This window comes from Sciurus vulgaris (genome assembly GCF_902686455.1).
Source record: "Sciurus vulgaris genome assembly, chromosome: 1".
Classification (NCBI taxonomy): Eukaryota; Metazoa; Chordata; class Mammalia; order Rodentia; family Sciuridae; genus Sciurus; species Sciurus vulgaris.
Genome location: NC_136461.1, coordinates 81,660,589 through 81,908,412, shown reverse-complemented (window position 1 = coordinate 81,908,412; position 247,824 = coordinate 81,660,589). Strand labels below are relative to the sequence as shown.

At 41.6% G+C, this 247,824-nt stretch overlaps 2 protein-coding genes across 3 annotated transcripts; both read left to right on the top strand.

The window, feature by feature from the left end:
* The first annotated feature begins 51,247 nt into the window (after positions 1 to 51,247).
* Positions 51,248 to 190,527, top strand: ABCA4 (ATP binding cassette subfamily A member 4). The gene is given in 56 exon segments (XM_079152574.1): positions 51,248 to 51,349; positions 59,863 to 59,956; positions 61,009 to 61,150; positions 64,554 to 64,693; positions 69,831 to 69,958; positions 73,935 to 74,132; positions 91,747 to 91,836; positions 94,146 to 94,386; positions 95,473 to 95,612; positions 96,279 to 96,395; positions 97,491 to 97,688; positions 111,408 to 111,613; positions 111,954 to 112,130; positions 114,037 to 114,259; positions 117,977 to 118,198; positions 120,045 to 120,249; positions 123,597 to 123,662; positions 126,207 to 126,296; positions 127,968 to 128,142; positions 130,024 to 130,155; positions 131,097 to 131,236; positions 131,731 to 131,868; positions 133,243 to 133,436; positions 134,845 to 134,929; positions 137,705 to 137,910; positions 138,194 to 138,242; positions 140,887 to 141,143; positions 141,718 to 141,842; positions 142,285 to 142,383; positions 143,152 to 143,338; positions 146,007 to 146,101; positions 147,573 to 147,605; positions 148,999 to 149,104; positions 149,237 to 149,311; positions 149,574 to 149,743; positions 151,201 to 151,378; positions 155,378 to 155,493; positions 157,724 to 157,871; positions 163,200 to 163,323; positions 163,683 to 163,812; positions 175,103 to 175,223; positions 175,677 to 175,739; positions 176,219 to 176,276; positions 176,279 to 176,302; positions 176,305 to 176,323; positions 177,360 to 177,432; positions 177,434 to 177,492; positions 177,494 to 177,543; positions 180,964 to 181,064; positions 181,066 to 181,089; positions 181,091 to 181,099; positions 181,927 to 182,030; positions 182,111 to 182,203; positions 183,825 to 184,074; positions 185,504 to 185,590; positions 189,654 to 190,527. Coding segments are annotated over 56 exon segments (6,846 nt in total). The 5' UTR covers positions 51,248 to 51,283; the 3' UTR covers positions 189,660 to 190,527.
* Positions 190,528 to 226,252: 35,725 nt separating this feature from the next.
* GCLM (glutamate-cysteine ligase modifier subunit) lies at positions 226,253 to 244,580 on the top strand. 2 transcript variants are annotated; one of them, XM_079151573.1, is made up of 7 exons: positions 226,253 to 226,807; positions 231,113 to 231,178; positions 234,547 to 234,631; positions 237,297 to 237,338; positions 238,369 to 238,571; positions 239,711 to 239,825; positions 243,359 to 244,580. In XM_079151573.1, exons 1-7 carry the CDS (start codon positions 226,682 to 226,684, stop codon positions 243,526 to 243,528), a joined length of 807 nt encoding a protein of 268 aa, XP_079007699.1. In that variant the 5' UTR covers positions 226,253 to 226,681; the 3' UTR covers positions 243,529 to 244,580. The 2 variants fall into 2 exon arrangements, with proteins under 2 accessions (XP_079007699.1, XP_079007698.1); XM_079151572.1 differs by having other exon boundaries at positions 226,255 to 226,807; positions 237,279 to 237,338.
* Positions 244,581 to 247,824: the final 3,244 nt, after the last annotated feature.

Below are 247,824 nucleotides of genomic sequence, written 5' to 3'. Positions count from 1 at the left end.
CCGAGTCCACCATTTGAATCCTATGTCCCTATCATTTGCCCGAAAGAGGCAAGAAACAAATTGGCCATAATTTGAAAATGAGCAATTATTGAATTTTGAGTTTACTGGGTAAAGTTTAAAAATGAATGGTTATACATATTTACCAGAAATGTTTAAACATGGACATATTTATAACATTTATAGAAATTTACAAAAAATAATTATTATTTTAGTCTCAACTACAACAAATTTTAAATAATATTGATACATTAATAAGTAAACCATATATGTTATACTGTTTTAAAATGTCTTTATAATCAACCAGTTTAATTACCCTACATACATTTCAGGTGATAGATTTGAATTTGTCTGACATTTTATGTAAGCAATTTAACAAATAGTGGTACATCACACAAGGTTTTTGGATATGTATTGCCCACATGTTATAGGATATTTTAAGTCTCCCTTATAGCATTAAAAAATTAGAAAAAGATGATGAAACAGTGTGAAACTTTATAATGTGAGCTTTTCACTGTCTAAGCATTGCTTATTGATATGTGAATGCAGCTCCAAAATTTAAAAACCAGGACATAGACTATCAGTATGGGAAGATCTGATTTACAGTTGGAGGCATAGAGCCTGACACATCACAGTTGCTGTCTACAAAATTCTGTTTTTCCTTTAGTTTTACATCAAAAATTTTGTCTTTTGAGATCTACTTCTGGCAAAATCAGAACTTTTCTGTCTTCATCTATTTTCCTCAAGGTTGTGAGAGTTTATCTAGTGAGTTGCCAAACATAGTCAATAGACTGTGTTATTCAACATAACCAACAAGATAATGAATCAAGGGCTACACATTCTCCATCTGCAAGTGCAGACATAAATAATTAAGATTAATAAAGGTTAAATTATTTTTGTTTAAAAATTGAATTACAAATGCTGAAGTGTGTAAATATATGTGTATCATTTAAACAATAATTATGAAATGAACTCCTAGCCAGGCATGTTGGCACATACTATAATCCCAGCTACTTCAAAGGCTGAGGCAGGAGTAATGCAAGTTCAAGGCTGTGCCTGGACAACTTAGTGAATCCCTCTCAAAAGTTTTTAAAAAGCTAGAGATAGCATGAGTCCTAGGTTCAATCCCTAGCACCTAAAACAATAAAATAAAAATAAAAAATAAAATAAACTCCTATGTACCCATATTTCTCTAGTAGATTGTTAATGAGCCACTAACATCCCTCCCTGATCACAGACCTGTTTCCCCCCCGACCAGGGTAAACACTATTGAATGACTGGGAGTAGAGGAGTGGTAGAATTGAACCCAGTATCTTGCATGTATCAGGCAAGCATTCCACCACTGAGCTACATGCCCAGCCCCTTTTCTATTTGATGTTAATGCAGGTTCTAAGTCCCCCATACTGGCCTAGACCTTGAGATTCTCCTGCCTCATCCTCCCAAGTAACTAGGACTGCAGGCGTGCACCACATCATCCAGACACTATCTTGAATATTGATTTTTTTGTCTTAATTTGCCATCAACATTGTTTAATTTTGCCTGTTTTTTTGAACCTTTTACAAGTGGAGTCACTGAATCTTTTGTTACTTTTGTTATTTCTTACATTTAACATGTTTTGAGATTGATCATGTAAATCATGATTTTATTTTTCCTTTTTTAAAAAAAAATTTTTTTTTAAATTGTGAACCATTATGTTGGATAAATATACAACAATGTGTTGTTCTTCCCACTGTTGATGGGCATTTAGGTACAAGGATGGAAAAAGAATTTGGAACTAATGAAAAAGATGATGTAACTACACTAACATCTGATAAAACAGATTTTAAGCGAAGCAGCACTACCAAAGAGAAAGAGGGATATTTCATAATGATAAAGAAGCCAATTCTCTAGGAAGAATTTCACAATTTTAAACACTGTTTCAAAATAGGTAAGGCAAGAAGAGACAACTAAAAAGAAAAAAAGAGCGGCAAATCCACAGATAGATTTAAACAGACAAAGTTTGTAAAAACAGTATGAAGAGTACAGTTAACAAACGACCTAATTGAGATACAGAAAACACTGTAAGCAATGATAATTCTTATTTCATTTAAACCCATATTGAAAATTTCCCAAAACAGACAATAAAGAGGACATAAAGAAAGCCTTAAAATATTTCAGAGGATTTAAATAATTCAAATACACCCTCTAACCTCAGGAAAAATATGCCAGAAGTTAATAACAAAAGATAACTAGAAAATCCTCAAATTTGTCTCAGTTGCTTAGAAATTAAACAGAACACACAAGGATCAAAGAAGAAATAAACATTAGAAAATACTTTAAACTGACAATGAAGATGTGCCAAATCAAAAAGCATGGGCCGCAGTTAAACCAACAGTTGAGAAATTTATAGATTTACCTACACATACTAGAAAAGTTAAAAGTAACATGGGGGCTACATTATAGCTCAGTGGTAGAGTGCTTGCCTAGCACGTATGAGGCACTGGGTTTGATCCTCAGCACCACATAAATAAAGGTAGTGTGTCCATCTACAACTAAAAAAGTTTTTTAAAAAATCAAATTGTAGCTCAAGAAGCAAAATGCAGCAAATCAAATTTTGAAAATGTAGGTGGAAGTCAAGAGCAGTGATAACTGCAAGACAAAGTTACAAACAAAACTAAAAGCTGAGACTTTGAAAAGATTCATAAAATTGATAAGCAGCTAGTAAAACTAATCAATAAAAAAGGGGAAATAATGTCAGGAATGAAAACATTGCTAGAGAACCCACAAACATTAAAAATATATCAACTAAATATCAACTTGAATAAATGAAGTTAATGATAAAAATTTGAACTGACTAAAGAAAACCCAGAGTTCCCACTGATTAGTAGAATTCAGTTATTTAAAAGCTTTCCTTGGAGAAAATGTAAAGACTTATAACTGAATTCTTTCAAACATTTAAGAAATTACCCCAAGTTATATGAATTTTTGTAAAACAGAATAAAGGAATACTACCCAACTCTTAAGTCTGTCCTCACTTTAATACTAAGACTTCACAAAAACACCAAATATATAGAAAATAAACTAGCAATATATAAAAGGGATAGTATGTGACTACGTAAATTCTCAATTGCATGCAAAAGTGCCTTAACATTTGGAATATCAATTGTATTTGTCACAATTTTTTAAGGGAGAAAAATATAGATATATCAATAGATTCAAGTTTAAAAAGAGAATTGAACAGCCAAACCTTAAAAAAAAAAAAAAAAAATTGGACTTCCCTAATAGAGATACAGTCTATTAGTCTTCAGCAGGCTACTTAGTAGTAAAATATTAAAAGTTTTGGCCCTGACACAAGGATACCTCTAATCTGTACAGAACTAGAAATTCTAGCCAAATGATAAGGCAAAGAAATGAAAAATGCAAAGATTTTTACTGTTTGCAAATTTTATCATTATGAAAAATGCAAAGGAATTTATGAACTATAAGAATTAGTAGATAATTTTGCAAAAAAATATTTTTTTGAATTCAGCATTCAAAAGTCACTAATATTATATCAACACCAAGTAGAAAATGAAATTTATGAAATGATAATATTTAAAATAATATCAAAACATCAAATAGCTAGGAAATCTAAGGAGAGATTCTACACTGAAATATGAAAAATATTCTTGGTATAAATTAAAGATCTAAATAAATGACAGTATATACATACCATTTTGAGGATTAGGAGATTCAATATTATGAAGATAGCATTTCTCTCCCAAACTGTTGTATACATTCAACCCAGTCCTATTTATTCTTGCCAATATTTTACAAATGAGGAAAATCGCAGACTCTGAGACAGGAGTCCCCCGTGTTTCTCCTTAACTTCTTTTCCTTTTTTTCAGAAAAAAAAAAATTATATATTTTACAAATGTGTTCTAAGATGCTTTGATATAGCCTGTCCCATGATCCTCAGAAGAACTGATATTTTGAACTTTCTCTTAGTGGCTTAAGTTAATTTGCCAGAGGTTGTACAACTAGTGGGAGAAGATAGCCCCTGAAGCACTTCTGTGTTATACATTATTTCTTACTTTATTCTTTCTTCCCTCCTATACCAGCCCTATTCTTCCTGGGTACATTTCTTCCTCTTAGCATCTTTGCATTTGGGAAACGTGTTATAGACCCTAACTCACCTGAAACCCAAACTCCAAGTCCCTTTTTCTTTTTTTCTTTTTAACATGCTCTCTATTACAGAATGTTTATTCACTTAAATAAATTCCTTGAATTTAAAGTTAGAAAAATATTTCATTACAACACTGAAGTTTGTAGACTGATTGTCAACGGCCACTTTGTCCCTTGTCTTCTCTTTTAAAACTAGTACTATTCAAGGTTCACCCTACAAATGTGAGCCTAAGTATGAAAGTGACTCTGAAGTGGTTCTAGCTGGTCCCAGGAATTAAGACCCCATCTAGAGAAAGCCCTAAATTATTTGGGATCCTGTGAGACTTCATGTGACAAAGACAAACATTTTCTGTCATGAAGGAGCTGGATAGTTTGTCTCAGCTACAAATTCTTTTGGTTATCCATTGAATGGTTCTTTTCCATCCTCATCTCTCTTTTAAGCTAAGTTTGATGTTAAAGGGGGATTTTTAATTTTAATTTCATTGTTATTATTGTTATAGTCCTGGGGATTGAATCCAGGGCCTTGGACATACTAGGCAAACACTGAGCTGTATCTCAAAGGCAGATTTTTTTTTTAAAAACTTATTTGATTTAAAAAAATTTGATTATAGGATTTTAAAAAATCTTATTTGGGCTAAGCTATTATCAGATAAGATTTCTCATAAAATATGTTCAGTGCTATGGAAGCTTTCCCCAATTTTATCAGTATCCCTTGGAATCACACCAAAGATCAAGATTACATTTGAAATATAATGTATAATAATAATTGAACATGTAATTTGAGAAGAATGTAGACAGTAATACCTGTTGGCGTTGTGGGTGGAACACTAAGGATTTGTTCAAGAAATGTTGAAGAACTATAGGGTTTTAGTGAACTATTATGAATATAGAATCGAGGACAGCAAAGATTGAGCTGAATGAGATAAAAAAGGGCCATAATCTGAAAACCAGATCACATGATAAACAGAGATGCCTCACCTAAGAGAAAACTTGAGGACATGACAGTGGTCTCAAACTTTGGAAGTGGAAAAGGATTTGAGTTAAGAAACTGCACTTTGGGGGGAAAATATGACCAAAGACTGGGATTCATAGGGAGGCAGATTTTTACTCTAAGAAGTCATATTACAATTAAAATAGTTCTAAAATGGAACATGTGATGATGTGATTTCTCAGTCATTAGAGAAGCATTCAAAGCAAAGACTAGATGACCACCGCCTTAGTTCATTCCTGCTACCATAACAAAATACCACAAACTGGGTAATTTATAAACAACAGAAATTTATTTCTCATGGTTCTGGAAGCTGGGAAGTTCTAGATCAAGCAGACAGCAGATTCCATGTACAGTGAATACTAGTTCTTTGTTTCCAAGATGGTACATGTTGCTGTGTTTTCAGATGACAGAAAGCAGAAGGGCAAAAGGGGATGTGAATGATATGTGAAGCCTCTTATATAATTAATTCTGTTCCTAAATGCCCCCCTTTACTGCTATCACACTGGTGATTGTTACAACATATACATTTGGGGAGAACACATTCAGACCATAGCAACTGCCTTTAAGTACATTATAAATAGAAATCATTCTGGGAAAGAATGTTGGTTTAAATCACTTGTAAAGTCCTTTCTGGCTCTGAACCTAAGACTGCAAGATAAATAAACCTGTATTCCAGCTGTGCTGCAATCTAGTATCAGTAATCATAAGGTCTTAAAAAAAAACACTACACTGAAGATTAGTAATTCCTATTTATTTCATGCTGGGCATTATGAAAAGTGCTGATTTTTTTAATGTAATAACTATGTGATTTGAAATAGGTAGTACTAATCCCATTCAACCTATAGTCTAACAGGCTAATTTTAATTTAATACTGTGCTCCAAACTATGCTCCCAATGAGTTGTTCAGTTGAAATTTGAACCCAGATAGATTCCATTTATTTTACAATCCCAAGATCCAGGGCTCCTAATTAGGAATAGTAATAAAAGATAATTTTGAATTTTATTTTTGAGTGCTTATTACATATCAGTTATTTCTAAGCCTTTTCCTTATTAGATCATTAAGACCATGTGATAGCACAGCTCCATATAGGAGTCTTTCTTGACAGAGGAAGGCAGGCAGGGATGGTGCAGTGGACTTGCCCAGGGCAGAAGTGGAGCAGGAACTGAGCCAGCATCCAGGCAGCTGGCTGCAGAGTCTGTACTCTCCTCCATCATGCTAGAAGTTCTGCAAAACTAAGAACGCTCTGGAGTTTACCATCCAACCACAATGGCTCTGCTCCCTTAGGGTGTTCTGTAAATGTGGACAAGGGCCCAGGACAGAAAATCACAGGTGCACTGCATGGGGACCAGGATAGAAAGGTCAGCAGCCTCAGGTGAAGAAGGAGGTCAGGTGACATGATGACCTGCAAGTGATGCTGGTTGTGCACCTGTGTGCAAACCACTGCCCAAGGATGTGGGAGAAGGACCAGGTGACAGGGAAGAGGACTGTGGGCTATGAGCAGGACCAGCAGCAAAGCCATCGGACCAGTGTCAAGGCCCACAGTTGTCTAATGTTTCTCAGCAGGGAGAGGAGGATCATGGCCAGAAGGCTGCAGCTCTCCAGCAATGGGAGCTTCTGGGGTAGATGCAGCAAAGACAGAGTGTGAGGAGCTGAGTTCTAGGTGAGAAAACATGGACCTGGGACTAGACTAGAGGAGAAAGAGAAGGAAGTAAATCTGGAGTCACCAGTACCATAGCAGAATGGTGATTTTGACAACTCTTCACCCTTAATTTGACCAGTGGTGTTGCCATGTCTTAGTTGATCACTGGGAGAGCATCCAAGGCTTCTCCACTGTGTGCCCTCAGTGTGGATGGAATGTAGCTGGAAAGCAGATTAAGTGAGGAGGCAAAGTCCTTGGGATTCAGGACATGTCTTTGGTTGGTGTATAAAATAGTGTTATTTTTCTGAGGTTACCAGTGTCTGTCTGTTGAAATCATGACTGTCTTGACCCATTAATTTCATATCTATGAATTTACCTTATGGAAATGCTTGTTCAAGTTTTTGTAAAAGGATTTCACAGAAGTGACTTTTGTTTAACAGTGTGTTTTGTAATTGTTTGTTATATTAATTTAACACACGTACAGTTATGCCCTGCATTAAGACTGTTTTGGGGGGCTGGGGAGATAGCTCAGTTGGTAGAGTGCTTGCCTTGTAAGCACAAGGCCCTGGGTTTGATCCCCAGCACCCCCCCCCCCAAAAAAAAAAAAAAAAAAGAATGTTTTGGTCAACGAAAGAGTCATTCTATAAGATGACATTGCCTAATGATATTGCAACTATCTTCAGTTGTACAAGTATACTCTATGATATTTGCACAATGACCAATTCATTAAGCACCCATTTCTCAGAACGTATCCCTGTCATTAAGTGATGTCTGACTGTGTATATATTTCTACCATTTCAATCAAAGTATATTCACTACGTTGCCCAGGTTGGTCTCAATTCCCTGGCCTCAAGTTATCCTCCTACATCAGCCTCCCTTAGCCTAGGACCACAGGTACACATCATTGCATTCAGCTCAAAAGTGTACTTTTTTTTTATTGTAAACAAATGGGATACATGTTGTTTCTCTGTTTCTACATGGCGTATAGGCATATCATTTGTGTAATCATAAATTTACATAGGGTAATGTTGTTTGATTCATTCTGTTATTTTTTCCTTCCCCCCACCCCTCCCACCCCTCTTTTCCCTCTCTACAGTCCTTCCTTCCTCCATTCTTGCCCCCCTCCCTAACCCTAACTCTAACCCTAACATAACCCTTCCCACCCCCCATTAGTGTCATCATCCACTTATTAGCGATATCATTCGTCCTTTGGCTTTTTGAGATTGGCTTATCTCACTTAGCATAATATTCTCCAATTTCATCCATTTCCCTGCAAATTAACAAACATATGGAAAAATGTCCACCATCTCTAGTAATAAGAGAAATGCAAATCAAAACCACCCTGAGATTCCATCTCACCCCATTTAGAATGGCGATTATCAAGAATACAAGCAACAATAGGTGTTGGTGAGGATGTGGGGAGAAAGGTTCACTCATACATTGCTGGTGGGGCTGCAAATTAGTGCAGCCACTCTGGAAAGCAGTGTGGAGATTCCTTAGAAAACTTGGAATGAAACCACCATTTGACCCAGCTATCCCACTCCTTGGCCTATACCCAAAGGACTTAAAATCAGCATACTACAGAGATACAGCCACATCAATGTTCATAGCTGCTCAATTCACAATAGCCAGATTGTGGAAGCAACCTAGATGTCCTTCAATTGATGAATGGATAAAGAAACTGTGGTATATATATATACAATGGAATATTACTCAGCCATAAAGAATGATAAAATTATGGCATTTGCAGGCAAATGGATGAAATTGGAGAATATCATGCTAAGTGAGATAAGCCAATCTCAAAAAATGTTGAACATTTTTTCATATATCTGTTGATTGCTTGTAGATCTTCTTCTGTGAAGTGTCTATTCATTTCCTTAGCCCATTTGTCAATTGAATTATTTGCATTCTTGGTGTAGAGTTTTTTTAGTTCTTTATAGATTCTGGAGATTAGTGCTCTATCTGAAGTATGATTGGCAAAGATTTTCTCCCACTCTGTAGGCTCTTTCTTCGCATTGCTGATAGTTTCCTTTGCTGAGAGAAAGTTTTTTAATTTGAATCTATCCCAGTTATTGATTCTTGCTTTTATTTCCTGTGCTATGGGAGTCCTGTTGAGGAAGTCTGGTCCTCAGCCAACATGTTGAAGATGTGGACCTACTTTTTCTTCTATAAGATGCGGGGTCTCTGGTCTGATTCTGAGGTCCTTAATCCATTTTGAGTTTAGTTTAGTGCATGGTGAGAGATATAGGTTTAATTTCATTCTGTTGCATATGGATTTCCAATTCTCCCAGCACCATTTGTTGAAGAGGCTATCTTTTCTCCATTGCATATTTTTGGCCCCTTTGTCTAGTATGAGAAAATTGTATTTATTTGGGTTTGTGTCCGTGTCCTCTATTCTGTACCATTGATCTACCTTTCTATTTTGGTACCAATACCATGCCGTTTTTGTTACTATTGCTTTGTAGTAGAGTTGAAGATCTGGTATTGCGATACCCCCTGCTTCACTCTTTCTGCTAAGGATTGCTTTAGCTATTCTGGGTTTCTTATTCTTCCAGATGAATTACATGATTGCTTGCTCTATTTCTGTAAGATATGTCATTGGGATTTCAATTGGAATTGCATTGAATCTGTATAGCACTTTTGGTAGTATGGCCATTTTGACAATATTAATTCTGCCTATCCAAGAACATGGGAGATCTTTATATCTTCTAAGGTTTTCATTAATTTCTTTCTTTAGTGTTCTGTAGTTCTCATTGTAGAGGTCTTTCACCTCTTTTGTGAGATTGATTCCCAAGTATTTTATTTTTTTTGATGCTATTGTGAATGGGGTAGTTTTCCTAATTTCTCTTTCTGAAGATTCATCACTTATGTATAAAAATGCATTGGATTTATGAGCATTGATCTTGTAACCTGCTACTTTACTGAATTCACTTATGAGTTCTAAGAGTTTTCTGGTGGAATTTCCTGGTTCCTCTAAGTATATAATCATATCATCAGCAAATAGGGATAGTCTGAGTTCTTCTTTTCCTATTCGTATCGCTTTAATTTCTTTGGTTTGTCTAATTGCTCTGGCTAGAGTTTCAAGGACGATATTGAATAGAAGTGGTGAAAGAGGGCATCCCTGTCTTGTTCCAGTTTTTAGGGGGAATGCTTTCAGTTTTTCACCATTTAGAATGATATTGGCCATGGGCTTAGCATAGATGGCCTTTACAATGTTAAGGATTGTTCCCACTATCCCTATTTTTTCTAGTGTTTTGAGCATGAAGGGGTGCTGTATTTTATCAAATGCTTTCTCTGCATCTACTGAAATAATCATGTGATTCTTGACTTTAAGTCTATTGATATGGTGAATGACATTTATTGATTTCCTGATGTTGAACCAACCTTGCATCCCTGGGATGAAACCCACCTGATTGTGGTGCACTATCTTTTTAATATATTTTTGTATGCAATTTGCTAAAATTTTGTTGAGAATTTTTGCGTCGTTGTTCATTAAGGATATTGGTCTGAAATTTTCTTTCCTCGATGTGTCTCTGTCTGGTTTAGATATCAGGGTAATATTGGCTTCATAGAATGAGTTTGAGAGGGTTCCCTCCTCTTCTATTTTATGGAATAGTTTGAGGAGTATTGGAATGAGCTCTTCTTTAAAGGTTTTGTAGAACTCGGCTGAGAACCCATCTGGTCCCGGACTTTTCTTTGTTGGTAGGCTTTGATGACCTCTTCTATTTCATTGCTTGAAACTGATTTATTTAAGTTGTGTATGTCCTCGTCGTTCAGTTTAGGTAATTCATATGTCTCTAGAAACTTGTTGATGTCTTCGAGGTTTTCTGTTTTGTTGGAGTATAGATTTTCAAAATAGCTTCTAATTATGTTTTGTATTTCACTCGTGTCTGTTGTGATATTTCCTTGTTCATTCCGAATTTTAGTGATTTGGGTTTTCTCTCGTCTTCTCTTTGTTAGTGTGGCTAAAGGTTTATCAATTTTGTTTATTTTTTCAAAGAACCAACTATTTATTTTGTTAATTTTTCCGATTGTTTCTGTTGTTTTAATTTCGTTGATTTTGCCTCTGATTTTAACTATTTCCTGCCTTTTACTACTTTTGGTGTTGGTCTGCTCTTCTTTTTCTAGGGCTTTGAGCTGTAGTGTTAGGTCATTTATTTGTTGAGTTTTACTTCTTTTATTGAATGTGCTCCATGAAATAAATTTTCCTCTAAGTACTGCTTTCATAGTGTCCCAGAGATTTTGATATGATGTTTCTTTGTTCTCATTTACCTCTAAGAATTTTTAAATTTCCTTCCTAATATCTTCTGTTATCCATTCATCATATAATAACGTATTGGTTAATCTCCAGGTGTTGGAGTAGTTTCTGTTTTTTACGCTTTCATTTATTTCTAACATCAATCCATTATGATCTGATAGAGTACAAGGTAGTGTCTCTACTTGTATTTGCTAACATTAGCTTTGTGGCATAATATATGGTCTATTTTAGAGAAGGATCCATGTGCTGCTGGGAAGAAAGTGTATTCTCAGAAGTGTACTTTTTAAAAAATTATTTTTTAAAATTCTTTACAGACTGCATTTTGATTCATTGTACACAAATGGGGTACATCATTTCATTTCTATGGTTGTACACCAAAGGCTGAATGTTTTCTCTGATAAGTGGAGAATGATATATAATGGGGGTGGGATGTGGGAAGTGAGAAAGAATGGAGGAACTTTAGATTATGTAGAAGGAAATGAGAGGGAGGGGAATATGGAAAATGGTGGAATGAGACAGACATCATCACCCAGTGTACATGTATGATTACACAAATGGTATGAATCTACATCACGTACAACCGTAGAAAAGTGTACTTTTGATATATTAGAGATACGTACTTCTGTTTTGCAGGGAACAGCTTTTATGTGCCAAGCAGAAAGAAGTACTTACTAATTCCTATTATCTTTTAGATCACAAATAACTCATTTAAAATTATATAATTTTCCTAATGTTGAAAGTGTGTCTGTCTGTTAAATTGGTGAGGCTTTCTTAAGTGTCACACTAGTTTGGTTTTGGCACATAAAGTAAGAACCCAAGAGCTCACAATCCTCCCCTAAAATGAAGAATGGGAAAACCCCAGCCCACTTTCTCTGAACCCCTACTGGGAAGTTAGCCCACAAAAGTTGTACATTCCAATGATAAAGGTAAAGACTGGGCCCATAAATTTACTTGTGTATAGGCTACTTCTTGCAAGACCCCCAACGAAGAGTAATGGCAGAAATAGGGAAGGATGTAAATTAAGTGAGTTTTGCCAGTGTTCTTCCATGAAATCTGGAATGTTAGCATTTTGCCCTTGGTGAAATTATCCAGGGAGGTTAAATAAGTTGGTTTGGTCAGGATGTTAACCAAGGCTAGTTTGACTTCTAAGCCAGTGGTTCTACTATCCAATAACATACAGTACACAATGAGAAACATCGATCTTAACAAGATAGTGAAGTGAATTGAGAATTTATTAGGTCAGGTACTGTTCTAAGCACTTTTTACTTCTCCCTTAACAAACTCAAGTGAACTCTTCGTTGATCTACAAGGTTCTGCATCTATGAACTCAAACTTGGCTATTAATTATATACCCTTCGAGTTTGGTTTGTAATAAAAATTGACACACACTTGTAATCCCAGTGAGGTAGGGGAATCTCAAGTTCAAGAACAGCCTGGGCAATTTAGGGAGGTCAGGGGATGTAGCTCAGTGGTAAAGCACCTCTGGGTTCAGTCCCTAGTATACAAAAAAAAAAAAAAAAAAAAAAGAAGCACTTGTTCCTTTTGTCAGGAAATATAAAAGTTTTTGCTCTTGAACCAAGATGCTCTTGAAAAAAGAATTCAGTAAATATCTAGCTCTTGCTCAGCTTCAAGTTCTTGAACTGCTTTCAGAGTGCAGAAAACATTGCAGGCCAAATATGCAATGATGTTCTCTAAGCCTCCTGAGCTCATTACACACATCACTACATTTTGTGTTTTGAAACTTTCAAAGACAATGTGCTCATTTAAAATTTTTAAAGTTCCATTGATTTTTCTTTCCCATAAAGCAACCTCTTTTTAGTTCACCTTCAACAAAGTACAGTTGTCAAACTGATAGAAATAGCCAGAAGCAACTTCACTTTCTAGATTGGAGCTAAGTGCTTAAGTATAGAAGTAGTATTTCTAACTACAATGGTTAAAATAAAAAATGTCTATAATATAAATTATATGGTTGTAAAAAAGAACTTGACAGTTGTTTTAAAAAAACAAAACAGTTGTCCTCTGTTAAGCAAGTTTTATTTTCCAATTGACGGCTTCATTTTCTTCCATATCAGCTATGGAAGTTGTATGTTCCCAACTACATCTACATATTTTCATACTAAGATTTTTGGTGTTGCCAGTTTTTGCCAGTGACCATAATCTGGATGTACTTAAAGCTCTTTCTAAATAATATGGTTTAGTTACATCTCATTATTTAGCTTTTTTAATATGTCCATACTTTTATTATGGGCTGAAGGAAATTTACATTTTTTATAAAATTCAGTGCTGACAATTTGAACAATTTATGTAATGGTGAGAGAAGTTCAGAACTGTATGAAGATTAAAAAAGTTAAAGTATACCCAACAGAGCAGAAATATTTGGAGAGTGATGATTATTATTGGTTTAAAACAAATAACAATACTTCTTTAAACCTCACAATTCAAAGATCAGCTTAACTGTATTTCTTTATTGTAAAAAGGACAATTTATAAAACTGTTAACTTCTAAAAGTAGGTATAAAAATGAATACAATAGCCAGGTGCGGTGGTGGTGCACACCTGTAATCCCAGTGACTTGGGAGGCTGAGGATGTCGAGTTCAAAACCAGCTTTAGGAAAAGTGAGGTGCTAAGTAACTCAGTGAGACCCTATCTCTAAATAAAATGCAAGATAGGGCTGGGAAGGTGGCTCAGTGGTCAAGTGCCCTGGAGATCTATACCTTGACCAAAAAAAGAGAAAGAAAAAAGAGCAGTTGCCCCCGCCAGCCACTTCCCAGACTCTGCACCCGCACCTCTTGCAAACTCGACACCCACAATGTGGCTTCCCAGGGTGTTTGGAGGCTGGTGTAGACAACTTGAATTATCCCTGAGGGAGTGGCCTCCATCTTTGGGTGGGGCTGCTCCTTTCCTGAGACACTTGCGGGAGAATGGAGGCTCCTTAACAGGTACCTCACTTTCATCAGGATACTGAGGACTGGGAGGTCTGAATGGTGGATGACTATTGTATTGTAATTTTCTTTTAATTTTTAAGTTTTTTTATTTATTTTTCTCGCTCTATTTTCCTTTTGTTTACCTTTTTCATCAGTCTCTTTCTCCCTTTTCTCATGGTAAGGACAAACTTCTTTTGATCTCGCTCTCACTCTTCCCTTGATCTAGTACCTTTATATACTCAAACTTCTTATCCCATTAACAGTCACACCCCTCCCCATCCTCTTTGTCCACCATTAGAAACTGTAGAGCTCATTGCAAGCCTAACGACTCTACTGTAGATAATAATCAAACTCATCCTGTTTATTACAATACTGTTAACGTCTTCATAGGGGCTATCTGGTTTAGGGTGCATATTGTTTGTATTGGGCACTGCTAATATTGATCTCCCCCTTAAAAGAGAGGTATTGGGGACCTGCAGGGTCACAATAAGCCTACAAGGGGGAAGCTGCAAACACCTCAGATCTTCACTGCTAGAGGGGAAGATACAGGAACAACATGAAAAAGCAGGCAAAGAAAGTGTCCTTCAAAAAAACAAGATGCTATTTTGATAGAATCCAATGACAGTATGGCAGTAGAAATGACAGAAAAGGAGTTTAGAATGTACATAATTAAAATAATTCTTGAAGCGAAGGATGAGATAAGAAAAAAAACACAGTCAGTGTATGAGCACTCCAATAAACAGCTAAAAGAGCAAATACAGTAAGCAAAAGACCATTTCAATAAAGAGAAATTCTTAAAAAAAAAAAACAAATACTTGAAAAGAAAGAAACAATAAATTAAATTAAAAACTCAATAGAAAGTATCACCAATAGACTAGATCTTGTGGAAGACGGAATCTTGGACACTGTAGATGAAATATTTAATCTTGAAAATAAAGTTGACCAAACTGAGAAGATGGTAAGAAATCATGAATGGAACCTCCAAAAATTATGGGATATCATAAAAAAACCAAATTTACAAATTATTGGGATTGAGGTAGGCACAGAGATACAAACCAAAAGATTGAACAACTTGTTCAATGAAGTAATACCAGAAAATTCCCCAAACCTGAAGAATGAAATGGAAAATCAACTACAAGAGGTTTACATAACACCAAATGCACAAAATTACAACAGATTCACACCAAGGCACATTATAATGAAAATGCCTAACATACAAAATAAAGATAGAATTTTAAAGGCTGTAAGAGAAAAGCGTCAGATTACATATAAAGGGAAACCAATACAGATATCAGCAGATTTCTCAGCCTTCACCCTAAAAGTTAGAAGGGCCTAGAATAATATATTTCAAGCTCTGGAAGAACATGGATGCCAACCAAGAATCTTATACCCAGCAAAATTAAACTTCAGATTTGATGACGAAATAAAATCTTTCCATGATGAACAAAAGTTAAAAGAAAATAGAAAATGTACAAATAGAAAGCCTGCACCACAAAACAATGTCAGTGAAATATTTCATGAGGAGGAAATGAAAAACAACAATGCAAAACAGCAAAGGGAGGAACTACCCTCAAGGAAAAACCAATCAAAGGAGAAACCAAATCAAGTTAAAAATCAAAAATAAGTCAAAATGATCAGGAATACAAATCATATCTCAATAATAACCCTGGATGTTAATGGCCTAAACTCATCAATCAAAAGACATAGACTGGCAAATTAGATTAAAAAGAAAGACCCAACAATATGCTGCCTTCAAGAGATTCATCTCATAGAAAAAGACATACGCAGACTAAAGGTGAAAAGATCGGGAAAAATATATCATGCACATGGACTCAGAAAAAAAGCCAGGGTCTCCATCCTCATATCAGATAAAGTGAATTTCAAACCTAAGTTAGTCAGAAGGGATAAAGAAAGACATTTCATACTGCTTCAGGGAACCACAAACCAGCAAGACATAATGATTTTAAATTTTTATGCCCAAACAATGGAGAACTTATGTATATCAAACAACCCATTCTCAACTTCAAGAATCAAATAGAAAAAAAACACAATAATCCTGGATGACTGTAACACACCACTCTTACCACTGGATAGATCCTCCAAACAAAAACTGAAAAAGAAATGATAGAATTAAATAATACAATCAATGATATAGACTTAATGGACATATGTAAAGTATTTCATCCATCAGGAAGCAAATACACATTCTTCTCAGCAGCTCATGGATCCTTCTCCAAAATAGACCATATGCTATACCACAAAACAGTCATTAGTAACTAAAAAAAAAAAAAGAAAAAGAAAAAAAAAGAGAGAGAGAGAGAGATACTACCTTGTATTCTGTCAGACCATAACAGAATGCAATCAGAAATCAATGATAAAATAAAAAACAAAAACTACTCCAACACCTGGAGACTAAATAATATGCTATTGAATGATGCAATGATAAAAGAAGACCTCAGGGAGGAAAAAAAAAATTCTTAGAGGTAAACGAGAACAATGATACAACATATCAAAATCTCTGGGACACTCTAAAAGCAATATTAAGAGGAAAGTTCAGACACAGAACCAGCTCCAAGTCCCTGAGCCAATGCACGGTGAGCTCCGGCCCGCCTGCAGTTTGCTTCAGGGACCAGGACAGGGCAGCCAGGGACTTCCCCAAGCAGCCCGGCTCCCTCCGGTGGGAAGCGCCTTTCTAGGCTAGCTTCTTGGAGCAGACCGCCCAGTGAGAGCCCTTCTACACAGAACCAGCCACAAGTCCCCAAGCCAGTGGAGACCTCCGACCCACAAGCAGCCTCTGGGACCAGGGCAGGGCAGCCAGAGACCTCTCCAGGCAGACCTGCCCCCTCCAGCGGCAGGCTTTTTCCACGGGGTGATCCAAGATGGCGGACTAGAGGGTGACTGCATCTCCAGTCACTCCAGAACCCAGGATTCAAGAAGGGGATGCATTGAGAGACTCAGACTAAGAGCCACGGGGTGAGTCTCCCCCACCTGGTGAATCTCGGCCTGGACGGCAGGCCCAGATTCGGGTGGCTTATTAGAGTAGGGCAGGGCAGCTAGAGTCTTCTCCAGGCAGCCCTGGACACTCCGGCGGTGGGCTCCTCCCACATGGCCAGCTTCTCTGAGCAGGCCCCCCAGTGAGAGCCTTTCCACACAGAGCCAGCTCCAAGCCCTGGAACCAGTAGCAGGCTAGGGGCAGCTTTCTTCAGAAGCACTGCATTATCAAGTTACTCCAATACTTCAGGCTACTGAAGGCTGGGAAGTGATACACTGGAAATCTACAGGGACACTATAAGCCAATAGAGGAAATCTGCAATATCTCAGAGTCCCACTGACATCTGACCGATATGAGAAAACAAGGGAAGAAAATGTCCCAAACAAACCTAGATACTATATCAATAAAACCCAATGACAGCACAGCAGAAGAAATGTCAGAAAGGGAGTTCAGAATGTACATAATTAAAACAATCAGGGAAGCAAACGAGGAGATGAAAGAGCAAATGCAGGCAATAAATGATTGCACCAATCAGTGTTAAAAGAGCAAATACAGGAAGCAAGAGATCATTTCAATAAAGAGTTAGAGATACTGAAAAAAAAACAAACAGAAATCCTTGAAATGAAAGAAACAATAAACCAAGTTAAAAATTCCATAGAAAGCATAACCAATAGGATAGAACACCTGGAAGACAGAACCTCAGATATTGAAGACAAAATATTTAATCTTGAAAACAAAGTTGACCAAACAGAGAAGATGATAAGAAATCATGAACAGAATCTACAAGAATTATGGGATATCATGAAAAGGCCAAATTTAAGAATTATTGGGATTGAGGAAGGCCTAGAGAAACAAACCAAAGGAATGAACAACCTATTCAATGAAATAATATCAGAAAATTTCCCAAATCTGAAGAATGAAATGGAAAACCAAGTACAAGAGGCTTATAGGACTCCAAATACACAAAATTACAACAGACCCACACCAAGGCACATTATTATGAAAATACCTACCATACAAAATAAAGACAGAATTTTAAAGGCTGTGAGAGAAAAGAATCAAATTACATTCAGGGGGAACCAATAAGAATATCATAAGATTTTTCAATCCGGACCCTAAAAGCTAAAAGGGCCTGGAACAACATTTACCAAGCCCTGAAAGAAAACGGATGCCAACCAAGAATCTTATACCCAGCAAAACTTACTTTCAGATTTGACGATGAAACAAGATCCTTCCATGATCAACAAAAGCTAAAGGAATTTACGAAAAGAAAGCCGGCATTACAGAACATTCTCAACAAAATATTCCATGAGGAAGAGATGAAAAACAACGATGCAAATCAGCAACGGGAGGAACTAGCCTAAAGGAATAGCCAAATAAAGGAGAAACCAAATCATGCCAAAAAACAAAAATGAGTCAAATGACTGGGAATACAAATCATATCACAATAATAACCCTGGATGTTAATGGCCTGAACTCATCAATCAAAAGACATAGACTGGCAGATTGGATTAAAAAGAAAAATCCAACAATATGCTGCCTGCAAGAGACTCATCTCATAGAAAGAGATACCCATAGACTAAAGGTGAAAGGATGGGAAAAAACATACCATGCACACGGACACAGCAAAAAAACTGGAGTATCCATTCTCATTTCAGATAATGTGGACTTCAAGCCAAAACTAGTCAGAAGGGATAAAGAAGGACATTACATACTGCTTAAGGGAAGCATAAATCAGCAAGACATAACAATCATAAATATCTATGCCCGAACATTGGCTCATCCATGTACGTCAAACAAATCCTTCTCAATTCCAGAAATCAAATAGACCACAACACAATAATACTAGGTGATTTTAACACACCTCTCTCACCGCTGGATAGATCGTCCAAACAAAAATTGAATAAAGAAACCATAGATCTCAATAACACAATCAACAATTTAGACTTAACCGACTTATATAGAATATACCATCCAACAAAGAATGAATACACTTTCTTCTCAGCAGCACATGGATCCTTCTCTAAAACAGACCATGTTTTATGCCACAAAGCTACTGTTAGCAAATACAAGAAGATAGAGATACTGCCTTGTACTCTATCAGATCATAATGGATTGAAATTAGAAATAAATGACTGAATAAAAAACAGAAACTTCTCCAACCTGGAGATTAAATAATACACTATTATATGATGAATGGATAAAAGAAAACATGAGGAGGGAAATAAAAAAATTTTTAGAAGTAAACGAGAACAAAGAAACATCATATCAAAATCTCTGGGACACTATGAAAGCAGTACTTAGAGAAAGATTTATTTCATGGGGCACATTCAACAAAAGAAGGAGAAGTCAACAAATAAATGACTTAACACTACAGCTCAAAGCCCTAGAAAAAGAAGAGCAGACCAACACCAAAAGTAGTAAAAGGCAGGAAATAGTTAAAATCAGAGGCAAAATCAACGAAACTGAAACAAAAGAAACAATCAGAAAAATTAACAAAATAAATAGTTTGATTCTTTGAAAAAATAAACAAAATTGATAAACCCTTAGCCACACTAACAAAGAGAAGACAAGAGAAAACCCAAATCACTAAAATTCGGAATGAACAAGGAAATATCACAACAGACATGAGTGAAATACAAAACATAATTAGAAGCTATTTTGAAAATCTATACTCCAACAAAACAGAAAACCTCAAAGACATCAACAAGTTTCTAGAGACATATGAATTACCTAAACTGAACGAGGAGGACATACACAACTTAAATAAATCAGTTTCAAGCAATGAAATAGAAGAGGTCATCAAAATCTACCAACAAAGAAAAGTCCAGGACCAGATGGGTTCTCAGCTGAGTTCTACAAAACCTTTAAAGAAGAGCTCATTCCAATACTCCTCAAAGTATTCCATGAAACAGAAGAGGAGAGAACCCTCCCAAACTCATTCTATGAAGCCAATATCACCCTGATACCTAAACCAGACAGAGACACATCGAGGAAAGAAAATTTCAGACCAATATCCTTAATGAACAACGACGCAAAAATTCTCAACAAAATTTTAGCAAATTGCATACAAAAATATATTAAAAAGATAGTGCACCACGATCAAATGGGTTTCATCCCAGGGATGCAAGGTTGGTTCAACATCCTTAAATCAATAAATGTCATTCACCATATCAACAGACTAAAAGTTAAGAATCACATGATTATTTCAATAGATGCAGAAAAAGCATTCGATAAAATACAGCATCCCTTCATGCTCAAAACACTAGAAAAAACTGGGGTAGTGGGAACATTCCTTAACATTGTGAAGGCCATCTATGCTAAGCCCATGGCCAATATCATTCTAAATGGTGAAAAACTGAAAGCATTCCCCCTAAAAACTGGAACAAGACAGGGATGCCCTCTTTCACCACTTCTATTCAATATCGTCCTTGAGACTCTAGCCAGAGCAATTAGACAAACCAAAGAAATTAAAGGAATGCAAATTGGAAAAGAAGAACTCAAACTATCCCTGTTTGCTGATGACATGATTATATATTTAGAGGAACCTGGAAATTCCACCAGAAAACTCTTAGAACTCATAAGTGAATTCAGTAAAGTAGCAGGTTAGAAGATCAATGCTCATAAATCCAATGCATTTTTATACATAAGTGATGAATCTTCAGAAAGAGAAATTAGGAAAACTACCCCATTCAAAATAGCCTTGAAAAAAATAAAATACTTGGGAATCAATCTCACAAAAGAAGTGGAAGACCTCTACAATGAGAACTACAGAACACTAAAGAAAGAATTTAAAGAAAACCTTAGAAGATGGAAAATCTCCCATGTTCTTGGATAGGCAGAATTAATATTGTCAAAATGGCCATACTACCAAAAGTGCTATACAGATTCAAGCAATTCCAATTAAAATCCCAATGACATATCTTACAGAAATAGAGCAAGCAATCATGTAATTCATCTGGAAGAATAAGAAACCCAGAATAGCTAAAGCAATCCTTAGTAGAAAGAGCGAAGCAGGGGGTATCGCAATACCAGATCTTCAACTCTATTACACAGCAATAGTAACAAAAACGGCATGGTATTGGTACCAAAATAAAATGGTAGATCAATGGCACAGAATAGAGGACATGGACACAAACCAAATACAATATTGTCGTACTAGACAAAGGTGCCAAAAATATGCAATGGAGAAAAGATAGCCTCTTCAACAAATGGTGCTGGGAAAACTGGAAAACCATATGCAACAGAATGAAATTAAACCCCTATCTCTCACCCTGCACAAAACTCAACTCAAAATGGATCTGGACCTCGGAATCAGACCAGAGACCCTGCATCTTACAGAATAAAAAATAGGTCCAACCTTCAACTTGTTGGTTTAGGATCGGACTTCCTTAACAGGACTCCCATAGCACAAGAAATAAAAGAAAGAATCAAAAACTGGGATAGATTCAAACTAAAAAGCTTTCTCTCAGCAGAGGCAACTATCAGTAATGTGAAGAGAGAGCCTACAGAGTGGGAGAATATCTTTCCCACTCATACTTCAGATAGAGCGCTAATTTCCAGAATCTATAAAGAATTCGAAAACTCTACACCAAGAATACAAATAATCCAATCAACAAGTGGGCTAAGGAAATGAACAGACACTTCACAGAAGAAGATGTACAAGCAATCAACAAATATATGAAAAAATGTTCAACATCTCTAGTAATAAGAGAAGTGCATATCAAAACTACCCTAAGATTCCATCTCACCCCAATTAGAATGATGATTATCAAGAATACAAGCAACAATAGGTGTTGGAGAGGATATGGGGAAAAAGGTACACTCATACATTGTTGGGGGTTGCAAATTAGTGCAGCCACTCTGGAAAGCAGTATGGAGATTCCTCAGAAAGCTTGGAATGGAACCACCATTTGACCCAGCTATCCCACTCCATGGCCTATACCCAAAGGACTTAAAATCAGCATACTACAGAGATACAGCCACATCAATGTTCATAGCTGCTCAATTCACCACAGCCAGATTGTGGAACCAACCTAGATGTCCTTCAATTGGTGAATGGATAAAAAAACTGTGGCATATATATACAATGGAATATTACTCTGCCATGAAGAATGATAAAATTATGGCATTTGCAGGCAAATGGATGAAATTGGAGAATATCATGCTAAGTGAGATAAGCCAATCTCAAAAAACTAAAGGACGAATGATCTCGCTGTTAAGCAGATGAGGACATATAATGGGGGGTAGGAGTGGTTAGCCTAGGGTTAGGGTTAGGTTTAGGGTTAGGGATAAGGAGGGTGGTAAGAATGGAGGAAGGAAGGACTGTATAGAGGGAAGAGAGGGATGGGAGGGGTGGGGGGGAAGGGGAAAAATAACAGAATGAATGAAACAACATTGCCCTATATAAATTTATGATTTTTAATTAAAAAAAAAGAGGAAAGTTCATTGCATTGAGCTCATACATTAAAAGAATAAAAAGTCAACAACTAAATGGCCTAACATTACATCTCAAAGCCCTAAAGAAAGAGGAACAAATCAACACCAAATGTAATGAAAACAGGAAACAATTAAAATATGAGCTGAAATCAATGAAATTGAAACGAGAAATAATTCAAAAAATTGACAAAACCAAAGGTTAGTTCTTTGAAAAAGTAATCAAAATAGATAAACCCTTATCCACACTAACAGAGAAGGAGAGAGAGAAAACTCAAATTACTAAAATTTGTGATGAAAAAGGAAATATCATGACAGACACCACTGAGATACATAACATAAGTAGAAGCTACTTTGAAAATCTATTCTCCAACAAAATAGAAAATATCAAAGACATTGACAAATTTCTAGAGACATATGATCCACCCAAACTGAATCAGGAGGACATACACAATCTAAACAGATCAATTTCAAGCACTGAAATAGAAGAGCCATCAAAAGTCTACCAATCAAGAAAAGCCCAGGACCAGATGGATTCTCAACCAAATTCTACAAGACCTTCAAAGTATTCCAGGAAACAAAGAGGAAACCCTTCCAAACTCATTCTATGAAGCTAGTATCTCTCTGCTACCAAAACCAGACAAAAACATATCAAGGAAAGAAAATGTTAGACCAATATCCCTGATGAACATAGATGCAAAAAATCCTTGACAAAATTCTGGCAAATTGCATAGAAAAACATATTAAAAAGATAGTGCACCATGATCAAGTGGGATTTATCCCAGGAATGCAAGGTTGGTTAAACATCCAGAAATCAATAAACTTGATCCATCACATCAACAGACTTAAAGTTAAGAATCATATGATTTTTTCAATAGATGCTGAGAAAGCATTTGATAAAATACAGCATCCCTTCATGCTCAAAACACTATACAAATAGGGATAGAAGGAACATACCTCAACATTGTAAAGGCTATCTATGCTAAGCCCATGACCAACATCATTCTAAATGGAGAAAAACTGAAAGCATTCCCTCTAAAAACTGGAACAAGGCAGGGATGCCCTCTTTCATCACTTCTATTCAACATCGTCCTTGAAACACTTGCCAGAGCAATTAGACAGACCAAAGAAATTAAAGGAATAGGAATAGGAAAAGAAGAACTCGAGCTGTCACTATTTGCTGATGACATGATTCTATATGTAGAGGATCCAGAGAACTCCACCAGAAAACTTCTAGAACTAATAAATGAATCCAGTAAAGTAGCAGGATATAAAATCAATATGCATAAATCTAATGCATTTCTATTCATAAGCGATGAATCCTTCGAAAGAGAAATTAGGAAAACTACCGCATTCACAATAGCCTCAAAAAAAAAAAAAAAAAACTTGAGAATTAATCTCACAAAAGAGGTGAAAGTCCTCTACAAGAAGACTACAGAACACTAAAGAAAGAGATTAACAAAAACCTTCAAAGAAGTCCATACACACACATCAGTGAGCAGATGTAGTTTGCTTATTTATAGCATGTTTCTTTTGGAAAAACTAGTGGTGGACACATTTGGATCACATTTATACAGTTATAAAAATAAAAATTTGATTTTGGTCATTCTTCAGATTTTGGGCTCTGAATGACTTAGCTAAAGTAATTGGCTCCTATAAAAAAGTTGTGCCATCATTTAACCTGAAATGGTCTTTTGAGCCTGGTAGATTTTGTTAGGTTTTTCAGTAGAAGGTAAACTTGTTTGTAATGACCTTATTCAGCTGTTAAATCTAGTACTTTGGAATTTTTAGTCCTTCAAATTGGCATCCAGTAATTTTTTTTGTGCTGAGGTAGACTGATAGTCAGATGACATCTTGCTAAAGAAATAAAAATGACCTGAGTGTCCTATGAATAATTTTTAAGAACTAGTTTTGAAGCTTGAAGTTGTGGTTTTTCAGTTCATGTACACTAGCCCTACATTGTAGTCATTGGTGTCATGTGCATTGCACGTTGGATGAGCCAGGAAAAAATTATTACATTAACCAAATAAGTATTTTAATGTGTATGTAGTGGTTGCTTTGTACCAAGAGAAAACTCAAACTTTGAGGTGTGATAAAATAATAAACTGATTTTATTTAGGGGGGAAAAAAAAAACCTTAGAAGATAGAAAGATCTCCCATGTTCTTGGATAGGCAGAATTAATATTGTCAAAATGGACCAAGAATACAAATAACCCAATCAACAAATGGGCTAAGGATATGAACAGACACTTCACAGAAGAAGATCTACAAGCAATCAACAAACATATGGAAAAATGTTCAACATCTCTAGTAATAAGAGAAATGCAAATCAAAACTACACTAAGATTCCATCTCACCCCAATTAGAATGGCGATTATCAAGAATACAAGCAACAATAGGTGTTGAGAGGATGTGGGGAAAAAGGTACACTCATACATTGTTGGTGGGGCTGCAAATTAGTGCAGCCACTCTGGAAAGCAGTGTGGAGATTCCTTAGAAAACTTGGAATGAAACCACCATTTGACCCAGCTATCCCACTCCTTGGCCTATACCCAAAGGACTTAAAATCAGCATACTACAGTGATGCAGCCACATCAATGTTCATAGCTGCTCAATTCACCATAGCCAGATTGTGGAACCAACCTAGATGCCCTTCAATTGATGAATGGATAAAGAAACTGTGGCATATATATACAATGGAATATTACTCAGCTATAAAGAATAATAAAATCATGGCATTTGCAGGCAAATGGATGAAATTGGAGAATATCATGTTAAGTGAGATAAGCCAATCTCAAAAATCCAAAAGATGAATAATCTCACTGATAAGCAGATGATGACACATAATGGGGGGTGGGAAGGGGGCAAGAATGGAGGAAGGAGGGACTGTATAGAAGGAAAAGAGACCTGGGAGGGGTGGGGGGGGAAGGAAATAAAATAACGGAATGAATCACATCATTACTCTATGTACATGTATGAATATGCAAATGGTATGCTGTTACTCCATGTACAAACAGAAACAACATGTATCCCATTTGTTTACAATAAAAATAAATTTTAAAAAAAATTGTCAAAATGGTTATCCTACCAAAGGTGCTATACAGATTCAATGCAATTCCAATTAAAATCCCAGTGGCATTCCTCATAGAAAGAGAGAATGAAATTCATCTGGAAGAATAAGAGACCTCAAATAGCCAAAACAATCTTGAGTAGAAAGAATGAAGCCGTAGGTATTACAATACCAGAACTTAAACTATACTACAGAGCAATAATAACAAAAATGGCATGGATAGACACCAAAATAGACAGGTAGACCAATGGGTACAGAATAGAAGACACAGAGACAAACCCACATAAATACAGTTACCTTATACTAGACAAAGGAGCTAAAAACATACAATGAAGAAAAGATAGCCTGTTCAACAAGTGGTGCTGGGAAAACTGGAAATTCTTAAGTAGTAAAATGAAATTAAAACTCTATCTCTCAACCTGCACAAAGCTCTACTCAAAATGGATCAAGGACTTAGGAATTAGACCAGAGACCCTGCACCAAACAGAAGAAAAAGTAGGCCCAAACCTTCATCATGTTGGCTTAGGATCAGACTTCCTTAACAAGACTCACAAAGCACAAGAAATCAAAGCAAGAATCAATAAATGGGATGGATTCAAACTAAAAAACTTTTTCTCAGCAAAGGATACAATCAATAATATGAAAAGAGAACCTACAGAGTAGGAGAAAATCTCTTCCACATGCACTTCAGATAGAGCACTAATCTCCAAAATTTATAAAGAACTTACAAAACTTTACACCAAGAATACAAAGAACCCAATCCATAAATGGGTCAAGGAACTGGACAGACACTTTACAGAAGAAGACATACAGGCAATTAATAAATATATGAAAAAGTGTTCAATGTCTCTAGTAATTAGAGAAATGCAAATTAAAACAACTCTAAGATTTCATCTTACTCCAGTTAGAAAGGCTATTATCAAGAACACAAGCAATAATAAGTGTTGGCATGGATGTGGGGGAAAAGGCACACTTTTACATTGCTGATGGAGTTGTAAATTGGTACAGCCACTCTGGAAAGCAGTATGGAGATTCCTCAGAAAACTTGGAGTGGACCCACCTTTGGACCCAGTTTTCCCACTTCTCAGTTTATACCCAAAGGACTTAAAATTAGCATACTACAGTAACACAGCCACATCAATGTTTTTAGCAGCTCAATTCACAATAGCTAGATTGTGGAACCAACCTAGATGCCCTTCAATAGATGAATGGATAAAGAAACTGTGGTATATATACACAATGGAATATTATTCAGCCATAAAGAAGAATAATATTATGGCATTTGCAGATAAATGCATGAAATTGGAGAACATTATGCTAAGTGAAATAAGCCAAGCCCCAAAATCCAAAGATCAAATGTTTTCCCTGGTAAGTGGATGATGATACATGATGGCTGTAGGGGCATGGAGGTAAAAGAAGAATGGAGTAACTTTAGATTATGTAGAGGGCAATGAGAGGGAGGAGGGGGTACAAGTATGAAGATGATGAAATGAGACAGACATCATTATCCTATGTACAAAATGATTACATGAATGGTGTGAATCTTATAGTGCACAACCATAGAAACGAAAAGTCGTACCCCATTTGTGTACAATAAATCAAAATGCAGTCTGTAAAAATAAAAGCAAATAAATTTAAAAAAAGAAAAAAGAGAATACAATATAGTTTTAAGCTTTTTCATAATTATATAAAAGATGTAAACATTAAATACTTATAACATTAATAACATGTTTCATATATATACACAGATATTAATAACATGTTATATATATACACACACTTTTAAGCAATTGTCTCTATTTGTTAATAGTGCACAAATTGTTAAAATACAGAGATCACATTTACTTAGGCTTGTTTCTGAATAGTTCAGTGAAAGTTTCATCTCTCATTTTTGTCCATAACATCCTGAATGCAACACACGAATATACATATATATATATATATATATATATATATTTAAATTACTGTAGTAAGTAACTACAAAACACATAGGCCAAATCTGACCTGCCACCTGTTTTGTAAATAAAATCGTAGTGGAACACAGTCATGCTCATTTATTTTACAAGTTGTCTGTAATTGCTTTCCTGCTACAACAGCAGAGTTGAGTAGTTGGGACAGAGACCTACCAGCCTGCAAAGCCTAAAGGATTTATTATCTGTTCTGGTACAAAAAACAAAGCATGCTGACCTATGGGCTTGATGAATGTGTCATACTGTGAATTAAATATTTCACTTGCTATTCCAATAAGTGTCTGTTTTACGTACAGGAATTCCCTCTTCTGGGTTTTGACTAATGTGTTTAAAATAGAATATAATATGAACCAAAATAGCCTACATGTCTATACTAGTATATGCATATTATATTCACTAGTACTTAATATTGCTTTGCATGACCATTTTATAGCTGAAGTATATGTATATATACATATTAGATGTATGTATTTTTTAACATGTAATTTTTGCAAACAATCCTTTTAAGAACTCATGTCTCCTCTGAATTCATGGTCTCTTAGACTTTATTCAAGTCCAAGAGCCATAAGTTTTTCAACATTCTGAATCATACTTCCCTTGGCTTCGAGATGAAATATATTTTATAGGAAGTTGTATTATAGTACTTAACGTCATTAAAAACTACAGGGATATGAATAGCTCTTCTCTTTGCCCCAAGGCCTTGTTTTTTTTTTTTCTTCCTCATTGTGTGAAATATAAAAGAATCATATTACTTACAGAAACCTAAAGAGAAAATAATGGTAGCTGACATTTATTGAGCTTCCATGGTGCCATATATACTACATACATTCTCTCATTTCATCCACACAAGAACCTTGAGAGTGTGATATGTTATCCCTGCTTTACAAATGTGGAAATGAAAGCTTAATAACCACACAGGCCCAAGATCACACAACCTGTAACCGACAGAGTTGGAGTTCACACGTCAAGTTGTCAGAGTATCAAGGCAAGGCTCTTAACCACTATCTCACTATTAAATAATAGTCGTGAGTATTTATACACTTTAAAGTACCTTCACATGAGATGACAGGTTCATTATCTTGATTTCATTATTTGTAAATCATAACATTATACCCCATCAATACATATAATTATAAATTATCATTTATGTATAATTTACTATATACCATAGTATATTATACTATACGTATGCTACAGTATATATATAATATAGGGTGTATATATAGGTGTGTACATATATATATACATACATATACATATAGAGTCAGTTTCTAAATAAAAAATACTTCCACTTGCCTTTAAACATGTTAAGATAACCAAGCTAAAGAATATTATGGAGTTACCTGGTAAACTGATATCTTCATTTCCTTCACTGGCAGACCTCAGTGGGAATGTCATCTCTTGCTGTCATTCCTCTCTCCTTACCTGGTCTCCCTTCTCTATTCCCCACACACCTGTATACTCTGGAGTGAATCAGGAAATCATGCCTTGGTGGGCGGGGGGGAAAGGGGGCGTTCTCTGGCATTTCACCCTATTTACAATCCTCAACCTATAGGTACGTCTCAGTTTCTGAAGTCCAGTAAACAAGAAAAGAAACTGTTCTCTTTCCTGTGCAAATCACTGACCTGGCAAGTGACCTACTGCAAATGGGCAGAGAGAGCTGCCCAACAGGAAGTGGCAACAGGGTTAAGTTCCTCTGGGCCCCTGATCCTCAGAAGTCTTCATGACTGGTATACAGTGTGTAGCAGTAGTGAGAGACTCTGAGGGTTGAGATCTTCCCTAGTCATCTGGCTTTATCACAGTTACAAACATAAAAGGACATTTGAAAATGTTTCTTACAGGGCACATATCTCAAAATCTACAAATACAGAGAGAGATGGATGAGGTGTGTTTCCTGTCATGATCTTCCAGTCTAGAAATGAATTTATTAGTTTATTTACTTGAGAAAAAGTACTGCAGCTTTTTAAGGCCCAGCCAGACTTGTGCTGCTTTTATTTGTCAACTCCAAAGTTTATTCCAGGAATGTCTGGGTGGTCCTGTAACATAAAACCTGTTAGTGTCACTTCAACTGGGGACAGAGAGGGATGGCAACTCACATCATTCTCAATGGGTAAACAACATGGTGGCGTCCTGATGTAGAGAAACACGACAAGAATGCCCGCTGCTTCTGCTGTTTACTATTTAGCACTCTAGTAGAAATATTGCCCAATACAATGAAACAAGAGAAAGATGTGCCAGGTCATGGGTTTGATCCTCTGCACCAAAAAAAATTTAAAAATTTAAACCAGAAAGGATGTAGAGGTAAAGATCTTGGAAAGGAAGAGATAAAATGATCACTATGAAATACAATTGTAAACATAAAAACCCAAACTATAAACAACAAAAGAATGTGGTAAGCTGCTGGCAAATACAAAAATGATCCTAAGTTAACAGGCAGCACCTAAGAGCTACCTTGAACTATTGTCACTGGGCCACCTGTTGAGAATTGTCTCCAGTGAAGGGTAACCACATTATCGTTTAGACCGTGTGATCTTAAAATACGTTTATCCTCCCAGCTCTGAAAATTCTCTTCCAGACCGTGTCCTCAGATTACCCAGAGGAATCTTCCTGAACTGATTCAAAGAAGAATATAGTAAACTAATTAAGCACGGTTCCTAAGCAGCCTACTAAAACAAAAAAATACCAAAACCTCTCAATAGAGTTTTGGCTTATTTATTACCTGAGGACCACCAGCTACACTTAGTTTGTCCCCTCCCCTGAAAGAGAGGTGGTCCTGAGACTTTTCAACTCAGGTGAATCCAGGCTTCTGAGCATGACCAAAGGAAAGCAGCTTTCAGCAAAAAGTTTGCCACAGCCATTTCAATAATTGTCGTCCCCACATCTCCTATAATAATGCTTGAAAGCAGACGGCACTGACCCAGTTAGAGGCCAGGATTAAAGAAATCTGCTTAGAATTGAATTGAGTCCACCAGAGCTACTGCCAAGAGAAGTGCATTCCACAGAGTGCCTTTCAGAGGAGCTCTCATTAGCCAGACTGCAAACCTTTGACTTCTTTTCACTTGATATGTGACCACCTGGAATTGATTTAAACATGGCTGTAAATATATGTTCATACATACTCAGAGCATATTACTTATGCTTCCATTTTTCCTGGACAACAGATGCAGTCTTATGTAGGCCTTTGTTATTTGTCACTCGGGATAAAAATGAAATGTTTTATAGTTTTAATATAAATTGCATGCATTCTAGATAACTGAAGAGTTAAAACCTTACCTTTCAAATTAGAACTAGTTTTTCTGAGTTTAAGCTTTTATTTAAAATTTTAAAAAATACATAGTGGAGTCTCTTCTCCCATCAACCAGATGCAATAGAATCTGTCCATGCTTTTTCTCACCTCTGCCAATATATGTTTATTTTTTCATCTATGCACTTGCTCATGCCATACTCCATGCTATTATCTATGGTTACTGCGTTTGGTTTAGAATGTTCTCTTACTGCATGTCCTTATCCAGATGTGTTTGCATTAATGTTATCTATCCACATCTAAGGTGGAAGACTCTTTACAGGATTGAACACAGTGGTTTTTCATCTTGACTCTCATTCTGATCACCTGAGAGATTTTACAAATGCAGCCTGGGTGCTGGCCCTGAGGCTCCAGTTCAGTAGATAGGCGTGGGGTAGGGCCCATACTCAATATTCCTTAAAAACCTAACAAGTAATTCTAACACATAGCTAAGAAATGAGAAACACTTTTAATACAGTGCCTAATTCTATCCACATAAACAGCAAGATTGCCTGGCAAATAGATAATCCTCAAAAACTATTTACATAATTGGTGAACTGGTTTGAGATGGAGGTTTATGAAACAAATTCATTCGCTGGAGTGGCCATTGGCAGTCATTGCATTGAGCCAATCCAGGGTTTCTGAGTAAATAAAATGTTAGTAAATCCACACTGAACTTACTTAAGTTCTGTCATTTGAGTTCACCACTTATTGATTTAACCCGGACAGGACCAACCTCTTTTGTAAAATATGTATGTATACACACACACACACACACACACACACACACACACATGCATGTGTGTGCATATTCAACATTACCTTTTGAAAAGATACACATGTGTGTACACATATATACACACAAATATATGTAGATATAACATATATGTGTGTTTGGGTTTTTTTGGTAAGGAGATCCTTGTTGCTAAGATTGCAGGAAAAAATGTGTCTTTGTTATCACAAGACATTCTTTATGTTTGTGGAGTCTTTCCCTGATTAAAAATGGATAAATAACTGTCCAGCTAAACAAGAGCTTTAAATAAGACCCCACTTATTTCATTAAGTGAAAATACCCCAAGATTTGCATGTTTGGTTTTGGTGTGTTGTGTGTGGTGATAGAGAAGTCAGTGTTATGCTTTCTTAGTCAACACCAGTTCCACTCTTCCTACAGCAGCGATGATGCTGTAAGAATTAACTGGACACAATGAGAGAGACTGGAGGCAAATGACGGTGCTCCCCTGGAAGACTGACATGTCCTCCTGATCTTGTGGGCTGCTTCACACCAGGTACCTCAGAGTTCCATGCAAAGCTTGCTAACCATCCAGATTCCTGGGCCTCACTCCCAGAGGTTCTCATTGAGTAGCTGGACCACGAAGCTGGAAATCTGTATGTTAAACAGCTATTCCAGGTTAGTACCCACAGTAAGACTGTTCTGGGATTTTTCACTTTTAGAAGCTGAAGAAAATCTACTCAAGGACTTCACGACCTTGCCAATAGGGGAGTTTTATTACACTCGGCATGTCTTAAACTGTTTTATTTAAACTAATGTTTGTTTGTTTGTTTGTTTGTTGTGGTGCCAGGGATTGGACCCAGGAATGCTCTATCACTGAGCTATATCCCCAGCTCTTTTTTTAATTATTATTATTTTGGTTGTACATGGACACAATACTTTTATTTATTTTTTTATGTGGCACTGAGGATGGAACCCAGTGCCTCACACATGGTAGGCAAGCGCTTTACCACTGAACCCACTAGCTCTTTTTATTTTATTCTGAAACAGGGTCTTACTAAGTTGCTCAGGCTGGCCTCAAACTTGTGACCTTCCTACCTTAGCCTTGCAAGTGGCTGCGATTATAGACGCACACTACCATACCCAGCTTGTTTTTGTTTTTTAACAAATGTATTTATACACTAAAGAACCTTATATGCCTCTTGAACATTTATTCCTGGCTGAAATTCAGTCTTGGAGCCAATGTTTTCAAACCCAGCGCATTCAACTGTTCTTCCAAAGCTCTTAGGACAAATCCTACCCTTTGATTTGAATGAAAATAGGATACAGACTTCACTAAAACAATACCCAGCATAATTTGTAATCCAATCAAGAGAGATTAGTACTAAGTAATCCAATGTGGTAGCAGTTCTCCACAGTGGGAGAACAGCAGCTGGGACGCAAGCTGTACAAGTGCTCAAGTAAAATGGCGGCTGCTGGGAAGGCCTTGTGGGAAGGAGAGGCAGAGACCTGCTGCACACGCAGTAGGGACCTCTTTGCTTGAGGGAAGGTACTCTTGGGAGGTCAGGCTTCTAACCTTCACTTCTGTCTGCCTTTATCTTTTCTAACATTTTCCCTCTTTTCTCCCTTTCTTCTCCACTTTTTCTTCCCCTTTTTCTCAAAAGCGTGAATACAATCTGAGACATTTCAAAGGTGGTATTTGACCTTTAACAAAGACTGGTCAGATACATTGGCCACAGACTTCAGTTTAAAAGTTCCATCTTCAGGATTGAAAGACCCACCCAACCTTTTCCTCTGTTTGGATGCTCACAGTGGTCACTAAAGTCTATTGTGATAATTTCTAAAACAGGGAGGAAATAGGAAAGTAGGACTCCTGGAACTGAATTGGAGCTGTGGACAAGCTGCCAATATGCAGGTGAGTCACCAAAGGCCTGGGAGCTGTTTGCCATCCGTCAGCATAGAGGGAGGTTAGAATGGAAATCCGAGAAAAACAAGTGACTCAGTTTTCCCTTATAGAAAATGCTTCATTCCAGCTGCCTGATTTCCCTGCTTCCCTAAAGGGACCATAACCATGACTGAGCAGCAGGGAGAGTTCACCATGCTTCCTGCACTGGTGGCAATGGAAATTGGGATGCTTCCCCACTCACTGAAGCTTTGGAGAGCTCTCTGCAGAAGCTTATGACATTGTATACCAGGAAGGGGAAAATAAAAGTCAAAGGGAGATTCAACCATGTATTTCCTGCTTTGTCAGAGACTCATGTGGTGGGAAAGAATGAGAAGGATTGTTTCCGTTCCAACTTTTCTATTAACACACTGTGCCACCTTGGCAGGTCATTGAACCTTTTTGAGAGTGTTTCCTCATCTGTGAAATGAGAATACTATCTGCAACACAGGGCAGGTATAAAGGGCAGGTGTACCTGAGTTAGTGCACATTTTAAGCCTATAAAAACATGGAGCCAGGTGCAGTGGTGCACATGTGTAATCCTAGTGGCACAGGAAGCTGAGGCAGGAGGATCCAATGTTTGAGGCCGGCCTCAGTAACTGAGGCCCCAAGTAACTCAGTGAGACCCTGCCTCACAATTAAAAAAAAAAAAAAAAAAAAAAAAAAGGGCTAGGGATATGTCTTAGTGGTTAAGTACCCCTGGGGTTCAATCCCCAGTGTGAAAAAAAATTATTTTTGTTTCTGTGAAGGTATTAGGAGATTATTAGGTGTAGAAATGAGGCAAGAGAGAGAATGTACTTTCTCACACCTGGATGGAAATAGTAAAATGTTTGAATATAACTGATCTCACAGGTGTATTTTTGTATGTATGAAGATGGACCTTCATTTTAAAAGCTCAATTGTATCATCGTTGATTTTAAGATATAAGGAGAAAGACATCAACAGTAGACATCTCTCATCAAAGTCCTAATAATATTGAAGCTATCCTTCGACGCTTCCTTTAAACTTAACACAGTGATAAGCTCTTCTTTTCAAATCATCTCATTTAATCACAGTCCCCATGATGTAAGAGTTCCCAGCAGCCATTATCTACAACTCTGGGCAAACAGAGTTATTCCCATGTCACAGAGGATGAAATGGATCAAATGGAATTTTTAAAATCTTTCCTAGGATCTGCACCTAATAAGCAGCAGAATAGAGTTTCAACCCCGGGGTGTGTGACTCTAAATGTTTTATTTTCAACATTTTATATTTTTTATATTTTTACATCTTAAAGAGAATGGAAGCCATGCTCTCCCTGATTGGAGGAGGAGTCCTGACTCTGTGATAAGGTGACCTTGATTTAAATTTGTATCCATCCCTAAAGCTAAGGAAGACAACAAAGCACATGTCCCCGAACGCCCCCTTTCTGTTCTCAAGAACTTAGCCAGGGTAAAGGAACAAGCAAGCCTGGCTGGGAAGTCCAGATCCATATGATCTTGAAGGACACTAGCTTTCTCTAGGCACACCGGGAACTAGGGCGAGTCAGTGTTATCTACAGAAAGTTACTTTATTCAATGTACACCAGAACAATTGCTCCCTGGGATGCTGGTCAGACAAGGTAACTGACCAAGCTAATGCTGGCATTGTCACTGCTTCTGCAACCCAAGCTATAAAACCTCTTTCAGAGTGGGGACAGGCATGGAACTGAGGGCACTATAAAAAGCATGCATGTCACTTGTCCAGCCAGCAACTACTGGACCGAACACTGTGAGGAGGGACTGCTTAGCAAAGCACCATGAGGGATGGAGGTGCTATCTTTCTGCCTGTCACCCGTGAACTCTTCTTGGAGTAGTCTCTGATCTCTTGTAAGCGTTCCTAAATAAACCACATCTCCCATGCTGCCTCTGGCCACTTTCTTTGGTCTGTCTGCAACCCACCCCACTACCCTTGCACTACTAGGCTGTGGATGAAACACAGTTTCTTACCTTGAAATGGGTGTCTGGTGATAAGACTAGTCTAAACCTACGTACATATATGTGGATGTGCCTCTCACATCTGGTCCCTGTCCACCAGGAATCTGCTAGGTGGTAAATGACGCACTGACAAGAGGAGCCACGGAACTTCAGCTCATATTCCTGCCCCTGATCGGCTAGCTGTGTGTGTCTGGGGAAGAAATTTAAACCCTGATCCTTATCCCCTCTGAGTGGGGATTCATAGTGTTTGTCCAGCCACGGCACAGGTAGTTGTGAGGACCAAGTGACATAGTACCCCTGAAAGTATTTTTCAATACTAAAGAAAAGGAAGGCTTTCTGGCTGGGTTTATTTCCAACCAGAAAGGGAGAAGTGTTGGTCAGTAATGTAGGAAAAGAAAATGAATCATGAAGCCCCTGCTTGTCGCTCCTTTCATGATAATGGTTGATCATCTAAAGAAGTGTCTTCCAAAGTATGGTAGGACATAAGAGGATCTCAAGAGGCACAGGAAAAATATATTTTACTAGTTGTTTTCTTTTTAAATTTTTTTAGTTGTAGATGGACACAATACATTCATTTTATTTATTTATTTATATGTGGTGCTAAGGATCAAACCCAGTGCCTCACACGTGCTAGGCAAGCGCTCCACCACCAAGCCACAAACCCAGCCCCACTTTACTAGTTCTGTGCGCCAAGGGAAGCTGGAAAAATAGAAACCTGTGATTTCCCAGGTTATTGTTTAGAATTCAGCTATATAAAAAATGAGGCGATTTTAAATCAAGTAAATACAGTAAGGCACAGGTGTTCCACGGATATGGCTAATATGGTAAAGTCGAAGGCAATCGCTTTGGGGAAGCCCTGGTAGATGCTTTCCCTGTTTGAAAACAGACTCGTCTTGCAGTCGTCAAGGCGACCTCTGATTGATCTCAGATGGCTCTTCTTGTCTTCAACAACAGTCATAATGATCAAGAGGTCTGTCAACATTCTCCCCGAAGCTCCCCACTCGCTCCCGCCCCAGCTCTGGTTGAAAGCACCAACCCCATCAGGAAGGCAACTTGAGTCAAAGGTTGTTGTATTCCTTCCCTGAGAAATCCGCTTCTCCACCCCGCGTTACACAGAGGGTCCAAACCACAGCTGCAGCCACACAGGGCTTGAGTCTCCACTTTTAGAAGTGAGAAGTTACTATCAATATCTCAAAAGTCCTGGCCCAGCATCTTTCAGAGGAAAAGCCCAAGCTCTGGGAAAGGTTTGTAACAGCCCTGCTGGGATGAATTCCCCAGCCCAGGCCCTACTGGCCACTCCCCAGCTACAACTGCACTGCCAAAGGTTGAGAGCTGGTGGTAATGATATTAGAGCAAGGTTTGTTTTGTCTCTTGTGGCCCAGGTTTTGCTTCAGAGGGCTCTCCCAGCATTGTTGAGAAACCAAAGCTGACCCGATGTGACCTCTAAAAAGAGTAGGGTAGCCTTTTATGTTGAGGGACTTCTGTAGACCATGTCCTGTCTCTTTCCAAATATAAGCTAGCAACTTTAATAGCAATTGAGAGAAAAATAAAGAAGCATTGCTTATTAAGAAAAAGTCCCTTTGTGTATTTTCTTGAGGAACTTCTGGTTTAGTGCAGACATTTCTTTCCTCATTTGAATATAAACATCCAGAGTTTTAAAACTTAGAAAGGTTTATAGACTCACCAGCAGTCAGAGTAAAGTGGCAAATCTGAGATGTGAACCCACATTTGTCTAGTTCCAAAGACCATGACGTTTCCCAGCACCATAATATCACACTCAAATCTTTATTAATTAAGTGGTATCAAGAAGTGGCATATTTTAAACGGAATTTCATAAAGGAGTAAAGAGACTCAGAATTTGCTTAGCCTATAGGAACAGAAGCCTCTTGTACACCATTCTTGGGGGCTCCTGAGGTGACTGCGTGGACCCCAGTGCTGCCAAGCCTATTTTTGTGTTTGCCGAAATGCCCATGGAGCATGGTCCACCCCCACCAAGTAGAGTCTGAAGTGAGGAATGCAGGAATGGAGGCTGACATGCTCTCTATTCCCCTTTCCTGGCCGCAGAGTGAGGAGCGGAGGAGCCCCAGAATCAGGGCCCTGTGAGTCACTGAGGATGGAGTGATTTGGAGCTGCATGAAGAGAGTCCTCTCACTCAGGAGAAGGTTTTCTCTCTGTGAAACATTTAGTGGAGAAATCCAGCAACAAACTACAAACTCTCTTTGTCCAGTTGAATAGACAAGAACCATGAGGATTATTTTCCCACGCCACTTCCACCTTCTTACAAAATGCTGCCTAAGCAGTTTCCATTTTCCTGCTGCTTTCCCCACTTGTTTGTTGCAGGACTATATCGGGAGGCAAGTTAGGCTCTTGTTGTTGAAGGTCATTCATGCACCTACAAGTCCCAAGTCTGTGGAGATGTCCCTTTCCAACCTCCTGAACACAAATTCTCCAGGACAAGGGCTAAGTCTTCCTCTGCATAAGGAAGTACAAAGTGCAAAGTGTACAGCTACTTAAATTACTACCTTCTTTATGATATTAGATGGATCACTTCCCAGAACTTGTTCTCAATTAGTCCAGGAGCTCAGTTCTTCAAAATTATTTTTGGTACTAGAATGTCTCTTTCCCTCTGTCCTTTAAGTTCACCTAATAGAGTGACTTACCTCTGACCAGAGCCTTTTGGAATACCTGATCCAACCTCACTAGAGCTCTGGATCTGAGATTCAGAGTGGCTGATCCGGCCCCAGGAGCGAGCTTCCTCAATCAGCTGCACAAAACCCCCACGGAGACTTGGGTGATAACAGCCCAGACTAATGGTCTGCTGTGAAACACTCCTCAACATGCCCCTAAAACTCTTATCTGGCAAGTTCTGTAGTTTGCACTTAATACCCAGAAAATGTAAAATCTTTGGGCTCTTGCTCAAGTCAGGCAAACTCTAAACAGTTTTGGAAATTCATGCAGAAAATGAGTTCTGAATCGCAATCTGCCCCTCATTTTCTATAACAACTTTATTTTGCCAAAGCATAGTTCTTTCCAAAGCACAAAGACTTTCCAAAGGTGCCAAGCCAAGATAATATGCATGAATACATTTCCAGATCTTTCACTGTCATACGTATCATTTCCTCAAGTTGATCTGCTGGAATGGAGGTGGGGGTGCCAGGACGATCCCTGAACTGGCCTGATTTGAAGGAGACAAAAGTTGGACCAACGCCAGAGAAATGGTTGAGGTTGGATGTCTAGGAGAGAAAGGTACAGGAAACCCCATAGGGGCAGGTGAAGGATAGCAGAGGGGAGAATACAACCCAGAGGTAGACCTCACCTTGACAAGGACCGGGAGACCTCTGAAAGGGGACAGCTCTTCTGTATCAGAAATAACTGCAACTGGGAAATGACTCCCAGAAAACACTCCTGCTGTCATTGATTATTGGGTTAAACAATCAATGTGAATAGCAAGACTCTTATCCTTTAATTTGCCAACCAGGCACACGAATATCACAGTGTGTCTCTAAGATCTCTACACACTACATAAGCGAGTCTCTCATTAGAGAGGCCTAAGCAAGTATTAACTTCATATTAACAAAAAATGGTCAAAGGAGGACCAAGGAAAGATGAGATAGTAAATCTCCACATTTGTTAACAACTTATAATTCACAGTATTTTCACCTTATCTCACTGAATGCCCTTATCAACCTCCTATGTCAGACAGGAGCCACCAGGATGAGCTTCCTCAACTCCTGCCTCTGGCTCCTGAGTGAATCAGTAGCCACACCTTTCTAGCCTTCTTTCAGTGTCCCTGGAATGTGAGGTATTCCTTCCTGCCCAAGGCTAATTCCACCTCCTCTTCTTCCTAGGGACCCCATCAATCATCCCCCAGTAACTTTAGCATCTTCCTTTCATAAATTAATATGGTCAGTCTCTCCTGTCGTAAGGGAAACCAAGACCTTCTTGACCTGGTGTGCCCTCTAGCTACTGTCTCCATCATTCTTTTTTCCTTCACATCAAGCTACTTGAAAGAGTAGCCAGAATCTCTGCATCTCATTCTTCTACCCTCTGATGTCTGGCTTCTGCCTTTCATTAAAACTATTCTCTCAGAGACCAACCATCAAATCTAAAAGCTTTCAGTCTTTATCCTAATTGACTTTTCTTGAACCATTGGATATTGCTGATTAATTTCTCTCCCTTGAAACATTCCTTTTCTGTGGCTCCCAGAGCACCCTTCTTTCTAATATTCTCCCCCCATCTCCAAGTCAACCTGCTCAACTTCTTTATTGGGTTCTCTTCTTTCATCTGCAGTTTTTAAAAAACACAAAAACAATTATTTTTATTGAGGTATAATATACACACAGAAAAGTGCACAAATCTTAAGTTCACCAGTTGACAATTTCCACAAACTGAACACACCCGGGTAATAGGCACCAAGAACAAAGGCTGAGTATTTACAGCACCCCCAGAAATGTCCCTGTGCCCCTTCCAGTCACCATTCTCTCCCTCCAAGAGTAACCACTATGCTGATTTTGAATATCACAGGTGAGTTTTGCCTGTGCTTGAACTTTGTGTGAATGTAGGCTATGAAAGCTTTTGGGTAAGGGCTTCTTTTGCTTAGTATTGTGTATGAAAAAAATTATCCACATTTTGTAGGTATAGTTTGTTCATTTTCATTGCTATAAGAGAGCTGACTGAAAGAATATACCACAGTTCATTTATCCGTTCTTTTGTGATGGATATTTGGTAAATCTTCAGATTTTGCTATTAAAAAGGGGACATTGTAGTGAACTCATGCATACCTGATTTTTAAACTTTGAGTTCCTTAGATTCCCACTGAGACCTCTTCCCTTGCACAGTTCCTCAGAGTGATTCTGGAATACTTAGGGGGTAGATAAGCAAAGATTATTTAGATATAAAAGCAGTAAGTTTCTTTTCTCACTAAACAATACAAAGACTTGTGGAAATGTTCAGGTGAATATTTTTCAAATAATATAATTTTCACAAACTAAAATTCAACATATGCATGTTAACCAAATAATAATAACAACCTGGAGTCCAAAATTCTTATAGACAAGATTAAATTAGTAGCAGCTAATGTACAAGATTTTTTATTTTTTACAGACTTCATTTTGATTCATTGTACACAAATGGGGTATAACTTTTCATTTCTATGGTTGTACACACAATGTAGATTCACACCATTCGTGTAATCATACATGTACATAGGGTAATGATGTCTGTCTCATTCCACCATCTTTCATACCCCTGTCCCCTTCCCCTTTCATTTTCCTCTATGTAATCCAAAGTTCCTGCATTCTTCTCTTATCCCCACTCCCCAAGCAAGATTCTTTTTTTTATTAAAATATTTTTATTTTTACAGACTGCATTTTGATTCATTGTACACAAACGGGGTACAACTTTTCATTTCTATGGTTGTGCACAATGTAGATTCACACCATTCTTGTAATCATACATATACATAGGGTAATACTGTCTGTCTCATTCTACTATCTTTCTGTCCCCCACCCTCTCCCACCCCATTTTCCTCTACACCAAAAGATTTTTATAGGAGAGATTCCCTTGTTAAAAAATGATTTATTTCTCAGTTGATAGGGTCCATGTTTCCATACTACTACTGAATCCCTGAGTACTATCAGTTTGGTCAGTGAGTTTTACATCACAACAGTTTGTGGAGAGTGGTGACAGAGAATGGAAGAGCAGCGACTGAGATTGGGGGTCTTTGATGACCTCATGGCTGTGGCACACCTGGTGCCTGGGAAAGTTTCTATGCAAGGGCACAGGATGCCTAGCAACGCCCTGCCTGAGGAGGCTCTGTGCAAGAGTCTTATCAGCTTTGACCTTGATCTCAGGCACATAGCTCCCAGGAATAGAGGAATTCTCATGCTTGACAACCACAATGTTTCACCAGCTCTGCTACTTCTGAGTCTGCCCACTTAACATTAATTTTAAACAATGAACCTCCTTGAGCGCTACACAAAGCTCCTTATATTGCACATTGCAACCATGGAAAAGCTGCATACGTTTCTAGTTCTGTAACTTTCCGGAGTAAGTACAAAGAGTCATTCGAGGTGCCAAGAGATGTGCAGAAAACCTAAAGAAGTATGCCCCCAAGAAAATAAGAAGCAGAAGTTGTTGGACAGTGAAGATATTTAGCAAAGAAATTTAAGAAGGAAAAATATAATAAAGTTAGTTTAGTGATAAATTTTTTTGAACAATTTTGATACCAGTATAAAAGTGAATTCTGTAAATAACAATATGTGTATGTTTATGGGAAGAAAGCTCAGAATTTTCAGGCTCTGGTTTGTCTTTAGAACCTTGCATGGGGTCCACAAGGGGCATGGCTGGGCAATACCTGAGTCATAACAATTTATGTCTGGAGAAGGTGGGCAAAGCATTTATCCTCTGTGTTGCAGAATAAAGCCCTGCTTCCTGATGTTAAAAAAAAAAAAAAAAAGAATAATGCTTGCATAGTCTTTAACCTGATAATGAGACGTATATAAATAAAGATTGCTGGCACAACTCTTTAGATCTGTGTATATGTTCTTAGTAAGGCAAGAAAAAAAGTAGAAAACAGACATGTTAATTGTGTCTTGCTGATCAAATAAAAGCAGCATGAAATAGCTCTAAGCACAAATAAGAATGTCAAGTAAAAGAGCAGACAAGATTGAGTAAAAGATGGAATTGAGTTATACGTATTAGGTATATGCAAAGTTCTAGCATTACATTTGCATCATGACTACAAGGAATTTCTACATATTTTGCTATCACTTTACTTAATAATTTAATGATTATTTTTGTTTTAGTACAATCATTCTCAGAAAAAAATACAAATTTAAATCTAATAGTATAGTTGAAGTCTACAGCAATAGGTATTAATTTATAGTGTCCTGAGGAGGTAGGGAAAGATGTTTTACCCAAAATTTTATGATATGTAATTTTCCCTTCTCCAAAGATACTTTTTTTCCTGTGTGATGTTACTGGGGACTGAACCTAGGGCTGTGCACCTTCTAGGCAAGTGCTCTACCACTGAGTTACATCCAGGGCCCTTTTTATTTTGAGACAGGGTCTCCCTAAGTTATCCTCAAATTTGTGATACTCCTGCCTCAGTCTCCAGAGTACCTGGGATTACAGGTGTGTGCCAGGGCACCCAGCTCCAATGATACTTTTTACTAAGGGGCTTTTAGAGATTCTTTGTCTAGAAAAATCCTCTACTCTGTGCCAAATGGTTTTGCAATATTCATTCTTTCTCTCTGGTGATAAACTATGAGGTGTTGCTTCTACTTTTAAAATCAAAGGAAAAATGTGTTTACAGTTTCACTTTGAGTCTGTTAACAAGGAAATCTGTAACACTGTGAGACAGATACATTTTCAGCAAAACATTAGTTCAAAACTGGGAACAAAGATCTCACTTGATTCACTGGCCACCAAAGCATTTAAAGAAACAACTGACATAATTTTAATAAACTACCAAATTGCTTCATTCCTAGCTCATAATGCACCAAGGCTAATATGTTTTGAACCTTCACACGACTCAGCAAGCTTTGAAATATTATCCACCCTTTTTTGATAGATGCAGGGATTGACAATATTGAGAACTTGGCAGTTGTTTTATTTTCTTCTTGTAAAATTTAAAATAGATTTATTTTTTAAATGATACATAAAAATTGTACATAGTTATGCAGTGCCATGTAAGTTTCAATACATGTATGCACTGTGTAACGTTTAAATCAGATTAAACATATTGGTCTCCTTGAACTTCTTTCATATTTTGATGGTAAAACCATTTAAAGTCCTTTCTAGGTATTTGAAATGTACATCATTGTTATCTATCGTCACCTTACAGTGCAAGAGCATACCAGAACTTCTCTTTCCTATCTAATAGTAATTCAGTACCCATCAATTCTTTTACTTTCTTAAAAGATACTTATGACAAGTTTGGCATGATGGTGCATGCCTATAATCCCAGTTACTTGGAGGCTGAGGCAGGATGATTGCAAGTTGGAGGCCAGTCTCAGCAACTTAGTGATATTTTGCTATCACTTTTCTTAATAATTCACTGTCTCAAAATAAAAATTCAGGCTGGGCATGTAGCTCAGTGATAGAGTGCTTGCCTCACATGCAGGAAGCCCTCGGTTTGATCCCCAACACCACCAAAAAAAAAAAAAAAAAAAAAAACAAAAAATAGGAGCACAACTCTGTCAAAGTTTTCTACTCACACTAGTATTGTGATCATGGACCTACCCAGGAATTTTAATTTTATTCAGACACATTCCAATAGGCTACAGATAATTCTATTTTACCTTATGGCAATTGGTACAGGCCGTATCCACTCCTTGATTAAAATAATTCACATTGGTCAGGTTTTTAGGTTATAAGTCAGAGAATCAAACTTGAACAAGTTGTTATAGTGTGGATGCCAGGTGTCTCCCAAAGCTCACATGTGAAACAATGCAAAAAGGTTTAGGGAAGAAATGTTTCAGTTATGAGAGCCTTAATTTAATTAGTGAATCAATCCCCTGATGGGATTAACTGAGTGGTAACTGAAGGTGGGTAGGATGTGGCTGAAGGAGATGGGCACTGGGGGTAGGCCTTTGGGGTGTATATTTTGTCCTTGTTGAGGGAGTTTCTCTCCCTCTCTGCTATCTGATCATCATGTGAGCTGCTTCCCTCTACCATACTCTTCTGCCATGATGTTCTGCCTCACCTCAAGCCTTGAGGAATGGAGCCAGCTGTCTATGGACTGAGATCTCTGAAACAATGAGTTCCCAAATAAACTTTTCCTCCTCTAAAAGTGTTCTTTTCAAGTCTTTTAGTCACACAGTAGTGAAATAGCTGACTGAAACAATAGTTTAGGCAAAAGAGCTATCATTGAAAGGACTGAGTGTCTTATGGTTAAACTGCCTGAAAAACAGCACATCAGTGTCCCAGGACAGCTGGACAGGGATTCAGCTGCAGCTGGAGCAGGTGCTCTCCATCTTGGCCCCACTATGTTCCCTTCATTCTCTTTTGCTGAACATCACATGCCTCTGGTATGGGGAGCAGTCTCTGGGCCTGTGCTAGTCTGGGCTACTTTTCTGCATGAATTGGAAAAGATGCTTCTCTGAGTGCAGATAGCTTTAGGGTGTGCATAGTTTGGTAAACAGAAGACACCTTTGGGGAGGGATTGTGCTCCTTTCCAGATGCAGTCCTGCACCAGGGTCTAATGCTTGGTCAGCAAAAGCAAGTGAGATTCCAAACGGCTACCAGTCTTCAAAGTCCTGGGCACCTTTGCACAGTACATGGACTGAACCTACCGACCCAGGATGACCTCTAATTTCTCATAGCTTCTATACTTCTTTCAGGTCTACAATAAAAAATTCTGTGAGTAGACTCTGATTAGCCAGCTAGAGTCATGATACCACATGTTATGGTTTGAATGTGAGGTGTCTCCCAAAAGTTCATATATGAGACAATGCAAGAAGGTTCAGATTAAAAATGATTGGGTTGTGAGAATCTTAACCCAATCAGTGAATTAATCCCCTGACAGGGATTAACTGAGTGGTAACTGAAGTGGTAGAATGTGGCTGGAGGAGGTGGGAATTAGGGCGTGGCTTCACATATCTTTGGTCTGGAAAGTGAAATCTCTCTCTCTGCTTCCTGAAGATATGAACTGCTTCCTTCCCTCTGCCATACTCTTCCATCATAATGTTCTGCCTCACCTCAAGCCCCAAGGATTAGAGCTGGCCTTCTGTGGACTAAGACCTCTGAAACTGTGAGCCCTCAAATAAATTTTCCTCCTCTATAATTGTGCTGGTCAGGTCATTTAGTCACAGCAGTGAAAAAGCTGACTGAAACACCATACATGGACCACTCAACCATGTCAAGGTACAGGTATCTATGGCATTAACAAATTTATTGTAGATCTTTCCCTTGACATTAGAATGACACCCAGAAGAGAATAAATCTTTGTAAGCTGGGCAGCCCACCTGCTGGCATCTTCCACCCAGTCTTGAACTTTTTCTCAATGCATAACTTTAGTCAACTAGTGCTTATCTTTTTATTGAACTATCCATTTTCTCATTAAATATTGAATAAGTTGAGGAAGCATTTAAGTTATTAATGCTGATTGAAAGAACTGCCTGTTTTAATTACTCAATGATTTCAATGATTTAGTGTGGGTAGAAATAAACTCTAATTTAAAAATCAAGATATCTTTGCCTCTATCTTACATTATGATGTCCCCAAACTGCTTTTTGTGCTCATGACATAGATTCATAATGCCCTCCCACCCTACCTATATCTCTCACCATGCACGAAACTAAACTCAAAATGGATCAAGGACCTCGGAATCAGACCAGACACCCTGCAGATTATAGAAGAAAAAGTAGGTCCAGATCTTCAACATGTCGGTTTAGGACCAGACTTCCTCAACAGGACTCCCATAGCACAAGAAATAAAAGCAAGAATCAATAACTGGGATAGATTCAAACTAAATAGCTTTCTCTCAGCAAAGGAAACTATCAGCAATGCGAAGAAAGAGCCTGCAGAGTGGGAGAAAATCTTTGCCAATCATACTTCAGATAGAGCACTAATCTCCAGAATCTATAAAGAACTAAAAAAACTCTACACTAAAGAATGCAAATACTTCAATTGACAAATGGGCTAAGGAAATGAATAGACACTTCACAGAAGAAGATCTACAAGCAATCAACAAACATATGGAAAAATGTTCAACATCTCTAGTAATAAGAGAAATGCAAATCAAAACCACCCTAAGATTCCATCTCACTCCAATTAGAATGGCGATTATCAAGAATATAAGCAACAACAGGTGTTGGTGAGGATGTGGGGAGAAAGGTACACTCATACATTTCTGGTGGGACTTCAAATTAGTGCAGCCACTCTGGAAAGCAGTGTGGAGATTCCTTAGAAAACTTGGAATGGACCCACCATTTGACCCAGCTATCCCACTCCTTGGCCTATACCCAAAGGACTTAAAATCAGCATACTACAGAGATACAGCCACATCAATGTTCATAACTGCTCAATTCACCATAGCCAGATTGTGGAAGCAACCTAGATGTCCTTCAATTGATGAATGGATAAAGAAACTGTGGTATATATATATACAATGGAATATTACTCAGCCATAAAGAATGATAAAATTATGGCATTTGCAGGCAAATGGATGAAACTGGAGAATATCATGCTAAGTGAGATAAGCCAATCTCAAAAAACCAAAGGACGAATGATATCGCTAATAAGTGGATGATGAGGACACATAATGGGGGGTTGGAGGGGTTAGTGTTAGGGTTAGAGTTAGGGTTAGGGAGGGGGGCAAGAATGAAGGAAGGAAGGACTGTATAGAGGGAAAAGAGGGGTGGAGGGAAGGGGAAAAAACAGAACGAATCAAACAACATTACCCTATGTAAATTTATGATTACACAAATGGTATGCCTTTACGCCATGTACAAACAGAGAAACAACATGTATCCCATTTGTTTACAATAAAAAAAATATGATCAATAATATATTCTGAAGACATTCTGTTTTCCTCGGCTTGTTTCAAATGGACTGATGGTGATCTATTCATATTACAACTCATCCGTGCTATATAGCATGTTGTCTTAATTCATTCAGGCTGCTACAATAAAATGCTATAAACCAAGTAGTTTATAAACAACAGAAATTTACTTCTCACTTCTGGAGGCTGGGAAGCCCAAGTTCAAAGTGCTTGGAGATTTGGTATGTGGTAAGGGTTAATTTCATTACCAAATTTATCCCCACTCCAAAATTATTCAATTTCCAGAGCTTTTTTTTTTTTTTTTCCCAAATAGAAACTTTTTGTGGGAAGGTAGTAGGGATTGAATCCAGGGACACTTCACCACTGAGCTATATCTCCAACCATTTTTGTTTTATTTTGGGACAGGGACAGGGTCTCTCTGAGTTGTCATGACTAGCCTTGAATTTACAGTCCTCCTCCCTCCATCACCTGAGTTTCTAGGATTACAGGCATGTACCACTGTGTCCAGCTTCCAAATAGAAGCTTTTTGAAATTATAAATTACATCTCTCCATTATGGAATTTTTGGTGGCAAAGTAACTGATATAAATAACAATGCTTCTTCCTTTAGAACACTACATTTCAACCCTCAGAAGTAGGAACAAGATCTTTAAAACTTCACAATTTGCCTTTATTTATTTATACTTCCAAAGACAAATATGGGGTGATATGGTCCGTGGTTTCACTTCATATCATTCAATTCATGTGCAGAGACCAACTTGAAACTTCCACATTTATGCCGATTTCAGGTCAACTAGTGTTAATAGTAATGATTATGAAAATGAATTGTACAGGCATCATCAGTAGCATCCAGGACTAACTAGACAAATTCTAAGAAATATTGAGAAAACTGAGAATGCAGATTTTATTTTGACATTTTTTTTAAGTGGTTACCTGGGGGAGGGGGATCATCACATCTAAATAAAACTGTAATATTGGAAGAGTGTCTTCAACATACAGAGATGCACATCAAAAGCACACTGAGACGCCATTTCACTCTCATGAGGATAGCTATTATAAAACAAAACAAAAACAAAGCAGAACAAGTGTTGGCCCAGACAGGGAGAAACTACAATACCTGTGCACTGTGCATAGACATGTCAATGGTGTAGGTGCTCTGGAAAACGGTATGGTAATTCCTCAAAATATTAAATACCTTTTGATTCAATAATTCCACTCCCAGCTATATGCCCCCAAAAAATGAAAGCAGAGACTCAAACAGATATGTGCACACCCATGTGCATAGCAACATTTTTCACACCAGTTAAAAGGTGGAAACAACCCAAATGACCATGGATGGATAAGTGAATAAACAAAATGATATATACATACAAGGGAACATTATCTGACCTTAAAAAGGAAAGAAATTTGAAAGGGTGCTTGAATATAGTGTCTTTTAAAATTCTTTGGTTGAAATCCTAATCACCAATGTGATGGTATTGTGAAGTGTAACTTTCAGGAGGTGATCAGATCATTGGGGCAGAGCCCTCATTAATGGGATTAGTGCCTTTATAAAAGAGTTCCGAGAGAGACCCCTTACTCCTTCCATCGGAGTGAGTGCACAACTAGAAGACACAGTTTATGAATCAGAAAGTGGGCCTTCTCCAGATGTTAAATCTGCCAGTATCTTGATCCTGGACTTCCCAGCTTCTAGAACTGTGAGAAATAAATTTCTATTGTTTGTAAGATATCCAGTTTGTGGTATTTTTTTATAGTAGCCTGAATGAACTAAGATAGCATGCTACAATATGAATGATTATGATTACTGAAATAAGTCAGACATAAAAGGACAAATATTTTTTTGCTCCTACTTAAATGAGGTACCTAAAATAGTCAAATTCACAGGGACAGGGAGTAGAATGATGATTTCCAGAGGCTGAAGGGAGGCGGGAATGGGGAGTTGGTATTTAATGGGCATGGAGTTTTAGTATTTAGGAAGTTGTGGGAATGCACAGTGGTGCTGATTATATGAATTCTCTTAACACTATCGAACTGTATACCTACAATAGTTGAAATGATAAATTTTATGTTATGCATGTTTTACAATGAAGAAAGAGGAAGGAAGCATCAGCAAAACTTTGTTCAGGTGAGAACACCAATTAGATGCAATAATGCTATTAGAGAATCACCGATTGAATTAGAACAAACTGCTCATTGAATGTTTTCTTTACTAACTCAGTTAAAAGTGGGCCACTTATAAATTACTCTATAACACCATTTACATAGGAGATACCTGGTGGCTACAATTTTTTTTCTTCCCTTTGGGAATTTGGAGGAAGGGTATTTCTTCACCACCTGCAGCTGCCTGCCACCTGACCTCACACACTCTCAGAGCATCCTTCCTAGATGACCTGCTCAATCAGTCCCAGGGCTTAATCCTCCCAAATCTGAAGATTCCCAAATCGGCCTCCATCCTAGACACTTGTTCTAACTCCAAAACTCAGCTGCTTGCTGAGTCTCTCCTCTAAGATGTCATTATAGGGACTTCAACATGTCAAATGCTAACCTCTCTTCTTCCTCACTTCCTCCCCCACCAGCCCCTGCTGGCCCTCCTCTGGCACTCTTCTCTCAAGAGGACCACTATCTCCTTTCATTGTCCAAACAGCCAGGGCTCAAGCCCCAGGTCTTCTAGTTGACTTCTCCTTCTTCACCGTCCACTTCCAATACATCAGCCATCACGGCTTTGTCTCTTTCCTGACTGTCACTTCAATCCCTCCCCTTCTCTCCATCATGGCTGTCATTGCCATTGCTCAGATTCTCTGCTTTTCCCCAGCGTACCCCCACACAAATGCCAGAGCAAACTGACTACTCTCACATCAAAATCTTTTATCTCTTCCTGCAAAAAAAACCAAATACTTTTAAACATGCAACAAGGTCTTGATTCTGCACTGAGCTTGCTTCTTTTGGGGACACCCTCCACTTGTGGGTCACTCAGAAATCACTTTGGACATGCTCAGTGAATCTTGATTGAATCAATCAATCAACAGCAGCAGCAGCAGCATGTTTTTCAGCCTTTCCCCCATTTCTAGCCTCTTCCTCCAGCATCTTCCCTCCATACCCTTCACTCTTGCCATGCTTCATTCTTTTGGTTTTCCTGGCAGAATAAGCTAGTTCTGTCTCTTTGGTTTTACAGAGATTTTAAATGATTGATTTGTTCAAGAACTCAAGGTTGTCATATGTGACCCCACACAAAATACTTCATCTCACTAGGCTTCGGATTTCTCATCAGTGAAATAGAGCAGGCATGTACTTCACAAAATTGTAGTGAGGATAAAAGAAAAGACAGGAAAGCAGTTTGGAAATCCTATATTTCTATTTAATGTTATTTTGTAATTAATGAAAACCTATTTTAAATGCCACCACCTCTAAGGAGCCTTTTAAATAACCCAAGCAGAAACCCTCTCTCTCTCCTTGGAAGCCCTACCCAACAGCCCATAGGCCTTTATGACTTCTGTCATATGCTCCTTAATTTATCCAAGTTCATGCCTCATGTTTACAACCAGACCACAAATTTCATGAAGTCAGCATCCATTCCTATTCTATGGTTCTCCTTCTATCCACTTGAGGTCTCAAAGGCCTAGAGAAAAAAGTCCTGAGTTTGAGGAGGTAAACACAAAATTTACCTGGGAGGCTTCTGTTTGGGGTGTCTCTTGGAATCACATATCCATCACCTGAGGAACCTATCCACCAACATTCCTGTGCCACACTAGAATGACAAGACCTAGTCCCCTTCCTCATTCCCACACCTGTGGCAGACATTGCTAATCAATCGTGGACTCTGTCCACCTGAGCTTGGAGGGTACCAGGGCTTTTTTCAACACAGCTCTGGGCAACCATGACTAATTAATCAGTTGGCCTAAAGTCACTATGAAAAAGATAAAGGGTTAAAAAGAAAGAAGTCACTTCAGTTCTGGCAAGTGAATTGACGACGGGACTTAAAAAACACAGTCAAACCCTGGGTATAATCTCATGTTTGACTGCTGAGAGACAAATGCCCAGCCTATAGTTATGCAAGGAGATCTTGTCCCAAACTTAAAGGCCAGAGGTATCCAGAGGCAGTCCCCTCCAGAATCCCAGAAGCCCCTGGTAGAGGACAGCCGAGGCTCTTGGTTCCCATCAACTGCCCCCACTCAGCACCCAATCACGTGTGTCTTTAATGTTCCCTTTCTCTTCCTACAAAGGAACCAAACACAGTATCTGCCTCTTCTCCCCAACAAAGGGCTTATGTGTAATTAAAAGGGATTAAGTTTGAAGGGGAAAAGTAGCCTTTAATCACCAACAGAAGGACACAGCAGCCTGAGCTGGAGGTGCTCTGAGCAGCGTGTATGTCCATCGCTAACCCTGACCCTAACCCTGACCCGTTAGCCTCTGCTCCAGGCGATCCCCTTGTTCTTGGGTGGTCACCAGCATGGGCTTCGCCAGACAGATACAACTTTTACTCTGGAAGAACTGGACTCTGCGGAAAAGGCAAAAGGTAACGAGTTACCATCTATGTTCTAGAAGTAAGATGTGGAGCAAGTCAATAGATTGAAAGCATGAGTGCGTGTGGTGGGGGGAGGAGAGCATGAGGAGTTCTGTGTTGCCATTTAATCCTGAAGTAGTGTTTATCTGTCTGACTCCGTGGGGAGCCTGTGACAAGTACCCTTCACAGGATGACATGCTGCTCTCCCTGACCACCTTAAAATACCCGCCCCCCGCCACACACACAGATGAATCTACTGAATGCCCATCCCTGTCTTCGTTCCCCTGGTTTTTACACCTGCCAGCCCAGTCTACCCTGTTCTTGAGTATCTGCCCCATGCAGTGGGGGAGAATCCTAAGCCCTGCAGAGCAAGCTCAAGGAAAACAAGATTACCCTCATCTAGCTCCCTAGCACAGCAGTATCTATTTCATCAGTTCCAGGAGGCACACTGGGTTTTCACATTTTAATACTTCCAAAACTGGGGTGCAGTTCACAATCAAGTTACTTTATTTTTATTTCTTCATGATACAGAGAAATAACAGTTCATCTCACAACAGGTAGCATCTTAGATTCAAAGAGTGTGTGTCCTGAGCCTCTTCAATCAGCAGACATGGAGCTGGGCTGGACTAGGGACCTAAAAGCGTGAGACATGAACCCCCCTGGACTGGCTTCTATGATAGCTGGAGAAATCTGAAGTATATTTTGAGATCCAGAGCAATAATAAAGTAGCATAGGCCCAATATCCCAGGAGCCACAGAAGACCAGAGAACCCCAAGAGCTTACATATAAATGCCAAAGGCCTCAGTGCAATTTTTCTGGGAAGCAGCAAGGAGTGGAGATGTAACTATAAAGAAACAATGCTCTTTACCACAGTCTTGCAGAGTTCTGCAAGTGACTTAAGGAGCTGATAAGTGGGACGAGGGACGGGGAGCAGGGAGGGCTGGAGGGAGCTGAGATTAGAAAGACTGAGTCTGTCGGTGGAGGGAGGAAAACTAGCCATAGGGAGGAAGAGAACAGTGTCTGCCCCAAACCTCAGTTCAGGATGGGAATATGGGTGGGGCAGGATTTTTCCTGGGTTTCCAGAGGAATGTGAGGGAAGAAATGGGGCCAACTGGTGGAACATCTGAAGACATGAGTGAATGCCTCTCAGGGTCTGGTCAGAGACCTGAATATGGAAAGGTGTTAGCTTAACTCAAAGCTGGTAGTCAAGCGTGAAAGGAAACTGAGATATCCTGGAGGCAGAACTGCAGAACTCAGCTACCCCCTAGGACTAAGGACTGAGGGAAGAAAGTGGGATCATTAAGATGGAAACAAAAGACCAGAGTTGTGTGGAACTGAAATTAGGATTTGTGCAGAGGCTGCTGCAGGGTCTCTGAGGACACCCATGTGGTGGGATTCCCTGCCTGGTGAGTGTGGAGCTAGGGGACAATAGCTTACTAAGGAGCACGAAGGGAAGCAGCGAGAGACACACTCCAACCTTGCACAAGATGCTTCAAAGGCCTGGGTGTGTCTCACACAGGACACACACAGGCAGGGGCAGGGGGGTGGGGGTTAGGCACACCATTGTCCTTAGGCTGTTTTCCTTTGTCAGAGCAGGTGTCACTTCAAATTAGCCTTGAAGCTATTTGTGGCCCCCAGGAACCCAGAGTCTTGATCAAACACTTGATTCCTTCCAGAAGCTTCCCTTCTTGAGTGAAAATATTAATGAAAAGTGAACAAGACTCATTGTTAAATTTATTCATCAATTTTCACTCATTATTTCCATCCACAAATAGTCATCAACAGGCATGGTGCCCTGAGCTGAGTATACAATGGCAAATAAACCATCTAGTCCCTGCCCACATGATGCATATGTCTACAGATTGCCAAGGAAAATCCACTATCCCACTTTGTTTTTCTCTCTTAGTCATAGTGAATTAAGATTCTCAGTTCATTTTACTCTCAATATGCCCTTTGTGGCTCTCAAAGAAAATGAACCAGAGGACTGTAGCCACTGGCCTGCAATGATTCCACTGCTGTGGCAAGCACATTGCTGTTACAAAGAACCCTACTTCAGACACTGGTTTTGGCTCAGGTGCCCTCACAATCTCTGTTCTCCTTTCCTGGTGTTGGTAGGTGTCTTCCTATTCAACGACTCTGTCATCTTCACAGTGAGATCCAGGGGGATGGAAACATCCACACTAGGAAACTTGGCTCAGATCCATCTCTCAGGTTGGGCATAGTCTGGGTTGACATTCATCTGATGCCATCTTGATGCCTTGGAAACAGACATCTCTAGTGTACCTCTAGTTGGCTACCTTATTCCAGAAGTTTCCAGGATTTCTGGGTGAGAGGGAAACATTCATTCAGTACCTCTGAGAGGGGTCGTGTCTCCTGCCAAAGTTTTTAACTCTTCTGGAAACTTCTGCCCTCCTCTCAGAAGAGTACAATACACTCAGCCTGTAATTCAACTCCTAGTTTTTTAATTCCTTAAACTTCCATGGTTTACTTTTGTGAGCAGAACAAGAGTGAGAAGTGAGAACAGATAAGGAGTTTCCCCATTTCTCCACTCCCAATCCCTAAGGGTATAAGAACACCATTTTCAGGTCCTCCTCTCCATCCTTTTTTTTTTTTCTCATTCTGTTAGCATCTGTCCAAAGTGTTACTAAGCTCCTGGCACAGTGCTAAGTGTATTGCTTCACTGAATCCTCACATTTCCAGGCGAGAGCTCGATTTTCCCTGTGGGTACTAATGAGGCAATTGAGGCTTCAGGGAAGGGTTTGTGACTGGTGGACTGGATCTGGGATTCAAGCTATGACTCCAGGACAGAAGGCACAGCCATCACACCACACTGCCCCAGTGTATCAAGCAGTGGGTCATGGAGATCACAGAGGTGAGTGGCCAGATCACTTGTGATCCGCCAGGATAATGAATACAAATTAATACTGGCCCTGGAAGACTAGGTTGTATGTTAGGCCTGAACCAAGGTAAACTGGACACAGTCACTGCCTTCATGGAATTCAGAGTCAGACAGGAGGATGTTCCCATGTTTAATTACTGAGCAGAATTATGAGTGGAGTAGAAGGAAACCCCAGTCAGCTTAGGGGTGAGCTCTGGGAGCTCAGAGGAGACCTGGAGTGAAGGGTGAGAGAAGATTTTTCCCAGGAGCTCATGCTTCAGCATGCATGGCCAATGACAAGAGCTATCTCACTGCAGGAGACACACACACACATCTGCCCACACTGGCTGCGGACCAAGCATAGCATCGGGGAAAGTCTACAAAGATGACTAGGTTATGTCCCTTGCCCCTGCGAGTTCATAGCCTAGGGTCCCTTGGTGTCAGTCCCTGGTCCCACCTTCTAGATCAGGACAGGATATTTGGCTGAAGGCTGAGGACTCATGAGAGTATGGTGCTCATCATTTCAGGATCTCCAGACCTGGGCATCTGGTGTGGCCTTCAGGCCTGGGTTCAGTGTCTGGGGAAGAGAATGTGGCCGATGCAGAAAGTTGGGCAGTGAGCTCCAAGTGCAGCCAGGTTCTCAGTGCAGAAGGGAGAGTCCTGCAGCTATTTCAAGCCCTGGCTACCCCCTTTAAATTGAAAACAGAGAGGGAGGGAAGAAAATCTAACTGGCTAAGTTAAAATAACAAGCCCAACTCTGCCCTTGCCAGAAACCTGTCCTCCTCCATGTAGACTGAATGGTACTGAGAGGAGGAGGGGAGGCGGAGAGAAATATATGCTCGCATGTGCACGCGAGCGCGCGCACACACACACACACACACACACACACACACACACACGACAAGGAAATACCAATTCAGTGAAAAAAACAAAAAAGAAAGAACAAAAAAATTCCACGGACCCCTTCTGAGCTTCGACTGGGCTTAATTAAAGTTACAGACATGTTTAAAGGGAAGGGGTGGGGGAATCCAAGCAGCTCTGAAAACATGTTTTTAATTACACTGTGGAATTTCTCCCTAGGGTATGCCTGTGCACAGTAGAGCATCAAGGACAAGGATGCGGCTCTGGGGTGGGGGCGCTGAGCACAATTCTGGAGGAGGGAGAAGAGGCTGCTGTAAGAACAGACCTGTGACTGGGCAAAGAATGGCTTTGTGCAGGGAGCCAAGTGAGGGGCAGCCCCTCCGAAATACACCAACTTCTCCGCCAATGCTTTTCAAAGATGACCCACCACTACCTATACCAGTGGTTCTCAGCCTTAGCTGGATATTGAAATGACCTGAGAGGTGTTAAAAAAAATTATCCTGATGTCCCATGTGGCATGACCCGAGGCCCCCATGTGATTCAAGCCTGCAAGCACCTGAGAACTGCTGATCTAGGTTAATGAAGGTGATTATTTGAAGGGCAGGATTACAGACAGAAAACAGAAAGCCTAATTCAGAGACGTGAACAGGGACACAGGCAAAGCCGTACTAATCTTTAGACCAAGGAAGGAAGGTGGATTCTGATCTGCCTCCCACTATGAAGGACTTTGAATCACAAAGCCTGCACAGAAAAGATACTTCAAAAACACAAGAGTGCATGAGGGAGGATGTGACTAGCATGTCACAGAGGGATGAGATATACAGTGTGGGTTCAGAATCTCATCCATGGGACAGGGAGGCACACTGACTTGTCCCGCCCGCTATGCAAGACCTGCTTTGTTTTTGGATCACGAGAGAGTGTGTGGTCTGTTTCTCAGGAAGCCCTGTGTTTTCAAACTGGCAAGTGTGCAGTTCCAAATCCAGAAAGGGAGGAGACGTGAATGGACTTGGAGGGCAGGCTAAGAGGTTACAGACCATTTTAATTGTGTTTTCTTGCTCATCTGTCTTTACAACGTGCTGTCACCTACAGTGCCCCTGTGACCCTTGTGACAATCCTATGAGGCAGTGATCAGTGGTTTATGTTTATTGAAGGTTACCTTTTGCCGGCCTCTGTGTGTTTGGCACAGTTAACTCATTTTATTATTACAATTGCTCTAGGAGGTAGGTCCTCATATCACCCTCGTTTTTTAAATGAGACCCATGGCTTGAAGAAGGTGAGCAGATTACCCAAGATCATGTAGCTGAGAGAAGAGGCTGGAGAAAAACTCCAGTACTCGGCCCCAGAGTGATCTGCTCTTAATCCTCAGTGTACACTGTAGGACAAAATAGTCCCAATTCAGAGATGACAAAACTGAGGCCCAGAGGTTAAGCATGCCTGAAAGTGGCTATAATCTATATTTTCACACTCCCAAATCATCGCCAATGTTTAACCTTCCAGAATATTCCCAGGAAGATGTCCCTCCATGGAAGGCACCCATTCACTTGCAAAGCCAACATTGCAAACAATGGTCTTAGGAGGAGTCATAGGTGAAGAATCTGGACTGGTTGTCTTATTTCCTTGGTGAAGACACCGGGAACAACTTCCAGTTTCATCCTTCACACGTGTCACTCACCTCACAATCTTGCCAAACCTGCTCCCCACCTTACCTACTGGAGGATCCAGAACGGAAGGCCAGAGCCAGGGTACGCACCTTTGGGGGGTGCAGTTTGTTAAATCTGCAGACTGCTGATGACCTGAACCCCTGTGTCTCTTCCAGCTTCCTGGAGAAGCCTCCTAGACCAGTCTTGACAAAGGTTCACTCATTCCACAAATATTTCTTGAGAACCAATTATGAGTTCTACCTCGTGTAGGGTTTTGAAAACACAGTGAAGGAAAGATATGGCCCCTGCCCTCAGGAAGCTTCCAGCACATGGAGGATCCATTTACTAGGAGAAATGACCCTGAAGTAGGAGGGATAAGACAGGGGAAACCAGCTGTCGGAGGACAGTTGCTGTGTGGTCTAGAAACCAGGATGGTAAGGAGAGATGGGACAGGCTGGGAAGGGGCCCAGCCACAGCGCCCTTGATTTGCATGTCCTGGGGGCAGGGGTAACTGTCAACATTCCAGTGGCCATCAAGTATGCTTGGGGTCAGAGCCTTTAACACAGGGAGAGAATTGCCCAATATTAGTGTTTTGCTACCTTCTAAAAAAATGTGTAGGGGGAGTCCTGAAAAATGAGTATCTTAAGAAAAATTGTGGTCTTTTTTCCTTACCATACGTGTGTGTATGCTTCTTCTAACAAATTTTCCCTAGACAGATTCTGAGTAAAAACAGTTTGTGAAAAGTTACAGCTGCATAATTACCACCTTCCCCTAAGCATTCTTTGCTTTTTCAATGCATGATCCATTTTCCCCTTCCAATTTATTTTCTGATTGGTTATAATTTGATTGCCAGCAGACCATTTTTAAAACACCAGAATGTCAGGGCTGGGGTCGTAGATCAGTGGTAAAGCATTTGCCTAGCATGCACAAGGCCCTAGGTTTGATCCCTAATACTATAAGAAAATAAAAAATTAAAAATGGAACATGGTTTTCCCTTACTAGCAGGAAAGAAGTACCTGCTATGATGCCTAACATGTTGGTGAGAGCTAATTCACATTTCTTTGAAAGGAAAACGACTATTAGAGACCTTCCTGGGCAGCTGCTTAGGTTCTCCTTTGGATCTTAGGAGTTTGCTTTCTAAGGTCCCTAGAGTAGGACTTGGGTAAAACAGCTATTATATTCCCCAATTCACATTCCTCTTTCCCTATTTCCCTCTGCAATTCCACACCTCCAACCCTTACCCTAATTTAGTGCAGTGCCAGAGTACAAGGTACAATAATCAACTGGTTCTTCTTTTGGCCAGAAATCTTTATGCTCTAAATTAAACCTAAATTTAAATACTAAGTTTCCATCATATTGTTGATATCAATGGCCCCTTCCGGGAAGAAGTGTGCCTATTCCCATCGAAGTATTCCCTGTTTTCTTTAAGCAATAGAAAATGTTGAAGGAAAATATTGGTAAGCCAGGTTTCTGTTGACACAGAAATGGGTCACAGTATTTCACAGTCATTTGCTCACCTGGTTGGTTCATTCATTCACTCAGTAACCACATGCCAGGTCTATTATGCACCAAAAGGCAAGGTCATGGGGAAGTACAGAAAAAGCACTGGCCCTAGTAGCAGGAGACTGGATTTTGGCTCCTGTACTTTCACTGCTGATGTGACACTGTACAGGTCACCTGCCCTCTCTGAGTCTCTTTCCTCATCTGCAGAAAGACATCTTACAACAAGAACTTTATTATCTGTGGCACCAACTTTACCTGAAAACTTGCAAGATATATGTGATCTGCTGGGGCCTACTGAATCAAAATCTGCATCCATGTGTACAGTAACATCTGCAAAGACTGAAGCCCATGATCTCCATGACCCTTTATAATCAGTTTTATATTAATGCTGTTTTCTAATTAGAGACAAGTAAAACCCAGCTGGACACAAAAACCGGTTGGTGGCCAGGCATGGTGGTGCATGTCTGTAATCCTAGGAGCTTGGGAGGCTGAGGTGTAGTACCAAGAGTTCAAAGCCAGCCTCAGCAGCTTAGCAAGGCTCTGAGCAACTCAGCGAGACCCTGTCTGTAAACAAAATATAAAAAGGACTGGGGATATGGTTCAGTGGTCAAACTCATCCTGGGTTCAATCCTTAGTACCAAAAAAATAAAGCAAAAGCTGGTGTATAATAAATCAAAGTAGAGGTGGTGTAGGAGCAAGAGACAAAAGAGGGAAGTTCTTCAGGTCAATGTAGTTACACATTACTTAACAATGGGACACGTACTGGGAACTGCCTTGTTAGGAGATTTCATCATTGTGTGAACATCAGAGTGTCATTACACAAAGCTCCATGGTATAATCTACTACATACCTATGCTGTATGGCTATATAGTGTGGGGTGTGTGTGTGTGTGTGTGTGTGTGTGTGTGTGTGTTTGAATTATAGTCTGTTGCTCCCAGGGCCATCTCAAACAAGACACAAAATTAAATATAAGATTAAATCAAGCACAATGGAAAAAGATGCAATCAGGAGACCAGTGAGCATGAGATATAGGAGGCAGATGCTGCTGCCACACCACACACTGTCTTACAAAGAACATTTAGTATGAGTAGAATGAGTATGTGCAAGGGCTGGGGCTGTAGCTCAGGGTAGAGCCCTTGCCTAGTACACGTGAGGCACTGGGTTCCATCCTCAGTACCACAAAAAAATGAATTAAACCAATGAAGATATTGTGTCCATGCACAACATATATATATATACACACATATATATATACATGAGTACACTCTAAAATAATAAAAAAGGATAGTAATAAATACCTAATCAGTTGCGTAGTCGTTTGTCACCATTATGTAGTTTTACTTCCCATGCATAGTTGTATGTGCTATACTTTTCTGCAGCTGGCAGCACTGTAGGTTGGTTTACACCAGCTACACCACAAACTTGTGAGTGATATAACACCTCACTGTTACAAAGGTGGTGACAGGAATTTTCCAGCTCCATTATAATCTTATGGGGCCACTGTGGACTATGCAGTCTGTTACTTGGCAAAAACATGCAGTGTATAACCCTACCACAACCCAAGTCCTCCTGCCCAGACCATGCCGAGAGGAAGTGTACCTATTAGTGCCACTGGTCTTTCTCTTTGTGTTTTGTTTCTCTAGATTCGCTTTGTGGTGGAACTCGTGTGGCCTTTATCTTTGTTTCTGGTCTTGATCTGGCTGAGGAATGCCAACCCGCTCTACAGCCAGCATGAATGTGAGCCTGGGGCAGCCTGGAAGATGCAGGGCCTGTCATTCAGGAAGATATTGGGGGTGGGGGAACAGGGATACCTCTGCTTATCAATGTACCAGCAATCAGATCCGTCAGCTTTACACAAATTCTAACATTTTAATTCTACACATTCTAAGCAAATACGTGTACATAATACTGAAAGAATGTGCAAATACATATATATTTTTTTGCGTGTACCTAAACTCTTACCCATTTAAAAGAGAAGAGGTTATAGAAGAGTTCTCTAAATCAGACCAATTTAAGTCTATTTTTCAATAAAAGAAAACCGATTGAGGGATATATTATACACGATGCTAGAGAAAAATGAGAAGGTACGCTATACAATCATACTTAATAATTCCTGGAGCCCTGAGTTGTCTGGGAACCTTTAACAAACCTGTGGAAGGCCACCTTTTGTACTACCACCCTCTTGGAAAGCCTGCACTAGGTTTCTGGCCAGGAGGCTTCTCCCTCTAGGTAGCTGATGTGGATGCCTCAAGAGTTTTGAAAATTGCTCGGTCCCCTGTTCTTGGTCTTTGACCTGTGGTTCATGAGTTTCCAGCCTCCATTTCTTAGTAAGCCTCCTGTCCAGCAAACTCTTAATTCCTCACCTGACCCGGCCAGGAGCCTCATTCTGCAACACTGCTGCATAGGGGGTGGCATAGGCGCTCCATACCAGTTGCAGAAGGAAGACAGGGACCTCTTCTCTGCAGGCATTAGCAACCTGGAGAGCCTCCTGGAGCTAACACCACTGCATGCCTCTTACCACAGAATGATCTGTCCCCCACACTGCTGTCCATGCCTCTATGAGAACATCTGTCTATCTCCTCACTCCACCAGAGCTTCAGAGAATAGACTTTGGCTGCAGCACCCCACACAGCCCTGGCCTAGTTTAGATGCTCCTGCGTCCTAAGCCATGAATAAAGGAGAGCACCAGAGGGGTCACGCTCTTTCCCCAAGAGCCCTTTCTCCTAGGGCCTGCGTCCTGCATGGTCTCCAAAACTAAGTCCTTCTTGTCTTCATTCCCTGTTTAAAAGGTCATTTCCCCAACAAGGCGATGCCCTCAGCAGGAATGTTGCCATGGCTCCAGGGGATTTTCTGCAATGTGAACAATCCTTGTTTTCAAAGCCCTACCCCAGGAGAATCTCCTGGAATTGTGTCAAACTACAACAACTCCATGTAAGTACCAAGATTCCCACTGCATGGGGAGGAAGTTGCACACCCTTTCAATCCCCTCGTGCACGGGAGTAGATGCACGTGCCTGCACATGAAGAACCTGTAGCACTGAAAGCAAGCCTCGTGGATTGCTGAACCCCTAACCACTCAGGGCCGAGCAGGTTTCCTCCCTGGAACATTCCTACTAACTGGCAGCGTACTTGGGGGGAATAGTTCAAATGAAAACTACATGAACATGATTTCTTGGTCCTTATATTCCCAAAATGTAACCTGGAATCTGATGGCAATCCCTTGCTGTGATGTGTCCACTGTCTCATGTTCATCCATCTTCTTGGGTGGAGTCACTGTGTGAGAAAAACTCGGTTCCCCTGACTTTTTCCCCCTCTCTTTTCCTTTAAAAACTTTCTTAGATATCTAAGGGCTACAGAAAAAAAAAAAAATATCAGGGATCCTTGTGAGGATGAAAGAAATCAAGCTTACATGGTGAAGTTTACTTCTCATGGGGAAATGACCAATTCCAAATCCTCTGTTGTAATTGCCATTGGTGCAAGATCTTGGGATATGGCTCGAGGGTAGTGATTCTTAACCTGCAGAGCTAAAGACCTTTCCAAGAAGCTGATGAAAATAGACAAGCATTTTCTCACAAAAATTGGATCCAAGCACAAATCACAACATTGTGTGTGTGAGTTAAGGGAACTTGAAGACACCAGGTTAATAATTTCTAGTCTGAGGTTGAATTTGAAGTCAAATCCCTTAGGAAGGAATTCTACCTTTGGAATTCCCTCTTAAGGTATTGGGAGGACAAAATGGGGGCATGAAGTATACACAGAGACTCAGGTATATGAACAGGGTCATCTTCCACCTGCTGTGCTGATCTTGAGCTGCACCTTACAAAGGTTAAATCTGAAGGTCACCTACAAGGACTTACTGGGGATTGGGCTAGACCCTATTTGTATACATACCAGGTCAGACAGATAGTGAGGTATTTGGTGACTTCAATTTTCTCATTAGATAATATGTTAGTCAACTTTTCATTACTGTGACCAAAGAACCCCACACAAACCATTTGGAGAAGGAAAAGTTTATTTTGGCTCGTAAGGTTTCAGTCCATGGTCCACTGGTTCCATTGCTCTGGACCCGAGGTGAAGGGGAACATCATGGCAGAAGGACACAGCAGAGGGAAACTTTTCAACTCATGGCAACAAAGATGGAGAGAGAGAGAGAGAGAGAGAGAGAGAGAGACAGACAGAGAGAGACAGAGAGAGACAGAGAGACAGAGAGAGTCAGAGAGAGAGAGAGGGAGGAGTTAGGGAAAAGATAAACTCCTCCAGTACACATGCCCAGTGACCTACTTCCTCCAGCTAGTTTCCATCTCCCACTAGTCCATTCAGTTAACAATGGATTAATCTATCAAATGAATTAAAGAATGAAGTTAGAGTCCTCATGATCCAATCATTTCCTGGAAGTCCCACTTCTACACACATGAGACTTTGGGGGACATTTCAGATCCAATCCAAAACAAGGAAGCTCAGTATAATTCCTCTAGGACAAACCGGCATTTAGATTTTGAAAAGTAACTTTAAGTAGGTCAGCATAATGCTTCAAGGTGGCCTTTCCCACTGGGGACAAGTTATGGTTGTTTTTGCCCCATAATGGCAGAGTTGAGTAGCTGTGGCAGAGACTGTATGGTCTGAGATATTTATCTGTTTGCTGATAAATAGCATAAGGTAAATATCCTTGGATTATAGGAAGATATAGAAGAGGACAACATTCTTCCCAGGAAATTTGGAGAGGTGATGTTTTAGCTGGGCTCTCACGTTGTGTTATGGTTTGGATGTGTGAGACAAGTCAAGGAGATTTAAAGGAGAGATTATTGGGTTATGAGAGCCTTCCCCTAATCAGTGAATTGATCCCCTAATGGCGAATTAACTGAGTGGAAACCGAAGGCAGGTAGGGTGGAGCTGGAGGAATTGGGTCATTGGGGTGTGCCTTTGGGGTACATATTTTGTATCTAGCAAGAGGAGTCTCTCTCTGATTCCTGATCATCATCACTTCCCTCTGCCACACTCTTCCACCATGATGTTCTGCCTCACCTTGAGCCTGGAGGAATGGAACTGGCTGTTCTATGAACTGAGACCTCTGAAACCAAGAGCCCCCAAATAAACTTTTCCTCCTTTAAAATTGTTGTCAGGTATTTTAGTCATAGCAGTGAAAAGCTGACTAAAATATGCTGCAAAAGTCTTCTTGAAACTTTAAAGATTATACTTTCAGCTTGAAACTCTTTGAGGTCTCTGAAAAAAAAAGTGCCTACCCTCCAGAGACACCCTGCGGGTATGGTAGGATCAGGAAGCCTGGGATACCAGTAGGTGGAGGCAACAGGAGTTACAGTGAGGTTGGCCCTGGTTGTGAGTGTGTCTGTTACGAGAGAAGACTGAGAGGTGGGAGTCAGGAATGGGGCTCCAGACTCCACCTGTTCTTGACATTTGAACCAGGAAATCTGGGTTCACATTTCAAACACATATTGCAAATGAAATAATGGCTTATTCAGGGTATTTTTGCTCATAGGGTACCGAACCCATTCCTATAAGCTTGAGGTCCAGAAAGAAATATACATGATTTGGATATATGATTTAGACATTCTCACAAAGCCAAGGGTAAAGGCAGGCCTCAGAAGAGGAGGAGCAAGAGCTGGAGAGCTGTCAGGAGCTGCTCCTTCAGCTCTTCAGTCTGCAACTTCAAGGCCCAGCCTCTGCCTGTCTCTGTTCATTCACAACACTCACCTCTCTCTGTGGAGCAGTCTCCCCTCCTCCTGGAAGGCCAGGCTGCACCAGTCACCGAGTTCACAGCATTTTGGCTTGGGCAATCAGAAGAGCAGCCCTGAATCCTGTTTAAGTTCCTGGGAATACTTTTGGCTGTTCCAGCTTCATTCTTCCTGTCCAATGTGCTTTAGTGGAGAGGTGTGTGTGTGCATGTGTGTGCGCCCAAGGAGTTCCTTGTGGATGAAGCATGGCTGTCAGAGGCTAACCCCATGAATGGATACAGGGGCAGGTCTCAGAGAAGTGGGAGAAGGCTGGAAGAATCTCCAGTAATATCCACCAACATCAATATCCTGAAAAGTTTACCAAGTTTAAAGTTTCTCAGGACAAGGGACATAGGCAGCATGAGGTTAACAAGCACCTGACTCTGCCCAGACTGGAGGACTGGACAAATCACTCACTACCCCAATCTGCTGTCCTACATTTGCAAAAGAATAAAAACTAATTCTCTTTTTTCCTTTTGTCATGACAGTATTGTAAAGAGACAGAACATAGTACCTAAGTCAAGCACCTTATTTTTAAAAGTAGCACAGGTATTAATATTACTATGAAAATAACAGGTATTTATTGACGAGGTTCTGTCCTCACAGCTTGGCAAGAGTGTATCAAGATTTTCAAGAGCTCCTCCTAAATGCGCCAGAAAGCCAGCACTTTGGCCAAGTTTGGACAGAGCTCCGCACCTTGTCCCAGCTAATGGACACCCTGAGGACTCACCCTGAAAGAATTGCAGGTGAGCTGGGCTTCAGCATTCTTGACGTTCACTGGCCTCTCATCTGACTCACTCATCTAGGGACAAGTGGGGAATTTGGTGGAAAATGATACCAGAGGAAGTAGGAAGAGAGAGCTGCAAAGGCTGATGAGAATCACCTTGCTGAAGGCCTCTTCCTCTGCACCAGCCTAAAAGGTAGGAAGTTGGGCAGGAGGGCAGGTAAGTCCAGAGACAAAAAGAAAAACACGGAGAGAGATGGGGCTCTGAGAAGCACAAAGTTGAATCAAGGGCTAGAAGCTGAGGAAGAGGAATTTGATCATTGAGGAGCAGTAAAGGTCAGAGACCACAGGTTTATCACACATTAAAAAGTACAATCGTACAGTTTTTCCAGTGATATTTGGCATCCAGGCCCTGAGCTGGGTGATGCCCAGCTGGGGGCTTGTGAGGAGTCACCAGAGAAAGTCAATGAGGCAAGGAGGTTGAAGAAAGTGATTATACTCTATGCATCGGCCCAGGCTGCAGAAGAATCCTTGAGAGGTCAGAAGTACTGAGATAAGCTAGGGGGGAATAGAGATGCAAGGAATGAGGTCTCAGTGCGCTCCATGACCCTGTTTAAGTGACTGAGAAAATGAGCAAGATGAAAGGATTGATAGAGGATGAAATATTCGAATTTAGGATTTTGAAGGCAGCCAGGCAGGGTGGGTGAGAACAAGAGCCCAAGGATGGCCATGGTGGAGTACAGCAGAAGAAAGGTGCATGGTAAAGGAAAGGCAAAGGAAATGAGAGGCCAGACTCGGGCCACGTGCAGACACGGAGGTTGTACAGAAAGACAGCAGGAGCTGGACACCGGGTAGGAAGCACAAGGAGGAGGAGGGTTGCAGGGGCTCCCTCAGGGGCTTCTCCTCCCCAGGGGGAAAAGCAAAATGACAAAAGACAAACAAAAACTCAGCAAGTTTTTGTTTGTCAGAAGGGATGTCCTCCTGCAGTGGCAGGCAGGGGAGGCGCTGGACATGGCAGCTGGAACCCCATTCCCTGAGAGGCAGGTAAATGAGTGGCTGCCAGGAAGTAGAGCCCCAGGAATTCAGGGTTTACTGCAGGTTGTGGGTGGAGAGTGACCTCCAAGAAAAGGCGTCTAGTGGGGAAAGATCGCTCTGGGGAATGGAGCTGGGATACTTCCAATGCAGCAATTCCAGCAGTTTGGAGCAAGGGATGGTGACTTAGCAATACAGAAGGAGACCAGCAAGAGAACCACCAAGAGACAGGAGCAGCTGAACACAACAGCTTCTGCTACAGGTTCCAAACAATAGAAGAAGAAGAGTGGTTTAATTCAGGCCCTCCTCACCCAAGCCTGCTGTACTACTCCTTTGACATCCAGCAGACATTGGGCACCTACTGTGAGCCAGGCACTACGCTGGTATCTGTGGGTGGAGAGATGAACTGGGCTGTGTGCCTCCCCTTAAAGGACTTAGGGAGCAGAAGTGGAACAGACAATGACCCAGCTAGTGTGGGAGCCTGGTAGAGGGAAGCAGGGGAGTCAGGAGTCTTCTCCCAAAGAGAATGTGACCTCCGCCTATCTTGCCACCTTCTGCCTTTTTCCCTATGGGAGCAGGAAAATGCAGGAGTACGTTCAACTTGGTATGTTAAAATTGTTTAATTGCATATAATTGTTTAAAAAATGGTAAAACATGTCCTTTACGTAGTCATTTTCTACAAACTAGATTACAAGCACTGCATTCTTTGCTGCTCTGGAGAGAAGTTTATTTTAGTTAGCTCAAGTTTGAAGGACCCAATAAGATGGAACATATTAGCATTTTAATAGTAAGAAAACAAAGGAGGATGTGTTTTTTTCCAAGGTTAAACAAGCAGATGAGCTACCTACCGTGGGCTGCCCAACTCCTGCAGCGAGTGTGCACCCCGCTTCATCCTGCGGAGTCTATGATAAGGCAGACTTTTCATTTAAGTGTCTGATCATCAAATTGAATCTGGATAGAGGAAGTGTAAGGGAAGTAATTCCAAACCACAATTTCTCTGTGGTTTTACAATGTGTGTATGAGACTCAAAATCAATATTGCCTAACCCAAGAGCATTTGAATTGGCATGCTGGGTGCTCTTTCTGCAGGCCTCCAGTCTGTGGGGAAAATTTCTTAAAGGAGAGCAGGCCTGGAGACAAAGGGTCAGTGAAGGCCAGCCAAGCTTCCCCAAAGCCTGGGAACAGAGACTGCAGAATCCCTGACCCTAGTGGCTGTGAGTGTAGGCAGGGGTCCATCCCCAAGTAAGGGACATCACATCTGAAGTAATTCCAGGCCAGGGACTGAAATCCATTGTCAGGACCGCAGACTGTTTGAGAGACTTTGGGGAGTTCCCTGGGAAGCTGCGCTGAAATGCTGAGTCTTTGAAAGCGTGGTGGGCGGTGAGGCTGGGGTGTGCTTTCGCCTGTCAGCTCTGGGTCACCTGGGAAAGTATGCTGGTGATCAACCAGGCAGCATTTTCCTTTCACGGCAAACCTGTAGTGCTGCATTCTCAGCAGGGGAGGGTTATGGTGAAAACCCAGATGGGGGGAGGGGCTGTCCCCTGCACCCAGCAAGCGCTGCGGTCTCCCATCCTCTGTAAACCCCTTCTTCCCACAGCCTCGTGCATTCTCCTGGCTTCCTTCCCACCCAACCCTCAGCTCCCCTCTGCCCCCGCCCCCAGCCTCTAATCTTCCCAGGGAAGAAAACAAGAAGAACCACATTTTAAATGAAATGCACTTTTCTTTCCTCAGGTCCCCAGTTCACATTACTCCCTCAGGAATCTAGTGAGGTTCCTGTCTGGTGTGGCCCCTCTTATACGCTGGCCCTGCACCCTCCTCAGGTGTTCGTTGAACCTGCAGCTCCTGCCCTTCTCCCCAGGCCACAGCAGTCCCGTCACCTGAGGCATTTTGACAGCAGGGCAGAATGACTCCCAGTTCCTGTCTCTGCCCCTTCTCCCTGCAAGAAATGTGTACAGAATGTCAACTGAGTGTGTTAAAGAGCAACTAAGAGATAAGCAGTCAAATGGGCTCTGACCCTCAGGTCAAGTCCAAGGGTATTTACTGAGTGCTTTGAGTCATTCAACAGACATTGATGGAGGCCCTGATTCCATATCAGGACCTGATGCCGGGTATCAGAGAGAGGTGACCTCAAGGACTTACCTTTGTGTGCCCAACACTACTAGGTAGGATGAGGAGCATAATAAAAGCGGGATCCAGAGCCCTTAATTCTTAAAAGTTCATGTGCTCCTATAATCCTGCCTCCTTGAGAGGCTGCTGCAGGAGACCACCAACCTGGGCATCTTAACAACCTGGGCATCTTAGCAAGATTCTGTCAAAAAAGGACTGGGGATGTACCTCAGTGCAGGCCTAGCCTGTGCAAGAACTTGAGTTCAATCTCTAGTACTTTTTCAAAACAAAAAGCTGTGTGCACATGCATGTGCATAGGTGTGTGTGCGTGTGTGCGTGTGTGTGTGTGTGTGTGTGTGTGTGTGTGTATGTATGTTGCTGGAGTGAGAGTATATAAGGATGTATAAAGGGGTAATTGAGAGAAGAGCAATTGAGTTGGTGTCCCAGAGGAAGCAGGAAAGCAGAGGGAGCTGTTTGGAAGATGACAGGATTTATATAAAATGGACCAGGTCTTTTCAGAGTCCTCCTACTTCTGTGGTTCCCCTAAAGCCTTGGGGAACCAAGATTTTCTGTGCAAAGAGGACTGACAGTGACTTAACCATTGGGAGCCCATTGATGCCAGAGAGGCCTCTGTCGGGAGCCTCGGACCAGTTGCCCCGCCTACCTCGGGGCCAGGCCTGTGGGATTGACCCATACCCCTCCAAGAGGAAGTCGTCAGCAACATTGATCAGGACGAGGTGTTGTGCAGGGAGAGGCACACAGGAAAATGGAAAGAAAGCTGTCAGGCATTCCGGGGCAGCTTCACATCAGCCTGGGGAGGGAGAATTGGGGCTGGGGAGAGGGTGGTTCACAGGAAGGAGCAAGGGCATCAGGTCATTAAAGCTAGATGGAGAAGGACTAGGAGCTAACTGCAGAACTCGGAGGTAGAGAGAGGCACTTCACACAGCAGCGCTTTGCCTTCATGTTAAGATGACTTCCTTGAGGTCGGGGCCTGTAAGCTCTTCGCTGGCCAGTGCATCTCATGAACTGCAGCAGTAGCCCACTTGAGGAATGCTCATGAACTGAACATTAGCCCTGGGAGGAGGCAGGTGCTAGTCTAAAGTCCCTGGGACGGGTAGGAATAATATCGGTGCCATCGGAACAATCATTTATTGAGATCGTGTTGGGGTCTGGAAGCTAAGCGCTTCACATCCCTTTTCCCATGTCACCCCACAACGATCCCATGAGGTAGGTGTGGCCACAGAGAGCCCCACAGTCATCTTGACAGGAGTTCTTTATGTCTCCTTGTAAAGGGATTCCTGTTTCCAGCAGGTTTTGAGTGAAGCTGGAGAGAATGTGACTGAGTCTGACCAGAACAAGTCCAGGCAAGAGGCTGGCTCTCCTCTTCCCCCTTGAAGCCTGTCTTCCCTTAATACCCCATCTCTCTTTGTCCACACCAGTGCCCTGAGCCTGGAGCCTGACCTGAGAATACAGAAATGCCAAGAAGGGTCCTCTACCCCATGACAATTGCATTGTGGGCAAATGACCTATCTCCTCCAATCCTAGACCAGGATTTCTCAACCTCAGCACCATTAAAATTTGGTGGCCAGATAATTCGTTGTTTGGGGAGCACTTGTGCTATGTATTGTGAGATTACCACTGCCCTCGTTGTGACAACCAAAAATGTCTCCAGATTTCCCCAAATATTCCCCAGGGACAAAATTGCCCAGCTGCACCTCCTCCACCCACTCATCCCTTATTGAAAGCCACTGTCCTGGAACAGCCCCACCTACCCTGGGCTGACCTTCCCCACCTTCTGTGCCTTCCCACTGAACTGTGCCCAGCTGCCTCCATAGTAAATGATGTGACTGTGTTGGTGACGACCATGGGAAAGAGGTTGGAACTCCAGCTGCTCCCTGAGAACCCAAGAAGGAGTCTTCTCCTGAGAGTCAAGTTAGAAGAGTTCCCACCATCTCTAGCTGTTTTCCTTTTTTTGACCCATCTCCCCTTCAATACCCTGTTCTTTTTTTCACTCATACAAAGGACGAGGAGTACGCATTCGGGATATCCTGAAAGATGAAGAGACACTGACCCCATTTCTGATTAAAAACATTGGCCTGTCCAACTCAGTTGTCCATCTGCTGGTCAACTCCCAAGTCCGTGTGGAGCAGGTAGGTGGGTGTTGGTCAGTGGTCTCTGGAGGGGAGGGGTGAGCCCTGAGCCTGAGAGAGACGAAGGAGATCTTTGCCTTCCTTTTCTTTCTTGATCTCACATTCAGAATCCATGACTGATGCCCTATATTTGGAAAAATACCTGGGAATCATTGAGATGACAAGAATTCCCATCACCAGATCTGAAACACCCATGACCTCATGAGGCTTAAAACACAGCAGGTTTTCCTAACTGGGAGGAAGCTAGCCATCCAGAGGCTCAACCTCCCCTGTAGGGGCTGAGGAAACCCAGGACTATGCATCCACTAATCAAATATTCAGGGACTGTTGTAGGTGCTTAGAATACAGAGTAAAGACAAGCAAAGCCCCTGGCTCAGGAGCTCACATTCCAGTGGGGTGATAGGAGAGGGTCACGCACGCAGAGACTCTGGCATGTGTCTCTGCTTGTCAGGGAGAGGACAGGAGGGGTGTGGGAGGGGGCAATTTAAGGGGGACGGTCAGAGAAGCACGTCCTGAAAGGTGTTTTTGAACAGCCCTCCCGAAGAAAAGGCACCACGGAAACATCTTCAGCCCCAGTTAAGAATGGGCAGCACAGTTGTGAGCTGAGGTCACCTCCCTAAGCAGAAGGGCTAACCTCTGCTTTCCTGGGCCACTTTCTTCCCAATGCCAGGCAACCTCTTTTACACTCCTAGCACATTTCTGATCCATACCACCCCCAAATTTGTTTCATCCATTTTAATAATTTCTTAAACAGAGCGTCTTTACCACAAACATATGACGTTCACATCTGTTAGCTCTTTTGTCCCTCACAGTAATCCTGAGAATGGTCAAAGAGCAGATGGGAGACTGAGGTGTCTGCAGATGGAGTGATTTTGCACACAGTTGTAGAGCTAGAAATTATCAAGAGTCCAAGTCAGGGTGGAATCCAGGTCTTCTGTTTGCTAATCCTGAGTTTCTTTTATGGTCCGGGGGTTCTCAAAGTTCAGAGACCAGCAGCACCAGCAACCCCTGGGTGCTTGTTAGGAGTGTGAGTTTTCAAGCCCCAGCCCAGATCGGTTGAGTCCAAAGCTCTGGGGATGGGACCCTGCTGTCTGTTTTAGCAAGTCCTCCAGGTGACTCAGGTATGAGAGCCACTAACTTGCTTGGGGCCTCCAGGGGCTCCAGCCCAGGCTCCAGGGTGTGTGGTTTTCAGTGTGAGGATGAAAGTCTGTCATACCTGAGGGCCTGGGTACCCTCCCCACTCGCTTTGGGTCAGGTCTGCTCCCCCTCCAGACTCCAGGGGAGAACAAGACAGAAACCGAGAATTTCAAATAAATTCTGCACAAGGTGCTGTCTGAGCCCAGTGGAGGGAGGGGAGAGAGGGGAGGGAGGGAACCCCACCCTGCCTGCCAGGGATTGGCTCAGTGAACCCTGACTGCTCAGACCCTGAGGTTTTCATCGAAACTAGAGAAGGGAAATAGGGCCAGCTCCTGAAGAGGCCCTGGGAGGCAGGCCGGGCTGCCTGGTGCTGCCTGGCTTCCCTCTCGCCCCCACCCAAGGAGTGGTGTCAGCAGCACCGATTGCTCATTTTCCCCTTTGCTTTCTCTCCAGCTCATGAAACTCCAGTCCCGGCAATACCTGTGACAATTTCCAGTTTGTAATTAAAGGGAGATGGGAATAATGGCAGGAATTTAGGGGAAATTTCTTTAGAGTTCCGACTGAGGTGACTTTGGACCTCTAGCTGCTGGCTTCAGGGGTGAGGCCTTTCACAGGGAGGATGAGAGCTGGGGTCACCAGGTTGTTTCTCTGTCAAGTCACTGGTTGAGTAGCTGGTGCCCTCCTAATTAGTGAGCCCAGCACCTCCTGCCTTGGCAGAGGCCATTCCTGTGGACCTGGCCCACCTTGCTGCTCACCGTCTCTTCTAGCTCCCTAGGTCTCCATCCATCTCAGTGACTCCTCGTCAGCACATCCTCTAGAACTTTCAACCATGCCAGCAATGTTCTCGGCTGCCCGGTAGATCATCCTCATCAAGCAGGGAGTTTTTGCTGTTTATCATCAGAAACAGATATCCTTGCAGCCCTTTTTGTCTGGTATCTGAGCACAGCTCCAAAGGGAGTCTCATCACTTCCGCTCTTCATCCAGGGAATTGTTAGACAACAAGAGTAGAACAGTTCTCTGGTTCATACCTGTCCTTCCCCCAACCTTGAAAACTCCTGAATATGCTTTCAGGTGCACCTCAAATACTGCCTCCCCAGTGAAAACGTTTATGAACCTCCCTTCTCAACCTGCCCTCTCCCTCTTCCCTATTACCAGAGATCTAAGAGGTAGAGGTTAAGCTCTGGGTTCAGGTCTCAGCATGGTCACACACTTAACTGTGTGACCTCAGGCAAATTAATGAGCAACACTGTGCCTGTTTCATCATTTGTAAATGAAAATAATGAAGCACTTACCCTGTATGGTGGTTGTGTACACTCAAAGAACTAATGGGCATTGAGAGAGAGTGACTAGTGACTTTCATGGTGTCCCAGTTTTCCTGCTGGCTGGCTATGAGTTTCTCAAGTCACCAGAACCCTCCTCTATCACTTCCTCCTCTGGAGTGTGAGAGGCTTGGACGAAATGAGTTTATTGATACCCTTCACCTTGGAATGTTTCAGCCTCTGGAATTAGAGATGAGGATGGGTTGTGCGTGGGAGAAGTGGGTATGGGCAAAGCAGGAAGGCTCTGTGGGCACATGCAGCCTGTCACTAGTAGGAGGAGTCTACAGTTGATCCACCATCAGTGGTCATCTGTGCCTTGTGTAAGGACCAGCTTCCAGCTTAGGTCTGAATGTCCCCACGCAGCAGGTGGCAGAGCCGGGCCTGCTCTGTTCTCCAGCCCAGAGAACCATGTAACTGGAAGCCACAGCGAGACCACAATGCCCAGAAATCGAATTCGTTCATGATTTTCAAGGTCTTGACCGACACAGTGGGTCCAGGACTCCAGGAGGCCAGGCACTGTGCTGAGCAGCCAAGGCCCCTGACTGGGGTTGATGCCCTTCCCCTGGCACCTCAGCCTCTGGAGGCCATCATGGGCACGGTGTTTCAGGAGTCACTGTCCATGGGCTCCCTAAGAGCTTGGTGGCTGGGCTACCCAGGCCTTGTGGGGGTCACAGAGCAAAAAAAAAGGATGCCTAGTAATAAGTGATGAAAAAAAATTTTAAGCATAATTATGTCCCATTTAGACCCTATTTGGGACACAGTTATATGAAAAAAATTCATTATTTTTCCAAAATTTAAATTTAACTGGACTCTGATGCTTTTATGTGCTAGATCTGGTGAGAACCAAGGAAGGAGATCAGTCATTTGCCTCTACCACACGTGTTTTGTCACCACTCCTTCCTCCACCTCAGTCTCCTGGGGAGGTCTCCACAGCACCTTGGCATCACGTGCAGAGAAAGGGATCTCCCATGTTTTGAAAGTTTCCCTGATAAAGCGAGGCTTGGGGAGTGTTTGGGTTTTCTATTGCTGCTGAAACAAAGTACCACAAACTTAATGGTTTAAAACAACACTAATATATTATCTCATGATTCTGGAGGACAGAATGAGAGTCAAGGTACCAGGAGATCTATATTCCTTACTGGGAGATCTCAAGAAAAATCTGTTTTCTCACCTTTTCTAGCATCCAGATACTGGCCACGTTCCTTGACTGGTGGTCTCTCTCTATCTACAAGGCCAGCAATGACCTACCAAGTCTATCTCACATCACATTCTTCTGACGCTATTTCTTCTATCTCCTTTCACATTTCAAGGATTACATTGGACCCAACCAGATAAATCAAAATAACCTGCTGATCTAATTAGGCAGCTAATTAGCAAACTTAATCCACTGGCCATGTTAATTCTCTTTGCCATAACGTATTCATGGGCCTGGTGGGTTAGGATGTGGGCCTCTTTGGGTGGGAGGGGGACAGGGATTTCCTACCACCAGGAGGTTTCAGTGTTGCCTTTCTACCCTGCAGTTTGCTTATGGAGTACCAGACCTGGCGCTGAAGGACATCGCCTGCAATGAGGCCCTCCTGGACCACTTCATCATCTTCAGCCAGCATCGTGGAGCAAGGACTGTGCGTGATGCCCTGTGTTCCCTCTCCCAGGGCACCCTACAGTGGATAGAAGACACTCTGTATGCCAATGTAGACTTCTTCAAACTCTTCCGTGTGGTAAGGAAAGGGTGATTCCTGGGGCTGGCAGGCCATCAGGGACTCACAAATTGACACTGGTGGAGGCGTGAACCTGGTGTTCAGAACAAACCTGGAGGAAGCTCGTGGCTCCAAGGGCCCAAGAAATCTTGACCAATATAATTTTTAGAAGAGCGGCCTAGAACCAGGAGCCATGTGAGCTTCAGCATTAGGTGTTGTGCCAGGTGTGTGTCTACTCCAAATGTGGGCCGAGTGCTCTCCACCACCTCTAGCAATGTGTTTAAGAAAGAAGCAGCCAGGTGCGGTATGACATGCCTGTAGTCTCAGTGTCTCAGGAGGCTGAGGCAGAAGGATGGTCAGTTCAAAGCCAGCCTCAGCAACATAGTAAGGCCCTAAGCAATTTAACGAGACCCTGTCACAAAATAAAAAATAAGCAAGGGCTGGGGATGTGGTTCAGGGGTGAAGCATCCCTGGGTTCAATCTCTGGTACCAAAAAAAAAAAAAAAAAAAAAAAAGGAAGAAAGAAAGCCTGGCTTGACTTCTGTGATTGTGGGCAAGATATTGAACCTTTCCTAGCCCCATTATTCATCTATATAATACTTTATAGATTGGTAGAAAAAGATACAGAAAGAGAAAAAAAAAAAAAAAACAGATGTAAGGCATTTAAAAATTTTTACTAAATAAGGACTTCATACTTTTTTCTCTGTGCCAGGTCTTAACCCCACTCCCACCCCAGTGGCTGTTTCTAAGAGAGCAAATAACAGAAAATTTCATAGTCTCAAAGCTCTGATCTAGCTCAATCTTCTGCTCTACAATGGCATCCCAGAAAATTTACTTGAAACTGAAAGTCTTTCCTCCTTTGCTAGAAGGGTGAAATGAGAGGAAATATTATAAAGGAAGGTCTGTGTGGGGATTGTCAGGCTGTAGGGTGCATGAAAATCATCCAAGAGGTTGGTGAAAGATGCAGAGCTGCCCTGGGCCTTAGGAGATTCTGAGGGTCCCTATGGGTGACATTTTCACCAACGCTCAGAATTCTGAGGCGAAATGTAGGATTTCTAGCACTGAATTGTTTTTTCTTTTGACTATATTTTAATTTCTGGAACTGTGTTGTGAGGAATGTCAGTTGCTAAGAATTGATTAATGAATTTGTATTTTATCTATTTTTTGCTTGTTGTCTCAAGTCCCCAGAAAATCCCACTCTCAGCTTGCCTTTAGGCTTTAAAAAAATGAAACGAGATCCCACAGTGTCTGACAGAGTTCACTCTGAATCCCTTTCAAACTATGATTTTCCCTTGGAAGTTACTCTACAATTTCCCCAGTTCATTAGGTAGGGGCATCCAAAGTAGTTAAGAGGGGTCAGAATCTGGGGATGTGTTTTAGTCAGCTATTTTGCCCCTGTGACTAAAAGACCCAACCAGAACAACTGTAGCGGAGGAACAGTTTATTTGAAGGCTCATGGTTTCAGAGGTCTCAAACCACAGACAGCAGACTCCATTCCTTGGGGCTCAAGGTGAGGCTGAACATCATGGAGAAAGAATGTGGCAGAGGGAAGCAGCTCACATGGTGATCAGAAAGTGGAGAGAGAGACTCCACTCTCCAGGTACAAAACACATACCTCCAAACCATGCTCCCAAGTCCCATCTCCTCCAGCCACACCCTAACACATCAGTTATCACTTAGTTAATCCCTATCAGGGGATTAATTCACTGATTGGGTTAAGACTCTCACAACCCAATCATTTCTCCTCTAAACTTTCTTGTATTGTCTCACACGTGAGCTTTTGGGAAACACCTCACATCCAAACATAACATTATGCCACCACTGCTCTGGGTCCAGGACCCCAGCAAAGTTCTCAAGGTTTTTCATGGTGCAGAAAGACTTAAAAAGCAATGTGGTCCAAATATCTCTGTCCAGTTTCAAAAAGAAACTGATTTTAGATTCACTCCTTGGTTTGTTTCATAATTAGACAGAAGAGTAAGATGACAAAGATGCCTTATTCTGGGCAGTTTTACCCAGACAGCCAGGAGACAGTGCCTGTGCTGCAGAACCAACGGCTGCATGATCCCGTGGAACAGAATGAAAGGTACCAGCGTACTGGGGTAGGCAGGGCCCAGGCTGCCTACGTGCCCAGTACTTTGCAATACCCCTGTCACTAAGAGTAGAACCAAGTCATGTTTTTCTTCTTGGCTTTTCACCTTGGCTGCTGATGAATTTACTTCCTGGAGCATGGCCATCAATTCTGGGAGATAATCCTGGGTGTAGTAAGGGGACACCTGGGCAAAAGTTTCCATTAGTGACTGGACCTTGTGTTGATCAGATTGCTATTACTATTTCAAATACCTGAAAAAATCAACTTATAAAGAGAAAAGGTTTATTTTGGCTCACATTTTTGGAGGTTGTAGTCCATGATCAATTGGCTCCATTGCTTTTGGACTTGTGGCAAGGTTGTACGTCATGGCAGAAACATGTACAAGAGCAAAACTGCTCACCCCATGGCCAGTTAGCAAATGAGAGAGAGAGAGAGAAAAAAGAAGGAGTGGGGTCCCACTAGGGGTCCTCCTATTGATTCAAAGACCTCCCACTAGGCCCCACCTCTTAAAGGTCCCACCACCTCCCAACAGCACCAAACTGGAGACCAAGTCTTTAACACATGGACCTTTGGAAGACACTCAAGATCCAAACTATAGTAAACCCCAAACAGGCCACTGACTTTAAAAATGTTTACTTCTTAGACAAGGACGAGAATCTTTCCTTCTGTCTTTATATGCTGCCCTGATAATGCTTGGATTCAGAAAGCAAGGGCTATCTTTGGCCAGTTGCTCCATTAACCTCAGATGGGTCTTGGGTGCTTGCTCACCACCTCCAAATGTGTGTTTACATGCTCACATCTACAGCAGACACCTGCCAGGGACCAGGCACTGCCCCAAGGCCAAGGCTCCAACCATCAGTGTCCCACCCTCACTGAACCCACAGACTAGACACAAGCAAGTAAGCCAGTTCACAGCAGCCCAACTTAGAAGAACAAGCACAAACATCTGTACCCCAGGACAGCACTTCCTAGACTTGGCTGCACTTGGAATCATGCAGAAGTTTTAAAAACTAAACATGCTGGACCCCAATCTGAGAGATTCTGAGTCCATTGATATACCTTCTACTTCAATATTTTTTTTAGAGCTTCCCAGATAATTCCAAAGTTCAGCTAGGGATGAGAATCACTGACCCAGAATATAGGAGTTAGACTTACATCTCAATTTTTGTGGACCAAGCACAGTAAGAATTGCACCCCAAATGCCCCTGAGGCTTCTAAGCATTTCATTTGATTACTCATGAGATTGAAGCACTAGAGAGATGCTTCCTCCCTCCTATTCGCTTAACAAAATCAGAGAGTTGCAGATTGAGAGTGGGCCCAGAGACTGTCTAGAGAATACCCCAGCAAAGGTAAGCCTCTGTTGGCCTCTGAGGACTGCCCTTACCTGCCAACCTTTCACTCCTGCTTCCACCTCTATGGGGAAAGACCTGACCAGAACATGTAAGTGGGCTCCAAACAAAGAACAAACACCCCATCTTATCCTCCGGTGCCCTTGAAATGTGATTTTCCATTGGACAAGTGGATAGAGCAGCTTAATTTTTTTTAAAAATTACAAATAAAGAACTTAAATAGCAGCATTAGGATGGGTTCTTTTTTTTTTTTTTTTTTTTTTTTTTACTTTTATTGCTCCTGTACTCATCCTATTCATATTTTTAGGAAAATGACCCTGAGGCAGGCACAGAGAGGCACAGGGCCAACTGCTGACCTTGTGAGAGGAGCACAGAACAGCCTCTCTGGGCCCAGGCTGTTATTGCAGCTGGTTGGCGCACATCCACACTTAGCTTCTGCAAGAGAGTGCTGAGCCCTCTGTTCTTCTAGGCTGTTTCTGGTGTGCATGTAGCCAATGTATAAATAAGGTTTTGCTAAATGCCAAGTCAGTTCTCATTAAGAAAGAAAGGGGAAATCTCAGTAAACCACTGTGACGGGCACCTGCCCCTGCTGTGTAAGGAGCTGGGGTGGGAATGTGTGGGGGGTGCAACCTCCCAGAACAGGGAACCTGTGGAGCTGAGAGAACAGGAGGGGGTTGATTAGCACCAACTGGGACCAGCTGTGTTTTTCTTCAGTCCCTTGGAGGTCAGAAGTGAGTGTCGTCATCCTCAAATAATCCCAAGGCAGTACCCACAGCCTTCCTCCACCCTACCCATTCACATAGGTGCACTCCACACACACACCCACTCACACACGGTGGCACAGGCCCACTTGCACACTTGTGTACACGCACACGAATTGGTGACCTAGGTGAGCTGGGAAAGAAACCAGAAAGCAGATGCCTGAATTTTCTGCAAGGAAATTCAGCCCCTCTTGGTTTCACCTCTGATGTGACAGCTCTAAGGAACTTGTCTTCACCTGGGGCCTTTTGGGTTTAACGCCCCCAGCTTGAAACCCAGCAGCCCAGAACTGGGCCCAGGGTATCATTACTGCCAACACTACCTGAAATGTTCACACCTCATAAAAAATGGTGCGTCAGTTTCGGGTGAGGGGTTGGGAGGTTTCCCATCTGATCTGGCCCCAGGCAGGCATATCCCTCCTCCTCCTCCTCCTCCCACTATGATCCTTCCTGTTTTCTCTCCGACTCTGGTGCACAGCTTTGAAATCTTGCTGAGAAGCAAATCTGTCCCTTCTGCTTTGAATGTTTATTTGTGGAAGTTCGGCAGGGGAACTGAGGCGGGTGCCAAGACCTGCCACACTGCTGGGAAATCTGAGTTTCCCTCCCCTCCCCCTTCTCCATGGATGTTGATGGAGGAAATCTGGCCTTTTGGCTCACAGCTTCCCCCTTAGCAAACGCTCCCAGAGTGGCATGATTCAGCTTTCTCTCCTTTTACTATGGTTTTTACTTTTCTGAGTCCATTTTACCCATGTCCCTAGGACCTCAACTGGCTGACCACTACGTTCCAGAGAAGAAAGGACTCAGTCTTGGGGTCCTGAGTACATATTCCCATCAATGACCTGCTTCATTCTTGGCTGTGTTCCCTAAATTCCTGAAGCTTCGTGAATAAACAGGGGTGAACAGCCCACGGCCCAGTAAGAGCTGGCCATGCTTACTGCTCTCCAGGGTCATTTGCTGCAATTTGTTAAATTTCAACTATGTGTTTCAATTTGCGGATGGATATTGCTGTTTCTTGAATCTCTGGGAAAGCCCCCACGCCTCCAGAATCCTCCACTGAGGCCCTGTTAATGATTTCACTTCATGATTTCCTCTTTCTTCTGATTTATAAATCTTTGTACTGTCTACTTTCTCTTATTTCTGCGTGAGGACTTTGGGAGGGGAGAAGAAAGAAAGAGGCCCTGTGCCAGCAGCACCGGGGACAGTAGGACTGTGGGACAGAAACAAAACTAAGCCAGAAAATAGAGTTGTTTTGTTTTTTCAATTATCAAGCCACAGCAAGAACATTTGATTTATAGCATTAGTATTTTTTCTGCCTACATCTACAAAAATCTGACTATGGCAATCAAAGTTTCCCTGGGTGAGTGAATTTCAACAGGAAATCTAGGTGAGAACCTTTAATGTGCACTAAATGCAGACAAGGCCTACAGCTTGTCATTTGCCTGCCTTGGTTTCTTTTAGGCTCTAGGCCTACAGTAGGCCAGAGTAGATTTTCATGATAGACCAGATATTAAATATTAAGGATTTAAAAAGAAAGAATTATGAAGAGGTCAAAACCAAAACGACATAAGATAGGAGAAGACAGTAGGAAAGCTGTTACTTAGGGTATTGGGACTTGATTTCTCCACCTTTATTCAGTAAATATGGGGTGAGCACTACAGTCTCTGCACCCACTGGACAGGCATGGGGTTTTCTCCAGCATAAATTGGTTTTAAAAGAATTTTGGCTTTTGACATCTCATATCTCTACAGAACAGTACTTCTTCACCTTTTTATGGATTAGGATCACCTTTGAGAATCTAACACCAGTTCTGCACCTTTTCTCTAGGGAATGTAAGTTTCCACAGAGTGCACAGGGGCCGCTGAGCCCCAGGAGCTTTTACATTAAAATTTCTTTGCTACTGGGGTAGAAGTTGTAGCTCAGTGGTAGAGAGCTTGCCTAGCACATGTGAGGCCCTGGGTTTCATCCTCAGCACCACACAAAAATAAATAGATAAAATAAAGGTATTGTGTCCATGTACAACTAGATATATTTTTAAAAATTTCTTTGCTACCTTCTACCAATATGTGTCTTCTCCTAAAAGGTCTCAATATAGCTACAAAGTCCTCCTTAATTCTCTTTATGAAGTCATCAGCATCCCCCCTCCCCCAGCATGACCTTTGATGAGACCAGTGTCCTGGGCAGTCAACCGAGGCACACCAGCATTTCCCAGTGGCCTGGACACTGTTTCCTGACTCTGGGTTGGCAGCTTACTTGCTATCATTCAAAGGGGATTCCATCTCCCCCATCTGTAAAATTGAGACAATAAGACCTGTTCGACACATGTGCAAGATTTGCATTAGAAGAGATGGAAAAATATTTTGAAACCAAAACCATTTTGTTCTTATCAAGGCAAGAACATGCCTACTTTGCTGTAGGCCCCTTGGCTCCTTCCTGTGACCCCTCAGACTAGGGGACATTCTCTCTCATGGAATGACCTTAGACTGACTCTAGTTTCCAAACTCAGTTTTGCTTTCATCAGCCACAGATACCAGGACAGAAGTCACCACAGAGAGAAAAAGGCCTAATTTCTTGTTGAGCCAAGAGTCCCGTAACTTGTCTGTTCACATACCCCAGAGCCCACCCTCTGGTTCAGACTGTTCCTCCAGAGTAGGGAGACAGCATGTCTCAATGACCTCCCCCAGCAGAGACAGTTTGGGCATGTCCCCCACCCCTCTCAGTGACTGAGTCTGAATTCTCCACTCATGACGCATTTCCTAGCACTCAGGGCACCCCTTCTGGTTGCCCCCTCACCACTAAGGCAGCTTCCTCTCTTTTCATTTGATGCTTAACAACTGTCAGGTTGCGACAAACATGCTTCAGAGCCACATTCTCCCAGTTGCCTGGCAACAACTTCCCTCCCGGATAAATCTGGGCTTCCTGCAGCAGCAGCCTAGGCCTGAACCCAGCAGCCCAACCAAGCCCAGCAGCCCAGCACTCTGTCTTCTGCTTTCCTCTCTTCACCTCTGGTCTGGATGTTTTCAACACAACCACCATCCCTGGCTCCAGAATATTCCAGAAACTAAGTCATCTCTGTAAAGACACTTCTGAGGCGAACTAATTATAAGTATATCCTCAACTTACAAATTTATACTGCTTCCAGATTATCTTTGAATCAGAGAAAATAAAACAAAAAAATTCAACTCATAAGATGTTCTTTTCATGTGCTGATGGTGTCAAACCTATTGGATTGACTCATTGATCCAAAGCATCAGCAAATATTAAGATTTTTTAGGAGTTGATATGCTTTATTCTGCATATGTAGAAAATATTGCACAATCTCAAAGAAGAAACATCTTTTTTAGTTTCCAAAGATCCTTCCTGGAGACAAAATCAGAAGGTTTTGTTACCTGTGAGGGCCTTGTATCAATTTCTCAATCTAGGTTCAGGGACTGCTCAGACCAACCACAGTCGATGGAGACTGTGCCTTCCACAGTCCTATTTGTATATCCCATCTTCTGTGAGAGGTCTAATCAGACCTTGACCTTGGGTTGGCAGTACTGAGCTCTATGAGGACACGGAAGTTTTGTTATTTGGAAAATTCAGAGAACTTGTTGGTATAGGAAGCTGTGGGGTGGGTGTGTGATGATACTTGCCATTTTGGTCTGTGACCTTTTTTCCAGAAATGTTTCCACATTTCCATTTAAATGAACTTGCAGTCTCTTCCGGTTCTTTTGACTATTTTGGCAGGAACGATTTCTATGAATTTAAATAGATAACGGTGGAAGGAATTAAAAGGAGAAGAGCGCTCTGGGAAGGTTATTTTATAAGATATAGCAATTCCAGTCAGGTCACTGGTAAAGAGATACAGCTAAAAGGTTCTTGGGAGTTTGATACTCTTCTGAGATGTAAGTGGTATCTCAAACAAAGCTGTGAGTATAATACTTTCATTATTTACCATCTCCGCTGAAATGAACTGGGAAGATAATTGCAGTCAGGGTTCCAGGCACATAGCTAGAGCTTTGTAAATATTTGATTCATAAATTTTATTAAATAATTGGCAAGGTCAAAAAGAAAGCCTCAGCTGGGTGCAGTGGCCCATGCCTGTAATCCCAGTGGGTCGGGAGGCCAAGGCAGGAAGATCACAGGTTCAAAGCCAGCTTCAGCAACTTAGGCTATAAACAACCTAGTAAGACTCTGTCTCAAAATTTTAAAAATAAAAATAAAAAGGGCTGGGGATGTGGCTCAGAGGTTAAATGCCCCTGCGTTCAATCCTGGTACCAAAAAGAAAAACAAAAACAAAAACAAAAAAAACATAGAAAGTGCTAACCAGACACAAAAATGCATCTTGAGCTGTCTCCCCCGCATTTCCTCTCCCCCAAATTCCTGGACTTGTTCTTATCTGGCTCTCTCTAGTCTCACTCTCTTGCTGACTCTCTTCACATTTTTCTCTCTACCTGGAATTCCTGGCCCTCCCCTTCAGTCCACAGACACTGCCCTCACCTCACAATTACCAGTTGTCTCTTTACAATTCAGTTCAAATGTCACCTTTGCGTCCTTAGGTGCAACAGACTCTGCCTCCCTGTAAGGCACCATCATACCTGGTAGAGAAACTTCTCAAGGAAGCTATCATCTCAGTAGATTCTTTCTCTTTTCAACTAGATCATAGTTTATTTATTCCCGAATATAACACATATTCATTGAGCGCCTCCTGTGTACATGCTCTGAAGGTATGAAAACAAAATAAAGTCTATTCCTGTGCTTACTGATCTTACAATCTAGCTGGTAGACAGATACTTTAAAAATTAATAGCAAACCAATATAAAGTGATAAATAAATGTGGTAAGAATGAATGATAGGAGCAGCTAGGAGGAGCACCTCATCCCTGGGGAAGAAGGCAGAAAGCAGATGGTGAAGAGAGAAGGCCTTCTGCATGGGGAGAGGTGGTTTCAGATGAGTTGATTCTTGCCAGTTAAGGTGGAGTGGGGGTGGATTGGCTGTTTTATCCCTTGGTCCCTAAAGTGTTAGGTATAGTGTCTTATGGCCATAAGTTTGCAGAAGCCTACAAAAATGTTTGAGACTTGAAATTAAAAAAAAAAAAAAAAAAAAAAAAAACTCCAAAATACAAAGAAAAAGTTTTAGAATTAAATTGAATAAATACTAAATTGCATGTTTATCTCATTCACAGTCCAGTTGTGTCAGGTTATGGGAAAGCCAAAGAAACTTCCAGCAGACTGGATGGGAGACATATGGTTTACTGGGGACAGCTAATAAGAGATCAGTGACTGTTCCAAGAAGAATTCAGTAGCAACAGGCAGACAGCTACTATGTCCCTCACAGTGTTTTGCCAAGCAGTGCCTCATCACAGTGTTCTGCCGAGTGGTGGCTGACTAGATAAGTGACATATATTCTTTCCACAGTGCCCTCAGTTCCAGGCCTGTCCCCACCCTGAATGGGGTTTTATATCTTGGGCTACAGAAGCAGTGATATCAGTCTGGGAATATAGCTCAGTTGGTAGAGTGCTTGCCTTCCAAACACAAGGCCCTGGGTTCTAATCCCCAGTACTGCAGAAGCAGTGGTATCGCCAGCATTAGCTTGCTTAGTTTGCTTATAGTACCAGCATCACAGGGAGCAACTGTCCTGGGGTATATGCAAGAAAGTAGATTTCTACAAACATTAACTTGCTCTACTTCCCAGTGTCCCTAAAGAAAACCAGTGTCTTCTTAAATAATATGTATTTGGACCTACCAGCCCAGGCTTAATTTCATTGTTCCCTTATCTTGGCTAGATTTGGGGGAACAAATAGGGGGGCGTTTAAGGACATGGTGTTTTACTGTCCTCCTGTGCTTTAGGGAACAATACAATGTTTAAGAAAGGTAATGTTACTCAACTTCATTGTTAAATTTAGTATTCATAAAATGTGTAGTTCAAAATTCAGTTTATAGTTCAGATTTTCCTACTTAACACACATTCCTAAGTATTCATAATGATTGCTGAAAAATTATGACAGATTCATTCATTCATTAAATGAGTTATGGAATGCCAAATAATTTCAAAGACAAAATTCAGAGCCTTAAACATTTGGATCTACAGGCAAATATATAGCTAGAAAGAGATGTGAATAGACAGACATTGGTGCTTTCCAGTATGCTGGCTTGGTTGTAGGATAGAGTTTTAAGCTTACACTGTGCCATAGCCTTGCACTCAGAGTGTTCCTCCCAGTAAGGGAGAAGATAGGTAGAAGATGTGCAAAACACAGCTGTGAGCAGTCTCTAGCCCATAGTCAAGTAAGGAGGGCAGACAATAAAGTCAGAAAGAAGAGGAAGTAACTGAAAGTGTAGGACTTTGTGACTAATTTACTCAAAGTCCAACCTGCTTGAACACATAAGTGTGATTATTCTTTAGTTTCTCTGTCTCCGGGTTCCTATCCCATCTGGTCTTCCCATCCTCTAGGACCATTTTTTTTTTTTTTTTTTTTTTTTTGACTGTGGTCATTGATTCCAGCTTCCTCCTAACATAGTCTTTCAGGTATCCCTTGGCTACCCTCTCTGCAATCTGAGGGCTCGTCTGCCCCACACTCAGACCCAGCACCAGCTCCTAGTTTCCCAGGCTTGGAGATTTGGGCAATGAGATGGGAGTGGAGAAGAATTGATGCTAACTTTGGGGGAAAAGTTAGTACCAGCAGCTGAAAAAGGGCACATGGGGATGGAAGCTGGTTTAGGAAAGGCAATGAGATCAATGAGGGATATGTTGGATTCAGGCAAATGACCAGCAGGCAGTTGGATGCATAAGGCCAAGGCTGTGGAGAAAAGTCTATGTTGGAGGAACAGATGCAGATTATATGACAAAGGGAATATGACTACTCAGGGAGAGAGTGCAGTGTGAGAGGGGTGAGGGTTGCAGGTCCTCAGGGAACCTCTAGTCATAGGGGGAAGATGGAGGCAGGGGAGCTCACAGAAAAGGCCAAGAAAGAGCAAAAAAAAAAAAAAAAAAAAAAAAAAAGAAGCAGATAAGAGTGATGTCACAGATGGCAACAGAAAAAATGATCAAAAGTGCCAAGAAAAGCAGAGGTCTCAACAGACTAGAAGCAAAAATAGGGCATGTGCAGTGGTACACGCCTATAATCTCAGTGATTCTGGAGGCTGAGGCAGGAGGACTCCAAGTTCAAGGCCAGCCTCAGCAATTTAGCAGGACCCTATCTCAAAAACAAAAAGGATTAGAGATGTGACTCTGTGGTAAAGCACCCCTGGGTTCCTTTCCCAGTACCATAAAAAGAAGCAAAAATATCAAGTAGACTTAAACCCCAGGAGGAAAGTGGGGGTTCAGTTAAGCCTCTTGGTAGAATGATGAAGGTGAAGATAGGGAGGTGTTGCTGAGGAGGTGAAGTCACCAGGTATGGACTATGCTTCCAAGAAATGTGAATGGGTGGAGGAGGAAGAGCATGGCTACAGAGGGATAAGGGATCAGAACAAGACTCTTCCCTGTTCGGAAAGTGCGAGCGTATGTGCGGTGTGGTGGGAAGGCTGAGGGTGCATCACCCACATTCTTGAAGTGAAGCTCCGTGAAGGGTGGCTTTTGTTTTGTTCATCACTGTGTCCCAAATATGGCACTCAGGCCATGTTTGTCAAGTGTGTGATCACATCTGTTAGAAACTGTAATCAGCTGAAACAATTAGCACCCTCCTAAAAGAAAAAGTGAGTTTTGTAAAAGAGAAGTGGGTTTTGTTTCCATTTCCAAGCACAGTCCTGTGGTGGGTCACCCAGGAGTGGCATGGAGACTCTAGAGACTTCCTCAGGCACAGTCATCTGGAGCTCTCACTCTGTCTGCCGCACTTGCCCCAGCACACCCTCTGTTCCAGGCAGGAGGAAGGCAAGGACAGAGGGCCCTCCTTTAACACACCATTGCCAGAAGCTCCATCCTGTGACAGCTTACTAATCAGAATTGTGTCCCATGCCCACCTGTACACAAGGGAGCCTGGGAGATGGAGTTTCTAGCTAGGCATTATCAGCTTTAGCAGAATTGAGTAGACAGGCATCCATTTCTCTCACCGTGACAGAGCCTAGTCACTCAGTGCTGGCCAATATTTATGGAATGAACAAACGAGTACTTTATTCTTGTGGTCTTTCTTATGTTTCGTGTCAGTGTTAGTCAGTTTTTCATTGCTGTGACCAAAATACCCAACATGAACAACTTGGAGAAGAAAAGAATTTATTTTGGATCAGTTAAAGAGGTTTTAGTCCAGAGCTGGCAAGCTCAATTGCTTTGGGCCTGAGGTGAGGCAGAACGTCATGGTGGAAGGGTATGCTCAGTTGATGGCAGTTGGGAAGCAGGAGAGGTAGAGAGTGGTTCAGCCACAAGATTAATCTTTGCAGGTCACACCCTCAGTGACCTACTTCCTCCAACGAGGTCTCACTTCCTACAGTTTCTTCCACCTCCCAATAGTCCATCAGTCATGATGGATTAATCCACTGATAAAATTAAAGCCTTCATGACCCAATCATTTTCTTAAAACCCCACCTCTGTACATTGCTGCTTTGGGGACCAATCCTTCAAGTATATGAATCTTTGGGGAACATTCCAGATTTATTTTGGATCACAGTTTCAGGGGTTTCAGTCCAGAGATGGCTGGCTAATTGCTTTGGGCCTGAGGTGAGGCAGAACATCATGTCTTTGATTTTTCAGGACTCAGATAACTCTTAGATTCTCCTCTTGAAATGCAGTGAAAGTGCTTGACATGGTCTGAATGTGCTCCCTGCATTCATGTTGAAATTCTTATCCCCACGGTGATAGAATTAGGAAGTTGGGCCTTTGGGAGGCAATTAGGTCAGGACTGGGATTAGTACCCTTCTAAAACAGACCCCAGAAAGCCAGTTTGCCTCTTCTACTGCATGAAGACATAGAAAGAACCAGAAAACAGGCTCTCTCTCACCAGACACCAAACCTGCCAAAGCCTTACTCCTGTACTTTCCAGCCTCCAGAATTGTGAGAAACAAATTTCCACAGGCTACCCCATTTGTGGGACGTTGTTACTGCAGCTGGAATGTATGAAGATAGTGCTGATCTCATATTCCTGGAGTGAACCATTAGTCTTTAGAGGAAGAAAGAACACCATCATGGTATTCTACAGACCCTACCATGGAAGCTGATATGGTTTACTACAAACTGGTCAAAATTTGCATGTCTATGGAACTGTCAACCAAGGGAAAGACATAATGAAGTTAAGAGCTTGATGCTTCTAGAAAGATCTACACCACATTTTTAATAGTGATTATCCCTGGGTGAAAGGGGGGAGCAGATCATAGGGAAAGCTTTACCCTGTACTTCATGTAAGTAAGTAGCTATTACTTTTGTTATCTTAAAGGCGAAAACAAGGCCTAAGTGTTCTATATCGAGTTCAGAACTAACTGGGCAACAATTTTTCACTTGAATTATTAAAATTAAATAATTATGAATTTCCAGGAAGTCATTGCTACTTCCTCTTCACTGTATCTCTTTCTAATAGAACATCAACAAAAGGCAATTTGACTTAAAGATGAAATGCTAAAATTTACTTACTTTTTTTTTAAAGGCAACTTAAAAGCAAATGTGTTGCCAAACATTTCTTTAATTTGACGTTGATGAGTCTGTCATAGTCTCTAAGGCAATCTTCATTCCACCTCCTAGCACATGGGATTTATAATTCACAAAATTCTCCTGAGCTACTACAGAAAAATACAGTGGATAAGAAGCTTAAGCAATACAAAAATAAAAATGTAAAATCCTGGCCTGGGGTTGTAGCTCAATAGACTTACCTAGCATGTGTGAGGTGCTGGGTTCGATTCTTAGCACCACATATAAGTAAATAAAATAAAGATTCAGTGACAACTAAGAAAACAAAAATAAAAATAATTTTTTAAAAATGTAAAATCCTTGTCCTTAACAAGTATACCATTTCACAGATTACCAGGTATGCAAACAGTTATAATCAATCTGCTTATTGCTATAATAAGAGCATTACTTATTCACCAAGTATTATTTGAGTGACTTTTGTGAACCGAGCACACAGACATAGGGGGCTTAGAGTGTTGCAAGATTGACAGATGAGAGGTGAGCAAAAAAATAATCACCACTGGTGAACAAGCTAAGGAGGGAAATAAACAAGGCAACTTCAGGGAACATACAGGGCAAGAGGCAAAGAGGCATAGAAAAAGGGGCATCTAAAGCTACTGGAGGACAACTGTCTTTGCAATAGTTAGCTGTGTTAGGAACGAGACTTGAAAGAGTAGGAATATGCCAGGCAAAGGAGGAAGGGAATGGAGTAGAGAATCCAGGACACGCAAGAGACAGAAGTCCAGCATGGTGAAGGAGAGGCAGGTAAGAGGGCTGGAGAACTAGGCATGGTGGCACTTGTCTGTAATCCTAGCAACTCAGAAGACTGAGGCAGGAGGATCATGAGTTCAAAGCCTGCCTCAGCAACTTAGCAAGGCCCTAAGCAACTCAGCGAGACCCTGTCTCTAAATAAAATATTTAAAAAAGGGCTGGGGATGTTGCTCAGTGGTTAAGCACCCCTGGGTTCAACTCCTGGTACCAAAAAACAAACTAACAAAAAAGAGGTCTGGAGAGACTATGTGTGTCCAGTTCTGTTATCAACCTCCTTTCCTGAGGGGAACCATGGAAGATTTCTGAACAGGGCAAGTGGCACAATTAGATAGGCCTCTTAGGTCACAGACCACAATGTGGAAGATAAATGGGAAGGGAGGAGACTAGAGGCAAGAGAACCAGCAAGAAGTTTATTCTGACAGAATATTCTAGTAGAGAAATGAACAAAGGTGGTCTTAGTGGAGAAGAAAAAAGATAATATAGGGAAAGTATTTACTTAGTATTCATTTATTCAATAATTTGTTTTTGCCTGAGAAAAATTTTTTCTTATTATCTGAACATTTTATTCTAGAAATAAGAATAAGACTAGAGTGAATGAGGTAATGAAGCCATGTACCCATCACCCAGCATCAACCATTATCAACATTTGGCTTAGTTCTTATTTTAATTGTTCTCTCCCTTTTATTTCCCCTAAAGATTTTTTGCAGAAAATCACAGACAACATGCCATTTCACCAGAACATGTTTTGTAATTATCTCTACCAGAGAAAAATCTTAGTTGTGTTAATAAAACCACAATGCTATGATCACACCCAACAAAATTAACAGTAATTCCTCAGAGTTGTCCAATGCGTGGTCCACACATACGTACCCCATTGTTACACCTGGTTTGTCCAGATCAGAATCAAAAACCACACATGGCACTGTATTGATAGGTTTCTTCAGTTCTTTTTCATCTCTAATAATCTAGGAGGATGGTCAGGAGGGAGGATCCCCAGGACTCGGTAATAACTTTCTATCACCACACATTTTTACCCGTTTGCTTTGTCCCTTCCTACCCACTTTACTCAGTCTTTATAGGAAAAACAGGAACTAAAATGTTCTTCCCAGATACACTGAAGGCATCTTCAAGGAATTTAAAAAGAAGCCCTGGCAAGACCAATGCACAGGCCTCATGCTCAGGGTAAAGCGGGAAGATATCTGCTTCTCAGTGGTGTGGCAGCAATGGCAGCTTTGCAGCTGCCTCCTCTGGAAAATTCTTCTTGTCTGGTCTGTTTTGTGTCTTTCATGCACAACAGAGTCTTTCATTTGGCAGTTAGAAAATAAGCCTGAAATGTGAATGTGTGTTCAGTGTACCTAAATTTTTTTTCATGGTTTCAGGATCAGAGAGAATACGACGGCCCCTCCATCTATAGCAGGGAGGAAAAGAGACAAAGATGCCGGGTTAAAAATGGGGTTCTGGTGGTCAATACCGCACTCCACCTGCTTCTTAGCTTTGCAGCAAGCTACAGTGGCACAGCTATCATTCAACAGAACCTCACTGGCAGATAAAAAGCCAAGACTTTTGGCTTGTGGTCTACAACCACTTGAATGAGAATTATAAGTCAAGGTTGTGCTATTCAAGGTGCACTCTTGAATTTGATAATCACTATCTTAAATCTCAGAACTCAGTTCTGAAAGACTTTCCCCTGCCCCCGTACTGCACCCAGGGGCACTGTACCACTAAGCTACATCCCCAACCCTTTTTATTTTTTAAATTTTGAATAGGATCTCACTAAGTTGCCCAGGGTGAACTTGAACTTGGCAATCCTTCTGCATCAGCCTCCCAAGTAGCTGGGATTACAGGTGTGCGTCCCTGCCACCAGCTTCCTAAAATACACTCATAAGGTATCAGTGGTTCAATCAGTTCTGTAACTGAAGAATGATGCCCATCAGAACTTGAACTAGGTTTTCAGAAAATGGTGTTCACATTAGACTCTGGGACTCAGAGGCAGCAAACATGAGGGCTTTCACCTTCCCTGTCAAAATGGAAAATGCACAAAAGGGTCTGAGTTGTCTGGTGGGCTCGGGTTACCCAAACTGTTCTCACCTGGAGAACTGGCAAAGGACTTCTCTCTGATTCCTGCCAACCATAGCTTTCAAAGAAAATTGATGTATCTGGTGGAATCTTCCATGATGGAGTAGTGTTGAGCCAAGGACACCAACGGGAAAGCAATACAAGGGGGAGGGAAGATATGACTGATGACGGCACCTGGCTGTGTCTATAAATCCCCAAAGTGGATGTGTGGGGGTCCCTACAGCAGCCTTCCTCATACCCCAGCAGCTGTGTTCTGCTTTCCTTATCCCAGAAGTGTCACTTGGTGTCACTAAACCAGAAGTCCGTATTTATTTCATTAGTGTATTTAATGTCACCATGAAACTGTGATTAACTATCTCAGCAGGGAAACTTGGAACTAGTGTCTTTGGTTTTTCACAATTAAAGAGTTTTATTTCCAAAAGTGTTTTAGTCAGCTTTTTCACTTCTGTCACTAAAAGACCCAACCAGAACAACTGTGGAGGAGCAAAAGTTTATTTGAGGGCTCACAATTTCAGAGGTTTCAGCGCATAGACAGCAGGCTCCATTCCTTGGGACTTGAGGTGAGGCAGAACATCATGGTGGAAGAGGGTGGCAGAGGGAAGCAGCTCACATGATGATCAGACAGCAGAGAGAAAGATTTCCACTTGCCAGATACAAATATATACCCAAAGCCATGCTCCAATTCCTAACTCCTCCAGCCACACCTTACCACTTCACTTACCACTCAGTTAATCCCATTAAAAGTGATGAATTCACTGATTGGGTTAAAGATCTCATAACCTAATCATTTCTGCTCTGAACCTTCTTGCATTGTCTCACGCATGAGCTTTTGAGGGGCACCTCACATCCAAACCATAACAGAAAACAATCTAGCAGAAAATTCCTGCAATCAGAAAGGAGGGAATCATTTGCAAGCACAGAGAAGCTCAGAGAGTGCCCATGTGTGTGTGTGTGTGTGTGTGTGTGTGTGTGTGTGTGTGTGTGTATACACATATATATTTAAAATTTTTATGTCCTGTGAATTACAGCTTCCCACACTCCTAGACAGCAGTTCTGAAGGCATCAACCTGAAGTCCTGGGGAAAAATAGTATCTGATATATCTCCAAGAATTCAAGAAGTAAGTAGCCTGATGCTGGTAATTATAATTTGTTTTAACAAAATTTTAAGACTCTTAGTATGCCAGATAATTGCATTTCACTCCTGTTCAAAGAGAAATACATTTGTTCTTTGAAATCTAGCAATTTCCAAGGATCTGTTCATATCTTAAATTGTCTATTCCTAAGTAGTAGATAAAAAGAAAAGAACCATCCTTATGATTTCCCACCTGGAAAGAAATACCACTAGAAATAAATAACTTGCCTGGTCTGGCACAAATCCTCAGAGAACTTACCATTGAATCTGAGTTTTTTCAGTACTGAGGTGACCCATTTTTTCTTTTATGATCTTAAGACCTACATGAATATATATAGAAAAATAATAGCACATCCTTTTCACCTGGTGCTTATCAGCTTTACTCCTAAGTGCTTTACCTCTATCAACTTATTTCATTCCCCAAATAAGTGACTTTTGGTGCTCTTTATAAAATACGTGCACATTTTAATTAACACCTGATTGCACAAGTCTCTCATCTAGATACTGATTCTTCCACTCAGTAGTTGGTTGATGCTGGAGATACAGTGATGAATAGACACAGCTGTTGCCTTATGGAACATACATCAACGGGGAAGAGAGATACAAAATAAGCAATTCTCAGATGTGGTGATTATTATGAAAAGAAGGCAAGATGTGGAACAGTTTTCTTTCTTCAGTATTCCCAGCTGACAAAAGCCCAGATAACTTGAGACATTGAAAGGTTAGAATCTGTTTTTACAAAACTCATCTCAACCTGGGCAGAGGAAGAGCCCTTCTGTGCAGGGTAAGTTGGAGACGGGCCCATCGTACTGATGGCCACCTAATGTGGTGGGAGTCTCTAACATTCTTTACTTCATAGCATTTAAAAAATTCATATCAGTATAACAGAGTCGAAGTCAACAGAGAATGTAAAAAATTCCCCAAAGCATATCAACACTCTTAATTCTGTGTGGGAATTTCAGAAGATTCTTTGCCTGTCTAGATAGCAAGCAGGTGGCCTGGTTTATATTAATTGATATTAGACTGTTTGACCTTTGAACACCCCCTTCATCTCTGAGTGCTTTGGTTAAATGAGCAACATAATAATGATAATAACCCCTTCCAAGACTGTCATGAGACTCACTGTTGTCGAAGCAATTTGAGATTCCGACTTTATTATTGAAGCATAGAATGTGATTATAGGCATGACTCATGTGTGGATTCCACATGGCACTCATCGGTTTCAGAGGGCGAGTGTTGGCATATGGACAAAGAGAGGGACGACAGGTAAACACCACTTATTGCAGTAGGAGAATGTTTTCCGTTTCACCTGATTGAGTCCTAATGGTTTTTTAAATTCCCAAGTGCCTTTCAAAGTAACTAATAAGGTGTGTTTGGGGAATAAAAGTGACATTGTATTTATTTTGTATTTACCTCTAAAATAAAGTCAGATGACCTTATGGGAACCAAGACATTGTCAACTCTGGCAGTTCTCAGTCTCTCAGGTCTACCTCCAAAGGACAAGGCCAGCAAGTGCCATGACACCCAAGTAGAGAAAAGGCACCAAGCTCTGCTTAGTTGTTGCAGAATTTGAAAAGTGTTCTCCCAAGAATGGAGGCTTAATCCAATCTATATTTCCTTAAATCTTAAAACACACACACACACACACGAACCACAAATCACAATTTTCAGGTGAATGGAAGAGTTCACATTTGATAAAATCAAGCTGATAAAAAATAATTTTCCAAATATAGGGAAACAAATTCTAAACTATTTGCCCAAAGAAATCCACCCTGATCTTACCTTTCTAGAACAGAGGCATTCCCCCATCATTTTATTTATCAATTTCCCCCCAGCATCCCCATCTTATTGAGAGGACGGAACCCAGGAACTAGTTTACAGTGAAATAATCTCTGCAATTCCCCAAGGATGTACACCCTGGGTACCCGAATAAGAGAGAGAGGCCATATTCAAATGATCTGGGGGCTGGCGTTGTGGCTCAGTGGTAGAGCGCTTGCCTAGCATGTGTGAGGTACCGAGTTTGGTTCTCAGCACTGAATATAAATGAATGAATAAAATAAAGGTCCATCAACATTTGAAAAAATGTTTTTAAAAAAATGGTCTGGTGCTCACTCTGTAAGGTTTGTCCTTTCTTCCTAGTCCCTAAGTAGAGGGCAATAGGTTTTGTTTTCCAGTTTTATAGCTGGATTAAGGATTGCTGAGAATATGAATGTTTTCTTTTAAATGTGGAAGTCAAATATATATGTCTTGATTCTGGTTGCTTTAATATAACTCAAAGTCTTTCCCTTGCCCTAGTTTATCCATCAGCCAAGTGTTCAAGACTTGCTGTGGGTGACCAGACCTCTCCTGCAGAATGGCGGTCCACAGACCTTCACTCAGCTGATGAGCATCCTGTCTGATCTTCTGTGCGGCTACCCAGAGGGAGGGGGCTCTCGGGTGTTCTCCTTCAACTGGTATGAAGACAATAATTACAAGGCCTTCCTAGGGATCGATTCCACCAGGAAAGATCCCATTTATTCTTATGACAAAAGAACAAGTAAGTTTTCTGAGTTCTGTGCACAAATCAGCCTCTGATGTTGGTTAAGAAGATGGTTTAACACTTCCAGATGAAACCAATCCTGGGATTGACTCTCCCTTGGTGTTGTTGGGTAGCATTGAGCAAACAGACTTCTCCCAGAAAAAGTCTACTTCCCCTTGTAGGAAGAGAGTGGTACTTATTAAAAAAAAAAAAAAAAAAAAAAAAAAAAAAAAAATTCTGGATATGATCCATGGAAAGCACTAAGGCCCACTTGGAAAGGGAACAAAGGGGACATTTCTCACTGATGTAATTGAACTTGGGTTAAGTTCTAGAGGAAGAGAAGAATGATAAATGAGGAGTCAACCCAGACTTGCAAGCAAAGCTCAGCTCAGAGGGGCCCTTGGCAAGTCAACTTAGCTGGGGGACATTTTTTTTTTTTTTTTTTTTTTACAAACATAAAGCAATGAAAATCTGTGTGTAGTAGTACTGAAATACATTCCAAATGTCAAGTCACTGGCAAGTCATCTTCCCCAATTATTATTATTATTATTATTATTATTATTATTATTATTATTATTATTAGGCTTTCATAGGGTATAGCATGGTGGAATGGGGAAGAAACACAACTGGGTTACCCCCCTGGTTAAAAACTGAAAAGACAAGAGCCCTGAGATAGCTACACACAACAAAGAAGTGAAGCCGCTAATTGAAGGGAAATTATTGAGACTCAAGCTGAGATTCCAAGGGGGCCTTGTTTGGCCTTTCACTCCCTTTCATCTAAGGATGGCCTCTGTTCCTGCAGTAATCACAAGCAGGCTTCTCAGCCTCCTTCTTCTAAGGCACAATAAACCACAGGGTAAGCCCCATCCTTTGTTTCACTGATGAGGCCATTATCTAGAGGCAGTGTGGCATTTTGTTAGGAACTAATGATGAGCTGCTTCTTGGTGGGGTACAGCCCACTAATTTCAGTTATTCGTCAAATCCTCCAGGGTGAAGTTGAATGAGACATGTGATTTGGATGCACTAATGACCATGTTTAGTTATGAGAAAAAGGGACTTTCTAAAAAAAAAAAAAAAAAAAAAATGTTCCTTCTCTTCTGGCAGCCTCCTTTTGTAACGCATTGATCCAGAGCCTGGAGTCAAACCCTTTAACCAAAATAGCCTGGAGGGCAGCAAAGCCCTTGCTGATGGGAAAAATCCTCTTTACTCCTGATTCCCCTGCAGCGCAAAGGATACTAAAGAACGTAAGATCCCAGAGCTGGTCCTGTCTCTTATACATTGGACCTCCTGTGTAAGAGTGTGTGTGTGTGTGTGTGTGTGTGTGTGTGTGTGTGTGTGTGTGCGCGCGCGCTAGGGCGCATGTGTGAACAGGGGAGGGGGACATATCTGCGCACTCTCCTCCCAGTGAGTCCTGCATTTGTTTTTAGCTAATGGACTCCTGGGTTTCCTCCCCCAACTACAGCCATCACAGGAATGCCTTGCTCCCGTGCCCCTGCCTGGTCCTCCCTCTATGCAGCCTACAATAAGGTTTTCCTCCCCACTGCTTGAATTACATCCCTAATGGAAGGATTCACAATTCTCTGAATTCTGGCTTCCTGGAAACATCAAAGATAGAGAGAAAGAGTATTTGCTCAGTAGGAGTTCAAATATAGTTTTAATGAGGTTCTGAGACAATAACATCATCAATATTACATGTACCTCTGAGACTAACAAATTAGATTCTGTCAGTCTGGGAGGCTGGGACACTGTTGTGTTCTGGGAAATATCAATAGATTGGGAAAACAAAAATATTACCATGGAAAACCTTTCCCAAACATTAAGGGTTTATGACAGGGCAAGAAAGATCCAACCAAAGGTCCTTTCTCAGTTTTTTTCTCTCCACTTTTGTCTCTTTCCCTATCTGATTTTAGGCCAACTCAACTTTTGAAGAACTGGAGCGTCTCAGGAAGCTGGTCAAAGCCTGGGAGGAAGTAGGACCCCAGATCTGGTACTTCTTTGACAGCAGCACACAGATGACCATGATCAGAGTAAGGATGGCTGATACTAGAGGATTGTGAAGGGGGAGGAGGGACAGAACCAGAGATGTTACATCTGTTTCCTTCTCGAAGGAAAGAGTTAATCACTAGTGGAGTCGGATCAAACATACAATAAGCAGGGCCCAAAGCATTAGTCCGGAAGCTATTGCCAAATGGATACATTGACTTTTGATAGGGACTGTGTTTCTTGAGTTCTGGGGGAAATTGAAAGTTACTACAAGCCCAATGGGTTCCTGAGTTTCTTGCTTTTATGAATTCACTTGAAGGCCTCAGATTTGAAGAGGCATCTGCCTAAGGGACCAGCTCTGTTATTGCAAAAAATGGTTGAGTGTGTTTGTCTAATCCCATTTGCAGCTTTGCAAAGCCAAGAGACAAGAGTTCTATAGTTCTATATGGTGGCACACCTATAGTCCCAGCTATTGAAAAGCTAAGGCAGAAGGATCACTTAAGTCTAGGAGTTCAAGGCAACATAGTTAGACCTTGTTTCAAAAACAAACAATAGCAACCAAAACGAAAAAGAAAGAAAAGAAAATGGAGTTCTAGCAGAAAAAATGAAATGAGAACCAATAAATAAATAAATAAATAAAACCATAAAAAATTAAAAAGGAGAACCAGGTGCAGTAGGGTACACACCTCTTATTCCAGCAACCCTGGAGGCTAAGGCAGGAGGATCACAAATTTGAGGCCAACCTCAGTGATTTAGAGGGACTCTGGCTCATAAACAAAAAAGGGTTGGGGATGTAGCTCAGTGGTACAGCAAACCTGGGTTCAATCACTGGCAAGATAAATAAATAATTTTAAAAATTAAAATTAAAAAAGGTAATCTTCTTCTATATCATTTTACATTCCCACCTCCTACCCCTCCTGCATCCCACATGCATGCATCATCTCTCTATTATAGGGGCCTGTGTGTTTGGGGAAAATGGAATAGAAATAGGTGTACCTTGTAATTAAGAAAACCCACTAGCTTTCCAAGGAACTTTACAGACCCTATCCCAAATCATTAAAATTTAGAAATGATCTAAGAACAAAACCAAAGATCCTACAAAATTTCGGATTTCTATGACTGTATTTCTTCTTCCCAAGGACACGCTGGAGCACCCAACCGTAAAGAACTTTCTGAATAGACATGTTGGTGAAGAAGGTATTACTGCTGAGGTCTTGCTGAACTTCCTCTATAATGGTCCTCCAGAAAATCGGGCTGCTGGCATGATCAACTTTGACTGGAGGGATATATTTAATATCGCTGACCGTTCCCTCCGCCTGGTTAATCAATACCTAGAGGTAAGGTGAACCAGGCCACCTGAGGGCCTCACTGGGTCCCTTGAAGATAGCCCCATGGGTGGGGCTTAGCCAGTCAAGTGGTCTTGGGTTTAACCTTTAATTTTCCTTAATGAAGAAACAAGAATTCCCACAGCCAACAGAGGCTAACCTCTAACACCTTAACCACACTTAAAAAGGTTTCCTGTTCACATCTCCTCCTCTCTAAGTGCTCCTTGACTCCCTGACTGGTTCCTTCCCCCTTATGGCCTGTATCTGTCCTGTCCTCTCCTGTCTACCATTGCTTCACTGACCATCTATTGGCCAGGGTCCACTGAACCTGAAGTTCCAAGGCCAGTGGCTTACTGGAAGCTTCTTCCCCTACATTCTACAAACATAGCCGACTCAACAAGTTCAAGAAACAAACTCATCTCCCTCCCTCTCAAAACTATCCTTCTGCATTTCCTGTCCTGATTAGTATCATCAAGCATTTGCTCAAATTTTCAAGCTAGGGACTTTAGACTCATCCTTAATTTTCTTTCTTCTTCATCTCCACCTGAGAGAGCTGTCTTTTCTTGAGTATTACTTGGCGCCAAACACTGTGTTACGTGCTTTTGCCTATGCTAGCTTCTGGCAATTCTCAAGACTCCATGAAAGTGCCTACCGTTATCACTGCCAGTTTACAGATGCAGAAGTTGAAGCCTAAGGATGTCAAATAAGATCCCAAAGCTATTAGGAGTGTGGAGCAGAATCCAAATCTGATTGTGCCTGACTTCAGGGTTGGCCAAGCTTTGTCTCCTCCACCTCCTAAATATCTCTCATTTCTGTCTCTTGTTTTCTGGACCTCTGAGGATTAGAAGCCTTGTCATCTCTGCACTAGCCTGTGCCTGCCCTGGACTCCAGAGTCCAGTCTCTGCTGGCTCAGACATTTCTTCACTGACACCAGAGTTACATTCCAAACACACATCTGCCTGTATCACTCCCTCATTTAAAATCTTAATGATGCAATCCCCAAAGCACTTGGCCAGTCCCTCTCCATTGGAGGTGGCTCAGCTTCTGGCAGCCCTCAGTGGTCATCCTTACACCAAAAATTCCACAGAAAGAGGGAATGACTTGCCCACAGCACAAACAGAACCCAGAGAACTCCCCTCCTGGCCAGGTTCCCGTACCTATCCCTGTGTCCCTCAGAGGTATATACTCTGACTGGAAGGCCTGGATCATATGCCCAACATGGGGAGCATTACTATGAGCAGGATTACCATGAACTGGGGAAAGGGGTTTCCCCAAAAGAAGAAACATGAGGTAGAAAAACTGCTGCACATAATAAAACCTTAAGTGACTTCTTTCCCTTTCTCCATCTACTCATTCATTCTTTGAGACTCGGTCCTCAAATGTCCCTTCTGCTTTGACATAGGCTTAGTTGGTTACTCCTCTTCACACCTTTCAGACCCCTGTTCAAGTTCAGTTAGAGTTAGTTGTCAGTGTGTCTGTCTCTGGATGAACAGTGAGACTGAGTTATTGACCATCGGGAAGAATATCTTCATCATTTTCAAATCCTCAGCCCCATATTTCTAGGGAATATCTCCATCTAAGGGCTGATCTTGCCACCAATGAGCTGTGGGACCTGGTGTCATTGAAAACATTAGAAGGTAGATGTTCTAAGTCATAGGGAAGGAAATGAACCGAGAATCCCAGGAACCAACCCTCCTATCTCGGATGTGGGTCCTGAGGATGACTATCTAGTGAAGATGGCTGTGCTTTCCTGGGTGCTCTTGAGGACTCCCTGCTGCCCTGCAGCCACTAGGATTTTCCCTTGAATATGACCCTCCCTCTCCAGAACCCTGGAAGTGACAGCACACACTCCTTAGGTGACTTCTCAGAAGATGTCAAGAATGACGGCAGCAGCATCAGAGTTCCGGTAATTATAAAGCCATTCTCAAGTTGTCTGAAAACAAGAATGACCTTGTATGCTTTCCATAAAACACATTCCTGGGCACCAGTCTAGACTGACTGACTCAGAATGCCCTGGGAAGAGGCCTGCTAATCTGTATATTTACACAGCTATTAGATGTGTGGGGTCTTGGCGTTCCTGGGTGTAATTACTCAATTGACATCACCTTCCCCTCAAGGTTCCTCTTAAGGTTCCTGTTAAGCCCACATCCCTGGCCAGGCCCACCACCATCCACCAACTGCTATGATCCAGGCAGGGCTGAGGGAGGCTCCACTCCTTTATTCTCAAGGCATGGAGTAGAGTGGTTCTCACAATGTTTTCATGAGATCCTATAATGAATACTTATCTTTTTTTGACTTGACTATTTGTATCTTGATATAAAGGTCTTATTTTCTTGAAGGACTGCTTTATTTTTAAAACCAGGTAGCTTGTGCTTAATGTAGCACCAGGCATCCGACAGACACTTAATAAATATTAATCACTTAAATAGTTAAGAATTCAGTCTCCAGACTCTGAGATGGCCTGGGCTCAAATCTCTATTTTTACCTCAGGTTCCATCTTTATAAAATGGGGATATTAATAGTATTTACCTAGCAGGTTTGTTTCGAGAATTAAAAGAGCTAATTGAGGCAAAACCTGTCATATAATACATACTTAATAAATATTAACTTTTAGATAAAGTACAATCAGACAGACTTCATCTAAATCAGCCCCTTCCACCAATGGGGTTCCTCTAGAGAGCACAAAACTGCTAATCACATCCTGCCACCAGGATGTCCCCAGGGCCTCTGAGTATCAGCCACGTGATCATAGGTCAGTGGCCTCCCCCAGGGATTCCTAAGAGGGATTTTGATGGTGACAGAAGCCCAGCAGGTATGATAATGTGGCCTTAGAGGTGAGGAAATAGGAAAGTGAGGCAGTAAAGAACTAAAACGATAAGGCATTTGGGTGGAGAAGTTAAAGTCACTGAAATTTGCCCTGGATCTCTCTGCTTTTGTTCTGTGTTCTGGCAAGTCTGGAGGAACCTTGACAATCCCCACACCCCAACCCTGAGGATCCCTCAGAGGCAGGCAGGCTATGAAAACCCTTCACTGGTGGCTCTGAAGGTCTCTCCAGGACAGGGAAGCAAGTGTGTCACTGCATAGGTGGATTAAGGCGGCCTGGGGCTCTCTTTTTCAGTAACAGCTTGTACTAAAGAAAACTGAACACTTCTTCCTGGGCCAGCCTCCGTGCCTGCATCCCTGACTATTCCAAAAAAGAGAAAATAATCCTTTAAGGAAAATTATGCAAATGTACTCTTGAAAATGATGTGATTCCAACCAACGTGGCACTTGATTGTGATACTGAACAGTAATAGAAAACTTTGAGAACAAGCACAAATCTTTAAGCCTTTTGTCATTATAGAAAGTGACAGTGATTTTCAGTGGCTGGAAGGCTTAAAATCCCTTCCTTTGTTCTTAAGGTGAGGCCCTAGTTACTGAACATCCCATGGAGTCCAGTAACTGGAGGGTGTCTGGTTCCCCTGAATCTGCCTGCGTATTTGGAAACTTTGTGGGACCCTCTTACCTGTCCTGTGAGGACAAATGCCCAGGATCTCTGCTTCTCATTGGCTGTATCACTCAAAGAAAGTCACTTTCTTTCGCTGATGTTCAACTTTTTTCTCTGCAAAAATCCCAGTAACAACACAAGGAAACTTATAAGGTGGTTGTTGAGGACAAAATGAGAGCAGGGCACCAGGTGCTTACATGTCCACGCCATTTATTAGCCAGGCATGTGAGGAAATGCCCCACTCGGGTTCCTCATCTGTCTGACCGGGTGGCAGTGCCCTCCTTCATGGTTGCTCTTGGGAGGACACGAGAACGCGCAGGATCATCGTGGGACATTCACTCATGGCAGCCCTTGCTATGAACCACGTGAATGTCTACCCCTGAACCACGGACCAAGTGGGGAATGTGCTTTTTTTTTTTTTCTCAGATTCAAAACTTTACATAAGCATTAACCAGGGACTGTAGAGCTACTCTCCATATTAGCCTTAGTGAGTTGGTCTGGAGTCAGGGCTGTCCAACCAGTTGGGAAGGAGGATGGCTGTAGGCCCCATTCTGGATTTCTGAGTCTGGAATTCTTCCCATCCTCAGACCACCTCCCCATTAGGGGCCTGTACAACTTCATGTGTCCCATGTTAGTCTTTTTGTGGTCCCCGCTCTTTGCAGAGAAAAATAATGAAAAAAAGAAGGGAAGGAAGGAAGGGAATCTGTGTAGGTAAATGTTTTAAATTCATATGTATATGCATCTACATTCATAATTTATGTGACTTTCACATATATTTTGCTTCTGGAGAAAAGTACAATTAGAAAAAATGATAAATTATTCCTCTGGTTACCCTTTAGTTAAGACAAACATATAAACTCCCTTTTATTTCCTTGTTTAGCAAAAGGTTAGGCCTGGCACCGATAAAATGCTACTTAGAGTTCACAGTGGATTTTAATTTCATAGTATATTTGAATTTGAAATCTTAAATTTCACATCAGGAAGCTGAATTCAGCCAAATTTTAATATGAAAATACCTCTGATCAAGGCATAAAATTGTACTTTAACCAGTAACTACTACCTTTCTCTACATCTTAAGAAAACATGCTTTCATTAACTGCTTTTCCTCGGTTGTCAACATGTGTATGTAACTCTTCATTATCTACATGGTGATTATCTTGTTGAATTATCAGTAGCCAGATTTTTGGACTCCTTTTCCTCTGCACCTTGTATGCTTCTGGCCACATGCCATTACCACCCAACCAGAATGTTCTCAGGGAACATATTTTCCAGGCTAGCCTTAATGCAAACAAAAACCAAATAGGATTAGGAAGATAAAACTGCTGATCATGTAATGCACCTTAGAATCAGATGTGCAGATATTTGTGGATTATCTATCCTCTGCTTTCTTCTGTTAATTCACTGATTCCAGATAAGCTTTGGGAAGCCAGAAAGAAGGGAAGGAGAGTTGGGCAGAATATAGCAGTCTACTTACAATAGCAATATTATTTCAAGGGCAGTGGTCTAGATCCTAAGCATCTCATCAACAACAACCTTGTTTTATGCTTCTCCAGTCTCTCAGAAATAGAACTAAGCTGAGGAAGGAAAATGCGGTGGGCATGGGGGATGGAGGTGAGGGTGGTGGGGAGGGGTCATGGGTGGAGGGAAGGGACTTACATGGAAGCTGCTGTGAGGTACGACAGTGTTGAGCACTTTCACATGTCGTGCAACCCTCCTATCTACCAGATAGGCATAATTGCTGTATTTTATAGAATTAAAAACCCAGCCTCATAGGTCCTGACTGTCTAATATAACACAGCAGATGCTGATGGATCCAAAATTCTGACCAGTTCTGTCTGACTTTCATGAAAACATTCTTTCCCCTGTAATATGCAGGGCACATTAATACAGACACAGTACTCATTGTTTGGGTAAATTATATAATGAGTCCAATGAAGATGGCAATTATTTTGTAATAAACAGGACAATAGGCAGAGTACGAGAGTACTCTGAGTACTATGAGTGGGTCTATTCTGCTTGAAAATACCTCTAGTCGAGTAGGAATGAGAAAAGGCTCGAGTTCATTCCACCATTGTGCACTTCAACTTGATACATCTGAATCAATACTGTCAATCCCTGATCCCCGAGAAGCTCCCATTCTACTGAGAAAGATAAACATGTCATTCAACAATACCTTAGGAGAGCTCTGTCAAAGAACTGGCAGAACAATAATTCAACCTGACAGAGTGGAGATCTGTTGTACAAATCCAAATTCAAAACATCACCCTCTAACTACTATCAGTTCTTCCTCCAAGCGATCTCTGAAATCCCTCCTTCTTCTCCTCTCCATGTCTGGCCTCTAAACAGAGGCCTGTACTGTCTCTCCTCACTGGTTGCCAGGTCTTCAGGCTCTTAATCTTTCTGTTCAGCTCCTGCATTGCCTCTAGATAGATCTTTCCAAAGTCCAAGCATACAGTGACTCCTCATTGCTGGGAAGATAAGGTTCTTTCTAGTCCAGCCTCTTCAGAACTCTTCCATGTTCCATGGGGCTGTCCCAAGACTCCTATCTTGAACAGCTGTGTGTGTTTCTTTCCTTGCTTCCCTTGACTACCTGGTCAATACCCACATCCACATCCAGGACTCAGATCCTGTATTCCAGGCCTTCTCTCACCATATTCCCTCCACAGAAGCCTTGAATGTTATTTGCTCATATGCTTCTCCACTTCCATTAGCCTGATCTCCTCAAAGATCTGAAACTGATTTTCTTTTTTACTTCCCAGCTTACCTGAGTGGAGCTGCCTTTACCTAAAGTAGACAGTCATAAATGCCAGACTAAAACTGAAAATAACATTTGTGCTATACCTTAAAGATTGAATTTGCCAGTTGACTGAGGACAACATTGTTGTTCCATTTTCTTAAAAAAAGGATGATAACCAGAGCTGCAGGTTCAATAGTGCCACTGGTATGGTGGAACTGAATATTTGTGACCAGAATGTGGTAAGATTGGTCAGTGCCCAGTCCTCTTCATTGTCAAATATTTCCAGTATAGTCTCACCCACCCACCTCCAGAGTTGTTAGAATAATTGAACTAGAAATTTTGAGAGCTAGTGTGCCCTGCAGTTGTCAGTCCTGAGATGCTGTCATCCTTTGGACCCAGCTAGACACAAGCATGACCTGGTGGCTTTGCCCATTGTGAGACCTTGTACTTCAGCTTGGCCTTTTCATTTGTTTCATTATTGTATTTAATTTATTTATTTTGGAAACAGACTTTTTAAAATCACTGTGCATTTCCTGTCCCTTTGTTTTCCAGTCCTGGTGCATTTCCTCGCTCTCTGGGGGTAAATGTTTCAGATGTCTGCTCACGGTGCCCAAAATGCATGATAAAATTTATTGCAGTGCCTTTGGCCTCTAACTCACCATCCCAACCAACCCAAACAACCAAAACTCTTTCATTCAGTGGCTTTTTCCATATAGTGGGAAATAAATTTTGAGTGTTACAGTTTAGATCTGCCAGGAAATTTATTCTGGGATGTTTGCCCACATTCACTGGCATTTTCCAAAAGGAACCCCAGGTGTCTACATTAACACCAGCAGGACCACTTGAGGCCTTCAATGGCATTCGTCAGCTGCTTTGTTCTCCTCCTGAGCTTAAAAGTGAAAGATAGAGGAGCAGAGTGAACTTCTCGAAGGGTCCAGTGCCTCCTTTATCTCGGAAGTCCTCACCCCCGATGTGTCTGGGGTGTAGTAGTCAAAATATGACCGCTTATACTACAGCGTCAGCACGGGTGTCAGCCCCCTTTGATTATCAAGTTCAAACAAAAAGAAACGTTTTAGCCTTTCTTTGCCTCCACTGGACATTGTTCCCCACCTAATAGACAATTTCATGGATCTGTTACTTAATGTGTTTGAATTCAAGACAGAGAGGTCACAGTTGAAGAAGGAAGCCTGCTGCTCCCGGGGCTTCTCCTCCAAGGCGTGTTTGATTTAGCTGTATCAACAAATGACTGCATTCTCTAGAGGTTGTGAACACAGCTGCCTGTGCTGCAGAGAGTTCGAACCTCTTCCTTCCGCTAGGGTGAACTCTGTTTCCTGGTGAGTGCCGGCAAAACAACCAAGAAGGGACCGTGGACTTGTGTAGACTTCAAAGGGTGGTGGCCCTGCCACCTGGCTTTGGCTACAGCAGTTGGGAACTGAAGGGGACCAGGAAACCCTTTTCACGCTTGATTGCTGCCTTCTTGGCTGTCAGAGGTCATTATAATTGTTCTTATTGAGATTCTGAACTCTGGCTGTAACATTTGCTTAGACACTGCCTCTGAGGCCACAAGATACTGACTTTTTATTCACAGAAGAGGCCCTTTGAATTCTTTTCCCAATAGTGGTGCTGGTCTTATATCAAGCCCTTATACTATCCAGTTTTGTCTATCTGTATTTTTCCCTCACATGCATGATAGCATGGTTTCTCTCTGTGTAGAACCAGATAGGTTCTATGAATAGACTCCATGGCCTCAGTCTCATTAGAACCCACTGTGTTGTAACTGACTAGCCAGGCAGACCAGACCAAATGTATCAAAATGGAAGCTCTCTGCTAAGGGTTGAATCATTCAGCCCTGCCTCCCTAACACGCTCATGCACATACTTCACTAACATACATGCCGTTAGCCAAGACTTTAACTGAGGATCAGTGCAAGTATCCATGAGGGATGAGGTCCCTTGCTGTGTGGCAGGTGGCCTCCCCATGGGAATGCAAGGCTCCACCATGAGTCATGCCTCAGAGGAAGACCTGGGGACATCTGACTCGTGCGCAGCACAGCTTCCACAATCACTCTGCCTTGACCTCAAGATTTGGTGAGGAGGACAATCAGGATTTGATTTGTAACACCTTCCTCTGCACAGACTTGTCTGAATTTCACCAAGTGGCCAATGAGCAGCCAATGAACACCAGCAGGATGGGACCCAGCACCCCTCCGCTCCATTCCCAGGTGGAAATTGGGCTTTGACTTCTGTCCATAACATTGTTTTGACCAGATGAAGTGCTATGTGCAGGACAGCTTAGGATGGTATATGTTCCCAGACAGATTATTTAAAGAAAACAACTGCCTTCCTCCCATGATGAACAGCTGTCATGAAGGAAAAGTAACCTGGCAGGGGCTTAAAAGTCACTTGACACTGTTGATGTTCAAGATATTTTACAAAAACAACCAGAAAAATGGTTTTATTAGGTCCTGATCACTCATGAGACAGTTCAGTATTCTGTAATGGTTAAAAGCAGACTCTATCCAGAGGAAGCTTACCTCATTGTACCTCGTAAGTGAACTTGGAGTGATCATGGCAGCTGACCTCAGAAGGCTGGAAAGGTGAATGGGCTAATCTGAGTGAAGTCCTTGGACTGTGCCCAGTGCCAAGCAAGACTTCAGCCACCATTTACTTTCCTTTTCCTGTTTACCACCCCCCTCACCCCCTGCTGTGGTATTGGGGATCCAGGGCTTCCCTCATATTGGGCAAACACTCTACCACACCAGCCCACTGTGGCCTTTTTTTCTTACAGCATGGTACTTGCTAAGCCCTTCACAAACACTGTCTCATGTGGTCCTTAAAAGAAACCTCTGAGGTCAGGTACATCTCAGATTTACAACAAGGGAGGCAGAGGCCACTCGGTCAGGAAGCACCATGCTCTGACACTTTTCAAGATGAGGAAGATGGAAATGGGTCAGATGTTTCAGGGCGGAAATGAGTATTTGAGAAATTTCTTAAGTTGTTTGTGTTCAGAGAGTATCAGGACACACATCTAGGGGAACACATCAGGATCTGACTGTGAATCAGCTGCCTGATCAGTCAGCCAGAGTAGAGCCCATGTCATCACGGAGTCAAGAAAGTCACTGAAAACATCAGACACTTATTCCAGTGTTGATTTCCCCTTCACCCTCGAAAGCTCAAAAATAACAGGTTAGATAGTGTTGAATGTCACTTTATTTTAAATGCATGTGTTTATATTGCCTTCTTTGTGTTTTAAGAGTGATACTCTCATTAGTATCAAAGCAAAAACTTACTGTTTGAATTTCTGCTAGTTTAGTCATGTGATTCTGGGGTACGCAGAATATTGTTCAAAATAATAATATAGCTACACCCCTTGTAGCATTCAGGACTTCTAAATTTAAACCAATTCAATTCAGTAAATGCTTATCAAGTCCCTATCATGAGAACAACCATCCCAGAAAACATAATTAGTAAGACAGGACCCTGACCTTAAAGAACTTTCTATCTCTAGAGCTGTGATAACCATACAGCAACCAGCAGCCCCATGCGGCTATTTAAATTTAAATTAAAAACTTAGTACTTCTGATGCACTAACCACATTTCAAGTACCCAACATGTGGTAACTAGCTACCATATTGGACAGGGAAGATACAAAACAATTTTATCATTACAGAAAATTATGCCAGACAGTGCAAGAAGGTACACTAGGGCAAGAGGTTTTGTTCAGGAATGTTTGCCCCAACTATATGGCTGGACTATGGCTGACTCTTAAAGGAACTTGGGAACTGGATGTGGGGGCACACATCTGTAATCTCAGCAACCCAGGAGGTTGAGGCAGAAGGATCTCAAGTTCAAGGCTAGGCTCAGCAAGTTAGTGAGACCCTGTTTCAAAATTAAAAATAAAAGGATCTAAGAATGCAGCTTGGTGGTAAAGTCTCCCTGGGTTTGAGTCCCAATACCAACAAAAAGAAGGAAGAAGCGGTAACAGCACCACACTGCAGGTTCAGCACTGAGGACGTAAACACAGATTCTGCCCCTCACCTATGCTGACCTTTGGCAGGGCCTTGGCTCTTATAGTCCCAGGTATTTGTTTGTTTGTTTGTTTGTTTTGTTTTGTTTTTCCAGTAAAGCAAGGATTTCAGACCACCGTCTTCTCACACTGTTCAAATGCCTTGTGATGCTATGTGAATTGGCAGAACATTCTATGTGTGTGTGTGTTTGTGTGTGACACCACGAAGTGCGTAAAGAACTTTCATCTCCTGATGTAATTTTGTTTTTCATTTTAGAAATTCAATTTCCAATTGACTCAGATTGCCAAGACTGTATATATGCCATTCTTTTTATTGAAATATAATATTTATATATATTTAATTAATGTACATGTGTACAATGGGGAACAATCAAATCAGAGCAATAAGCATTTCCATCTCTTCAACCATTAATTATTTTTATGTACTGGGGATTCCATACTCTTTTGTTCTAGTTATACTGAAATGTATTTAGATGGTTTTAACCAATAGTTAGTTACCCTGTGGCGCTAAAGAAGAGCCAGAAGTGATTCCCACTGTTTGGGTTGTTGTCCCTCATTGAACTTCTTCCCTCCCCTTCCCCTTCCCTTGCAGTCTCTAGTGACCACTGTTCCACTCTGTTCTTCTATAAGGTTGACTTCACCAGTTTCCACAAGTGAGCAAGCAAATACGGTGTTTGTCTTTCTGTGTCTGTCTTATTTCACTAACGATATTTGCAGTTTTAAACTTGACAAACAGATAAAATGAGACTGTGTTATTACTCATCTTTGTAGGAAGTCGTGATCTCCCTAAAGCAAACTTAAATGTGTATTTTGTTAATGTGTTCTAGCAGTTTAATTCTAAAGGCTTCCTGCCCAAGTGGCCAATCCCATCTGCCCACAGCCCTGCTATTGGGCTTAAGTACTGTCAAATGACCCTGGGGCAGGCCTTGAGTCTGTAGCTATGGTAAGAGTCTATGTATTAAGTCCTCTTCCCCCGAAGAAAACTATAAACATTACATTATTTATGTCCTGGAGAAATGAACATTTATTGAGAACCTTAGGTGTACAATGCACTTAAGTCTTTCATCTCATTTAAGGACTGGCTAGTATTAGGCTGGGCAAGAAATGCCTGTTTTCAAAAGAATGACTGATGAAAATCTTGCATTTCCTTTAGCTCCATGATGTATGGTATTTCTTAATACCAATTCCATCTCTTTTTAAAATTATTTCCTTTTAAATTAAGCCTTGGCCCCATAGATCTTCTCCCTTAACTGTGTTTCTGCCTGTGTCAACTGGAAACCAGTTTCCTTTGTCTTCTTTCTTTTGATCTAGAATACTGGGAACTTTACCTGGGATCTACTCAGGTTGTAGAGCCTGGGGCAGGACAGTTCATTACCAGAGACCCAAGGAGGGGGGTTTGCAACACCTGCATGTTCCAAGACAGCCCCTCAGAAATCAGAGGCTTCTGAGCTAGGCGTGGTGGTGCACACTGTAATCCCAGCAACTCAGGAGGCTGAGGAGGAGGATCGCAAGTTCAAAGCCAGCCTCAGCAACTTAGTGAGGCCCTGTCTCTAAATAAAATATAAAAAAGGGCTGAGGATTTGGCTCAGAGGTTAAGCACCACCCCTGGGTTCAATCCCTGGTACCCAAAAAAATCTGGCTGTTTCTTTCCTTTCTTCATTTAACATTTGTGGAACCAACGAATTGGAGATTGATACCTATTCTACCACCTTGAGGGAAGTTAGCCTCTTGGAGCCTACCTTTCCTGGGCTAAGGATAAGCAATGATGGCTGCTCTGTTCCCTCTACAGGACACCTGTGGAAGGGCTAGAGCCGCATGGCCCGGGGCCTGTGAACCGGGGTCTGCCTGCAGCTCCTAATGCCGCAGGAGGAACTCAGCCAGAGATGGAAAGTGAGGAGGGAACCCAGGTTCTGCATTTTCTGCAATCCCTCATGCCTTTCTCTTTCTAGGCTTTACTTTCCTCCCCAATCAAATGAGGATTCCAGCTCACCCCTGGGCCCTTTGTGGAATTCATTTGTATCTTAAAGCCCGCATTGTGTGAATGACCTTCCAAATTACCCTATTGCTTCCCTCCTTGCTCCTTCAGTGATCTTGGGAACAGAATCAGATCCCATGTATCACACTTCTCCTTAAAACCCTATAGTGACTCCTTATGGTTTGCCCAGAGCTCTCCCAGAGCATTGAAAGCCCTGTGTCTCAAGAAAACCCTCAGTTGGTTGGTCACAGAGCAAATGATCTGGTCTCCACCACTCACCTCCACTCACCCTGTGCTCTTCTCTATGCCTTGCAACCACCTGGGGAGCTTTTTACAAAACGCGGATGCCCTGGGCCTGCTTCTTGAGATCCTGATTGAGTTGTTTGGGTGGTAGGTGCCTTTTTAAAGCTCCCCAGTAGTCTAAAGCACAACTGAAGATGGGAACCACTGCTCTCTTCTTGCGAGTTGCTGGACATCCCAGTTGTTCCCCCTCCCTCACCCTCACTTTTCCTATCTTTGACTAATTCCTGCTCATCCTCCTCCTATTCAGGAGTTTCTTCCTCCAGGCAGTCTTCCCTGACTCCTCCCATAGACTTAGCCCCTCTCCCCATTAGGTCTGAGTTTCTTTCAGGAAGAGATTTATCACCTTGTCTCCCTGGCACGAAGCAGGCTCTGGCACATGGCATACTCTCAGTAGGAAATTCATCAGGAAAAGGCCATCTGACCTCTTGTGAGTTCTAAGAAAGAAATATGGACACTAGCACTCCAAGAGTATTATAGGAACAAATGGTTAGGAAACAAACAGGTGCCAGTACAATAAAAATTCTTTAACAAGTCCGTACAAGTGGGCAAACTCTCATATTCAAACTCAAAGAAATTCTTAGTTTTGCTCTTTGGTGGGTACATTTTTTTTTTTTTTTTCTCTTGCAGGAGGAGAAAAGAAACATATGAGGGAAACTCCTCCGTCAGCATTTCTTGTCATCAAACTGTAATTGAAAATGATTTCTCTGGTGAAATCCTTTTGACTGTTCTTTCCTTTCTTCCTCCATATTCATCCCTCAGTTGTCTATCCTGTGTGTTTGGAGAGAGTTGGGAAGTTTCAATGCTTGGAATGTTTCTCTCTCTCTCTTTAAAACTCTTTTATTGTCAGACTTTTCTGATCTTCTGAGCAGCCTGTGTGCACCATGACCCCACCCCCTTGCCTTCCCATCCTGGGGAGTGAGAGTCTTACTTTTGTCATTCTGAGGACTTGCATTTTTGGACAGCTGAATGGTGCAGCCCTCACTAACTCGTCAGGGATAAGAGCAAGTCAGCATTTGCAGGCCCCTCTGGAACCCCTGCATCTACATACACTGAAAAATTAACACCAGACTCAGAGTTGAACAAATGTTAGGTTTATAGGTCTCTTTGCATTTGACCCATCTCCTGGGCAGCAGTTTACCATCTGTCTTTGAGTATCTTCAGCTGATGCTCCTCAAATCTCTTGGCTCTTGTGATTATCTGCAGTGCCTAGTCCTGGATAAATTTGAAAGCTACGATGATGAAATTCAGCTCACCCAAAGAGCCCTCTCTCTGCTGGAGGAAAACAGGTTCTGGGCTGGTGTTGTATTCCCTGACATGTATCCCTGGACCAGCTCCCTGCCACCCCACGTGAAGTACAAGATTCGGATGGACATAGATGTGGTGGAGAAAACCAATAAGATCAAAGACAGGTGACGTTTCAGGCAGGGTTCAGTGGGTTCCTCCAAAGTCAGTGGGATTGAGACTGGACTTGGTCTACAAATCAATAAAATTAAGTTACGTAAGAGGAAATAAGATCTTTTTGTATGACTCAAAGTAGAGTCCTTGAATGAAAGTGATTACAGAGTCTCGTTGTGGTTCACAGTCATCTTTGAGATTTAGACTGTGACCTAGAAAGCAGAACTGAATAGTTTGGGAATATTTAGGAGAAAGATTTTCAGAGAGTGAGTCCTGAGTCACTTGAGCATGTGGAGTGGGTGAGCTGCCAATTCCCAATCACATCCTTTGTTCCTCTCTCCTGGGTCTTCTTAGGTACTGGGATTCTGGCCCCAGGGCAGATCCTGTGGAAGATTTCCGGTACATCTGGGGAGGCTTTGCCTATCTGCAGGACATGGTTGAGCAGGGGATCACCAGGAGTCAGGCCCAGGTGGAAGTTCCAGTGGGAGTCTATCTCCAGCAGATGCCTTACCCCTGCTTTGTGGATGACTCGTAAGTCCCAGGCCATCCATCCTCCTCCCTGACAAGCTAGAGGGGTCTAGGGAGGGGTGGGTGCTTCCAAGACTTCAGTGTCTCTAGATAGAACCCTGGAGACTGGGATCAGACTGAAAAGAATGGAGCTGTGACTGAGCTTGCCCCCAGATCCAGGTAAGGGCAAAGGAGAAAGTGAAGTGGCAGGGAGAGGGGAAAGAGCTGGTGTTGAAGTGTAAAAGGCAAGGTGAAAGTTAAAGCAATGGATGTGAGGTTGAGGGAGGGGACATGAAGGCAATTTAAATTTCCCACTACCTATTATGTTTGGTATGTAGAAGGGTCTGGTCAGTGTTTGCCCAATGATTGCCAAATCAGCAGATTTGGACTCTGCATGGCAAGTAGGTCTGGTTCCTAGGAGCCTCCAAATAATGCTGCTCTTTCCCTAGTTAACATTCCCACGATGTATGCTTAATGCATTGGATGGGGTCCCGTCTCCTCCCCTGACCACCTCAACCAACAGGTCTGTTTTGCTGAACATAGATTTGGAGGGTAGTAGAGAACAAGACAAAGTCAGAGAGGAGATGGAAGGATGCATTGACCATGGCAGATGGGGTCAGAAACATTTCCAGGACAACAGTACAGAACTATAGTTGGTTTATTAATTCAACTCCAAGGAGTCAGGGGAGATTGGGAAGTTTACCATAGTGGATGTGTGTGTCTGTGGGGTTCAGGAAGGAGAGAAGCATGCACAGCCTGAAGAAAAGAAGAGTCAAATTGCCAGTTGGAGAGACTATAAAACAAAGCCAAGTATGGAACACAGGAAACCCTCTCTCAACACTCTAGACCAATCAGTTCTCCAGCCTCAGCTCTATGGAGAACTAATGAGATAACATTGGCTGTTCTGCAGTTTGTGTGGGTTTGGACAAAAGGCAGAGATGGGAAGTAGAGCCAAGAGCAAAAGCCCAGGTTCACTTTTAGGATCAGAAAGGGAGTGGCTGGCAGGGAAATAGGTGGTTGTGGGGTGACAATGGGGTTTGGGGTCATTCAGTGTGGGAGAGTCCTCTGGTGGTCAATTCTGGAAGTTCATGCTTTATGAATGCATGATTCTCTCGCTAGGGCCATTTTGAGTGAAACCCTTCCACCCTGGAATCAGGCCCTTCTTGTGGCAACACCCAACAGTTTTCGATAGATAATAATCCCAAGGGCTTTTCTACTATGTTACACACAGAGAAAAATAATTCCCATATAGCAAATTTATCCTGCTTGCTGGAATATATATCCTAGGATCTACTCTACCTGTGCATGGCTGGTGGAATCAGTGGTTGTTAGATCGCTGATTTATTGATTGATCAACTGCTTTCTGAAAAGGCTACACCGATTGGTTATTTTGTGCCTCTTCCTGCATAGCTAGGATATAACCTTCCAGGCAGACAGTGCTGGGCTGACTGACTTCCCTGGGGAGCCCATTTGTCCTTCTCGCCTCCATCAATCAGTTCCCCTTGTTTGTGCTTCACCCTCTTGGGCTTCAGTGCCAGTTAGCATGTACCCATCTCTTCCTACCAGAGTCCTGATCATCAAGTTCTTTCCCACGAGAACTTACAGGGAAGATCTAGATCTATATTATGTGAGATATATATATCTATTTATATATATATAAATATATATATATATATATATATAAAATGTGATTTACTTACACATTTTACTTGAAGATCATTTGTCTAGGCTAACCAGAAAGCCACTGTCTTGCTGTAAAGAAAAAGTAATGCTTCAGGGCAAATGTGGAATGTATTAAAGGACACAGCCCACTGAATGCCTAATGGAGATTTTCTTTTTCTTCTTTCTTTTTCCTCTATTCTTTCAACAAGTATTTATCTCCGTCAGGTACAGGATGCTCTATTATTCTGTGTCTCTCCTCTTCCTTTAGTTTTATGATCATCCTGAACCGATGTTTCCCTATCTTCATGGTGCTGGCATGGATCTACTCTGTCTCCATGACAGTAAAGGGCATCGTTTTGGAGAAGGAGTTGAGGCTGAAGGAGACCTTGAAAAACCAGGGTGTCTCCAATGCAGTGATTTGGTGTACCTGGTTCCTGGACAGCTTCTCCATCATGTCAATGAGCATCTTTCTCCTGACAGTATTCATTATGGTAAGCCAAATGGAAAAGGCCTAGAAATTTGTAAACAATAATGTTCCTTACACCTTTCCCCTTGTTAATGAACTTGTGCCTATTAGTCATCTGGTTACCAAGGGCAACATGACATCCAGCTTCCCAGCCCTTTCAGTCAAGGTAGAGGATACTCAGAGAGACAAAGCCCTCCTCAAGGAGTCAATGTATCATAACATCTTCCTGCCCCTGTCTACACAGGTTTTCCAGCCCCATTCCATGCCTCTCTGAAGAGGCTACTATTAAGAGAACCCAGCACAGAGCAACTGTGTGTTCGAAGAGGTCTTCTCTTTGCACACACAGATATAAGAAACTATTTTCTGGGATTATCATTCCAACAACTGGCTACAGCTGGAATGTGAAGTGCCCTTTCAGTGGTATTGGGGGAAGAGACCTGGCTGTTTATTAATTGTCATCAAGGTCACACCATTCATGAGTTCACAAAAGGAAAAAAATCTGTTGCCTGCAAAATCTTCAAAACTTCCCTGTTTTAAAGAATGGAATTTGGGGCCTGGAGTTGAGGCTCAGTGGTAGACCATTTGCCTGGCAATTGTGAGGCACTGGGTTTGATCCTCAGCACTACATAAAAAATAAATAAATAAAATAAAGGTATTGTCTTCATCTACAACTAAAAAAAATTTTAAAAATAAAATAAAAGATGGAATTTTGAATCTATCCTTTCTCAGTGATAAGGAGTTTTTATTGCCACAGACAGGAGTGTATAGGTCCAGCCAGGCGCAGTGGTGTATGCCTGTAATCCCAGCAGCTCGGAGGCTGAGGCAGGAGGATTGCAACTCAGCAACTTAGACCCTAAGCAACTCAGCGAGACCCTGTCTCTAAATAATATATATATATATATATATTTTTTTTTTTTTTTTAAAGGGTTGGGGATGTAGTTCAGTGGTTAAGCACCCCTGGGTTCAATCCCCTGTACCAAAAAAAAAAAAAAAAAAAAAGTACATAGGTCCATCCTCTGCAAATTTGCAACTCCCTTATAATCTAGATTTGAAAATAAAACATCATTCACGATACACTGCTATCCTTCATTTCTAGTTCCTCCACAGTAGAGGTTCTTTTGTATTTGTTGAATGATATGAACATAAATTTAGACAGTCTGCTATTTTGGGTGGTGAAATTTGATGTGATATTTGTGTTTTAGATTTGCAAGCTCATCGAGCTGGTTCAACCTCTTCACCATCTCGTATTGCGTGTTCCTCTGCACTAGGCAATAGTGTAGTGACCCACAGACTTGTTGACTGTCTCTCATCCCATACTGGACCACACCTGATACTTCCCTGATCCAAGAATGTTCCATCATATATCCTGTCCAACCAACATATATCCATTTAAACCAAATCCTGCCCATTCTCTTTATGATAAGATGTCCTAAATCTGAGGCATTTTGTTTTTTAGTGTTGCATTATAACCCAGTGAGCTGTGGCCTTAGCCAAATCCTGCACTGGAGTCTGAAAATCACTACTAAAGTGGATAGAAGTCATTCAGCTCAAACAACCTGACCCCACCTGGATGTGGCTAAAGCCACATTTGCAAATGGGAACAGAGCTCTATAGAGATAAGGGGAGCAAATGTCAGCAACTTGTTCTATCCCATCCCTGGTCTGCTCCTTCCCCAGTACCAAGATAATTTGTGTCCTCAGAACTAAAGGAATCAATGTGTAAACATCTGACTGAACAGCTGTGAGGTTTTGCCTGACTTGTTGCTGATAACTGAAATTGAGATCTGCCTTCCTAAGAATGGACCATTTGGACTTCAAAGCTTTTAGGACGTGAGGTAAAGAATGGTCACAAAGAGTTTCTAGCACAAAGAGATTTCTCCTTGTGGGAACCAGAATATTATTCCAGTGAAGACAGGAAGCTGAGCTTTCTACACCAAAGTAGGGTTTTCTTTTGAATGACTTTCCATCTTCCCTTGTCCCTTCCTCCCCAACTCAACTAACTACTCAGGAAAAGAAGCTGGAAGCAAGGACAATGGGAAGGTTCCATTGTTATGCAAGCTACTAGGAACAACAAAAAACAGTGGTCATTGGTAAAAGTTAAAGCCAGTGAAACAGTAGGGTTAGCCAAATGGCATCTCTGGCAAAGGTCAGTGAGAAATTACACAGCCTGGGCATTAGTAGGATTTTGCCTTGAGCTGGGACAAGAAATTGATTTCATTCTAAGAAAAGAAACAACTATCCTAAAGTTCTTGCAGTCAAAAGCCACATGTCAGCCATGGACTTGCTTTTGCATGTGATTAAAGAAAGGGCATGGAACTTTCTAGGGTGATATGTAGTACTTTTGACACATTAAATCAGGAACATTGAGTCCTAATTTTGATTTTTATTTAGATTTCCTCAGACATTTGTTCTAATTAAGCATGACTTTCTTCCACTTCCCTTTGCCACACACACCACTTTTTTTCAATCTGTTCCTCTAGGGTCCAATAGGCTTGAGGTCAGGAAGGAGAAATGGTGGCCACAGAAGGTTAGAGGCACACCTGTTCCATTTAACTTTTCCATGCTCACGACAGATACTGCTAATTGGTCTCTCTTGTCTACTGAGAAGAACCCAGGATTTCCGGGAACCACCACAAATGAATCAGAATTAATTTATGCACCTTCGTATTCCTGAGGAAAGCACAGGATAATCTATTTGTGGAGATATATCCAAAGGGTTAAACTCCTCATAGGTCATCTATAGTAAAGAACAGTGAAGAAAGCCTAATACATTTAAACATCTCAGTTTATCTTATACTGTGACTGGATAGTTACTCACTTAGTGCAAGTTGCTAGTTTGGTCCTATTTTCTACGTAATCAAAGTGAAAGATACTGGACATTGCAAGCAAGTTCTATGAAAAGTATTTGGGCAATATTCATGGGTGGGGAGGGCCCATCCACTTCCAAGTGATCTAGATTCATCACTGATATTTCACATATGAGGCAAACCTCAGAATACAAGTATAAATGACCAGGCCAGTCAGCAGGCCAGGCCCCTGGAAAATATGAAAGCTTGTTTTGAGTGGTCTGCCTCTTCCCCCTCTGCCCTCATCTACTTAGTACCTCCAGGTGCTGTTGGAGCTCCAATTACCCTGCCCCAAGTCTTCCTCCTTCGCTGTAGGCACGTTTCTCCACATTATCCCTTTGCACCAGGGATTTACTTACATCACCTATAATAATTGCTGCTAAATGATAAACTTAAGCACAATAAAATTTTTAAAAGTTTATTTGAGCAAACAGTGATTCATGAGTGATTCAGGGCTCCACTAAAGGGGTGGGGAAGCAAGACAAAGAAAAAAAATATTCGATTGGTTAAAGTCCCTAGAGAGAAGTTACTTGACAGTTTCTGATTAAGTGATTCTTGCTTGGAGTTGGGTTTGGTGTGCTCATGTAGGAATCCAAAACACTGGAGCCAGCTTAGCCCAATGATCTCCCAGTTAATTTTTTGTAACATTGCCCATGACTGAGAGGCAGCCTAATGTGTCACCCCTCCTAGGGGAAATGCCATGTGTGAGATTAAATGTACTTGGCGTATTGGGTGTGAGTTGTAGAAGTGTAGGCACCAATAACAGGCGCTGGGGAGAGACCCCAATAGTGCAGAGGCTCCAGAGGCCTTGGCATTGCTGCACACATGTCACCCCTGAACGGGCCAGGGCCCTGGGCATGGGTGGGAATTACTGACCCGAGGCCTCTTTGGTTTCAGCATGGAAGAATCCTACATTACAGCGATCCGTTCATCGTCTTCCTGTTCCTGTTGACCTTCTCCACTGCCACGATCATGCAGTGCTTCTTGCTCAGCACCTTCTTCTCCAAGGCCAGCCTGGCAGCAGCCTGCAGCGGTGTCATCTACTTCACCCTCTACTTGCCGCATATCCTGTGCTTCGCCTGGCAGGATCGGATGACCGCTGAGCTGAAGAAGGCTGTGGTGAGGGCCTGGGGCTCACCCCTGGCCTGCATTTCCTCTGGAGGGTCTGCAGCAGCCCAGCCTCTGAGGAAGTCTATTTTGTCTTTTGGTTCCAAAGGACATAAGATTAAAAAGATAATGTAAAGCTCAAAGGGCAGAGAAAAGTGTGCCAGTAATTTCACCATTTTTCATTCTCCAAATCTGCTTGATTAATCTGCCCTAGAAAGTCCTTGAAAATTCAGTTCAGCCCATGGTCTCCTTTATTTACTGGTGAGAGGAGAACCAGGTGACCATTTCACTCACCTTCCTTTTCTTACTGTTTGAGAAGAATCAGAAGGGAGGGGGCTGACCCTTTACTGTCCCTCCAGAAAGGTATTTTCATTGTCTAAAGAGGACTTTTCCTTCTCCCAAAGGACTTGGATTAAAGCGGTTCTACAGGTGTCTTTGACATGCTTCCTAGTGCATGCAAAAAGGTTGCAGAAATGAACCCACAGAGTCAGGTTCTCTGGCCTGGAGAGGACTCCCAAAATTGACTTTTGATTGCCTGAGAGACCTCTTAGTTCAGGATTCCCAAACTAACACTGGTCTTTTCTCTAATTGTTTTAAAATGGGCCATTTCCACCTTCTCATTAGCCCAGGCTAATCAGCCTGGTGCTGGAGGGTATGGATTTCCTCGTCCTCCAGAATCTCCCTGTCTCTTTGCTGTCTGTCAAGAGAAGACTTACTGTCTGCCTCTCTTTAGCAGAACTTGTTCTCACAACTCAAACTCCTTTGGCTCCAGAGCTGCCAGGACATCTGCCTTTTATTTCTTATGTTAATAAGAAGTTAATTGCTGTTTTTTTATAGCTCCCAATTGTCTAAAATGATCACAATGGGTAGTGGTAGAAACCCTGTGTCAGCCTGTGGGCAAAGCTGAGCTGCTTTGGTAAGCAGCAGATAGTGAGTATTTCCGAGGCCACAGCCAGCTTCTTGGGGGTGTGGCTCCATCAGGAAGTTGTAGATCTGAGAACCGCGTGGATAAGAACTGGGCTGAGATTTTTTTTTAAGTGGTTTATGTAGACATAAAGCTAGAGAATCGTCTTTTTGCAGAGAGACACTCTGAACTCTATCCAGGGTCCTCTAAACTACAGGGAGACCTTTACACTACATTTCCTCTAAACTACAGAGGAAATGGGGATAGCAAATCCCTCTGTACACATTTCGCCATGTCCCATTTCCCATGGGACCACCAGTGGGAACTTGGCTGGGGAACTTCCTCTTCATATTTTCTTCTACACTTTACCTATTCAGCTGACTTGTTCAATGGGCAGAGAACCTAAGAAAATTCTTAGGAGATAGGAATGGTTCATGTATTCTGAGGCTATTCTGACCTCTCTGAAAGGCCTCAGGAGGTCACGAGACCATTCTTTGTCCTAGGAAACTGATGGCTTTGAGGGCCCTTCCATTGGGATTCTCACAACTTGGCTCAAGTTAGCATCTTTGTTCTTCCCAGAACTGTGTGCTCCTCTAAAACAGGAGGAAAGGGGAACAGATAGGGAAGGAGAACATGAGAACTGTTGGTTCCGTGGTGTGTTGGGCCATGGGGCATTTCTTTGTCTTCCCCATTACACTGCAACAAGATTAGGTTCCACTGAACATATGAGCAGTGGTTCGGTGGGTATTGGGCAGGGGTCTCTGAGCCCTGAAAGGCATTCCCAGAATTCTCATCTATGGGAAAACCACTGTAACCCCTCCCTGACTGGTTTTACATCTGGACACAGTGTGAGCTCTCTTTTGGTCCTCCTCCCGACTTGTGGGCATCTGGGAGCTGGTGGGTTGGGTAAAAGACCCTCTGCTTGTCTTCTCGATACTGTTCACCCCAATGCAGAGCCTGCTGTCTCCTGTGGCATTTGGGTTTGGCACTGAGTACCTGGTTCGCTTTGAAGAGCAAGGCCTGGGGCTGCAGTGGAACAACATTGGGAACAGTCCCATGGAAGGAGATGAGTACAGTTTCCTGCTGTCCATGGAGATGATGCTCCTTGATGCTGCTATATATGGCTTGCTGGCCTGGTACCTTGACCAGGTGTTTCCAGGTAAGCCTCTCCCTCCCTAGAGTAAAGGTGATTGTGTTCTTCAGATGCCAGCTCTCCCCCATCCATCTAGTTTAAATTTTATGTCTTCTAAGATCTTTGAATTTGGACTCTCAGAATCAGCATTTGAAATTTAAATCTAGAAGCCAAAGATACACCAGCAAATTCTGTTGGCTCTACTTTAGAATAGATTGTCACCACTGTCCCAGTCCCAACCTCCTGCCACCATAAACTCCTACCATCATATTCTCTATAATGTATTCAGATAAAACTTTTCTGAATCTGAGTCAAATGGTGTCAGCCCTTTCTGTTCAAATCCCTCCAGTGGCTTTTCTCTCATTTCAGAGTAAAACCCAGTGTCCCAACTCTGGCCTACCCCATGCTTATTATCTGACTCTAGTTATCCTTCTCCCTCATGTTTCTCTGCTCCAGTTGCATCAACCTCCCTGCTGAATGGTCCTACAATAAGTATACTTCTTCTGCAGGGCCTTTTCACCTGCTGTTCTCACTGCCAGGAGCATGTTTCTCTCACTCATACCTGAAGGCTCATGTCCTCATTTTGTTCAGGTCTGTTCAAATGTCTCCACATCACAGGGATCTTTCCAAACTGAAGATGTCTATCACTATATAAACAGCATTCCTTCAGTGCACCACTTCCCATATCCTACTTTATTTTTGGAAACATTCATCACCACCTGACATGGTATCCTTATGGGATTTTTTTTTTTTTTTTTTTTTTTTTTTTTTTGTGGTCCTGGGGATCGAAGCCAGGGCCCTGTGCTTATAAGGCAAGCACTTTACCAACTGAGCTATCTCCCCAGCCTGATATTTATTGACTCTATACACTTAGGAGAACTTAAGCACATGATCTGTTTTGTTCACTGTGACAGGACCTGTGCCCAGAATAGTGCCTGATACTTGGTAGACACAGAATAAATATATAATTAATCAGTAGCATGAAAAAATCAGCTCCTAAAACAAAATTGACCATTTACACAGTTTTGTATTAAATCAGATTTTCCTTCAAATTAGAATTTCCTATAACCTGGGAACAGCTTCTTTGTGTTATGGTAGCAGGGTCTGATTTTTGATGCTATGACCAAGAGCAGGCAGGGGAGGGTGAGGTGGGTTCTAGTCCCTGGGGAGGGACAAGCTCACGGCTCTCAGATTATCTCAAAGTAGCCTTTGTTGGCAGAAATAAGTAGGCAGCAACCTTGAATGAGAGAAAGATGGATAGACTGAGTCCAGAGGCCTGGGTTTGGATGCCAGCTGCGGGAGTGTATTAGTTTCCTGGACTGCCATACTAACATATGATAAATGGTTGGCTTTGACAATAGAAATTGGTATCACACTGATCTGAAGGCTACCAGTCCAAAATCAAAGCATGACCATGTTCCCTCTGAAACCTATAAGTGAAGAATCTTTCCTTGCCTCAAACCAGTTTCTGCAGGTTTTCAGTACTCTGGCTTTCCTTGTTCAGAGATACTCCAATCCTTCATCTTCATATGGTGTCTGTCTTTACTTGGCCATCTTCTTATAAGGATACCAGTCATATTAGATGAGGACCCACCCTACTCCAGTGTGACCTCATCCAATTTAACTGAACACATCTGTAATAACCCTCTTTCCAAATGAGGTCACTTTCTGAGATAACTGGGGTTGGAATTTGGTGTCTTTCTTTTCAACACTGCTCTGACACCAAATGTGTTTTTTTTCAGACACCAACCAATTCTCTGACACCAAGCATTCAACCCAATTCTAACAGTATCCAGAATTAGCATAGATGCCACAGGCTCAGTTCACAAGAGTTTTCTCCTTCCAGACATCAGCTGCAAAGGCAATGCCAGGCTACCCATCCTTTGCCACGGTGTTCTAATTTCAATGACAACTTTATAGAGAATTCAACTCAAGAAGAGCCAATAGCAGGATGCACCACAGCAGTGGTGGTGAAATTTCCATGGCTTCTCTGGGCTCAGTACCCTCCTGGCATCAAAATGTGTTTGCCAACCTATTTGCTCTCCAAGTACTGATGAAGGGTTCTTATAACCAACTCTCCAGAGCTCTTTCTCCCCACAAGTTGAAATTGGGGCTAAAAGTTCCTATCTTCACAAATTTGGTCTTTCTTGATGACCAGTTTCCATCCTGCCCCACCCTGAGTCACCTCCTTAGTAATAACTCAGGTGCAGGGAAAAAGGGGCTCCGTGAATAACAAAAGACACTCCTATCACTCAGGAAATATCAAGAGTTTTAGGAGCCCTAAACCCTGCACAGGAATTAGGGACTAAGACCAAATATATTACATACAATACCAATGACCCCAATTTGTCTTTTTGGAGAAGGACAGAGTTCAACCCATGGTAGTGACCTGAGCAAGGCCTTTGAGCTTGCTCAGTTTGTTTCTTGTATCTCCTGTGCCATTAGGAGATTTAACAAGTGAAAATTAGTTGGATTGAACTTGAAATTGTGCACAATTCAAGGGCTTGGTTTTAGCCAAGCTGAAGCTTTCATTTTGTCAACAGCTACTTACTAAGCAGCATCTTTGTATGAGGCCCAGTAGGGCCAGGTTCTGAGAATTAAGGGGTGGAAAAGATAGACCCAGGCCTGCCTTGAGGAATTTATAGTCCAGTGGGGGAAAGTCATGCCCCATGACAACTATTTAAAAAACAAGGACAGTGTTCTTAGAAAACCAATACTTTGTAGGGAGCAAAAGTTGCAACAAGAACTGGACTAGAAATTTGGGAATCTTTTCCTTGAACCCCAGCTGGATGCAGTAGAATGAGGGCCTAAAACAGTGATATTTGAACCAGATTGCCTGGGTTGGAATTCCTGCATTTTTACTTAATTACCTGTGACCTGGGACAGATGGTTCAAACTCAGAGAGCCTTAGTTTCTGTATCCACAAAAACAATAGTACTACTTAAGTCTTAGGGTTGTTTTTGAGCATTAAATTATTTAACACATAGAAAGTGCTTATAGCAAGGCCTGACGCAGAGAAAATATCCAACAAATGTTAGTGATTATCATCATTATTGCTATCTGGTAACTGCTGAAAAGGGACATGATTTAATTCTTTAATAAAATGATTTCTTGGAAAACTGTTATTAGCCAAGATCATCAGTATTAGTGTTGCTGGTAACACCCAAAGAACATGACCTTTTGGATTACAACATGTTGGAAAGAGTAATCTTTCTGGTAGTCTGCGGATAGCTATCTAATGGCTTGGGAACTATAAGTATCTGTAGTTATAAGTTGGGGTGCAGACTGATACACTCTAGATCTTACAGAACTGTGGTAGAGTGAGATAGCAGTTGGCTTAGGTTTCTTCTCTTTATTTGCTTTTCAATTTCCAGGGCATCATGGAACCCCACTTCCTTGGTACTTCCTACTACAGGAGTCTTATTGGCTTGGTGGTGAAGGTGAGCTGTTTAAAAATTAAAACAAATAAACCTTAATGGTTGACACTAGCTCCTGGGACTAATGCGGGATGTGTGTGTGTGGGGGGGGGGGGGGTGGTTTGTCAAAGTGACCCTTTTTGTCAAGGGTGAGATTCCTGCTAAGCCAGCTCTGCCACCCAGCACCTCCTGGCAACACAGCCTCTCTGAGTCCATCTTTGTGTCACTGGGCCAGTGATTAAGAATTGGCAAACAAGCTTGTTCCAGTGGATTAAATGCCCTAGTAAAAGACGGCCACACCATTTCAGGGTTCAAATAACTTTTCCAACTTAACAGCTTAAAGCAGAGGTCCAGGGAATCATGGAGGGACCCTGCATTTGTCCTTTCTGCCTCCCTCCTGCTTTCTAATTCCTCTCCACATTTCCAAAATATAAATTAAGTCATTCTTCTAAGTTGAGAACTCATCTAAGGCAGAGGCATAGCTGTCAATCCCAAGGTGAACACTCCCAGGCTCTCCTGGTGTTGATCTTTCTTACCGTTGGGGAAGAAAGCTAAAAGGGCATTTGCCCATGATGTACCTGAGTCTAAATTTACCTTTAATCCTGAACAAAACAGGAGGCCTGGAGAAAGTTCTAGAAGTGGAGAAAAATACAGTCTTTTTTGTAAGTTCTGAGAAGGCAGAGAAATTCTACAGTCTCCCTAGAGCTGGGAGCTTCTGGAAGCAAAGGAAATACTTTCCAATCTTTGCTCACCTACCTGTCCTTCACTTTATTGGGTGTAGATCAGGATTTGTCCTTGAAGCACTAAGATTGATATTTGCCTTCTCTAGGGAATTAGTCTAGGGACTTTAAATGGCCTGGGTAAGTTTTTTGGTGTTTTTTTCTTTCTTTCTTTTTCTTTTTTTTTTTTTTCCTCTTTCCAATGGTCCAAACTTTGACAGCCTAGCATCTTCCCAGTATATTGTTTTATGTATTTTGTCTATTAACTTTTACATTTCTACTACAATAAAGTTATCATCCCATAATAAATGGAAATTTTCAACACAGAAGTGTGTTCCTGAAATATACTTAGTGTCCATGAATATCAGGACTTGTTTTTTTTTTTTTTTTTCTTCCCTCTCTGTCTCTATAATCCCTCTTAGGAAAAATATCTGATGATAAATATGTTTCTTCAAAAGTGAATCACATACATTTTTGCTGACAGAAGTCAAATATTTTTTTGTTGTCTCACAGGCGAGACTGAATTAGATCTCTAACACTGTCTAAAATCAAAAAACAGCTGAGTTTCTCCACCTCACCCCTTCCTTTCACAACTGAAGAAATAGAGCCCAGGAGACATCAGTATCCTGCACAAATCCCCACTGGTCCCTAGGGACAAAATCTGGAGCTTGAATGCATTTCCTGGGGAGGAGCTCACTTCAGTGACTCAACTATTTGGAAGGATATTTCCCCTTGCTATTTTATTACCCATTAGTACAGAATAATGTCTAGTAAAGTGACCAAATGAGAAGGGAGTTACAGAGAATCCATTGAAAAGTCCTCCAGGAAGCAGAGGTACAAGTACTGAAGGGAGGTACAAGTACTGCCAAGGCCTTGCCTACCCCTCCGCTGCACATCCTGTGAATCTACAGAGAGGGCGTGCCAGGGCCCTGGTGGCTGCTGCATTTAAAAAACTTGTACTGCTCATGCATTTGCACTTGAGGCCAGGGTCCTGAGCTGCTGGCAGCAGCGGCTTCCTCCGGCTCCTGCTTCCTCTCAAGTTGGCCAGCCTTTCTGCTTGTCTTCCCCTTCCAGGATGTCCTGACGTCCTTTGAGAACAAATGCCAAATTTACAAAAAGAAAGAAAGTGTGTGTGTGTGTGTGTGTGTGTGTGTGTGTGTGTGTGTGGTTGTATATACCATACTTCACAATTTGTCCAGCTCTACACCCCCACCAGACTCTGCCTGACATTAATCCCAAGACACTTGGATGCCCTTATGGTGGATTTCTCAGGGGAGCTGTTTCTCAAAGTCTAATTTAAGCTGGCTGCCCATCATGTCACCTTGAATGGACTTTTACCAGATATTCATCATGACATCAACATGTTTTGGATTGTAATGAAAACAACCAGTGGTTGAGGGCTAAAGACAATTAACCCAGTCCAAATTCAATCCTGGGTGTTTTGGGTTTTGTTTTAAATCTGCTTCTGGCATTGTGGGCCCTCCCTGGCATAATAAAAGGATGAGGCAGGGCCATGGTGGAGCCCTTGCCTTGCATGCTGGAGGCCCCAGCACCACAGAAAAAGCAAAAGCAAGAGAATGAGATGAAACTCTAATTCTAAAATTCCAATTCAGAACTCCCCCTGGACTTGGCAAAGATTGCACCTTGGGGCTTGAACTCTTCAGCAGGACAGAGCAGGAAGCCTGCAGGGGCTGGTCTCATGGGGACACTGGTTGGGCCTTTCGGGGGAACTGTTGTTCCTTATGGTTGTGGGAAACTCATTTGCTCCCCCTATATCTACCCTCCCTTTCTGCCCCTGCTGATTCTAAGCTCTCACTGGAAGAGTAACATTGGCTTCTGGTTGGTGCAGGGTGTTCAACCAGAGAAGAGAGGGCCCTGGAAAAGACTGAACCCCTAACAGAGGAAATGGAGGATCCAGACCATCCAGGAGGAAAGAATGGTAAAACCCCAATAAAGAGTAGAAGAAGGGAAAGGCTGTGAACCCTGGAAAGGCCAGAGCAAAACAGCTCAGGATGGGTGAAAGGAAGCCCAGGAAGCCGGCTCCCTCTGTTGACTAGCATTGAACCTCGTGTCCAGTTGCACGTGTGGGGAATGAATGGCTCAGCCCAGACATTAACACATATTTCCTGGAGAAAGCAAATCCCGAGTATGTAGTGTGTTTGTGCCCTTGTTAGGCAGATCCCAAGTGAGTTGCACAAATGTGCTGACTTCCGAGGATTTAGCAAGAACAATGACTTGGGTCACTGGGACTTAAAGCGGATATGAGCTATAAGGAAAGACAAAAATAAATGCTTCTGTATGCAGGGGAAAGAGTCTAGCGGAGCTGACTGCACTTCAGTCATGATTTACAAATCTAGCCCATTCATTCAAACCATCAAAAGCCTTTCCTGACAGTGGAAGTTACCTAATCGTTTCTGGACTAAAGGGCCAGGTTCACAAGTCTGTGTCCCTGGCTCTTGCTGCTCTATCTTCCCTCTTGAGTCAGTTCTGTGTTTCTCCTAAGGGTTTTCAACCCTAAGCATGTACATTTCTCTGGAGATGTTAGAGCTCTGGGCTTAGAGGGGAATACAGCCTCTGACTTGGCCTGACATGGCTAGAGAAGATCCAGCCTCCAACACACCCCAGATGCCATTTCATGAAGCTAAAGTCAGAAACCAGCAACTCCCCCAAAACAGGGTTAGTTTGCAGACAACAGTGCCTCTGGAAGACCCTCATCCCAGAGTGGTATTACAAGGCTGAGACTGGAGGCTGGGGAGACTGGTTCTATCTCAGCTGCAGGTGAGGCCGGGAGGCACAGACAGAAGAAGCAATGGGAATTTTTTTTTTTTTTTTTGCAAGGAGCAAAGTTTAGACCTACAATATTCAGACAACCACTGAACTGTGCTTATAAAGTAAACTGAAGAAGGATGAGGGTAGGGGGCAGGGACAAGGGGAGAGCATGATGGGTCTGCATTGGACAATGCTGAGGAAGAGTGGCCTATCCTGGAGTTCCAAGGAGCAAGAAGTCAACTGTAGTCAAAGTAGACTCAAAGTTTCAAGCCAGGAATGGACATGGGGCAGTCTGAAGGAAACTGTGGTTTGGAGAAGAGTATGAGGAGTCTGAGCTGCTACCAGAAATCCACAAAGAATCCCACAGACTATTGGAAACAAGAGTCTGGGACTAAAGATGGAGCTTAGGGCTAACTGTATGCCTAGACAGTGGGTGCTCTAAAATGAGCATGGGCTCTGGGATCAAATCCCAGCTGTGCCACTTGTGAGCCCTGTGACCTTGATAGGATACTTGATGTCTGTCTGTCTTGGGTTTCCTCACCTATAGAAATGAACCTAGCAATATCTACGCAGCGATCTGTTTTAGTGTGAAATGGACTAATTCATGGAAAGCACTTGAAACAGTGCCTGGCACATAGTAAGTGCAAAATAAATGTTCAGTACTATTATCCCATTGTTATTCTGGTCTTCCTTACAAAGATCATAGCTGAAGCCAGGGCAGGGCTAGGAGCAGGGCAGGGAAACTATACTCAGCAGATGGTGGTCTAAAGAAAGAACCATGAGAAGCGTATATGTTAAGGCATTATGTTTATATCATGTTTGTTTGTTTGTTTCCCTCAAGACTCCTTCTTTGAACGTGAGCTTCCAGGACTGGTTCCTGGGGTGTGTGTGAAGAATCTGATAAAGGTCTTTGAGCCTGGTAGCCGGCCAGCTGTGGACCGTCTGAACATTACCTTCTATGAGAACCAGATCACTGCCTTCCTAGGTCACAATGGAGCAGGCAAAACCACCACCTTGTGAGTCTTCTGGCAGAGGCTGGATTGTCACGCCACCCTGCCATTTCCTGGTTTCATTCTTCCCTGTTAGCTGCTATCTACTCTTTCTCACTGAGTATTACTGACAAAATTCACTTTCTACTTGTGGCCCTGAGAATTTGTAAAGCACATTGCAATAGTCAAAACTCACTCACATTTTTTTTTCTTTAAATTTGATCTTCATAAGAAGAGGGAGGCGGAGTAAGTTTAGTGTTTGCTTTGTGTGCCAGGGAATTGGGACATTCTAAGAGTTTAGGTGACTTTCCTGAAGCCACTGAGTTTAATAGTTATGTGGGAACATGAGCCAGGTCCTCCTGCCACAAATGGCCTCTTGCTTCTAAAGCCTTGAGTCCTCTCCCCGATCCCCAGCCTCTCCAGCATCCCTATCATCCATGGTAGTGATAGTGTTATGGCCATCACCATCCCATGCCCTGGGTGTGTAGAGCGATGCTTATTTTTAAGGATCATTCCTTTTCCTACCGATTATTAGGTAGGTTTCAACATCAGCGTTGGGCCCCTGATGAAAGCTGGTCACACTTCTGGAGAAAGTACGAAGGATGCAGTCTCTACATGGACTTTGGGGTAGCAGCCTGGCAACTGAAGGCCAAGTTCAGGGAAGATGCAGGGCAGTGGGGACCTCACACTTCTCTAAGGGGCCCAAGCGCCATTTGCCAAGGAGAATACGAAGCCAAGCTTTCCTATGCAGACTTCTCAGGGGACAAGAGCCCATGCGATATGCAGTCTTAAGTCCTTGGCTTCTTGCACAGCCCCAGGAAGGAACAGCAAGTGTACACCCTAGGCAGGAATGTGCTCTTGGGCGGTTCAGTGTGAATGGAATGTGGGGCTGGTGCCATTATATTTGGTTCTGTTTCCCTCTAGTGGTTGAAGAACAGAGATTCCAGCTTCTAAGTACAAGTTCAGATAGCCTGAGATTTTATCAGAACTCAGGGACAGAGCTGGGTGTGGCAGCTGTAGATCATCTGATTTCTCTCCTTTATTAACTAATATGGTCAGAGAGCTGGACATTTCATTCAGGCGGGACCCCAGGACTTCTCACAGGCCAAACCGTTACTTCATCAACTGCAGAAACACAGCTTCCCCTGGGGTTGAAACACAATGTTTAGTAATAATGTTTTTGAGTTTTACTTAATGCTGGTGCTGTGCTAAATGCATCAGTTGTATTAACTCTAATGCACGTTACCACCCAGCACGTGGAGGACATTAGTTCCCATTTTATAAAAAAAAAAAAAAAAAAAGTTCAACATCGCTATTGGACTTTTTGTGTTTGGGATCCAAAGATGGTATTATTGGTGGTGATCTGGCTTCAGTCAATTGATCAACAGATACACAGTGAATGTCTAGATGTGCCAGCTTCTCAGCCTCATTAAAGCCTTACCTGGCCTTGTAATGGTGACACCTAGCTTTTCAATATCAGTGACTGCTTGCCCAGAATGCAGAGCAGCAAGTCGTGCACCAAAAACCTTTTATTGAGCTCCTCTGGCACGAGGGACTGTGAGGAATGAATTGGAGGTGCGGGAGCACAAGGCTCTGCCTGCAAGTAAATGTTCTGAGGCTGAGAATCTGGGAAGTTCACTGGTGCTTGCCAGGGAGCCCTAGGAGCTAAGGAGAAGCAGATGACCACATTTGCCTCCCTTCTCTGCTCCTCTGCATTAGGCCCTTGATGTACACACTGGTGCTAAAACCTGTATGGGAAACAGTTGGGCCCCACTGCTAATAATGGGCCATGTTCAGAGACACGAGCGGGAGTGACTGTGAGAGTCCTCACCAGCACTGCTGTGGGGCTGCCCTCCGATGCAGGTTCCCAGTGACCATTTCTTCTGCCACTGCTCCTGCATTCTGCAGGTCCATCTTGACAGGCCTGTTGCCGCCAACATCAGGGACTGTGCTCATTGGAGGAAAGGACATTGAAACCAGCCTGGATGCCATCCGGCAGAGCCTTGGCATGTGTCCACAGCACAACATCCTGTTCCACCAGTAAGTAAAACAGGAGTGAGGGGCCTCCATCTGCCATCCTGACCCCTGCCCCAGCACTCCTGTTCTCTAGAGTCTAGCTCAGGGTGTCTGGTCTGGGCACAGGAGGTGAGGCTCTTAGTTAGTGTTCCCCTTGTTCAAGGTCCTTGTCTTGGCTTCCAGTGAGAATTGTCCCTCTGAACATGGGACTTTGCCTCTGGTGCTCGGAGTTGAGGTTTCCCCCCTCAGAAGAGTGACACCCTTTTCCTTCTGACAGTAGCCAGTCCCTGGGCCCCTTGCTTAGCCCCGAGGTGCTTCCCACGAGGGACAAAAGAGAGGAGAAACTTGTTCCTTTTTCCCTTCTAAACCAGGGCACTAAGGATTGACTTTCAGTTTCTTTTCTTTTTCTATTTTTTTAAATTAAAATATCTTTTATCTTTTATCTAAAAATCTATGTATAATCATGCCAAAGGAAGGGAGGGAGGAAGGAAGAAAAGATAGCTAAACAAATAGAAGAAAAGTCACCAGTAATTTCACCACCCAGAGACAACCACTGTTAACACCTTGGTATATAGTTTTTCAAAACTTTTTCTTATGTACATATAGATGATATACAGATGTTTTTTAAAATTATAAAGAAGAACAAAACTATGCATATAATTTTGCATTCTGACATTTTTAAAAAATGTGATTGCTGAATATCTTTTCATGTCATTACATACTCCTTTATAAAATAACTTGCAATGTTCACATACTATTCCATTATATGAATGAACTATTAAGCCATATTCTCTTATTAGATACTTACGCCAGATCTGGTGTGTGTTTTGCATTTGCATTAGAAACAATACCACAAAGAACATCTTGACTGCTACAATTTTGTGCTCATCTTTAATTATTTCTGTAAAATAAGTTACTATAAGTGAACTGCTGAGCCCTTTGCTTTTCTTGTCCTGTCCTGGTAGCCTCACAGTGTCTGAGCACATCCTGTTCTATGCCCAGCTGAAAGGCAAGTCCTGGGAGGAGGCCCAGCTGGGGATGGAAGCCATGTTAGAGGACACAGGCCTCCACCACAAGAGGAACGAAGAAGCACAGGATCTTTCAGGTGCTTGGTATTGGAAGGCAACAGGGCCACACGTATGGCAAATCCATTGCTTCCCAGTGCATGTATGAGGCCAGGGCCTGGGAACTGGAGGGATGGGGGTGGTGCTTATAACAGGAGAGCACCTAAGAGTTGGAACACTTCTAGGAGGCTTCTTGAGACTCTAAGCTCAGCTGCCCTTGGATCATACCACGTCGAATTTCTGTCTTGCAGCAGCTTGGGCTTTATTTGTTCTGATGTTTATATGTTTGAACTAAAGTGAGAGAACAGCAGTCTTCCAATGATCATGTCCTGGGAGACAAGGGTCATCTTTTCTGCATTTACAAGGCCTCACCTCAACATCAGTAGAGTTTTGAACTCTATATATACATCTCAGGAGGCAGCATCAAACCATGCCAGATTTAAGGTGCCCCCTTATGCCACCAGCCCTGGGCTTTTCTCTTCAAAAGAATTTATCCTCCCTGTGACCCTCACCCCCCATCCTCCTGGGCCTCCAGGTGGCATGCAGAGGAAACTGTCTGTTGCAATTGCCTTCGTGGGAGATGCCAAGGTGGTCATCCTGGATGAGCCCACTTCTGGGGTGGACCCCTACTCCAGACGCTGCATCTGGGACCTGCTCCTGAAGTATCGCTCAGGTAACGGCCACTGCTCTGTGCCCCGTGCTCCCACCAGGGCTTTCCCTGTGGACCCGCTCTCTCACACCCGCGTTTGGCAACTGAGTACACTAACAGCCATAACCACACTCAGGTGGGGCTTTATTTGTGAATCAAAGTTTGAGTTAAAACCTCCTGAGACTTTTACATAAATGAAAATGGAGTCACTGGTAGCAGCCTACTTCCCAAAATATTCTAGAAAGCTCTCTCAACCTGTAGCCCTTCTGTCTGGAACATTGGGTGCAGCTCTAAATGAAATTCCCATCTGGCTGAGGAGACTCCTACAAACAAAAGGAAGCTCTCTAGCTGTCAGATGGTCACTTGGGACAGGTGTGAGGGCAACGTGCTGGGTGTTGGGTGCTGCAGAGGGAAATGTCTCAGAATGGGACCTTTCACCTGTCCCGGGACATTTCACCTGTCCCGGCACCTTCCAAAGGGCTCAGATTCAGAAGAGAGAACAGGCAGGGCTCAGAGTGCCTATTAAATTGACAGTGTGGCCAGGCACTGTAGTGTATGCCTGTAATCCCGGTGGCTCCGGAGGCTGAGGCAGGAGGATCCTGAGTTCAAAACCAGCCTCAACTACTTAGTGAGGACCTAAGCAACTCAGCAACACCTGGTCTCTAAATATAATACAACAAAGGGCTGGGGATATGGCTCAGTGGTTAAGTGAGGTTTTTTTAGTTTGTTTGTTTGTTTGTTTGCTGGGTTTTTAAAATTTATTTATTTTTTGTCTTTACAGTCTGCATTTTGATTCATTGTACACAAATGGGGTACAACTTTTCATTTCTATGGTTGTACACAATATAGATTCATACCATTCATGTAATCATAAACATACATAGGGTAATACTGTCTGTCTACACTCCTAGGTTTGATCCTTGGTATGCAAAAGTAAATAAATAAATAAATAAATACATACAGCGTGTTTCAACCCTGTGTGAACTCCAGATTTCCGATTTCCCCTCCATTTGCATTGTATTTCCCCAAGCCATCCTAAAATCCTCATTACTATTTTACTTTAATGACATCTCCAATTAGTAAAAGTGTGTTTGCGTGTGTTCTTTATAAGTGCAGAGTTTAATGAACCAGAGAATGTACACATGGAACTTAGTAGATGCTGACAGTAACGAATGTGTCCCACACGTGGTGATTTATTTGAATCAGGCCCTATGCCCGATGAAGAGATAATGTATGTGACAATGCTCTATGGTGTGCGGGACGCTACAACATGTTAGTTGCTGGCATTATTATCCTAATGTCCTAGAGGAATTAGCACCTGTTTTTATCTGTTATCTCCCAGTTTTCATCCTGACCAAGGCCTGTCTGGTGACTCCCCCTGCCCCGACCCCACTGCAGGCAGAACCATCATCATGTCCACTCACCACATGGACGAGGCAGACCTCCTTGGCGACCGCATCGCCATCATCTCCCAGGGAAGGCTTTACTGCTCAGGCACGCCACTCTTCCTGAAGAACTGCTTCGGCACAGGCTTCTACTTGACCTTAGTTCGCAAGATGAAAAACATCCAGAGCCAAAGAAGTGGCTGTGAGGTACGCGTCTGCCGGGGAAGGAGCCCGTCATGGATGAGAGGGAGCACGCGACATGGGGCGGCCACCCCAGACATTTCTACCCACTTAAGCTCTAGCTATCAGAATCAGCTTTCTTGTTTCTGAAACATTTGCAGGAGATTTTGACAAATATGTCCTGAACGCTCCTACAGAGTTGCATCACCCAAAATGAAACAACTAGTTTTAAACAACCTGAAGCGATTACATACCAATATCCCAGCCTATGGATATGTGGTTTGTTGCAACATAGAAGCTTCTTATCCTGCAAAGTTGAATTAGTTAGGGACTGGGGATGTGGTCAGTGGTACAGCACTTGCCAAATATGTGTAAGGCTATAGGTTTAATCCCTGGTACTGTATCCCACCCCCAAAGAAGAGTCGTTGTTTAAAGCTTCCTTTTTTAATTCCAAAAATTCACATTCCTAACTAAGCCTGAATTCCAGTAATAAATGAAAGCTAAGGAAGGCTTCCTTGGGAACTGTAACCTAAAAATGATGAAGCAAGTTGGGCACAGTGGCCCTTGCATGTAATCCCAGTGGCTTTAATCTCAGGAGGCTGAGGCAGGAGGATCGCAAGTTCAAAGCCAGCCTCAGTAACTTGATGAGGCCCTGAGCAACTTAGGGAGACCCTGTCTTAAAACAAAAAATAAAAAAAGGACTGGGTATGTGGCTCAAGTGGTTGAGCACTCTTGGGTTCAATTCCTAGTGCCAAAAATAAATAAATAAAATGACGAACCAAAAAAAATACTAACTAGCAGAGACCGCTCAGTATGTCAGGAGACCTTGATGCAGGTCTGGGCTGGGAAGTATACAGACTGTCATCCTGGGCAATTACTTAATTCCTTGCTGTTATTTTTCCCCAGAAGGAAAATGTAACTAATGATCTGTGCTTCTGCTCTTAGAGATGCAGTGGAGATATATGAGATAATTTACTATGAATGTGCTCTGGGTTCCTTGAGAATAAGCATTGCTCACATTCAAATTGTCACAAGCATTATATTGTAGGATTATTTATGCCTCTAGTTAAAGTGTCTGCCTGCTGTGGATTTTCCCATCCTGGGTAGATTTCCACAGCCCAGTACACATCCCTGGGAAGGGGGAACAGAATGTGGGCAGAACCTGTAGCTGTCACTTGATTAATGATAAGCCAAAGAGATCCTTTGAGGTTCTGCTTCTCCCTGTGACTCACACACTCTCCAGGATAAAATCAAGTGGCTACACCCTCAAAATGCTCTGATGATTTAGTAGATTACACAGTGAAGAAAAAAATGTGTTGACTGCTGTTGGTGGTGAGAAACAAACCAAGCAGGTGGTGACAGCAGTTGGCATCAGGGAGATGCTATCATTGAAGTGATGTGTATCTTGTCAGTCATTTCTGTCCATCTATTGTAGGGCACCTGCAGCTGCGCATCTAAGGGTTTCTCTGTCAGATGTCCAACCAGTGTTGATGAGATAACTCCAGAACAAGTCTTGGATGGTAAGGGCTGGGGAAGGCTGTGTATCTCTGTTCTAGTCTAGTGACCATCACCTGGCATTGCTGGGTGTGTCCTGCCGTGATGTTCTAGAATGGGAGCAAAGAGACCATACTTGTGGCGGGGATGGGAAGCAGGGAACGGGGATGGAAGTGGGCGAGGTCATGCAATTGTTCATCTTTGTATTTTTTAGCTTCTTTCTCCTCTTTCCTCCATCCTCCATGGAATTTAAAAGTTATGCACTAAAGGGCCCTCTCTTTTTAATGAAGAATCCCGTGTGTTCATTCTGTGCCCTTACCCGTATGAAGCCTCCATTCCTGGGGTCTTCCTACCCTGGCTCCAGGGAACTTTCCTCCCTGTCTGGAGAGATCCTCCTGTAAAGGTGCACCTCAGTGCCCTCTGGCGGAACCATGCTGACCCACAGCCCTGACAGTGAACCTTAAGAGATTGCCTGTGTGGATGGTCTGCCTGATGCCGCATACTCCTGTTATATCCTAACTCTCCCTTAGCTTCCCAATTCTCCAGAGATTCTCCCTTTAATTAGGGCACATTTAAGCTCTCAGAGACACTCCCCCACCCTAGAGATTCAGTGGAAGCCATCCCTGTATACACAATCCCTCATCTCCTAGGATTGAGCTCCAGATCTAAATTCCAGAGAACTTGTAACACTCTTTCCATTCTTCCCTGATGCTCATCTTCCGCGCCTCCCTTTGCAAATGAAAGACCACACACCTTATAATCCTAAGTAGAAGCAAAATTAAATTTAAGTACTATCCCAGATTAATGAAGTTTCCTATTTAGCACAATTTTTTTTCTAAACCTAAAGAATTTACTAAGTGAAATCTGATGAAACAAGAAAGCCAGACAATATTTATGTACTATACTTACAACTTGAGGGGAAATACCCAGAGTTCCATTGCTAATATTCACTCCCCACGCTCTGCACTGACAGAGCCTGTGGTGAACAGAAAACATCTGTTTAGGGTGACGTCACTTGCCTCCTGCCTAGCCTGCCTTGCTGTGGGTCTCCCAGCTTTCTGAAGATTCCTCCTGGAAATCCTGGTCAATAATTTGATTTTTTTAAAATTAATACTGATATTTTTAGTCACTGTGGCCCCCCAAAATCAAGTTGGAAACGGGGCCTGTTTGGCTGGGCTAATGTGTTTATTACTTTATTTCCAGGTAAAGGCTTTCTTTGACTAGGATAGGGATGCTGTGAATGGTGGGAAGTGTGGTAAGAAGTTGTGCCCCAAATAAGGGAGGGAAGATCCTTTCAATCCCCAGCTAGCTGCTTGGATGGCTTTCCACCCCCACACCCTCACATACCACGCACACATATTCATGGCTCACGGAACTCCCTGCCAGAGCTGAGAGCATTACTGACTGGCAGGGCCACTTTTAAAAGACTGGCACACTGGCACACATCTAAGACATGGTTCCTGGGAATCCAGTGACTTCAGGTTCCATTTCTTTCCTAAGAGAACAATGAAAGTGACCCCACAGAGCCACTAGGCAGAGCTGCTTCCTCATGTAAGAATTCCCCAGCCTCTATCTGAAATCACCCCAGAACCAGAGACAACCAAGTGTGATTTGCAAGTTCAAAATAAAAGGAGCCTTCTAATCCAGCTAGGCAGAAACATTAATGTTCCTCCCATATGGAATTTAATGTTCCTCCATATGGGTCTTTTTAAAACAAAGAAAGAAAAGAATCCACTGGTGACCCTGAGTTTCTAAGAGAACTGCTTTCTAAAGAGTCATTTTCTGAGTTGCCACAATCCCTTTTCCTTTGACCTGCCTTTCAAGATAATGTGCTGGGGAACAGTCTCTTCAGGTACAGGCTTTGAAGTTACTTAAACTTAGTTTTTAATTTTAAAGTAACACATGCTCGTGCATAAAATTCAATTCCAACTGTGCAAGGGTGTCAAGTAAATACTGAAAAACTGACATTTGCTCACAGTCCCTGCTACACGTCCCACACCCCACCCCAACCCACCCCAGCCTCTCTCCATGGCTTCTCAGCTTCCTGAAATTCCTGAGAGCTGGGTGTTAAGTTTTGTTTTGTTTGAAGAGGCAGGCACAGTTCTAAGGGAAATGATGCAGCCCCCCAAGAATTTAGACCAGGCATGGGTGTATAATTTAGGAAGGGAACTTCTCATTCAACTTGGTCACCTGTGTCCAGGCATGGAACAGCTTGCTTGTACCAGCAGGAAAATGAAAGCAACTCTCACTTAACTCTTAAGTTTTCAGTGAATGAGAATGGGCAACAACAATGACAAAGAGCTTTCTTCCCTGAATGATGTCCTGATTTGTGATAGTAGCTAACACTCCTGGCAGGGGGCGGGGGCTTTGCCACTCTGAGCGCTTTGTGTGTATTAACTCACCCAGTCCTCACAACAACAAAGAGGATACTGTTATTTCCCCCTTTTCACAGATGAGGAAATTAGGATAGGACCTCTCCAGTATAACACAGCTTGAGGTGACAGACATGATAGGACAAAGGAAGAAACCAGCACAGGAACATTGCATGACCTCCCAGAGGTTGCATGGCTAGTCAGTGAGGAGCATGCTCACTTCCGGCTCCTTCCACCTCTCAGTGGTCATTGTGGGCCAACTAGCTAAAAACAGACTTGATGAGTGTCAGTCCTCTGAAAGAGTCATTGCTGAGTGAACAAATGCCCCTTCCTCAAGTGGGAGGTGGAAGAAAATGGAATACCTCACAGTCTCACAAACTTCTGGGTTCTGGAGAATAGAGTTGGCTTCAATCTTTTTTCTTGTGCTAGGGGATGTGAACGAGTTGATGGATGTGGTTTGCCACCATGTTCCAGAGGCAAAGCTGGTGGAATGCATTGGTCAAGAACTCATCTTCCTACTTCCAAATAAGAATTTCAAGCAGAGAGCATATGCCAGCCTTTTCAGGGAGTTGGAGGAGACACTGGCCGACCTGGGGCTCAGCAGTTTTGGCATTTCTGACACTCCCCTGGAAGAGGTAACACAGAGATTCCAGCTGGCTTCTCCCCACCCGAGCATGGCAACTGTCTTCATTTTTGGCCTACTTCCTCCTGCTTCTGTTCACATGCATACATACTTTACGTAGTTGTGGTCACTGTATGCTTGCATTTTACATTTATAGGAGATTATGTTCTAAGATCAAGAGCCATAATACATTTTCTTCCTATGATGAAGCAATGCCTGACAAAATGGAGTCTGGTTGGGTTTTTCTGAGAGTGGGAATGCCTAAACCAAATTCTTTGTCTTTTATTCCTTGACAGATTTTTCTGAAGGTTACAGAAGATTCTGATTCAGGACCCCTGTTTGCTGGTATGGTATTGGGGTGTGTGGCTTGTCATCCACCTCCCTCACACCCAGACTCTGTCTTAAAAGTCTGAAGGAGAAGTCACAAAACAGTCACACAAGCAAATTCCCCTCCATGGTGTTTGACCCCCAAATAACAGGCATTGTGTATTCTTGGTGCCTTGGAATAACAAAGGAATGAGAAACTGAATTAGGCATGAGTAGGAACATTCCAGATGAATCAGAGTTCCCCTAGAGGTCAGATTGGTAGCTTTCTCCCCAAACTTATCCTACATCCTCAGTGTCTTGTTCCTGCCATGTCACTGTTCTCATCTCTCTTCTCTACCAGATCTCTGATCCATTCTTGTCTGCACGAGTGACAGCTAGCAGAGTCCTTAGAGATAATGGTGGCAGGTAGTACAATCCAGATGCCAGCTAGATTCTCCTGGTTCCTTGGAGATCAAGATAAAATCATTGTGAACCCTCACTTGGTGGCCTATGGACTTTGAAAATGTGGGGACCAGAATTCCTGTGGATTCTGGAATACCTTTCCGCACATGTCATCCTGGAACCCTTCCATGACTTCTACCCAAACCCCATGGCCACATGAAGCATCGTGAGTGTCGTGGACTCCACTGCAAAGGAGGAAGATGGGGAAGTGGAAGTGCAGGGGAGGTGACTTGTCTGCCCCAACACAAACTTCTGATAGAACAAGAAGCACCCACCCAGGCTGTTAGAGCTCCCTTGCTAGGACCCCCCTTATCTCTTCACAGGCAAAAATGGGCAGTAATTCTCCTTTGCTGGCTCGGGCTCCTGAGACCACCTGTGCCACTGCTTACCTAGCCCAGAGTGGTACCTGTTTCCTCATCTGCAAAATGGGATAATACTAGCACCTACCTTTTAGAGTTGTTGAGACAATTAAATGAGATAACATATGTCAAGTCTTAACACCACAGGTGATCTCTGATCAAGACAGCAACACTCTTGTGTCAACATTTAACAAGTCACCTCTTACCTCAGACTCATTTAGCTCTTTACACTTGACAAGCACCTAAAATCCACTATCTTATTTGATCATCATCACAATCTCATGAAGCAGGTAGGACAGGAAAGTTGGGGAAGCTGATCTCACAGAGGTTGGGTAACCTTCCTATAGCCACACAGGCTTCTGGGTCTTACTCTCAAGGCTAGAATCCTAAGTTCTCTACTCTTGCTACCCACCCACCACCCTACACACACTTTTCAGGTGGCTAAGTGCCTTGTTTTGGGTTAGCTCAGTTTTAGAAGCTGACATTTTCTGATCTTGTCCCCAAATTCTGAAGTAACCCAAAGCATCAAGATGGTCAGTGCCACTTCTGAAAGGGTAGCTTAGAACCAGAGGCCACTGGAGAGATGTTGAACAGGCCCAGAGCCCTCCAGCTCTGGTGGGAATAGTAGGTTCCAGTCTGGTTGGGTCCTTCAGAGGACTGAGATGAGTCAGCCAGCAAAGGGGCAAAGCAACAGAGATTCCACCCCTGCAGAGATCAAATCTGAGCCCAGGTCAGGAAGAGGAAGATGCCTGAGGCTCCTGTGCCTGGAGATCAGTGAACCTACAGAACTTCTCCACCTCTCTAAGTGTAGGGGCTGGGGCTTCCCATCCCCAGGGCTGCCACGTCCCAGGCCGGATGCTTCATAGGCCCCCATGAATGTTAGCTGAAAGCATGACTGAGCTGATCCAACTCTCTTTATACCTACCCTTGTCCTAGAGAACCTGAGGCAGTTAAGAAAGCAGTTGGGGACAAAGCAGTGGTCCCCTAGGCTCTACCTCTATGTCCATAACAAATGTTCTGCAAACAAACTTCAATTAGTGACCATTAACTATAGCTAAAAGGTAACTGACAACTTGCATGGTTTATAAAGCACAGTCCCGTGTGTTATCTCATTTAATCTTAAAAGCAATCCTGTGACCTGTTTTCATTTTAATTTCACAAATGAGAAAACAGATTGAGTCACTTCCCCAAATGTATGCATCTTGTAAGAATCAGGATTCAACCCCAGATCTGCTAATTCCTGGTTCATTAGTCTCTCTACCACTTCTCAGTGACCTCTTAAGAATTCAGAAAGAACCAAGTTGACTCACTTTAATTTAATTTTTAAGTACACTTTAAATATTTTCACTTATTAGTTATGTAATATATTATGCTGTTTAAAAATTTAAAGACCCCAAAGACTGAAATACCTCTCCAACACACCCCCCCCCCATCAGATCCAGCCTTCCCAATGGTACCTCTGTTGATATGGTGGGTATTCTTTTAGACTGCAGTTATGTGTGTGTATACTTAAGATGTCATTCATCTTTGTGTATGACACATGAACTTATTACACTGATTATTCTGCACCTTATTTTTTTTTAATGAATTGTTTTAGGTATCTGCCATTGCATTCAGAGATATTTTCTTCTCTTTAATGATAAAAGAGAATTTTCAAGCAATTTCAGGTGATTTTACCGATACAGAATTTACACTGTAAAATGGATTTTTTAAAAAAGATTTTTTAATCGGCCTGGCCTGGCATTTTGTTGCTACACTAGAATGAAGGGGAAACCAAAAACCATTTTTTTGCAAGAAAAATAGCATATGAGGTCCAGATCTTGTCTGTTTTTCCAAATTATTAATCCGATCTCCCCAAACAGATGGCACGAGAAGGGAACATGCCAGCATGCTACACCCCTGCTTGAGCCCTAGTGAGAAGGCCCAGCGGCCTGCCCAGAGCTCCAACACCTGCTCCCCCATGCAGGCCGCTCACCCTGAGGGCCAGCCTCCCCCGGAGCCACAGCGCACTGGCATGGTGCTCAACACTGGCCTGCGGCTGGTCCTGCAGCATGTACAGGCGCTGCTGATCAAGCGGTTCCACCACGCTGTCCGCAGTCGCAAGGACTTCCTGGCCCAGGTATTCCTGAGGGCTGTGCTCCTTCACTCTGCCCGGGGCCCAACAAGCCCACAGCCAAGCATTCCATGCCCATGGGTTCAAACATAGCCCTCAGCACCTTCTTAATACCCTGCCTGCTTTGCTTCCTCCTTGCCAAACGTTTCCTTTGATTCAGGGTGATAAAAGTCTTCTTTGTGAGAATTGAACCTCACTTATCAAAGAAAATGAAATAGTAGTGAATATGCTAATGTTGCTCTTCTTATCACAGAAAAGACAAAGTCATGTTTTCTCTCGATTCTACAATGACACTATATGTCCAGGTCATCCTCCTCATTTTTCTTTTCCTGAAGAAACTGCTTCAGAGAATGGGAAGTCATGTGACTTGCTCTTTGAGTTGCCCTTTAGTCTCTGGTTGAGCTGTACCTATATTCAGATTCTTTGATGGCCACAAGAACATTCTGCTTTCTTCTACTTAGCCTGGCTTTGCATACCTCGCCTGTTCCCCCAGAAGCCCATCCCCCACCAGGGTCTAACTACGAGGCTGTTTATCATCTCTTACCACAATCTGTGTTTCCATGTTTCTGTGTCCCCACAGATGGTGCTTCCAGCCACTTTTGTGTTCTTGGCTCTGGTGCTTTCCATCATTGTGCCTCCTTTTGGTGAATACCCTGCCTTGACCCTACACCCCTGGATTTATGGGCAGCAGTACACCTTCTTCAGGTGCGCAGACTTTTCCCCAGAGGTCATCATTATACTCCAAGGTGTGGGGCTCCTGGGCCACATGCTACTTGGAAGGGCTCTGATTGGGACCTCCACCAATGTGACAGGGGTCCTTGGGTTGCCCTCAGAAGAGAAGTTAATATACTGTCATTGCCTAGAAATGGACGGGGAGTAAGGAAAGAGGATGCAAAGTGGGAAAAGTAGGTTGCGGAGCCATCTTTTTGAGGTATAGATGGTCTACTCTCATATTTGTAGGCTTATTCGGGCAGCCTACCCCATTCCCAGGAGACCTACAACCACCCCTCGGGCAGCATTCAGAGCCTTGTGTACATGCCTGACATGTAGTAGCCATTCCCTAAATGCTTTGAATTGCATGTGGGCTGCTTTTGTCCACTCTGTCACAGTCACATGACTACTAGTAAGACTCTCTCACTCCACCTAGCATGGATGAGCCGGGCAGCAAGCACCTTGAGGTACTGACAGACGTCCTCCTGAACAAGCCAGGTTTCGGCAACCGCTGCCTGAAGGAAGAGTGGCTTCTGTAAGTCCCTTTGCACCCTTACTCTGATACCCTATCTCCCCCGAGAGACTGGCAAAGAGGTCTGAGTTGGCAGGGATGGGAGAGACCCCCATTCCACTCTGTATTTCATGGACCACTTCCATGTCTCCAAGCAGCGCTTACCCAGCCTCTCCTTAAGCACTGTATGCTAGGGCAGTCATACCTCCCAGGTAGCTCCTGCAACGTCGGAAAGCTCTGTATTTCTCAATATAAAAATTCCATATTCAGTTGATACATGATTCCCCGGAACCTATTTGAAAGACCTCTGAACAGGGGTAGGAGGGAGATGGAGGATATGCTATTGTGTAATTGGACCCCAAATGTCATTAATGACTCCTATGGCCAGCTCTCAATTGTTGTTACAAGTATAGAGAAGGGAGTTGTAGGGGAGGGTTGAAATCCACCAGAAATCCTAAAGTTTCAATGTAATTTTAACTTCTCTTTCAAAGTTATCAATAAAGACCAAATAGACTACTTTCAAATTCCTCTTTTATCTGTTCCATCTCTCAATAGCTAGAGAAAACTGCTAGACGTACAGAGTTCACAAACTAAATAGTCACCCCCCAGCCACAGGCAATCAAACGAACCTAAGCTTGAGCAGAACCTAACCACCAAGAGGATAAGAAGAAAATGCACGGCTCCGGGTAGAGGAAAAGCTGAAAGGAGAGGGTTGGGCACTATTTCTCCTTTCTAGGGATTTTAAAATCGACTTTGAAACTGATTGTGGAATATCTTCTTGCTTTCCATGAGGGAGCACCCCTGTGGCAATTCAACCCCCTGGAAGACTCCCCCAGTGTCGCCGAACATCACCCATCTGTTCCAGAAGCAAAAATGGACACCAGCCAACCCCTCACCCTCCTGCCAGTGCAGCACCAGAGAGAAGCTCACCATGCTACCCGAGTGCCCTGAGGGCGCCGGGGGGCTCCCGCCCCCACAGGTACCCAGCATGGGGAGCCAGGGCCCCATCTGCCTGCAGTCCCAGGGATGGGGGTTGCTTGATACCTCCTAAGCTTCTATCAGAATAATATTTTGAACTGTTAAGTGAGGAAGGTTAGGCCAAGGGGCTAAACTAGGCTCCCTGGGTCCTTCAGAGGGGCTTCCCAGAGAACCTTGTCACTGTGCCACCGGGAATAAGTCACTGACCCAGAGCTTCATTTCCCACCAAACACTTCCTATTCAGCCTCCTTGCTGAATAGAGTGACCTTGCTGAGAGTGACCTTGGTCAACCCCTTTCATGATTTGTTGATGAATGACCAATCCTCAAAGAGTCAATGGGGTGCAGTGGGAAGAGCATGGGGTGAGGGTGAGGGAGGCCTGGGTTGTTTACAGGACCTCGAAGAGCCTGCATTTCCTCACCTAGAAATGCAGGATAACTGCACTTATTTTGCAGCATTATTATGAGGATTCGGAAATATGTGGAAATAATGTAATAAAGAATTACTTAGAATTAGGTTCAACACAACCCCAAACTCACAGTGGTTGGAACAAGGCACAACTCTTCCCCTGTACAAGTTCACGTGAGAGCCCTCGATGTTTATTGCTCATCCATACCAAGCAGGCCTCCATCTCACCAGCCAAATGGCACAGTGTACTTTCCAGGCAGCAGAATAGAAGAACGGATAGAGAAAAAGAGGGCAAATGTGTGCAAGGAAAAGCTTTTAGAAGCTGCCACATAACATCTCCACTTACACATTGCTGAGCAGAAAGCAGCAGCGAGGGAGACTGGGGCTAGAGTCTTCGTTCTGGGTGGTCCATTCCCAGTGAGAAAGGATGGAGCACTCCCACCTCAGGACCCAGCAGCATTGAAAGAATGTTACAGAAGGAAGGGTCCTGAGGTGGGAGTGCTCCGCCCCTAACATTTAGTATACGTGGAGATCAAGCAGGAATATTTTATTTGACATACATTTTAGAAAACAATTGATCATAAACCATCCCTTCATCAGCAATTGTTCCAACCTGGCTTCCTCCAGAGGAGCTTGGCATTTCCCCTGAGTGCCACTGTCAGCACAAGAAGCTGGTGATAGAGTGGCAACAGCCAGGACTTTAGAATCAAACAGATGCAGGTTCCAATCCTAGGCCAAGCACCTACACATTCTGCAACCCAGTGAAATTAGCAGCCTTTATGAACCTTGGTTTCTCTGTCTGTAAAGTAAGAATTCCTCTTTCATAAATGTCAGGATTAAGTGAGATCAGGTATGCAGAGCACTTAACATGGTGCCTGGCACACAGCAAGCATTGAGTAGATGCTAGTTCTCCATCAGAGAGGGGAAAGGGAAGAAAATAAACCAAGGAGGAAAAGTCAAATGGGAAAGGCAAGGAAGAGATGAAAATGAAGAAAAGTGAAAAGAATGGTGCATAATGATGGTTGTTTAATGTGCCCCCCCCCCAGGTCCCCACACCTACTACCCCTGGGTCACTCTCTAGACAGAGTGAAATGCTGTTGCCCAAGGCTCATGAACATTCTACCACATTGGCTAACACAACTCTAGACTATGTCTTCCTAAATACAAAGTATTATTGCCACCTGGAGGCCAAGTTCATGCATTTAAAAAAATTTTTTTTTTTTTTTTACTTTTTTTATATTTTTTGGTGCTAGGGACTGAACCCAGGGCCTTGTGCACGCGAGACAAGCACTCTACCAACTGAGCTATATCCCTAGCCCAAGCTCATGCATTTTTGCATTTTTCAAAATCGTTAGATTAGCTAACTAGTTTCTAGTCCTAGATGTATTTTGAAAGTCATTTGTAAATTGTAAGGCATTATTCAAATACTTTCATTCACATCACAAATTTATTGTGTGGCAACTATGTGCCAGAGTCTACTCTGAAAACTGGGGACATAATAGCCAACAAGAGAGAAGGGAGAGAGGGAAGCCCCTGCTCTCCCTGAAATGATAGCATACCAAAGAAAACAAACAGTAAATAGTTCATCAGACTGGAAGTCTCAGGCAGAGATGAGCACTATGAAGACAACACAAGCCTATGCAGTGGTAGAAAGGGACTAGAGACAATTCCTCTGTGAGGAATCAAATTTGGACCTATTTGAACTGTGCAGTTCTGCAGGGAGAGTTTGCAGGCAGAGTGAACCACCAAGTTCAAAGCCTCCACAAGGGAAGGGTGGCAGGTGAGCACAGAGAGGGGACAGGACCAGATTACAGAGGGCCACAGTGCCTTGACAATGAGATTGGGTTGACCCTGGGGTTTATTGGAGAGTGATAAGCAAGGTGGCTGAAGTGTGTGACCTGTATTTTGATCTGGCAGCTGGGTGGAGAACGGAACATGGTGGACCAAGGGTGAAGACAGTATGGAAGTTTCTGTGGAGGCCTAGGTGAGGTCTAGGTGGTAGCTTGGACTCGGGTTCCAAGATTGGAGCTGGAGAGACGCAGATGGGTTAAACCATCCTATCTTGTCAATGGATTGGAGGAAAAGAAGAGGGATCAAAGATGACTGCCACATGATTAATATGGAAACTAGGGAGATGTCAGTGCTTTATTTAGTATTTTCCTAGTATCTGAGTCCACAAATAATTTTTGGAGAAGAACAGGAGTTTCACAGACTTTAAGATCTCAAATTCCAAAGCGATTAATGTGAGTCTCATTACCTCAGAGAATCCAGCGCAGCACTGAAATCCTACAAAACCTTACGAACAGGAACATTTCGGACTACTTGGTAAAAACATATCCGGCTCTTATAAGAAGCAGGTAAGAAGAGAACTGTGGTACTTCTCATTCCAGCCCCCTGTAGATAGTGTTTACTACAGACAGAAAGTTTACCTATGACCTTGGCAGTGGAATGTTTTCTGTTTTCTAATGTGAGGGCCTCATCCATCAGAAAAAGCAACTGAGGTACATACAAGCAAAATGCCATGTAAGATTCATTTTGCTTTACATTTTTATGTTTAGGGCCAGCAAAGTTTAACTCAGGTACTATTAAAAATATTACCAGAAATGCATAGAGTTTATTTAATTATGCAGCCTTGTATTTTAACTAGTTAACAGATAAAAGTTTGGAGAGGGGAGAGTAAAGAGGGGGAGTAGAAGAAGAAAAGAGAAGCAAGAAGATAAAGGGAGAGACAAAGGGAAAAAGGACAACCTTAGGTCCAGAGCGACAGTGCCCCTGGCCAGGGGTGACTGAATTAACTGCAGTGGTCACACTCCAATTCTAGGTTATTATTTGTTATTGCTGCCCTGGAAAATGCCCGTGAACCCTTCAGTGAGTATCTGGGTCTCTCAGCTCTGCAGCTGTCCTTATCAAGCCCCACCTCTGGGATAGAAGGCCATCAGCATCCCCTATCAGAGCCAGCAGCTTGACAAGAGCCTGCTCTCTGGAGAGATCCTACAGAGTTGTGATCCAGTCCCCACACGTCTCAGCTGTAAAATAAAACATAGGGTCTAATTTTAGTATTATTTTCAGTTGCTTCCCTAACCAGAACCCTGAACTAGGGAAAAACAATCAAATGACTAGAACACACTGCAGATGGTGAAAGCAGATGCTGGGAGGGCAGGGCCAAGCCAGCAATGAGCAAAATGAAATGCCATCCAAGCCCAGAAATAAAAGCAGTGTGCACAGGGTTGATTCAGCCATGCAGTTGGCAGTAACCACTCTCAACAGCACATTTGCAATATGGGATTTTAGATTTTTTGCTTGATGGTTGATGCCAGTGTGAAAGTTCAGAGGCTTGAAATCTGAAGTTTAGGGTTGGTGTCTACCTGTTTCCCATCTTGTCATTTTTTCCTCCGACTGTCTAAAGTCGGGGTCTTAGCTCTGGGTGAGGAAAGTCAGAACTTCCCTCAAGTGTGCAGGGGATCATTAGAGTCTCATTTGTGCAGGTAAAACAGAAGGGCTACAGCCCTCACTCCACACTGACATGGTCATTGCTGTGTTTTCTGGGTCTACATTGGGCACACTGGCCGGACATGTGAGCTGACTGTGACTATTTAGAAGGTCCAGCAGGCTGGATGTGACTGGGGGAGCCAGTGGTGAAAAGCATCAGTCGGTTCCTGTGTGTATTTCCAGACTTGGCCTCCAGACTGGGTGGCTGCCACACTGGATATCAGAAAATGCAAAAATGGTCCTAAAGACTGAAACATTCCAATGATTATTTGAGAAGGAAAATTAATACTTCTGTCATACTTATGATAATTAATGCTTTATTTTTATTTTGACTTTCAGCCTAAAGAGCAAATTCTGGGTCAACGAACAGAGGTAAGAGATGGTTTTTATAAGAAATACAATCTCAGATTGCAAGCCTGCACATTCGTTGGTCTATTCATTTTAGGCTTCAGAGGGTCTAGTCCAGCCCTAGAATTCACCCCATTCTTGGACCATCCTGGAGGCTCATGTGGTTCTAGAGACTTGGAGAGTCTTCAAGGAGTCACTCAGACTCCCTCAAGGACAAGGCCTCTAGAATAGGTGCAAGGCTGATGTTCCCTGACTTTCCTAGGTAGCTTCTAGACTATAAAGTGAATCCAACTTAGAAATGTCCCCTAGAGGGAACTGGAGTGCCTCTGCTGAAGCAGAAAGTGGGGGCTGAAGGGGCAATCTGAGACTCTGAGAAAGAAGGATTTCCTCCTCTGCTTTGCTTTACTAGTGAATTTATTTTGTTCTGTTGAGCTTTTGGCTTTTATCCTTCATTGAAGAGTTTTAAAGCAGTGATACATTCAGATTGGTGTTTTCAACACAATTACTTGAGACTAGAGCAGTACGGAAGATGGAACCAAAGACCAGGATCTCAGTGAAGAAGCAAGCAAGAGTCAGGCAGGGACTGGGAATATAGCTCAGTTGGTAGAGTGCTTACTTCACATGCACAAGGCCCTGGGTTCAATCCCCAGCACCACTCATGCACACACACATAAGAATCAGGCAAGAGCTGGTGAATGCTATCTAAGCCGGGGTGGGCTGAGAGGTATCAAGAAAGGAACAGCAGTACTTGGCCCCGCTTAGATAAAGATGTATGCAGTGGGACCAGAAGTACCTGAAGTACAAAGATGGGGTAGAGAAGAGTCATGGACAACATCAAAGAGTGATGAGAGATATAAGGCAAGTTGGAGTTGATCAGATGCTTAGAAAAGAGAAAGAGAAAAACCGCCTGGGGAAGCCAGCAGCCTGGCAAGGCAGGGAGACACAAGAGCCACCCAGACCATCTGGAGCTCTAACGGAGATTCAACATGGGTCAACATGGCTAGAACATATCCCTCAAGGGAAGTTCTGAGGAGGGCTGAAATTGGAGAGGAGCAGAGTCCAGGCTCAGAAGGGTCCTTTATGCCAAGGTGAGGTCCAGCCTTCATCCTGGAGCAGTAACGGGGAAGAACTAACAGCTGGTTTATGGCCGGGAGTAATGACACACTCCCATAGTGCCAGCACTCAGGATCCCGAGGCAGGAGGATCTCTTGAACTTGGGAGTTAGAGACCTGCGTGGACAACATAGTTATACCCTGCCTCAAAACAAACAAAAAACATTGGTTTGCAAAGTGGAGCAGTGTTGTTTGCTAGTCCAGAAAACACTCCCTGAAGAATACATTTCCCTTAGAAGCTGGGAGAGTCACTGGGAGGCATGAGGTTCATTGCATGGATCTGAGGATTTCTCATTGCCTTATAGATACGGGGGAATTTCCATCGGAGGAAAGCTTCCGGTGCTCCCCATCACCGGGGAAGATCTTGTTGGTGTTTTAAGTGAACTTGGCCGGATAATGAACGTGAGCGGGGTATGTAAACAGATAGGAGATTTGGGTAGGATTTTTGACTTGTTTAATTATTATGAAATAGAAATTATCATGAGTGTCACAGAAAAATCAAACCAAACCAAACCCTCTTGCTTGTTTATTGTGGTTATCTAGGGCCCTATCACCAGAGAAGCATCTGAAGAAATGTCTGATTTCCTTAAATATCTCGAAACTGAAGACAACATTAAGGTACCGGACTTGTGTAATCTGCCCTAGAGCTAAACAAATCTTGTGATGTGAGCCCGTTATTTTATTCTTGTTTTCCCAGCTTAATTAAATTCAATACCTCTTCCTGCTGAAATCTTGGGAATGTCTCCCAGCTGCCAAACCCTGGCTCATCCTCACCTTCTTTTTCCTGTTGCTAATTTTTTTCTTTAAGCAGCCCTTGTTAGTGCCAATCTCAGGTGTCAGGTTGTAGTGTAGCCTAACAAAAGCCACCTCTGCCCTCTAGGTGTGGTTTAACAACAAAGGCTGGCACGCCCTGGTCAGCTTTTTAAATGTAGCCCACAACGCCATCTTGCGGGCCAACCTGCCCAAGGACAGGAACCCCGAGGAGCATGGAATCACCGTCATCAGCCAGCCACTGAACCTGACAAAGGAGCAGCTCTCTGAGATCACAGTGTAAGCCAACAGGACCCCCACGCTCACAGCTTTCTTGTCACCTCCTCACTCTTTAGGTTTTCACTACCACAAAGGGCAAGACTGGATAGCAATGTAAATGTTTCATGGACCACACTGCTTGGCCCTTCTTTCTCCCTCATATTTATTTGGAAAGTAAGTTCGTATTTTACTCCATTCCCTTTGGACTTTCGATAACAAGTTGCTTCTGAAGTCTGCACAGATATTCTCCTTGCCAGTGTGCAAAATGATTGCCAGAGGCTGAGAAGGCTCTGTGAATCTCTCTTTTCCCCAGGCATGATCATCCCAGACTCTGCTAATTCCCTCACGTGGTCATGCTTTGAGGTGTCAACAGGTCTGTCTTGCTCAAGCTTAGGCTCTGAAGCTCAGCTTCAGTTGGTAAAAACATCCGTCTTGTGCACTGTGACCTGTTTGCTCTTTCTGAGAACTGTGTGCAGGAGGGATTGCTGGGGGTGTCTTTATTAGTGCATACTTCTTCCAAGAGGCTCATTTAACTACCCAGTATGCACTGAGTGCTGCTGAACATGCCCTGGGTCTCTGCTAATTCTTGGGCCGTGATGCCTTTCTCTGGACACCCCCTGGGCTCTGAACTATCCTATGTTAAATTCTCACTCAGACCAAGTTTCCATACCTCCTGCCAAGCTATTGGAATATGGAATATGAAAGATTAGTTTTCTGTGCCTATAAAGCAGAATATGTTCATTAAATAAAATTTAGATAATAAAGTTTCAAGAACTTCTTTTCTACCACCCTACCTACTTTGGGGTATTGTCTGGAAACATGTTGGTGCTCCCTTCCAGCCTTGGTTCTGCCATGGTCTGTGTGGGGCTGTGTCAGTCAGGCGGTGACTGCCACAGCCATGCCTTTGTGTGCAGGTGCACCTCTCTGCAGGCGGCCACAGCTCTGCCTGGGGCTATGGCTGGATTCCACCCCCTTCACCAGAGGTCTTCTATGTGGTCCAGGAAAGGGTGAATAGAACCCAGATCCTGTATAACTTGCCTGCTCTCTTTTGCCTTATTTATATTATGAACATTTCCCCAAAATGTGATTGAATAGGATGATTTATTTCTTTTGTTAAAAGACCATATGACTGTCTATATACAAAACTCAAGCTAATCCACAAATTTTTTGTGCTAACAAGAGCTTTGTGGTGTATGAGATTAATATACACTTTGATTTCTATAACTATTGACAAATCGTTTTAAAATTTAATAAAAAGAAAGTTTGTCTAGAAATGCTCACATGAAACAAGAAAGGCAACTACTGATATCCACGTAAATTTGACCCAGACTGATTAAGACAGTTCAGCGGAATGACGAGCTTCAGGCTAGGGACTGGGAGCCCGGGGGTCATAACCTGGGTAAGGACTGCCAGGGCCTGACGTGTATCTGCTCCTGTTTCCTCACCTCTCTCTCCCTGTGTCTCTCATCCTGCTGCAGGCTGACCACGTCAGTGGATGCTGTGGTTGCCATCTGTGTGATCTTTGCCATGTCCTTTGTCCCGGCCAGCTTTGTCCTTTACTTGATCCAGGAGAGAGTGAATAAAGCCAAGCACCTCCAGTTTGTCAGTGGAGTGAGCGCCACCACCTACTGGATGACCAACTTCCTCTGGGACATTGTGAGTGTCAGGCCTTCCCTCACCTTCTTGGGCCCGAGGAGGCACTCAAGCGTGCTCTGACAGAAGTGACAGTGCCTGGAGGAGTTCTTGCACTGTCGGGGCTGCTGGAAGGTGCCAGGCTAATGGCCTTGTGTGCTACTGTCCCTTGATATCTTCTTAGAAAGGCACCAGGGTCCCAGAGCTGAGGAAGGCTGAGGGTCACAGCCTCACAACTGTCGAGTAAGGGCTCAGTGTCCTGCACTGAGGGGTTTTCTGTCCCACCAAGTAATCATTGCACTGTAGGCATGAGCCTGGTCTTCCCCCAAATAGTTTAGATATGGGAAGGGACCAAGGGGTCCTTCACCCAAAATCTCCTTCTTAAATCCCACCCATCCCCCAAAAGTCTAAGGTAGAACCTCCTTAGAATTTCACCAAATGAATTTAGGATAGCCAGTTAAATCTGAATTTCAAACTAACGATGAGTAAATGTTCAGTGTAAGTATATCCCACTTCAAATATTGCATAGGACATATTTATACTAATAAAGTTAGTCATATATCTGAAATTCAAATTTATTAAGCATTCTATGTTTATATTCGCCAAATCTGGAAACCCTACCCATTATCCTTATTTTGCTTCCCTAGAGTAACCAGACAGAACTTCACTATATCAGATTAGCCACTACTTTAGGGAAAATTAAAAATAAAATTGTCAGAGCAACAATAGACTAACACATTACTTACAACTGCAACCAAGTTTGTGGAACAAGGAGGAATTAGAATGGGGTACCTTATGATAGGCCACAGGGTTAGAATGAATTGGTAGCAGAGGCCTAGATATAATGTAGCAGGGGTCATTATGACCCTAACCAAAGGTTGGGGGTGTAGCCCAGTGGTTGAGTGTCCTGGGCTCAACCCCCAATATAGCAAAAAAGAAGAGAGAGAGAGAACACAACTCATCTCTTCTGGGTCTCTTCAGTAACATGATCCTTTATTTTATCTCAGCATCCCAAGATGAGGGTAAGCCTCCACTAGATGATACATCAACTGGTGGAGGATAGCAGTAGCATCTTGTGGAGGCCAACACAAGTGACCCTCTCCATGTGGCTTTCGACAATACTTAAAACTAGCATTCCTGAAAGACATGATTTCTTTAATCTTAACACTCAACTCTTAACACTCAAAACTAGAAATTTTCAATAGTGACTAAATTCTTTCCTCTCTTCCATCTTCATGAAAAAATGCAAGTGCTTGGGAACTCAGAAGCTGCAAACTTCTCTTTGGGCAGAGGCCACAGTGGCCCTGAGATTTTAACATGAAAGGAGACAGACTCACCTGCCCTAGGAAGCTACTTTATTAAAGTGATGATTTTTTTCACCCCTTTAAAAGATGAGGAATAGCATTTACACTTGGGGATGACGTGTGTGTGTGTGTGTGTGTGTGTGTGTGTGTGTGTGTGTGTGTGTGTGTGTGTCTACAGAGAGAGGACTCTGAACCTATGGAGAGATATGCCTAGAAGGACACACTGGCCATCTGGGGTGGAGACCATACTGCCAAAGTAGAGCCAGGGTCATCCTAGGAAGGGTTAGAAGACAGTGCATTGGGTATGGTGTTGGCAGGCTTCCTGGTGCTCTAGAAGGTTAAAGCTGGCCTGAAATCTGAATCTATAGTGCTGAATTTCACAATCTATTGTTATCAGTAGTCAGGCCAGGGAGCCTTCCTGTATTCCAACTGGCTGGATTCAGCCACCTTCCTGCATAAAAATAGGCAAATTATAGGAAAAGGAAGTATGAATTTTATGCAGTTTGGTCAAACTGGGGAGAAGCAGCTGCATAAAATTCAAACAGAGGGAAAAGAGTGCATAAAACATTTTTTTTCTTTTTCCATCATTTGCCTTTTTCTGATGTGGGCAGATTCAGGTAGGTTCCCTGGCTGACCTGCCAGGTAACAGAATCACTCTCATTAGCCAGTGGTAAAAACACAACACATGCTGGGGAGTCAATGTCAAATGAACGATTATTGTTTATATCATTCACTTAGATCACCTGTGGTGTTTTACATTCTTACCTTTTCATATGTGTCATCTGTTGTTTTTTTTTAATTTTGAAATCATAGACTTGTGGAAAAGTGTCAAATACAGTATGAAACTTTTATCTGAGTCATTTGGGAGCAACTTCTTGACAGATGCGCTCTCTGCACGCTGTCTCTCTCTCTCTCTCTTTCACACACACACACACACCAGCATCTTCAACATTTATCACCTACAAATGAGGACATGCCCCCTTCAACCACTGCACAACTGTCAACTTCAGGAAACCAGCACTGGGACATCCCCACTACCTGGTTTTCAGACCCCACTCAAGTTTTGTCAATTGCACCAATGATCTCTTTTCTAGGCAAGGACCCAGCTCAGAATTTTGTCTTGCATTTGGTTGTCCTGTCTCTTTAGTCTCTTTTAGCCTGATACAGTTAGTTCCTGTCTTTCCTCAATACTCCTGGTCTTAGTCCTTTTGAAGATTACAGGCCAATTGTTTTGTAGAACATTCTTCAATCTGGGTTTGCCTGAGGCTTCCCCATGATTCTATTGAGGTTGTGTGTCCCTTGCAGCAGTGTCATGGAATGGAAGCTGGGTTCTTCTTGCATCCTATCAGCTTGCTTCTGGTTTTAAGTTGTCCTATTACTGAGGATTTTCACATCATCACATAAGAAGGTGTCTACTGGGCTTCTCCACTATCAGAGCTACTCTCTTCCCCTTTATAATTACTAAGAATTTTGAGAAGTACTTTGAAGATATGCAAATATCCTGTTCATTGCCAAACTTTCCATTTATTTGGTTATTTATTTATTTCTGTATGTAGTCACGGGTCCTGTGTTAACTGAGATTATAACTCGATACCATCATTACTTAGCTTAATAGCAGATGGTCCGCAGTATGGCAGGGAAAGCTCCTTCAAGCTGGCCTCTGTGCCCTCTTCACTATGTCTACATCCTGCTTGAGCACTTCACTGTTCCCTGGCACCACAAGATGGTTCAGGTTCACCCTGCCCTTCTACCATCCCTTCCCAGAAGCAACCATCTCCCCCAAAGAGCCCTGGTTCATTCCCTCAGAGACTAAGATCTAGGTGCCAGATTTGTTCATAGCTGCCAGAGTATCATTGGGACCAGGTCTTCTCAGTAGAAAGAACCAGGGAAGATACGTATGTGCATCCACAGACATCCACACACTGACATCCGTATTCCTCAGTCTCTGCCCACTGAACTCTATGCTCACCAAAACCTTTAGCTCCAGTCCAACACCAGAGGGCTCATACTAGTTTTCTGTCTCCATATTTATAAATCTCTTCTCCAAGAGTGAGAAACTGCCTTCTTTCACCCCAAATCATTTATCTATCTGAGCTTATTACCCATAAGTAACAAGTGCCCCATCTCTACCACCACCCCTCCCTGTGTGAATACCCGCTTTCCCTGCTGTTGCTCCTCCTCACTCTGTCCTGGCTCATACTCCACACCAGCTCAGCCCCCTGAAAGACACTTTCCTCATCCCTTTGGGGCTCAACCACTCACCCTGGGACCCTCTATGGGTACCTTCCTCACTCTTCAAGTTTTCATCCTGTTTGAGACTCAACCCTACTGTGGCCGCCCACCTTCCTGTGCCTCACCTAATGGCTTCAGGACTGCATTTTTCAGAAATGGTATCATCATCTGTTTGAGTTTTGTGAGTTCAATGACTATATTTTAAGTTTTTCTGAATTCTAGAGACATGCTTAGAAAGTAGTATAAGCTGGGCTTCATAACCAATTAGAAAGAGTGAGAGATCAGGTGGGATGTTATAATTCATTCCTTCCATAGATGAAGACCGAAGGTCCCTGGGGGAGGGGGACAGCAGGGGGACTAGGAATGTTTAGACAAATGGAATCAATCCCAGGTCCTAAGGTCTGGAGGAGCCTGTTCCCATCCCTCATTTTATAGAACGTGAAACAGGTCCTAGATGTTCAGTGACTTGCTATCTTCTCTGTTCAAGATGAATTATGCAGTGAGTGCAGGACTGGTGGTGGGCATCTTCATGGGGTTTCAGAAAAAAGCCTACACGTCCCCCAGGAGTCTTCCTGCCCTGATTGCACTGCTCATGCTGTATGGGTAAGTCATTCAGGTCCCTAACTACTGGCACCAAAGGGAAGCCGGGGGTGGGAGGTTATCTTCTGATGGCAGACTGGGACTTCCAGCAGTGGTAGGTGTACAGGGTCAGCTTCCAGTCCCTGGCGTGTCTGCTTCTGCTAATCAAGAATCTGTCTGGTTTCTACTTCTGACTCCTGAAGTAGAGGTATTTCTAAGGCCTATCCATTCAGGGACAATGGGAGGGGCTCCACATAGTCTGACTCTTCTTCCACTCCCACTGTGGCCTTCTCTGGAGTCTGAGAATTGGCCACTCCCCAGTTCCTCCCCAGCTCTAGGTCATTTATGGCCCCTTTGCCCATCTCTGTGCTTCCAACTGTACTGGCTGGGAGTTCTTTTCACATAATAGATCTGGAGTATTGCAGATTTCCCCCTATAGACTTATAGTGGCCCTATAGGTTTCCAAAACCCTTTCTTTAAGGGGAGATCAATATTAGCAGTGCCCAATTCAGACACTATGCAATCCTAGACCAAATAGCCCCTATGAGGATAATAACAAAATTGTCATAATAAACAGAATGAGTTCAAATATTATCTTCAGTAAAACAAACATTTGCAATAAGGTCTGCAGTTTCTAATGGAGGACAAAGAGGATGCAGAGGGATGTAGAATGTGGCTGTTAATGGGATAAGAAAAAAATATACAGAAGTTCTAGATAATAGAAAGGGTGAGACTGTAATCAAAAGAAATTGGATGTTAGCACACAAAAAAGGGAGAAAGAGACTCTGAAGGAACAGGTAAACAAAAGGAAAAGAGAGCCAGAAAAGTAAGGAAATAAAAACTTAAATTTTTTCAATAAGGAGAAAAAAGAAAATCTACAGTATAACAGTCATATAGTAATGAAACTTCCCAGAGTTCAGTAGCCTGATGCATGAGAGGTACCTGATAATGAGCTTCAAGCCTCCAGCAGGCATCTCAGGATGGGATTTGCCCCACCCAAAGATTGGAGCTACGGCTTCCAGGATTATCCAAGATGGCTGCTCTGGCTTCGAAATGTGTTGGCAAATGGAGAGCTGCAGCTCAGGGTGTGGACATGGTCAGCAGGAGGTCCTGGAGGTGAGGTGTGGTTGGTCAGGCAGGGGTCCTGGAGGTCCAGTGTGTTGGTGTGGTTGTGGGGTCCTAGAGGCCGGTTGCAATCAGTCGGTCTGGGGTCTCAGTGATAGGGCGCAGTCAGTTGGTCTGGGGGTCCTGGCAGCAGGGAGCAGTCAGTCGATGTGAGGGCCCCAGAGGCAGGGAGTGACCGGTCAGGCAGAGGGCTCCTGGAGACGGGGCTCAGTCAGTCTGGCCAGGGGTCCTACGGGGCCTGGCTGTTGTCTTAAAATGGTGGCAGCCACGTGTAATCAAACCTGCAGGTACTGTAACAGTGAACTTCCAGGCAACAGCAGGCAGCTGGTGCTCCACTGGCAGTCAGTGATCAGTTTGCTGACTATTGTCGGACAATCGGGAGGTGAACCTCGTGCGTTGGGTGATGGATAGGTGTAAGGCAGGCGATGGACAAGCGAGAGCAGGCAAAATGGCAAGAGGCAGGCAAAATTCTTTTCACATAATAGAAAACTCCAGCTGGAAAGCTGCTCCTGAGTCAGGCTACAGGATGACAGAGATTTAAGTCCAGCTGGTGGTAGAGCCAATCGTGCAACTTTATATCCCAAGCCTACTTCTTGCTGTAGGTGTAACTACGGACATGTAAACCACCCATGTGGACCCCAGTTTCCTCATCTGAAAAATGGAAATAATGATACCTGGCCCTTCCTATGTGAGCCAGTAAAGTCTTACCAGAGCAATGGTCTCCATTCATCTCTCTTGGAAAAGGAGAATTCAGAAGCCAGTGTGACTGAACTGCCCAGGGAACTGTGACAATGAACTCCTTGGGACCTTCAGCTTTGCTTTGTGGATCCAGACTAGAGCGGGAAGCACTGCAGGGTGGAGAACCCTCCTGTGTATTGTAATTCACAAAGTGCACACACAGCCACTGTTGTTTGCTCCTCACATAATCCATGAGATGGTCAGGACAGGCATTATTGTCTCCATTTAAAGATGAGGTGTGAAACCTAGGGGTGGAACATCTCTTTTTTCCCCTGGGGCTCTGGCCATTTAAATGTGTCACCTCATACATGAGAAGACTGCATCCTATCTAGAGGTATGGTTGATGGAATGACAATTGGAACTTGTTCCATGGTGTTGCCATTTCACACAGATGGGCGGTCATTCCCATGATGTACCCAGCATCTTTCCTGTTTGACGTCCCCAGCACAGCCTATGTGGCTTTGTCTTGTGCTAATCTATTCATCGGCATCAACAGCAGTGCCATCACCTTCATCCTGGAGTTATTTGAGAATAACCAGGTGAGTGACTTTCTCAGATTCTTTATTTGATTAATAGGATACTAGAGAGCATGCAATGGCCAAGCAGAGCCATGGGCAAGCGCCGCATGTGCAGATGCTCAGTGCTCAGACTAGCCTTGCTGTCTTCCTCCTTCTCTCCCTCCCTCTTTCTTCTTGCTGAGCTACATGCTCTGAATGTTGAATTTTCTAAGCCTATTCAGCAAACTATAAATGACTGCCAAGACCCTAACTTTTTAGATTTTCATACCCCTTTCAAGAAAGTTTCTTCTGGGACTGTGTGTGTTAGGTGTGTTAGGTTTCTCTCTCTCTCTCTCTCTCTCTCTCTCTCTCTCTCTCTCTCTCTCTCTCTCTCTCTCTCTCTCTCTCTCTCTCTCTCTCTCTCTCTCTCTCTCTCTCTCTCTCTCTCTCTCTCACACACACACACACACACACACACACTGACACTAGTAAGTAACACATTCAGGTGATTTCAAAATGTAAAAGGAACAAAGGCCCCATATAATGAAAAATCTCCTTCCAGAATATCATGCAAAGTGAGATAAGCGAATCTCAAAAAACCAAAGGACGAATGATCTCGCTGATAAGCGGATGAGGACATATAATGGGGGGTGGAAGGGGTTAGCGTTAGCGTTAGGGTTAGGTTTAGGATTAGGGTTAAGGAGGGTGACAAGAATGGAGGAAGGAAGGACTGTATAGAGGGAAAAGAGGGGTGGGAGGGGGTGGGGAGGAAGGGAAAAAAATAACAGAATGAATCAAACACCATTACCCTATGTAAATTTATGATTACACAAATGGTATGCCTTGACTCCATGTACAGAGAAACACCTTGTATCCCATTTGTTTACAATAAAAAAATAAAAAATTTTAAAACAATTAAAAAAAAAAACTCCTTCCTACCCCTGTTTCAGATTCACCCAGTTCCCTTCTCCAAAGGAAACTTTATTCAAGTTTCTAATGTGTTCTAGAGACATACAAGTGATACATAAATATCCTTTCTCCCACTTCTTATGCAAATTGTAACACACTAACATGTACTATCCTGCACCTGTTAATCCATAGGACAGGATTAGGAAATCATAGTCCTGAATGACTCCATTTTTTGAGTTCTAAAGTCCACTTGTCCCCACACCTTCTGACTTTCCCTTCCAGAAAGAGATGGCCAGCTAAATCCTATAAGAAATGTCAGTAGCTACAGGGCTCCCTTTACTCCACACTCCCATTCCCACCTGCTCTAAGTCCTGTCTAAGTCCTTAGAACATTCAGGCTGGCCCATATCCCTGTGTCCCCAGGCACCTCGCAAGCCCTTCCTTTTCTCATGAGCTCTTCACATTCCAAGGGATGGGCACCAGCCAGCACATCTGCACTGTCCCCTTGCAGGGAAATCAGAGGGTAAATCTGTACTGAGGCCCCACAGTTAACCACTCATGGCCTCCTCAGAGCCAATTTTTCCCAGACTTAGTCAGACTTTCTGTGGCTACTGAGTGAGGAATGAAACCCACCTGTGCCATTAATAATAGAAATACGGCAGATCACAGTCAGACCCCAGAGGGACATGGATGAGAACCAGCAGATGGCCCGCATATCCTGGTGGATGAAAACCCTGCTCACCAGAGCTGTTTTTGTCACAGGCTCACAGCCCACTGTCTTAAGAGAGTGTGTTACTTCAGAATAATTAAATGGCAAGCTAAAAGGAACTTGAACAGTCTCCCTCCTGCAGCCACATTCAGCCACATACTGAGCACTTGGCCATTTACAAAGCACTCTCCTTCCCATAAAGGCTGCTTCCTTGACCAATAGATGTGACAGAAATGTCCAGTATCCCACATGAGGCTCCTAGGGTAGCTGCTGTCCTTGCTAAGTCTGGAGGCATTTACTCAGTGAACACCATGGGATAGATGTGTGAATGTAAACAAGTGGGACTCACTCATCCTGCATCCAGGAGCTCCCATTTCAGTCAGGAAGCAAGCTGCACATCAAGTTAGCAACTGAAAAGCCACAGTATGCAGTAGTCCATAAGACAGAGTGAACAACAAAGGAACAGGAAAGGTAAAAGACAACAGATCAGAGTGGACCAGAGAGCTGGGCTGCAGGGTGTAGGAGCATCTCATTGGGGAATTTCGACTTGAACCTGGCCTGGAGTAAGTAGAATTGAATTAGCCTAGTTAATAAATAATAAAGTGCCTACAATGAGCTTATCATCGTGCAAGGTATTTAGGAAGGATATAAAAACAAGTAGGACCCAGTTCCTGTCCTCCAGGGAACCAATGACTGGTGGAGAAAGTAGGTGCATTAAAAAATAGAAATAATCCTGGGAATGTGGTAAGTACTATAGAGAGGAAAGGATATTTAACCCAGGAATCTGAGGAGGCCTAAGAGAAAAGAGACTGCTTGAAAGAGCTCTCTAAAGGGTAGGAATCTTATTAGAGAGCACAAGGGAAAAGAGCATCCTTTCCTGCTAAGAGCTATAAGAATCAGAAATCGCAGGTGCCACTGGGCTTGGTGGCACAAGCCTGTAATCCTAGCTACTTGGGAGGCTGCGGTAGGAAGATACCAAGTTTGAGGCCAGCCTGGCCAGATATGTCTCAAAATAAAAAATGAAAATTTCTGGAGATATAGCTCAGTGGTAGAGCACCCCTGGGTTCAATTCCCAGTAGGAAGAAAAAAAGAAAGAAAAAAGGGAGGGAGGGAGGGAGGGAGGGAAAGGAAGAAGGGGAAAGAAAGAAAGAAAGAAAGAAAGAAAGAAAGAAAGAAAGAAAGAAAGAAAGGAAGAAGGAAGGAAGGAAGGAAGGAAGGAAGGAAGGAAGGAAGGAAGGAAGGAAGGAAGGAAGGAAGGAAGGAAGGAAGGAAGAAAGAAAGAAAGAAGGGAAAAAGAAAGAAAGAAGAGAAAGGTGGGAGGGGCAAGAATGGAGGAAGGAGGGACTGTATAGAGGGAAAAGAGGGGTGGGAGAAGTGGGGGGGAGAAAAAATAACAGAATGAATCAAAAACTATTACCCTATTGAAATGTATGATTACACAAATGGCATGCCTCTACTTCATGTACAAACAGAAACAAGATGTATCCCATTTGTTTATAATAAAAATAAATTTAAAAAAAAGAAAGAAGAGAAAGAGGAAGGATGGAGGGATGGAAAGAAGTAGGGAGGGAAGGAAGGAAGGAAAGAAGGGGAAAGAAAGAAACCACAAATGAAGAAGCCTAGAGGGAGAGGAACGCAGTGCATTCTGGGAAGAATCGGGAGGTAAGAGTAGAGAAGGATGAGGGAACTTGAGCAGAGGTGCAGAGACTGGAGAGGTAGGAGGCGTAGGGTAGGGATGGGCCAGATGGAGTGTACAGCTGGACCCATCAAGTTTCACCAGCCTCACCTCCTTGGTGTCCCTTCTACCTTTTGAAGGGAGGTTGTGCCCAACACTCCTTAGACAATGACAGGTTGCCCTGTGCAGAGCTGAGAAGCAGAGCCAGGAGACGGACGGCTCAGGGTCTGTTCCCCTTTGGTTCATGCTGGGCTAAGATAGAGCTAATGGAAGAGCCTCTATTTGGGTCTAGATCATAGCTGTATCAAAGGAGAGACCCCAATCACACTCCTAGCAGCTGCTGCATCTCTGACAACAGCCGCTTTGGAGGACTCTCATGCCATGATAAAGTAAGTCTGCAGAAGAGCTGCCCAAGTAGACAGCAGTAGGGCCACTGCTTCTCCACAGATTATTGCTGTTGTCCACAGAGTAACAGAGGGTTAAGGAAAGCAATATTCATGTTCTTTACAGTTAGCCCCAGCACCCATATAATACTGGGCACAGTAAATGTTTAGAAAATGCTGCTGGACTAGATGAAGGTGTCAGTTCATATGCACAAGAATGACACAGAGTTTTAGTCAGCTATTTTGCTGTTGTGACCAAATGACCCAACCAGCACAACTGTAAAGGAGAAATGGTTTATTTAAGGGCTCAAGGTTTCAGAGGCCTTAGTCCATATAAGACTGGTTCCATTCCTCAGGGCTCAAGGTGAGGCAGAATATCATGGCGGAAGAGCATGGCAGAAGGAAGCAGCTCACATCATCAGAAAGCAGAGAGAGACTCCACTTGCCCGATAGGAATATATATACCCCAAAGCCATGCCCCAATTTCCACCTCCTCCAGTCACATCCTACCTGCCTCCAGTTACCACTCAGTTAATCCCATCAGACATTAACTTACTGATTGACTTAAGACTCTCAAAACCCAATCATTTCTCCTCTGAACTGTTGGGGGCTGTGCCATGTTGATGGTGCCTGATCACATCGGCAGCGAGGAGGTTAATTGACATAAGCACACTCAGGTGATTTATCGTCCACGCACACAAGGTATGCACATGTGTTCTCAAGCACTCCTAATTGGGCCTGCTCAGACATCTAGCGTCTTGCTAATCTTTGCATAAGAGGCGTGGCCCTGCTCTCTGCCTCCTGGAGGTGATATAAGCGTAGGCGGAGCGAGACAGCGGAGCACAGCAGCTAGTAGAAAGAAAACACACAGCAGCTAATAGGAATAGGGCAAGAAGAAAGAAAAGACAGCAGAAGCAGCAGCTAATAGAAAGAAGCGGCACAGCAGCTAGCAGAAAGCGGCAGAAAGCAGATCGCAGAGTGGAGAACTGAGACGCATCACTAAAGCACCTTAGGTAGATGCACCCTTAGTTCACAGGATGCAGGACGCACCAGTAAGAAGCAGCAGACCTTAAGCAAGGCGTAGCAAGTCTCTCTTCCTCTAAGCTCTAAGTAAAGCCTGTCCTTCTCTCAAAGTCTCTCTCTTAAGCAAAGTCTCTCTCTCTCTCTCTCTCTCCCCCCACACACTCTCCTCTCAAAGCAAGTAAGCCTCATTTCCTCTATCTTCTATAAACAAGCAAGCAAGGAAGCAGCCCAAAGATAGAAGTAGCTCAGTTTCCAGTCCACCACCCATAAGACCCGTGCAAATTGTTGCTGCAGGCGGTGACAAATATCCACGGATTTGGTACCGCAAAGAGCCAGCGACATGAACTTTCTCACATTGTCTCATATGTGAGCTTTTGGGGAACACCTCACATGCAAACCATAACACACAGGGAGCCCCAGGCATTGATTAGTCATGAATTGATTACTTCCTTGGCCTGGTCCTGAGGCACCTCTAAGCAAGTACTTCAGGATGTCTACATCAAACCCTCTGTGTTCTACCTGACCAATCCCTCCTGTGGCCAGTCTAGCTGGGAAGACAGATATTCCGCAGACCTCCCCTGTTCCTGCCCTGGGAGGGCATCCGGGCCCACCTGCTCAGGATAGGGTAGGCTGCCTCAGCCCCTATATCTGACAGTTGTGCTTCTGTTTCAGACTCTACTCAGGTTCAACGCCATGCTGAGGAAGCTGCTCATTATCTTCCCCCACTTCTGCCTGGGCCGGGGCCTCATTGATCTGGCTCTGAGTCAGGCTGTGACAGACGTCTATGCCCGGTTTGGTGGGTGGCATTCAAGGTCCATGGAGCACAGGCCCTGGATCCGTCAAGGCGGGGAGGATTGCAGCAAGGGTTTCTACATCAGATCTGTATCCTGGGCTGGGGTGGGAGGGCACCGTGTTGGTCAGGGTTTGTTCTGCCACCCAGAAGCGATTAGGGTGCCTCTGTTCTCATGGCTCAGGAGCCACAGGCAGGGTGGAAGGCAAGCTTTTACCAAGATGACCCTCATGTTTGGCCCTTACTTAATCCCTTGTTTGAGACCTGGTCCAGCTGGGCCTAGTGTTGTGGCCAGGTCTTTAGGGGTGAGCTGGGGCAGCTGACAGACTCAATCCCTGTTGATGTTCAGTGGCTTCGATCTCCAGGTGAGGAGCACTCCCCAAATCCATTCCAGTGGGACCTGATTGGGAAGAACCTGGTTGCCATGGCAGCAGAAGGGGTGGTGTACTTCCTCTTGAACCTCCTTGTCCAGCAACACTTCTTCTTCACCCGATGGTACGTCCTTGGTGCACCCTGGGCATACCAGTGGGCAGCTCAGTGTGTCCTAGACTGAAATTCAAACTGATGTGGTTATTTCTTTCCTCAGGAGTCCCACTCCATGATGGCTATTTTACATTCTCAAGGCCTGGCTTTTTCTAAACACCACAGGAAGAGATGGATTAAAATAGGCATATTAAAAGCAGAGCCAAGTCTCAACTTTAAACTATTTAAAATACAATGTTATTAGTTTCAACTCTTTATTTTAATCTTCTCATTTAATTACCACATACTCATTTTAAAGTGGACAATAGCATTGCAAATAACAATGGTTTAAAAAGTATCCAAAGAACTAGGAAATAGTTTTGAGAGGACACAAAGTACGCCCTTTTGCTAATTAGAATTTTGAGTGGGGATAGCACAGGACAGGGAATATGGGGAGTAATATGGGGGCCATGTGCCAGGTGAGGGCAGCCAGAAGCATATGAAGGGGTGAGGAGCAATAATTCACCTACCCTCACTGGATGCAGGATAATAGCTGTCAACCCTAACTTGACCAGGATTTAGCAATGACCAGGTCAGTTGGCCAGGGCCCCAGCCCAGCTCAGCCCATCTTCTCCAGGCTCTTGCCCGAGACCTTGCCAGTTCCTGCCTCATTCTGAGCAGGGACCCAGTTTCCAGAGGGCAGCCCTTCTGTAATCCAAACCTTTACTGGCCTTACAATCACTGGGCCCTCTCTAACAAGATTTCCTGACAGTGTTTTGTTTCTTTTTCTCTTTTTTTGTACTGGGGATTGAACCCAGGGACATTCAACTAATGAGCTACATCCTCAGTCCTTTTCATTTTTTATTTTGAGACAGGGTCTTACTATACTGAAACTGGCCTCAAACTTGCCATCCTCCTGCCTCAGCCCTCCGAGTTGCTGGGATTACAAATGGGCATCACTGTACCTGGCCAGCATTTTGTTTCCTCTCTCAGACTAAGTCTGGCCACACATAAATAGAGATTACAAGTTTAGACTTGATTTTTTGCATATTTTTTAGGTTTTGATCCATAGGGAATTAATTCATTGGAAATGACTCTATTGCTCTACTCACAGGATTGAACAATATAATGGGTCAAAACACTTTGAATAAAACATGATTTGGGAAATGGTTCTACTTATGGGATGCAGTGTCAGAAACTGTTGTTCTTGGGACTCTCAGCCCTTAAAATCCCTTCTACAGCTTTGGCCACATCTTTTAGAGGCCTTCATGGAAGATGGGAAGGAGCAGAGAAAAGGATTAATTAGCCAAACAATCTACTAGCTTCAAACTCTGAGGACAACACAGTTGAATGTGTCCTGCCTGCCTTAGATCCTAAAGAGGACTAGAGAAGCATACCACAGTCTCTGTCTTCTAGAAGCTCACAGCCACACCCATATTGCAAAGTAGCCAGGGAGGGGAGAAAGGAAGGGTGCTCTTATCAAGGACAGGACCCACACAAAGGTACAGCAGCCGCAAAGTAAGACTGGTACGTGGAATGGCAGGAGTTCAGGCTATGAAAGGTGAAGGGGGACAAGAGATGAATCTGGAGGGCACAGCCCCATCATGAAACACCCTCTTGTCTTAATGACTTGGGACTCAAGACTGAGGGCAACAGGTAACCCCTGGGGTGTTTTAATCAGAGAAGTGATATGACCATACCAGGACCGGGAGCAGGGGTACCAGACAGAAGGCCATATTGGTACTCAGGCAAGAACCATGGTGGCCTGGGTAGAAAGGGGGTCATCAGAAATGGAGAGAAATAGGTTGATTGGTTAAATGGCAGGAAGTTTGTTAGACAAGACTCGGCGATAGACTGGAGGGAAGAAGGGAAGACTGGAGGCCTTGATGGTCAGGGAGGATTTCAGAGTCTGTGCATTTAATGATGGGGAGGATTCTCTCAGCAAGGTATGCCAAAGGTAGCAAAGGCCAGCATGCGCTAGGGACCAGGGGCAGACGCCAGTGGTAGATGGAGGAGTGAGTGCAAGAGATGATCAGGTGGGAAGGGCAGGTGGGGCCTGAGCACAGGCTCTGATATACCAACTGGGAAGTCAGGGCTTTAACCTACAGCTAATGGAGAATGATGGAAGGTTTGGTGGCATGGGGTGACCAGATGACAGTGGTTTTTTTTTTTTTTTTTTTGGTTTTTTTTTTTTATTTATTTTTATTGTAAACAAATGGGATACATGTTGTTTCTCTGTACATGGCGTAAAGGCATACCATTTGTGTAATCATAAATTTACATAGAACAATGTTGTTTGATTCATTCTGTTATTTTTTCCCTTCCCCCCACCCCTCCCACCCCTCTTTTCCCTCTATACAGTACTTTCTTCCTCCATACTTGCCCCCCTAACACTAACCCTTCCATCCCCCCCATTATGTGTCATCCTCCACTTATTAGCGATATCAATCATCCTTTGGCTTTTTGAGACTGGCTTATCTCACTTAGCATGATATTCTCCAATTTCATCCATTTGCCTGCAAATGCCATAATTTTATCATTCTTTATGGCTGAGTAATATTCCATTGTGTATATATACCACAGTTTCTTTATCCACTCATCAATTGAAGGGCATCAAGGTTGGTTCCATAGTCTGGCTATTGTGAATTGAGCAGCTATGAACATTGATGTGGCTGTATCTCTGTAGTATGCTGATTTTAAGTCCTTTGGGTATAGGCCAAGGAGTGGGATAGCTGGGTCAAATGGAGGGTCCATTCCAAGTTTTCTAAGGAATCTCCACACTATTTCCAGAGTGGCTGCACTAATTTGCAGCCCCACCAGCAATGTATGAGTGTACCTTTCTCCCCACATCCTCGCCAACACCTCTTGTTGCTCGTATTTTTGATAATTGCCATTCTAATTGGGGTGAGATGGAATCTTAGGGTGGTTTTGATTTGCATTTCTCTTATTACTAGAGATGTTGAACATTTTTCCACATGTTTGTTGATTGCTTGTAGACCTTCTTCTGTGAAGTGTCTATTCATTTCCTTAGCCCATTTGTCAACTGGATTATTTGAATTCTTGGAGTAGAGTTTTTTGAGTTCTTTATAGATTCTGGAGATTAGCGCTCTATCTGAAGTATGATTGGCAAAGGTATTCTCCCACTCTGTAGGCTCTTTCTTCACATTGCTGATAGTTTCCTTTGCTGAGAGAAAGCTTTTTAGTTTGAATCTATCCCAGTTATTGATTCTTGCTTTTATTTCTTGTGCTATGGGAGTCCTGTTAAGGAAGTCTGGTCCTAAGCCGACATGTTGAAGATTTGGACCTACTTTTTCTTCTATAATCTGCAGGGTCTCTGGTCTGATTCCGAGGTCCTTAATCCATTTTGAGTTTAGTTTCGTGCATGGTGAGAGATATGGGTTTAGTTTCATTCTGTTGCATATGGATTTCCAATTCTCCCAGCACCATTTGTTGAAGAGGCTATCTTTTCTCCATTGCATATTTTTGGCCCCTTTGTCTAGTATGAGAAAATTGTATTTCTTTGGGTTTGTGTCCGTGTCCTCTATTCTGTACCATTGATCTACCTTTCTATTTTGGTACCAATACCATGCCGTTTTTGTTACTATTGCTTTGTAGTAGAGTTGAAGATCTGGTATTGCAATACCCCCTGTTTCACTCTTCCTGCTAAGGATTGCTTTAGCAATTCTGGGTTTCTTATTCTTCCAGATGAATTTCATAATTGCTTGCTCTATTTCTGTAAGGTACGTCACTGGGATTTTAATTGGAATTGCATTGAATTTGTATAGCACTTTAGGTAGTATGGCCATTTTGACAATATTAATTCTGCCTATCCAAGAACATGGAAGCATGGAAGATCTTTCCATCCTCTAAGGTATTCTTTAATTTCTTTCTTTTTTTTTTTTTTTTTTTTATTGTAAACAAATGGGATACATGTTGTTTCTCTGTTTGTACATGGCGTAAAGGCATACCATTTGTGTAATCATAAATTTACATAGAGCAATGTTGTTTGATTCATTCTGTTATTTTTTTCCCTTCCCCCCCACCCCTCCCACCCCTCTTTACCCTCTATACAGTAGTTCCTTCCTCCATACTTGCCCCCCTCCCTAACCCTAACTCTAACCCTTCCCTCCCTCCCATTATGTGTCAACCTCCACTTATTAGCGATATCATTCGTCCTTTGGCTTTTTGAGATTGGCTTATCTCACTTAGCATGATATTCTCCAATTTCATCCATTTGCCTGCAAATGTCATAATTTTATCATTCTTTATGGCTGAGTAATATTCCATAGTATATATATACCACATTTTCTTTATCCACTCATCAATTGAAGGGCATCTAGGTTGGTTCCACAGTCTGGCTATTGTGAATTGAGCAGCTATGAACATTGATGTGGCTGTATTTCTGTAGTATGCAGATTTTAAGTCCTTTGGGTATAGGCCAAGGAGTGGGATAGCTGGGTCAAATGGTGGTTCCATTCCAAGTTTTCTAAGGAATCTCCACACTGCTTTCCATAGTGGCTGCACTAATTTGCAGTCCCACCAGCAGTGTATGAGTGTACCTTTCTCCCCACATCCTCGCCAACACCTGTTGTTGCTCGTATTCTTGATAATCGCCATTCTAATTGGGGTGAGATGGAATCTTAGGGTGGTTTTGATTTGCATTTCTCTTATTACTAGAGATGTTGAACATTTTTCCATATGTTTGTTGATTGCTTGTAGATCTTCTTCTGTGAAGTGTCTATTCATTTCCTTAGCCCATTTGTTGACTGGACTGTTTGAATTCTTGGAGTAGAGTTTTTTGAGTTCTTTATAGATTCTGGAGATTAGTGCTCTATCTGAAGTATGATTGGCAAAGATATTCTCCCACTCTGTAGGCCCTTTCTTCGCATTGCTGATAGTTTCCTTTGCTGAGAGAAAGCTTTTTAGTTTGAATCTATCCCAGTTATTGATTCTTGCTTTTATTTCTTGTGCTATGGGAGTCCTGTTAAGGAAGTCTGGTCCTAAGCCGACATGTTGAAGATTTGGACCTACTTTTTCTTCTATAATCTGCAGGGTCTCTGGTCTGATTCCGAGGTCCTTAATCCATTTTGAGTTTAGTTTCGTGCATGGTGAGAGATATGGGTTTAGTTTCATTCTATTGCATATGGATTTCCAATTCTCCCAGCACCATTTGTTGAAGAGGCTATCTTTTCTCCATTGCATATTTTTGGCCCCTTTGTCTAGTATGAGAAAATTGTATTTCTTTGGGTTTGTGTCCGTGTCCTCTATTCTGTACCATTGATCTACCTTTCTATTTTGGTACCAATACCATGCCGTTTTTGTTACTATTGCTTTGTAGTAGAGTTGAAGATCTGGTATTGCAATACCCCCTGTTTCACTCTTCCTGCTAAGGATTGCTTTAGCTATTCTGGGTTTCTTGTTCTTCCAGATGAATTTCATAATTGCCTGCTCTATTTCTGTAAGGTACGTCATTGGGATTTTAATTGGAATTGCATTGAATTTGTATAGCACTTTAGGTAGTATGGCCATTTTGACAATATTAATTCTTCCTATCCAAGAACATGGAAGATCTTTCCATCTTCTAAGGTGTTCTTTAATTTCTTTCTTTAGTGTTGTATAGTTCTCATTGTAGAGGTCTTTCACCTCTTTTGTGAGATTGATTCCCAAGTATTTTATTTTTTTCGATGCTATTGTGAATGGGGTAGTTTTCCTAATTTCTCTTTCTGAAGATTCATCACTTATGTATAAAAATGCGTTGGATTTATGGGCATTGATCTTGTAACCTGCTACTTTACTGAATTCACTTATGAGTTCTAAGAGTTTTCTGGTGGAATTTCCAGGTTCCTCTAAATATATAATCATGTCATCAGCGAACAGGGATAGTTTGAGTTCTTCTTTTCCAATTCATATCCCTTTAATTTCTTTGGTTTGTCTAATTGCTCTGGCCAGAGTCTCAAGAACGATGTTGAATAGAAGTGGTGAAAGAGGGCATCCCTGCCTTGTTCCAGTTTTTAGGGGGAATGCTTTCAGTTTTTCACCATTTAGAATGATATTAGCCATGGGCTTAGCATAAATGGCCTTTACAATGTTAAGGAATGTTCCCACTATCCCTATTTTTTCTAGTGTTTTGAGCATGAAGGGGTGCTGTATTTTATCAAATGCTTTTTCTGCATCTATTGAAATAATCATGTGATTCTTGACTTTAAGTCTATTAATATGGTGAATTACGTTTATTGATTTCCTGATGTTGAACCAACCTTGCATCCCTGGGATGAAACCCACTTGATCATGGTGCACTATCTTTTTAATATGTTTTTGTATGTGATTTGCTAAAATTTTGTTGAGAATTTTTGCGTCGATGTTCATTAAGGATATTGGTCTGAAATTTTCTTTCCTTGATGAGTCTCTGTCTGGTTTAGGTATCAGTGTGATATTGGCTTCATAGAATGAGTTTGGGAGGGTTCCCTCCTCTTCTATTTTATGGAATACTTTGAGAAGTATTGGAATGAGCTCTTCCTTAAAGGTTTTGTAGAACTCGGCTGAGAACCCATCTGGTCCCGGACTTTTCTTTGTTGGTAGGCTTTTGATGACTTCTTCTATTTCAGTACTTGAAATTGGTCTATTTAAATTGTTTATGTCCTCCTCGTTCAGTTTAGGCAATTCATATGTCTCTAGAAACCTGTTGATGTCTTCGAAATTTTCTATTTTGTTGGAGTATAGATTTTCAAAATAGCTTCTAATTATGTTTTGTATTTCCATCCTGTCTGTTGTGATATTTCCTTGTTCATTCCGAATTTTAGTGATTTGGGTTTTCTCTCGTCTTCTCTTTGTTAGTGTGGCTAAAGGTTTATCAATTTTGTTTATTTTTTCGAAGAACCAACTATTTATTTTGTCAATTTTTTGTATTGTTTCTTTTGTTTCAATTTCATTGATTTCAGCTCTGAGTTTAACTATTTCCTGTCTTCTACTACTTTTGGTGCTGTTCTGTTCTTCTTTTTCGAGGGCTTTGAGCTGTAGTGTTAGGTCGTTTATTTGTTGAGTTTTACTTCTTTTATTAAATGCGCTCCATGAAATAAATTTCCCTCTAAGTACTGCTTTCATAGTGTCCCAGAGATTTTGATATGTTGTTTCTTTGTTCTCATTTACCTCTAAGAATTTTTTAATTTCCTTCCTAATATCTTCTGTTATCCATTCATCATATAATAGCATATTGTTTAATCTCCAGGTGTTGGAATAGTTTCTGTGTTTTACTCTTTCATTTATCTCTAACTTCAATCCATTATGATCTGATAGAATACAAGGCAGTGTCTCTATCTTCTTGTATTTGCTAACATTAGCTTTGTGGCATAATATATGGTCTATTTTAGAGAAGGATCCATGTGCTGCTGAGATGAAAGTGTATTCGCTCTTGGTTGGATGGTATATTCTATAAATGTCCGTTAAGTCTAAATTATTGATTGTGTTATTGAGATCTATGGTTTCTTTGTTCAATTTTTGTCTGGAAGATCTGTCCAGTGGTGAGAGAGGCATGTTAAAATCACCTAGTATTATTGTGTTATGGTCTATTTGGTTTCTGAAATTGAGAAGGATTTGTTTGACATACATGGATGAGCCACTGTTTGGGGCATAGATGTTTATGATTGTTATATCTTGCTGATTTATGCTTCCCTTAAGCAGTATGAAATGACCTTTTTTATCCCTTCTGACTAACTTTGGCTTGAAGTCCACATTATTGGAAATGAGGATGGATACTCCAGCTTTTTTGCTGAGTCCATGTTTTTCCCCATCCTTTCACCTTTAGTCTATGGGTATCTTTTTCTATGAGGTGAGTCTCTTGTAGGCAACATATTGTTGGATCTTTCTTTTTAATCTAATCTGCCAGTCTATGTCTTTTGATTGATGAATTCAGGCCATTAACATTCAGGGTTATTATAGAGATATGATTTGGTTTCCCAGTCATTTGGTTCATTTTTTAAATTTTATTTATTTATTTGTTTCACACAACTTGGTTCCTCCTTTATTTGACTATTCCTTTAGGATAATTCCTCCCTTTGCTGATTTGCTTCTTTTTCATCTCTTCCTCATGGAATATTTTGCTGAGAATGTTCTGTAATGCTGGCTTTCTTTTTGTAAATTCTTTTAGCTTTTGTTTATCATGGAAGGATTTTATTTCATCGTCAAATTTGAAGGTAAGTTTTGCTGGGTATAAGATTCTTGGTTGGCATCCATTTTCTTTCAGGGCTTGAAAAATGTTGTTCCAGGCCCTTCTAGCTTTTAGGGTGTGGATTGAAAAATCTGCTGATATCCATATTGGTTTCCCCCTGAATGTAATTTGGTTCTTTTCTCTCACAGCCTTTAAAATTCTGTCTTTATTTTGTATGTTAGGTATTTTCATTATAATGTGCCTTGGTGTGGGTTTGTTGTAATTTTGTGTATTTGGAGTCCTATAAGCCTCTTGAACTTGATTTTCCATTTCATTCTTCAGATTGGGAAATTTTCTGATATTATTTCATTGAATAGATTGTTCATTCCTTTGGCTTGTTTCTCTAGGCCTTCCTCAATCCCAATAATTCTTAAATTTGGCCTTTTCATGATATCCCATAGTTCTTGTAGATTCTGTTCATGACTTCTTACCATCTTCTCTGTTTGTTCAACTTTGTTTTCAAGGCTAAATATTTTGTCTTCAATGTCTGAGGTTCTGTCTTCCAGGTGTTCTATCCTACTGGATATGCTTTCTATGGAGTTCTTAATTTGGTTTATTGTTTCCTTCATGTCAAGGATTCTGTTGGTTTTTTTTCAATATCTCTAACTCTTTATTGAAATGATCTTTGCTTCCTGTATTTGCTCTTTTAATTGTCGATTGGTGCGATCATTCAATGCCTGCATTTGCTCTTTCATCTCATCATTCAGTGCGTGCATTTGCTCTTTCATCTCATCGTTTGCTTCTCTGATCATTTTAATTATGTACATTCTGAACTCCTTTTCTGTCATTTCTTCTGCCATGCTGTCATTGGGTTTTATTGATGTAACATCTAGATTTGTTTGCAGCATTTTCTTTCCTTGTTTTCTCATATTGTTCAGGTATCAATGGACCGCTGAGATAATGCAGATTTCCTCTATTGACTTACAATGTCCCTGAAGATTTCTATATATATATCCCCCCTTAGCCTTCAGTAGGCTGAAGTCTTGGAGGAAGTTGATAATGCGGTGCTCCACAAGGAAGCTGCCTCTCTAGGAGTGGTGGCCTTCAGGTGGGTATAATTCCTGCTAGTGGGCAGAGGTGCCTCCACTTGTTGACCAATGGTCATCCAAAGGGGACCTAGGCTGCGGGCTGAGGCAAGGCCTGTTTGGGCCTGAGTCTCTGATTTTACCGTCCTTGTGGGGAAACCTCACCCAGCAGGGAAGACTCATCCGGTGGGGAGGTCTCGCTGGTCAGTTCCCTCCTAGAGGTTCCCCTCAATTTACAGCTACCGCCTGGGCTGGGCTGCCTTCCTCTGCAAAGTTCCCAGGGGCCCGGCCCTACCTCCTGGGCCTGGGAACCTCACCCTTTGCAGATGAATCTCCTTAGTCTGCCCCTCCTCAGAGAATCTGCCCGCAGTCCTGGAACCTTCGCTCCGCCCCTAAGCGTGTCTCTGTGGGGCTCTTCCACCAAGAAGCCTCTTAGATCCTGGGACCCTGCTCTGCACCTAATCGCCTGGCTATGCGGCCCCTCCTCTGAGCAGCCACCTGGGGCCCCGTACAATCGCTCTGAGTCCCAGAGACCCGCCACACGCCTCTTCCTCCAGACAGCCGCCCAATATTCCGGTGCGGTCACTAGGAGTCCAAGCAACTCACTGCGTGCCTCCTCCTCCCACCAACCGCCCATAGCCCTGGGCAATCAATCACTCTGAGTCGAAGTGACCCTCCCCTTCCTCCTCCTTCTCCAGATAACCCCCCGGGTGTTCAGGAGCAGTCGCTCTGAGTGGCTCTAAATCCACGTGACCAGCTGCACACGTCCTCTGGGCAACCGCCCAGAGCTCTGGTGCGGCCACTCGAGACCAAGCAACCCACTGTGCTTCCCCTCCAGGCAGCCCCCCTGTGTTCAGGAGCTGTCACTTTAAGTCCAAACAACTCACCACTCGCCTTCTCCTCTGAGCAGCCGCCTGGAGCACTAATGCAGTCACTGCGAGTCCAAACGACCCGCCGCGCTCCTCCTCCTCCTCCTCCTACTCCTCCGGGCAGGCCCCGGGGTTCAGAAGTGGTCTGAGTTCAAACAGCTCGCCACGCAGCCCGTCCTCTGGCAACCGCCTGTAGCTCTGGTGTAGTCACTCCAAATCCAAATGGCCGCGTTCCTCTTCCTCCTCCTCGTCCTCAGGGCAGGCCCCAGTGTTCAGAAGCAGTCGTTCTGAGTCCAACGACTCGCCGCACGGCTTCTCCTCTGGCAACCGCCTGTAGCTCTGGTGTAGTCACTCCAAATCCAAGCGGCCACGCTCCTCCTCCTCCTCCTCAGGGCAGGCCCCGGTGTTCTGAGTCCACACAGCTCTCCTCGCCACTCCTCCCCTGGGCAGCCACTGGAGCCCCAGTGGTTGCTCCGAGTCCCAGCGCTGTGCTGAGCGGCCTCCTCTCTGATGCTCCCAGTTGTCCGAGTTCACTGCTCCAGCGGGGGGAGGGGCATCTCGCCGGCAGCTCTACTTCACAAAGTTCCCTGCGTTCCGGGACTACCGTCCCATCCGGGACGCCTCCCCAATGGGAGAGACTCATCCAGCTGCTTTGAGTTGGTCCCAAGTTGAGTTGGTCTCCTCTTTTGAATACTGAGTCCTGGAGCAACATGAAATGCAGCCACTCTCTAGGCCGCCATCTTGAACCGCCGACAGTGGTTTTTAAGAGCTTGAGTTAGCAGAGTGGGTGGAAGGACATAGAAAGCTTGGTAGACTGTAACTAAGCTTCACTGAGTGCTTGGCATAGAAGAAGTGTCTTAGTAATAAGTTTCTGGGACCTGTATCTTTACTCTGCACCAAGCACTGTTCTGAGATCATCTTCACTAAACTGCATGAGATGGAGTCTTCTCTCCATCATGTGGTTGGAGGAGGCAAGGTTCAGAAAGGTCCAATGACCTGCCACAGGTCCAGCATGGACTAGAGCCTGCAGCTGACTCTGGATGTGAGCATTCGACCTCTCTGTCTGTGCCTAACTCCTGTTAGGAGCCCTTTTAAAGATGAAATCCCTGTGGGATGAAAGCTCAGCAGGAGCAGAAGTGAGGGAATGAGAAAAAAGGTCAGGTGAACACCACAGGGCTGAGGACTCTGTACACCTAGCCCAATCCCGTCCCTCATCCTTCCCCTAGGATTGCTGAGCCCACTAAGGAGCCCATTGTTGATGAAGATGATGATGTGGCTGAAGAGAGACAAAGAATTACCAGTGGTGGAAATAAAACTGATATTTTAAGACTGAATGAACTAACCAAGGTAAAAGACAGGTGTGGGCAGACTGGTTGGGAGGTGCTGCTAGTTGGACACTCAGGTGGCACAGTGATGTCATTTTCCTTCTCTAGAGCAAGTGCTCTGCTTCTGCAGGCACTGTGTTTTCCTAATATGTGGCCTCATCATCTCCGTGTTGTAACTTGTCTTCCAAGAGCATCTAGGTCCATGCATCGTCCCTGCCAGTCCTCTTGGGTATGGAGCTCTCAGTGAGAGTTCCTTCAGCTGACCACCAGGAATCTTTCTCCATTCCACATCTGCACAGTGTGGGTCAGCTCCACAGTTCTCAGAGCTTACAGCTGCTCTCTGAATACCCATATACCCATGTCGATCCGTAACCTCCCAGTGTTGGTGGTTTTCTCCACCCTTCCTCTGCTTCCTCTTGCCCTCCCTGTTCTAACCCTGCCTCAGGCCTCACCTCAGTTTCTCTGGATCTTGCAGATTTATTCAGGTTCCTCCAGCCCAGCAGTGGACAGGCTGTGTGTTGGAGTCCGCCCTGGAGAGGTGGGTACCTGCAGAGCAGCGTGAAAGGGCTTCAGAAAAATCAGCTATGCAAGACTCCTCCCCTCTGAAGTAGAGCTACCCAATAGAAATCTAACAGGAACCACATAGGTGAATTTTAATTTTTCTAAAAGTACATGAAAAAAGTAAAAGCAGGTAAAACTAATTTAATAATATTTTAATTTTGCTCATATATCTAAAGTGTTAGTTCAACATAAAATTAATATAAAATATTAATGAGATATTTTGCTTTTTTTTTTTTTTCATTCTAAGTCTTTAAAATTCCAGTGTATTTTACACATAGGGTCCATGTCCATTGGGACCGGGTGTAGTTTGTGTCAGTGGCCACACATGTCTAGTGACCTCTCTACTGGCAGCCCAGATCTCAAACGCCTCCCGCAGATCACACCCTGGTCCTGGGGCCTGACAGTGGACAGGTCTTCCTGTTCTGTGTGCAAGTCCAGCTCTGTGTTTTCTCCTAGTGCTTTGGCCTCCTGGGAGTGAATGGTGCAGGCAAAACAACTACATTCAAGATGCTCACAGGGACACGGCAGTGACCTCAGGCGATGCACTATAGCAGGCAAGAGGTGAGTGCCCACTGCCCTTCCTGCCTCAGGGGGTAGCTCACAGGCCACATCCCTGATCCAGCATAGTGAGGGTGACCCTCAGACCCTACGTCAGGGTGACTCTGTGACCCAGAAAGATCGTTGCAGAGGAAGAGGCCTCCCAGAGAGCATGATCCAAAAAGGACATGACAGATCCACTGGAAAATGGAAATGAATTGTGATTGTTAAGAGTGCTCTTAGCACAGGTTCTTAGAAAATCCTGGGAAGCACTAAGTCAATGATTTTTTACTTCTCTGGGGTCATCACCTCTAAGCACCTGATAAACAGTGTACCCTCTTCCTACATAAGATTACACCAGTTGGGCTTAGTGGGGCACACCTGTAATCCTCGGAGCTTGGGAGGCTGAGACAGGAGGCTCATGAGTTCAAAACCAGCCTTCAGCAAAATCAAGGGACTAAGCAACTCAGTGAGACCCTGTCTCTAAATAAAATACAAATAGGACTGGGAATATGACTCAGTGGTCAAGTGCCCCTGAGTTCAATCCCCAGTACCAAAAAAAAATAATTATACCAGCACCTCCCATGACCTTAATTCACACATTTTTGCAAAAGTTTCAGGGAATTTACTGAGTCCTAAATCATGTTCGTGATCATACTGGAGCCCCTGGATCCCAAGTTCAGAACTCCTGTGATGAAGTGTCCTTTCTCCAGGTTGTTTCTAGACAGGGACTGTTAAAGGACATCTTGGAGGCCCTAAGTCTACAATGACTGTGTGCTTAATGCTTGGCTTTACCACACCAAAGAGTATAAAGGAAAGACTGGCCTGTGTCCTTGCTTCTGGAGGGTGAATGCTGCCCTCTGCAATTTTAAACAGACTTCTGCCTCCTCAGAAACAGGACAAAGGATGAGCTCCCAGTTGTTTACCTCTTTGCAGTGTTCCCTGCCTTGATTTCCAAATTGGCGTGTTCTTCAAAGCAAAGCAGGAAGAAGAGTCAGCCACCTTATCCCCCTGGAAGAATTTCTCCAGCCCAGCTCTCTAGTCATGCTCTCTATTGTAGGAAACTCACCAATTGCTGTTTCTTCTTGCAGTATTTTAAACCAATATTTTCTGAAGTCCATCAAAATATGGGCTTACTGTCCTCAGTTTGATGCAGTCGATGACCTGCTCACAGGCCGAGAACATCTTACCTTTATGCCGGCTTCGAGGTGTACCAGCAGAAGAAATTGAGAAGGTAATAATGGGTGTTGTGGCCATATAAGAGTTTGGCAAACCATAAGCCTGTTTTTTCCATGGAGTATATTAATTAGCAATGGAAAAGTAAAGCATATTATCCATTCATTTATTTCATTCCCACAAATGCTTGATGGTGTGTATTGTGGTTGCCAAGCACTATTCTAGAAGCCAAGGGTAGGGTGGTGAACAAAACAGGCAAAAAAAAAAAAAATACCTGCATTCATATCAAACAAGATGCATGCAACTTACCTGTCAACTCAGCAGTTACACTTCTGGAATTTACCCTGAAGATGCACATCCCACAGTACAAAACCCGTACATACAAGGTTATTCATTGTGTTTATAATTGCAAAATACTGGATGTTACCTAAATGTTTAGGCATAGTAGACTGGTTGACTAATTTATAGTAGACTAATTTATGGTATATACACACAACATGTCTTATGCAACTATTAAAAAAAAGAACAAGGAAGATCTCTGTGAATTGATGGGAGTTTTTTTTAAATATTGTTAAATGGAAAAAATCAAAGTGCAAAAGAGAACATGCAGAATGCTACTTTTGTGTAAGAAAAAAAAAGAGAGCATTTAAATGTCAGTTTGCCTTCACAAATAGAACACAAAATGGATAAACCAGAAAACAATGGATTTGGTGATGAACAAGAGGGAATTCATAAGGAAGAAAGAAGGGAAGAGATGATATTTCTCTAAGGGTATCCCTTTCTATAGTTTTGACTTCTGGAAGCATGTTACTATTCTATATATTCACAAATAAAACTAAATCGATAAGAATGAGAAAGGAGTATAAGTGAAAGCAAAAACACTACATAAAAAACTGAAGCAAATTAACCCAATTTTATTTAAAATATATATCATAATCATACAGATATGGGGGAAAGAACTAATACAACTGATGAACATAGTATCTAGCTATCCTCAGTCTTGGGCAGGGTGGAGTGGGGACCAAGAACTTTAATTTCTGAGCTCTTTCTAGTTTTTCACAATGGTATGGGAAAAGCAATCCTGAAACCATTTCAGATGCATTATATAGGATTAAGTAAGTGGATAAATGTGTTGATGTTTTTGAAGCCAGCCTTCTTACCATGGAAGAGGTAACAAAACAAACACGGAAACGGGGAAAGCAAGAAGGAGCTCTGTGGGGGTGGATTGGAGTTAGAGATAACACTGTGAATTCATGAAATACTTACAGGCTTTTACACATGCATGTAGAGAGGCTCATGTATAGTGCACACGTACATGTATATGTGCTGTGCATGTTGTCTGTGTATGTGTTTATCTGTCCTCTGAAAGAGCCAAGAAGGAAGAATACCCTAATAGCAGTGAGCACACTCTTGCCCAGATTTTGATCTTTAAATATCCCCTGCCCAGGGAGCCATGACTCCTCAAATAAGTGACAGATTCCAAAGCTAGAACATCTGATTGTGCCAGAAAGGGGGAAGTTCTTTAAGCAAAATGAAGAGACATGTTACAAGAACATAGGTGCCATCCTGAAGGGACCACCAATGACCAAATATGGAACAATTTGAACATCAAAATAACTAAATACCATAAACAGCTATAAAACACTGGGGATTTATATCTATACTGTTAGATAAATAGAAGAGAAGGGAAGGATCTTGCTTACATTTAAGTACTGAGAGCCAACGTGTGAAGAAGTTCTGGAGTCACAAGACTACTTTGCAATGACCATATTAAAGACCAGATTGCACAAGAATCACCAATGGAGAACAAATCTAGGGGAAATTTTTATGAGAAACAGGATACTTAGTATTTTGAAAGAACATCTGAATAGATAACTTTTTGGTTGCAAGGGGGAAGCAATTCATAATGAAAAAATTAGGCAACATGTTAGTGGGTGATCAAAATTAATGTCATCTACAAGAGACATGTGGACATCTCACATCCCAGACATGATACCCAAAGGACACAACTTCACTTATATGGAATCCCAAATGAGAGGCATAATCTAAATCTTATCATGAGGAAATATCGGATGAACTCCAAAGGAAGAATTTGTGATTTCTTAAAAAGGAAACAAAGGAGGGACTATATTCTTTAAAAATATCAAAGTCATAAAGAAAGGGCTGTGGAAGAGTTCCTGTCACAGAAGACTAAATAGACATAAAGAGTGAATCATCGACAATAGACCATATCGGGTGCTGAAGCAGGGGGTGGGAGGGTGGGATGACATGAAGAAATCATAGGACAGTTGATAAAACTAAACTTATGAACAAGTAGATTAGATAAATATCATAACAACGTTAATTTACAGGCATTGATACCCAAACTACGATTGTGTAATGTATCCCTACTCTTAGGAAATATGCATGGAAGTATTTAGAAGTGAAGATCCATGACTTATCCTCAAGTGAGTCAAATAAAAAGTGTGTGTGCACGTGTGTGTGTGTGTGTGTGTGTGTGTGTGTGTGTGTGTGTGAGAGAGAGAGAGAGAAAGAGAGAAACTGAGAGAGGCTTATGAGAGTTCTTTGTATTTGCTCTTTTATTCTTACACATTTTTAAAAGTTTGAAACTATTTCCAAATAAAAAGTAAAAAAATGGAGCTTATAGGGGCTGGGGCTATATAGCTCAGTTGGTAGAGTGCTTGCCTCACATGCACAAGGCCCTGGGTTCAATCATTAGCACCACACACCAAAAAAAGGAACCTATATTCTAGGCGGAGGTACAAACAATTGATAAATCAGTAAAATATCCATTCCATGCAGAATACAACAAACACAGACGGCAGAGCATGGTGGGCTCATCTCCATCCACTTTCTTAGTTTTTCCCTTTGTGCGAATGTGCATACACATGCACCCCTGTTATTCTCTATCGTGGTTCCCTTTTGAATTCCCTCAAAAACACTGTTGTGATCCGTCATTCTTCTGTTTAATTTCTGTTGTCTGTACCTGCCCTGTCTGTGAGCACAGCATGATAGCTGTGTCACCATTGTTCCCCAGTGCCTAGTATAGTGCCTCGATCATAGTAAGTGCTCTGTAAGTATCATTGCACAAAACTGCAGGTGTGACCCTATTGAGGGGTAGAAACCAATGGATCTTGAACCCACCATCTTCTCAAAGACACCTTAGGACTCTTCCTCTTCCAGTCCTACAGTCTAGGACATGGTGAGAAATGCTGTCTCCATCTTTGTAAGGCCTAGGTTCACTTCCCAGGGGGCTGTCCTTGATATGTGCTGAGCTGCCCAAGACACACTGGAATCAAAGGTACAGAGTGAAGAGGAGACGCTGTCTGGCCCTGAAGTATATGCCAGAGGACAGGACCCAGCGTTGGCCCTAACTGTGTCTGCCATCCTGGACAGGTGGAATCTGAGAAGGCATGGCTTTGAACTGTGGAGGTCTACCAATTAGCGGTGCTCCTCTTCCCCAGATGGGATTTCATTCTCTTCTGTAGGTTGCAGCTGGAGCATCCAGAGCCTGGGCCTGTCCCTTCACGCTGATCGCTTGGTGGGCACATACAGTGGAGGCAATAAGCGGAAGCTATCCACAGCCATTGGCGCTCATCGGCTGCCCGCCGCTGGGTGCTGCTGGTGAGGGCACCCGACTGGAAATGGAGGCGGGGCAACCCCTAAGAGCCAAGCAAGCCCGCGGTCTCTTGGGTGGGGAAATGTGTCCCGGTCCCTGCGGCAGTTATTTTTATCTGGATTGCTCTCTGCCGGTTCCTTTTGAGCAATCAGCCCAGTGTTTGGTTTGCAGCTTTCAAGCATGATCTGACTAGGAGTTGCTGGCAAGTCTTTCCAGGGGCCACAGCTCACCATGGGGGGGTTTGGCCCCCCTGTGGGGAACCTTGGTGTCTGCTTGGAAATTACTTCAGCCCGAGGAGGTCTGTGTGGGATCCCAGAAAAACAGGCGTGTGTGACCTGGACCAAGGCTTCAGTGACTCTCCCCAGAGCTGGACCGGCCTGGGGCCCCAGACCTTGCAGTCCGAGGTTCATGAGGACATGGGTCACAGGGCATGGAGGGAAACAAAAAGTTACCTAGGTCATCTCCCTCTCTCCTATACACTTGCAGTTTTGTGTTGTTGCCAGGTTTTTGTTTGTTTTGGTTTTGGCCTTTTCAAAGGATAATTCTCTCATTGCCTTAATAAACTGTAACCCATAGGCAGGCCGAAGGAATCTAGAGGTGCACATTCTGTTTCTTTACTCTGATTCACTTCCGGCCTTCCTCCCCCATCTTGCATCTGCACCCGGCACCCCTCCCCCATCTTGCTGAGCTGGGGAACAGCTGGGTACATGTCCACCAGATCATCCTTCTCAGACACCAGGGCTGCTCAAAGAGAGTCAGCCTGGGGAGGCTGCAGTGACCCAGAAAGGCCAACTCCAAGTCCATACCTCCTGTTCTCTCTCCCACCCCACAGGATGAGCCCACCACGGGGATGGACCCCCAGGCACGCCGCATGCTGTGGAACACCATCGTGAGCATCATCAGAGAAGGGAGAGCTGTGGTCCTCACCTCTCACAGGCAGGAGACGCCCAGGGCAGGGAAGGTGGGTGGGGTGGGAGTCCCCTGCCCACCCCTCACCTCCTCTCTCCTGCACACAGCATGGAGGAATGTGAGGCACTGTGTACCCGGCTGGCCATCATGGTGAAGGGTGCCTTTCGCTGTCTGGGCACCATTCAGCACCTCAAGTACAAGTAAGCAGGCCAGGTTGGGGGGAGGGGGAGTCTTTTTGGCTACCTTCTGTGGTGTTGAACCGGGCTCTGTGTCCTTTATGGCAATTGGAAGGATCCTGCTGCCCCTCATCCCACCTGTTGGTAGTGTCTGGGCCTGGTTCCCCAGAGGCGAATGCAGAAAGCATTGTGCAGATAAGAGGCTCCTCAGTATAGGAATAGTTGCTTGTGGTTAAAGGCTCATTCATCTCTGAATAGGGGGTTCTGATGGTGACATCTGCAGAGACTGGCTGGGACAAGCTAGGGCTACTGATTCAATGTCACCTCACTTATCCTGACAGATCCAGGATCCCTGGCCTATTTCATGGGAGGCCACAACAATATAAGAATGATTAGGAGATCAAACAACATGGAAACCAGATTTCTTCTCTAGACTATTGTATACTTTCAAGTTTGAAAAAATGACCATGTGTCGTATAACAAACTAAGGATGTCAATAATCTTGAGTAGAATTATCCTACACCCATAAATTGTTGTAAATAATTCCTTATTTACAGTTTGTGTGCCAAAGCTAGCAATCAGTTAAAACAAGATTATCATAATATTGCCAGATTCTCTTTTATTCTGACATGCCTTATAACCTGGGAAAGAATGGATTTATAGTTGTGGATTTTATTTAACACACTTATCAAGAGCCTAGAATCTAAGTCATTGGCTAGTTGATGAAAGGGACATAGAACCCACCTTATCTATGCTGATGTATTTAATCTTAAGGATCTGTAAAAGTGTATTGCACAGAAAATGTCCAGGCAGAAAGCTCTGGTACATTAGCTACATTTGGTAAATGGATATTTGATCCTGATTTCTCAAGCAACTACAGTCTCCAAGCTGAATATATATGAGGACATCAGCATGTGAAGTCATATCTGTGTCAGCAATTCCTGTGCTGAAAGGAGTAGGGTATGTCCCCTACTCCTTTCCCTCTCATTCCTGAAGATTTCCATGATAGAGGAGATGAGGAGGCATTTTCCCACCTGGAGGGACATCAATTTTCCAAAGCTGAAAGATGAAAGCTGTAGAGAATAGCCTTAGGTCAAGGAGGGAGCTTACAGTGATAATGGACACGATACACTCTGACCTAGCCATGTACAGATGCCAGATGGCTACAGGCATTCTCTCTGGTGGACCATCCTTCATCCAGGTGAAGGTAACCAGCAACATGGTGAAGAGAGGGAATAAGTCCGATGGCCCTAGTTCTGGAAGTTTCCTCAGGGAAACTGTCTTCCCAAGGCTTTGCTTCCCCGGGAAGGTGTCCTGAAGGCCAGTTGGCCCTTGCCAGCCCATTCAGTATGCACTGGTCACATGTCTTTATGGGCGGGCCTGGGGTGTCCACAGGGGCTACCACCACCTTTGACTTCAACAAGTACACCTGTCCCACTTTACCACAAGACATTCAGATCTTTAAAAGCTGGTACCACAAGGTTTCTCCAAGGACTGCTACATTTTTTTACTCCTAGTTTTAAACAGGCACAGATGGCCAATGGTGTGGGCCTAACCCCAGTGTGCGGGATGAGCCTACCCCTTATTTTGGGACTGCCTTCGACCCACCCACTGACAGGCTTGTACTGCACTGTATGTCCCTTAGGTTTGGAGATGGCTACATCGTCACAATGAAAATCAAATCCCCAAAGGATGACTTGCTTCCTGACCTGAATCCCGTGGAGCAGTTCTTCCAGGGGAACTTCCCTGGCAGTGTGCAGAGGGAGAGGCATTACAACATGCTCCAGTTCCAGGTCTCTTCCTCCTCCCTGGCCAGGATCTTCCAGCTGCTTCTCTCCCACAAGGACAGCCTGTTCATCGAGGAGTACTCAGTCACACAGACCACGCTGGACCAGGCAAGTCCACCCCGGGGCACCAAGCACAGGAGAGGAGACTGTGCACAGACTGGGCCAGAATGCCCAACATGGGCTGCAGTTGACACAAGAGGCAGCATGACATTCCCGATTTCTAACATACTCTTGTCCCTCTGTCCATTAGGGTAAAAGATGATGATCAGAAATTGTTTTCTAACAATGTCAGTCATCAGGAAATTTCTTTTTTTTTTTTTTTAGTTCATTCTTCCTTTACACGTTATTTCTTTCTTGTGTGTGGTGGTGGCTTTTTTTCCTTTTCAAATCAACTTTATTGATGTGTAATTTACATACAATAAGACACAACTATTTTAAGTGTACACTTTGGTGAGTTTTGATAAACATGTTCCATGTGTATTTTTATAATGTAATCACATATTTTATTGTGGTTAAACTCTGTGTGTGTGTGTGTGTGTGTGTGCGTGCGTGTGAAATATATACAATTTACCATCTTAACCATTTTTAAGTGTAAAGTTCAGGAGTGTTAACTGCCATCACCACCTCCCATCTGCAAAACTCTTCTCACCCTGCAAAACTGAAACTCTGGGTCCATTAAACTGTAACATCCCATTTCCTCCTCCACCCTGCCGCTTCCCCTAGCAACTATCGTCTCCTTTCTGTCTCTATGAAACTGGCTATTCCGTGTACCTCACAGAAGTGGAATCATGCAAAATCTTTTTTTTTGAGTCTGGCCTATTTCACTTAGCATAATGTCCTCAAGGGCCATCCATGTTGTAGCATGTGTCAGAGTTTCCTCCCTTTTTAAGACTGAATAATATTCCATCGGGTATACATGCCACATTTTGCTTATCCTTCTATTCATTCATCAGTAGACATTTGGGTTCTTTCTGAGGGTTATTTGGTGGTTTGTTTTTTTTTTTTTTTTTTTTTTATGCGTTGTTGTTTACTAAACATCCTCAAAGCCAGTTCAACAAAGCAGTGGAAACGGGCAAGTCACCCTTTACTCCTTGAAGAGGAGCAGACTCACTGCTCACCTGCACCTTCTTGTCAGCTTTGAGCAGATGAAGGCCAAACTGAATTAATTAGATGGGAGTTGTGGTCACAGTGTACACTGAATGAAGAACAGAAAAGAGACAACTACCTTTTTCTAGTTTCTTCTTTAGCAGATTGGGAAGGTGCTGTCTGAGCATCTGCCTTGCCTTGGTTACCCCAACATCTGACCCAAACCTCTAGCAGGAACTTCCTTGACTTGGCTAGGGAGTCTAAGATGCAGGCGCTGTCTGGGGCACTGGTGGCTGGGTTTCTGTGGGTGTACCAGCCTCCCCTGGTCAGGATACCAGTCACCCCAGTAGTGCTGCATGTTAATTCGAAAACAGAGTAAATCAGGTAGGTTGGGGTGGGTGCTGTTTTTTCTGGAGATGTCTGCTTAATCTCGCTCTTCTTTTGACTCCAGGTGTTTGTAAATTTTGCTAAACAGCAGACTGAACCTCATGACCTCCCTTTGCATCCCCGAGCTGCTGGAGCCAACCAAAAAGCCAAGGTACTGCTGCTGCCCTTTCTCAGTCCACTGCTTGAGGCCGATCCTGGGCCCCCAGGCCCACTTGGCCCACTGGGCTTCAGGTGGCCCAAGGCTCACACATACCTCCTGCAGAGAGCTCCACTCACACCATGTCCCCACCACACCCTTGCTACATTCGCACCACTCTGCACTGAAGGTCTTGTTGTTCCTGTTGTAATCTGGAAACCATTTGGATGGTATGGAAGGGCATTTTTTATTTTATTATTATTGTTATATTTTTGGTACCAGGGATTGAACCCAAGGTGCTTAACCCCTGATCCACATCCCCAGCTCTTTTTATTCTTTATTTTGAGATAAGGATCTCACTAAGTTGCTTAAAGCCTCACTAAGTTGCTGAGGCCAGCTTCCAGCTTTCCATCCTCCTACCTCAGCCTCCCAAGCTGCTGGGACTGCAGGCATGCACCACCATGCCCAGCTGGGAGAGCATTTTTTAGAACTTTCCCACATGTTTTTGCTTACAACAAAAATACCTTTGATTTTAGAAATAAGAAGCAGGGAAGATAGGAGAGAATATGAAAACATTTTGGCTGTTGGGATACTTGATATCTGGATCTGGTCACACATTTGAATTTCAAAGGAAGGGAATGAACCAGTATTCTGTCTCAATGGTGGGCACATTTGGTTAGAGCAAGGGCCCTGTCTGTTTTAGGAAGGGGACTCTTTGTTCTCTATAAAAGTATCAAGATGATAGAGGAAAGAGGTACCTATCCTGGCCTGCAATAACTCTTGGGTATTTCCAGCTGTCTGCCCTGGCACAATGCCCATGTGAGGAGCACACCCACCCTCCCAGCTCCCCAGGTGGAGAGATAGCTAGAGAAAGAACAGAGGGGCCGGTGCTCAGGTGACTTGACTTAAGCCTGGGATTTTTTGTGGGGAGAGAGTGTAGCAATTATTTAACTATTATTATTTGTTCTAATTGGTTATAAATGACAGCAGAATGTATTTTGACTCATTGTACACAAATGAAGCACAACTTCTCATTTCTCTGGTTGTACACAATACAGAGTCACACATTCATGCAATCACGCATGAACATAGGGTAATAATGCCCGTCTTTATTCCACCATCATTCCCACTCCTTTACCCCCTGCTCCTCTCACTCACCTCTGCCATAGTTCCTTCATTCTTCCCTTGCCACCCCTCCCCCCATTATGGATCAGCATCCAGTCATCAGAGAAAACATTTGGCCTTTGGATTTGGGGGATTGGCTTAGTTCGCTTAGCATGATATTCTCCAACTCCATTCATTTACCCGAAAATGCCATCATTTCATTCTTCTTTAAGGCTGAGTAATATTCCATTGTATATATATATACCACAATTTCTTTATCCATTAATCTATTGAAGGGCATTAGGTTGGTTCCACAGCTTAGCTATTGTGAATTGAGCTGCTATAAGCATTGATGTGGCTGTGTCATTGTAGTATGCTGATTATTTGGGTAGGCCAAGGAGTGGGATAGCTGGATCAAATGGTGATTCCATTCCAAGTTTTCTAAGGAATCTCCATATTGCTTTCCATAGTGCTTAAAAATTTGCAGTCCCACCAGCAATGTATGAGTATACCTTTTCCCCCACATCCTCACCAGCATTTATTATTGTTTGTATTCTTGATAACTGCCATTCTAACTGGAATGAGATGAAATCTTAGAGTAGTTTTGATTTGCATTTCTGTTATGCTGGAGATGTTGAACATATTTTCATATATTTTATTGATGGATCATATATCTTCTTCTGTGAAGGTTCTGCTCAGTTCCTTAGCCTGTTTATGATTGGCCTTTTTTTTTTCTCTCTCTCTCTTTTTGGTTGTTTTGAGTTCTTTTTATATATCCTGGAGGTTAGTGCTGTGTCTGAGGGCATGTGGTAAGATTTTCTCCCATTCTGTAGGCTCTCTTTTCACTTTATTGTTTCCTTTTTAAGTGTGGGATTTTAAGGGGCTGAATGGACTTAGCCTTTCTCTCCTGACTTACCTGAAGAGTAAACCAAATCAAATCAAAGCATTTTTCCAAAAAGCAATAGTATGCAAAACCTAATTTTTCATAGATTTCTCATTTCTCCCAACCAATTTCTTGATTGCAGGAAAAACAAAATCTAGCTAATGACTGAGACACTCCTTTCCAAAGCAGGACTTGTGATGAATGTTTCCCTTTCCTTTTGACCAGTAGAACCCTCATGGCCACTTGGCAAGGTGGACTTTGTCCCCAGTTCCCAGAAAGCCCAGAAATGCCAAGCAAAGACTCCTGGTCAGGGAATGTTAGTTTTGCTGAATTTCCAGTCACCATTTCTCACTTATAAATCTTGTAGTTGCTGTTGACACTAGTAGAAAATTATTCTTTGAAAGCACTTGCTTTGAATCCTTTGTATAACATAAATACATAGTTGGGTAGCACATTGTTTCCTAGAACTTCTTGGCCCACCCTGCCCCTCCCCCAGTCTCTATTGGCTATCTTAAAGGGCTAATACCAGATCCTCTGGGCCAGGCCAGGGGCACTAATGGTCTATAATCTACAGCATTTAATTCTAAAATTTCCTCCCTTGTTAAACATAATTTTTAATTGTATTTGTCATATTTTGACTCATGAATATTAGAAAACCTACTGTGACATATTTTTTAAATTGTTTATTATTATTTTATAATAAAAATTTTAAATTCAAATCCTGACTTTATGACGCACTATATTTATGAAGGTTGACAAACTCCTTTGTATGTAAATAAAGGTGTCATGAAACTGATAGTTAATTACATTATGGTTCACTTTACACCACTTTAAAATAATTTTCCTTAAAATATCTTACAGAAAAGGGTAATTTCTCTCAAAGAGCTCTAGAAAACATTCACAGCTTGCTTCTGAACAAACGAAAGAACTGAGCTTCAGGAAGTTCAGCAGGCTGATGGGCTCACAGTCCCAGGCTGCGAGCAAGGACCACACAAGGTCTAGAGACCTGCTTATCAAGACCATTTTAAGTTCTTCAAAGGACTCAGTCTTGGAAAACATCTTTTGGGATTAGGTTTCATGTGATCTCAACCGTCTATTTTATAAAAACAGGTGAGGGTTGTTTTGATAGATGAGTAGGCAACAGATGATCAGGCAACTTGAAAACATCCTAAATGGGTTTGTAAGTATGTGGTCACTGTGCTTTCTAAAGTCAGGAACAACTCAGATCAGTTTCTGAGCCTTATTTTCACACACTGGTGCAATGTCCCCACTTCACTTTGAATCTTATCAATTAGTTTCATATGTGTTTAGAAGTACCTGACACCTCATTGCACCACCTCAAAACATATTCTGAACCTGAATACACTAACAATAGTCATCGCCCTTAGGAGAATGGGTGATTTAAAGCCAGATGACTGGATAAACCACTTTTGAATGGACTGGAAAGGCCTGCTTCCAGCCCCTCCTTCCCACATTCCCATACCTGTAGCAGGGATTGGTTTAGGAATTCCACCTGTACTTTATGAATGTAGATGGTGTCTCTCCAGTTAGAAAGGTCACTTGGTGTCCTCTTCTCTAGGGGCATGGATTTGGTTACTGAGTTTGATCTGGAGCCTGCTATCCTGAACCCCAGCTCAAATATCACCCTGTGCTCCATCCCCCCAAGTTAAATGTTCATTTTTCCCAGGAGCCACCTCTGTAGGAAGTGGACAAAGGAATTCTGAACTCGAGGCTGACCTGACTTGTGATTTCTTGGCCTTTAAGACAGTGAGATTGTTACTTCCTTGGGCTAAAATAACAAATCAATAGACACCAAAGCATCCTTTGGAGGTAACACCAAGGATGTGGCTTCCCTCTAAGATAGCAACATGAATGCACACAAGGAGTGCATGTCCGTAAGGAACATGGACACCCTGAATCTTAGGAGCTGGGAACCCTAAGTGATCACCTCACAGAGGAGGGAACAAACATGGCCCATTGCCTCAGTACCCTCAACTGGCTTTCTTCAAAGACTTTGTAATGTCTAAAAGCAGCCTCTCCAGCTCTTCAGAAAAATTAGGTGATGAGAGTCTATCTAACCTCTTTCCACAGGCCTGATCTCCTTCAGCACCGCTCATTCCCTATAGCTGGAAAGGAACTTTGGGCAGCTGGACTACAGGAGCCTTTGCCTGTGTGGTCATCCAAAAGAAACCAATTCACTACAGCAGAAAACAAACACATGAGGAGCACAGTGAACTCGGGAGGAGGCTCTTTCAGAAGGAAACCAGGCATAGCTCACCTGCAAGACCTGATGGTGAAACTGACCCCACCAAACAGAATGACCTTTTCATACAGACCATGGGAGTAGAATCCCAGTCCAGCCTACCATAGCTTTAGCTTCAATATCACTCTCATTTCAAGTGAATTTGCTTTTGTGTATTTAGGTAGGTGTGTGTGGATGGGGGGTGAGTTTTATGTTCAAGAAGAAATAAAGTGCTGTCTAATCACAAATCACCCTATTCACTGGCCTCCCTGGTATGCACCATCTGGAATAGCTTCAGACACTTTCTGTGGGCGTTTGCAGCTCCATGTCATTGCCATAGCCTCCATGAGAGCTATTGCCACGGGAGCACTTTCTGCAACACAGGTGGAGGTGAATGAACTAGTCTCAATGTTGCATGTCAAGTCTTCATAGGGTTTGAAGAAGACATCCAGCTGGTGATGCATGTAAACACTATCCATTGTCAGCAGGGATGATCTGAACCCACATTTCTCATCTGTTTGCCCAGCTCATGTGAGTGCCCACCTCACAGGAATAATTAGGACAGGAAACAAAGAGCATGGACAGGTAGGAGTGGTTCATTGGTTGGATGACACCTGACAGGTCTTTGTAAACTTAGACGTCAAGGCCTCTTTCATGCAGCACCACGCCACCCCAACGGTGCTGACAAGCATGTCCTCTGCAGTGGTGCCAGCAGGGAAATGGCTCATGCTCACCAAGAGTCAGAAAATGATAGTTTTAAGCCAAACCATCCGAAAGACTGTGAGGAAAGCAAACTGACTTCTTTACCAATGCAGTCTCCCCTCCAGGATCTGCAGATGGACTTCATAGTGCCCATGCCCAGTGTGCTTGCGTTTGAGGAGTATTCAGGTTGGCAGCTTGGCCTAAATCTCCCTGAGAATGTGTTAACCTATTGAAAGATTCCCCCATCTGGGTTAATAAAAATTTATAAAAAGGAGGGGAAGAAATGGAGAGAATTCATTCAGAAAACAAGAGCACATAAAAGATGTTCCAGGCATATGACTTGCTCTCAGATTTTTGAAGTTTCTAGTTCTTCTTTGGGGATCTCAAGTTTTGCAATAGCTGGAGTCAAAGTAGAAGCCTCTTACAGTATGAGTAAAGAGTTCACAGAGAGCTTCATGTGTGCCTGTCACTGCAGCTTTCCTAAGAGACAGGAAGGAAAATATGAGGCAGCAAAACTCTGTGCTTGAGAGTAAAGAGTCTGTGACAGCCTGGGGACTTGCACTGTGGTCCCATGCGAAGGCAGTTCTGCCCCAGAAGGTCTGTGGGGTGGTAGAGAAAGGGAGAACATTTCCCCCAGTAAGCGGGGGTGTCAGCCCTAAAGGACAGCTGTTTCAGGTACCAGGACTCAGCTCCCTGAGCTCAGGCATTTGAGGCTCAAGTTTCCTCAGTATGGTGGTTCAGGACCTCAGCAGTTGTCCTGGAGATTAATAGTTCATTACTCCTAATATTTACAGGGTAAAAAGATATTTACATTTTGTCCAAAGTGATCATCAGATTTGGGAAAGTATAGGTACTAGAAGATTCATATTTATGAAACCATAGGCTTACAGAACTAAAAAATACCTCAGCATTCAAAAACTAAGATTTGTATAATTGTTTTGCTTGCATTGATTTAATTGATAATGGAACGAAGTCAGAGAACAATTAAATTCATTGAGTGGTCATTCAGCCTTCCCTGTGGGTCCCAATCTGTCTTCTTCCAGCTGCTTCTCTCTCACAGGCAGAGTTCACAGGTACCAGGAGACATGACCTCTGACCGCAGAACTTTGAAATTCCCTGTCCAAATGGTCTAAAGCCTGCTTCCAAGGCCTTTCTGAAACAAGGGTGATCCTCAGTCATGCAGACTAGTCTCTGCACTTAGCACATGCAGCCCCATGTGAAAACAGGGGAGGGGAGGGAAAGAGAGGGAGCCATGGGGCAGCCAGCTGTGCACCGCCATCGTCCAGTGTGAAACTCCAAGGAAACCAAGAAGTGGACATTTGAAACTAGGTCATTGTAAAGTTCAAGTAAAACATTGAACTTTACAATGTTTCTACTATAAGTTGAATTGTTTCTACTATAAGTTGAAACAATGTGGTATGAGGACCCCCAAAAAATGTGTTCTCCTTGGGGTCATCCCCACAGCTCACCATGCCACATGCTCAGCTTTCTGAACAGGTGTTGACATATATCAAGGCTCAAATGTGGGTCTTCCTTGAAGCAAGCTTTGCCCAGACCAGAGTATTCCTCTTGATTTTTTTTTTACAAAGGAGCACAGTCTATTGTAGCTAAACCCCATAATCTTGTGCCATGGTGAGTTTTAGGGGACACTTCATCCACAGAGCTCTGCACAGACAGCACCTGGAAGGACAACATTTCAGGCACGCCCTTCAGTCCCAGAGCTGTTCTTGGTTTCCAGCAGAGCTTGGTGATACTTCAATGATACTGATCGCTGAGTGGATCCTTTATAGCTACCAGAGAAGCAAAGGAGTAAGAAAGAAGGGAGGGAGGAGAGGAAAGAGCAGAAGGGGAGCAAAAGCATCCAGCACTCCATATACTGGGAATGAAGCAGTGACAAGACCTAGACTCTGTCTTCATGATGTTAATTTTCTTTCTTTCTTCTTTTCTTTTTTTCCTGTACGGAACCCAGAGGCACTCTACCTCTAAGTTACAGTCCCAGCCCCTTTTTACATTTTATTTCAAGATAAGGTCTCACTAAATTACCCAGGCTTACCTCAAACTTGTGATCCTCCTGCCTCCTGAGTAGCTGGGATTGCAGGCAGGTGTCACCATGCCAGCCATGGTGTTAATTAACATGCTGTGCCCAGGCCAGCAGGCCTTTCAGAAGGGAGCATATTTAATGAATATTTTCAACTTTTCAGGTTTTATGGTCTCTACTGACAACTACTCAACTTGGCTCCTGTAGCCTGGAAGCAGTCACAGACAATACCTAAAGGAACAGGGGAGGCTGGATATGGCCTTTAGGTCATCCGGTGCCTACCCCTCCAGTGAGTAAATGGAGGGACTTGTTAGAAGGACCTAAAAAATAGTTTCAGGTGCCTTTTAGAAACTCCCAGTGCCACTTGAAATAACTCTAGTTTAGCTTGGATAAAGTAAGTCTAAGGTCAGAGAATGGGAACAATTTTCAAGTTAGAATTTCTAATTTTTGATCTCCAATCTCGACTGACACCCCAGAGTATAAGATAATCCCTACCAATAACAACTGGTAGCAACCAACCTACAGGAAGGTGTGACAGAGCCTAGGATTTGTCCTTGCTTTGTGCAAGATACTTTACAGCACCGATTCCTCCCTAAACCAACAGGGTGTCTGGGACCTGGCTCTGAATATCCATGCTGGTTCTCTCCGTTAGGAAGCTCTGTAGGAACCAAATAGTGAGATCTGAAGACTGATTCATTTCTTAGTTTGGGTTCTTGGAAGAAAATCAGGGCAGCATTGGGAAAGCCCATTTATTTGTAGTCCCCACATTGAAGAGGAGTACCCTTTTTTAGAGTATCCAGTGCTATTTGCTACCACAGAGATGATAGGCTTTGAGAACTACAGAATGCTAAGGTAACTTTACACTCCATTATTTTAATTGTCCTCACTCTCTGAGATTCTAATCTAACTATTTTCCTGTTCAGTTATAGGCATATAACTGAACTTTATAGCTACCAGAGAAGCAAAGGAGTGAGAGAAGGGACGGGAGAGAGGAAACAGCAGAGTCCTAGAGGCTCAAGACCTCGGAGTCCTCTTCCTCCTCCTTCACTCCCTGCATTCTGCCATTTGCTGAGACACAGCTGCTAACACTACGGTTCATTCCCAACCGTCCCTCTCACCTTGCTTTTTATCACTGCCCTTTATCACTTCTTGCCTGGGTGATGTTCCAGCTCCTAAGTGGGCTGGCTGGTCCTCTCCCACATCCGTTGACACTCCATTCTGTTTCCTCTTCCTGTCTGGGCTAACTCCTCATTCCAGGCCACACCACCATACTCCTCACCCTGACTGGGATGGAACTTTCTACCCCAGGCACCTTCCTATGTGGATTTTCTCCTCACCCACCTGGGCTCCTACAGACTGCTCAAGACCACCGAGGCTCCCCCTCAGCCCCACCCTGTCTACCCCACCTAACAGTCTTAGGAATGAATTTGTTCAGGAAAGAAAGGGGACAAAAGAAGAAAAGAAAGAGTAAATGTCACTTTTGTAAAGTCAAACTTGAAAAGTTTTAGAAGAAAACATTAGATACTGTTTTCATCATGTTGGAATGAGAAAGTTTTCTTAATCGGTATATTGGTGGCTAATACACTTACTATGTGACCAGGGACTACTTTAGTACTTTATATATTTAATCATGTATCCTTACACTGGGACTTCATCCTGAATTTAGAAACCTAGTTAAAAAGCAAACTGAGGGGCTGGGGAGATAGCTCAGTCGGTAGAGTGCTTGCCTTGCAAGCACAAGGCCCTTGGTTCGATCCCCAGCACCCCAAAAAAAAAAAAAAAAAGCAAACTGACCTAGAATGTGTGAAGGTCCTGGGTCAGAAATCACATATAAGATTGAATTTGCAACCTGAGCCAAGCATCCTGACAGGACTCTAGAACACGGGGGAAAAACAAAAGATGGACAAGCCTATGTCTCTCCTATTGTAACAGATATAGGGTCCTTTACAGCTCCCAAAGGGAGCTTCTTGTCTTTAAACCACAACCAAGAGACCCTAGAACAAGAAACTCTTTATCTTAAAGTGTTCATCCTCATTGCAAAAAACCAGGACAATGGAAGAAATAGGGCCCACATTAATGTCAGTGCACCAGTGAGTTCCTCCTTTTGGACTAGACTATTTCTCCACGAGAGGGAGCCCATGAGATGATCAGCATTCATGGAGCACTGAGTGTTTCTCCAGGAAAGTTTTTACCATAATACCTTTAAATAAACATGGAGAAACTAAAGTTAAAGTAAATGGAGAATTCTGCACAACTCTGGTGGGTACTGTGCCACACTAGCTACCATGAGCCCCATTTTAATAAGCCAACAAATTCCTTGTGGTTAAAAGGTCATTTCTATGGTGGAGGTTTCAAAGTATAGTTCAAGAGTTTCCTATATCTAAACCTGGCATGGAGATCATTTTTTAGAAAAACGCACCTTGTGATACTGCTCCAGTAAACTTGCTAGGGCAAGACTTACAAACTAAAAGGGCATATAAAATTCTCTTCAGAGAAATGATCAGAGTGTCTTCACTCCCTGAACCAGAAATGTTATACTCTCTACTGGCAGAAATTAATAATATGGAAAGTCAAGCCCACAATATCCCTGACCTTTCAAATATACCTGAATGTTTACAGGCCTCTTCTTTGACTGATATAAGAAAGGTAAAAGGGAGAGCCTCCATTTATTTGGAGTCCAAATAGATCATTCAAAACTTTGCCTGAATTGTCCTGATACCCACTAAAGCCTAATGCAATCCAAGGGCTCTAACTGATTGTAAAGGACTTAACTAAACAAGGACTTATAAATCCATGTACCAGTCCTCACAGCACTCCAATCCTACAAGTTGAAAAGCCAAAGGGATAAGTTGAAATTCTGTTTATTAATAAAATTATGATACTGAGGTTTCCTATGATTCTAAATCCAAATACTTTATTGTCCAGTGTGCCTGCTGATTCAAAATGGCTCACAGTTCATAGACCTTTATTCAGCTTTCTTTAATATTTTAGTTGAAAAAGGAAGTCAGTATTTGTTTGCCTGTATTGAAAAAATCAACAGTGACTAACTGTAATGCTACAGGGTTTGCTGAAGCCCTTCCTTATTGGTCTCGGGCATTGCGTAAGGACTGGCAGCCCCGCAGCCCTTCTGAATCCTCCCCACATTCAGTAGGTAGATGATCTGTTACTACACTCTCCCGCTAAGGGGTGGTCTGAAACGGATTCCATTTACATTTACCTCCTACAGCAACTTGCACATAAAGATAAAAAGGTTTCAAGGGAAAACTTCGATTTTCAAGGGGAAAAGTCTACTCTTTAGGACATGATCTGACTGCTGAAAAGATTTTCCTTTCACCAGAGAGAATAAAACTGTCAGAAGTTTTCCCTGGCCTACAACCAAAAGGCAATTAGGAAACCTTTTTGGACTTGCAAGATAGTACAGATCCTGGGTCCTGAATTTTTCCTTAATGGCCTCACCAGTATATGAGGTCACTAGAATTACAATACCAGAACCTTCACTTTAGAAAGACAGTCATGGGTATGCTTTTAACCAAGGAAAATTGGCCTTACAACAGACCCCAGTTTTAGAACTTCCAAATTATGCTAAACCTTTTACCTTATTTGTTCATGCACATGACAGGCAGTAGGAGTTCTTACCCAACAGCATGGGGAAAATCAATAGGTCTATCACATATTATAACTTACTATTAGATCCAGTAGCTAAGGAATGTCCTAATTATTTAAAAGCAGCAGCAGCAGTCAAATAGAGGTCTCATCTGAGCTAGTTTTAGGAAATGAACTTTATTTACAAGTGCTTGCATTTTTTGGAAAGTCTATTAAATCCGAACCAAGCGTTTTTCAGCAACTAGCAACTCATGGAGCTCTCCTCCTGTCTCCCTCTAATCACCATTGCAACTGATCTCCATCTTTTTACAACCTCTGCCTCATGAGGATGAAGGCCATCTTTGTGTGAGTGTAGTATCAGAATAGTAGCAACTGTGTTGATTTACAAGATATTTCACTGGATAGTCCTGCATTCATACTATTTTTTGACAGGTATTATTCCAAAAACTCAGTAGGAAAATACCAGGCAGGGCAGTGTTACATCCCAAATGAGTTACTAGAAAAGGAAATTTCCCCAGTTAAAGTCAGCTCAAACTGCCCCATGCTTTTGCTCTCACTTGAGCTCCTCGTATAGCTAAGGACAAGTATGTAAATATTTATACAGATAGTAGCTACAATTTTTAAGTAATCCACGATTTTTGGCTTGTTATGAAAACAAAGAGTTTCTTCTAGCAGGAACCCCATCAAAGACAGATTCCAAGTAGATGAACTCCCTTCTGCTATCCTGTTACCATTGCAAATCACCATTATTAAAACTGAAGTGCATGCCTGTAAATCTGAACCTGAATATCATGAAAAGATCTGGTAAAGTTTTATGCAAAAATCAGCTAGTGTGGACACTAGAAGGATATGCAAATTTAAATAAACTCCCTAAGACTGATCCAAGTCAACTGATTATCTGTTTAATAAATTTGCATCTTATTTAGAAAAACAAAATTGACATCCAAAAGGATATAAATTTGGTGTTAAGAGAGACTGCCTGGTCATTTCTGAATCCTTGAAACTTCCATTGTTAAAGCTCTGCACTCCACAATATATGAAACAAGCAAAATGATACAAATTCTGATAAAATTTTGGTGTCGTGATTCTTTAAATTGCTAACAGGGTTTTTAACCAATGTTTGGCTCATTGAACCCATAATCCTGTGAAGACAATCATTTCAAGTGGTGCATGTCCACCGCCTCATGGACCATTTGACTATATATAGATGGACTTCATTTAATTGCTTCCCTCATTGAGGTATCAGTAATAGTCTGCATGTATTCTACTTGAATAGAAGTTTTCCCACTAAGGAAAGCTGAAAAAGTAGTAGCTAAAAAGTTATTAGAAAATGTGTTTCCTTTACAGGACATCCCTGGAGGAAATCTCCAGCAACAGAGGAACACATCTAACTGGATGAACTAAAAAGTGATTAAATAAGTTGTGTCAAAAAAATAAATAAATAAATAAAAAGGGATGGGGATGTAGCTCAGTGGTTAAGTACTCCTGTGTTAAATACTATATAAATACTAACTATATATATGTGGCATTGCCATTGTCCCTATCACCCTCAGTCTTCTGAAAAGGTAGACAGGACAAATGGCATTTTAAAAAACTGAAATTGATAAAGTTAACTGAGCCAATTAGATTGCCTTGGATAAAGGTATTATCATTAGCTTTAAGGGTAATCGGATCCACTGTCACTGGAAAAAAAAGATTGACCCCTTATAAAATAGTTACTAGATGGAAGGCCTATCCCCCTAATTATAGTCCTTATGTATCTCCTACTTGCCCAAACTCTGATAAGGTTCAACACTTTAGGCTTTAATTCATTATGTCAAAATGTACTTTCATCAGGTAAAGGAAGCTTTCCATGATCCATCAACTTAGGACAACCAAACCTTTCATGATCTAAAACCTAGAGATTGGCACTTAAGGAAACAACATGGGATTAAAAACTGCCCCTGACCCCCAGTGGAAGAGATATATAGTCTTCTCATCATTCAGGCTGCAGTACAACTTCAGGGCCTCGAACTTGGGTCCACATTTCACACCTCAAAAGGCCCCGTCCAGACTCCTGAAAGTATACACCTGTTGGAAACCTTAAGGTAAAGCTGATCAGGGAAGTTATCTCCAGAAGCAGATGACATCCTAGACATGGACAGCTTTCCCAAGGTCACACATCAAGACTTCCTTGCCATCATGAATTAGGCTTTCCTTGCCTTGCCTTTCTTTCCCTTTTCTTTTTTCTTTCCTTTTCTCCTCCTCCTCCTCCTCCTCCTCTTTCTTCTCCTCCTTTTTCTTTCCTGTTTCCCTCTCCTTACTGGAGAATCCATAGGGCCATAATCCATGGTTGACTTTAGCAAAGGTTTATGCTTTAGCAAGAAACTGGAGTAATTGTTGGGTTTATGGACTAATGCCCCAAATCAGGAAATAATTCTAATAATATTCATTTGGAATCTTTCTGATTTTCTTATGGAGGCACTCATAACTACAAACTTTCCTCTTGGAACCACTTTCATAGTGTCCCAGAGGTTCTGGTATGCTGTGTCACTATTCCCATTTGATTCTAAGAACTTTTAACTTTCTCCCCTGATTTCTTCTATCACCCATTCATCATTCATATCCTTGGTATTCCAGGCATCATTGCTATCTGCTTTTCTATATTTACTGGAATGAGTACTCTGATCTTTCCAATTAATATGCCAATTGCTCCAAAGGTAAAGTGATGCCTGCAAAAGGTATATTGTGCTTCTGGGTATCATGTATTCAAGACCTGGAGACTACCTATGTAGGTATGAGTAATTGTCTATATGATGTCACTGAATATCATTTATTTAGGTTTCTTTGCACCAAATGTAGTTATATTCTCCTACAGAATGTTATAAAGGGACTACTAAAAGTAAATTTCCCACTAGACCTTGAAGATTTACTCTGACAAGTAATTTTCTCTATAATCAGCTTATCCAGAGTTTCCAAAACTTCTTCAGCACCTCTCCACATCAGCTTCAAGATTCATCATTCACTTTCACATTATGTAATGAATAATGATTTTTAAAAGTCATTTAAGCCATCCAGAGATGACAGTAAATTCAATAGCATAGTTAGATCCAGTCTTTTCTATCAACATTGCAAACAAACATTTTGCTCTGGCTATGATCATCATGGTGCTGAAAAGATATGTTTCTGTGTTTGGTCTTTAATCCAGTTCTGAGAAGTTTCTCCATAAGTGATATAGGCCCTTCTTGAATTTTGTCAGTCTCTGTGTTCATCAGCTTTCTGTCACTGTGACAAAATACCTGAGAAAAACAACTTGAAGGAGGAAATACTTATTTTGGCTCGCCATTTTAATCCATGGTCAACTGGTTCCATTGTTTCTAGGCCTGTGGTATAGCTAAACATCATGACAGAAGGGTGGGGCAGAGAAAAGTAGCTCACCTCATGGCAGCAGGAAGCAGAGAGAGAAAAGGAAGAAGCTGGCTGTCAGTGGCCTACTTCCTTCCACTAGGCCCCACCTCCTTAAATTTCCACCTCCTAATAGCCCATTAAGCTATGAATCTATCAATGGATTAGTCCATTATTGAGGTCAGGATCCAATCATTTCCCCCAAGTTCCCACCTGAGTTCTGCTTCACTGGGGGCCAAACCTTCAACACATGAACTTTTGGAGGACATTCCAGACAAACTGTAACATCAATTTCGGCAATGAAGCATTTGTCACTTTGTTTTTGTTCTTCAAGATGATAACTTTGATGGAACAGGACATAACTGACTGACACACAATAACCATGACTGATTTCCCACCTACATAGTCCTTATTCACTTTTAATTTTAGTTCCAGGACACTCACTCAATTCGGCCTTTTACTGGTAACATTAGCAGAGGATTTTATATGCTTAGGGGTCCTTATGAATTAAACCACACAAGATTACATCAAGCGTAAGAGAGAATGATGCAATCACGAGACTCAGTAAATGTGAGATATATGAGGCTGCTGCTGGTGTGACAGAATGTACAGCACAGTCTGTTTCAAAGTATAAAGAGTATGCTCTAAAACCACAGTGAAGGGGTTGGGGAGGCACCCCAGTGGTAGAGTCTGGCCTCGCATGTATGAAGCCCTGAGTCTGATCCCCACACCACAAAAGGTAAAATAACAATAAAAAGTTGTATACTAAGTATATAAATGAGTGCTATAGTCATTTATTATCATCATTAGATATTATGTTCTGTACATAACTGTTTGTGCTGAAGTTTTATATGATGGGCAGTGCATCAGGATTGTTTATGCCAACATCACCACAAACACATGAGTAATACATTGTGCCATGAAGTTGTGATGACTGTGTCATCACTAGGAGATGTGATTTTCTCAGCTCCAGTATAATCTAATGGGACCACCACCATGTGTGTGATCTGTCATTGGCTGAAAATGTCATATGTGATACACGACCCTTCCAAACTCAGAAGCCAAAGTTGTCAATAACCAAAAGTAGTACCAACCTTGAAACAGATGAAGATGAGGTGGTTTCCCTCACTGAGAAAAGTTTCCAACGGGGTTGCTGGGGGCTCACTCTTGGTGGTAGTGGGATGGTGGTTGTGTGTAATTTGAAGCTAATTTTTAAGGGGAAATCTTGGATTTTGTAACCTATCCTATCTCCTAGGAGTTCAGAAAGGTAGAATTCACTCTCTGAAAGGTGGTTGGAAACATTCATGTTCAACAAAAATTCTAAATGCAACATATTCCAATTCTAGATCTGTCCTATGCTCATGTTAGGAACTAAATAAAACTGAGTACTGTACTTATTTTTCCCCTGATTTTATTGATCCAGAAAACTTAATTTAAAAGGTGTCTGACACTGCCACTTCTCTAAACACTACCACTAAATACATTAAGGAAGTTTCTCAGGAGAAAGCAACACAAGATGTGTTTATGGGAGTAGCCAACATTAGTTTGCAGGCATCCTGAATGGCGGATAAGCCTGGCTATTCCAAAGTTTCCAAATCTTTGTTTATTTTACTCAGTCTCCAGGGTAATACAACTTGTGTTACCAGGATAACTACCAAAAACTGGATTGCTCTTTAAATCAGGCAACTTTCCAGTGAACCATAGTCCTTAATTGCCATCATGCTCCAAAGACTATTACCAATAGGACCATTAAACTGTCTTTATTGCCTGAACTTTGAACTGTTTGATTTGACTAGTTTGATTCATGGAGACTCCTGTTAAGAAATATACTTCCTTAACAGTTGGGGAATGTGCAGTGTCTTGGTGTTGTCCCCTGAGAGTCATCATGATAGTCTCCCTCATGTGTCGCAAACCCTGGAAATTTTAAAATATTTGCATACAGCCTTCCTTAATTCATCGAATGATCTCCTTATAGTTAGAATAACAAAAACACAAAGAATCACTCAGCTAATTTGGCATTGTGAATTGTGTACTCCACACTGAGAACAAATAAGCCCATTATCATGGTGACAAAAAGTGGTGTCAGTGCCCAAGGTTTTTATCAATCTCTCAAGATTGAAAGTCGGAACAAGAGTGGAGAATTATTAAATGAACTAAAGCTGCCTTCACATGTAGCAAGCTGGAATCTAACTTCACATACAAGTTACTGTAACTTAATTTGAGAGCATATTCTTGAAACAGGTAGCTGAGTCTCCACTAATCATAACATCCAAGCCCTATCACCAATCAGAGGTTGCAAACTGACAAAACATGTCCAAATTAGGCAAATGCTAACTGTAACCAATTAGGCTACTTCTGTGTGTCCCTTCTGTTTTCTGGCAGTAAATATCCCCTGCTGGCATTGAGGAGTGGAGCTATCTGAACTGCTTTTGGTCCTCAGTGCTACCTGATTCATGAACCATTTTTCTGCTCAATTCAGCTTTGTTAAATTTAATTACCTATGGTTTTTCTTTTTATTAAGCTGCCTAGGATGTTAAATTTCTTCCAAAGAGCAAGCCTGGAACCCTTGCATTGGAAATACCTTGTAGATACATAGGTGTTGCAAGCTTGGGATGGGCCCCTCACTGACCCATTCAGAACACTTTCTCTAGGAGACACAGAAAGCAAGATTACCAGACCTGAAAAACAGCTGGGCTGTGTCAGATGGATCAGGGCAAGTGACTATTTACAAAGCAAAATTGGAACTCCATAGAATCATCTAGTTCCCACCAAGGTTACAAACAGTTCTCAGGGCATTTTAGACCCAAAATCTAACTAGCTATTCACTGGCTAACATCCAGGGATCAAGGATCAGAGGTTGCATAACACAGCACATGACCCACAGCAGGAACACACATACATATACAGTCTTTCTTTGGCAATGGGCCTTGGCTTTCAAAACCACATTCTACTTGGATTTGCTTGTGAATTTTTTAACAGCTACAATTAATGAATGTCTGTGCCTGATAGTCCCATTTTTCCATGAAAAGTTGTCCAGGTACTTGAAAGTGTTTGGGTAGAGTTTAACTGGGATATCTGAACCCTGGACCATGTAAAACCAGAGAGGCACAGAAATGAATTTGGAATTTGTCAAAGGATGCAGCTGTACAATAGAGAAGGTATTTTAAAGATTTAAGATTTTCAACAACATTGAACATGGTCTCAAGAAACAGTCTGAGCTACTCCTTAGAGCCAATAAAAAAGTGAATGTTTCAGGAGCTAGCCTAGGGGAAGTGGGGAACTCCATGCCAGAGCCAGGATCAGGCTCAAGTCCTAATGGCCCAGTCCTATCTTCAGCCTGTGTTCACAACTTTCTTCCTTTTGATGAAAAAGAACAGCTGGAGAAGCAGACAGGAATGGAACAAAGACCAAAGCTGCATGTATATACTTGTCAGACTCTACTCAAAAGCACAGTGTTTCTGTACTTACCAGCCAAAGAGCTGGAAAGAGGGAATGGAATCTATTGGGCAGTGCTTACTGCTCTTGTGAGAAACAAACCTTGTGATTGCAGGGCAGGAGGTGATAATAAGCTTGAAACAATGCTGAAGCCACCTGCTGTACAGAGCCCAGGATGGCCCCATGGAGGCAGGCATGGGCCAAGGCTATAAAATGCACCCCCAGCATGGACCCCTGCCCCAGCACCCAGGACAGAGACCTCAGGGACAGGACAACTTGCCTTCCCCATACACTCCACTGGCATGGTTCCACAACAAATCCAATGACTAAATGAGTTTTGTTTGGTCTTTGGAGGAGGTGAAAAGAATGGCAGATAGAAACCAAGCTGGAAAAACAAGACAAAGAACTGTAGAAAGCAAAAGAAACATGAGGCATGGGGAATAAATCCTCTGGCGCCGATACTCCCTGGACCTCTGGGAGCAGACTCAGCTCATACGGGGAGGCCAGACGCAAGCTTCTTGTTCAGTTAAGGTTGAAAGGCCTGTGAAAGTAAAGGAGTTGGGCACTTAGGGAAAGATGTTTGGGACATCTTTCTTTCATCAGGAAAAGGTTCATAGCTTCTGGAGTGTTAATAAACTTTCAAACATGCAAACTCGTATGTTCACCATTTCATCATCTAACTTCATTTTGAGAGAGCAGAAGTTAATGAAGGGGCCATTTATGATTGGTAAGAGAAGAAAGAGGTGTGGTAGTCTATTTTAAAAACCACAGGAGGCCTTGGTCAATAACAGAGTCACAAAGAAGGTTGATAAGAATTTTATCAAGGGGGTCCTGATCACCATGCCCAGACTCCCACACTCCCATGGTTTATGTTGTTGTGAATCCCTCAGTCACAACTACCTTTTAGTTGACAGTCCTAAACAAGGTCTACCAAGCTGGCTGAAGATCTGGAGAGCAGAGCCAGTCTTGCCTTTCCAAATTGTTCACCATTCTCAGCCCAGTTTTGTTTTTTGTTGGTTTTTGTTGTTGTTGTTGTTGTACCAGGGATTGAACCCAGGGGTGCTTAACCACTGAGCCACATCCTGGCCCCTTTAATTGTTTTACTTTAAGACAGTGCCTCACTAAGTTGCTGAAGCTGGCTTTGAACTTGTGATCCTCCTACCTTAGCCGCCCAAGCCTCCAGGATTACAGCATGTGTCACCAAGCCCAGCTCAGCCCAGTTTTGTCTGGCTCCTGACCCTCAGTGATGATGCTGTTTGTGGCCACAGCTCCAATCACTGCCTGAAGGACTTGATGCGGTTACTTGATCATAGCAGCACTGACCCTGGGTGGACCTGCCAGTGCTGACTCAGGCCCCTGCTTCCTCTTTCCTTGGAGGTTCTGGGGCAAGATAACTTTCTTCATTTCAGCCCCCACTGCCAGCTGCAGCCCACACATCCAGCTTCCCTTCAGTCTAACCTCAGTGGCCCCACCCCCAAGTGTGATTTAGAAAAGGGCCACCCTGTGATTACACCTCTATTTGTAATTTGTTCCACTTATTATGCCTAATTTAATCTCCAGTAAAATGTATGTGGTTCATCTCATAGCCTGGGTACATTCTGCTTATTAATCCCTGTTCAGAGATCAGAATTTAAGAGTGCTCCCATTCAAGTTTTGTTAAGAACACATACTCAACTCAACTACACTTAAAGTTCTGCTGTCTCAAACTTAAGAACTTTATTTATTCCCTACTATTTCTGAGCCCCAGCTGAGTGCCAAGAAGCACAGTATGCACTAGGGAACCAAGCACAAGACATGGTTCCTGTTCTGTGGGGCTTACAGTCCAGTGGGAAAAAGACAAACACCCAGATGTCATGATTCAGTTTGTACCACTAAGAGGTAAATCGAGGAGGCATGCCTAACCCAAAGGATACACGACTAAACTAATTTTTGAACAAAAGAATAGCAAGTGAGAGGGGGAAAAAGGGGCATATATATAGTAGAGAGGGTGTTCTAAGCAAAGGAGTGGCATTGGGAGTGACAGACAAAGAGAGAGGGACCCTGGCAAGTCTGAGACGTGCATCAGCATTGTGAGTGAGCTACACCATTAACATAGGACACGTCTGTGTCTTTCCACAACGTTAGAATTTATTGACTAACAATAAATTCACATGCCACATCACGTTCAATACCATTAATTCACCAAATACTCATGGTTCACTTGGTAGCCATGAGCAAGGCAATCACAGGGTCTTTTATTCTGTCTCGATCTTAATTACTGGTATCTATAACACTCAAGTCAGACATCCCACTTTACAGAATGATATATAGTTTATAGAAAGGCTAAGAAAAGGTTAACAGTGACCACAGGGCTTCAAGAAATTGCACCCTAAGAAAAGGCAGAGAGCAAATAAAAATACAAAAGAGTCACTGCAGGTGGTCAGATAAAGTTAAGAAAGGACCCTAAAGACTCAGGGAGCAGAGCTCTTCAGTAGAAGGTCCCCACAGCAGTCAGCTTTCAAGTAGGCCACATCAAGCAAGGAGATGGAGTTGAGCTGAAGCCCCAGGGCAGAGTCGGTAGATCAGTAGTTTGCAGCCTGTGACCTTATGAAGCATTCACCATAATAAAGGAACAGGTCAGTGTGTGCAGATGTACCCCTGTCTTAGGTGCTCTTCCTTTGTGTTCCTAGTGAGGAGGTTGCATTAGCTGATGGTCCGGTGTGTCTGATAAGGCCGGTTTCCCTAGTATGTGTTTGATATGTCCATGCATCTGTGTGCCTCTTATTGAATTCACTAAGACCACCACAGATGGTCCTTTTTTACTAGCACAATTAATTTACTCACCAGTTCATGTCTTATGATTGTGCTCTGCAGCTGAGGGTTATTCTTTTCAGAAAGTTTTAGATATTCAACAGCTGATGGTTAACAATTTGTCCAAACAAGTTACCAAGTCACTCTGCCTTGGAACTTGCACTCAAAAAATAGTAATCCAGGGTAAACTGCTGCTTTATAAAATGGAGTAACTATGGCCTGGGCACTGCTATTCTATACAGCATGAATAACTCAGCCTGCTGACCACAATCATTTGGATTAAATAGATTCTTCCTGGGAAGATGACAAGATAGTGACAGAGTCATATCCTGGTGGGTCTCATACTCTATACTAAGCAGGCTGTGTTTTATCCTGTGGTGTGCTTTGATTCTTAAACTTTAGTGAGCATAAGAACCACTGGGTGAGCTTGTTTTAATTGTAGGTTCCTAAGCCCTACATGCAGAAATTTGGTTTTAGCAGGTCAGGGAGTGAACTCAGGAATTTGTATTTTAGTATCCCCCCACCATGAGTCCAATGCAGAGGAGGGCTGGACAACACTTTTCCAAACCCAGATGTAGGGAATATGAAGCCCTAAAGGGGTGGCACCATCAGATCTGTTTCAGAAAAATCACTCTGGCAGAAAATATTCCATACATGCTCACTCAGCAAAGCACCCTAATCCATTGATAATCCTGTAACCCTCTGTTGCCCAGGGGCTTTAAAGCTCATAGTTGACTCTGAAAGTTTGTCTGCTAATAAGAGATGTCATTAGAAAGGCCATGTAGGAGTGGTCCTGAAGTGTTTGGCTTTGGGTATTTTATAGCCCCAAATCCACAGTCATTGAGGGGTGCTGATTATGAATTTGTGAAAACTTGGGGCCCCAGATCCACTAATGGGCTTGAGGATTCTGGAAGACACAGGCTCTGCTGGGGGATGGAGCTTGGAGCAAATCCCTGCCTAGTCTAGTTAGGGCTGCCAGAGCTCCTGGCAGGACGGAACTGGTGCCCACTTGGTTAACAGAGGCCCAGGGAGGATTTGGGTGTAGGCCATGTAGCTATTTAATTGAAATGCCAATTAAATCACCTCCTTGAGCTGAACCCACTCATTAATGTAGCCTTGTTTCCTGCATCCAATGGGATGAATACATTGACAATTATTTTATGTTGGCTACAATAATGACATTCCAACCAAGAGCTTGACACTCATTTTTTAAAACTCCCTAATGCATTGAGCTGGACTTCTGCAATTTCCTTCTTACAAAGCAGTGGTTCTGAGCATGGTAAGAAACTCAGACCAATTGTTGCTGGCTGACAGCACCAAAGGCAGGGTGATGCTCATCCTACCTGTTGCTCATACCTAAGTCCACCCCAGGGTCCCAGCCCTTCGGGTGTCCAGCACCTTTCTCATCATACCAGGCCTCTTCCACAGCAAAAGTTTCATCTCTCCCAGATTCAGGAAATGCTATGGAAAGTAACATTTTGTTTCATATTCTACAATCTCAGGGGGCAATAGGATGTTTCAAGGTTATTTCTGGCTCCCTGCACTCAGATAAGTAGTTCTAAGATGAGCAAGAGTCCTCTGTATGGGTGGACTGGGACTCCCTTTCAGCTTCCAACCAATATGCTAACAACTCAGATCCACAGCCACCTCATCGTCAGTTGCTGCTCTGCTGGGGCCATTTGTTTCCTACTTCCCAAAATTTTTTTTTTTTTTTTTTTTTTTTTTTTTTTCTTCTGCTTAAAAGGATTGCCCCTTCACCAACTGAATCCTGACTGCTACTTGCTAAGATTATGCCTCGTTGACTATCTCGTAGTATACCAGAAGGATCTGGAGAAGAAAATGGGAAAATAATCATATTCAAATACTTTAAATAGCCACAAAGAGATGATTTAATTCCAACATTTGGCTCTTCTATGTAAAACTGCCTGTCAGTTCTTAGACCGCAAACATTTAAACATATTTTTGGTGTGTTATCTAATGTCATTGTGAGTATGTAGTTGATGCCTAAAATATTTAAGGAACATCAATCTGGTATCATTAGCTGAAGGGTAAATTTCAACATAGGTATCAAAAGTATATATATTTAACAAGAAGTTTCTCAGAATCAACCTTTTCTTTTCTCTTCTTTTTTTTTTTTTTTTTTTTTTGTGTGTGGTGGGATTTAACCCAGGGGTGCTTTATCACTAAATTAAAACCCCAGTAGTTAACCCCAACCTTTTTTAAAAAATTATTTCATTTTTAAAATTTTGAAACAGAATCTCACTAAGTTGACCCTCAGTCCCTGAGGGCCTTGCTAAGTTGCTGAGGCTGACCTTGAACTTTCAATCATTCTGCTGTAGGCTCTCAAATTGCTGGAATTACAGGCATAGAATCACCATGTCTACTGGAATCAACTTTCCAGTTCTGATGAAAGCTTGAGGAAATGGCTATCAAGGGTGCCATTTTAAAGAAATAAAGCAAAGGCATAACTACAACTCATTCAAAGGAAGAGCTGAGTGGTTGACTCAGTGTTATCTGACCAAGCACTTCATGTTTTGGTGCAGAGGCCAAGGGCTGATGGGTTCATTCAATGAGGATGGTCTCTCTACTGCCTGTGACACCTAAGGACAGGGGCTCAGACCTGGCCCACCTGGTGAACACAGTCATCAACCATTCAGAGCTGGGATGAAGAAACCTGAAATTACCAGAGACCATTAAGATCTACAAATTGGTTTTAAATAAGTCTTTAATTAGTTATCAAAGTGATATGTTTGTGCATCAAACACCTACTTTCTCAAAAGTAAGAATGGATATGTCAGGTGTGTTTACACCGATGAAATGAGTTTCTTGTCAATTTATTCTAGACATCAGTATCCTAACTCTAATTAAAAGGATTACACTGGGGCTCAGAGAGATTCAAGATCATATAACTGGTAAAGGGTAGAATCACCCACATCTGTCTCCCCCTGCTCCCATATTCTTTCCAATACATTTTCTTTCCAGTACATTGTACCTGTGATACCTGGGTTTGCTTCTTTACCCAGAAGACATGGCTATTTCTCAGTCTTCTAATAAAGAATTTCTACCTAGTGTAAGCAAAAATTACAACAAAAACTCTAGTTACTGCTCATGTGGTTCTTGCCTAGGATGTCTCCTAACACATTGGCACTGCTACCATCAAGACCAGAACAAAAGGTCAGGGCCCTCTGCCATACCCTCACCCTTCCCAAGTGCTCCCAGCTTGGAAACCCCCATCAGGAACAAAGAATAAGTAAGTAGCAGAGGTAAGTTTCAGAAAATCACTATTTTCACACCTACACAGAGACACACACTGGCTGGGCTGCCCTTCATCTTCACAGTCACATGAAAAGCTCAGGTGCACCTGATTGACTCCTCTCAGAGACTGTCAGTTGAGTGTTTCCTCTTTTCAAATTGCCATCTCGGCTTATAAATTCTGACTGCCCCTTGCTTGAATAATCATGTTGCAAAAGCTGTGACTCTGAAACCTCCTTATATAATCAGAGAAGGCTTAAAGTACACAATAGGAATGGGAGAAACACCAATTTGTCTGGTTTCTGTTATTATCTAAAAGCTTTCAAAATAATCCTGTTGGGCTGCTATTCTTACCCCCACTTTTCAGAGGAGACCATCTGTCAGAAGCTGAATGGATGATTCAGTAGAGACCTCCTAAGACAAAGGATCTAAGTAGAGCAGCCTGAGGGACTCGGATGACAAAGGATTCTGGCACACAATGAAGAGACAGCCCTCTCTCCACTGCTGCCTGGAGCCCAGCATCTCGACTCTGCCTACCAAAGACCAGCGATGAGAAGATAGCTGGAGACAGCACCTGTGGCATGGTGCTAGCGTTTGACCTCCATGAACTTCCACAAGCTCTGTGAACCTCAGACACAGGAGTGGGAACATGATGGGAGAAGAGAAACAGAGAAGTCGTCGTGTGGAGCTACAGCCAACACACAGGCACGTGGACACATAAAGCACCATTTTAGGAACTTCCAGAAAAAACTGGGGGACATTTTGAGAGTCCTGAGGACCTGTTTTTACTTGGGAAAAGGAAAGCGCAACAGGAAATGTATACACATACATTTCTTTTAAAATATGGAAAGAATGTTTTGGGAGAGGGGAAAGTGAGATTATGAGAGGAGGCAGGAAATTCTACTTTCTGTTTTATATACGTCTGGGCTATTTAACTTTTAAATAATTTTTATTACTTTCATAATAATACCTTAGAAGAAGATAGTCCTATTTAGAAAAACTAAAAGCTACACAAGATATGGCATGAGCTTTCAAGGTCTGAACGCTTCTCTGCAGCATGACTGATGACAACATTAGTCCTCGGTGATGCCATGTAGTTAGTTCATGTTCAGACCTGTGGCATGGAATAAAGCACAGAGCAGGAGGATTCCTGGGAGCTTCCCTAGCTCCAGTTCCTGAAACTGAATCATGCCCAAGGTCAAAAGCAGGTTTGATGGCCACTATGAAGTGCCAAGTTTAGCTATTAACTCTGTCCTAGAGGTCTTGCTCCCAGACCCCTAAGAAAAACTTTGTAACTCTGTGGGCCGTCACCTTGGTTCAGTTTGTCTTTCACACATGCGTAGGTTACAAGCAAGAGATGGAACCAAGGTCTCAGGCCCTGCTGCTCTCATGAAAATGTCCAAAATCTTCATTGAGACACACATGACCTGGCCCTGCTTTCTTCTCCAGCATCATGTAGCCCTCTTCCAGCTCTTGCTCCAGGCACTAAACCAGGTGTGATGAGCTCTCAGAATCTGGGACTTCTCACCCTACACCTGCCCCATGGCTTATTCTTTGATTTCTCATTCTTTGCACAACTATTTCCTGCAGAATCCTTCCTGAGCATCCTCTGGGTAAGATACCATCCACACTCTTCTGAAACACCTTGAGGCTATCCTAAGAAGCATCACTGTAGATGGTGGCCTGATTGCGTGTCAGTGACCCCAACAAACTGTTGGCTCTCCTAGTTGATAAGAGCTGTAGTGATTACCACAGTTGCCTCTAGATCTGGGCAAAACCTTAACAAACACTGGCTGAATGAGTAACCCGCTGGTCTGGCGGACCCCCTCAGGCACCCTTGTCAGGTTAGGCACAGCATCCATGGTCTGCACTCTCACTTGCTCATCCATAAGCACCACACAGTACCCAGGGAAAAGGTGGTGTCAAAGTCCAACAAATAGACACACTTATTAAAATTTCTCTTCCTGGAAGAAAACCTTGAACACAAAATCAGTAAAAGAGCCAGCAGAAGTCATGAGACCGCAGATTCCCCACCTAAAGTTCTTAATGTATCAATCTGCCAGAAACAAGTAAGGGTTACAAGGCCTGGCGGGACAGAGGAAACACACCAGGGGACTGCAGTTCTAGCCATGACACTACGCCAAACTGCAATTTGGAGCAAATTCTGCCATCTTACAGGTCTGGATGTTCCCAGAGCCTGTAAAGCAAAGGGCTGGGTGAAGTGCTGGCTAACACCCTGAGAGGGGGTGGTAAAAGAAAAGCCATCCAATCTGAAAAGCATGTAGGCTGGGTCGTATCCAACCTTGACCTCAGCCCTGGATACAGCCCAACCCAAACATTCCTGCCTAAAACAAACTCTCCCTCTGGGTCACAGGGCAGAAGTCTCAACAAAGGCCCTTAACCGTTGTTGCTTTCTACAAAGAATCAAATCGAGACTGAGCAGGTATGTTTCCATTGATAAGGACACTTGCTTCCTCATGCCCCATTTGCCACAGTACAGGTATAGTTTGGATCTTATGTCTACGAAGATCAGACAATAACTAATTCCATGGTGCTGGGGTATGTCTAGAGCCCTGAGATTCTTCCAGAAGCAAATCCATGTTGCTTCCTCAGATGCTGGAGTTGGAAGGTAGTCAACTAGGCTATAAGGACAAATAGAACACAATTATTTTCAGTAATTTCACTGAGTGAGGAGAGAAGAGAGCATGATGACTTTTCTCCTCTATTCTACATGGACAGACCTTGGCATCAGTCAGACCTGGGTTCAAGTTCTAACTCTGCAAATTTCTATTTATTTGACTTTTGACCAGTTACCAATCTCTCTGCATCTCAGTTTTGAATCTGCAGAGTGGGAATATAATGCCTGCCCTGAAGGACTGTTATAAGAGTAAGTTAAACAATTCCTGTCAAACACATAGCACAGGACCTGCCTAGTACACAGTGAGTGGTTAGCAAATGTTAGCAACTGTTAGTCTGGAAATGCCTGGCCCAGGGCAATGGGGCTTATGTTTTCAAAAGAATTTTCCCATGCCCTATTGTCACTGGGCTTATATCAAGACTAAATCCTGATCCCACAGGCCAGAATTCAGGTCTTTTCCTGTCACCCCACCCACCACCTCATAGTTCCAGCTACTTTTGATTGAACAAATGAGAACTCAGTTGTAAAAATAAAAATCCCCATGCAAAGACCTGCTTGTCCCTGAGCACAGCGACAGACACAAGCCCCAAAATCCCTACAGCTTATATCTGCTATTTCTTTCATTCCTGGCAGTACAAGCTCAGAGATCAGGCAGCCCAAATTCAAGGTACTGACCGAGATGCCACTTCTCTGCCTCAATCAGTTTTGGTTTCCTCATAGTGAAACCTTCGCAATTTAATTTTTAATCTCATGAAAAAATCTCTGCAGCCTTCTTGGGGGCAAAGGGGAGGAGTAAGTACCAAGAAGCTGGGAGCACAGTCAGGACACGTGATAATGGATAACACCTGGAATGAACAGGCAAGTCCCCAGCTGCCCCTGCCAACCCTGGGCCAATACACCTCATTATTGTGTTTGGGTTGGCTTCATTTCTTGCATCAAGAAAAACATACAGGGGTTGGGGTTGTAGCTCAGTGATGAAGCACTTGCCTGGCATGTGTGGGGAACTTGGGTTCAATTCTCAGCACCACATATAAATAAATAAATAAATGATCCATTGACAATTTAAAAAATACAGGACCAAGATTAAACAGGCAATATAGTGAATAAAGACCAAGGCCCCAAATACAAGTTAGGGTCTCAGCAAATTTTCCCTGTTTTGGTTAAAAAATAAGCTGGTGGTCAAGCTGCTCTACAGCAGTAAGACATAACAGAAGTTGGACAGGGACTGAAGTTGCACATTCTATTCTGTATCCCAGAAGGGATCCTCCCCATTATGGAAGGACACAAACATTAGACTAGAAACTTCAGTCCCTGTCCAACTTCCGTTATGTCTTTACTGCTGTATGGGATGCATGACAAGGCCACCTCCAATGCCCGTGTCATGGGGGGGACACCATGAGATCCAGAGGCAAAGGGAGGCTTCTGAGGTTCTGTTGTGCAGGACTGACTGAGGAGGGCTAGAGTGTGTCAGCCTTTATGTCCAGTACTGCATTTCTCTGATTAATTCCTCACCCTGTATCACAGGGATACTATTCAAGTCTTCTTTTACATTTTGGAAACTGATGGCTTAGAGAGATTAAGTAAGCTCAGGAAATTGGCAAAAGCAGATGATAGGCCGCACAAACTGATATCAGAGGCATCAGAGTCCTGCCTGGACCACTTCAGTACAAGTTACAAATGCATAACATTTCCCAAAACTGGGAGACTAGGGAGCAGAAGAGTTACTTGGGAAGGCTCAATGAGAGAGGGAGAAGGATTTGGAGGGGCCCAGGGGAAGGAAAGAGGCAAAGAACCCGTGGACCAGAAAGGAATCTGGTGTATTCAGGAAACAGGACAAGAGGAAGCACCGACTTCTATAACATTTCTAATCTGTAAAGTTCATGTGGGCATATGTGAATGAGTGCTACTAAAGGCACCTGTGAATTTTAGCAGCTCTTATAAAAGCCTGGTCCCCAGCTCTCAGGATGAGACAGGGGTATGGCAGGTAGGAAATGGTTGCTCCATCCCTTCCTACACACCTGGGCATTCCAAACTCGGTGGCTCATGCAAGCGTCCTTTTCACAAACTCTGTAGACTCAAAATCCTTTCAAAAAAGAAGCCACGCATTCCTTTTGCTTTGGAAATTCCACTGTTCAGATGGTACTGAGAGTTTAACTTCTTCAATCTTTGGCATTGAGAGAAAAGTTGTGTTTTGTTTTTAATAGGCTTTTTCATTAAACGAATGTATCATATCACTCTTAAAATTGAAGTCATTCGGGTGACTAATTCCAGATTCAGAACAAGATATATTCCAGGTTGTCCTGACACAACCAGACTGTTCAGATGTGACGTCAGTTCCCTGTAAGGGAACATTGAGCTCCCAGCACTGAGTTTTCAGCTCCCAGACAGTAGGATTCTCTTGCTTCTTCCAGGGCCTCAGACGTGGGTCTGTGCCTTTCCTAAAATCTGTGCCTCTGACCTCATATCACAGCTCTCTGTGATCAGGTGTGATGCAGAAAGTTCCTGGGGTGAAGGTTGTGCTACATCCATGCTTTCAACAAGCATGCATTAATGACTGCTCAGTGCCAAGCAAATAGCAAGACTGACTGTCAGCAAGACAGTCCTGGTACTAGAAAGGCATCAAGCTTGAGAGTACAGACTCTGAATCTGGACCATCTGGATGGGAATCCCAGCTCTGCCACTTGCTAGGTATATGATCCTGGACAAGTCACTTAATCTCTATATATCTTAGCTTCCCCTCTGTATAACAGTGATAATAACAGTATATTCTTTGTAGTGATGACATTGAATGCATATACATAAAGTATAGCTATGGTTAGTACTCAGTATATCCTATGTATAAGTTAGTAAGAGGTGCCCAAGTTAGCCATAATGAATAGATCAATACAATAAAGTAAAAGTGCTCCCTACGCAAAGCCAATTGCAAGACGTTTTAGGAAAACACAAAAGAGGGATGTATAACCTAGACTTAGAAGTGTTTTTCAAAAAATTCACACCCTAAACAGGGACTTTAAAAATCAGTTAACCAGCTGGTCTCCACGACACATGCTTGTAATCCTAGCTACTAGGGAGGCTGAGGCAGGAGAATCACAAGTTCAAGGTCAGTCTGGGCAACTTAGCAAGACCCTATCTCAAAATTTAAAAGGTAGGGAAGTAACTTTGGATGTAGCTCACTGGTAGAGCACTTGCCTAGTATGTATGAGGCCCTGGGGTTTGACCCCCAGTATAGAAGGAAAAAAAAAAATCAGTTAACCACAGGAAGGGGGAGTGTATTGACAGGAAGAAGAATGTTCTAGATTAAGGGATCAGCACTTGCAAAGGTATGGAGACAAGAGTATGCACTTTCTTTGGCAAGTTTGCTTCATTTTAAAAAGTAAAAGAAAGAGCAAGTCACTAGGTAACAGTTATTACAGAATTTATTGTAGGCCTTCTAGCCAATGCACCATTAATAAACAAACCACAAAGAATTCAGATTCAGGTCACAAACAGCAAGTCTGACTAAATTTATTTCCAGCAAAGTCAAAATGGCTTACAAGTTCTCTTTACTTTCAGTAGGAAACAAACATTTATGAATCTCTAAATTTTAGGCTAATTTAATTATTTCTTAGACTTCTGATCCAAACTTCCTGAGAGAAGGCAATATAGTTATTTTAACTCCCAACTCTGTCCCTAGCACAGCACATTGTACATAATAGGTACCTAATACTTTTTTCTTCTTTACACTCAAATGCACTAAATTTTAGATGCATCCTAATTTTTTTTTTTTTTTTTTCAGTGCTGGGGATTGAATCCAGGGCCTTGTGTTTGCAAGGCAAGCACTCTACCGACTGAGCTATCTCACATCCTAATTTTTTTAAGCAAATACTTTTAAAATGGTGAATGTTCAAATGAAACCTGCCAGTGCTCCTTTTTCCATTAAACTCTCAAAAGGCAAGCTTGGACCGGACTCCAACCTCTTAGTATAACCATCTAATCTCCACGATGACATCACTACAGAGCTGTTTTATGATTAGTTAGCAAATCTCAGCATGAACCGAGAGCAAATCTTAGAAAGAAATACAAATACAAATAAACTGAATTCTACATGTCAAGACATTGCAGAGAAACAGCTAATCTATGATTAAACATCAAGGAAACTAAGGGGGTAGAAATTTTCCCAGAAGGTAATGATTCTTTTCAGAAGACCAGCAAAGCTTCTTTCTTACTAACAAATGAGGAACTGTGGTTCCTGAGATAATAAGAGGAAAAGAATTTCATAATTTATTTAAGTCAAGGATTTTCATACTAGTTCTAACTGATGAATCCTTTGTCCAAACTAAATATTATGAAGATGTACAAACATAAATATTATGAAGATGTACAAACAAAACACACCAAGACAGAGCTGCTGTGGTTTAAGGGAGAGTCCAAGGCCCAATTCTCTAGACACTGCCTGTTTAAACTCCAAGTGCATCTAAAAATCTTAGTTTTAATCTAATAAGAATTGAAGGAAATATAGACAATTATAGAAGGGATTAAAGGTCTAGCTCAGTAATAGAGTGCTTGCCTAGCGCACACCCGGCCCTGGTTTCAATCTCCACTACCACAATAAAAAATGAGAGACTTAGCCACAGAGATATATATCTTATTTTGGATGGTGGATTATGGACTTTATTTTGTTTGTCTGTGCACATTTAATTTTTCTATAATGAATTATCATAAGAAAAATGCAGGTTTAAAAATGTTAATAATGCAAAGCTGGTGTGGTGGCACATACCTCTTGGAAGACTGAGGTAGGAGGATCAAAAGTCCAGGGCCAGTCTGGGCAATTAAATGAGTTTCTGTCTCAAAAAATGTTAATAATGCTTAAAACATTTTTAATAATATAAGAAAATGTCTTTTATGATGTTAAGTTAAAGAAGATACACAATTATTATGACACTATGAGTAAAAGTCATGTAACAATATGTATTTTGATAAAGTAATTAAATTTGAATAGTAGAGATGATTTTTCTTCTTTCTACTGTTCAGGATATTCCACATGTGCTGCAATAAAATTACATTATTTTATAATAAAATATGTTTTGGGAGTTGTTTTGGTTTGACTCAGGGTCTCACCATATTGCCCAGGCTAGTCTTAAATTTGTGGGCTCAAACAATCTTCCATCCTTAGGTTCTCAAGAAGCTGGGACTACTGGCACCTGACACCATGCCTGGCTTAGTTTTTTTTTTTTTTTTTTTTTTTTTTTTTTTTTAAGTTGGGGACTTGCTAAGTTGCACAGGCTGGCCTCCAACTCATGATTCTCCCTCTTCGGCCTCCTGAGTAGCTGGGGTTACAGGTGTGCACCACCTAAAAAAACATTTTTTTAGGAATAAATATTGGGCAAGATAATTGGGACCCTTAACAAAGCAAGTCTTTGAGGTCAGATATCAAAGAAAACACACATATAAAACCAATGGTTCTCAAAGAAGAGTAAGTATAGGAGACCCCTAAAAGATCAGCTTAAAAAGTAGATTTCTAATCCCCATGCCTCAAAATCAAGATAACCCACCTATGCATACATAGTTGCTAGTCTTCAATTCCTACTATACAACTCACACTTGATGATCCAACATCAGAAACAGTATAATAGGCAAATATGACTACCTCAACTCAATATCTTCTAATAGAAACAGTATTATCTCTAAATATATTTTTTTCTGAATTTCAACTCTTATGATAATGAGCCTTTCACAACTTAATTTTCTCAGTTGCAAATTATTCAGAAAAGTCCTTCTTTTTGGCAGATGAGCCAGCCACAGTGAGATAGTATCACCCAGTCTAGTTCCTTCACTCCACAAATGAGACATCAACACCAGAGAAAGTCCATGGCTTACCTGAGGTCCTTCTGCTGTTCACTATTTCAGCCTCATTAGGACTCTGGGTTCAAGATTTCCAAGCAGCCAGGGATTCTCTCTTAATGAAGGATGGTAATTCTTCACTTAATGGCAAATATGTTTTCTGTCTTAAGTCTGTGTCCATGTTGGGATGAAGCCATATTTGGGGACAGTCAGGTGGAACCTAAGTCTCCATGTTCTATTGTGCACAGACAGATTAGACTTGTTTTAAATTTCTCTGCCTCAAACCAACATTAGGCAACTTAAGGAAATCCCAAAGTTGGTCTAACAGTATTCAGATATTAAATATAACTTGTACAGAAGTAGCAAGGATTAGCAAATTTCAAATACATTTGATGGTAATTTCTTTCATCATCTAATACTAGATGAATCTTTGAGGAAGACATTTACTGACAACTAAAAGCATAGGAGATACAAATTTCTTAAGGCACCAAAGTAAAAATACCATTAAGGGAAAGATGAAAGAACAATTTAAAGTTTAAAAAAAGCAAAGCTAATTTCTTGTGCACTTAGCATAATGAATTAACTAGAATAAATTTACGGGGAGAACTTTATGAACACTGAACACCAAAGTACTCATGGACAATTGTAAGAACAAATGCATCTATGCAGCAAAGCAGTGAGACCCATGAATAGAGGTGACAAACTAGTCCTGTCTGGTGATAGCTAGTTATCCAAAATAGAATTTCAGTTCCACTTTAAGCTTACCTAAAGGAATTTTATTTATTTATTTTTTTGAGACAGGGTCTCCCTATTTTGCCCAGGTTGGCTTTGAATTCACATTCCCCCTGCCTCAGTCTCCCAAGTAGCTCGGATTACAGGCGAGTGCCACCTTGCCCAACAGAAATTTTTATAATGATATAAATGTAAATGTTAATCTAAAGAGGGACAACTCTTTAGAAATGGAAAATAGCTTTGATAGAGTAAGTTATTAAATTTTCATAGTTGGCTTAAAAACAGTCTACCAATTAAGAAAGCATTTAAGCACAACAAATTCTAATACCTTCCCATTATTTCCACAAACTCCTAACATTTTACTAGATTAATCTATTTATAAATAGAAGAAATCATGTTAATATAACTAACAAAAAATAAATTCTCCTGTCACAAGCTTACACAAGATTGGATATACATTGATAGCTTGCATCTGAATAAAATCAGATTAATCTATGGATTATTTATACAAATAATTGTTAACCCAATACAGGCATGTACCTAAGAAAAGATTCTAAAGAATAAAATGATCTGGCAAACACAAATCCCTCCTGTTTACCACAATCATCACCTCTAGCATATCTTGCATAGTCATGCCCAGTGACATTGTGCAAAGGTAGCACAATCATTTTTTTCTCTAAAAAGTGACTTGTATGAATGACTACACAGGTTAACTGTATTTTAATTTGAGTGAAATTGACCTCTCCATGAAGAGATAGGGATATTAAAATAAGATGAGAAGCCCCCCATGGTGCTTAATTTGTCTACTTAAAAAAAATCTTAACCTAATTATAAAAAATAACGCTTAACCTATTGACCTAAAACTTTTAATTGGGGTGACCTTAGAGCAGAATACAACCTCTGATGATTAAAACTTAGATCATACCCATTGAAATAGCACAATCATCAACTGATCCAAATGTTTGATTAAAAAAACAAGTTACTCTAGAGTCAACAGTGCAATCCTATTCTAGAGTCCATATTGACAACAGGATTTACAACCTGGATGTTGGATGGTGTAACCATTATTAGTGGTCCATTTGTTTAATGATTAAAGTCCTACATGATCTGAGGTCAGATCAGAGCAATCCATTTTGGTTTCTATATATCAAATTTCTCCTAGTACAAAAGAACAAGTGATATAAGGCCTACTTCTAAAAGCACCCTGGATTTAATAGCTGGTATAATAAACACCTAATACATAACTATATGCTTTGACCCCCAAAATTGCTTGTTAAAATGGCTGAGCCCAATAACTGCCTAACATTTTATAACCCAATGTTCAACTTCTCTTCCTAACAACATTCACAATTAATCTATTCATTATCCCAATTTTTCTTATCATGGTGTTATTAGCATTACTTGACTAAAAAGCTTTAGATTATATGCAACTTCATAAAGGTTCAAACTATGTTTAAAAGGCATAACATTATCATTATTTATTCTAGGAACTCTCATAATTTTATTTATATATTTATTCATTTTTGGTACTGGGAATTAGAGCCAGGGGTGTTCTACCACTGAGCTACATCCCCATGCTCTTATAATTTTTTATTTTGAGACAGGGTCTTACTAAGTTGCTTTGAACTTACTAAATTGCTGAGGCTGGCCTCAAACTTCAGTTCCTCCTTCCTCAGCCTCCCAAGTTGCTAGGATTACAAGCATGATCATACTCCCAGTGAGACTCTCAAAATTTTAAATATTCACTCTACCTCGCCCACCCATTATACCAGTCATTTCATTATCATTTGCAGTCTGTAAAGCTGCTGTGGGCCTAGCATTACTAGTAACAGTGTCTAACACATACAGCCTAGACCACATGTAAAACTTACGTTTCCTCCAATGCCGAAAATTATTATACCCATAATTATACTTGCATCAGTAAGATAATACTCTAGAAATTCTATAATCCACATTAATACATAGCTTACTAATTAGTTTCATCAACTTATTTCTCCTAAACCAATTTGGCAAAAGTAGCCTAAATTTTTCATTAATTTTTTTCTCCAACTCACTATGAGCCCCACTTTTAATCTTAACAACTCAACTATTTCACCTAACAATTACAGTGTCAGTACCATCTTTCCAAAACATCAGATATTTTTAAAAACTATATATCTAAATATTAATTTTCTACAAATATTCTTAGTCATGGCATTTACCACCACAGAACTAGTTCTATTCTACATTCTTTTTGAGGCAATTCTAATTCCAACTCTAATTATTATCACCAATGAGGAAACCAAACTGAACAATTAAGTGTAAGACTTTATTTCCGTTTTATAAGATGATTGGCTCTTTACCTTTTTTGGTAGCATTACTCTATATTCAACACTCTACAGGCTAATTAAATTTTTTAATAACCTATTACCGAATTATCAAGCTCCTTATGTAATGGTCTTCTATGATTGGCAAGCATTAATAGCATTCACAGTAAAAATATCCCTTTACAGCCCCTACCTCTATTTACCAAAAGCACATATAGAAGCCCCAGTTGCTGGATCTACAGTCCTTGCAGCTATATTACTAAGACTAGGAGGTTATAGTAGAATAAGCATTACTATACTTTCAAATCCACTAATAGAATATATAGTCTATCCATTTTTTATATAATCCCTATAGAGAATCATCAAACACTACAAATAACAAGTTCTATTTATTTACTTCAAATAGACTTAAAAATCACTCATCACGAATTTATCCACATTATATAGTACTAGTAAGTGTGACCACTCTTATCCAAACACCAAAAAAGTTTTTTGGAGTCACAGTCCTAATAATCCCATAGCCTCACATCATCAATATAATTTTGCCTCACAAAACTCAGATTATGATTTCATAATCAAACTACACAATTGGTTTGTGGACTATACACCATTAACTCCTTTAATAATAACATAATGAGTAATGGTTAGTCTAACTAACCAACCTCCACGACCAAGTATCAACTCAACTGGAGAAATATTTGTAATTATAGCATCATTTTCATGACCTAGTTTCACCATTATTCTAACAGGACTCGATAAACTAATTATGGCCTTATATTCCCTCTACATATCAATCACATGAGGACAATTCACATACCACCTTAATAACATGAAAACATCTTTCACATTAAAAAATAAGATTCATACATCACCTACCTATATCACTCCTACCACTTAACCCACAAATATTCTAGGATCCACATAACTTAAACAAAACATTAGATTGTGAATCTTACAATAGAAATTTAAAACTCTTTATTTGCCAAGAAACAAGAATTGCTAACTCGTGCCTCCTGTTACCTCATGTTATACATTTCTAACTCATTTCTAACAAAATGACTTTCTCAACTTTTAAAGGATAGAAATAATCTGTTGGTGTTAGGAGCTGAAATACTGGTGCAACTCCAAATAAAAGTAACACATTTATACTCTTCTGTGATCAGAATTTCATTTACCATCTTAATTTCATCAATTATTACAGTAACTGATATTTACAAAGATGTCTCTTATCCTCACTACATAAAACTTTCTATTTCTTATGCTTTTGCCACCAGCCTAACTTCAACCTTATTTACTTATTCAGGTCAAGAAATGTTAATTTCAAACTGACATTAACTATCTATCTGAATCTTAAAACTGACACTTAGCTCCAAGTTAGATTATGACTTAATATCTATACCAGCAGCACTCAGTCACATACTCAATCATAGAATTTTTCATTGTGATATGTACATTCAGACCCAAATATTGTTTGATTCTTTAAATAGCTTATTTTTCTCATCTAGTATTTAATTACTGCCAACAACCTCTTCAACTCTTTTTTTCTCTTCAACTCTTCATGAGATGAAAAGGAATAGGAATTATATCATTTTTATTTATCAAATGATAATGCAGCCAATCAGATGCCAATATAGCAGCCCTCCAGGCAATCTTGTAGCCACATTGGAAATAATGGATTCATATTACCAATGGCATGATTTTTAATATACTTGAACACTTGGCAATTTCAACAAATTTTCATGCTCAGTCCCAACCCTGACATTGTCCCCTTGGAACATTGCCTCCTTGCCTCCCTGACTACTGGGAAAACAAATTATTTTCTATTTTGCTTGGTCTAAGTATATCCTATCACTCTTTAACCCCATTGTGGTAATGGTATTCTCTCCTTTCCAACTAGAGCAAACTTAGGTACCTGCACCCCGTTTTGGTGCATCTTCACAGCCTTTGTTCACCTACCTAGGTGACTACCGGTCTTCTCACTGGACTCTCAACACTGAGTCACTGCCCACAACAATTCTACAAACCACTTTCTGACTTAATATATTTATACTCCTTCTTCATAGTGAGAACCACAGTGTAATTTTACATTTATTTATAATTATATGATTAAAGTCTGCTTCCTCCACTAGACTGGAAATTCCGAGAGAACAGGGACAATGTGTTTGCTTACTGTGAATTTACTGCTAAGCTGCTGAGGCTGGCTTTGAACTCGGATTCTCCTGCCTCAGTTTCCTGAGCTGCTAGGATTACAGGCATGCACTAAATGCATTTTTAAATGCAGATTTTTTTTTGTCAACTTATTGCTTAGTATCATCTGCTTTACTCCAGTTTAAGCAGTTTCCCCAGTGTCTCCCAGATCAAACCCAAAAGCCTCCTCTCGATAATGTCCCTTTGTTAGTCATAACCTCATTCCCTTAACTTGAAGGGGTGCCCTTGGTCCAGGAAGGCACTTCTCTCTGCTAACTTCAGAACAAATTGGTTACTTGCACTCCTCAGCACTTGCCTATGTTCTATTCCAAACCACAGGTCTATTCCTCCCATTCCCTATGATGGTAATAGATATGACAGTTATCTTATTTCCAAGGAATATGGGTTTCCAAAAAATTCTAAAGAAGTCCTTTTAAACCCCTCATCTCAGTGTGGAGATTCCTTAGAAAACTTGGAATGGACCCTCCATTTGACCCAGCTATCCCACTCCTTGGCCTATACCCAAAGGACTTAAAATCAGCATACTACAGAGATACAGCCACATCAATGTTCATCGCTGCTCAATTCACAATAGCCAGACTGTGGAACCAACCTAGATGCCCTTCAATTGATGAGTGGATAAAGAAACTGTGGTATATATATTCAATGGAATATTACTCAGCCATAAAGAATGATAAAATTATGGCATTTGCAGGCAAATGGATGAAATTGGAGAATATTAGGCTAAGTGAGAGAAGCCAATCTCAAAAAGCCAAAGGACGAATGATATCACTAATAAGTGGATGATGACACATAATGGGGGGAGGGAAGGGTTAGTGTTAGGGTTAGAGTTAGGGTTAGGGAGGGGGGCAAGTATGGAGGAAGGAAGTACTGTATAGAGGGTAAAGAGGGGTGGGAGGGGTGGGGGGAAGGGAAAAAATAACAGAATGAATCAAACAACATTGTTCTATGTAAATTTATGATTACACAAATGGTATGCCTTTATGCCATGTAGAAACAGAGAAACAACATGTATCCCATTTGTTTACAATAAAAAATAAATAAATAAATAAATAAATAAATAAACCCCTCATCTCTAGCAGGGCCAGGGCCTATTTAGCGACCCCTGAATGTGGTAAAACAAATGTAGTAATTACAGTAATTTAAGGAATTAAAATAAAATTTGAGGGGCTGCTGGGGTTGTGGCTCAGTGGTAGAGCACTTGTCTAGCATGTTTGAGGCACTGGGTTTAATTATCAGCACCACATATAAATGAATAAAAAAGATAAAGGTTCATTGACAACTAAAAATATTATTAAAAAATAAGATAAAATAAAATTTGAGAATTTAAATCTATTTTACTTTAATTAAATGTACCAAGTGGTCTCTTAAGAAAGTAAAATAAATTTTAATTCTCAAGTTTTGTTTGTTCTTGTAAAAAACAAAAAGTCTACATATGAAAATGTGATCACTTTCTGCAGCAATTAATTAATCCATAAGCTTGTCCTTTTTTTTTTTTTTTTTTCTCTCTGCTTTGATCTAAAACATTTAGATCTTGTGAGCTCTTATTGGGCTTCCAACAGTATATCAGAATTTCAAAAGTGTTCTGTGATCAACAGTCAATCTTAGTGACTTTGTATGTACATAGCATTTGCAGAAAAATTTTAAAGCCCCTTGTTAGGAAGAACTTGGCACAGGCAATGCCTTTTTGAAACATAGCCTCCATCTTGGAACAAGATTCACCTCATGGTCACTGACTCAGCCTACCGTGAACCATGACAATATTCCCTCATGCAAAGAAAGGGAATTGTTACCTGGGACTGAAATCCTGAAAACACCTGGTTCAACATGGAACAGTGACCACCTCAAAGAATAGAGGTAATGACCAGAAGGACCCTTCCCTGACAACCTGCTAGCAATGGCCTAACCTCTTAAATTCCATTTCCTCAGGCCCCAATAACTACCCCAGGAGACAGATCTCAGCCTCCCCTGGGTTCCCCTCCACAGGTTGTCCCCAGCAAATCTGTGGTACTGTTGAGCTGCCTCTTCTCTCTTTATTTCCTTCCTTGGTTCTTTCCTTACACACCTAAACACAAAATTTACACGATTCCCAAAAGATGGAAGTGTTTTAAATATTACTCCTCTTTTCTAGACAGAAGAAAAATGACTCATTCAAAATAACTATATAATGATGTTCCTCTAATTTCTATTCCCTGGTTTTATTCTCGGAATAAATTTAGAAGATTAAATCTTCCTCACCCCCAAATTGTGGTGCTACGGCAAGGGTATCATTAAGCATAATATGGGTAAATTAAAGCTGTACAGGCATTCAAAGCAAGTAAATCATGCACAAACACATTCAAGAATTTATATTACTTGTATTATGGAAGGGTAAAGAGTTTGAAGTTGAAGGACCTAGGTTTTGATGGGGCGCCAATACTTACTGTTAGCTGAGATTTTAAACGAGTTACTTAACTGAATTGCTGTGAACCGCAAGGAAGTTTATATGATGCTTGCTGTGAATTCATGTTATGAATTTACCAATCTTGTGAGAACTGGACTGTAAGGGGAAAATGCAGAGGCATTAATATTAGGAGTTCTCACTTACTGAATGTTTGCTATGAGCCAAGTACTAGACTAAAAAAGTCAAGATGTGATAGCACAGCAAATTCTGCCTAAAAATCAAATGTTTGTATTCACTAAAGAAGCTCATGTTTGTTCGTTCTTCTAGCATTACCATTCCCATCAATGAACTCTTACATCTGTTGATTTGGCCAACAAATATTTGCTCAACATCAGGCTCAAATTCTAACCTCCTAGAGTATCATCTTCATCTCTGCCCTAAGTCTTACCAATTTATCAAGTTCATCTTTATTTTCAGATTTTTTTCTCATGGTAATCTCATTTTGCCATTTAATATAGCTGATTTCCCCCCAACAAGTGAAGGTTTCTTGAGGAAAGGCGGATCAATGTTGAATCAGATAATATCAAGTCTATCATATAAAAACAGGAGTAAAATATCAATCACAACCACCTCTACCGGGGCGAATGTTCTCTCATCTCACCCATCTGCGTTTAAAGTGAACATATCTAGCAAGTAACTGTCTACGATAGTTTCAAAATATTACTTAATGTATCATATACTTAGGCCTCGTCTCTGCAACTCAGGCTTTGCAAGGGCAAAAATTAAGTCTTAGTTGTTGACTTCACACCATACCAGGATAAATTAGTAGACGTTTAATTAATAAAGAAAAACTGGCAGTTTTAGGGAAGGTTCTTGAGGATAACAAAGCAGCGAAAGGGCACTTGTGCATTAAAACCTGCCCGTGAGAACCAAACCCAGGTAGTATTTCAAAGCCTTGGCGGACCCTTTAGCTGTCCTTTTAAAGGGGCGTGTGAGGAAACCAGCAGCTACCGCGCCATTGGCGGAGGAGCGCGCCCGCGAGCGCCGGTACACCGCAGGGGGCGCGGGCTGCGTCGGGCGCGCAGTCCTCGGACCGCCAGGGGGAGCCCTGCCGCGCGCTGCGCCGCCAGCCGCTCTGCCCGCGCTCTCGGCCCGCGCGCCCGCCCGCCGCCACGCCCGCCGCAGGCCGGGGCCAGTCACCCGCGGGCCGGAGTCCCGCAGCCCGTTCGCGCCCCGCCCCTGCCCGCCGCGGGACGAGTAACGGTTACGAAGCACTTTTCTCTGCCGCGATTTCTGCTTAGTCATTGTCTTCCAGGAAACAGCTCCCTCAGTTTGGAGTCAACTCTCCTGCGGCCGCAGAAGCCAGAGAAGCAGCCAGAGCCCGAGCCGCAGCCTCAGCGCCCGCCTCCCGGGCCGCCGCTCCGCCGCCGCCGTCCGGCCTCCTCGGGCCGGAGCGCACTTCGGGCTACCGCCGCGCGGGGTCGGCAGCCTCGCGCTCGTCCCTGCGGCCTCGGGCACAGCGTCCTCCGAGGCAGCCACCTTCTCGCCTGCCCCGTCCCTTCCTGGCCCCTCGGGCGGCCGCTGCCATGGGCACCGACAGCCGCGCGGCCGGGGCGCTCTTGGCGCGGGCCAGCACCCTGCACCTGCAGACCGGGAACCTGCTGAACTGGGGCCGCCTGCGGAAGAAGTGCCCTTCCACGCACAGCGAGGAGGTGAGGGCCGGCCAGCAGCGTCCGCGGAGACCCAGGTTCCGGGGCAGGCCGCGGGCCAGGGCAGGTGCGGGGAGGGCGCACCTGGGCTCCAGCGGGAGGCTGCGGCCGGGTCGGCGAGACCTCGCCTCGGGACCTGCTTCCCCGGGGCCGAGCGTCCTAAAAACTTAGCAGGTGCAGCTGCACACCCAGTGCCCCCTCTGCTGCTGCTCGCGGCCGGTAGCAGAACACTTGAGACGCACTGGATCCCTCTCCCTGGCAGGGCAGTCACAGCGCCATAGGAGGCTCGGTCCCTCTCCCCATCTCTCGCTCCCTCCCCCACACTGTCCAGGTAAAGGAATATTCGAAAGATTAACCTTTGGTAAATGAAATAGTATTCACAATACGCTTAACTTTGAGAATGTCGACATTAGCTTATTGCTGTGAAGCAAATGATTAAACACTCAATTTAAGTTTGGGTGGAGGTACAGATTTTTTCTTACTGGAAGTTAATCTGCCGCATTTTATTTGCCCGAACACTGATCACTAGTTAGTTGGAGGTGGCAGATATGAATCAGGAAGTATGCACTAAGTTACACATTTGTTGCGGGCTGTTCCTGAGCCAGTGAGTAGTCATCCATTGATTGCACAGCTAATTGATGGTATGGAACAATTTTAGTACTTGAAAAAAATTCCCAGTGAATATGTACGATTACGATGTGTTGGTTAAATGTAAAAATAGTAAAACAAAAACTTTAGGAGCTGTGTGACTTTGGGAAAGTAGCTTTAAAGTTGGGTCTACCTTCCTCATCAAGTTGTTGTGGAAAGTAAGAGATTATATATGAAAATGTTTAACCTAGGTGCGTTTATCGCCATACAACCTGGTTCCATCAGAAAGATAAATCTTGATTAAAAGAATCAATTGCCTAAACTGTCACGTTATGACGTTATCAGCTGCCCCATGGCAGTTTTAACTGTTTTTATATAAGAGGTGTTGTCCACAGACCATACAGTAAGTAGCATCTGGGTATGTATGGGGAACCAGCACCCTTCAGGAGGTGAGAACTCTTGATTGTAACTTGAATAGGCACTAGAATCCCTACCTTATTCTGTGTTTGGGTTCCAGCTTTATTTAAACCACCCACTTTGACCATTTCTCTGAAAGATAAGTTATTTCTGTATTTGGTACATAGAGCCTTAATTTCTTTCAGCACTGATAGTGATGATCAATGTAGCTGGAAGTTTTGCATGTATTTTGATAATATTGAGTAAAATGTTCTCTCTTATCTCACTGTAACACATTCTAGAGTACTGGCTTTCAAAGTTTTTGACTCCAAGTGGTAAAAAAAATGTATTTTACCCATCCAGTTCATAATTTTATATTTATATATATCAATATATCTGAAACAGAGATCTCACAAAAAGATGTTAACCCTTGTATACTGAGTGATCTGATTTTTTTCTAACCTTTTTTAATTTTTATTTTTTTTATCATGATGCTGGGGATGGAACTCAGGGTCTCACACATGCTTTGTAAGGACTCTACCACTGAACTATACTATAGTGTGCACTGATGCACACAGTTTTTTGAAAAACAGAGGATTAATTCTGGTGTGTAGTATTTTGTTTAGGGTGCCTTGTCAGAGTAGGACAAAACTAAAGATACTAGAACATTTGAAGAAAACTTGAAGAAACAGCAGCATGTGTAGGGAAACTGTAACAGTTTAATTAGAATAGGATGGTCATGTTTTATTTCTGTGTAAAGAATTTTACCTAAAGAGCACCAAATCGGGATGTACCACTTGAAACAGCTCAACCTCATTGAAGAGATAAAAGGAAGTGGAAAAAAAAAAAAAAATCATTCGTTATTGATAAGCTCCAAATTGGGGTGTACCACTTGAAACAGCCTGGCCTCATTGAAGAGATTTTAAAAAGAAAAAATTCATTTCATTATTGAAATTTTACACATTTGGTAGAGTGCTCAATTCTTAAAGATCTTTTCTGATTCTAATGCTTTTTTGATCCTATGATCTTTTCCCATATTTTTATGTTTCACTATAGTTTTACAAAATCAGATATTTTACATATTATATTTATTTATTTAAGACTAAGGATCGAACCTAGGATCACATATTGTTTTCAAATGGGTCATTGTAAGACTGTTTTGCCCTTTTTTTGGTTGAGTATTTGATCAATTGAATTGTGGTATTTAAATTCTTAAGCAAATCCGGATCTAACATAGACGAAATTGTGGCGATATTTATCTTTAGTGATACTGTGTATGTGATGATGAAGAAAGCAGGAAACAAAAAGTTATAAGGTTAATATTCAGTCAATATAGATAACATGTAACTTACAAGATTAAAAATCAGTTTATGATACAATGAGTTTCTTATATAACTGGACTTTTCTATAATTTATCCTGAATTTTGCAGAAACCAAGAATAATAAAAGAGATGGTTTCAGAAAAGGAATGAATACTCTGAAAATATACTTATCTTTCTGAATTAAAGAATTCATCAGGAAAGCCTTATATGTAAATGAATCATCCTTCCAGAGAAAAATTTCTTAGAATTCTCCCACAATTTGAGCCAAAGCACTTCTGATAAAATTATTAACCTCAATCACTCCTGCTTCCTCAACTGTTACTGATTTATCTGGAAAGATTATCAACTAATTTTTATCTACTGACTTCAGTTTGATTAGCAATACATTTTACATAAAGATATAGACCTTGTAACTTAAATTCAAGTAAGTTATTATGGATAGCATCATAGCAAATTATTGTTGTGGATTATAAATCCTAACATAGTGACTGTGTGCTCTGAAATTGATAAATCAGTTTTCCCTTTGTGATTATTTATATTAAGAAGTGGTACACACTTGTAATCCCACCAACTCAGGAGACTGAGACAGGGGGATCACAAGTTCAAAGCCAGCCTCAGCAGATTAGGAAGGCACTTAGCAACACAGTGTGACCCTCTAAATAAAAGACTAAGGGTGTGGCTCAATGGTTAAACACTCCTGGGTTTAATTCCCAATATGGAAAAATAAAAGTGGTAAAGTGCTTGTGTCAGTTTTTATAAGCAATTATTGTTTAGAAGTTTAGTCTCTGTTGTCACTGTTCAGAAAGTGCTTTTTGTGGGGCTGGGGAGATAGCTCAGTTGGTAGAGTCCTTCCCTTGCAAGCACAAGGCCCTGGGTTCAATCCCCAGCACCGCACAAAAAAAAAAAGAAAGTGCTTTTGCAATTCAGGGGCTTGCTTTCATTACTTTTTTTTTTTAATTGATTGCCTAAAGAATGTAAAGTACTGTAACCTTGATTTATCTTTTAAGACAGTGATTTCAGATTGCTGGTGTTGGCCAATTAGTGGTCACAAATCAGTTTAGCGAGTCAATAGAACCGCTTATTTTTTTCTAATTAATAGAATAACAGCCACTAGGGTACTCACATGTAGTGACCATAAATACTGTTTTGTGAATTTTTTGTTCCTTCATATGTAGGTAGGTCTTCTTTCACACATTAAGTAAATATACATCTTACTTTGGACTGTCAAGTAAGTTTGAAATATTGACATAAGAGATATAAATAGAATAAACTCCTTAATGAATTTACAACATACTATTGTGGACAGCATTTTGGATAAACAAATATTGTTTATCCAAGAAAACATTGAAGACAAGTTAGAGGTATACTGAGGTGTTAGGAAATGACTCATTGCCTATCATTATGCATGATGACCTCTATAAGGTACATCTGTCCTGTGATTCTCAGACTTCAGAGTATATAGTAATTACTTGGGATACCTGTTAAAATGAAACTCCTGGCTGCTCTTCAGAGTGTTCATCAGGTCTAGGATTGAGCTCAAAAGTTTGAATCTTTAATAAACACCACAGGTGATTCTGATGTAGGAATTCTTCTGGCCATACTTACTCTGTTGCTTGTCTTCAAGGAATATAGTAGCATAATGATTAATAAGAGTTTTAGTATCTGTGGCTTAAATTCAATTTCCTTTGTTTTATAACCTTATTCTTGAAATCATTTTTTCTTTATGAATGCTTCTAAGTTTCAGAAGTTTACTTAAAGTTTCAATGGTATTAAAACAGTGTAAAAATAGACTATTGCTTTGGGTCAAGAATATTTGAGAATTAAGAGTAGAGGAGGTCTGAATTTATCTGTTGAAGGAAACAAAAACATTGTAGAATTGAACTTTAGGTTTGTGTGGTAAATCCTATTGATGTCTTTTTTTTCCTACTTAATTTACCAAACTCTGCATTCTAGGGAGTGAATAGAGTTTGATTAACAGTTTAAAAATGGATTCCTTTTGCAGCTTCGAGATTGTATCCAAAAGACCTTGAATGAATGGAGTTCCCAAATCAACCCAGATTTGGTCAGGGTAAGTGGAGATCCTGCAGGTCAAAAGGAAAGTGAAGTAAGCAGGAAGTTAACTTTCTAAGTTTGGGGAGGGAAGTCAAATAAGGCAAAGAGCCATTAAACCCCTTGTGGCTGAGCTGCAGAGATAGCAATCTGATCCTGTTAAATTAAGTATAAAGTAGAAAATCTGAACTCTGTAGGCAACTCTTCAACCTAGACAAGATGATGGGATTTCTCATGCTTAATTCCCACCAGTTTCCTCATCAGTAGTTTTATTCCTATTGATATTGATGATAGTAGAGGAATGATTATTAAGCAGCTTTGATTGGTAGATTACTTAGATAGAATATCCACCCCAATAATATAGTTCCTAGAAGTAATTTTTACAGTGAAACAATAAGGATCAATATTTCATTGAATGTCAGTATATGACTGTTATCATAAATGTTAATATAAAAGTACCTATCTATAACCACCCTGAAATCCAAACTACTTTAAAAGCCTGAAAGAGGACATGTGCTGGAAAAATTTGTTCCCTTGTGCATACTGCAGCTTAATAACTCTGTAGCTACTAGATTCGTGTCTTTGATTCATGTCTTTGATTTCTGCTTCTCTGAAATGACCATTTACTGTATGTGTGCATGACTTGTAACTGGACTCCTGGTATGTACTGGGTATTGTAATGTGCTCATGAATCATGGGAAAGGACTCACTCTTTGTTTTGTTAAATCTTGTTATATAAACTAATGTTTCTGACTAATATGTACTAACATTTTTATCATTATCCTTATAAATTATTCATTATAAGGCATTAGAATGGCCCTTGCTTTTTAAAAAAAATTGCACTCAGGGAAAAAAATTGTTAAAAAAATGTTTGTGATTACAAGACTCAGCATACTGTTGTCATGTGATAAAGCAATCTTGCTCTTTGGTGTCTGTCAATATGAGTTGAAAATTTTTGCCCTCAAAAATTTCTGCACAGACATATATGGCAACTTTATTCATAATTGCCAAATTTGTACACAACCAAAACATCCTTCAATAGATACATATAAAGTTTGGTGCATCCAGACAATAGAATATAGTTTCATTGCTAAAAGAAATGAGCTATCAATCTACAAAAAGACATGGAAGAATCTTGAATGCAGATTAACTAAATGAAAAAAGTCAGTGTGAAAAGGCCACATACTGTGTAATCTCACCTATGTTCTAGAAAAGCAAAACCATGGAGATAGTTTGAAGATCATTGGTTGCTGGACTTAGAGGAAAGAGAAGGATGAATAAGTGGAGCACAGAGGATTTTTTTTTAAGCACAGGATTTTTATGGCAGTAATCTCATAATGGTCCTTGTACATTGGCCCATTGATTTGTTAATGCAAGTTTATCAGGTGTAAATGTGCCATCTGAAGGGGATGTTGATAATGGGGGAGGCAATGCATGTATGGATGCAGGGGGTGAATGAGAAATCTGTGTCTTCTGCTCACTATTGCTGTTAATCTAAAACTACTCTTAAAATATACTTTCAAAAATCACCTGCATTCCCTCACAAGTTTAAGTTGAATGACATTAAAAATTTTTTTTAAGTTTTTTTTTAAGTTTGCAAAAGTTTTTAAAGTTTGTAGAAAGTTTTTAACATGTCATTATTCAGAATGGATAGTTTATTTCTTATTGGTTTCTTTTAAAGTAAAATTTATGTGCTATTTTCAGTGGTTGTAACTCTTCATGTACTCCTCCCCTGCTTGTTTGTTTTTTAAAAAGAAAGTTTTGGTCATGCATTTTTCTGAAATCTTAATGAAAATCAGATACTTTTCCCCAGAAAATGGACACACACAGCATTTCATCTTTATGTCAGAGCTTTACAACCTTTAAGAAGAAGCCCATGTAGACCTCAAGTAAACTCAAGTAAACAATCCTATTGTCTTAAGTCATTCTGAGGAAAAAAAAATGTTGGAGGTATCACAATACTTGACTTCAAATTATACTACAAAGTTATGGTAACAAAAACTGCATGGTACTGATACACAAACAGACATAAGCCAGTGGAAAGGAATAGAAGACACAGAGACAAACCCACACAGATTCAGTCATCTGATCCTTGAGAATGGCACTTAAAAACTTTAAAAATAGCCCTTTTAACAAATGGTGCTGGGAAAATGGTTATGCATATGTAAAAGAATGAAACTAGATCTCTCTCAACCTTACACAAAAGTAAGTTTAAAATGGGTCAAACACCTATGACTGGAAACTTTGCAACTGCTGTAAGAAAATGTAGGGTCAACATTGCAACATAAAGGTGTAGACAGTGATCTCATCAATAGGACTTTAAAGCTCAGGAATATCAAGAATTAATAAATGGATACATCAAATTAAAAAACGTGCACAGCAAAGAAAATGAGAATGAAGAGAAAATATGAGAAAATTTTTGCTAGCTACTATTCTGACAGAGGATTAATATCCAGAATATATAAAGAACTCAAAACACTTCACACACACACACACACACACACACACACACACGAACTCAATCAATAAATAGGCAAATGAAATAAACAGGCCTTTCTCAAAAGAAGAAATACAAATAGCCAACCAGTATATGAAAATGTTCAACATCTTTAGCAGTTAGGGAAATGCAGATCAAAGCTACACTAAGATTTTATCTTACTCCAGTTAGAATAGCAGACATTAAGAGTATCAATAATTGGCACCAAAACAGATACACAGACTGATGATACAAAATAGAAGACACAGAGACACACCCATATAAATACAGTTATCTCATACTAGACAAAGGTGCCAAAAACATACATTGGAGAAAAGATAGCCTCTTCAGTAAATGGTGCTGGGGAAACTGGAAATCCATACATAGTAAAATTAAATTAAACTACTATCTCTCACTCTGCACAAAATCAACTCAATCAGACTTAGGTGCTAAAACAGAGACCCTGTGCCTAATAGAAGAAAAAGTAGGTCTATAAAGAATGAAATTATGTCATTGACAGGAAAATGGGTGGAACTTGAGAGTACCATATTAATTGAAATAAACCAAATTCAGAAGGTCAAGGGTCATACATTTTCCCTCACATGTAACTCAAGAGAAAAAGGAGGGAAAAATTGGGGGGATGGGAATCTCATGAAAATAAAAAGGAAACCAGCAGAGTAGAGAAAGGAGACCAGGGAGAAGAAAGAGGGGAGAGAAATGGGAAGTTCTTATTATATTAGGTGCATATGTGAATATGTAACAATGAATTCCACTATTATGTAATTTAATGTACCAATAAAATCCTGTTTTCTTACAGGTTCTCTTCTAAAGGGTTTCATGAGCAATAGGAAATTTATAATTAATCAGAAATACTAATTCTATATTCATTATAAATATTGTGTTTATTTTAGGAATTTCCAGATGTCTTGGAGTGTACTGTTTCTCATGCAGTAGAAAAGATAAATCCTGATGAAAGAGAAGAAATGAAAGTTTCTGGTAAAGTTCAGTCTTTACAACTTTACAATTCAATTTGTTATGCAGTGGAAGGAATAGTGAAGTTTTGTTAGGCATGGGATTAAGCCTTTCCTTCCTGTGGGTCATGAGCAATTTCATCACTAAGTGTGGAAAATACAAAAATTCCTTTTTAAACATAATGTCAGGTTTTTTTTTTGGGGGGGGGGGGGTACCAGGGATTGTTTATCCACTGAGTCACATCTCCAGCCCTTTTTTACTCCCAAGCCACTGGAATTACACCCAGCTTTAATGTCAACTCTTTAACAAGGAGTTATAAGAAGTCAATGCTGGCTACTTCAGTGAAGTCAGAATATAACTTTGTAACTTGCTGTTCTTCATGATGTTCTTATGTTATATAACTTACTTGTGTTCAGAACAGTAGAAAAATTAGGGTAGAAGAAATGGAAAGGATAAAGGGAAGGCTTAAGAGCAGTGTCTACCCAAAGCATAAGCCCTCCCTTCCTGGGGGATGCTAGTAACTAATGACTGAGGTCACCTGGAAGTGTAGAAAGAAGTCTGGGCAACAGAAAAACACATATCCATTCAATATATATAGTAATAATATATTCCAGAATTTAAAATGAGAATTTATTCTGTTCTGTCCTCAGTTTATAGTCAGCAGAACATAGTAATGAAAAGCTTGAGCTAGCCTAGATTGAGATTCCTGGGTGTGTAGATTACTGGCCAATATAATTATGATCTAACAAAGTATTCAACTCTGAGCTTCAGTTTCCTCATCTATAAAACGATGATGCAGTTATTTCACAGGCTTCTTTATAAGTTGGATAAAATAACTAAAAGTACATAGCATAATGCTTGCTATAAAATGCATGGTAGGTATCTGTTTTTAATTACCATGTTATTGTGATCATTGCTAAATTGTATTATTATTCTTAAGATTCATTTGTACAATGAGAGCATTATCTTTTGATTCTAATAATACTGACTACTATTTATTGAGTCTTGCTTTATACCAGGCACTGTAGTTGTCACTTAAGTGCTGTATTTCTTCATGTAATTATCAAATCAAACCTACAAGTTAGAGCTGTTATTCCCATTGCACTAGTGACATTGAACAACTTGAAAGTTGTCATACAACTGGGTAGATAGAGGTTTGTGGCTGTAGTCCCAGCTACTTGGAAGGCTGAGACAGGAAGATCACTTGAAACCAGGAGTTTGAGATCAGCCTGGGCAACATATCAAGACCCTGTTTTTAAGAAAAAGAACATAAGGGAAAAAAAAGTTGTCATAGAGTAAATGCTTCAACCAGGAGTTCAATCAGGTATGCCCAACTCCAAAATCCATTTCTTTCTGTCAATTTCACATTGCTATTCGTGTAGGAATAGAAGTAAAAGCATTATACTTTGGGTGGTTAGTTGTAATTTATGCTGTAGATTCACTTTGGATCTTTTACAAGTTGTGTTCAATTTCTATAGGGCTTGAGATTTGATATAGATATCAAAATCCTCCCACATGAGGATCTTTCTTCTTTCTACCTATCTAAAAATGCCTCATCTTTCAGAAACAGAAGGTCATTTCATGGATCAAAGGAGAGTGGTAGGAAGGATTTTCATAGAGTGTAATTATGGGAGATAGTACATATTGAGTAGCCCTTGTCCAAAATGCTTGGGACAAGAAGTGTTTCAGATTTCAGTTTTTCAGATTTTGGAATATTTGCATAAACTTTGCTGGTTGAGCATCCTGTATTGTTAAGAGAGAACTCTTCACTGTTCGTGGTCTGGAAAACTGGTGCACATCTTTTCTAAAGTAGAGTAACTAAACTAGAATGAGACTCAACAAGAAACATTAGATGTTTTGACTGAATCACATTTCTGATAATTTGTCTTTGGAAAATGATTCAGCATAAAGTTGAACAGAGTTTGAAGATGGTGGTTTTAGTATTTCATGTGATAACAGAAAACCGAAACTACTGCAGGAACATTATTCACCTAAATGTTCAACAAACAGGAACTGATTTATAGAATAATGTTCATGTATAAAAATTGAGTATCTAAAATTATACATTAAATACAGAGTACACAAAAATCTAAATAGTAATTACTTTGGGTAATGAGATTCTTGGCTATTCTTTTTGGTCTTTGTACTTTTATAGATTTTCTTCAGTTCTAGAGTAAACACATTACTATTACAAATTTTTTTAAGATAACTAAATACTACATAGACTAGAAAAGATGTACCTTCATGTGACCAAAAACTGCAAGGTAATGTCTGAAAATGAAAATGATTCTATTGGAAAGGTAGGATTATGAATTTTTCCCTTCAGTTTTCTCATTGTAACACCTTTAATTTAGTCTTTTTATAGATTATAGTTTATTGGATATAATATGCTCTATTAATTTTTAATTCATAAAAATGTACATTTCAAGTAATTTAAGCTCCTTTATCTGACCTGCCTTCTAATATTTGTTTTTAATTTTAACAAGTTGTTGACAACTAACTATATAATTAAAAAGTTAGTGGAAATGAACTTTTATGTCTTAAAATTAAAACTATAAAATTATGTAACTAGGAAAGGAAAACTAATTAAGGATTATCTGTCATGTTATTACTATATAGTAAAATGTACATCTAAATATAGTAATCAGGTTTTTTTGTTGTTGTTACTCAGCAAAACTGTTCATTGTAGGATCGAATTCATCATCATCAACTAGGAATGCAGTTGACATGGGTAAGCAAAAATTTAACTTTATTAATAGTGGACTTTATTAGTTTTAATTTATGTTCAGATCTAGAGTGAAAAAAGAACATGAGCAGATTCTAATTTTGCCTTTTAAAGTGATAATTTCTTAAGGCCTCTGTAGAATAATATTGACTTATATATACTCATTTTCATGTAGAAGAAAACTAAAAGATATAACAAATTCTTACTTAATTAGCTAATTATTGACTTAATTATCAGATGTTGACTAATAAAGGTTGCTTAGGTATAGAAGTTCTTCTTAATCATATTATTAGCCCTTTTAGTACTGTAGATAAAATATGAAAGTCAAAGACAACAACTAAAAATAAGTATCTTACGTCTATTTTTGGCCCGTGGTTAAATTATTGTAGTATTACAGTGATTAAATAGTTTTAAAGCATTCTTTCAGCATTTATATATGTTGCAAACTTAAATAATTAGCCTTTTCATATAACTGTAGAGTGAATATAATTATTTAAAATAAGCTCTTTAAGTTCTTTTTATAGAAATTGAGAAATTATCTACCTCTGTAAATGTAGTCTTAGTTTTCAGAGTTTTAGGCTTATTCTTGCTACAACACTACCAAGCCACAGACTGTTGAGTTGTAATTCTTGTGATCATCCATATCAGATACTAGTTAGCAGGTAGAACTAGAGAAGAAAATTATATAAAGATAAGGAAGCTACCAAAATTATATAAAGATAAGGAAGCTACCCAAGATAAGGTCTTGGGGCCTAGAAAACAAAAAGGAAGCCTGTTCTCCAGAAGGAGGAACCTACTATAGTTGCGAGCTCCCTAGGAAGAAGGGGGGTCAGAGAAACCATTTGTATGCCAACACAGAGATGGTATACAGAAGATGGAAGTATTCTAAATGAAAAGTAAACTGTGAAATAATCTATTGTACGGAAAATTAGTGAATGACATGACAGAATTCAGTGGTATACTTTGAGCACATTAATAATACTTGTTTTTATTATGTAGCAGTCTGTGATCTTTTTTGTCTCTTTCTTCTCATCAGCCTGTTCAGTCCTTGGAGTTGCACAACTGGATTCTGTGATCATTGCTTCACCTCCTATTGAAGATGGAGTTAATCTTTCCTTGGAACATTTACAGCCTTATTGGGAGGAATTAGAAAACTTAGTTCAAAGCAAGAAGATTGTTGCTATAGGTACCTCTGATCTAGATAAAACACAGTTGGAGCAACTCTATCAGTGGGCACAGGTAAAGGATGGCCAGATCCTGTGCACTCTGGGGAGGAATCTATTTTTACCAGCCTTTGCTGCTTACTATTAAACATCATGTACATAGTGCACACTTACTGTGTGGTGCCCACTCCACAAATATGGGAGCTTTGAGGCAGACTTTATCTAAAGCATTGGAGGTTTGGAGTTTTTAGAATATATGTTAACTGAACTAAATATTCCATTTAAAATGAGTGACAAAAACACTAGAAAAGCTTTAATTGTGAGCAAATTACACTGTTTCTTTCAGTTTTACATATGTGGTGAAAAAATTACATTTTTCTTTAGATGTTATGAGAGACCATGGCTCTCATTTCCTGAATAAGGGAATATTATATGTAACAAATATTTTGCTGACTCTTACTTAAAAATGTATAAGTCTCCACTTATACAGCTTGATATGAAACAGGTATCATAAATTAATCATTCCTGCTCTTTCATCTAATTACCTTCAAAGTTATGAGGGAAGTTACTGATATTTTACCTTTGCTCTTAAAATTTTTCTGTATTCCTTTTATGTCATCTTCAGCCTTCTTTCAGAACTTTCAGTTTCTTATGGGCAGAAAGACCTTGGATAAAGTATTGCACCTTCTTTTGGTATAGTAGCTAGACATGGTCAAGAACCTGCTCGAGAGTCTTGGATGATCCAGAATATATATAGAAATTAACCAGGACAGCTATTGGAAGTTATCTGATTCCTCTCTTTCAAAATCTGTTGTCTGATTAATAGCCACATTTTATATTTTGACATTAAATGTACTTTCTTGTATTTGATCCTCTATCTTTAAGACATATTTCTTCTGTTGCTGAAACCATCACACTTAAAATCATGTTTGTCACCAGGGCAGATATATCACATTACTAAATAATTCTAGCAGGAGACTTTTTAATAGTATAGTCCTATTTTGGCTTTCTCCTCCTACAGCTATTTTTCCTTTCCCTGTTACCACTGACATGGTTTGGAATAGTGTGATTAATAAGAATATGCATGTAAAAGTATTTAATAAACTTACAAGCACTGTAAAATGTTATTTTCCATGTGTTCTATAATTAAACCCTTCTATTGCTTATTTCATTCCACTTTGCGTAAAGAGATCGTGATTTTATTTTCACTTCTAGGTAAAACCAAATAGCAACCAAGTTAATCTTGCTTCTTGCTGCGTGATGCCACCTGATTTGACTGCATTTGCTAAACAGTTTGACATACAGCTATTGACTCATAATGATCCAAAAGGTAAGACTGAGTACTTGCCTAGCATGTGTTAGACCCATTGGGTTAGTCCCTAGCATTGCTTAAAAAATAAAAAGGGCATTTGTTGAAATTTAACTTTGTGTGCCATGATAAATGTATGATATTATCTAGAACTATTCTTAATGGTTAGTTCAAAACATATGCTTTTATTTCTATTTTTATACCAATGGGGAAAAAAGTGAAGGGATTAATTCCTGAACAACTGATCTACTGAGGTTTATAAATATTAAACTACAAAGAAAAGACCTCTAAGACATCCTAAATAGTAATGTATATAATCTTGTCTAGTACAGCAAAGATTGGACCAGAGGGCCACTTAATTAGTATAATTATCTAGAAAAAGAGGCAGATACAACTTAATTTAAAATGTAACATCTTAAGATAGGTAATTGATCAGATATTTTATTAATCATCATGTCAAGACATAGGTTTGGTGTTAATCAGAAACATTGTTTAACATTATTTAATTCAAATGACTTGTCTACCTTCCAAAGAACTGTGTGCGTGTGTATGTATACAGTACTGAGGATTGAAGCCAGAGGGTCTTGCACATGCTAGGCAAGTGCTCCACCATTGACCTATATCCCCTGTAGAGTAATTTTCTATCAACATTTTGCAAGACAACTAGAAAGACTGAGAAGAGAATGTTCAATGTAACTTGCAAAGATAAATATCTCATAGAAGCTGTATATTTACTAAGTATTTTTGGTGTAGGTGAGAAATGTTTGGTTATAAACAAAAAATGATTTGTGAAAGTTATAAATCTCTGTGACATTTTTATAGGGCTTCTAGTTCAAAAATTATTGACTGAGGGACTGGGGGTATAGCAGTTGTCTAGTATGAATGAGTTCAGTCCTCAGTACCACAGAAAGATGTATTTATGTATTAGATGAAATTATATTTCACAGATGATCCCTCAAAAAAAATTCAGCTTTTACTTCCACGTCTAAAAAGATAATATTGTAGGTTAATTGTTCACTTTTAGAATGTTTATGGATAACCTATTAAGACACTCTGCCCCATTCTCATTTTTTCACTGTTCGATCAGAAGAGGAGGAAGAAGAGTTTTGATATTTTTCCTTGATTGCCAGGCATCATACTAATGCCTCAGAAAGACTATCTCTAATCTTCACAGTAACTAGAAGAAGACATTTTATTGATGAAGACATAGAGCTCAGAATTTTAAGAAAGTAGCCAAGGTCACCCACCTAGCATAGGGCAAAGTTTGAACCTGGACCTAGGTTCAAGATGCATTTGGAGACTTTCTCTGCATACTATATTCTCTTCCTGGTTTGAAATATTAATATTACAGTATTTCAGTGTGAAAACTTTACTTTGTTATCTGTTTTGTTTAAACATCATCAGAATAAGATACTGTAGTGACTTTGCCTCCCCACTCCAGTAAAACTTTGACAAACAAATAATAGATTGTTTTTAAAGTCACTTTGATGAAAGTAGCAAAGAATTGCTATGCTGATTTATTCTGAACTGTAAGCCATTTAAATTTTAACTTTCAATATATTGGTAGATACATATGTTTACTTTTAAGGGTCACTGATCATAGTTGTTGCCAACAGATGATGATTTAGCTTATACCCCCTTCATGTACTAAATATGTTGGCATTTAGATTATGTACTCATTTGTCATTGATATGGCAAAATACACTGTGAGATAGATTTAATTTAATCTTTTTTATGTTCTTGTATTACTGATAAAATTTGATACATGGTTGTCTATATTTTTGAATTCTAAATCTGGTTAGAATTTATAGGGTGTTCCTGCATATGCCATTAATGAATCTTTAGAATCGTTCATCTGTATTGAAGCAGTTCTTCATTTAATTTGTTGTGTTTACTAGTTGTAAAGAATTGATTTTAAAAGTATATAGTTCAGTTAATGAGTAGCATAGTTCTCTAATTTTGTGTCAGATTTTCTAAGTAACCAAACTGTAAAACACTGAACTCTGCCATCTGAAATACAATTTTTTTAAGTCCCCTGAAGTCTACCTGCATTCTAAAATGACCCTTATTCCTCAGGATGGGTTTATCTTTCATTACCCTGTGTTCTACAAGTTATAGTAATAGTTTAACCACAGTTACAGTAAAATTGTGAAGTTGGTGATACTGACTTTAGAACTTTCCCTTTTATTTGCTTTGCCCCTCCACCCACTGCCATTAAATCTAACCTGTGTTATGCCTCATTCTTTCAGGGACCTCCTCTTGTTAGACAATCTGATACATAATTCCATATTCATATTACTTTTCTCAGGAGACATTTGTATTTTATTAATGAAAACTATTTACTAACTGTGACCTTGGGCAAGTTACCTAACCTCTCACTGATTTTCCCCACAAAAGGGAAATAATAGTATCTAACACATAGAGTTATATGGATTAAATGAGTTCAAACATGGAAGATACTCAGAAGGGCCTGGCACATGAAAATAGCTAAGTTACTTGGAGTTTACTATTATGCTATTCAAGTGTCAGCAGCAGTTCATTTGGGTTAGATGGGTCTGATAGCACTCCCAAATCATCAAATGTAGATGGTCACTTGATCCTTATCTATATGGTTACTTCTGGCTCTTGTGGATCTTTCCATCTTTATCTATTTATTCAACAGACTTTTTACCACCTACTATGTACTCAGCACTGTTTTAGGTACTAGAGGTATGTAATACTAAGACAAATCCCAGTCTTCATGGAATTTTTATACTAATGGAGGGAGACAAGAAAATAAGTATTAAAAATGATTAGTAGAGGTATATGCTCTAAAGAAAAGTTGACTGAGGGAGAGAAAAGAGGGTCTAAGGTTGGGGGTGTTGTTTTACATGAGGCAGTCAGGGAAACCTCTACTAAGGTAAGAAGTGTTCTGGGAAGAGGAATAGCTGATCCAGAGACCCCAATTTGTGAATGTGCTTGAGGCTTTCAGGATACAGGAAATAAGTTAGTGTGACTAGAAGAGAGGTAGCAGAAGAGCGGGATCAGCTTTAGTGAAAGCTGAAGTGAAAATAACAAGTTCTTTAAGGAGATGCAAATTAAAAGATAACTATTGGCAAAGATTTTTTAGTGATTCTTTAATGATTTTTCCATTTACACTGTAAATCATTTTAAATTCTCCATACACATACGCACAGAAAAAGTTGAAAGGAAATTGAAGGTAATGGAAATGGCATTCATTTCCAACTAACAGGGTTATGAGTGACTTTTTTTTTCTTTTCACTTTTTTGTATGTTTCCTACCTGTATATTGCATTCCCTGGAAATATTAAAAAATAAATAAAAACATCCAGGCTTTACACATTGGAAATTATGATTCAGGGATGCATACTTTTAAAAGAACTGCCTGGCTATTTTTAATATTCTGGTTCAGATTCATAGCACACATGAAAGAATAAGCTAATTTTGTATTCAGTTTTGGGATGTTTCTTTTGTTGTGTTTAAATGCTTACCTACATAGTTAAGTGTTTTTTTATCTTCAAATTTAACACTTTGGGGTTTTGTTTGTTGTTTTAGAACTGCTTTCTGAAGCAAGTTTCCAAGAAGCTCTTCAGGAAAGCATCCCTGACATTCAAGCACATGAGTGGGTGCCACTGTGGCTGCTGCGATACTCTGTCATTGTGAAAAGTAGAGGAATTATTAAGTCCAAAGGCTACATTTTGCAAGCCAAAAGAAGGGGTTCTTAACTTCAACTTAGGGTCACCACTTACCTGTGTTTTCCTTGAATATAAGATAAAATTGAGATGTGTAAAAATCTATCTGTTGCCTATAAATAGTGTCATTGAGGCACATACACTTCAGTTGTATTTGACAGTATGTTGTCTGTCAAGTTTTGAATACTTCTCTTGCCTCCATGAGTCCACTCACATGAAACACTGTATTGTTTTCATTAAACTATTGTTGTCTAATTGAAATTGTCTAGAAAGAAAATACTTGCAATATATTTTTCCTTTATTTTTATGAGTAAGAGAAATCAAGAAAATTTGTTGTTAGATATATTTTGGCCTAGACATCAGGGTAATGTATATACATATTTTTATTTCCCCTCAAAATCATTAATTGCCTATTACTCTATAATATAAACTAAGCAGTTTACTTAAAATTGTTAAGATGGGAATACTGGAAGATTTTTTTTTCCTGTCATTGGTAAAATAATTATATCTCAGAATAATTGGAGTAGTTGGGATCTACCAGTAATGTAAATAAAATTCATTCTTCAGTATGTCAATGGAAACTTAAAAATTTTTTTATGTGTTCTTGCTTATAGTTTAGCTCTAAGATTTAACTGTGCATTTTTGTGCCATATTTTCTCTTCCTGTTATTTACAAAGGCAAACCAAAGTAAATCTGAAAAGGAGACTAGAAACTTTGAAAATACCATTTAGGAGCTTTGTAAAAGCATTTACTATCTCCGGATTCTTTGTAATTCTTAATCCATCCTTGGCATATTGCTCCTCATTCAAGAATATTAAGTATTAGCACATGCTGGGTCCTGTAGGCTCTGGAGAAAGGAGAGGTGCACAGAGCTAAGAATTAAGACTCAGTTGAGTAAAATATGTGATATGTATTCCCGGTAGTAATGGACTAGGAGGAACTAAAGCCAGAAAATATTTTTTAAGAATTCTTTAATTCAGGGCCAATATTTCTGTTTAGACAACTTGGTTTGAGATGTGGTCTTAACTATTTTATTTTATGATATTTTGGTGTTGAGAATTGAACCCAGGGCCTTGCACATGCTATAGCACATAACTTACCACTGAGCCATTCCCCCAGCCTAGTCTTAACTAATTTAAAGCAAAACAGTATAATCAAAACTCCAGAGTAATAAGAGACTATATGGTAATTTAGTGTAATTCCTCATGAGTTTAAGAATCAGAAAAAAAATTACAAATTAAATAAGCTATTACCTTTGATATACATATATGTTATGTGTGTATATATATCTATGTGTGTGTGTGTGTATCCTTAATTCTATAAATTTGTATCAGTAACCCAAGTAGTTTGAACAATTCTTTAAAAATCTCTGCATCTCAATATTTTAAAACTGTAGGCCTATATTTAACTAATTTTACTCAAATTTTCTGAATTTAGGGAAAAGCAGTATGCTTCCATGTTCAACAAAAATGCAGTAGACTCTTCCCAAGTTAAGTTTTGTGGTTTTCTGGTTAGAAAATTTAATCATTAGAATTATAATGTGAATTCAGCTATTTACCTGACTTTGAGCTTCTTAAAGACTTCTTTTACATTAATTGTATAATACTAATCAGTATTAGTTAACTTCTTAATTTGAAAATGTACATTTTTCTTATAGTATAAATCTTTAAATGGTCATTTTATTTTAAATTTGTGTAGTAAACTAGCTGAGGTATTTTAAAGGGGAACTTGAATATCACATTTACCATTTTTAAAACTCATAACTTATAAAAATGGATTGTGTGAAGGGTTATTTTGAAAATGGGGGGGAAAGAACAATATTGTTGCTATATCCAAACTTCATCAGGAGCTTTTCTTTTTCATGCACTCTGCCCCGAAATCAAGAAGCAAGAAGCAAGAAATCTTGCAAGAAGCAAGATTATAGATTCATTTTGTGAAGGAGATCATGTATGGAATTTTTTAGCAAGTTTTTGTTTCACTATGTACACTGAATTTCTGTTGCTGGGTAACCTTAAAAAAAATAAAAACTGAACTATACCCCCAGCCCTTTTAATTTTTTGAGACAGTCTCATTAAGTTGATGAGGCTGGCCTCAAACTTAAAATCCTCCTGCCTCAGCCTCCCAAGTCCCTGAGAATATAAGCACATGCCACTGTGCCCAGCAAGGACTTATTGCTTTAAAAGCCATAAAATGAAGAGTGGTGATACTACCAAATAATTGCTTAAAACTGAAAGCTAAGTTAGGAATAGTGTACATAACATATGTTTTCAGGGGAGATGTGAATTGTGTAACCAACCCAAGGTAGAAAGAGTTATAGTTTTTTTCCCAGTAAATACAAAAGAAACTGTAGCTTGTTACTACATTTCCAAAATTCCCTGGAGCCTGGCTTATAATACAATGTACTATAACTTGGAATTTGCTCCATGATAATACTATCTTGAATTCCCATTCAAGAAATTGTAGTCACCAGAAGGACCAAGGTATCTTATAAAATCTGTGTGGTGTAAATTCTGAAAATCACATCTTGCTAGTACATTAATAGAGTATTCATTTAGGAATGACCAGTGCTAAAACTTGAATCACAAGTAATAGCTAATAATTTTTCAGTCCTCAAGTGATTTGTATAGTTATGTGTAAAATGGAAAATAAAAAGTTATTATCTACTTTGCATAAATGGTTCAAACTTTTCTATACCAGAATTAATAAGGAGTAACTAAGGATATCAGTTTTCAATAATATAAGATCTAAGACTCATTTTATTTTGTCTCTTTCTATAAAATTTTCTTTCCACCCAGTATCTTCAATCTTTGGGGATATAAGCATCTGATATATTTATTGTATATTGGCTAACAATTCATCTTTCTGCCAAACATGCATTTTAATATTTAAACCATTTGTGTCATTTGTATATTCACACTCGATATACCAATTTATGATTCTAAACCTATTTTTTCATCATTAATTTTCAAATGTACCAAAATATGCACCTGTCTTTTCCCCATAAACTTGGTGATGGGATACGTCAGTTTAATTTTTTAAGTAAAGGTAACATGATTTTCATTAATATTTTATGGTTTTAGAGATATACTTAGAAAAATGTTTTAATTAGATAATTCTTTTTCTTATGTGTCTGTTGTAGTATACTATAAAAGCAAACTATAAAGCACTGTTGGCTAAATATTTATAATAATTTTTACTTTTGCCTATATTATGATTTTAACTAAAATAAAATGTGAGTGTATATTTTTAAATTGAATTGTTTCAATAGTTGGGAGCATCTTGGAGCAGTATATTGATTTTGAACTATTTGAACTTAAACTGAGTATGATTTGAAAATAAATTGAGTAATTTTTAATATCTAAGCCATGAAAAGCTATCCATGCTTCATTCATTCAACAAATTTATTGAGTGCCTACTATGTGCTAGGCACTGTGCAAGGTGTTACAAGTCGACACAGATGAACCTGTTCTTCCAGGAGCATACACAGTATATTTGCAGGTGAGAGAAGGAATCTATACACAAATAAGCAATAAAAGGCTGCAGTGAGTAAATGACAAGTGGTGAAAAGGATTTCGGGGCAGGGTGGGGGGCATATGGAAGGATGCGGTGCTGGCTTGCAAAATAAGGTACAGGAAAGCATTCCTAAAGAGCTTAGCTTTAGGATAGAGTCAGAGAGTGAAGTGTGATATGAACATTGTGGAAAGAGGCCTATGTGCCTGGTTTTTAAATATACTTTTATTGAATAATGAAGCAGTGTACATGTGAAAATACACATTTGCCTTCAAAAGCTTATTCTTACTAGAAAGGAAATAGCTTCTGTTGGGACAAAAGTAGGTAATGTTGGGAAGGTCACATTTGATTAGAGACTAAAACTTGCCCAACTCCCCTAAATATATCAGAATATATTCTGTAGTTGCACTATATTATGTATGCAACTATATTATGTAGTTGCATTGCCCCAAAAGTCAATCTTTAATGTGCTTCCTTAGCAATAACTGTGTAAAGTGATAGATGATTTTGGTGTCTGTTGGTTCATATTAAGATGGTTTTATAGTAAGTATAACAAGATTCAGCTTCTCTCCCCATTTTTTTACTCACTGTTGATTCTTGTATTCTGTTCCTTTAAGTCCACTTTTGAAGAATGTCTTCGGCAATTCTTTCACCAAAGGTCTTTGGGCAGTAAACTTTTAGGTCATTTGTCTGAAAATGTCTTTATTTTTTCTCAATCATAAGTGATCATTTAACATTATAGAATTGTAAAGTCCCAGCTACTTTTCCTCACCATTTTGAAGACAGTATTTCATTAACCTCCAGGATATATATTCTTTA

Bases quoted from the DNA above. Each gene is read 5' to 3' on its own strand.
- GCLM (XM_079151572.1), top strand. From the start codon at position 226,682: ATGGGCACCGACAGCCGCGCGGCCGGGGCGCTCTTGGCGCGGGCCAGC. The intron at 234,632-237,278 runs GTAAAGTTCAGT...GTTGTTACTCAG, and splicing joins AGAAGAAATGAAAGTTTCTG to CAAAACTGTTCATTGTAGGA. The intron at 239,826-243,358 runs GTAAGACTGAGT...TTGTTGTTTTAG, and splicing joins GACTCATAATGATCCAAAAG to AACTGCTTTCTGAAGCAAGT.